Source organism: Mercenaria mercenaria, chromosome 4 (assembly GCF_021730395.1).
Source record: "Mercenaria mercenaria strain notata chromosome 4, MADL_Memer_1, whole genome shotgun sequence".
Classification (NCBI taxonomy): Eukaryota; Metazoa; Mollusca; class Bivalvia; order Venerida; family Veneridae; genus Mercenaria; species Mercenaria mercenaria.
In genome coordinates, this window is record NC_069364.1 from 48,155,941 (window position 1) to 48,444,298 (window position 288,358).

A 288,358-nucleotide genomic window follows, 5' to 3' on the forward strand; every position below is an offset into this window, starting at 1 on the left:
TATTCCGGGTGTTCATGAAGGAACAAGCACATGAGAATATACATGAATAGATCTCTCCCAATAACTGTTTTGTTTTCAAATTTTGTAATTTAACTTTAGATTGTAGTAAATTTATGTACAAATAATATTGCACTAATACATTTAGAATGTGCCTGAGAAGTTGTGCTTATCCAGTACCTGTACCTGACTATGAATGAAATGCGCCAATGATGACGTGATAAAGCTGTGACACCAATGGCGGAAAAACAAATTGATAATGTAGGTCAGTGGGTGACTTTCTTCAGGTACTACGAAATGCTCATGACATGACATATCGTGTATTTCACAAGACAAGCACAAGAATAGAATTGCTATTCCAAATATTTTTCTTCTCGCCATTAAATCATCATTATGCTTGCAATTATGTCTGAAAGACTGAAGTACCTCGATTACACCGATTTTAAATAGTCATTGCTTGTGACTCTGAGGACAGACCCTCAGTGGAGGTAACTAGAGTCACGGATTGGTACTACATTGTAAGGTACAACTTCTTCTTATGAACTGATAGATTGATCATCAAATCATTATAAGATCCTCTCCCGACAAATGTGTTGGACCATTATTATAAGAGCTAAAGATTTCCCCCAAACAATACATGAGCAATCAGTGCCAAGCCTTATTGTGTATATTTTTCGCATGCTCTGGTGTGAAGATTTTCTGCAGAGTAATGGCCCTTGATTAATATGTTTTTGCCACTTCTCTTATATTATTGGGCGGATTTCCACCAGATCAGTGTCAGGTGTCATTGTGCACATTATTGGCATGTTCTGGTTCAGTAATTTTCAGCAGAGTTAAGGTCCTTGATTATTATATTTTACCTTGTCCAGGCAAGTGCTCCAATACCACAAAGAGGAACTACACCAAACTTCACAGAAGTGATCATTGTCTAGCCTAGTTGTGCATATCTTTGATTGAATTATTTTCAGTGGAGTCAGGACCCTTGGTTTGTTAAATTCTTTGATCTGTGCTACTTGTGCTGAGCGCGAAACCATTGTATCTTGTTCTTTATTATGCCCCGCTTCGAAGAAGGAGGGGTACATTGTTTTGCAGATGTCGGTCGGTCGGTAGGTCAGTCGGTCGGTCTGTCGGTATGTAGACCAATTGGTTTCCAGATGATAACTCAAGAATACTTGAGTTTAGGATCATGAAAGTTGATGTGGAGGTTGTTCATGACCAGCAGATAACCCCTATTGATTTTGAGGTCAGTTGGTCAAAGGTCAAGATCACAGTGACCTTGAACAGTTAAACGGTTTCCAGATGATAACTCAAGAATGCTTGGGTCAAGGATCATGAAAGTTGATAGGGAGGTTGATCGTGACCCTATTGATTTTGAGGCCATTAGGTCAAAGGTCAAGGCCACAATGTTCCAGAACAGTTAAACGGTTTCCGGATGATAACTCAAGAATGCTTGCACCTAGGATTATTAAATTTGATAGGGAGGTTGGTCATGACCAGCAGATAACCTTTATTGATTTGTGGTCAGTAGGTCAAAGGTCAAGGTCACAGCGGCCCAGAACAGTGTTACGATTTCCGGATGATAACTCAAGAACTCTTGGGTCTAAGATCATGAAAGTTGATAGGGAGGTTGGTCATGACCAGCAGATGACCCCTATTGATTTTTGGGTCTGTAGGTCAAAGGTCAATGTCAAAATGACCCGGAACAGTTAAACCGTTTCCGGACGATAACTTGAGAATGCATGGTCCTAGGATCACGAAACTTGATAGGGAGGACCAGCAGATGACCCCTATTGATTCAGAGGTCAGTAAGTCAAAGGTCCAGGTCAAAGTGACCCAGAACAGTTAAACCATTTCAGGACAATAACTTGAGAATGCTTGGGCTTTTAGGATCACGAAACTTAATAGGGAGGTTGATCATGACCAGCAGATTACCCCTATTGATTTTGAGGTCAGTAGGTCAAGGTCACATTGACCCAGAATAGTAGAACTTTTATATACGGTAACCAAATAATTTCTGTTCCTTGTGCAATTACTGAATGCATTAAGGGGGGCATTTCGTGTTCTGTGAGCTCTTGTTTATATGGCATAATGCAGTTACATTAGTTTCGTGCTCAGCCCACGAAATTATTACATAGTTTGAGTGTTATGGTTAGTGATTTTTGCTGGAGTTATGGCCCTTAATTTGTGGCATTTTTACAATTTCTGCTGGTAAGTGGGTGGAAACACAACGCTTTTCGTGAAAAACAATCTCTTGTTTCAGTTGCATTTATTGGAAGCATATACAATGATTGGTTATCAGCACGAGATTCCTGCAACGTCAGTTACTGAACTCATTTGACAACATCCTTAAGTGATTTAATAACTGATTGGAAACTGCAATTTTTGTCCATTCAGTTTCCTGTCCAATTTGTACATGTCCAGCAACTGCTGTCAGAATTTACAAATTATCACTAGAGTGATTGCTCTTTAATAAATAAGAAACTTCAATTTTGTCCATCCAGTGCCATACAAATGTATCTAGTTGATATTTTGTGTGACTTTTTCGATTCACCAGCAGATGTTTTTCTCACTTTCCATATATACATTATGATAATCCCCCCTGAATGGGTTTAATGTATGATAAAAAATGAAATTAAGCAAATTTCTTAATTTCCTGAACTAACCCGTCTGAAACTTTGCCTTATTCTACCCAAACTTAATCCTGGATTCGCCTCTGCAAATGTTTGCTTAAAATTTAAGTTAGTTCCAAATGTACAGTAACTACTAGTAACAGAGATAAATGAAAGTGCTGTTTCGATATTAAATATCCTTTTATGTATAATGCTATAATATATTCATATTATCCTTCCTTGTCACAGAGCCGGTTTACAATTTCCAGCATAACGTTATAATTGCTCTTTAATCGTCATACACCATTAGTCGCTTATGAATGTAAAATGTTAAGGTCAATAAACGGCAGAAAAGTAAGAAGATTTATTTAATTGTGTGTAACAGAAAACCTTACAATAGTATTGTAGTACCTTATACATGCCTGGTACTGCGGTATCAGATATTAGAATAATGCTTTGTTGATAATAATCAAAAGGATTATGTTTTTATTTGTGTCAGAAAGTGTGTCATAACTTTTTGCTGGATTTGTGTTTAATAGTTTGGATTTTAATGTATTGTTCTGCAGTTTGATCAGCAAATCAAAAGGATTTTTTTTCAGTCATTTCAATCAATAGGGAAGGTTAAATGTGGATATAAAAAAAAATCTGTGGTGCATTGTTGAAAGGAATTGAAGGTAATTGTTTGATACATGTTTGTAGAAATTATGCTAAAATTAAAATTGGGTTCCTCCTAAATCTGAGCTTCTGCTGGACTGGTAACTTACTATTACACAAAGACCTCTAAACTTAATTTGAAATAAACTTTCTATTATAAGTATGCCAAAAATTATTATTTACTATTCACATAGTGCACTTTTTGACTGCTTTTTATTAATGGGCAATATTGACATCTCTCTACAGAATGTAAATTGCTAACATATTTTTCGCCCTACCACAATCAGTGTGTAAATAACAAATGTTTACTTTCCAGTTTGATTTTTCAGCTTTTTCCAATACAATCTGGATAAAATCTCAACTACATTAGAAATTATTTATTTGTATAGCTCAGCCTTTATTCATAATGTGTTTAGGTATGAGCTTTGAAATTTTTTCATATGATTCTGTAATTAATTTTAGTCATAAATGCATAAACAATGCAACAATAATGAGCTGAAAAGACCAGTGAACAGAAAATTTTAGGAAATTGCTTGTTATCGTAGATCTTTTGAAGTTACGACATACTTTTTTAAGACACCTCTGACAATGTCTACATATAATGCCAACACCAGCATCGTAGATATCACAGTAGCTCTGGTGACTTTCATTATGGCAACCTAAAATAAATGTGTTTGTTTTTTATGTTGGATCAAAATACCTTTCATTCACAAATACCAGATTTTAGATTTTCTCTTCTGGCAGTATTTTACTTGTGAAAATATTTCATCTGGCATTCACTCAGTCTTACACTGAAAAAGAAAAAACAGAAATCATATATACTGTAGAAAGCTGCTCCCTGGTAAATTCAGCTTAAGTATAGAATGAATTCAATGTGTGTGTGTGTGTGTGTGTGTTTGAGTTTAACATCTTTTTCAACGATTATTCAGTCATATAAACGATGGAGTCTACTTGTAGCAGTCAGTGAGTGGGTACCTTGCCCAACTTTGTAGTGCTGCCTCACAGGAATATCACGCCATAGACATGTGACATGACACCCCACCCAGTCACATTATACTGACATCGGGTTGACCAGTCCTAGCACAATCCTCTTAATGCTGAGTGCCTAGTCATTTACTACGTCTTTATTATGACGGGGCCAGGGATTGAACTCGCGACCTCCAGCACTCGAATTGGGCATTTTACTACTAGGCTACCGAGACGGTAAAATGAATACAGTATAAACTGTGTTAACGACAATTCTGAAGAGCAAATGGGTACCTCTCTACAACAGACACATTTTGCTATTTCATTCTAACATTTGAGAGGTTTCACTGGATAAGATATTACTTCATTTATAATAGCTTCCTTGGCTGAGTGGTTATTATTATGTCTCCCACCACACAGTGGTGTTGGAGACATATCGATTTACTCCAGTCTGTGTGTGTGTGTGTGTGTGTGTGTGTGTCTGTCTGTCACAAAGCTTGTCCGCACTCTTAAGTCGAACATTTCTCATCCGATCTTCAGCAAACTTCAACAAAATGTGTCTGCCAATAAGTGCTCGGCCAAATTCGATAACTGGCCAAATCGGCCTAGGCACTTTGGAATTATGGCCCTTGAATTACCGAAAAATGCTCAGATTTTAGGCGCATTCCTGGAGCCAAAAGGACCCCTATACTACTCATGAGTAGTCATGAGTAGTATAGGGGTCCTTTTGGCATGAGTAGTATAGGGGTCCTTTTGGCTCCAGGAATGCGCATGCAGTCTGAGCAGTATAGGAGTCCTTTTGACTTGATGAATGTGCATGCGCTCTAGTAGGGCAAGTTTGATAATGAGCCAAATTGGTCCAGGCACTTCGGAGTTATGGCCCTTGAATTACCGAAAATCGGCCTTTTTACTCTTGTCTGCGCTCTAACTCAAACATTTCTCATCCGAGCATCACCAAACTTTAACAAAATGTGTTTGACCATATGTCCGTGGCCAAGTTCGATAACTAGCCAAATCGGCCCAGGTACTTTGGAATTATGGCCCTTGAATTACCGAAAATCGGCCTTTTTATTCTTGTCCACGCTATAAGTCCAACATTTCTCACCCGATCTTCACCAAACTTAAACCAAATGTTTTTTACCATAACTCCTCCAGGGTTTCCACTGGCCCCAATTTTTTTTCCGCCACAAAATATCGAAGTCAACGACACATAGGGGGAGGGGGCGTCCAGTGGGTGTATTCTCCAACACACTGTGCATGTTGCAACAATTTGTCATTTTTACAGTTTTTTCATTACTTGATTGTAAAACTCTTATTGGGGGATGGGGATGGGGGGGGGGGGTAGGGGGCTCTCCCCTTGGAAATTTTTAAATACAGGTATGAAATGAAGGCCTCTGGTGTATTTTTATGTTCAAAATTTTGAGATAATGGAGAGGTTTGTAACCTTTTGATGAGAGGGGGGGTCAGGGGGCTTTCCCCCTGGGACATTTTGAAATACAGGCATGAAATGGTGGCCTCTGGTGCATGTTAAGGTTCAAAATTTTGAGGTAAAGGAGGGGTTAGTACCCTCTTTATGAGTGGGGGGGAATCAGAGGGTTTTCCCCCTGGAAAAATTATAAAATACAGGTATGGAATGGTGGCCTCTGGTGTGTTTCTTGGTCTAAATTTTGAGAAAATATTATTATTATTTCTTTGCCAAAATAGCAGGGTACTTCTCAGCAAAAATTAAAAAATACATTTGCATAGGTAGGTCTTCTCTGAATGACAAAAATTAATCGGAAATTGGGGTCGCGAAAATGTGTGACAAACGAAAGAAAGGCAATCAAGACTAGCATTATTTATAAAATGAAAATTTGTAACTTATTTTCTATGGCCAGAGTTAATTTTTACCATTGATTTCTGCTTGTTTATCGCAGTTTTTCATTGGAATTTGCCAAAATCAATCTACGATCATGATTTAAAAATTATTGGAATTTATCGCGGATGTCCCGTCAGTCGTTCATTCCGAAGTTTTGCTACAAAATATAACTTAGAAATGGCTACTTTGACACTACTTTCGTGATTCCGCTTGTTAAAACATGTATAAATCAGCTGTCAGTGTCTTTTAATTCAGTCCGTGAAACATGACTTTCATTTGTTTACTACCGCGCCATATTACTTCAATCAACGATGACATTTGTAAAGGCGGAGCTTAATAATTTTGCCGATAAAATACGTCTCGCGTTCTACATCCAAAGCTGTCATTGGTTTATCGCATGTTTAAATTTAAGTCAAAGATCGAGAGGCACGTGGCAGCTTGTGTAATTGATGCCGAATCGCTAATCCCTCGCTTGGTGACACGCTGTGTATTGTGTATCATGAACGGAAACGCCCGCGGGTAATATTGACTTTTTAGGCAAGACAGAGAGATACACATTATAAAAAATACATTTACAGCAAAAACTTTTTTCGCCAATTTTTTATTTTTTTCGCCATTGGCGACTTTGGCGAATTGCAGCGGAAACCCTGTTCCTCAACCAGGTTCATTAACTAGCCAAATCGCCTGAGGCACTCCAGAATTATGGCCCTTGAATTACCCAAAATCGGCCTTTTTACTCTTCAAAGGTATATTTGTAGTGAGTAAACAGTATATAAAGACTGACTTGCTATTTAGATGATTAGGCAGTTGTGGGAGACATGCGCTTTTCTCAAAAGCAACTCTAGTATCACTTATCCCTCACCAGTGTGGGTTTGAGCCTTGCTCAGGGTGTTGAATACTTTAGGTAAGGAAGCCATCCAGCTAACTTACAGAAGGCCAGTGGTCCTGCCAAGGTGCCTGCCTCTTATGAAATGACTATGAAAAGCTTGAGAGTTACCATAACATATGACCTATAATTTTGTCAATGTAATTTTTAATTAAAAAAAATTTGTTATAGACATGACCTCCTTCATCTGATCAAGATTTATTTTGCTTGATTAAAAAACACAAGATTTTCAGCTGTTTGAAAGTATTGAAGTAGTAAAGCTATAGATTTGACCCTTTTATTGGCATGATTGGTGTCTGCATCAGAAATGTTTTGCATGTTGGCAGATTGCTCAGAACCTGTTGGATTGGATGCGTTTAAACTCCACACTTGCCTTTGGTATCATGAGATTAATCTCACAGGACAAGTTACATAATTTTAGTTTACATTTTGTCAAAATTATGCCCCTTGTTATAATAGATTATTATTTTTTAACAGTGAAAGTTTTGTTATATTCAGGTTTCTCAGAAACTCAGAAAATTTCTTGAATTGACATCTTTCGAGTTTTTTCAGATGGTTCCACTTGACCACATTGCAGGGCTACCACATCTTATAATATCAAAACTTTTAGACAACTTCTCACGAACTGCTTGATGTATCTTGACCAGACTTGGTCTGTAGTATCCATGCATGGATTTCTTTTCAGGTTGTTCTATGGTTCTGATTATAAATAGAAAAAAATGTTCTAATTATTTCTCATGAACAACAGGATAGATCTTTAAGCCCCTAACACACCTAACTAGTTCTCAAAATGTCCCAACCCGTCCTAAAAAATCGCAAAACGAGCTGCAATCTGGCTAGAACGTTTTTTACTTTGGACGGATAATATCCATAATGCGACTGTAGTTAGTTCATAAACAGTTCTCAATACATCCATTGCGTCTTTATGCCGTTTGACGTCCGTTTACAGTAAGTTCAGTTTGGAAAGAATTTCTCGCTCACCTCATGTGGACACCGCAGTTTGTAACTAGTCCTACATTGTTCCGAGTACATCGAAATACGATCTAACTAGTTTGTAACTCGACAAACTCGTTCACAAACAGTTTAACTTGTTCTGTTAAATCCCCTCATCTCGTCCGTAGTACGTTCAGAACGTAAATTGCGATCACGTTCTGGCCCAATGGCTATAAAAAGCCATCACATTTCGTCCAGTTCTCATTCTTGTTTGTCTCTTCAACATCTTCAAAGATCCACAGCAATTGGCGAGTATCAATATGCCCTCAAAGAAAAGTGAAGCCAAACAGAGACGGGGTTTTAAAGCAGTAAAAAAGCCAACGTCTCAGAGCTCCTGCACATCAGAAGCCAATACAGAGCCTCCTGAGCCAGCCCCTGAACGTGAGAGTCAAGAGGATGAGCATCATAATTTATCCCCTGCACCTTCTGATGACCTTGTCTCAAGTCCGAGGATGAGGAGGATAGAGTCTTCTCTCTTGTGTGATCATTACATTGTATTCTTACTCCGTTTCCACCAAAAACTGCAATGAAACCAACATTTAATATGTTCAGAGCTACAATATTATCCATGCTTCCAGCTAAACCTTGTGCCCAAATGTTGAACCTTTTCGACGACGGACTGAATTTATATCGTACCTTGGATAATTGTAGTGCAGACAGGATCGACATTGTAGAAACTGCAAAAAAATGTAATGAACGTACTAAAAACGAGTGGAGCGTACTGATAACCTACTGCAAACTCTTAGAACTGATTAGAAACTTAGTGCAAACTTAAGTATTTTATTTTGATCATATTCTGACGGAATAACAACGTATTAAGGATGAAATGCGATCAAGTTAATTCTGTCTGTGAACTGGTTAAATGAGCTACAAACGGATCCGTTCGGTGTGCACAGATACTGAAATTGATGCCCGATTGCATTACGTCATACCACGTCTTTAGTACGATCGAAGCACGGCAGTTCAGTTCTTACTACATCCATCTCATTTTAAGTACGTTGTCAGTCTGTCTAACTGCAGGACGGGGTGATAGGCAGAAAATTTTGAGCAGGCTCAAAGTTCTGGAGCACCATTTCCGTTCAAACCCATCTGAGCTAGTCCATAAAGTTCTTAGACAGACAGTAGAACATCACTACTACGTCTGTTCCTTTGGCACACAGTTTGAGCCTGTTCAGCTACATTTTTTAGAACATATTGAAAACGAGCTTGGTGTGATGGGGGTACTACCAACCTAATGGTCTGCAGTGTCATTGTATGGGCCTTAGTTTGCTTGAATGGAGAGCTTAAAATAGAAAAGAAAAAACCTTTAACTACCTTCTTCTGATAACAGTTTGTTATCTTTACCAAATTTAGTCTTTTAGCATCCTTCTGTATTACTCTCAAGTTCTTTCATATGGGTCTGCCTAACTAATTTTACTGGTAGGTTTCATCAGGGTTAAAAATACAACTTCTTCTCATGTACTGCTCGTGAAACAGTGTGTCATGACTTATAATAGCCAAGGCTTGGTTAGCAACTTAGGGCCGTCATGGCAGTGGAAATTCTGTTTGAATGTAAGCTTTCTTTAGTCAGCCCTGGTAACTCACTTGGGTGACTCCTCTAGAAAACACAATAACTTTAGCTGTAGTGCAAGATACAGAAGACACTCTTATGCCAGAAGCTTCCCTGGTTTTATAGCATGCCAGGTGTAAATCATCAGTGTGAACAGGATGCTTATCTTATGTTTGTTATTTTAGTGTCAAATGACAGTCCTTGGTTTTGTTTGTTTGTTTGTTTTGGGTTTAACGCTGTTTTTCAACAGTAGTTCAGTTGTGTAACAGTGGGCAGTTAACCTAACCAGTGTTCCCGGATTCAGTACTAGTACAAACCTGTTCACCGATGCCAAGTAGCTGCTAACTTCCCCACATGAATCAGAGGTGGAGGACGAATTATTTCAGACACAATGTCTTTTATCAAATCGTCAAGGAGAACATACGCCTCCCCCAGGGCTTGAACTCACGACCCCGAGGTCCGTAGATCTGCGCTCTTCCTAATGAGCTAAGCACGCGGGCCCTTGGTTTTGTAGTAAGACAGTGTCGCTAATGGACCACTAACATAAGGGATATCTCTCAGGCTGCAGTCTATGGTAACTTTTATCTTTGAGAACTAACTCTTACTTACTTAAGATGGTACCTCATATGAGTTGTGTCCCCTAAATTAGCTAAAAAGCTTTAGAATCTTTGTCAGTAGTCCGTACATAAGCGTGTTTATTTTGTTCATGTCTTTTATTCCACATTAGTTTTTATTGTTTTCATTATGAATTTTGACACCCTGTTTAAAAATGACAACAAACCTAACCCCTAGTCCAACTATGCTCAAGTGAGTGTAAAATGAAAAAAAGTAAAATATTAAAATAATAATCTTCATTTCTTTTACTATATTTTTTTTTTCTAAAATGAGTTTTTGAATGATTTTTTTGCTCACATTTGCACAATATTATGAAACCTGCTTTTTTATCTGGCACATGGATAGTACTTTTTTATAAATATCAGTGTAGTTGCAAATGGTAACTTTCAGCAAAATATATTAAGTATTGCAATGGTATTGCAGAAGTCCTTTAAGTGATAGTTATAGTATTGCAAAAGTATTTTCTGTAAATATGAATGGTATTGCAAAAGTACTGTCAGCAATATTAAATTCTGTTTTGTTTTGGGTTTAATGCCGTTTTTCAACAGTATTTCAGTCATGTAACGGCAGGCAGTTAACCTAACCAGTGTTCCTGGATTCTGTACCAGTACAAACCTGTTCTCCGCAAGTAACTGCCAACTTCCCCACACGAATTATCAGAGGTGGAGGATGAATGATTTCAGACACAATGTCTTTTATCAAATCAGGAGAACATACGCCCTGTCCAAGGATCGAACTTGCGATCCGTAGACAAACGCTCTCCCTACTGAGCTTAGCAGGCGGGCTGTCAGCAGTATTAATAGTATCACACCTGCAGTCAGTTTCCTCTAACAGAATACACATAAAATGAACAGTAAAAGACATCATTTTGAAAACCTTACAAACAGTCGATATGTCTTCAGTGTCTGGAAATGTGTCATTTATTACAGCACTCTGTCTTTATGTAAATGCCGATACCACCCACTGGCGGTAAATTCCGTGTACGTTTTCAATTTCCTCCTTAAAAGTCTGTAATTAGTAGACAGTAGACAATAAAACATGGTTTAATGCCAGGAATATCACACCTAAGTGTTGGTGAAAAGGGATTGTAACAAAATACTGGTGTACAGGGAATAAGCTAACTTTAACTCTAGGTATTGTTAACTAAGATTTTTTATTGCGAAAATAAAATCTTTATTATTATCATTATTTGTGCCAGACTGGTGCAAGGCAGCTGCGCCATTACATTGTTAAGTAAATGTCAGTGGTATTAATTAATTAGACCATGTGTGATATCATCAACCCAAAAAAGGTAAAAATTTCATCTAACAGTACATAAACCACCTTAGTAGCCTGGTGATAGAGCGCCCGCTTCAAGTGCTCGAAGGTCCTGGGTTTGCTCCCTGGCCGTGTCATACCAAAGACGTGAAAAATTGTACTAATAGCTACCTTGTCAGCTTCAGCATTAAGAGGATAGTACTAAGACTTCTCATCCCAATGTCAATATAATGTGACTGGATGGGGTAACATGTCACATGTTTATGACATGATATTCTTGTGAGGCAGCACTGTAAAGTTGGGCATTGCGCTCGTTGCTACGGGTACACAGTGTTGTTTATATGTCTGGACAATTGTTGAAAAGACGCTAAACCTGAACACACACAATTTATTAATTATCTTCTTCAGACTTAAAATATGCTAAAATACAGTGAAAACTGTGTGTGAAGGACATTCTAGGGAACATAAGAAAATAGCTTTTATTTGCAGAATGCTTTAATTCAAAGGTATTAAAAAAATGTTAAATGTTTCAGCCTGTCTTTGCCTGAAAACAATGCCTGCAGGAGCAATTTGGCTTTCTTTGAAAGCTTCACCATGTATCAGTGTTGCAGAAAAACAAAATAGAAAAATAAGAGGTTTCAAATACCAAAACAATCTTTTGTTCTTTTTTTGCATTAATCGTAAACATTGATCAAAAAGTATCATGAATGAAGAATTCAATATTGAAGATGTATCGGATATCATGAATTACCATAGTAACTTTTTTGCTACAATATGATACATTGTTAAATTATTTTTTTTGCTGTATGATAATGATTTTGGAGCAGATGGATGTTGATTATTGAGTGAGAAACAAATATATCACCTTTTCTGTTTCTCTGATGATTATATTAGTGATATATTAGCATTGTTAAAACATCTCTTTTCTACAGATTGATGGATAGACAGAAGACAGATTGATGGATAGACAGAAGACAGTATGTCTGATGTTATTACTCCCACACCTTTTATTCATGTGGGGAAGTTAAGGTTTTATAGTAGGGCTTAAAGACTGGGGTTTGGCACCAGTAAACTAGTTTAAACTTTGCTACTGACAGTTTACGGAGGCGGTGAACTACTGTGCACCTTCTTTGTGTATAATTATTTGTTACATCTTTGTTTAATATTAATGCGTTCGTTTGTGTTACTGTGTACATGTGCTCATTTACTGTGTTTGTTGTTGGACTTTTGTCCTTGTTTTTTACACTGCATACTAGTATATGTGGGAAAATTGTAGGGAAGTCTCCCACCTCTTATTCAGTTGTGGAAGTTATGAGGAACACTCCCCAATCTTTTTTTTCTGAGAGGGAAATTGTGGGGAACTCTCCCACCTCTTTTTCAGGTGAGGAAGGTGTAGTGAACTACTCTACCTCCTGTCATTCAGACATGGGATGTTGTGGGGAACTCCCCTACTGTTTACTGAGGTGGAGATGTCTTGGTGAACCCTCCCGTCTATTGTTTACTTTAGAAAGTTGTCTGTTTCTTACTGATAAATGCACCCCGGATCCCCTGTAACAACCACTGGTATAAATTATTTACCAAAAAAAGGTATTTATGCTGTGGTAGTACTATGATTGTTAAAATTCATTCAGTTGACATTGTATTTATTTAAATTTATATTGATATTTTTTGTAATAGTATCCCCTCATTCTGTTTTAATTACTGCGGCTTCCATTTTTTTCCTTTTGATCTTGATACATAACTGATGGGCTGAGATTGAGTTCAGGCTAAATAAATATTGCTAATGTCACCTCTTTGATTCATATCAGATTATCGGGGATCAGTGGAATCCTTTATCATGGTCCATAAGTTAACTCCCTAAATTATGAACTAATATCCATAAGTCTGTCCTGATTTGATTGATTACCCATCATCATGATTGCTTTTCTGTATCGGTCCCTGTTGTGACAACCTTTGTAGTAACCATATTTGAATTGTAACGGTCATACTAGATTTGATGGTTGTTGTGATTAATTACTTTTCCTACGCTTAATCGGCAGAAACAGAATTGACCAGTATGCATATCTATGAATTATCATTGGACGTTATAATTTTTCAAGTCAGGATAAGATTTCAATTCCTACACACCCCGCCCGCCCCCACCTCATTGCCACCATCCCATACTTCTCGAAATAGTCAAGTTTGAAATGCGATAAAATATTTTGGAAACAATATTGAATCTTTTGTTGCTGTGTTAATGTTTTGAAATTTGTCAGAAATATGTGCCACAACATACTTTGTGTTTCTTTAATCCTGTTTGATGTTAGAGAAAATGTGAGATCTGTTTAAGGAAATTTATGTGTATAAGGTTAAGGATTTATGTCTATTGCTAATTTTCTGTTTGTTTAATTAAGGTGGTTTTAAGCATAGGCTGTTTAGTTCTCTATATATGCATTTTCTTTCCCCTTTACCTTGTTGTTGTATTACAATTCACGTAATCCTTAAAAGGGATATTCCTTGATTTCTTACACCAACAATTTCTTACCCTGCTAAATTTCTATAATGAACTTGTTCATTTTTCAATTTGGATAGTACCATTAACTGTTAAAAGGGGTGCTTACCAAAAATTACTGACTGAATAGTACACAGTGCAGATCATGATCAGACTGCACTAATGTGCAGTCTGATCATGATCTAGTCACTGGTAGCAAAGGCAGAATCAGTCGTGTCCAGCATGATAAGGGCTAAGGGTGGTAATAGGATCTTTTAAGATTTGCAAAATATCCTGATTAGGTTTTAAAAAGATGTATTTTTTCGTTAGAATTTTTTGTTGTTCCTTTGAGATCAAGGAGTTCATTCAACTTTACTGTAATTGAATTCTGCTTAAGCATGTGCTTTATGGTGTGGTGAGTGTTGCATATTTCATTACCTGTCATGAACAGACTCAATCAAATGTGTGCTTTTTTAGGCTTGGTTGCATTCAGTGCTTCCAATATATTATCTTCATATAGATTTTATTCCATGGTAACTATTTTCAGCCATTTTGTAGGCAAATGTAAATTCTGATTTTATCTGTTGATGGATTTTTGATTAAACACAGTGAGTGTCAGGATATTTTAAAGCAATATTTCCATGTTTTCATTAATAGAATTGTTTTCAAAAATTTGTCATATTAAAGCCATTGTTATACAGAGAAAAAATGAAATATTTGGCCAGAACATCCACATTTTCAAAAATATCTGAAAAACAACAACAACAACAAAACCTGGAATCTTTCTACCACCCATGTGGACCTTTAAAATGATGCATCTCTTTTATCTAGACCTTGCAAAATGAAGCTGCAATTCATATAAAACTGTAAGACATGGTGTTGATTTCTTTTATGCATTGATAACCTTTTCCTATAGGGCCTTTGATTTCTGTGCAGGCTTTGACAAATATTTTCAAACCATTTTTCCACTAAAGTCTTTAGTATATTACGAATTTTCATTCTATTTATGAATGGGTTGCTTTAAAGCTTCATTTATTAAGAATGAAACAACATTTTGTTTTCCAGAGGGGACTGAGAAGTGTCCAAGATTAACTGTCCATTTGATCAAAAGCTGTGTTCTTTCCAGTGATGATACAGACTTGTGGGAATTCGTACCAGAAACAGCACTCTTGGGAATTCATACCAGAAACAAAAGTATGTTGATGTAAGTAATTTAGCACTTTATCCATCAAACTTTGGTTGTTCTTGTGACCATTGAACTGCTTAATGTTGTCCCAAGTTCTATAATGAAGAAGAACATGTCTGAGACTATTTGATTAAATACAATCTACAAATTTTCTAGTTTCCTTTCGATGTCTTTATACAGTGATAAACACTGCGTACTGGTTCAGTCATCAGGTGGAGGTCTCCTTCATCGAATGTTTTGGCGCTATCCCATGCAGAAATAAATCCTGGAGGCCAGGATATCCCAGGTAAATCCTGAGATATCCTGGGATATCCTATGTGGTATTTTAAGAGCTCAGATTAAGACAGGAAAAGCCAGGACCAGAATAAAAGAAGACAGGATAAGGCAAGACAATCCAGGACTTATATAAATTGATTGAGGAACAGGCAGGACAAGCCAGGACTTCTTCAAATAAGATTCAATAAGCTGTTACAAATGTAAATCATAATTTTCTTAATGCAGGAAATCCCAGGATATCCTGAGAAATCCTGCATCAAGAAAGGAACCAATGAAAATGAAGGCTTCTGACGCTGTTATACATGTGCCAAAAAAATATTCCCCCTTTTTCTGTTTGTTTTTTTGTGATTATTGCAAATTCTGTTGGCTAAAGAATGGTCAAATTCACTCTTGTACTGTATATATTTATATCAATAACATTCTAGATATTCCCTTCAGTAACTATATTGTACTCAAGAAAATTGCTCATGAATACCAAAAATTTGAATGTAAACAGGAAGTGCTTTGTTCATGTTGTTGCTGGCACATGGAATGGAGCAAAATATTTTAACTGGAATCTCTAAAATGCTTAAGTTTAAGAAGGATATCAGGTAAGAACATTAAACTTTTTAATTTTAAATGTAATTCAAACCTGTAATGTCACAGGACCAGAAAAAAATTATAGACTAAAATACCATCTTTATTCCCCTCAGTGTCTTAATTAAACTTTTACCTGGTCATAGGTATTTTTTGTTCAGGTATATGTGAAGGATAGATAATTATGCTTCTGTAACAAGAGTTTATCTAATACTTGTATATATTTTAGGTGATTGTTATATAAATAAATTTGAACCACTGACTTAATTACATGGGTGCCTAAATATAATGAGGGACAGGCTGAAGCTGGTCAGGCAAAGGCTGATTACATTCAGCAGTTGATGAAATGAAATGGAGAATGAAAAGAGATGTTGAAAAATTATGCTAATTTGAAAAAAAAAAAAAAAAATACAACCTGTCAAATATGATCATATTTAAGTATAAAAATAACATTTAACATTTGACATTTTTTATTACATTAATTTTTGTTTATACAGTTGTCAGTGTTTGTGAGATACCTATTATATGAATTCCCCTAAAAAGGAAGAAAACCTTACAACTTGTGTTTGTCTTTAGGGTCTCATTTCAGTCTAATAATAATCTTAAAGCTACAAAAAGTTAACTCTTTCCAAATGAGACACAATGATTGATTATTTCTAACAATTATTTTAAGGTAAAGTCCTGCACCCAGGATAACCTTGGATGTCCTGGCCCCAGGATTCATTCTACTTGCCAAGAAATCCCAGGATATCCTGGCCCCAGGACACTACCATCCTGGCTTCCTGGAATTTCCTGGTCCTGGTACTCCATCTACATCCCAGGAAATTCCAGGATATCCTGGCCCCAGGACACTTTTTTCAATCTTGGCTTCCCAGGATATCCTGGGATTTCCTGGACCTCAAAATGTTATTTTCTACACCCTGGCATTTCCTGCTTATACAGGATTGTCCAGGAATGTGCAGGAATAAATCCTGTTCCAATTACCGGCGTGAAAAATCTTGAGATATCCCAGGATATCCCAGGAAAATGGCAGGAATTTCTCCTGAGATAACCTGAGATATCCCAGGATAATCCCAGGATTTCCTGGCCTGTTTTCGCACGGGTTTAAAATTCCACACCACTCTCCAGAGGTGCGCCGACTGAGGTGATCAGTCTCGGCCCTTTCGGAATTTTGTATGCTTTCTTTTACTTTTTGTACCACTTTTTATGTCTCCCCACCCCCTCTGGCTGAGACATATTGTTTTTGTCCTGTCTGCCTGCCCGTCCGTCCGTACGTCACACTTCATTTCAGAGCAATAGCTGGAGAACCATTTGAGCTAGAACCTTCAAACTTCATAGGGTTGTAGGGCTGCTGGAGTAGATGACCCCTATTGATTTTGGGGTCACTCCATCAAAGGTCAAGGTCACAGGTACCTGAACATTGAAAACCATTTCGGTCAATAACTAGAGAACCGCTTGACCCAGAATGTTGAAACTTCAAAGGATGATTGGTCATGTAGAGTAGATGACCCCTATTATTTTTGGGGTCACTTTGTCGAAGGTCAAGGTCACAGGGGCCTGAACATTGAAAACCTTTTCTGATCAATAACTTGAGTACCACTTGACCCAGAATGTTGAAATTTCATAGGATGATTGTACATGCCAAGTAGATGACCCCTATTGATTTTTGAGTCACTCCATTAAATAGCAACCCCAGACCATTTTTAAGAAGTATTTCCATGTTGAAGTTATATATTGTAAATAAAAGAGCTTGAAAATAGCTTCACAAAACAGTTTAAATTTTGAAAATATCTTAACTAGATCAAAAGTTATGAAAAATTAAAGTTCGCAAATTTCGGTCATTTTTTAGAATATTTCCTTATATAAAATAGGCATTCGGAGACACGCCGCGACGGAACTCTTTTCGGTGCTTTTTTCACTAAAATAAGTATAACTTTCTTATTCACAGACATATATTCATAAAATTTGGTGTACTTATGTATTTTTTCCTGCTCTATTCATTTCTGGCACTTAATTTTAAATCAGCTGACTCTAGTGGACAGGAAAAGTAAAAAAGCATGGTCAAATTTCAACAATTTTAATGTTTGTAATTTCATATCATATAGCAACATTTCATCATGTAAAAATATTTTATTTAGAGTCAATTAACTATCACATATCAATAAATAATAAATTAAATGCATGATAACATCAATGAGATCTTTATAGTATGTTATATTTGTACAGAACAACTTCTTCAATAATAATCAAGAATCACAGTAACCGTGGAGAATTTTAGTACATGAAAACTATCTGTCGGCTTGAAATTTTCAGTAAATAGCATTTTTGGTAATCACTACTTTTTACACAATTTGACCACACTATCTATATACTGACAAAGCATGTTCAACTGAAATAATAGTCCTTGTACATAGCATACACTTTGTCTATTTCAACAAACTCTGAAAAGAACCACTGACGACCAGAGTTGCAACATTCTGGAATCAAGCCCTGCTTCAATACAAATTGTTTGTCAACTGACTGAATATCCTTTCTAGCAGGCCACATGAATGTTCCAGGCTTTCTACAAGGAGCCATAAAGTTAACAGTTGCTATTTCATTGCTTGAAGATTTCACTATAACACCAGGGTACCAAGCATCTTGGTAGGCAACTGCTACATATTCATTATCTTTGAAACAGTTTGTTTTTGGCAACAAGTTTTCAAGTGCTTCCATCTCATAGTCGTCTTCTTCTTCAGTGTCAATGTTTGGAGAGTCACACACTTTTCTGCGTTTAGTGTTAGGTTGATTATTCATCATGGTTTCAATTTCATCGAGAACACCGGCATCATGAATTCTATGTTGATTTCTTAAATCGCGACCACCTTTTCGAGCACTTTTCAGAAGTGCATCCTGTTCTTCGGTATTCATATCACCAATCCATTGAAACAGCTTCTTTCTGTTTCTCTTTAACATTTGGACAGAAGAATGGTGGTGAAATGAAGCATTTGGACGTCGTTTTTGGCTACTGTCCAGATCACCGAAATGGTGCTCACAACCAAGATTTGTTACTTGAGCATATGCCGTTCTTTGAAGATCGTCTTTGGTTGGAGCCCGACTGTACTGACCTCCCTCTAGGAAATCGACTAACTGTTTCTGGATAGTCCGGAGCATAGCACCGCAGCAGACACTTAACAGTGTTAACAGAAGGCCAGATTTCTCGACACCTGCGAGTTTCTTCGTAAATTTCTCCATGTGTGGTACTGTCATGTTATCGTCATTCAGCCATTTTGTATCTTCCAACAACAGATTTTCAGGATTTATTTCACCGGTTTTCAGGAACTTCTCAAGGGATTGGATGTATGAATACAATTCAAGATAGCTTACAGAACTTGATGTTACTAGCCACCAGTATGGTCCTGTTACTTTAACATACATAACTGACATACATTTCAGCATTGTTTGCACGGTTTCTGATTCAAGATCTGCTTGCACAGCCTTCAATTTCAGGTTCGGGTTCTGAACAGTGTTCAAAACGTGAAGAAAGTCTTCTCTGTGAAGGAGAATTTCAGCCGATGTCTGGAAAACGGCGTTGAAACGATTGTCTTTATAGTTCCCAGTGACTGATCGTATGCCTCTACTTGCACAGTAGGCTTCCCACCTGTCACGAATTCCAAGATGGTCACCTGCAGGACCAAATATTCCAGAAGTTGTATACACTACTCTTTCAATCACACTTTGCTTTTTTGACCAGTATTTAAAAACTGGAAGACGATCCCGACCAACTGGACCTTCTTTTTCTACTAAAATCACTTCCTGTTTTTTTAGGTCTTCACACACATACCGATGGAACCCGAGAAGTACATGTGCCATACAATGAAAATGGAGGACAGTTGTTCTTTGTGTTTCATTTTCACACTGATTAATGATATCATCACGCCACTCTGTCAAAAGCTTGTCTGCAAGCTTCTCATTGCTGGCTCTGTCACTCATGGTGAATGCTATCTTTTCTAATGATCTGGCAATGAAGTCATTATCCATTTGTTTATTTCTAGCACCGCTAGTCTGAGCAAGTTCTTCAAAGTGTTTTTTTGTTACGTCCGTTATCACTGCTGCTGTTTCACGAGAAACTTTTGTGAAGCCCAAGCTGATAATATCTCCAGAATCTAATGTCACAGATGTATCAACTATTTTCTCCTTCCGCCTTGTTGTGCCATCACGGTTTATTCCGAAGTTTGTCGACTCTTCAATCTTAGCCGCTATAAATGTCTTCGCTAGAAAGTGGCCCTCATCAACTATATTTTGGACAGATGTACGGTTGGGTAGGTCGTGTTTTTGGTAGCTTATACCAAACAGATGTTTACAAACAGTTTCTATTGCATGCGGTATCTTTTCAACTGCTATTTCTAGTCCAAAAAGTTCCATGACACAAAGTCTTATTTCATTGCTAAATGTTCCATCCTCATTTTTTGTTCTGGTTGTTTTCTCATTGAGCGTTTCTTTTAACATCTCATTTTCAATTCTCAAATTTTCAATTTCAGTCTCTGACTTCATTAAAGTTTTCTTGTAAACATTGCCAGGTTCTTCTTTACTATGTGGGCTTTCACGTATCTTCTTTAAGGTTGTTCGATAATAACTAGTCAATTTTTGTGCGTTTGTCTTCTTTTGGTCAATGTCCTTCAGCTTTTCAAGTTTGGTCTGTAACTTCTGCTTTTGGCGCTTAAGGTCCTGCACAGTGGTGATTAGTTCATGGTTTGTTTGTGCCATTTTTTCAAGTTGACGCCTTTGTTTGGAAACCGTAGCTTGTGTGTCCCGCAGAGTTTTCCTTGTTTTTGCTGCAGTTTCATCTCTTTTGGTAACATTTCTTATCGAGAAGTGTCCCTTCACCATTTTCATGTGTTCCAGTGTTTCACGTTCAGTTTTCACAAGTGTTTTCATCTTGTGGAGGGCTTTTTGACGTTTTTCAATTTCATGCTGCAATAAGTTATATTGCTTAGCTTCAGCCTGAGAACTTTTTGTTTCACATGGGTAGTGGCGTTTCTTCGCACTAATTGCTGTCTCTGGCTGTACATGGGATTTTTGAGCACTTCCATTTTCATTGTCACACTGAGAGGGGGATTTATTAGCAGTCACTGTCTGAACATGGGGGATTGGAGCACTTTCTGTTTCATTGTCACACTGGGAGGGGGATTTATTAGCAGTCACTGTCTGAACATGGGGGATTGGAGCACTTTCTGTTTCAAAGTCACACTGGGAGGGGGATTTATTAGCAGTCACTGTCTGAACATGGGGGATTGGAGCACTTTCTGTTTCATTGTCACACTGGGAAGGGGATTTATTAGCAGTCACTGTCTGAACATGGGGGATTGGAGCACTTTCTGTTTCAAAGTCACACTGGGAGGGGGATTTATCAATATTAGCAGTCACTGTCTGAACATGGGGGACTGGAGCACTTTCAGTTTCACTGTTAAACAGGGGTGGGGATTTCTTAGCAGTCTCTTTCTGTTCATGGGAATTCGGATCACCTTTTGCTTCATAATCACATGGGGATTTCTTTGCCGTCTCTTCCTGTGATTTCGGAGCACTTTCTGTGGAGATGTATAAATCTGTTTCAGCAGTTGTTGGTTTTTCACAAAGATTATTTTGTACCGATTGCTTTTTTCCAGATGGAAGAAATACATCATTATGAAATTCTGACGACATATAAGACGCAACCTTTTTCTTGCGTTCTATCTTCTTGTGTGTTTCGAAAGCATTTTTTATGCGCGCTTTTAGTGTTGATCTCTTCATCTCTAGGAAGCCTGGCTGAAGTGAACAGACCCATTCTTCAACTTTACTGGCTACTGTTTTAGTTTTTGTTGCATATCTTATTAATTCTATAACAACACCATATTTTAAAGTTTCTGAAAGTATTGCTGCTATCTTGCCAGAAGTTATACTGTCACTATCCAAGTTAATTTGATGACAGAAAACCCCTGGGCACAGTTTTTCCATCATTCAAATATGTATCACGTATACCAACAACCTGTAAGAAATAGAATAACATACTTTAAAATTCATTTCTTTGTTATTACTCGACGTTATAATTATTACAAATGGATAAGTACTTTTATATCCGAAAATCAGCTTGTCCGAATTAGCGCAATCGGGACAAGTGCCCGCCGAGAACGTGGACAAATTTTTCAAACCACTTTCTAGATTCGACGATAAATTGAGTTAATATTTCATACATTTTTGTTGTAAAACATAAATTTTGATAGAAGAATGATATAACTTTCAAAATATATGTCTTGAAAGGGGGAAAATCGATCTTTTATACAGAAATTTTGACAAAGTTCAACCGGTAAATGGCATCGCACGGGCAGCGATGTAATTTCGCCTAATATTTATCGTATTTATATAGATAAAAACTATATAAATTTTAATATTTTAATTTCTTAAATGTGTTCTTCGTACTTTTAAGTACATATCTACTTTTTTGTTGCTTTATCTTTCCACTTTATTGGTTTTTTTCTGGACGAGAGCACACATGCAAATTTCCAAAATGGCGGCGATAATTCACGGCGCTTCATTCGCCGAGATTTGATGACCTTTCAAATTTAAATAACAATGCGAGGTATTAATTTTCGGCCGATTTTTAAAATTTTAGTATCATTTTGAAGATAAAGATTTATATTTTAATAATATGTACATGATTATAATATTTACCTGGTAACTTTTCTACAAAAGTCGGTAAACTTCATGCCTTCGTAGAGCGGCCATTTTTTGTTCTAGAAAATAATCATTTACACCATTGTGAAGCCAGTTCTTTTTTCTGATTGGATAACAAAACTTCATTAATATTCATGAGGAAGCAACATCTCGCATTTGCATAGAAATACAATGACCCCTCTAGGCACGCGTCCGCGGACTCGCATAATCGCGGGTATTGGAATTTTGATAATAAAATCAAATTACATTGATAAAGATATAAAATCAGTATTTTTCAGGTATATGAAAATTATATCAAATTAAAGATAATTTTGTTAGCTTTTAAAATGTTTTATTCATTTTAAGATTGATTAACAGTAAGTGGTTTAAATCATAAATTGAAACCAACCACCCACGATTTCCTGCATTATTCTAAAGGGATTATTGGCTTATCTGGGGTTGCTACATTAAAGGTCAAGGTCACAGGGGCCTGAACATTGAAAACCATTTCCGGTCAGTAACTTGAGAACCACTCAACCCAGAATGTTGAAACTTCATAGGATGATTGTTCATGCAGAATAAATGACCCCTATTGTTTTTGGGGTCACTCCATTAAAGGTCAAGGTCACAGGGGCCTGAACATTGATAAACATTTCCGATCAATAACTTCAGAACCTCTTGATCCAGAATGTTGAAACTTCATAGGATGATTGAATATGCAGAGTAGATGACCCCTATCGATTTTGGGGTCACTCTGTTAAAGGTCAAGGTCACAGGAGCCTGAAAATGGAAAACAATTTCCGATCAATAACTTGAGAACCACTTGACCCAGAATGTTGAAACTTCATAGGATGATTGAACATGCAGAGTAGATGACCCCTATTGATTTTGGGGTCAGTCTATTAAAGGTCAAGGTCACAGGGGCCTGGTCATGTAAAATCTTTTCTGGAAAATAACTTGAGGACTACTTGACCTAGAATGTTGAAACTTAATAGGATGATTGGACATGCAGAGTAGATGACCCCTATTTATTTTTAGGTCACTTGATCAAAGGTCAAGGTCACAGGAGCCTGAACAGTGTCTTGAGAACCACTAGGCCAATAGTGTTGAAATTTAGCGGGATGACTGGACATGCCAAGTAGATGATCCCTATTGCAGCCAACCATCAGTGTCTCTTCGACTTTCGCTCCTGACCCATATTGACTTCTTGCCTATAGGACTTTGCATTGGGGGAGACATGTGCTTTTTTACAAAAGCAGTTTCTAGTTTCTGCTTAGTTTGTAGTTTCTTAATTATAATATTGCTGTACTGTAAAATCATATAAATTCATTGGCACAAAATTGGGTGCTTTTTGGCCAAAATGGCTATAATTATGAATTCATAGATTTTAACTTAAAAAAATTATGTGGGGTAGATTTTATCCTATTTAATTTAACAAGCAAGAGGATGAAAAAGGAGCATGTAGGCATACGTAAATTTTCCAGAAACTCCCAGATTTGATTATTTTGTTGCTACTCATATTCATGTCTGCATGTATTTATTTATCATTTGTAATTTCTGTAGCTCCCTGGGGATTGCTTTTAATTCAAGCTGAACAAAGAGAAAAGCCATGATGGCATGATTTTTTGAAACATCAGCAACATATTTGCCATTAATGGCTTACATTAAACAAAGGTTCAGGGTGAGCTATTGTTGTCCATCATCAGTCATCCATATTCCTGCATCAGCAATTAACGTAACCCTTACCCTGCTTTATTTCTGAAATGAATTTGTCCATCTTTCAATTTGGACAGAATCATTATCCTTTAAAAGGGGTGCATATCTCTTGTAAAACTGTTACTGCTGGTCAGAATGACACAAACTTTGTAGAATCTAGGCATCTCTCAAGTTAATTCAGATTATCATTTGACTACATTTAATGGCAGAGCTCAGAATAAAAAAGAAGTTTTAAGCAACTTCCTTCTCAAGAACTTTTGCTAGATGGATCTTCACCAAACTTGGATTGTAGCATCCTTGAACTTTACTCAGTTTATATTGTTCTGCTGGATTGCATTTATCAGCTTAAACTAGAAAACATTTAAACAACTTTTTCTAATGACATTATTAACTTGGTGGATGTTTACCAAACTTGGTCAGAAAGATCTTTGCACAGACCTTTATGAAGTTTGTTCAAATTGACTTTACTATGTTAAGGTGCCTTCAGAGCTAAAAGTAGAAAAACTTTTATTCATCTCTTGAACTGCTTGATTGATGTTAAACTTGGTCAGAAGCAAGGTAAAGGTCATCTGAGCAATTTAATACCTTCTGTACCCGCTTGTTAAACTCTGAAAGTCAGCGTCATATTTACCAGTGCAGTGGAAACATGTAAATTGTTTTATTCTTAGATGTCATCATGACAGATTTAAGATGAAATTCAAAATGTTGTTGATGACTGATATAAGATTCGTGATGCAGATTTCATCCCGAATTATTCACTGACTGTACGTATTTTCCACGACAAAACCAAGATTGTGCCAGTATATCTAAATTAATTTTCTAAATAAGTAACTGTATCAGGATTTATACTGTTGTGTTGTCACACATTCTGATTTCTACATATATTTGTTGTATCATTTGTGATTTCTATAGGTCCCTTTGGAGTGGCTTTAGTAGAACTTGAATTATGAGCAAAGTGATGATGAAATAAATGATTTACTGTTTAATTCGTTATTGTTATTTCGGTAATGGTCATGTTTAAGTGCTCTTCTAATTAACAAACAGCAAAGTATATTGAATCTAGTTCCAAGAATTGATGACAAAGTAATCAGGGTAAAATAAAAATGTCGGGGATTGATACAAATTATGTGACACAATTTCACATATATGGTTATTGTGTTGTACAACAACAAACGGAGCTAGGGTGTAGATGAATAACCAAATTTATTTTCTAGTAATGGTACATCAGACTTTTCTGCATGTTTATATGATATCATTTGTAATTTCTATAGGTCTCTTAGGAATAGTTTCAATTAAACTTGAAGTCAAATAAAAGTAAGGGCTGCTTTGGTTGAGTGGGTAAAATTGCTGACTTCATATCAAATACAGGTTTGAAACCTCACTTTGGATGTAGAATTCTCCATCTAATGAAGCTATCCAGCTGGTTTACAGAAGGTCAGACATTCTACCAAGGTGTCGCAGCCCATGCCTGAAACAGTGTCCAAAGGTGCACCTAGGGTCGTCTTCAACCATCAGAAGCTGGAAAAGTCACCATAATGGGACTGACTTGTGTCAGTGTCACTCTAAACCCAGCAAAAACAAACAAAAACGAAAAACATTTTTAAAAAAATTAAAAAACCAAGTTGAGATTAACTTCCTGCAATATCTTGATAAAATGTGTATTGTATTATTATTAATACTGCAACATATTTGGATGTGAAAGTCATTTGTAGCAACTTAAGTGCTTTTTGTCACAGGTTCTTAACAAACACAAGTAAATTGTATAATTCTAAAATTGTGCGACTGTTGATGAACATTATGTGATGCATTTCTTTCTGAATCATTCACTGGAAACGATTTTATATGCAGACAAAATATGTATTTTATATTAAATACGGAGGATCATACATGCAAATTATTTCACATGTTAGATTTTTAGGTCAGCTGTAAGAAGTTCTACTCAACCTAGAGTCTGCATCTGCATCGGTGTCCTTCCACATCTACACCTAACGGTTAAAGTTTTGTTACACTTTCTCTTTATCTCTGTAATTATGTCTCTCCTCATTGGTGGGGTAGATACATTTCCATCTGTCCGTTGTCCGTCCGCGTTAAGCTTGTCCAGCTTTCACAGGTCAAACAGCTGGCTGGATTTTGGTGAAACTTAATATGAGGGATCAGTACCAACCCTAGTTGTGCATATCATCGGCACGTTCTTCTTCGCTGCACAAAATGGTGGCCAGAGCTAAAGATAGAAAAATCTTGTCTGGCTATCACAGGTCAAACTGCTGGCTGGATTTCGATGAAACCTAACAGGAGTGATCAATACCAAGCCTAGTTGTGCGTATCGCCAACATGATCCGCTTCAATGCACAAAATGGCAGCCATAGCTAAAAATAGAAAAATCTTGTCCAGCTTTCACAGGTCAAACTGCTGGACAGATTTCAGTGAAACTTCACAGGAGTGATCAGTACCAAGCCTAGTTGTGCATATCGCCGACACATTTTGCTTTGCTGCACAAAATGTTTATTCCTCATCATCACCCACATCATATCACAGAAGGGTCATGACCAATATTTCATCAATTATCCCCACCTTTTAGTTAGAATTTCAGGTTAAAGTTTTGGTGCACTTGCACTGTATCTCATTTATTTCAAAATTGATTTGATTCAAACTTAAAATAGTTGTTCCACATTATCACCCACATCCTACGACACAATGTCCATAACAACCCAACATTAAACACCCAACCAGGGGTGGATTTCACTTGCTTGTCCGTTTTTGTTAATTGCTATTTTGTACTTGTCAGTATGATAGTTATATAGTAAATTCTGGTCAAATTTCTCTTGTCCGTACAAGCCTTGGGACAACCTGGGAAATGCAGACAATTGAATTTGCCACCCCTGCCAACCAAACCCTCATCATTACAGAAGGTCGTAAAAAACAAGAACTTTGTTGTGCCTTAGTATCCAGTCACCACTGTAGCACAAAACCTCCCAGCTGCTTCAGTTCTCACCCACCACCATATTACACCCCCAACCCTAAAACATTAACACAATTTTCGATAAATTTTACTTCCTCCTCCTCTGATCTAAAACTACAGGCTTTGCAGAGATCTCCTGAAACCATTGACAATTTAATTGCTTTGAGCAACATGTTCTTCAAATTAACACTAAAAATGTTTATTCTAAAATTGCAAGAGGACAAAGTAATCAGGATAAAAATATAAATGCTGTTGACAATTAGAAATTATGTAATGCAGATTTCAGGCTGAATAATTCACTCCAAACATGCAGTGTTTCATGCAGACAAGTGGAGCAAATACGAGAATACCTTAACCCTTACCCTGCTATATTTCTATAATGGACTGGTCCATCTTTCAGTTTGGACAGTACCATTTATTATTCAAAGGGGTTTACACTGAAAATTTACTGACTGAATAGCGAACAGTGCAGACCATGATCAGACTGCACGGATGTGCTGGCTGATCTTGGTCTGCACTGGTCGCAAAGGCAGAATCATCTGCCGCCAGCAGGCTAAGGGTTAATTAATATTCTAGTAACACTGTCAGACTTTACTCTTGTGTTGTCACACGTTCTGATAATTGAACCTTTTAATTCTATATCATTTGTGTTTTCTACTGGTCCCATGGGAATGGCTTTACTGGATGTTGAAATAAGAGAAAAATCACACTGAAATTATTTGCCAGAATGTCAACAATGTACTTCTCCATGATTATATTACACTACAGTATCTGTTTCAAACTCTTTTGCACCAATTTAAGGTAGTTCTGCATGTTTAGTAAACTGGAAGTATTGGCGTAACGTCATTTATCTGGATATGGTAGAATAAAACCTGAACTTGGCATACGGAAATGAAAATCATTTTATGAATTAATGGCAACCTGTGAGTGAATTCCTTGAAACAGTAATGTTACTGTCTTTCTAAAGATAAAATATATCGATAAAATCTACATTGTAGAAAAAATGCGATAATTATGTGAAACTATTGTGATTTTTGCATAGACTCCCATTATGGAAACTTGTAAGAAGTTGAAATTTTTTTCAAGTGAATCTGGCAAATATTCAAGCACATGACCCTATTGTTTTTATTTGCCAAATTGTTAAGTATATTTTGAAATCTAGGGTTTAATCAGATTCTGCATTGTAGAAAAAAATTGATCCGAATGTGCAGAACAACCTTATGTTCTTTGACCACATTTGATATTCTTAATTTAATGAGCAAAAAACCATGGAAGTTTTATAATTCTTAATTATTTGAATAATGAACGTATGTCAGTCAGCCACTGAGGAATCAAGATGTCGTTGACATTTCGTAAACATTATGTATTTAATAATTTACTCAGCATGCAGTGTTATAAATGAACAAACCAAGAGCATGCTGGGAAATCAAGAATCAGTACTACCTTAATTATTTCCTAGGAAAAGGTTGCAGTTGAGCTGTTTAATATAAACATGTTTGTTATTTATTAGGAGTGAGTTAGTTACTTATCAAGAAAATATTAACATTTTATTTACTGACAGGTCATTGTACAAACAATAGATGAGTGTTCATACAAATAATAAATAATAAACTTGTTTATCTGTTCAACTGTCCAATGTTTTCCTAAATTGTGACACTATCAGACACATTATTTAAGAAACAGTGATTTGTCATTGAATAAAATCGTTGTTTAGAGTTTAGATGTGAAGGAATTATATCACAAGGGCACAGCCCGAGTAATATAATAATGTGCATCTAAAGGACAAAAAATTATTTTATTCAGGAGCAAATCACTGTTTGAGATTATATTATTTCGATTCTAACACATTATCAAGGATTATTATGTACGTCCTTGACGATAAGGCCTAAAAAAAAAAATTCTTTGTTTCCGGTAACATGCTCAAAAAAATTAGGGTAGGTAGGTCGGAAAAATTATTCTTTTTGGATTTTTTTTTATAAAGGGAGACTTTTTGGAAATAATTTTTGTGTCAAAAAATTAATACAAATATGGGGGTTATGCCTTTAGAGCATCATTAAGTTGATTTCTAACATCACTGACCATGTTTAAAGCATAAAAAGCAAAAAGTTGAAAAAATTATTCTCCAAGGCCATAAAAACAGTTAGGGTCAGGCCAAAAATTTAGGGTATGTCGGGATACCGGAAACAAATTTTTTTTTTTACGCCTAACATCAAATATTGGACCTGAATTATAAAAATCATTTTAACAAAGGCATACCAATAAGATTGTAGCTGGTGATTCATAAAAATTGTGTGGCACAAGTTTCATTTTCTGTTATTCAGATAAGCATGTGATGTTGTTTGTTTGTTTGTTTTGGGATTTAAGTGCCATTTTTCAACATTATTTCAGTTATATAACAACAGGAGTATAATTTAACCAGTATTCCTGTCCTGGATTCTTCGTCAGTACTAACCTGTTCTACGCAAGTAACTGCCAACTTCTCCACATGAATCAGAGGTAGAGGACTAAATGGGTTCAGACACAATGTCATTTATCAACTCCTCATTGTGAACGTATGCCTCATCCATGGATCAGACTTACGACCCAGGTGTGGTCTGTAGCTCTGTCCTTCCCTAATGAGCAAAGTGAGAATATAATTATGTGATGTACACCATTAAAAGCCAAGAGCTGCAGGGATACTTTTATTTTTCTAGTAACTTTTTGTTTTGCTCTATGTTCTGATTTCAGAGCATGTATTTATTGTATTATTTGTAATTTCTAGCGGTCCCGCGAGATAGATGGGAAATATGGGACGCAGATTTCATTTTCTATTATTCAATAAGCATGACACTGTGATGCTGTACATCACACAAACCAAGAGCATGCAGGGATACCTTAATTAATTTTCTAGTAACTCTATCAGTCTTTACTGTTGTGTTGTCGCGTTCTGTTCTATACATGAATGTGTTGTATCATTCGTAATGTCTGTAAGGTCCCAAAGGAATGGCTCCAACGGAAATTGAACTAAGAGAAAAATTATTATGCCATGATTTGCTATAATAACAACAACAAAAATAACAACAACAACAACATTATGATTTGCTTTAAGAACAACAAAAACAACAACATTTGATATTAATTGCAGTAGAAAGGAGAAATAAAGTTAAACTCTATATTTAAAAACAATCTTCAAATTTGGCAGAGTTTGTAGTAAAATTCTCAAAAGCTGTAGTCACACAATTAAAATTCCTTTTCAAAACACGACTGATTCTGCCTTTGCGACCAGTGTAGATCATGATCAGCCTGCACTTCCATGCAGTCTAATCATGATCTGCACTTTTCCCTATTCAGTCAGTATTTTTTTTGGTAAGCACCCCTTTTACAGTTAATGGTACTGTCCATATTCAAAGATGGACAAGTTAGCAGGGTAAGGGTTAAAGAAAAAAAGATAAGCCGTACTTTGTATCAAACACACTGAATTAAATTATCAGGTAATATTTCGGTAAACTAGTGCTGTCTGTATTCAAAGATGGACAAGTTAGCAGGGTAAGGGTTAAAGAAAAAAAGATAAGCCGTACTTTGTATCATACACACTGAATTAAATTATCAGGTAGTATTTTGGTAAACTAGTGGTAAAATTTACACTTTGAGTGCAAGTGTTTGTGGGCTCACTCCCTGGCTGCATCATACCAAACACATAAAAAGTGGTACTAGTAGCTCCTTGCTTAGCTCTCAGCAATAGGACAGTACTAGGACTGGTCAACCCGGTGTCAGGATAATGTGACTGGATGGAATACCATGTCATTTGACCATGGCGTGATATTCCAGTTAAGCAGCACCATAGAGTAGGGTCTTGCGCGCAGTGCTACAAGAGGAAATCTTGTTTTAAATGGCTGAAAAATTGTTTAAAAAATGCTAAAACTGAACACACACACAGAATTTGTTTATTATTTTTGTTATTTAATGTCATTTAATATCTTATTTCAAAACTTGAAATTGTAATGTTTGCCTGAAGTCTGATGCCCCTTTACAGTCAGTCATAAGAACTTTTTTTTTTTTTCGGCAAAAAAATATGAAAGACTTGATATTTCAGTTTGAGCATACAAGTAATATTTTACTTTGATTTTGAATGACACTCTCACAATGGTGGTGAATTATCCTACACATAGAATGCAGTCCTCTCGACCTCCACCTGAGTTGGGAGTGACAGACACTACCCAGTACAATCTAACCACTGCACACACCCCACCCACCCAACAGTTTTAATTTTCATTTTGGATTATATAATGTCCATTTAATATAAAATGTGATGCGACATCATTCCATCACTTCCTTTTACATAATTATTGACCACTTTGAAATTCTTACCTCCATGTGTGTTGCTGATGGAACAGTCCACGCTCAAAAATCCAATTTCACCGGAGAGCAAGAAAACAGTGATAATTGTAGATTATTGTCATTGAGTGTTGGCAACAGAGACAATAGATTCTAGTTACGATACGAAGCTTTAAATGACATTCGAGCTGTGCTAATGGTTCTGTTTGGACGTAAGTGAAATAACTCTTGGACTAGCAGTGTTTGCTGTAGTTAACGACACGGGTCACATGGAAATACATTGTATTATGATACTGGATAAATTAATTTTAGTTTAACTTTTTTATTGAAAATATTTACATAGGTATGTATGATTTTTCATCATTTGTAAATTTTCATTTCAGGTTTTAATATTAACAGTTAGTCGATTTTAATTTTCTAATTTATTATTAAACTGTAAAACCTTTTTTTTTTCATTATTTTGCTTTTCACTTCTATTTCTTTAAATTTTATGGAGTTTGCTGGGTGAATCTAGGAAATTGACTGAATTAGGTAAAATTGAACAGATATACCTGAATGAATGAAGTGAAATAAATGAAAATACCTGAATAAATAAAGTTAACGAAAATACCTGAATGAATTAGGTAAAATTAATGCATTACCCAAATAAACTGGAATTAATGAAAATATCTTTTTTTAGACTTTTTGTGCTTTAAGTTTAGGGTTAGGGCTAGGGTGAGTAGAACAAATAAGGCAACAGAGGTTTTTAGCTTATGAGTACAAAGTGCTCAAGGTGAGCTATTGTAGTTACTCACTGTCTGTAGTACATATGTTTTTATGTTGGTCTGTCCATTGTCCATACGTCTGTCTGTCCATATGAAATTTTCTTTAGCAACCACTTCTCTGAAACCATAAATAGGTAGTTGATGAAAATCGACCTAGGTGTTGTGTGAGTTGTCCTCTTTCAAAATTATTCAGAGAAAATCATTCCATACAGAACTCTGGTGCCATTGCAACGGAAAGGAAACATTTTAATGATCTTCTTGTTAGAAAATGTTGTCCCGATTTTACATATTTCATTCAAATGATGTTTGGTTAGCGCTCTCTTTCAGTATTGTTCAAATTATTCTGATTTGTAGCCATCTGAGGGCAAACTCGCTTTTCCCCTTTACAATATGTTTAAAGTGGAAACTATAAAAGTCTTCTGGTCAGAAAGACCTGGCCAAATCTTAAAGTAATTATATGCAAATATGCCTTGGGTGACCATTTACTAAGAGTGAACAAATTGCTCCATTTCCTAAAAAAAAAGAAACGTCACCAGAGCTAGAAATAGAAAAATCTTTAAATGACATCTCCTTAAAACTAATGATCTGATTGTAAAATAATTTCATACAAATGTTTTTTAAGTGAGCCTCTACAGAGTGTATTTAAATTATTAAGATTTGTCAAAAAGCACTGCCATGAGGGGCTGTGGTCTTTTTTCCCTATTTGTTATATACCCCAGTAAGCCTTCTTGTTTATATATATATAAATATCAGTATATAGTGGAAAAATCAAAAAATCTTCCTGTCAGAAAGTACTGGCCCAATTTTCAAGTGATTTCATACGAGCTAGTGTTTTTGGGTGACCCTAAAATAAAAATTTTCAAATTATTCTGATTCATCGATAGCTTGTCCACCAGTTTCTATAATTATGATGTCTTGTTGGAACCTTTAAAAAAATCTTGTCAAAAAATGTTGGTCCCATTTTGAAATAATTTCACAGAAATGTTTGTTTTATGACCATCATTACGGTGATTATTGTGATATGATTCATATTTGTCAAAAAAACATGGCAGCCAGAGCGGAAAATATGGAAAAAATCTTAGAATACCATCTCTTTTTATACTCCCGAAGGGACGTTTTATGTTATGGTTCCGGTGTCCGTCCGTCCGTTAGCAATTTTGTGTCCACTCTGTAACTTGAATCCCTTGAACGATTTCAGAGAAACTTGACACAAATGTTCACTACACCAAGACGATGTGCAGAGCGCATGTTTTGGTTGTGTCATTTCAAGGTCAAGGTCACTCTTAGGGGTCAAAGGTCATATGAGTATGTTTAGTGTCCGCTCTAGTACTCTTGAACTGCTTGAAGGATTTCAAAGAAACTTGGCACAAAGTTCACCACACTGAGAGACGTGCAGAGCGCTTGTTTCGGATGACTTGCTTCAAGGTCAAGGTCACACATAGGAGTGAAAGGTCATATGAGTGTGTTTCGTGTCCGCTCTGTAACTCTTGAACTGCTTGAAAGATTTCAAAGAAACTTGGCACAAATGTTCACCACACTGAGGCGACATGCAGAGCGCATGTTTGGGATGACTCACTTCAAGGTCAAGGTCACACTTAGGGGTCAAAGGTCATATATGACTTTGCTTTGTGTGTATTGCTCTGCATTGCAGTGCTCTTGTTTTTATTTGGCAGATCCCTTTTTGTTCTCTTACAAAAAAATTTTTTTTTTAATTACTTCCCTTTTTTGTTACTATAAATAGCTTATTTTGAAACTTTTTTATTATTGACCGTAGGGAAAAACCAAGACCACTTTTCTGTGGTACAACATGAACGGTACATCCAATGTTTAGATGTATTTTGACATAACTTTACCTGGTAAGAATTTTTTTGTAGACTTAGAAATTTTTTTTTGGATTTTTTTCATTTTTGTTGTTTCTGTCCTTTGGGCTTCAACAGTCAAGTTCTTTAAATTTTGCTCCCATCCTCTGATGTAACCCTTCAGGCGTATATTGCCCCGCTTGGCGGCACTCTTGTTAAATTATGTGTCCAATTTTAAAATTACTAAAATTGTTAAAAGCTGTATTGAGTTTTCAAGAGAAGAGCAGAAGATCATGGCTGCTGAGGACAGGTCTTTTTTCCAGTATATAGCTCTATGGAAACTCTTCTGTTTGAGCTGTGAAACTCAATAAAGGGCCATAACAGCTGTCTGATTTAAATGGACGCTTTGAACAAGTGGAGACCTTTAATGTTTGTTTTGATATATAGTTTTAAAACTTTCACATATTAACAAAACGCGGTAACTGTGGCCTTTATTTACTAATACCGGATTAACCCATAACAATGAAATAGGGAATCAGGTGGACACATTATATGACAAGTATCTTATATCGCAAAACCAATGCAAGTTGCGGCGTGGTCTAGTGGTTAACATGTATGATTTGTTAGCTTACGGTGCTGGTTCGAATACAGGACGAGCTACTTTTTTAAAATTTTTCCAGCATGTTTTTATCTGGAGAAGGAATTCAAGTAAAACTATTTATATCACGATTTTCTCGTGCACTTATATAGTGGACGCAACTTGACCCCGATGGTTGACATTTGCATTATTATACATAAAAAGGCACAACCTACTATTGAAAAGGAGTGTACGTAAAACACGAGCTGCACGAGAAAAAGGAAATATAGATATGTGTAAATATAAATTAGTTTATTGGAAAGCTTTAACTGATCAAATCTAAGTATATGTACTCTGATACTGCACTGTATACCAACTCATTCTATATAAATATACACGGGTACCCTGATCACCCTTGATTTCTACAATGAAATAATCGATATGAATAATCAGCCTAAGGTCAACCATCGCGGTCAAGTTGCGACTACTATACTGAGTACTTATTGACATTTTTCAGAGGATCTCTTATTAGAATAGACATTGAATCTATATACATTGCAATAATAATTAAACAAATACATAAATAAAAAGAATGAAAGAAAAAATACAAAATACGATATAAACAAAAACCTGCAAAATAGAATACCCGGGTAAGTAAAAATCATTTTAAAAAAAGAAGGGCTCGACCCTACACCATACAAACATAAAAAGAATAGATGTCCGACACACTATCCACTAGACTATAAATCTGTTTTGGAATAAAGGATCCTATTTAGAGTTAAGAATACTACTAATAAACCTTGATAATGTGGCAGTTGAGTCTAATAAGTCCAGGGGTGTTCAAAGATAATCCGTCATAGATCTATTGCAAAGCAATTATTGGATTTACCTGTATTGGACAATAAACAATGTCGATTGTATTCAGGTCAACTGCCACATTATCAAAGTTTATTAGTACAATATACAAATTAATACCACTTATCTGATAACACACCTGCTTTACCTGTTTTTGGATTTTACCTAGTACCGTTAAAATTAAATTATCGCGATCCATTAATACAGGTTGAATTAAAGAAATAATAAGTTCCCAATCGTGGTTTATTATAGAATAACCTGTGTTTTGAGTTCTTGTGCGTTAGAATATATAACAGTGTTAGAAAAAATATTAACTACTTTTTACGACCGTGCTTCGCACCTGGATCGGATGACGTCATTGCACGCATGTGGGTTATTGCAGAATATTTATTATTTACTGGTCGTGTTAGAATTGTAGATAATATTTGTCTTTATTTATGGAGTTTGAGTAACAGCTTTAAAATATAGCTTCTGTCGTTGTATAAATCTTTGCACTTTTTATGTCCCCCTTTGAAGAAGGAGGGGTATATTGTTTTGCAGATGTCTGTCAGTCGTCTGTATGTAGACCAATCCGTTTCCGGATGATAACTCAAGAATGCTTGGGCCTAGGATCATAAAAGTTGATAGGGAGGTTATTCATCACCAGCAGATGAACCCTATTGATTTTGAGATCAGTATGTCAAAGGTCAAGGTTACAGTGACAGTGACCCGGAACAGTTAAACGGTTTCCAGATGATAATTCAAGAATGCTTCGACCTAGGATCATGAAAGTTAATAGGTAGGTTGGTCATCACCAGCAGATGACCCCTATTGATTTTGAGTGACCAGGAAAAGTAAAATGATTTCCGGATGATAACTCAGTAACGCTTGGGCCTAGGATCAGGAAAATTGAGAGGGAGGTTGGTCATGACCAGCAGATGATCCCTATTGATTTTGAGGTCATTAGGTCAAAGTTCAAGGTCACAGTGACCTGGAACAGTTAAACTATTTTCAGACGATAACTTGAGAAAGCTTGGGCCTAGGATCATAAAACTTGATAGGGAGATTGGTCATGACCAGTAGATGACCCTTATAGATTTTAAGGTCAGTAGGCCAAAGGTCAATGTCACATTCACCCGGAAAAGGTAAACCCTTTCCGGACGGTAACTTGAGAAAGCTTGGGCCTAGGATCATGAAATTTATAGGGAGGTTGATGATGACCAGCAGATGACCCCTGTTGATTTTTAGGTCAGTAGGTCAAAGGTCAAGGTCACATTAAACCAGAACATTAGAACTTATGTTTACAGTGAGCAAATAATTTCTGTTCCTTGTGCAATTAATGAATGTATCAAAGGGGGCATTTCGTGTTCTACGAGCTCTTGTTGTGAAATTTGTTTTTCATTTCCTAAAATCTAATAGGGGCCTCCATGGCGGAGTGGTTCAGGTCACTAGCTGACTGAAGTTGGGGTTGATTTACTATTTTTAGCTGTGTTTTCTGTAAACACCAAAGATACCAGTTTGAAACCTCAAAAAGAGTAAAATGATGAAAGGAAGCCTTATATGTTTTACTTCATTTTGATTGTTTTAGAAGATTTTATTGTTGAGGTAAATGTGGTTTTGAATACAGTATAACCTCTGCAGAGCAACATTAGACACAGACAGATATTTTGGTTGCTCTAGAGAGGATAAAAGGGACCCATTTTTACTGTTAAAAGGGATAACTGCACATTCTGTTTAGTTCACCAGATCAACAGCATCCTTCATCAAAATAATAATTCAAACATCTCCTCCTCTAAAACCACTGGTCACAATTACACCAAATTTCATCTGTACTAACTTGGCACAATCCTGTCTCAAATAATTGGGGAACTTGGCCTTTTTGAGGGACCTCTAGAGCTAAAGACAGAAGAGCTTTTAAACAACTTCTTTTCATGAATAGGCTGCTGGATCTTATCAGATTTGGTTTTTAACTTGAGGTTATCTCTGAAGTTTGTTCAAAAGGGACACTTGGACACTTTAAGGTCTGTAAAAGCTAAAAATTACCTTTAAATGACCTCTTTTTATTAGCTGCATGATAATAACAAGCTTTTAAGGTCATCCCTTAATTTTGTTCAAATGGGGGCACTTGACCATTTTTAGGGCCACTTGAGCAAAATTTAGAACTGTCTGGCATGAAACTCGTGATGGATCTTCATCAAGGTCAGTAGCATTTTGTCATATCCAGCTTTAAAGGCGTACGCTAGAATTCCCTGTATATGAGATGGGCGAAAATTTTCCCAATAACAGAATTTCTTTAAACTTTGGATATTGAAGGACAATCATCTAAGTAACAAAAAAATGCAATAAAAATCATAGGTCACCGGATTCGAAAAAGAGTTATCTGCCCGTGAAAACGTCATTTTTGGGGGAAATGCCGTATTCAAGGGCGGATAACTCTTTTTCGATACCGGTGACCTATGATTTTTATTGCATTTTTTTGTTTCTTAGATGATTGTCCTTCAATATCCAAAGTTTGAAGAAATTCTGTTATTGGGAAAATTTTCGCACCAAATTCTAGCATACGTCCTTAAATTTCATATAATGAGGGCACTTGGCTCTGTTAAGAGACAAATCAAGTGCTTAAAGTACAAAATTATCATTAACTCATTCTGCCCGCACGACGCATTAATGCGTCGACCAATTGTTATCTGAATACCGCGTGCCGCTTCTAGGCGGTGTTGTTATCTACATCTGGAAACCGCACGCCGCGTACATGCGTCTTTACAGTAATAGCTCTGAATTCCGCATGACGCATTCGGTTGTCACTTTTCATTGGTCTTAAATAAAATCTTTTAGTTCTTTCTAACAAGTTGGACCAATCAAATATTTTGTTGCGTAACATTTTTAAAACATAAATAAAACCGGACGTTGTGAAAAAATAAATGCTTTCTTTGAAGAAAGCTGTAAAAGCGAGCGTCGTTCGAGTTATAATTTGTGATTTCTCGAAGCCTGAAAATTACGGATGATTCTTTATATGATCGAATCATAAAAAATGAATAAATAAATAAATAGATACCAACAAATATTCATTGAGAAAATGACAGTTCAAATAATGCAACCCAAAAGTATGTGCTTTTTCGCTCGTAGCTATGCGGCAAATAATGCCATCTGTGGGATCAAAAATTTTACGGCTAATTGAGTTTATTCTCATTATTATCATTCTTACGTTTTATTACAATAAAATTATCATTAGACATTGTGCCAGAATTTCACTTAAATCTGTCAAAGTTTAATAGAGATAAATTATGATAAAGACATAGCTATGGAGCTATATAGGGCGTTGAGTCTATTCTTTATAAGCACGGTTCTAAACATTTCAGTGCAGAAAAAAAATTGAATTATAAATGATCGGGTATTGTTATAAAAAATACACTTCAGTAAAGACAGATGTACATAATTACCGCATAAAAATAACGTGTAAGTATCATACCGAAATGCAAAACAAAACTTTCATAGAATTATTTTACACTTTCATACCGCGTGAACATCGTCACATCTTTGCGCCGTGACAATGCACACAACACTGCCTGAACAAAACTGGTAGAATTGTGGATAATATGTTCACATCTTTGCGCCGTGACAATTCACACAACGGCCCGCCCGCTTAGCTCAGTAGGTAAGAGCGTTGGCTTACGGACCGCGGGGTCGCCAGTTCGATCCTCGGGCGGGGCGTATGTTCTCCGTGACTATTTGATAAACGACATTGTGTCTGAAATCATTAGTCCTCCACCTCTGATAATTCATGTGGGGAAGTTGGCAGTTACTTGCGGAGAACAGGTTTGTACTGGTACAGAATCCAGGAACACTGGTTAGGTAAACTGCCCGCCGTTACATGACTGAAATACTGTTGAAAAATGGCGTTAAACCCAAAACAAACAAACAAACAAACAATTCACACAACACTGCCTGAACAAAACTGGTAGAATTGTGGATTATATGTTCACATCTTTGCGCCGTGACAATTCACACAACACTGCCTGAACAAAACTGGTAGAATTGTGGATTATATCTTTGAAAAGAAAAGAACAAAAATATGTTCTTTTACAGGTAAGATTAAACAATCTTCAACTCATGCACACCAGATCTTTAATTTTTACCAATGCAATATAACAATGCTCATGTGTGTATGAAAAAGTAAAAACATCTTCATTGGTATCTATCTATTTATTTATTTATTTATTTATTCATTCATCTATTTATTTTGTTGTGAAACTTCGAGACTGTCTCTTGATCTATAGAATGAAGTGTTAATAATAACTCAATTATTTCGACAGCTTGTTTGTGATACTTTAGAAACACCACAAAATTGTTTCAAAATTCAAATTTTCATAAAGTACATGTACATGTTTTCTGAAAATTAGCCCAAAATAATCTCATTTTCAGCACAATAGTTTCTGTCTAAAATAGCTAAAATATTCATTTTATTACATATTCATACTAAGCACATACGCTATTTTTTATGAGAAATTACTTTATTTTGATGCGTTTTGATTGCCTGGATGCGTATAAATGACTAAATTCAGTGTTAGAAAATGACAATAATATGTATTTAAAATCATTTTTAAGAATTGTTCATATTTGTTGTTTAAATATGTGCATGATAAAATTTAGCATTTTATAAATGTTATTTAGCCAAAACAAGATCTGATGAGAGAATACGGTCATTTGTTTTGTGTCTTTAATTCAACAGTCTTTTGAAATGACTGTACTACAAAGCTGCATGAAATTAACTTTGTTGCGTAGCTACTTCAATTTACTTATAAAGAGTGCAAATTCCATACCTATTAGCACATATTTGATGTCATATGTCACTGATTAACAACAAAATCCCAAGCAAAAAACTACAAAATCAATGTTATCTCTCAAAACATCTCTCGGAATTCAGGGTAGATTGGCTTATCAGCCTCCTAGGTGGCTGGAAGATAAATATCAGCAGAGTAGAAGTGGAGATAACGCTTTAGGGCAGAATGAGTTAAATGACTTTTTTCCAGTGATCTGTTTGGCAGATCTTCATGTAATTTTGTCTATGGCATTTTCGGAATGTCTTCTCTCGGATTTATTCAGGTTAGGGCACTTGACCTATTTTATGCTTTTATAATTAACACAGTTGTTACATGCATATATTCAAGGTCAAACTTAAACTAAAGTGAGCGACTTAGTTCCACTACGGCCCTTGTTGTTTAATCATCATCCTTCGGACATGTTGCATACATACATGCTGAACATTAAGGCTAAGAACCAAAGATCTACCGTACTTCTTTTTTCAGTTATCCCCCTTTATCTTCATACAGCAAAACACAGATTCCTTGAAGTCAGAATGAGATGCGTAAATACAAGCATAGAACATATTATAAAAAACGGCCAGACTCCGAGTACATGAATCTCAGTACGCGAGAGAGTAATGTTTCACTGTCGTACATTTATTGTCCTCGGTATTACCCAAGAACTGTTCTGTGGATTTGGTGCATAATTTACACATTGATAAAGGATAGTGAGATAAAATGCATTATCTGATAACCATATCCCTTACCTTCCTCCATGACTTTATTACCTCCCTTTATTATAATTTCTTATACTTGACTGGAACATTACTACAGTAAAATGATAGTAGAGAACACAGAGAGAGTTTGCAGGGTGATGACACCATGACTGTTTCGTCTTAAGAGGAATTATTTCCTTTTTTGGCTGCCTTTTACAGAAAATATTTGCTTTTGCTCTGGTAAAGGTAAAAATAAACTTCGACATCGCTGTTTTGTCACTGTGTTGAAAGACTTTTAAAAGCTTTATCAGCAGACTGAGCTTTATTTTTCCCCAAGAGATATAAAATCTGTAAGATTTGTACGATCCCCTAATAACAAACTAGTCGTACTTTAGACAGAAATCTTTCGGTTAATTGGCATATTATGTAAGGTGTGAAGTAATCTTCTCTAAAACGCACATTGCATTTCGTAATTGTTTGTTAAATTGTGGTTATTTGTCACGTTTGCTTAAATGGGAAGAATGCAATGTAAACAAGCCGTTGTCTCCAGTGACGGAACATTCTAAGGATGGCATTTTGATTCCTTAATTTATTTCTTATTTGTTTGGTTAAGCTGTATTTTGTAGTGAACTGTTTTCTGTTCACACAAAGCATATTTATAATGGATGCTAAATTTTCACATACGCAATATTTATGTAAATGCAGATGTGTAATCAAAATTTGATTCATACGATATAGACAGTGCAAAATTTACAAAAATTTAATGTTAATTACATCTTGAAAGTTGTTCACAAACTCACAAACCACCATTTTTAGCTCGACTGTTCAAAGAATAAGTAGAGCTATCCTACTCACTATGGCGTCGGCGTCACACTGTGGTTTTTTTTTCGGTATCAATCCACATTTTGAGAAAACTTTTTGAGATAAAGCTTTGAAACTTTCAGCACTTGTGTACCATCACCATGTCCAGTTTTAGACAAGAATGGCTGAATTATGGCCCCTTTTAACTTACAAATCTTGGTTAAGTTTTTTGTACCAGTTCATATTTTGTGTGAGCTGTTTGACATATGGCTTTGTAACTTTTATAACTTGTTTATTATAACAGTCTCTATATGTAGGCAAGAGTACAATTAACTCTGTGAACTAAATTGCTGCATTATGGTCCTTTTTGGACTTGGAAATCTGTTCAGTTTTTCTTACAAGTCCACGTTTAGTCAAAACTATTTGACATGTGGCATGGAACTTTGAACACTCACTTATCATCATAATGATTTCCATCTGTAGGCAAGGGTACATGACTCTGTCAATTATTTTGGCTGAATTGTGGCCCTTTTTGGACTTGGAAATCAGTTCAATTTTTCATTACCTATCCATTTTTTACCTAACCTGTTTGTCATAATTATGGCCTTGAAACTTTGACCACTTGTTTACTATCATAGTCTACATATTATGTAGGCAAGACTACATAACTAGGACAAGGACTTCAGCTCAGTTATAACCCTTTCTTGACATAGAAATTAGTTAAGTTTTCTCTACCATTCCATATTTTGTCTAAACTGATTGATAGTTATGGCTTTGAAACTTTGAACATTTTGCTTACCATCATGGTCACACATTGGCGTATAGTGCAAGTCTTATCCAGTACATTGTTTGTCTTATCTATTGTTCTTCTTTTGCCTGAAAATCTCTGGTAATATTTTGACGCCAATTCTTTCAATAGTCAAACACACTGTCAACAGACAGCGCTTGTTTCCAAGCTTCCCACCTTTTCTTTAGCTTCAGATTGTTATATAGACATTTATTCTTGTCAAAATAGAAAAAGTGGAAACTCCACATGTGGCCCAAAAGTAGGGTTATCTCACAGGTGTTATTAAGTGACAAGATCAAACAGTGTCAGTTACTTTGGCACAGAGCTCTTTATGACATCATCACGTCAACATTTCCAAGTATTGTGCTTTCAAAGTAACATGAGAATTCCATTTTAATTTTTCATCATATTATTTGTCAGTCAAGTGTTTATAAAATTTTGACTGGTTTACTATATAGTAGCAACCAGAGTGGTTCAATGCGGTAACACTGTCTGTCTTTGAAACCAGGGGGGCAGGGGATCGGACCCCCTCTGAGAAAATTGGCTGTGTCCGTGCATGGTCACTATACCTGTCCAGTACTGGACATTATGGTAAACGCTTCTTTCCTGCACAAATGACAATTTCGCAACTTCTGTCCGGTTTGTACAAATTTTTGGCCGTGATAAACCATTTGACTTGTTTACTTTAGGATAAGTCCTGTGTATGGAGGCTGTACACCTGGTAAGCTAAAGAACCAGGGAAGCTTCTGAAATTGGTGAAATTTCTGTATCTTTCACTATCCACCCGTTACTATTACTAGCAGTCTTCTGGACGAGCCTCTCATATTGGTAACCAGTGGTGATTATAAACAAACCAACATGCATACCAGTTCAGTTTTGTGATTACCATTCTCACTTATCTTTGAAAGCATTGTAAGCCAGTATCACCAAAGGACATTTTGCAAAATAAAAATCAACTTGAACTTTTATAACTGGGAATCCTAGTCAGTTTATTTATTTATTTTTTCAGAGGTGTCGCAGCTTTCTACATATTTGTTCTTATTTCTACTTATTTAGAATCTCATTACCTGCAAATAAAACTGATCAAACTACAAATTCCCAAGTGGTATCCAACCTTGAAGTTTACGCTTGAAGTAACACAGAACCATTACTGTCCTTATACATTATGCATAGCAGGTTGAACAAATCCTTTCTATGATTTATAGATGAGCTGTTTTTAACCCTTACCCTGGCTAAGTTTCTATAGTGAACTTGTCCGTCTTCTAATTGGGACAGCACCATTAACTGTTAAAAGGGGGTGTTTACCAAAAGGATACTGACTGAAAAGCGAACAGTGCAGATCATGATCAGACTACACTGGTCGCAAAGGTAGAATCAGGCGTGCCCAGCATGATAAGGGCTTAAAGGTGTTTGATGCAGGGCCATAAGCAGGTGCGTGAAAAGAATTGATCTCTTTGTCAGGTTGATAAAAGTGCAAAATGATACATGCTTAAAACAGACAGTTAAAACACTACGAAGAACAATGACAAAACAGAAAAATTTCAAAAGAAAGGAAGAATTATATCATGCTACTCTGCTTAAGAAATAATTTATACATTGGGCGTAATAATTAAAAGAAAAAAAGGAAATTATTTCGAAAGACGTATAAACACCTGAGTGTATAAACAGTGTTCAAACACTGTTTTGCTATAAACTATTTCGATTCTAATATGTCTTTTATTATAAAATTAATATCAAATATGATAGAACTGTTTCTTTGTGCATGCGTGGCGCCATATGGTAGGTTGTTGCGCTCCTAAAAATTGTGACATTTCGTTTTAAACATGCTATTTAGTAAAATATTTCATAAAATTTGAAAGTACTATTTCTAGATGCATGCATGGCACTTGATATTATTTCCAGGTGATGTTAACATAATATGGTTGCGATAATTTAAGAATTGCCTAGTCATATTAGAATGTAGTGACAACTTCAAGCTACACTATTGAAGGACCAATTATTCACATTTTAATGATTTATTCTGAGACTTTTGCAGTCTCTTAACTGTTCCATCATACCCTAGATAATTATAATCACATTTCTTCAGTCACATCTGCCCTCTCTCAGTTTCTTTCGGTATCAGCTGCTAACTTTACTTGCCAAGGGGATAGAGGAGGTTATGATTGCAACTTCAGAATCAATCAACTCAGAACATGTTCTATCGTACACAGGGAAAAAAACACAATTAGATTCTTGTCCATATGAATTCATTGTTGATAGTTCTGCACGTCCAAACGTTCGGATCCAATTGTTTTCTATAATGTAGAATTTGACTAAACCCTGATCTTTCAGATTTTCAGAATATACTTAAAAAATTCAGCAAACAAAAAAGATAGGGTCGTGTGCTTGATTTTTTGCTAGACCGAATTGAAAAATGAGGACATCATGCAAGTTTTCATAATGGGAGTCTATGGGAAAATCACAGTTTTCATAACATTTTTGCGAATAGAACTTTTTCTACAATGCAGATTTTAATGAAACTTCTCACAGTCGTAAATAAACATATGGCCTAAAATATAGTGAAATAAAATGTATAGGTCCATGTGCTTGTTTTTGAGATATTAGCCCATGATTGAAGTGATCCACACTACACTTTATTCTAAGTTTTCCGGATAAATGATGTTGCGCCATCACTTCTGGTTTATCAAATGTGCAGAACTACCTTAACACACATAAACCTGTTAATTCTATGTTTGTAGTAATCGTTAATATTGCCAGATATGAAAGTTAATATGTTTAGCATACCTTTCTGTGTCCCACATTAATTTCCAACTGAAACTGTCAGACTCATTTAAATGATATATGGCTTTAAATTCTGAGAATTCACATAAAAGCAAAAGGCAAAAATCATTTGGACTTAAAAGAAGAATGAGCATTATTATTGATTATGTGTAGTAAATCTGGTTTAGAGTTACTTAGAATAGCTTAAAATTTTGGAAATATTTGTGGCGATATAGGAGCAAGAATTAGTCAGCTGAAAAAGGAAAGCTATGTTTTTGATTTTATCAACCAAATTTGGTTTAAATCTAATGGTATACATAAGCTCGAGATAAATTCAGTAGGATTTGAAAATATGGGCAAACAGAAAATTGAAAATTTTTATGTGGTGGCACTTTATATAATGCTTTACTGAACATTTTTAAAACTGATAAAAACAGGAAAAGTGGCGGCAGAAAACTTGCATGAAGTAAGGGAGGTAATTTGAAAATTATTTCAGAAAGAGTTATAGTTCTTGTGCCAAGGACCTCCCCTCATTTCCATCTATTGTTGATTGTGGTTTCTTTTTAATTCCCTTCAATAACCGGAAAGTTACTGCAAAAAAAAAAAAAAAATCCTATCTGAAGCCTTTTGCAAAAATTGATTCAGAAGAAATTTTTACAATAATTATGTGAGTGGTATGTTAACATTCTGTGATCACATGCTGTGTTTAGTGTGGTTTGATACAACTAAATTACAAAATGGAACAATTTTCTATCAATTCCAATAAACAGTAGTGACAAATCTTGTTACAGCTATTGGCTATTTCATCTTCCATTAATGGGCAAACTTCAGACAGGGATTGTGTATTTCTGTCAATGTTATCAGTCCTTGACTGGCTGGAATAATGGTCATTTATCTATCCATTAAACATGATGGTCAGTTACTAAAAGTAATGAAGGTCATCATTTAAGTAGACTGACAGCATCTGAGGTCAGTAATCCCTCAGCCTTTTCAAAGTCAACTTAAGATTAGTTTTTGTACTGTCCGAAACTGATGAAGGTAGCTGAATAAATAATAGCTGAATGAGGCTTAATTGGAAGAAAGAAATGGAACTGACAAAAGTAAGTCTGTCTGTTAATGGGGACATATAAGATTATAGGGGATTTATCACCGGCGCAAAGCGCCGGGGATGAAAATCCCCGAGACGGTAACGTCCGTATATAGATATTCGTCTTTGCTGTTTGCATATACTGAGGCAATTTTTTCGATGTTTTCCGGTTCCGGTTTATGTAAAATCTGCTGACTGGTTGTCTTTATGAACATCCGAGCACCCCGAATCTGTCATAGAAACTCGTAAACCGCGCTAACATGATTATTTTACTTCTTTTTCGTAATGAAAACTGTACATGTAACTGAAAAACACTTTTAAAACAGTAAGGAAGTGTAAAGACCGTCAAGTTTCTGCATGGAGTGCAAACAAACAAAACAAAATTCTAAAAGCTAGTGCGAGAACGCTGAATGACGTCACCGGCATGGCTTCCGTAAATTTTGCAAAGTATGATATTCACTGTAAGAGGTATGATGACACTAAATGTAAACTACAGTTTAGAGCAAAGTTTCACTTTCTTGAGCGTTGAATATTTCTTTCTAAGCGGATATATAAAAGATAAATCCCCAATGCTAGGCGGTGCCTTAATTCATATTATTTTACAGATAATGCATACTTTTTGCATTAACCAGGTTAATGTTAAGTTAGTGTAGAAATGTCAGACACTTTAATGAACAAGGGAGACAAATCATCCAATACTGATTTAAGGCACCTGGTTGATTATGAATTGCTTTTGTGTATTTTGTTTTTGTTAGATTGGACATCATCAAATGGGAGTCAATGACTGCTTATGGGTCATAAGACAAAATTCCAGGCTTACATGGGAAAGAAAAACATTAAGTGGCCTTCCAGGCATTATACCAAGCAGGCACAGGTGCCATCTGGGTCAGCCACTGACCTGCCGTAAGCCAGCTGGATGGCTTCCTCATATAAAACAGTTCTACACTCCAAACAAGTTTTGGAACCCACATTAATGATGGGCAAGTCATTTGCTTCCATTTGATGATGAGGAACCACTTCAAAGCAAATACAGTGAGTAATTTTACAGTTATAGTGGAAAATTGAAAGTTCATCAAACATAATAAATTACATTGATGTTGGTAGAACTAGAAAAAACAAAAAGAAATAATATTTTCAACTACACATAAGTTATATCACCAATCATGCAATATCTTTCTAATGTTTTCTAAAATTAGACAAAATACCTCTGTAACAGCAGTGTGACATACCAAAAATATACTCTAATAGATGAAAGTACATCAATTAGGAATTAAACACATACCTTTTAGGTGTGTTTAGTTTCCGAAACATGCCAGCATGCTTGTGGGGACTATACTCTTTCTGCCTGCTTTATAAATTATTCATTATTGTTGGACAACAATTTCTGATTAAGCAAACTAATTAATTTTACCAGGATTTGAAAATTCCACCTATAGATCACACATTTTTGTTACTTTGCTTGCAGCTGCTGAAAACTAGCATGCTAAATTTCTATAATGAACTTGTCCATCCTACACAGAGAAACTGATTGAAAAAAGTAATTTACCTTTCACCTCCTAGTATGACCTTTGAGATAGGAATGCGGATATTGTGAGTATCTGGTCATTTCTCAAGACCTTGACCTTTGAGATAGGAATGTGGATATTGTGAGTATCTGGTCATTTCTCAAGACCTTGACCTTTGAGATAGGAATGTGGATATTGTGAGTATCTGGTCATTTCTCAAGACCTTGACCTTTGAGATAGGAATGTGGATATTGTGAGTATCTGGTCATTTCTCAAGACCTTGACCTTTGAGATAGGAATGTGGATATTGTGAGTATCTGGCAATTTTCAAGACCTTGACCTTTGAGATAGGAATGTGGATATTGTGAGTATCTGGCAATTTTCAAGACCTTGACCTTTGGGATAGGAATATGGATATTGTGAGTATCTGGTCATTTGAGATAGGGATAATATGGTCATTTCTCAAGACCTTGACCTTTGTGATAGGAATGTGGATATTGAGATTATCTGGTTATTTATTATGATGGTCAGTATTTACTTGCAGGTGTCTGGAAATCCATTATACAATTTTAAAGACTTGTCGATCAAAAGGAGACCGGCCTGCTTAGCACAGTAGGGAGAGTGCAGATCAGTGGATAGTTGGATCGTGAGTTTGTTGGCAGTTACTTTCGGACAACAGGTTTGTACTGGTACAGAATCCAAGGTTAACTGTCTGCCATTACATAACTGAAAAACTGTTAAAAAATGATGTTAAATCCAAAACAAACAAACAAAAGAAATGACAGATGGACAGACAATTATGACTCTGTATAGTCTCCACATACCTTGTACCTTTTTCGAATAATTGGATTAAAGTAACTTCCTGATATTATATATCTGGAAATCTGCAAAATATTGATTGTTGGAAAACTGTACTAGAATTAAAACCTGTCTGATATTTTAAATTTCCACTCGGAAAAATAAACACCCTGCAACTAAATAGATAGTTAAGTCCATATAGACTACAATGCCGGTAATGCCACAGACTAGTCTGCCTGAAATTTAATTAAAGTATCAGCATTTTCAATCCATAATTATTTCTTTGTATACAAAATGTAGACTGTAGAATTCTGTTGAGGTTGTAGAATGTTGGCCTTTGTCTATTTTGGTCAACACAAAACAATGTGGTAAAACATTAAGATAATGCAAGTGCACTAGGCACTCCATTACAATGTAGCCATGACATGTGACATTGCAGTATGAAACTGTCATTGTCATAAAGGTGGGTCACGGTTGGCGAAAGATTCTTGCTGGTACACTAGACATCCCTGAAATGGTGTTGCCTTGAGGTACTGCACGGCTGTTGCTGGGGGTTTGTATAGCATGCACAGCTTCTCTATGATTGCCCTAAACAGATGGGATTACTGACCTCTAATACTGCCAGACTACTTGAATTGATGAACTCGACTACTTTTTTAGTAACTGACTATCCTATTTAATGGATAGATAAATGACCATTATTCCAGCCAGTCAAGTAGATATAATTGATAAAACGTGCACATTGAGAATGCATCAAATATACAATCACTAATTGACATTAAATTTTGTCCATTAATAGAAGATGGAATAACTGATTGATATAAAATGGTTTGCCACAAGCAGCTGTTTTATAGTGCTGAGTATGGTACAGCATTTTCATAGACTGGCAGTAATTCCTTTTTTGAAGAGCATTGTAATATAAGGTAATACAAAATGCTAATGGTAGTTGTTTGATTCTGAATTCCTGTTTAGAAGACTTGTTGCTGAGACAATGCCTGCCTGGTTAAGAGTATGATAAAGATTTAACCTTTTGCCTGCTGGCAGCAAGTAATTTGGCCTTTGCAACCAGTGCAGACCAAGATCAGCCTTCAACTGATCTCAGAATGTTAACCTTTAGCCTGCTGGTGGCAAGTGATTCTGCCTTTGTGACCAGTGCTGATCATGGTCTGCATTGCGTTGACTTAGTATTCGGTCAGTATATTTTCAGTGAACACGTCTTTGAATAATAAATGGTACTACCCAAATCAAATGATGGACCAGTCAATTTTAGAAATTTAGTAGGTTAAAGGTTCAGGAGACATTGTCCATACAAAAACAATAGAAACTCTTAGATGTAAAGGAAATATGTAAAAAATATATCAAAAAATAAAACGGCCTTTTTTTTTTTTTTATTTCTCATTTGAATAAGTTTGGTGCATACCTTTACTTGAGTTCTTGGAATTTGAAACTGTTTGTGGATTTTAACCAAATTTGGAAGATAGAATCTGTAATAAATTTTTCTATTCTTCCTTGCTTTTCAGTTTGAGTAATGCAAAAAAAATCAGTTAGCTCAGAGTCTAAAGGCGTGGTCACACTACACGTAGTTAATCGTAGTAAGGAATGATCGTAGTTGATCGTAGTTGATCGTACTAAGCGTAGTTACACGTAGATAATCGTAGTCAAACGTAGTAATGATCGTAGTTCGAACTTATGATTTGTCCGTAGTAAGCAAATAATTTTTCGACATGTTCAAAATCTGACTACGATTAACTACGGTGTTTTGACCCTACTGTGACCGTAGTTTGAACGTTGTTGATCTTAGTTAAACGTACTTGATCGTACTTAACAGTAGTGTGCATCGTTTTTGAGCGTAGTACAAGTACAAACATGATATGAAACGAGAGCCGATTACACAAAAACTTTACTGTTATATAAATTAATTTCAATTCTAGTATGATAATATCGCTAATTATAAATACTTAAAAAATTAAATAGACTTTTTTTTTCGGTATTCATGCGAAATGAACAACAGATTTGGATCGGCAAATACATGTACATGAATCGCGCTAGCAATCAACTGTTCATTTACCATGAAGACCGGGAAAAATCCATTTTATATATTGCATTTAAATTATATTTTCTTTGCATTAGTTAGCAAATCTGTGGTATAAATTGCGCATTTTTATGCATTTTACTTTTAAATTCAGTTTTTCGGCCATTCTGTTTTATAACATCGTTTTTTCCTAGGCGCATACTGAAGCTTAAATGATGCTGTCTCGTCAACTTCCTAGAGCAAAATAACTGTAGCTTTCCCGTCCTGCGCAGGCACAACCACAACGCTTTTCCATAGCTCAACGTAGTTGATTGTAATTTGTCGTAGTTGTTCGTACTTCGATCGTAGTATATACGTAGTGTAACGTAGTAAATCGTGGTAAGACGTAGTGATACCCTAGTTAACCCTACCCGATTTACTCGTAGTTGAACGTAGTTGTTCGTACTTACACGTACTTCAGGGTACTTAGACTTTCCATATTTCATCTTTTAAACCTAGTTCGAGCGTACTTCAACCTAGTTGACCGTAGTATTACTACGACAAACTACGTTTAAAATGAACTACGACCAACTACGTGCGTGAACGTAAATGTGACCATTGCTTAAATGTAAGATCATTTTATACAACTATACTTATTTATCTAAGGACTATTGGGGTCAAGTTCTACAAATTATTTTAATCACTCTTGACACCTCATTCCTGATGGAATCTGTCACCACAAGGGTATGAGAGAAGTGAAGCCAGTTTCCATTTAAATGCTGAAGCTATTGGTACCATTTTCCCATCTTTGGTATGATGCAGCCTGGAAGCAAACCCATGGCCATTCTTCATTCTGCTAGTGAGCTTTGGAGATGGTTACTTTATACTGTTTACTCAGCGAAATATTAAAGGTCATGCCATTAAATTTTGTCCATAGTTACTTGGTAAAACAGGAAATCCTCTGTTTGTTAATGAGGAAGCATATTGCTTGAAGTGTTTGCTATAAGTCTATTGACAATGAGTTCAAATGGCGGGGAAAACTCATTGTGTCTTTATCTTGCAATGATAGAGCATGTTCAGTTGATTCGTTCTGAAGTTGCTTTTATAATGTGCTCTATCCCTTGTAAAGATAACTTAACAACGTATTGAAAGAAAGAAATTGTGAGGGTAATTGTCTCTACAAAAGTCTACAAAAGTCTCTGAATGATGGGAATGCTTGCCATTGGCTTACTTCAGGTTTTCAAGTAGTGTGACCTGGAGTCCTTTCAGTAGTTTTACTGCTCTAATTTCTTCTTCTTTTGAACTATTTCTGTTTTATGATTGTTCTTGTTAGTATCTTGAGTTAATATGTTTTCACCATACTGTGAAATCATTAATATTTGTGGGGGACTAATTTCCTTGGATTTTGTGGTTGAGACAGTCCACGGAATTTAATCTCATTTTATGTTCAAAAGTTGAAATCCACGAATTCATATCCCCGCGAAATTGCCGTTTTGACCAAAACCATGAAATTTCATGCCCACGAAATCTCAAACTTGCAAAATTGATAGAAAACACCAAGAAGCTTTAAAAGCATTTGTGTTATGTAATGTGTTTGTTGTTTCTCTCATTGGATGTCAACTGAAATTATAGTAACAAAGCTTTCAATTCTGTCTTGTTTTTCAGTTGAATTTATGTGTGTATACCATTACTATAAAATGGACATAATACCATCCAAAATGTTGGTCTGAGAGCGTTGATGAAATATTGTTAAATACTGTTTCTTAAGGAATATTTTTCTTGCACACCAGACTGGCTTTTCTGGTGATTTTACCTATGCCGGCAAAACCCACCTGGCACCACCCCCACTAATGTCAGATGACTCACATGTTGTTAATGACAACTAACGATTCATGCACTGATATATATTGTTTATTTAAAATGCGATACAAGTCAAATATCTGTATAGTTGCTCTTTGTTCCATATAGTATAATTCTTGATTTAAAATAAGTTATTTTATGGAAACAACATTGTGTTATGCTGCAAATGATAAAACCAAACCGAAACTTTGTTGTGTGTCACTGAGGCGTCATGACGTCACTTCTATTTACTGACATTAATTTCCCACGCTTTGTTTAAATACGCTACTTTAAAAAAGAGTGCAACAAAGAAAGTATTTTGTTTCACTGTGTTTATTAGATAATTTGTATTGTGCAGTATATAAGAAAAATAATCTACCACTGATTGTAGATGCAGATGGGAATATCCGGCTGTCTGGTAACTACTTTGGCTGTAACTCGGCAGAGCCTCGTTACTGCCAAAAAAAATATTCCCCCAGCCACAGATTATTATAATCTAGTGAAATAGTAACGTCCATATGATTTGTCCCAGGTTGCTTGATGGAGCAGAATAATATTTTTGTGTTTATCAGAAAACATACTGCTTTAAGTGTTTGCTTTAAGCTTATTGACAACTGGATCAAATTAGGAAAAAATTATCATGTCTTTTCTCTTGTAATGATAGATCACATACAGTGGATTGATTTTGAAGTTGCAGTGAAAATGCTCTCTTTCCTCCATTATTTTCCATAGCGATTTGGATTGAAAAAAATTGAGAAATAGCTGCGATTGAAAGAAAGTGTAAGGTGTAATTGAAATTTAAGAGACAGCACATGTCTAAAATAAATTCTTGCAATTGGTTTTATTGGTCTTCCAGAGTCCTCTAAGTAGCACAGTGTTGTTTAAGTACCTCGGCATCCTTTTAGTAGATCAGAGTCCTTTAAGTAGCTAAGGGTCATACAGTAGCTCAGGGTCCTTATAGTAGTTCAAAGTCCTTTCAGTAGCTGAGACAAAGTCCTTTCAGTAGCTCAGGGTCCTTTAAGTGGCTATGGGTCATTTAAGTAGCTCAGTGTCCTTTAAGTGGCTAGGGGTCATTTAAATAGCTCAGTGTCCTTTAAGTGGCTAGGGGTTATTTAAGTAGCTCTGAGTGTCCTTTAAGTGTCTAGGGGTCATTTAAGTAGCTCAGTGTCCTTTAAGTGGCTAGGGGTCATTTAAGTAGCTCTGAGTGTCTTTTAAGTGGCTAGGGGTTATTTAAGTAGCTCTGAGTGTCCTTTAAGTGGCTAGGGGTCATTTAAGTAGCTCTGAGTGTCCTTTAAGTGGTTAGGGGTCATTTAAGTAGCTCAGTGTCCTTTCAGTAGCTCAAAGTCCTTTAAGATGTCATAAAGAAATGGTTATAGATTGAAAATTCTGATTCCTTCAATATTCCTAGCAAAGAAATGGTTATGGATTCAAAATGTTGATGATTTCAGTATTCCTTACAAAGGTTACAAGGTCACAAGGTCTAAGATCAAGGTTGCACCTGGAGGTCAATAGTAAACTAGCTTAAATTCATGTCCACTGACATCTTCTTGACCACTAGGAAGATTTTCACAAACATTCTTAAATTATTTACCTCATACGAGTATTTACAGTCTGCAACAAAGCAGCACTAAAACAGCACTAAACCTAAAACAAACAAACATCATGACATTGTCCTCTCTGTGCTGCCTGAGTGAAAGATTTTCCCTTGAAAGCCACTTTTACCTAATACAGAATTTTAAATTTTTTTCCTACCTAATTTAATTCTATTTTATTTCTTTGATAGTAATTACCTGTAATTATCTTATTGCCTGTCTTCAAGACATAAAAGTTAACAACCACTAGCGGCATCTTGTGGAAATTTTCTGTTTTGCAGGTTTTCTGCTATCAAAAGAAAAAAAGTGTTCTTTATTAGGCGGAATTTTGAAATCCTGGTAACTCAACAACATTAATTAGTTTGCTTAATCAGAAATTGTTGTCCTATGCCACTGAATAATTTACTAGGCAGGCAAAAAGAGTAAAGTGCCCCACAAGCATGCTGGCATGTTTCGGAAACTAAACATGCCTAAAGGGTATGTGCTTTCAAAGTAGCGGATCATTTTCCTAATTGATGTACTTATATTCGTAACAGTACGTTTCTTGTACATCATACATGAGTTATGTTGGTAATTAATCTAAGTTTAGAAAATATTAGAGATATTACATGGTTGTTAATATGAGCCGTGCCATGAGAAAACCAACATAGTGGGTGTGCGAACAGCATGGATCCAGACCAGCCTGCGCATCCGCACAGTCTGGTCAGGATCCATGCTGTTCCCTTTAAAGCCTACTGCAATTAGAGAAACCATTAACGAACAGCATGGATCCATCTGCGCAGTCTGGTCTGGATCCATGCTGGTCGCAAACCCACTATGTTGATTTTCTCATGGCACGGCTCATATAACTTATAATGCAATAATTAGATCTGGCATTGTAAATTATTATCTGATTATACATAACCAGTTATATTGCTATTTTTAACGTTTACTCTTTAGCCTGCTGCTGGCAAGTGATTCTGCCTTTGTCAACATCGCAGACCAAGGTGTGCAGGCTGATCATGATCTGCACTGTTTGCTCAGTCAGTAAATTTTCGGTGAACACCCTTTTGAATAATTAGTGGTTCTACCCATTATTAAATGATGGACTAGTCCATTTTAGAAATTTAGCAGGGTAAAGGTTAATGTTAATGGTTTGATGGGTTCTTCATCACCAGCCATATCATATTTGACAATGTCCATATGCCTTTAAATATCACTAGGTGTTTTTTGACATGAAACTTGTATTCCGATGTCAGTTTTATTTAGGTGAACAGAAATTTGACCGTTGGTTAGGAATACCCAATATTCCTTAGAAGTCATGACACATTTAAATGATCAATAAATTGACCAACTTGCTCAGTTATGAAAAGTTTGAGTTGACTTTTACTGAAAAACATTTTTGTATGCGACCTTGCAGTGATTGAAAACCTCAACATGTTCATTTCACACTAGGCTTCCTGTATCACAGTCTGCCGGTTATACTTCCGGTAAAGGTTTCTGTTCCATTGAATGTTCACAAGAATTAGCCAATCACCTTTTGACTAGAGCAGTCTATCTATAAGATCATTTCACATGTTGTTTCTGTTTGAAATGTTTACTCAGTAATATTGAAGACAATATTATTTGCCCTTAGTTAATGGATGGAACAGAATAATATTTGAGCCGTGCCATGAGAAAACAAACATAGTGGGTTTGCGACCAGCATGGATCCAGACCATCCTGCGCATCCACGCAGTCTGGTCAGGATCCATGCTGTTCACTTTCAAAGCCTATTGCAGTTAGAGAAACCATTAGCGAACAGCATGGATCCTGACCAGACTGTGCAGATGCGCAGGCTGGTCTGGATCCATGCTGGTCGCAAAGCCACTATGTTGGTTTTCTCATTGCACAGCTCATATTTGTTTGTTTATTAGAAAGCATATTGGGCATATTGCTTAAAGTGTTTACTTTAAGCCTGTTGTCAGTGAGTTCAAATGAGGAAATAGCATGGCTTTATCTTGTAATGTCTGATATAGCATGTTCAGTAGAATGGTTTTTTGAAATTGCGATTATCTGATGTTTCTATCCTCATCGGGAGATAACTTAAATTAGCAACTGCAGTGATAGAAAATTGAGATTATAATTGTCTAGGTTACATTGGAAAATTCATAAGAAACAAAAATCTCGTAACAAGTCCTTGACATTGGATAACTTGGTCCTCCAGTACTGTTCTTTTATCTTTTAATCTGTTTACAATGAGTTGAAATGTGGGAAAACTCATTGTGTCTTGAAATATCTTGTATTGATAGAGCATATTCAAGGAATTGATTTTGAAGTTGTGATAAAAAAAAGCTGTCCATTGTTTCAGAATGCCAACTTTATCCTGCAATAGAAAGAAATGGAGATTATAAGTGTCTAGGGTATAATGGAAAAGTCAGAGACTACAAAAGTCTCAGAATGAATCCTTTTCAGTGCTTCAGCTTGTAGTTCTCTCAGTCGTCAAGCTCCTACAAATTTCTACTTCTGTTTTAATCATTGACTTCACAGAATTTAAGTTGCTTCTTTTCATCATTTACCGGCTTTCCAGTAGAAACTTGACACATTAATGTTCACCACATCGAGAGGACGTGCAGAGTGCATGTTTTGGATGGCTCACTTCAAGGTCAAGGTCACATTTAAGGGTCAAAGGGCATATGAGTTTGTTTCGTGTCCGCTCTGTAACTCTTGAACTGTTTGAAGGATTTTAAAGAAACTTGGCTCAAGTGTTCACCACATCGAGACAACGTGCAGAGCGCATGTTTCGGATGGCTCGCTTTAAGGTCAAGGTCACTTTTAGGGGTCAAAGGTCATACCTTCAGGCATATATTGCTCTGCATTGCGATGCTCTTGTTTTCAATGTGGCTAAAATTCCTAGAAAAAATGAAGAATCAAAGGGAATTCCTAAAAATGCCCTACTTTTTTCCTCAAAATTCTTGTTTTTTTTAAAATAAAGGGAAGTACTTCATGACAGTAGAATGTTTTATCCATTAAGTTTTGGCATAAATGACTTTGTTTACTATCATAACCGGTGTAACGGTCAGATTTTTCCCAACTGGTTGATTTCCCCGCCCCAGTTGGTTTTTTCCCCCCTAGTTTTTGTGCATAAACAAGGGAGAAAAAAACAACCAGTTGTTTTTTTTCTACCCCCTGGTTGCTTTTTCCCCTCTAATAACTAAGTTTTTGTGCATAAACAAGGGAGAAAAAAACAGCTGGTTGTTTCGACACATTTTAATTATTGTTTTCGACGGAATTTTCATTAATTGGTTAGAAATGTTAATTACTTTGTTTACCTGGTCAGCATATTGTTCTTGTTTACAACTTGAGCAAAATGGATCACAGTCGAATGTTTTGTCCATCAAATTTGAACTTGATTATTTGTTTGTTTCAGTACCAGTCATTTATTTACGAAAATACCCAATAGGGGTTGATTTTACGTGTGTTGTTTACGGTTATATGAGTACATAATGACCGTTCTGATTGCCATGTTTTTGAAATTGCTATGAATATTTCGAAATACGAAAAAAATAAAAGTCATGTTATTGCGATGCAGTGCATGATAAAGGTATTAAAACTCAGGGAAAATGCTTAGATAAAAATGACTGAATTAAGAGGTCCGAGGGGTGGAATCGGGAGGATAAAATCAGAGAATTAGAAACGTTTTACAAAAATGGAATAGGATAATTGAACAATGCAAGATCAGGTTAGAAAGAGGGTTAAGGAGTATGGAAGATTTGGAAAGAGTTAGATTAATGTAACGTTGAACTTTTCGGTTCATCTTGTAAATAAACCCTTGACTGTGTGTGTTAAAACCTGATGACTTTTTTAATCTATGCAACCTACAAAGAGATGTGTGGCGTTACATGGATGAGAGAGGTGTGAATTCTGTAGGTCTATATTTTAGTAAAAATTCTTAATTTTTGCCCGATAATATCTAAGAAACTGTAACAAATTCCTAATTTTAGCCCTAATTTTTGTTTAAAATTGCCCTTACATTTGCCCTAAATTTTTGTCAGAAGGTCCTGGACAGCTTGTATTTACCATTTTGCAGATATAAGGAACTGACAAACAGAATGTCTTCTCACCTTTGTTACTGGACAATCATCTAATGTTTTTGGAAGTAGACTACTCTGACCTATTTCATGAAGCCTACTTAAGACAAAGTTAGAAATAGGTGTAAGGTATTTCATGAAAATCATTATCAAATTCAGTTTAACGATTCGCCTATTACTAGAACATGAATAGGACAAAACTATGATAGTTGTGTGATAACATTGAATAAATGACATCATTTTGCTATGATATAAGTGAGGTGTTTTTGAAAAGTTCATTCTTAGGACAGAACTTAGTTGGCATTAATTCTCCCGCATTGAGTGTACACACACATTGAATGCACACTGTTTAACCGATGTTAAACCTAACCCTAACCTTTAGTCACTTGTTTGAACACTCAGTACATGTGTAAACAAAACTTATTAGAAACACTTGCTGCAGTTTCTTGTATGAGAGATGGGGCAAAAATTTCCTAATAATACAATTTGTTCAAACTTTGTATATGAACACAGTTTTGTGTCAGAAACAGAAAAATACAAAAACAATCATAGGTTACCATGCTTGTTTAGGAGTTATCTGCCCTTAAAACTAGATTTTTCTTCAAATTTGCATATTCATGGACAGATAACTCCTGAACAAGCATGGTTACCTTTGATTTCTTTTTCATAATTCTTTTCTTATAAACAGACGCGCAAGAGTTGCGAACAGAAAACCCTCAACACTTTCAAAAGCTTTCACTCTTTCATAACCTTTTGAGTCTTCTTTGAATTGCACATACATTATTCCGTCAACACAAGTAGTTCGGATGTGGTGTTGCTTTACACCTGGTGACAAAAACTGACACAATCATGAAGTACCGTAGGTTTCATGCTGTAGGTCATAAGGTGATTTTGTCATTGGATTTAAACCAAATTTAATAGGTAGAACCAGTAATTAAGCTTTTTATCCTGTTGAATGATTTTTGTATTTCCCAGAATTAGAAACCATATAGCGCTTGACCCGGCCTTTTGTTCCGTTGAATGATTTTTGTATTTCCCAGAATTAGAAACCATATAGCGCTTGACCCCGCTTTTTGTTCCGTTGAACGATTTTTGTATTTCCCAGAATTAGAAACCATATAGCGCTTGACTCGGCTTTTTGTTCTGTTGAACGATTTTTGTATTTCCCAGAATTAGAAACCATATAGCGCTTGACTCGGCTTTTTGTTCTGTTGAACGATTTTTGTATTTCCCAGAATTAGAAACCATATAGGGCTTGACTCGGCTTTTTGTTCCGTTGAATGATTTTTGTATTTCCCAGAATTAGAAACCATATAGCGCTTGACTCGGCTTTTTGTTCCGTTGAACGATTTTTGTATTTCCCAGAATTAGAAACCATATAGGGCTTGACTCGGCTTTTTGTTCCGTTGAATGATTTTTGTATTTCCCAGAATTAGAAACCATATAGCGCTTGACCCGGCTTTTTGTTCCGTTGAACGATTTTTGTATTTCCCAGAATTAGAAACCATATAGCGCTTGACTCGGCTTTTTGTTCCGTTGAACGATTTTTGTATTTCCCAGAATTAGAAACCATATAGGGCTTGACTCAGTCTGAGAATCTAGATGCAATATCATATTACATATTGTTTGTGTTAGATAAAATATTAAAGGCCGTATTATTTTCCCCTAGTTACTTCATGAAACAGAACATTGTTTGTTTATCAGAGAGCATAATGAATTACCACTGTAAGTGTTTGCTTTAAGCCTATTAACAATGAATTCAAATGGACAAAAAACTCATTTAGTTTTTATCTTGTAATGATAGAGCATTTTCAGCTGATTGATTTTGAAGTTGTAATTATAATGTTTTTGTCTCATTTGAGAGATATCAAATTGTCATAGCAACTGAAATTGAAAGAAATTTAGAAGCTGCTGAGAGTGAAAGAAATTGCGATTTTAATTGTCTAGGGTATAGTGGAATAGTTAGAGACTACAAGTGTGCCAGATTGAATTGTTGCAACTGGTTTAATTGTGCATCCAGTAGTACAAACGTCTCAGAGTGAATTGGTTTAATTGTGCATCTAGCAGTACAAACGTCTCAGAGTGAATTTGTTTAATTGGGCATCCAGTAGTACAAACGTCTCAGAGTGAATTTGTTTAATTGGGCATCCAGTAGTACAAACGTCTCAGAGTGTATTGGTTTAATTGTGCATCTAGCAGTACAAACATCCCAGAGTGAATTGGTTTAATTGGGCATCCAGCAAGACAAAAGTCTCAGAGTGAATTGGTTTAATTGTGCATCCAGCAATACAAAGGTCTCAGAATATTTTGAAACCCCTGGAAAGAAATCACCTATTTTGTTGTTAACAGAAGGAAATATAATGTAAAAATAAAAAATGATATTCTTCTCAGTTCATGTGAAATGAAAAACGGAATATGATCGGCAAATTAAACATGAATTTTTAGCATAATTCATGAATTTGCCAATCATATTCTGTTATTTATTTGGCATAGCCTCAGAAAAAAATCATTTAATTTCTTAATTACTTGGTTACGTAATAGCTAGTATATACATACGTAATAGCTTATACGTGTTCACATAGTAACTAAAATGTGCGTGTCACTTCTGTGCCACAGTAGATCAGCCTCTTAATTATTTCTTTTATTACTTATACAAGCTCTCAGAGTTGTAAATAGAAAACCTCAAAATACTTCTTTTCTTCTATTAGATATTCCAAATGGTTCTTCTTAATGTATGTCTTGAATTTATTTTTACCTAAATAGACTTATAATAGCTCATAAAATGGCCATGTCACCAACTCCAGGCTTTTATTAGACCTGTCTCATTGCTGATGCATTTGCTTCATTGATTAATGGAGCATTGTGCTATATCTGGTTTCAGTGAGTTCAATAATTAAAGACTTTTGTCATATTTTAAAGCTTGGCCAGATTAAAATAGTTCAGCATTGAAATTTTTCAAAATGATAACAGAAACCTGTCTTCTGCAGACAACCAAACAGGCACAAAATGGGTTGTGCTTTATTTATGTTTAAAATTTAATGCCAATTCATCTAAGGGTATCACCCATTTATGAAATGAAAATGAATGCAGTTAAATGCTAGGATGAAATCTGATTCTGCTCAGTTATGGCAACTGATAATAAAACATGTATTAAAGGTGGATAATCAGATTTTGGCCATGTAACGGATTTGTTCGAAACTTTAGCATCTGATCATTTACACTCATTTATGTTCACTTAACACTTAATACAAATTAGATTTTCACTGGAGGTATTTTTAAAATTTCATTTTCCTATCCCGGTTGCCCAACCAAGATAGAGTTATTTTATCATAAGTATAAATTTGATAAACATACTTTGCCTAAGGAAATGTATAAATATTAGACATATTGTAATATATTTGTAAAATATTTGCATTAAAAATTATGTATTTAGATGGATTTCATTAGAAACGCAAGTTTGAAAAATTATTATTACCTCCCTTTGCCTATCTTGGTTGCGCAACCAAGATAGATTGGAAATAAATGAATTCAGAAGCTACACACAGCTTTAAAACTTGCATTTTGGTTCAGATTGTTCAATAGTTGATATGTCTATCAAACGCAAATGTAAAACTAGACATTGTATCGAAATAAAAAAGAAATACCCAGCTTTTAATATACTTTAATATTAAAGGGGAGTAATTACAAAATTTTATAAAAATAATAAAATATACATTTCAAATAGGAATCTAACTCGTAATCGGTCTTTTTGTTCCTTAAATAATTCTCTACCAGAATATACAAAAGTAAAAAATGTCATTAAATGTTGTTTAAATGTGATTGACTACCTTTAATGGACAAATAAGTTGTTGATCAAGATGCTTTTCATTTACTAAAAAAAATTGTTGTTTTGTGATATACTGCTAAACCTTAAATCAAATTTTGTCTAGTAAAGAACACTTTATTCATTTAAACTTTATCCAAGTATATTCCAAACTAAAACAACTAAATTTTCTGCCAGTTTTGAAACAATGTTCACTGCAGGATAAAACAGGATACATGATGCCACTAATTTTTATGCTAATTTTGAACCGATTATAAAGTTGTAATTTTCCTTGTCTCCTCTTGTGTGTCTTTGTATATTGATATTATAATTACCCATTATCAGTTATCTCTATTGTAGATTACAATTAACAGTACTTTTGCTTAAGGGTGTAAGACACTGTCACAAGGAAAATCAGTTTACATAATTTCTATTGTCTAGTTTCTCTCTGGTGTGTCCTTGCCACAGTGCCTTCTGTCTCCAATTATGGCAATAAATTATTTATCAGCTTTTCTGTCATATTATTGAACTTTTTGTACTGATACTAATCAATGTATCTGATATCAGATATACAACATCCTTATTGGACTTAACCTGTGCTAGAGGAGATAACAAAGAAATGGAATAAAAATGTGGTAAAAAATTTTTTTATTGTGTTTTGACCTAATTTTTATGAAATATTTCAAAGATTTTTGTTGCTTATTGGGTTTTGAAAATCACATTCCCTTATGGTATGGTGACATTCCAGTTTTACTGATTAGTATAATAACCTTTAATACCTTGTTGAATTTCTGTAATGAAATTGTCCTTCTTTCAATTTGGACAGTACCATTATCAAACTGTTAAAAGGGGTGTTTACCAAAAATATACTGACTGAATGACGAACAGTGCAGATTATGATCAGACTGCATGGATGTGCAGGCTGATCAAGATCTACACTGGTCGCAAAGGCAGATTCAGTCGTATCCAACATGATAAGGGTTAAGAATTCAGTCACTGTCATTCCTTACCATAAGAGAAGTATGTACATTTAGTAAGCAGCTACATGTATAACAATCAGTGTTTTAGGTATCAAACTTTACAAGGTTGCAGGCTATTGCTTTCAAGTTCAGTTACATATTTTAAAACATGTAAATTTAGTCTTAGTGTCCACTGGAACCAGACTTAAGAAAGAAGGTTATACCCTACCCCTAAATGTGAAAATGTACTAACCTGTTTCAGTTGCGCATATTTCACATCTATTGTAACGCCCAGCTTAGTAAATAGATACTATGGATATAAAATAAAGTCTCTTTTTGTTTTGTGTCTTTAACCCTTAGCCTGCTGGCAACAAGTGATTCTGCCTTTGCTCAGGTGACCTAAAAATGTAACATTAGCCATTCAGTAACTTTTTGGTAAGTACCCCTTAACATTTAATGGTACTGTCCAAATTGAAAGATGGACAAGTTCATTATAGAAATTTAACAGGGTCAGGGTTAATTTAAATATTCATCTGATTGTCCCAGTTTACCCATGAATTGTCACATGCTTATGTCAAGGCAAGGTATGTCATACACAAAATCCTGGTGTCAGAATTTTGAAATTGGTAAAATGTAAAATAATTCTTTGAGAGTTTTAGATTTCTTTTACATTTTAGTACAGTTTATGTTTTTGTAGGTATTTATATACTTCTGTATCTTTATTGGCATGTATTTATGAAAGAATCACTGATTATTTTTAGCTCACCTGAGCACTTTGTGCTCAAGGTGAGCTTTTGTGATCGCCCTGTGTCCGTCGTCGTCAACAATTTGACTGTTAACACTCTAGAGGTCACAATTTTGGCCCAATCTTAATGAAACTTAGTCAGAATGTTACCCTCAATAAAATCTTGGAAGAGTTCGATATTGGGTCATCTGGGGTCAAAAACTAGGTCACCAGGTCAAATCAAAGGAAAAAGCTTGTTAACACTCTAGAGGTCACAATTTTAGCCCAATCTTCATGAAACTTGGTCAGAATGTTATCCTTAGTAAAATCTTGGAGGAGTTTGATATTGGGTCATCCGGGATCAAAAAGTAGGTCACCAGGTCAAATCGAAGGGAAAGCTTGTTAACACTAGAGGTCACAATTTTGGCCCAATCTTAATGAAACTTGGTCAGAATGTTATCCTCAATAAAATCTTGGACGAGTTTGATATTTGGTCATCTGGGGTCAAAAACTAGGTCACCAGGTCAAATCAAAGGAAAAGCTTGTTAACACTGTAGAGGCCACACTTATGGCTATATCTTGATGAATTTTAGTTAGAATGTTAATCTTGATGGTCTCAAGGTCCGGTTAGAATCTGGGTCATGTAGGGTCAAAAACTAGATCACCAGGTCAAATCAAAGGAAAAGCTAGTTACTCTGTAGAGGCCACATTTATGACCATATCTTAATGAACCTTGGTCAGAATGGTAATTTCGATGATATATAGGTCAAGTTCAAATCTGGGTCATCTGGGGTCAGAAACTAGGTCACTAGGTCAAATCAAAGAAAAAGCTTGTTAACACTGTAGAGGCCACATTTATGATGTATCTTCATGAAACTTAGTCAGAATGTTAATCTTGATCATATATAGGTCAAGTTCGAATCTGTGTCTTATGGGGTCAAAAAGCTAGGTCACCGGGTTAAATCAAAGGAAATGCTAGTTAACACTCTAGAGGTCACAATTTTGGCCAAATCTTAATGAAACTTGGTCAGAATGTTAACCTCAATAAAATCTTGGACGAGTTCAATATTGGGTCATCTGGGGTCAAAAACGAGGTCACCAGATCAAATCAAAGGAAAAGCTTGTTAACACTGTAGAGGCTACATTTATGACTATATCTTCATAAAATTTGGTCAGAATTTTAATCTTGATGATCTCAAGGTCCAGTTTGAATCTGGGTCATGTAGGTTCAAAAACTAGGTCACCAGATCAAATCAGAGAAAAAGCTAGTTAACACTAGAAGCCACATTTATGACCATATCTTAACGAAATTTGGTCAGAATGTTAATCTTGATAATTCCTAGGTCAGGTAAGTGGTACAGGGCCTTCATGGCCCTCTTGTTTATTCATATTCTTCCGAGTATATAGTTCTGTGACAGGGAAAATAATTGAACGAAAATTCCACCGTTTGAAACAAGTATAATCCACCGTTCACTGAAACTCATACTGTAGCAGGAGGCATGAGGAGATCCTTATTTCATATGTGTCACACAAGCTAATTTTTTCTCTGCATGTAACCTTCAGCTTTCCTGCTTAAAGTTAAGATGGAGGATGAATTATTTAGACTTAATGTTGTTTGATAAACCTCCCAATGACAGAGAACATTTGATTTTTCTGAAGACTTTAATCTCAAGTTATCTTAATTATGAACTACTTTGAATTTTTCAGAGACTTTCTTAATATAGCTAATAATGAGGATGTGTTATCGCAAGCTCTTTGTATCGCTTTGTACTTTAAGACTTAAATTAGCCTTCCATTTTGTGAAAAAATAATTCAAACAACACCAAATCGTAGAAAGAAAAGGTTGTTTCACACGAAAACTGAACAGCATATAAAACATGTAATGATGTATATTATAGTGGACGCAACTGGTTGAACTTTGTATTATAATACATAATGAGGCACAATCTATTATTGAAAAGGAGTGTTTAGCCGAACATGTTATGATCAGGACTGGTAGATTGTTGGTAAAAATGTTGTTCACATGTAATGATCAGGACTGGTAGATTGTTGGTAAAAATGTTGTTCGTTACTCAAATATTTCTGTTTTTGAAGATATACTCATAAACTTTAAAGCGACTGGTTCACAAGTTTTAGGCATTTAAAAAAATCAGTAAAATTTGGGTAATGCGGAAGTGACCAATGGTTCAAACAGTATGACATAATATTTTTGCAGAGTTTCCTATTAAATAACCAAACATATTATGCAGAAGGGAGAAAACAATAAAAATTATTGCAATGCTTTTGAAATAATGGAAAAAATCAACATTTGCCTTGTCTTTTCACAAATACCACCTGCACTGTTTTTTTCAGTGTCATATAAACATTTTGGAAATAAGCATGTTGAAAAATTTCATCTCGGCTCTGGGCAAGTAGCTTTAAGCTTTTGAAAGTGCAGTTGAGCCGCGCCATGAGAAAACCAACAAAGTGGCTTTGCGACCAGCATGGATCCAGACCAGCCTGCGCATCCGCGCAGTCTGGTCAGGATCCATGCTGTTCGCTAAAGGTTTCTGTAATTGCTATAGGCTTTTAAAGTGAACAGCATGGTTCCTGACCAGACTGCGCGAATGCGCAGGCTGGTCTGGATCCATGCTGGTCGCAAAGCCACTATGTTGGTTTTCTCATTGTGCAGGTCAGTTGTGTTCATCAGCATTAAGATTCTTGATGTATTACAAGATTTCATTTTTGTGCATTCATGGGGATAGAAATTAGGCAGATAAATATTTTGAATTATATAAGAATGTAGTGTTTCCGGGGGACACTTTGTTGTGTAGGTAGGAAATTAGGTCATAAAATGAAGTCAGAATTTATAAACAGTCTGAAGATTTGCTTGTTTGTATATAACGACCCTTTTCAACAGTATTTCAGTTATCATATGGTGGGCAGTTAACCTAACTATAGATCAGCTTTATGCATTGAGGCATGTCTGCACTTTTAGCTCATAACGATACTGCGGTAAATGCCGAGGATAGCAGATAAGTCACGCCTCACTTATTGACATTGATTTATAGTGTGCCTGGATTTTGTTCCAATACTAATCTGTTCTCTGCATGTTTACTGCCAACTTCTTCACATTAGTCAGTAGTGGAGAATGAATCATCTTCTATCAGATCATAACAGGGAATACGTAGCGCACTCGGGGATAGAACTCACAACCATGCACCGCCCTTTGGTGCATGAGCTAAGTAGGCGGGTGTACAGCATCTAAAGAAGACAAGCAAACTGACTGGTAGTCTACTGAGAAGATGTACAAAGACACAGTCAGACGAGTAGTGTGAAATCAAGCTTACACCCAGATACTGTCAACTTTCTGAAATACATGTATACATTGAAACTTGCCTCCATATCTGTCAATATTGTGAATAGTGTTAATATTCTTCCTACCAAGCAGAAAATTCTGAATTTATGACATAACAATTGCTCCTATATTACAGCTGCTGCAATTCCAGCAATGAAACATGATTGGATTATTTGATTTCACAGAATCTGATAAAGGAAGAAGCATTTGGTATGACTGTGTAATTGACAAAAATAATGCAAAGGCTAACATCGGCATTAAATCTCCCACATTGAGTGTATGCAAAAATTTTAGAATATTCCTTCCAAGATTGTTTCTATCATAGTCTGGACTGTAAAGGATGGACCAGTCAGAATTACTTCAAATGGAAGTTAATTTTGCGTTATTATATTTTGATGCTGCATCCAGAGAAACGCAAATTAGTAAGAGATGCGTCAAATAGATCTTGCACGCTGTGACGTAAATAAGATATTGCTGACAAAATGTTTTAACTTAATATACCAGTAGGTGAATTATGAAATTGTAACTACAAATTGCAATATAAATAAGACATCTAGCAGCTTTATTTGCAGTTTCTTACTGTCTCACATGTAGAGTTATCTGTGGCAAGGCAGTTTACTGCCATAGATAAGCTGATATTGCCATTCTGTGATTGCACTCTTCTTACTAGGAGCAATAATTCATTTGGCCATGAAATAGAATCATTAAAGATTTAAGGTGGATTTTTTGTGGTGTTTTTAGCTCAACTATACAATAAGTATATGGATAGCTATTCTACTCAATCTGACGTCAGCCCGGGCATTGGCATTCTTTCACGTCCACACTTTTGTTAAAAGTTTAATGCATTTTCTTTTTATCTCTGTTATTACTTGATTGAATTACTTCAAACTTAAAGTAGTTATTCTCACTATCACCACATTAAATGGTTAATAAGGGCCATAACCAATTTCACAAAATATATTCATGAATCTATTCCCCTTTTTTACTTGATTTCAGGTTTTTAAAGTTTTTCGTTGCACTTTCCCTTCTCAGCTTATATTACTAAGATTTAAATCAAACTTATTTAAATATTTGTCCAATCTACCACATCATATGACACAAGGTCTATAATTCTTGCACCAATTTTTCATGCATTATGCCCGATTTTTTACTTAAAATTTTATGTTAGTTTTGTTGCATTTTTAAACTATAATCTCTGTTGTTATCCCCCGAAGGGAGGCATATTATTTGCAACTTTAATCCGTTCGTCTTTCATTCTCACAATACGTTGACTTTTTGCATGAAGCACTTTACTCTCGACCACTGCACCCAGGACCTTCAAACTTCACATCTGATAGACTTTGAGTACCGACCCCTACTGACTTTGGGGTACCAGGTCAAGGTCACCAGGTCAAGGTAAGGCACTGCGGGGCATTTGTCACCATTAGGAAAGCTTCTTATTATATGGAATGAAATGGTGTTCCACATCATCACCATATTACAAGTCGCCACTATCCGAGTCATTAAAAACATCCAATGACACCCTTCAGATTCTCAGATGTGCCTAATTTCATACAACAGCTTGGAATAGTCAAGCCACTACTCTTGTGACAGCTCTTGTTTAATATTGTTTTACTTTTTTGTGAACTGTTATTTAGCTTCCTTCTTGGAGCTTATAAATTAATAGGATCAGTGACCAGTCAGATAAAAGTGGTTCGTTATTTTAGTGCAAAATGTACGGTATTAATTAGAGGCCGTGCCATGGGAAAACCACATAATGGCTTTGCGACCAGCATGGATCCAGACCAGCCTGCGCATCCGCGCAGTCTGGTCAGGATCTATGCTGTTCAATTTCAATACCTAGTGGAATTAGAGAAACTGTTAGCGAACAGCATGGATCCTGACCAGACTGCGCGGATGCGCAGGCTGGTCTGGATCCATGCTGGTCGCAAAGCCACTATGTTGGTTTTCTCATGGCACGGCTCAATTATGGATTTACAGGGCATCAACGAATTGTGATTGCATGGTCCATGATTTGATCTTTGATGAAAATTTTGGGCCTCTGTGGCCGAGTGGTTAAGGTCGCTGACTTAAAATCACTTGTCCCTCATCGATATGGATTCGAGCCTCCCTCGGGGTGTTGAATTCTTCATGCGAGGAAGCCATCCAGCTGGCTTACTTAAGGTCGGTGGTTCTACGCAAGTGCCCACTCATGATGAAATAATGCACAGAGGGGCACCTGGGGTCTTCCTCCACCATCAAAGCTGGAAATTCGCCATATGACCTATAAGTGTGTCGGTGTGACGTTAAACCCAACAAAATAAATAAATAAATTGATGAAAATTTTAAATATTTAAGAACTTTGAGGTCCTAAAATTCCAGAAAATTAACATTGCCATTCATAACTGTTAAGCTGCATGTAATTAGACAGAATGATAACAGTAAATAAAACGTTTGAGTACTGTGTTCAAAATGACAAAAATAAGTAGAATTACGCATTGACAGAGATTGAAAAATTTAGATTTTTCATCTTATTTTCGACAGAATTGTTACATTTGATTTTTGCCATGTTTAATCAAAGATCAGGCATATTTTAAATTGATTAATCAGCACCGAAATGACTTTGTACGGAGCATTTCTTCATCAGTATGAGACGGAGTTTCATGCGCAAGATCCAGGTCCCTAGGTCTAAGGTCAAGGTCATACTTAGAGGGCGTATTTTACGACTATGGCACACTTGTTTTCATATCTGATCTGACTATGTCACTGGTAGATTTTTTCACTTTTTAGTTGTATTATTTACCCGCCATAACATTTAATGAAAAGAACAGTCTGATAATACATGATTATATTGTCATGGAAACTTGTGACAAATTTTCTAGCCTCTAAAATGATCTTTAAAAATTTATAAACTTGTCAGTTAACTGATCACAGAGTTGATGAAAATTCAAAAAAGAACTGCATCTCCTGTTGCATGTGATTACTGATTGTCACCCGTTCTAGATCAATAGCTGTGCTAGCTGAAAAATTAATAATTCATCAAAGTTTGAAAAAAGACATGAAGCTCAAAAACAAGTTTCAAGATGTCTTTATTTCTATATCTTCCGATTTCTAACCCTTTTACCGCAGTTCAATAAGTAATCCTTGTCAAGCCTGTTGTAAAATTTATGTGAGAAATGGAACAGTTTTGTCTGAGAAAATAAATTTGCATTTTTTTCAGTGGTTTGTAACTGTAGTGGGTAGAGCAAAATGGGCCGTCTGCCTTCTTTTGCAACGTGTTGAAAGTCTCTTTTCTGCACTTTACACTCAAACTGTAACTGAGTCTTTGATCAGGGGCCTCCATGTCCAAGTGGTTAAGGTTGCTGACTTCATATCATTTGCCCCTCACAGATGTGGGTTTGAGCCTCACTCGAGGCTTTGAATTCTTCATGTGAGGAAGCCATCCAGATGGTTAATAGAAGGTCAGTTGTTCTACCCAGGTGCTGGCTTGTGGTCCACAGTCTTTGATCCACAAGAGATTCAGTCAACAGTGTTGTTGCTGTTGTTGATGATGGTGTTTACTGTATATTTTGGTGCATGTGAGTTTTATTCCTCTCAGTTTCTTTTCCTAGTGCTTCAGTCACAATATTATTTTTATCAATGCTTGCAGTCTAATTATTTACTGCATGCAAAATTATGTTTTGGAACTAAAATATTGATTAAAGACGTGCTAATGAAATTTTAGCTGTCAAATATTGAGGAAGAGAAATAGTTGTAGACTAATTAGAAAGGAAGTTTTTATAGCTGTTAAAAGTTAAGGAATCTTACAGATTTCTTTCATCCACTAATTTACGTATTGTTATAGTCGGTTAAAAAGCGCTTGCCGCTTATGTTGTATTGTTTCTCTGTCTTGACTTAAAATGATATTTATCTTATCTTCACTGCTTTCACTGACTTCAGGTAGTTTTGCATTGTACAGGTGAAAAGTTCTTCCAACTAAGCAGTGCTGTTTTCAGATTATTAAGATATACAAGGAACATTACGTTTGATTTTTTGTGAGACTTATTTGAAATATATGTACCGTAGATACCCATGTATGATGTACAGTTTTTTACCCCTGGGACCACCCCCGCATCATGGATGCGCATTATTGTAACACAGGTATAGACAATTTTCCAACTTCAAAACAAGTTTTGTTTCCAAACTACTTTCCGCGCTAACTGTCACCGCTAAAATCTAAGATTGCCGTTACGTTCCGTAAAAGATCGAGTGGTTTACAGTCTAACCTGTCTTAAGCAGCCAGCCAGGGGAAGCAGACAATTTGCCTACGCAATACGAATGGTCTTCTTAGCAATCTAAAACTCCGGCATGTGTTTTTTTTGTTGTTTTTTTACAACAAAATTGTTACAGACAATTTTCCAACTTCAAATAAAGTTTGTTTACAATTTTCGCCATTCTGGTAAGGGAAGCTACTCTCCGCGCTTATTGTCTACAATCTAACATTGCCGTTATGTTCCGTAAAAGATAGAGTGGTTTATATTTTTTTCAAACACAGTTAATTTCGTATAAATTTAATAGTATTTTGATGACAGAAGTATAAAAAAATCACAAATATTATGCTACTAATTAGTTATCGAGTATTATCTTTAACCGAGATCAAACTGTGAACAACAAAATTGACACGAGGTGACACGCTAATTGCCGATAATTACTGGCCGTTTGATCATAACAAAAAGAGGATTACACCTTTGGTTATCAGTTTTAATTGAGAAGCTCATGTCATTTTGTCATTCTTGTGGTGAAGTCACTAGAAACCTTACAATCACGTGCTTCTCAAAAATCGGGTATCTTCGGCGATTATCGCCTAAAAAAAATTTGTTTTGGAAGAAAAATGCCTGTTGAAAGGGGTCAAATACAAATATGGTGGTCGGGAGGTAGTTTCGGTGGCCGCTGGCCGTGGACGGCAGGTGGCCACTGAATAAAGTGATAAAATAGAGGAAAATCCGTCGGGAGCGTCATAAAATGACCGCTGAACGGAGGTGACCGCTAATCGGAGTTGACCGTTAGTACACGTTAGACTGTATTTTTCTTTGAAACAAAATTAATTTCATATAAATTTAAAAGTATTTTGATGAAAGAAATATTTAAAAATCACAAATATTATGATACTAATTAAAGATTGAGTATTATCTTTAACCGAGATCAAACTGTGAACAACTAAATTGACACGAGGTGATACGCTAATTGCCAGTAATTACTGGCCATTTGGCCGTAACAAAAAGACTATCACACCTTTTGTTATCGGTTTGAATTGAGAAGCTCATGTCATTTTGAAAGATCCCATTCCGAAATATTGAAAGAGTTGCTTTCTATTTATTCAAAACATTTAATTAAAAAAGAAAAAACAACAAATATAACAATTATATTTTACTGGTTTTATTTTTGAGAAAACAAAAATCTCTGCTGCAGAGGTAAAATTTATTACTGGTTAAACTCTACTTTTGTTTTCCATCCACCTCAGAGTTGACCAAATATGTTTTTTTCCCAGGATGTTGGGCTTAAATTGGGGGTAGTGCATTATACATGGGTGCGCATTATACATGGGTGTCCACGGTACCTCAAATTTTCATAATTGCGGTCTGTGGAACATGACTATTTTGATGACGTTTAATAAAAAGAACAGTTCTCATTATTACAGACCTTTTTTCTTGTGCCTTCGTATTCTGACACTGCTGCCACACAGTACCCCTACCTAACCCAATTACCCTCCCCTCCATTCGCACCCCCTCCCCCAACACACACACACACACACATACATGCGCACACAAATCACTTTAAACTTTGCTTCCTTCTCCAATCAGACTACAGGACTGGTTTATATTGCCCTGCTTTAGGCAGCGCTTGTTTTCACCAGAAGGAAGTTGTGGTCAGTTTTTCAGTTATCAAATGTTGCTATTTATTCATGGTTTGATTCGCATATCCCTTTGCTGAATCTGGAAATTACTTTATTTTATTATATTTTTTTTTTTATTTTATTTTTTTATTTAACGTCGCACCGACACATGATAGGTCATATGGCGACTTTCCAGCTTTAATGGTGGAGGAAGACCCCAGGTGCCCCTCCGTGCATTTATTTCATCACGAGCGGGCACCTGGGTAGAACCACTGACCTTCCATAAGCCAGCTGGACGGCTTCCTCACATGAAGAATTCAACGCCCCGAGTGAGGCTCGAACCCACATCGATGAGGGGCAAGTGATTTGAAGTCAACGACCTTAACCACTCGGCCATGGAGGCCCCTTTATATGTTATGGATAAATGATGTTACACCATACACTTTCAGTATTTCAAACTGCAGATTTACCTTAAGAATGTCATTAGAAAAGTGAATCTTTTTAAAATTAGTGCTACACCATAAAAGGGGCTGCCATAGCCGAGTGGTTAAGGCTGCTGACTTCAATTCACTTGCCCCTCATCGATGTTTGTTTGAGCCTCACCCGGGATGTTGAATTCTTCATGTGAGGAAGCCGTCCGGCTGGCTAACGGAAGATCAGTAGTTCTACCCACGGAGTGGCATCTGGGGTCTTCCTGCACTATCAAAAGCTGTGAAGTCGCCATGTGACCTATAAATGTGTCAGTGTAACGTTAAACCCAACCAGAAAGAAATAGATAAAATAGAAAATTAAAAAAAAACAAACACGTCTGCTACACCATAAAACCTGATACAGAAGCTGCAAAGACCATATTATTTCAAGGAACTCATAAAAAGTCATTTCTCTTTGTTATGTAAAAGGCCAACTTCATAAAATAAGTGATAAATCTACTTGCAGCTGCAACTACAGTTAATTACGAATTAAAAAGATATATTACAGTATCGTAGAAATTAAAGTGACAACTTCTGTCTGTTAATTTGCCAAATTGGAAATCGCTATGCCAGCTTATCAAAGATTCTTTGCTGTCCAACGTCTTCATTGATATAATGCCATAAATGTCCTATGAGAAAATTGCTATGCCAGAATAATCAAAGATTCTGAGAAAACAATTTCATTTGAGTTTCTTGTTACTTAAAGGCCTAATTTCAAATTTACAGATCATTTACACATTCTCTTTAGACCATTCCCATAGGATACAATGACACGTTAGTTTTATCAATTAAATTCAATTTGCCAGTCCTTGAAAATAATTTTAATTTCAGTTTGTTATGAAATTTTGAAAGTTTACTGAGAAAATTTTTCCCTGAATTCATTATTCAGGCCTTCCTGTGGTTTATATCACACCGTCTGTTAAACTGAGGTTTAGGGTTCAGCTGCACAGGAATTCAACCAAGCAGGCTGAATGCTTAAAATATCCTTGTGAACAATGTAAAAGTATTAGCATTGGTAGATGATGACATTTTCCACCTGAGTTTCCAGATGGACTTGCATTGTGATATTTACCATCACAGTTTCCAGTTTAGGTCAATACTTCTGGAAATAGTAAAAGTTTAACTAGATCACCCAGCGGCAATATCAGCCAAGACCAGGAATTGAGCCCTCATCGCTGGCATTGTAGTGCAACCTGTTAAAATGAAGAAGCATGTACCAACTCTTTGTACCGTTAAGACAAATTTCAGTGCAGTTATCCAATGTAACCGTACTTATATTTAAATACCCAGAGAAAAGGAGAATCCAGAGTGATGGATGAGTTTTACTACAACAAGTCTAGATGAATTCTACTGCTAATCTGCCAGGTCTAATGAGGCTAAAATAGTTTTTATTTCTTCTTCTACCACAGAATCTATTGAGAATTACAAGTAACATTTAAATTGATGTTTTTTATGCAAGGCTAAGTCTTGTCCGTCTATCAGTCTGTACAGGTTGGCAAGTCTTCAGAATTTTTGTTTCGGCAGGGGAGGGTTGGGGTTACTTTGACATACTTGTCAAGACTGACTCCCTCAAGCTATTACTTTCATTTTTTATCTGAAATCTTTGAACTTCCTTCTCTGAGAGTAATTACTTGTAATTAAGTTTTCCAAGTTTGTTAGACACCAAAGTCTTAAATATTACAGAAAAACGCTATTGCAGCTGCAAGCAAAGTAGCAAAATGTGTGATCTATAGGTGGAATTTTCAAATCCTGGTAACTCAACAAAATTAATTAGTTTGCTTAATCAGAAATTGTTGTCCTACGTCACTGAATAATTTATAAAGCAGGCAGAAAGAGTACAGTCCCCACAAGCATGCTGGCATGTTTTGGAAACTAAACACTCCTAAAGGGTATGTGCTTTTAAATTAGCAAATTATTTTCCTAATTGATCTACTTCCATCCTTTTGGTTTGTCACACTGCTGTTACAAAGGTATTTTATCTAATTTTAGAAAACATTAGAAAGATATTTCATGATTGGTGATATAACAACTAGATGGTAGTTGTAAATGTACAAATTTTGATTATTTTCTGGTTCTGTACTGATAATATTTAGCAAGGCCATGCAAACTAACAAACTTGATGTAAATGTTTGATGTACTTTCAGTTTTCAAATTTTCCGCTATAGCTGTAAAATTAATACTCACTGTATTTGCTTGAGCTTACTTAAGCTGTTCCTCAGTGTCAGCCGGAAGCTTTGTGGTCATGATGTCAAGGTAGCTGACTTCAAATGACTTGCTCCTCTGACACTGGTGTGGGTTTCAAAACCCTTTTTTGAGGGGTGTTGAATTCCTTCACGTAAGGAGCCCTACAGCTGGCTTACAGAAGGTCATTGACTGACCTCAGTGCCATCCTGTGTTTGAAATAATTTCTTGTAAGGGCACCTTGGGTCTTCCTTCACCATGAAAAGCTAAAATGTTGCCGTATCACCTGTTCAAAGATTGCATCCGTTTAAAGTTAAACCCAACAAAAGCAAATCATCATCAGCCATATGAGCCGCGCCATGAGAAAACCAACATAGTGGCTTTGCAACCAGCATGGATCCAGACCAGCCTGCGCATCTGTGCAGTCTGGTCAGGATCCATGCTGTTTGCTTTCAAAGCCTATTGCAATAAGAGAAACTGTTAGCGAACAGCATGGATCCTGACCAGACTGCGCGGATGCGCAGGCTGGTCTGGATCCATACTCGTCGCAAAGCCACTATGTTGGTTTTCCCATGGCACGGCTCATATATTGATATTTGTGTCCCCTTTTCTTCTTGCTTAAAAAATATCAGTGATTATTTCAACATTTTCCTGGTTATTGCAAAATAATAAATTAACTGTAAGATAAAATCTTATTTGTCCCTATTAACAGATTGACTTATTTATGCCACCATCCAAGAAGTTTTCATTTCTTTCTTCCAATTAAGTCTCATTCAGCTATTCTTTATCAGTTTCAGACAGTGAAAAGCTAATGTGAGGTTGATTATGAAAAGACTAGGGATTACTGACCTGAGTTTCTGTCAATCTGCTTAAATGATGTACTTCTCTGTTTTAGAAGCTGTTTTAGTGATCATTATTCCAGCCAGTCAAGGAAAAAACATTGTATATGCAGACACTACCTGATATTTGCCCATTAACAAAAGATGAAAATGGTATTACTGCTACATGTCTTACTTTTGATACCTTTGTTTTACTTTGTGCAAAATTAATCATGATTTTTAGCCAGTTTTACTGTTGGTGGTCAGATTTGTCCTTAGAGGCCACCATTTGTAAAACAAAAAGGGAGATAACTTTGGTAAGATAATCTACATGAGTTTGTCCTTGTTTTGTGGAGAAGTGGAGTTACAATGTGTTGTTAAGTAAATCATCTAGCAGTTATTGAGCATCCATACAAACACTCTAACTCAAGGACTGCACCAATCTTGTCCATCTTTGAATTCGGACAGTACCATTAAATGTTAAAAGGGGTGCTTACCAAAAAGTTACTGACTGAATGGCGAACTGTGCAGGTCATGGTCAGACTGTATTGGTATGCCTGCACTGGTCACAAAGGCAGAATCAGTCATGTTCAGCATGATAAGGGTTAAGAAGACTTCATTTCAAGTCCTGTGAGCATAGTAGAATTTCTCTAAAATCTTTAATGATATTTTGAGTATCCCGTAGCCGCTATAATAATTTATTGTTAACGTCAAATGAAGACTAATTGATATTGGCACTCAACAAATAATTTATTGTGTTCTGCAGCTGCTGACATTTAGTTAGTGTAGAAATCAGTATCATCCGTTCTTTGTTTAAGTTTAATAAGGGTCCATCCACCCTCTCAGGCACAATATAGCTTTCGCTGTGTAGAGTATAGACCCCCCGCAGCATGTCACCAGGCATGCCGTTAAAGATACTTTTTGAAGCCAAAGTGGTGAAAATTTACCTCTACGCAATTTCTGTAGTGTATATACCAAAGATAAGTAATTTTGAAGCCAAAAAGTGCGTCACTGTCATGGCCAATGAGACCTAAATGACAGCTCCCCCATGGTAGCCAATAGACAATATGAGAAGGTAAGGGTGTGGCAAGGGTCGCCCTTAAAAGGGCAGTTGATGCAGCGAGTGCAGGCTGGTCCCCTGTTGTGTTGATGCCCCTCCCAGCTCACCCGTTACATTGAGCGTGAAGTTTGTGCAGCTCAGGGTCTTCTATGAATGCCATTTGTGGATTCATCGAAGTACTGGCAAGTCTTCTACCTGGTCTACACGACTGTGCCACTCAGAAGTGTCCCACGAAGATCTGCCGCAGCGTTCAGTTGTTCATTGCCATCTATCGCCATGCAGGAGTTCCATCATTACCACCCGAGTTGAATGGAGCCTGGTGGCTGAAGCCTTTTTGCTTAGGGTTGGCTCCCCTGGGTAGAGTCGTTGGAAGTCTGCATGGCCCATCCTCGTCGTCCCATCCTTTGCAGGGCCACTCCCTCCGGATTAGTCAGGACACCATCAGTTGTCTTGGCTCCACATCTGGCGATGCCCTGTGCCTTCTACGCAATGTGCAAGCTCCAGAGGGAAGGAGAGGGAAATCAGTATCATGGCTGCCAGAAAATATGTATATTTGTGATAGTATCTGTTTGTCTGTGTCTGTCTGTCTGTTTGTTTTATCTGTTTTTAGCTCACCTGTCACATAGTGACAAGGTGAGCTTTTGTGATCACCCTTCGTCCGTCGTCTGTGCATGCGTGCGTGTGTCCGTCAACAATTTCTTGTCTGCGCGATAGTGGTTTCATTTATGATTTTATTTTAACCAAACTTAGACACAACTTGTATCACCATAAGATCTCGGTTCCTTTCTTGAACTGGCCAGATCCCATTATGGGTTCCAGAGTTATGGCCCCTGAAAGGGCCAAAATTAGCTATTTTGACCTTGTCTGCAGAATAGCAACTTTATTTATGATTTTATTATGCCCCCGAAGGGAGGCATATAGTTTTTGAACCGTCTGTCAGTCTGTCCGCAATTTTCATGTCCGGTCCATATCTTTGTCATCGATGGATGGATTTTCAAATAACTTGGCGTGAATGTGTACCACAGTAAGACGACGTGTCGCGCACAAGACCCAGGCCCGTAGCTCAAAGGTCAAGGTCACACTTAGACATTAAAGGATAGTGCATTGATGGGCGTGTCCGGTCCATATCATTGTCATTGATGGATGGATTTTCAAATAACTTGGCATGAATGTGTACCACAGTAAGACGACGTGTCACGCGCAAGACCCAGGTCCGTAGCGCAAAGGTCAAGGTCACACTTAGACGTTAAAGGATAGTGCATTGATGGGCGTGTCCGGACCATATCTTTGTCATCTATGGATGGATTTTCAAATTACTTGGCATGAATGTGTACCACAATAAGACGACGTGTCACGCGCAAGACCCAGGTCTGTAGCTCAAAGGTCAAGGTCACACTTAGACGTTAAAGGATAGTGCATTGATGGGCATGTCCGGTCCATATCTTTGTCATCGATGGATGGATTTTCAAATAACTTGGCATGAATGTGTACCACAGTAAGAGGACGTGTCGCACGCAAGACCCAGGTCCGTAGCACAAAGGTCAAGGTCACACTTAGACATTAAAGGTCATTTTTCATGATAGTGCATTGATGGGCGTGTCCGGTCCATATCATTGTCATTCATGCATGGATTTTAAAATAACTACGCATGAATGTGTGACACAGTAAGACGACATGTCGTGCGCAAGACCCAGCTCCGTAGGTCAAAGGTCCTAAACTCTAACATTGGCCATAACTATTCATTCAAAGTGCTATCGGGGGCATGTGTCATCCTATGGAGACAGCTCTTGTTTTAACCAGACTTGCACACAGCTTGTATCACCATAAGATCTTGGTTCCTTTTTTGAACTGGCCAGATTCCTTTATGAGTTCCAGAGTTATATCCCCTGAAAGGGCCAGAATTAGCAATTTTGACCATGTCTGCACTATAGCAACTTAATTTATGATTTTATTTTAACCAAACTTGCACACAGCTTGTATCACCATAAGATCTCGGTTCCTTTCTTGAACTGGCCAGATCCCATTATGTGTTCCAGAGTTATGGTCCCTTAATAGTCCAAAATTTGCTATTTTGGCTGTTGCAGCCATATAGAGACTTCATTTATGGTTTGATTTGATACAAACTTCCAAAATATCTTCAACAACAATAAATCTTGGATTCCATGATGAATCTGTCAGATCCAGTCGTAGGTTCCAGAGTTATTTTATATCTGATTACCTCCCCTGATTGTAATCAAAATTGATTTATATCAGTAAGTACTTATAGGACTTATTTGAAATTTCATTATTGTCATTAGTTGGACTGAGACAATCAGGGTAGATAACTATGGACTGATTTTATTTCAAATTACCTCCCTTTATTTCAAATTAAAATAGGTATATCTCTGTAACTAATGAAGATACTGATCTGAAAATTCATTTATGTCAACAGATGGACTTGGACAATCAATGAAGATACATATTGACTGAATTTATGACAAATTACCTCCCTTTATTTTTTATCTAAATGAATACACCTTAGCAGCTTCTAATGAGATTGGTTTGAAACGATCATATCATTTTAAGCAATGGTACTCAGGTGAGCAATACAGGGCCATCATGGCCCTCTTGTTTTGTCTTGTCTTGTCTCGTCTCGTCTCGTCTCGTCTTGTTTCGTCTCTCGCCTAGTCTCGCCTCATCTCATCTTATCTCATTTGTCTCATCTTGTCACATCTGTGCAGTTCTGTTCTGTCCTATCAAGTTGTGGCATGATTGTTTCACTTTTCTTCCTGAAGACATGATATAAGAAAACAGATGTTGTTTGAAACCAGCTTTAGATTGCAAATGAAGACACAACTGCCAAGCTCACTTTGTCTGTCTGTCCTGTCATCTGTTCAGTCTCTGTCTTTCAGAAGCAGGGAAATAACTGGAAGTACTGTTAAATCAGAAGTTTATTATGTCTCCCCCAGGAGACATATTGTTTTTGCCCTGTCCGTCCGTCCGTCCGTCCGTACGTCACACTTCATTTCCGAGCAATAACTGGAGAACCATTTGACCTAGAACCTTCAAACTTCATAGGGTTGTAGGGCTGCTGGAGTAGACGACCCCTATTGTTTTTGGGGTCACTCTGTCGAAGGTCAAGGTCACAGGGGCCTGAACATTGAAAACCATTTCCGATCAATAACTAGAGAACCACTTGACCCAGAATGTTGAAACTTCATAGGATGATTGGCCATGAAGAGTAGATGACCCCTATCGATTTTGGGATCACTCTGTCAAAGGTCAAGGTCACAGGGGCCTGAACATTGAAAACCATTTCCGATCAATAACTAGAGAACCACTTGACCCAGAATGTTGAAACTTCATAGGATGATTGGCCATGAAGAGTAGATGACCCCTATCGATTTTGGGGTCACTCCGTCAAAGGTCAAGGTCACAGGGGCCTGAACATTGAAAACCATTTCCGATCAATATCTAGAGAACCACATGACCAAGAATGTTGAAACTTCATAGGATGATTGGCCATGAAGAGTAGATGACCCCTATCGATTTTGGGGTCACTCCGTCAAAGGTCAAGGTCACAGGGGCCTGAACATTGAAAACCATTTCCGGTCAGTAACTTGAGAACCACTTGACCTACAATGTTGAAACTTAATAGGATGATTGGGCATGCAGAGTAGATGACCCCTATCGATTTTGGGGTCACTCTGTCAAAGGTCAGGTCACAGGGGCCTGAACATTGAAAACCATTTCCGGTCAGTAACTCAAGAACCACTTGACCCAGAATGTTGAAACTTAATAGGATGATTGGTCATGCAGAGTAGATGACCCCTAACGATTTTGGGGTCACTCTGTCAAAGGTCAAGGTCACAGGGGCCTGAACATTGAAAAACATTTCCAGTCAGTAACTTGAGAACCACTTGACCCAGAATGATGAAACTTCATAGGATGATTAGTCATGCACAGTAGATGACCCCTAACGATTTTAGGGTCACTCTGTTAAAGGTCAAGGCCTGAACATGGAAAACCATTTCCAATCAATAACTTGAGAACCTCTCGACCCAGAATGTTGAAACTTCATAGGATGATTGTTCATGCAGAGTAAATGACCCCTATTGTTTTTGGGGTCACTCCGTTAAAGGTCAAGGTCACAGAGGCCTGAACATTGATAACCAGTTCCCATCAATAACTTGAGAACCACTTGACCCAGAATGTTGAAACTTCATAGGATGATTAAACATGCAGAGAGTAGATGACCCCTATTGATTTTGGGGTCAGTCTATAAAAGGTCAAGGTCACAGGGGCCTGTTCATGTAAAATCATTTTTTGGAAATAACATGAGAACCACTTGACCTACAATGTTGAAACTTAATAGGATGATTGGACATGCAGAGTAGATGACCCCTATTTATTTTGAGGTCACTTGATCAAAGGTCAAGGTCACAGGAGCCTGAACAGTGACTTGAGAACCACTAGGCCAAGAGTGTTGAAATTTAGCGGGATGACTGGACATGCCAAGTAGATAATCCCTATTGCAGCCAACCATCAGTGTCTCTTTGACTTCTGCTCCTGACCTCTATTGACTTCTTGCCTATAGGACTTTGCATTGGGGGAGACATGCCCTTTTTATAAAAGCATTTTCTAGTTGTTGCTATATTTGCTGTTGGTATTCTTGAAAGAAGTGTGTTATTATTGGCATAAATAGTTTTATGTATCTCACAAGCTGGCAATATGTCTCAAATAGTTGGTCGTTCAAACCAATTAAAATTTAAAATATAACAAAATTTTAGTCTCACAAAGATACCTGATTTTACGTTAACTTGGCATTTGATGTTCTTATTTAGATTAAATTATTAATTGCTTACACAAAGGTGGGATTGTTGGCAAACAAACTATTGTTGACATTTGAAAAATACATCATTTTTCTGTTTTAAATCAATAGCTGCATATTACTGTTGAAAATCAACCTGGATTTGTTCAAATGAAAATCTGGAGTTGGTATTGATTTTAAGTGGAACCCAATAAAAAAAAATCTGTTTAATTATTCTTTCATTGTTAAGGCTGCTGGACTATAAAAACACGTTCGTTCGTTGGAACCATTTAGGTTCCACACTAACAGTTCCATACATGTTTTTCTTATGTTATTATCATGTTTTGATGGTTTGTAGGTATTTTTAACGGGTAGGAGAATTTTTGCTTATAAATAATATTTTATGAAATATTTGCTTTCGGATCACTTGAAGAAATATTTTCAGAAAAATATTTGAGTGTACTGTAGCATATAGACAAAGGATTTGTTTTTTATGTTATATTTTCTTTAAGTATGTATATTTATTTTATTTCAATATTTTATAGTACATTAATTAATATTTTTCAGGTATAGAAGATGTTGTACATGCAGATAAATATTCAATTGTGGATGTGGAACCCTGATCTTACCTAGAGGAGTTGCATCAAATTTTTAACATATTTTAGCAGAATGTTTGCAATGTGAAAATAACATTCTTATTTTAAATAGTCGGATTCAGTGATACTTTCTTTTACTTCACACACCACTCCTTGTGATAATGACATAACATAAAGAAAAAGGGAACGGCAGTACCAGATTGAATTGTTTCGATGTGATCAACTAATTTTTTTTTATGGTACGCATTTACTGTATGAGACAATGACGTAAGAATAAGAAAAAGAAACCATTATACTAGACAAAATTGTTTCAGGGTGATAAATAACAATGACTTTTGAAAAAAGAAAAGACAATATTTTACCCGACAATACAATAGTGGAAGAGGAGTCTGCGGAGATGCAAGAACTACGAAGCATGTCTGAACCTCCGCAGATAGAGGATGAAACATATATGTCGGAAATGCCACATTCTCCATTGTGGAGTCAAAGTGACAAGCAGGCGACACAAAGATTAATGCTAGATAAATACAAGGCAAAAGTGCGGCCAACGATGAAGGCGACAATTCAAGCGAAGGTTTATAATTTTCTTGAGAGACCAACTGGATGGAAGTGTTTTATCTACCATTTTACCGTGTTAGTATTCATATTTATATTTTATTTTTGTTTCCTTCTGCCATTTAATCATCTAAGACTAACCTGCTAAAAATAGAAATGCTGAATGACTTTACCTTGTCTGTCCATAAGTCTGTTCAGTTGAGCATTGTTTGTCATTTTTCAGCAGAACTGGATCAGACTTCCACTAATGATTTCTCATAAAGAAAAAAAATGGAAGGAGTCATAATTTCCAGATTTATACCCCTTAGATCTTTTGTAAAACTCTTTTTTTATAGACAGACAGCTATTTCCAGGGGACAGCCATGGCCAGTGAAAATTTTTCTTAGCTCAGCTAAACCAAAGGTTCAGAGAGAGCTCATGATTAGTAAAGTTGGATGGTCCAGCGTCTATTGACCGTCCACAATTTACATAAACATTTTCTCTGAAACAACTAGTCAGAATCACACCAAACTTGGTCTGAAAAATTTTGGAAAGGTCTTGTTCATATAGGGGCACTTGTTTGTAGTATATTTATAAAGTCATCTCCCAAATTTGTTTAAAAGGGGGCAGTTGGCCCCCTTAAGAAAATAGAAATACTTTTAAACAGCCTTTTTGTATGAACTGCTTGATGGACCTTCATCAAACTTGGTCTGTAGCACCATTATATGGTCCTCTCTCAAATTTGTTCAAATAGGGGCAGCTGACCCTTTGAGGGTCAGCCAAAGATAAAACTTGAAATACCTTTAACCCTTAGCCTGCTGGCGGCGATTGGTTTTGCCTTTGTGACCAATCCGTGCAGGCTGATCATGGTCTGCACTGTTCGCTATTCAGTTAGTAAATTCTCAGTGAACACCCCTTCGAATAATAAATGGTATTGCCCAAACTGAATGATGAAACAGTCCATTTTAGAAATTTAGCAGGCTAAGGGTTAAAAAACTTCTAATGAACTGTTTGATGGATCTTCATAAAACTTAGTGTGCAGTAACATTGTATGGTCCTCTCCACAGTTTGTTCAGATAGGGGCGCTTGGCCCTTTTTAGGCACTGTTAGAGTTAACATTAGATGAACTTTTAAAGTTGGGGGACACTAGGTTCAAAGGTGAGAATCATAGTGATCTTAAGACAGAAAATGGTTTCTCAGTTACTAAAGAATGCTTTGGTCTACAGTTGTTAAATTTCATACATTGATTCCCAGTGGTCTATAGATCACCCTTTGTTGTTTTGCTGGTTGGTAGGTCAAAGGTCAAGGTCACAGTGATTCAGACTGTTAACCCTCAGTTACAAAAGAATGTTTTAGCTTATAGTCATGAAACTTTGTAGGCTGATTGTCTGTGTTCAGTAGATGACCAGTGTTGTTTTGGTAAGGTGATGGTTCAAAGGTCAAGGTCACAGTGGCTGAGACTGGAAATGGTTTCTGCTTAACTGCTAAAGAACCTTTTGGCCCACAGGCTGATTTCCTGTGGTCTGTATATATACTCCTATTGTTTGGGGAAAAGTAGGTCAAAGATCAAGTGCACAGTGACCAGGGGAACTAAAAACTGTTTCAGCTCTGTAACTAAGAAAAAAGCTTAGCTTACGGTCATCAGACTTCACTTTACCTGAGTACTAAGTGCTCATTGTGAAGTTTTAGGATCGTTGAATGTCTACCATCTCTTCATCCTAAATGACTTTTGCCTGTTCATCCAACATCCACAAATTTTGGAAGAACATCTCCTAAATCACAAAGCCAGTTTCAGCTAAACTTTACATGAGTGTTCCTTGTTGGATCCTCTTTCATATTTCTTCAGTTGTATGTTAAGCATGTAAAATTCTAGTTGCCATGACAGCCGGGGTCACCTTGGCTGAGTGGTTAAGGCCGCTGACTCTGAATTACTTGCCCCTCACCAATGTTGGTTCAGACCTCACTCAGGGCATTGGCCCCATGTGGTTCTGGGACGATCTGTGTATGAAAAGAATTGGAACCACTGTCTTACCCTTGCATGATCGTAAAAGGCGACTAATAGGATCTTAACACTTGGTTTTGTTGTAACTCTGTGATTCCAGCAGGTATAAAAATTTTGATTCCATACCTCATGTTTTTATTTCCATGTAAATGAATCGTGAAACCAAAATTTTTAGTCCTGTTTGGCGCCATATAACCTATACTGTGTTGGTGCGCCGTAAAACCCAAATCAATCAATCAATCAATCACTCAGGGCATTGTGAATTCTTCATGTGAGGAAGCCATTCAGATGGCTTACGAAGGGTTGGTGGTTCTACCAAGGTGCCCACCTGTGACAAAATAATGCATGAAGGGGCACCCAGGATCTTCCTCCACCATCAAAGCTGGAAAGTTGCAATATGACCTAAAATTGTGTTGATGCAAAGTTAAACCCAACAAAAACAAAAAAAGTCATGATAACCACAGGGAAATCTAGAAAAGTCTTCTCCACAAAAACAGCCAGCCCGATATCAAAATAATTTCACAGCAATATACATTGAATGATCCTCTACCAAAGTCCTTGAAATTATTTTGATTATTCACTTAAATACATCTCCTTTGACCTCTGGTTTGATTTTGAAATAATTCCAAATATATTTAGTAAGACACTTCTTGTAATTATTGTCCCTCTCAACAGCCCTCTTGTTGGAAAAATAAGTTTATACACATATGGAACGGAATGGGGGTGGGCGGTATGCTTTCATAAGAAACTGTATTACACAAAGTAGTTTAAAGATGATTAAGTTCCCTAAACTAACAAATGAAGCTATGAATGTTGAAACAATTAAGCTAAACTAATGATTACCTCTTTTCTGATGTATTACTGTAGACTTCATACTGATTAAGTGTGTAATTAGGGAGGAATGCAATATTGTCATAACTCCTTCATTGTTTTATATGAGATACAACAGTATTGCATTCAGACCTCAGTATGTTCTTTGAATTGCAGTGTTTAGTTCAGAAGGTGGTTCCAAAATAATCTTTAATTAAAGTTAAGTTTGTTTTATGACCAGTGTCGGTTGTGACAGTCACAGTATGAATAGAACTATACAACATTTGGTTATTTGCAGAGGCGTGATTATGGTGATGTTGTGAATATCATTTTTAGGTGACAATTTCCAGGTTCATAATTATGCTGTAAAGTGTAAATGCAGTTTTGAAATGACTATTTCCAGATTCATAATTATGCTGTAAAGGGTAAATGCAATTTTGAAATGAACATTTCCAGATTCTTAATTATGCTGTAAAATGTAAATGAAATTTAGAAATGACCATTTTCAGATTCATAATTATGCTGTAAAATGTAAATGCAATTTTGAAATGACTATTTCCAGATACATAATTCTGCTGTAAAGTGTAAAATTTATGCAATTTTGAAATGACCATTTCCAGATTCTTAATTTTGCTGTAAAGTGTAAAAGCAATTTTGAAATGACCATTTCCAGATCCTTGATTATGCTGTAAAATGTTAAAGCAATTTTCAAATGACCATTGCCAGATTCATAATTATGCTGTGTAATTTTGAAATGACCATTTCCATATTCATAATTATGCTGTGTAATTTTGAAACGACCATTTCCATGTTCCTAATTATGCTGTAAAATACAATTTTGAAATGATTATTTCCATATTCCTAATTATGCTGTGTAATTTTCAAATGACCATTTCCACATTCCTAATTATGCTGTAAAATACAATTTTGAAATGACCATTTCCATATTCCTAATTATGCTGTAAAATGCAGTTTTGAAATGACCATTTCCAGATTCATGATATACTGATACTGTGAGTGTAATGCAGAACCACCAATTTCTATTCCTCATATGGTGCTGATAGTTCGAAATACTTTATTTCCAGTTTCATGGTGTTGCTGATACACATAAGTGTTACACTGCACCATCTGTTTCATGGTTGTCAAAATTCATGATATGGTGCTGATATTATTAATGTAATACAGAGTTCTGTATTTCCAGATTTATGATTAGTCTATTAAATAAGGGTTGTGTAACACTTAACAATCTATTTATATTAAGTTTATAGTAGAGTTGATTTGTTTCAAGGTTGATAGAAATGCTAATATTGATAGTATGGCAATCTAGTTCCAGATTCATAGTAACACTGAAAATGATATTATGACTAAGAATCCGTGTCTGTGGTGCAGCTAATATTGATTATGATGGTTATAGATATCTGTTTCCAGATTTGTTGTAGTGCTGATAATGATAACATCTATTTCCAGATTTGTGATGGTGCCAATGACTTTAAACATCTATTTCCTGATTCCGGGTGGTGATAATATTGATAACATGAGTAAGAAACATCTGTATCAAGATTCTAGGTGCTGATAATGATAACATCTATTTCCAGATTTGTGATGGTGCCAATGACTTTAAACATCTATTTCCTGATTCCGGGTGGTGATAATATTGATAACATGAGTAAGAAACATCTTAATCAAGATTCTAGTGCTGATAATGAAACACTATTCAGATTGAGATGGGCAATGACTTTGAACATCTATTTCTGATTCGTTGGTGATATTGATAACATGAGTAAGAAACATCTGTATCAAGATTCTAGGTGCTGATAATGATAACATCTATTTCCAGATTTGAGATGGTGCCAATGACTTTAAACATCTATTTCCTGATTCCGGGTGGTGATAATATTGATAACATGAGTAAGAAACATCTGTATCAAGATTCTAGGTGCTGATAATGATAACATCTATTTCCAGATTTGAGATGGTGCCAATGACTTTAAACATCTATTTCCTGATTCCGGGTGGTGATAATATTGATAATATGACTAAGAAACATCAATTTCCAGATACATAGTGCTGCTATTATGGATCATATGACTTTGAACTTCTATTTCTAGATTCATTATGGTATCATGATTATGACTTTATGACTTATATATTCCCAGATTCATTATAATTCTAATATTGAAAGATCTATTTCCAGATTCATGATGGTGCTGATATGTCTCATATTTAGTGTGTTATCAACAATAGATCAATATGGAGAATTCGCTAATGCAACGCTCTTCTGGATGGTCAGTATAATAACTTTATATAATGTAAATGTGACACGTTTTATGAACATAAATTCTTAATGCTTATATGTAAATGAATTAACATTTTCAGCCGTACAAAATCGGTAGAAAGAATTTATTTTCAAAAGTGCATAGCTTGTTATATTAAGATAATGGACCAGTAATGACATTTTGCAATTTTTGTTTGATTCTGTATTCTTGTAATGCTGTATTGGCATTCTCCAGCTACCAATGCAGTTTATATGAAAAACGAGCCGGAGAATAGAGAATACAAAATTGTCAGGAACTTGCCGAATCATGGGTCCACTATCTTGATTTAGTAACATGAAGCATATAGCAAAAGAAAATGGGGGTCCTCCATGCCAAGTGGTTAAGGTCTCTGACTTCAAATCACTTGCCCGTCATGGATGTTGGTTTGAGCCTCACTCTGGGCATCAAATTCTTCATGTGAGGAAGCCATCAAGCTGGCCTACAGAAGATCAGTGGTTCTACCTAGGTACCAACTTGTGATGAAATAATGCACGGACAGGCACCTGGGGGTCTTCCTCCACCTTGAAAGCTAGATTGTCGCCATATGACCTATTAACTGTGTTGGTGTGACGTTTAACCCAACAAAACAAACAAATAGAAAGAAAATTATAATATATACGAGCTTGAAACTGATATATAACGAAAGAAATGAGCCATGCCATGAGAAAACCAACATAGTGGGTGTGCGACCAGCATGGATCCAGACCAGCCTGCGCATCCGCGCAGTCTGGTCAGGCTCCATGCTGTTCGCTTTTAAAGCCTATTGGAATTGGAGAAACTGTTAGCGAACAGCATGGATCCTGACCAGACTGCGCGGATGCTGGTCGCAAAAGCCAGTATGTTGGTTTTCCCATGGCACGGCTCAAATTAATTTTAGAAACTGCTAGCTCCGTGTGATAATTCAGTAACATGAAGTGTGATACCAAATTTAAAAATGATGACCTCAGACCAACCAACTTCTGTAAAATGGTTTTGGAGAAAAACTCAGCATGTCATCTCAAGATTGATGGCTGTTTGCTTTAATTACTTATGTCTGGCAACTCCTTAAGTCTTCATCAGGATTATCTGCAGATACGCAGGTTTACGGCAAATCCGCGATTTAACTACAGATTCCTATTACCTATACTTCTCTGGTCCTAGCTTTCCCTGAAAATATGATGGATTTTTGTCGCACTTTGTCATTTAGTTCTCGGAAATTGATGGAGAAGAACAGCAGAGCTTACAGCGGCATGCCATTGGGGTTTTACAGATATTGTTTTTCATGCTGATTATGTTGTACAGATTGTGCTGATGGCAGTGAAATGTTTTGTCTGTCACTGCAGAAAATTAATCAGGGCAAATATAAAATTGATAGGTAACAGACAAGGAGAATAAAGAAAATAAAAGTTAAAGCAACATGATTAAAGACAGAGTGATTTTTATGCCCCTCCCCCACCCTCAGCCCACTTTCAAAGTAGAAGAAGTATATTATTTTGCTCACTGTCAGTAGACCATTTGGTTTTCTGTTCAATAACATATTACGACTTGCAATGGTCAAGCTTCACAGGATGATTGCCTGTGATTAGAAGATGGCCACTTTTGTTTTGGGGGTCATAGGTTAAAGGTCAAGGTCATAGTGACCTTAAGGCTGAAAACAGTTTCTGCTCAATAACTAAAGAATGCCTTGGCCTATGGTTATCAAACTATAGGATAATTACCTGTGATCAGTATATGACCACAGTAACTTTGGGGTCAGTAGGTCAAAGGTCAAGGTCACAGCGACCTCATAATTGAAAATGGTTTCTTCTCCATAACTAACGAAGGCTTTGTTTATTACATTGGCTTACAAGTCGTTTAGTTTTGAGTGCATTAAATCATAACCTAGCATTACTAGTTGTAAGGAGCAATATACAAAACATATATAGAAAGAAGTATGAGTGAAATAATGCAACAAATGGTCCCGTAAAAAAATTGAACATCAGACAAAATGCCCTAACCCGTATATAGATGTATATTTGAAATAGGTTTGCTAGCAATTTATTATAAGGTTTTCAAGGTAAATATTTTTGCTTTATACATTCATTTAGAAATATGCTTTTCCGGATAGACAAATATTTTATTATTGACATATCATCTAATGCAGTTTGTGTTTGCTATATATTGTATGCAAAGCAAGATAAACATTTTGTTTGCCTTTGTTGGCTCTGTCTTGCATTAAAGAATTGATGAGCAGAAAGCAAATATAAACCCATTTCTAAAAGTCTATGGAAAATAATTTTCTGAGAAAAAAGCAAGACGTAATTATGCTATAAAGACATTCCAATTTTGTCTGTATGCTCTTTCCCATTTAATTGAGTTAATTGTGCTATTTTAGGGCAGTCTTACTGTATTTTGGATGGCAAGGCATTTTATTTTAACATGGCTCCATTTGATTGAAAAAAAAAGAAGTTCAAGCTCAGTATAGTCTGTGATAAAAAATGGTTGACATGCGGACTGGTAAGAGTGCATTATGACATCAAATTGCCACATGACGTCAGGATCGTTACTACTCAATTAAATGAAGCTAGCATAATTTTTATCAAAAAGGCCTTGATTATTTGTTAATTCAAAAGCATTTCAGCCTTTAAAAAAACTGGCAATTTTGTTATACAATGTCAAAAAGTTTATACCATATACTACATTTACAAAATGGGGGCAGTTCTGTTTTTTGGAAAAATTGTGAAAAAAGCCTCTTTAAAAGCTAATTTTATGCAATCACAGCACATTTTCAAGTTGTTTTCTTTCAAGAGATTGATCTAATTTTGTTGTTTTTCTTGTATAAGAAAGGCTTCAGCTGACAATGTGACAAGGATTTAATCAGAAAACAAGATTTCAGCCACCAAGTATATTAAAATTTTAATGTGGATTGATTGAAATAGAGAATATGTTCTGAGAAAATGCCAATTTTGTAGTGTCAAGAAGTGATAATTTTTAATCAGATCTTCTTTAAAGGGATTAGATTTGATCTGACATTTTGCTTGTCATTACTCTCACAAGAATGTCTCAGTTAAAGTCTGGAGGAAGTAAAATTATTAGCTTTAGGGTTTGAGGTTTCAGTGTATGTTACAGTACTGGGATTAAAAGCCAGTCCCCTCCCTCTAGGACTGCTTGATATATTTTGATGAAATTTTAGTTTTGTACTAAATAGCATCAAGGTCTATATGGACTGTTCATTTGAAAAAATATATGGGCTGAAAGGGACCTGATGAGGTCCATATATGATTTTTAGCTTAACTATACAAAGTTTATGGATAGATAAGTAGTATAAGCAGTTCTTTAACGTCAGGAGTACGCATGCTCGAGAATGCGGCGGGAATTTTGAATTCTAGTTTTAGAATGACATCACCTTTCTATGTTAAGAATGACCTCACTCTGCTATCTATATATCCCTGAAGTATATAGAGCCGCCTTATATATCTGTCTAGGGCGTGTTCGCGCACATTGAGGGTCGGCCCTACACGGGGAGATAACACGAAAACAAAAGCTATACCCGTGCGTAAAAAAAGAATCCTCGTATAAAAAACCATTCGAAAGAAAATTTATAATAATTACGTACTGCTGACCAGTCATTAAAACTATACGAGAATACCTATTTATAAAATGAAATTAAAAGAAAAACTATTACCCACTCAAGGGATGTAAACCCGTTGATATCCCACGCTAAAATGAACCAACACTTTTAGAATACAGATTAATACCGTCATTTCTAAACATAAAACAGCCAATCAGAAGGCAGGAAAACGAACCAATGTAACATCTCCAATAAAGTCATTTTGACCGATGAAAACGTCAAAATTTTAACCAATCGACGCTCAGTATTATTAACGAATGACATCGCGAGTTCAGAAAGCGAATCGTATATAAGAGAGTGCACAGCCGTCATCCATTGGAATTCATACGGGTGACATGGAAAACTTTACCGTTAACACTTTCACCAGCGCAGACGAATTTTGCGGGGATACAGGATTTCAGTCACGCGTTCTCTTCTGCAAATGACAACGGTAAGTCTGAATACTGATCAGAGAATAAACTATTTTGACAGGCTTAAACCCGTTCTATAACGTACAAATACGATGATTTTACATAGCGCGATTTATGAGCGCATTTATATAATGATTACAATTTCTTTAATAAACCCGATACGAAATACAATAGAAATAATTAACTAAATTATTCATACAACCTACCTGTCCGGATAAATTCGCCTAATGAATCAGTGGTTGAATAGAAATATCGTTTCACTACCAACAGCCAATCGGAATGCATTATTTTGACAAGCGGTAACGTTTTTCCAATACAGGTTGAGACACGTATCGCTTTACGTCTACTCCACGCTATAGTGTACATATATATCGATTTTAAACAGCGCTGTTAATGCTTTATACATAATTATAGAAATGATTATAGCAAAATGTCATGAATTTACCCGATACGAAAATGAAACAGAAATACCTAATTTAATCGTTCATACAACTTACCTGTCCGGATAAATTCGCCTAATGAATCAAATCTTTAGATGGTTGAATAGAAATATCGTTTCACTACCAACAGCCAATCGGAATGCAGTATTTTGACAAGCGGTAACGTTTTTCCAATACACCTGACAGGTTAAGACCCGTATCGCTTTACGTCTACTCCACGCTATAGTGTACATATATATTGATTTTAAAGAGCGCCGTTAACGCTTCATACATAAGTATAGAAATGATTAAAGCAAAATGTCTTTAATAAACCCGATACGAAAATGAAATACAAGCACCTAATTTAATCGTTCATACAGCATAAACCGTGATGTGCGCTTTACCCGAGATCCTTTAACCGAATGATATTTACCTGTAGAACTGGAGTATATAACACTTCGCTACCTACAACCAATCAGGAAGCAGAATTTTGACAAGCGATAGCACGTAGTTTAACATTTGGCCGCATTATTGAGCGCGTTTTATAATTTCAGTGTATAGCTTTATAAATACTAACGGAATTAAAAAGCTAGGTTATTGAGTTTATTTATTTCCTCTGACGGTTTTTAATGTGATAATAGAAAGGAATGTTTACTGTTCTTTAATACATAGATGAATAACTATTGACACGGCAGTCAATTAAGCAGGATGGCTGTCTTACCTTACCTATCTGTTAAAAAACGTAAAGTACAACATTTCTCTATTATGCTTGGAACGGCTTTAGCAGTGTTTGGTATCAAATGAAAGGTTTTGACGAGTACTATTGACAAAATGAATTGTTTTATCACATATCCAAAATGGCAGGGAATGAATTTACAGGGCGAAGTATAATAAATAGAGCCAAAGCAACGTTCTGATTAGTTAATATAACTTATAGCATTGCTTTGATTTGCTAGCGATACAGCGCATTTTGATTGGTTTAATTCTCAAAGGAAGGCTAGCTTACGTGTTAAAACTTGTCATTTTTGCGATATTTTGGTTCAAAGCTGTTCGAAACTGTTATGTTATTTTATCAATTAGTGAAACGATGTTGAAGAAATAAAATACAATAAAGGAATATGTTGTTTTATTTGTGTGCACCACCACACCTACCGACGCTTCATCTTTTCCGTTAAATCAAATTTGAATGTATAGGTTATAAATAACAAAGACATATTGTACTTTCAATCTTTTATTGCCAAAGCTTGTAACACATATACAGACTACATGTATCAACTAAAATAAGACACAATAAGTTCATCATTCGACTTCTTGCGATACGCATCAAACGGTTTTAAAATGTCCTTCATTTTTCGTCCGGAACATCGGTTCATAATGTAATATACGCAATACAGCCCGCATATGTTTGAATCCGTATCCTGTATTTGACTGAAGTTCATCCAATAACGCTTCTTTAACGCTTGCTCAAAATGAACTTTGTAGTGCTCCGGTCTATTACCTAGTGAATCGAAAACTTCGTCTGGCCCTCTTTTTGGAAAGTAAAAGACCACCCAATGTTTTCCTGATCCCAGGCTCGTGTCTGTATTCGAAATGACGTATTGTCCTCTACGTATTTGAAGTTGGTCCGCGGCGCATATTGTCACAGGGTACTCTTTTAACATTTCCACGAGTTCGTAGTTATTCATTTTAAAATGTATAGGTGTTCCAATCTGTAGTATCTTGGGTCATGCTTTCGCGATATTTCTTACGTCTTGGGCTGTCTAAATCACGACTCAAAGGTGTGTCCATTTTATACCTATGTCGCTTCAGATCACTATGCTTTCGTGACTGTCTTATTTCCGACCTAGCAATATCAACCGCTTGGGCTACGGGTGTCACAAGTTTTACTACGGAGAGATCTTCCCCTTTTTTATCCCCCCACCAAAGGTGAAGGGGATATTAGAAATGCTCTCTGTCCGTCCGTCCGTGTCCGCAACAATATTTGTCCGGAGCATAACTCCAAAAGTACTTGAGGGATTTTCTTCAAACTTCATACACTGATAGAACACATTGGGAGGAAGTGCAGTGTGCAAGAACAATAACTCTACCTTGCCTATTTTTTGAGTTATTCCCCTTTATCTTATTTTCTTAAAAAAATTTGTCTGGAGCATAACTCCAAAAGTACTGGAGGGATTTTCTTCAAACTTCATACACTGATAGAACACATTGGGAGGAAGTGAAGTGTGCAAGAACAATAACTCTACCTTGCCTATTTTTTGAGTTATTCCCCTTTATCATATTTTCTTCAAACATTTTGTCCGGAGCATAACCCCAAAAGTACTGGAGGGATTTTCTTCAAACTTCATACACTGATAGAACACATTGGGAGGAAGTGCAGTGTGCAAGAACAATAACTCTACCTTGCCTATTTTTTGAGTTATTCCCCTTTATCATATTTTCTTAAAGAAATTTGTCCGGAGCATATCTTCTTCATGCATGGAGGGATTTTGATATATCTTGGCACAAATGTTTACCACCACGATGCGGAGTGTCAAACGCAAGAACTAGGTCCCTAGGTCTAAGGTCAAGGTCACACTTAGAGGTCAAAGGATACATGAATAAAAACCTTGTCCGCAGCATTTCTTCTTCATGCATTGAGGGATTTTGATATAACTTGGCACAAATGTTTACCACCACGAGACGGAGTGTCATGCGCAAGATCCAGGTCACTAGGCCTAAGGTCAAGGTCACACTTAGAGGCCAAAGGTCAGATACAAGAATGACTTTGTCCGAAGCATTTCTTCTTCATGCATGGAGGGATTTTGATGTAACTTGGCACAATTATACACCATCATGAGACGAAGTGTCATGCGCAGTTCCCTTCTTTAGAATTACTTCCCTTTGTTGTTACTTTAAATAGCTTTTATTGTAACTTTTTCATTACTAGTCGTAGGGAAAAATCGAGACCACTTTTCTGTAGTACAACATACATGCTAAATCCAATTTTGAGGTGTATTTTGACCAGTCTCTTCCTGATAAAGATTTTTGTGTGGACTTGCAATTTTTTTTTTTTTTTTTTTTTTTTTTTTTGTTACTATAAATAACTTATATTGTAACATTTTTATAATTGATCCTAGGGAAAAAACAAGACCACTTTTCTGTGGTACAGCATAGATGTTACTCTCCAGTTTTAGGTGTATTTTATTAATTTTATTATATATAAGGTATCTCTACCTAGTAAGGAGTTTTTTTGTGGACTTTAAAAAAAAAAAGACTTACAATGATTACTAAACAACCACAAAATTAACATTCCATTTGCAAATACAGTGCTAGATAAGAAATTGCTTGAGGATAATTGGAATTTCACTTTGTCCCTGTTAGCTTCATCCTCTTTTACAGTAGCCATATAGAAAAACATCATAGTTATACTCTTCATGAAAATTAATAAAATTTAGCAGTAAACCACCTCACTACTGACTTATTCTTTCTTCCACATCTTAAAACCCCTGATGCGGACCACATCCTTCAATTATGATATGCCCGGTGGGGGGATTAGCCATGTCTGACATGGCTCTTGTTGTTCTTGTTTCATTGCTTCCCTTTCTCGTTCCTCTTTTAATTCGGCCATTTTTCTTTGATATGCACCGCTTCCTACAAAGTAACGGCCCATATGATCAGGCCGTACGTATCCGTCCCTCAGGTCTTTGAAATGTTGTATCCATTTTTCAGGGTCCGGTTTATATGGGACCCATTGTTCTTGTTTATAATCGTACACTTCTATGGAACCCATTTTGACACAGTGAAAGTTAAAGCATGCCAATCCTTCTTACAACGTTCATTCATCATCATCCGATTCTTGATCGTCATCACTTTCTTTATTATTTTCCTCCATTGAATAGTCTCTTTTGGTTTTATGATTGGGCCACAACTCAACAAAAAGGTCTTTTCTAAGGGCAATGGCTTGCCGAATAGATTCATTGACAGTCATCCCGTGCTGATTTTTAAGTTTCTTAGCCGACTGTATAATCTGCTGCTGAGTAGGGTCGTTTTGTAGCTCATAAAAGTCGATTAGAAATCGGGCATAATTTTGTCTCAGTCTCTTTCTTAGTTCAGGCAGCACGTCATTAGCGGTGTGACGATACGCGTCTTCAAAAGAGAGCCCTTGTTCCGTATAGTTGTTAACTTTAGCGCTAAATTGTTCTTTAATAGATTGTCTGAGAGGATACTGAAAACGCTTATCCAATATCTCACGGCGTGATCGCTCTTCTATAATCTCAACTTTTCTACGTTTACCTGGAGGTCCCTTGATCAAAGATCGTTTCTTTACAAAGCTTGTGACATTATTTCTGTTTTCTGTTTCATCATCACTATCATCATCATCATCATCATCATGGTCATCATAATCCTCCTCCTCATCTTTATCCTTGTCATCATTTTTGTCAGATAAGTATCCTTCTCCATTGAAATAGTCTTCTTGTTTGTATTCATCATTCGTTCGTTTTTTCTTTTCTGGATTGATCGCCTGGAAAATGTTTTCGCGTAAATGGTGTTGTTCTGGGGTGCTCGATATTAAGTCTATTACCAAATAACCGTGCGGTCTTGATGTCGCTCGTTCAAACCGTTTCATAAAGATGTTACTAGACGAAGGGTAAATTCTTCTGGCCAATGTAGCAACTTGTTGTCTGTCAATAGGATTATTAAATAGCACCAGATACTGCGTCTTCAAAGCGATATCTCTACAAGCTTTACCTTGAGGGAACAAATTTTGGGTGAGATATATACGACAGATATGTTCCTGTGGTGACTGCCCTTGGTAAAGAGATCAGCAATTCTTTGATCGCATTTAGCTTCAGTCATCAAGTCGTCAAAGACCAGCAGGTTCCTTCGATTAACATTTATATATTGGGAATCGTTTAGGTAGTCTGGAATACCGTGTACAAATTCGACCCCGGGAATTTCATGCCGAAGTTCATCATACAATGGTTGCCATTGTCCAAAACACTATATGATACGCTGAGGGTGAGGTCTTACAAGATTTGATGATAACAGTTTTCTTGTCCATTCAGTTTTTCCACTACCACTTGGTCCTGAAACGACCATAGAAAATGGATGTTGAAACGTGATCTGTCTTGAGATGTCCCATGCTTGTAATGGCGGTGAAAAACTGTCAGTGGCTTCGTCATTTCCGTGGACATAACGTTGATGTCTCCGCGTGTTGTCGATCCTAGAGAAAGACTGATGGCAAACAGGACACTGATGCATTTGTGAAAACGATGTAAGTATCTTTTATCAAAAAGACACTGCTTTATTCTGTTTGCCATTCTTACGCTTTCTTGGGGCAGAGGAGAAAGAAGAGGAGGAGGAGTGGAGGAGGAGGAAGTGGAGGTGGAGGAGGAGGACAAGAGGAGGAGGAGGAGTGGAGGATGATGAGGAGTGGAGGAGAGGAGTGGAGGAGGAGGAGGAGTGGAAAAGGAGGAGTGGAGGAGGAGGAGGAGTGGAGGAGGAGGAGGAGGAGGAGAGAAGGAGGTGTGGAGGAGGAGGAGGGAGAGGAGATGGTGTAGGTATATACAGTAACTCGTAACCCCTTCAGTCATGGTTAAATTTACTTTTGACTTATATGCGTGTGATCCCTGTGCGACCAATCAAAATGCGCCGTTTCGCTAGCAAATCAAAGCAATACTATAAGTTATATTAACTAATCAGAACGTTGCTTTGGCTCTATTTATTATACTTCGCCCTGTAAATTCATTCCCTGCCATTTTGGATATGTGATAAAACAAATCATTTTGTCAATAGTACTCGTCAAAACCTTTCATTTGATACCAAACACTGCTAAAGCCGTTCCAAGCATAATAGAGAAATGTTGTACTTTACGTTTTTTAACAGATAGGTAAGGTAAGACAGCCATCGTGCTTAATTGACTGCCGTGTCAATAGTTATTCATCTATGTATTAAAGAACAGTAAACATTCCTTTCTATTATCACATTAAAAACTGTTAGAGGAAATAAATAAACTCAATAACCTAGCTTTTTAATTCCGTTAGTATTTATAAAGCTATACACTGAAATTATAAAACGCGCTCAATAATGCGGCCAAATGTTAAACTACGCGCTATCGCTTGTCAAAATTCTGCTTCCTGATTGGTTGTAGGTAGCGAAGTGTTATATACTCCAGTTCTACAGGTAAATATCATTCGGTTAAAGGATCTCGGGTAAAGCGCACATCACGGTTTATGCTGTATGAACGATTAAATTAGGTGCTTGTATTTCATTTTCGTATCGGGTTTATTAAAGACATTTTGCTTTAATCATTTCAATACTTATGTATGAAGCGTTAACGGCGCTCTTTAAAATCAATATATATGTACACTATAGCGTGGAGTAGACGTAAAGCGATACGGGTCTTAACCTGTCAGGTGTATTGGAAAAACGTTACCGCTTGTCAAAATACTGCATTCCGATTGGCTGTTGGTAGTGAAACGATATTTCTATTCAACCATCTAAAGATTTGATTCATTAGGCGAATTTATCCGGACTGGTAAGTTGTATGAACGATTAAATTAGGTATTTCTGTTTCATTTTCGTATCGGGTAAATTCATGACATTTTGCTATAATCATTTCTATAATTATGTATAAAGCGTTAACGGCGCTGAATAAAATCGATATATATGTACACTATTGTATTTCGTATCGGGTTTATTAAAGAAATTGTAATCATTATATTAATGCGCTCATAAATCGCGCTATGTAAAATCATCGTATTTGTACGTTATAGAACGGGTTTAAGCCTGTCAAAATAGTTTATTCTCTGATCAGTATTCAGACTTACCGTTGTCATTTGCAGAAGAGAACGCGTGACTGAAATCCTGTATCCCCGCAAAATTCGTCTGCGCCGGTGAAAGTGTTAACGGTAAAGTTTTCCATGTCACCCGTATGAATTCCAATGGATGACGGCTGTGCACTCTCTTATATACGATTCGCTTTCTGAACTCGCGATGTCATTCGTTAATAATATTGAGCGTCGATTGGTTAAAATTTTGACGTTTTCACCGGTCAAAAGGACTTTATTGGAGATGTTACATTGGTTCGTTTTCCTGCCTTCTGATTGGCTATTTTATGTTTAAAAATGACGGTATTAATCTGTATTCTAAAACTGTTGGTTCATTTTAGCGTGGGATATCGACGGGTTTACATCCGTTGAGTGGGTAATAGTTTTTCTTTTAATTTCATTTGATAAATAGGTATTCTCGTATAGTTTTAATGACTGGTCAGCAGTACGTAATTATTATAAATTTTCTTTCGAATGGTTTTTTATACGAGGATTCTTTTTTTACGCACGGGTATAGCTTTTGTTTTCGTGTTATCTCCCCGTGTAGGGCCGACCCTCAATGTGCGCGAACACGCCCTAGATAGATATATAAGGCGGCTCTATATACTTCAGGGATATATAGATAGCAGAGTGAGGTCATTCTTAACATAGAAAGGTGATGTCATTCTAAAACTAGAATTCAAAATTCCCGCCGCATTCTCGAGCATGCATACTCCTGAAGTTAAAGAACTGCTTATACTACTTAGATATCTTACTCATCCTTTCATCACTGTCTGCACTTGTGGCCACATCAGTGTGCATATCAGGGCCCGCATTCAGAGCCTTGTTAAACTTTTAATTCACTTTCCCTTTATCTCTTTATTACTTGGGGGATTTGCTTCGAACTGAAATAGTTGTTCCTTATCATCAGCCACATCATATATAACACAAGGGCCGTATCACTTGCACCAGTATTTCATGCATGAAAGCCCCATTTTTGTTAGAATTTCATGTTAAAGTTTTGGCGCACTTACATCAAATGCAGGCAAATTAATTAGCGAACAGCCCAGGTGATTAGGTCCAAAGTCAAGGTCACACTTGGAGGTCAAAGATCAAATAGTTTAAATTTATGTCTTATCCATATCTTTTTAACCACTGAAAGGATTTTCATAAAACAAGTTTCAGTTGTTAACCTTATCAGTACAACTTGCAGAGTAACCCAGATCACTAGGTCCAAGGTCAAGGTCATGTTTGAAGGTCAAAGGTCATGATTACATCATTTCAAAGTGGCATCTAGGGGTATTAATCACCTTTAAGGATAGCTTTTATTTGTAATATTATTCTGAATGAAAAAAAAATCAGAGAAATATGAAATACCATATATATTAAATACTTTCTTTTCAGGAGATAGTGTTGGTTGTATTTTTCGGAGTAGAATACGTTGTGAGACTATGGTCAGCTGGTTGTCGCAGTAAATATATTGGAATCAGAGGAAGATTTAGATTTGCGAGAAAACCAATCTCTATAATAGGTAAGAGAAAATCTCTTGATCCTTTAAAAACAGTCACGTTGCTCATGGCAACAAGCTTGCTAAACTGTTTTGCAGAACAACATGCATGTGCTTAAAACTTCTTGTTTTCATGTTGCAAGACGGGATAATTTAAATTTATGCTTAGCAAATTGCCCATACAGGGCCCATACTTTTCAACATTTTATGTCTGAAACTGATGTCTTTTTGCTCTGTCGTTGATTTATTAGAGCAGATTTTAATGAAACTTTGCATGAATGTGCATCCTTCAGCTACAGAGAGCTCAATCAATTTTCATTTGTAAGAGACAACTTGAATATTTGCCATTCTTAAGTCAACATTTTAGATTTTAAACAGTTCAGGTCTATAACTTAAGTCTTTTAGATGCCAAATTTTCATTTTGGCTCTGTCATTGTAATTTTGCATAAATTGCAATGAAACTTGTCATGAATGTGCAATTGTCAGCTATAGACATCTCAGAAAAATTTTGTCATATGAATACGCTGTAAGAAAAGTTATGCCAGATTGAAAATTTGTGGTGATTAAGTCGAAGTTTGAGATTTTAAAAACTGTTGATAAATATCGGGCCTCGTCTATGGTGTTGTTTTTTATTTGGGTGCCTGCCTTTTCTCTCTCGGACATGTTACACAATTTCTTTTAGCGCCAGATTTTATCCATTGGTGACTTTATGTTTCAGAATTTCTGTTAGCTCTAACTTAATCTTTCAAAGTTTCTGCATGCATCTCAATCTGTTGCCATAAACTGTCATTTAGACAAATTACTTTCCGTAACACATTTTACTTTATGCGCATACACAAGACTCCTTATCATCTTACACAGTTGGTACAGTGAACAAAGGGTCAAAACCTGCAGTTTTTTTCTTCATATATCATGTCACTGCTTTTATTAGTCCCCTGCAGTCAGAACACTAGAGGGGACTATAGGAATGCCCTCTGTCTGTCTGTATGTATGTCTATCCATCCGCAAATCTGATCCTGCAGTTACTCAAAAAGTATTCAAGCTAGGTTCATAAAACTTAGCATGTGAATAAAGGGCAATATGTCAATTATGCATGTACATGACATAATGCTTGTAGGTCAAAGATCAAGGTCACTATTGAAGGTCAAGTAAAAATTGTTTCTGATCCATAACTTTTATATGCATTGATGGATTATCTTAGTGCTTCACAGAAATGTTCCCCATCAATGAGACAATGTGTCAACGCATGACCTATGCTTGTCAGTCAAGGTCGAGGTCACTGAAAGTTTTGCACTGGTAGGGGACTTCTGTATTGCCACTGCAATACTAGGTCACTTGTTTACTCATAGCTACTTCCTTGCATCACTGTCATAGAATATAAACTTTAGTTTACACTGTATTTAAATAATACGTTAAACATAGGATTGTTTTAAGCAATGATGTAAGAGATATGAACTAATTAAATGGCTATGTTTGTCCATTTAGTACAGCAATGCCATATCTACTAGTTAACACCAGAGTTGTTGCCCTTTGAGAAATTTAAAACCACAAGTTTTGTCCATCCAGTGCCACTGAATGGGTTTTAAGAATGAGATAACTTTTTTAAGTGTTATTTGTCCTTTAGCTGGATGGGGGATAACAATTCATTGAATTTGCTGGTTTATTATGGTCTTAATACACAATTTATCACTATGTTGGCTGTTGGTAAGTTGATAAATGTGAAAGATTGGCAGACGAGAATGGAAATTGCTGTATAATTTGATCATTGATTTGATAATATTTGCAGTAATGAGTTATTGCTTGGAAAGTAACAATTTGCTTGTTCCATTTTGAGAACTACAGAAGTCACAACCACTGGTGGATAAAGACCTATAAATAGATTTATGTAAATTAATTTTCGATGTTTCGAATCACTTTGACTGTCCTAACCTTTGCAGGACAAACAAAGTTTCAAAAAATGTTAGCAAAGTTTCATATATCTAGTGTTTCTGCCACTTTTTGGTGCTTGAATGACGTCACTGTCTGGTGTGTTTGATTTTCCTGAAGATTTCTCCAAAACAGGCAACATTTTTAAATATCCATATCAAATATCCATTAAAATTTTAACAAATTTGTTGAGCCCCGACAGTGTTTAACCATTTCTTACAAATTCTTTGATATGTGCCTTAATATAAGAAAATTATACACATGTAGTCATTTTTGACATATCAGCACATCGAAACACAAATGTTCCCATGTTGCCAGGACAAACTGACTTCCTAACCTTTAGATTTATAGGTCTATAACCTAAAATGGTCCATGTGAACAAAACCTTACAAAAGTAATGCCTACTGATTAGGATTGATTGCTTAAAAGGCCTTATGCATTATTTAGAAGCCAATTTAAAAGGGTTTCCCTGAAAACTGTAATGTTTTAAAGCTGACATTATATATTTTATCAGTACCACAATGAAGGAGTGGTAAAATTACTGAATTTTAATCACTTGTCTCTCACTGCAGTGCAGTCGAAACCTTGCTTCTTTCATTATGATGAAGCTGTCCAGCTTTATCTCGGCTGATGGAGGTAGCGTTTTAGGGATGGACATTTAAATGGATGACAAGTTTTGTTTCAAAGTTTTATAACTTCCCTGAAAGCCTGCCAGCTTAGCACAATAGGGCGAGCGCAGATCAACAGGTGGCGAGTTTGAGCCCTGGGCGAGGCGTATGTTCTCCATGACGCTTTGATAAAAGACCTTGTGTCTCAAATCATTCATCCTCCACCGCGTATTCATGCGGAGAAGTTGGCAGTTACTTGCAGAGAACAGGTTTGTACTGGTACAGAATTCAGGAACACTGGTTAGGTTAACTGCCCGCCGTTACATAACTGAAATACTGTTGAAAAACGGCATTAAAACAAAAAAAAAAACAACATTAATTTAAAAATGTGAACGAAAGAGAAAGTGAAACTGTTTTAAGGTATGAACAGTAGTTTGAATAAATTTCATTTAGTTATGAAATACATTTTTGTTTTCATGTACACCTTAAACATGCCCATGTAGTTTATATCCTATTGGGAACAACGGAATGTGGTTATAACTTATGCACCCATACATTTCCAGAGAGAAACTAGGTCAAGTACACCTGATAATGAATATGCCACTGCATTTTTGTCAAGCCAACTTGCGGTCGCGAAGATGTAGTTGTCCAAATGGCTGTTTGGTATATTTGCGTGTGTCCGTCCGTCTGTCTGTTCTTGCCCACGTGCGTGTGTGCGTCCGGACCATAACTTTGACATGAAGGGAGCAATCTTGTTTATATTTAGTGTGAATGTTAACCTCAGTGAGAGGGAGTGTCATGCGCAAACCCCAGGTTCCTATCTTAAAGGTCAAGGTCACAGTTGGAGGTCAAAGGTCATGTCAGATCTTGTCCAGGCCCATAACTTTGACATGCATTGAGGAATCTGTTTATATTTGGCATGAATGTTTAACTCATTAAGATGGACTCTATCTCAAAGTCAAGGTCACAGTTAGGGGTCAAAGGCGGGTTCGACATGTTGCTCATGGGTATCTAGTATACCCTAATGGAACAACAAAATCAGGTTATAACCCATGCATTGTCATAATTGTATCTTTTGTTGAAGTGAAAAAGGTATACATGATATTTGTTTTGTTTAATTATGAAATATATCTCACTTTAAAGTTATTTATATTCCATTCTTGTTGTACTCTTTATTTCATGCTTATTTCCATCAAAATACGGGCTTAAATTTTAATCTCAATACAGGAAACAGACGCCTGTAAACGAAAATGAATCAGATGTCCTGTGACATAACAAGGACACACACAACATGAAGTTCCATTTCATGTTATTATTTACAGCATAGCATAATGCAATTCTCCACGAGTATTGTAATTTGAATAGAAAAATAAATGATAAGGAACAAAGCACAACTGCGATTTTCATCCAGTTTTATGAGAAAAATTAGAAATTAATGCACAGTGTTGAGTAGGTCGGCAAACCTATATCACTCACAGCATGAACGATATGGATCATATCTCACTGATAATTTCCAGTATTTCACCAAAAAGCTTTTTAAAAAAATGATATATTTGATCTTTAGGAAGATGTCATGGAAAGTGATTTGCCTGATGGAATTTTAGCAAGAATGATAGATTAGGGTTTGGGCTTAATACAACAGTATGTTCCTACTGGGATATAACATGAGATTTGGGTACTGTACTTCTCGAATCTTACTCTACAGAATTTAATATTTAACTTTCTCCTCAGTTTTCATAATATTTTTATATTACTTCATCATAGCTTTATCAGGAATATAGTATACATCTTAAGTTTTGCAAGCTTGATGCTAGCTGCAAAAACAATTTTTGTATTTCCTTGACGACGTTTGATAGAAATGACATAAATTCTGCAAATTATAAAGTTTCAATAGCAGCCAATAGCGCTTTCTGTTACAGCTTTTTTCCAAGTATTTCTTGAAATGACATCTTAAATTACATATTTACAAACTTTGCTAGAATGCTTTCAGCATATCTGATGCATTTGATTCCAATCGTGGCATGTACCGCAATCAACCAACATGGTAAAACCGATACACCGGTAAAATCTTCGCATCCCTACAAGACATGCCTATTACATTTTAATGCTTTTACCCATCAATTAAGGGATCAGGTTGACTTTAAATGAAATTGATCAGGTTCTTGAAATGAATGAGACTCCAAGAAAAGGCAAAACATGTTTACAGGACATTAAATGGAATTCTAAAATGTCCGTAAATTTAGCCTGATGCAGAGCCTTTGAATACATTGAAAATATCCATGATTTATCCCAATTATGGCTTTGATCAAACAGCTGGTATTAGCAATGGCAATCTTAAAAAAGAAAGATTTTTGACACCCGCTGTCTCATTTTTCATTTGGTAGAACTATACAATACAAAAATTGAAATAGCTTTTGATGTTTAAAGTTGGTTCAGAATTGATAGAACACTTCCCATTTTTTCTTAAGACGAACACACGAAACCACATAGCATGACTTTTTTTTTTTCAAGGTCAAAGTCATATATTAAATTAAAGAATAGGGTCGGTAGTTCTATCCAGGTGCCCACCCATATTAAATAATGCCAGGAGGGACACCATCAAAAGCCAGTATGTCGACATATGACCTATTATTATGTCGGCGCGACATTAAACCCCCAAAAAAGCAAAAACAAAAAATAATTACAGAACAGATTTACCTACTTTGATTTTCTGCAGAAAATACATAGTAAATTACAAGCAAGAACTGATTCTCTTAAAATCGTCAACGTTCAGACAAAAGAAGTTTCTTCTCAATTTGCAGTGCTTTAGATGTTTTTGTACTCAGTTACTCAAGCTAAATTCATGCTCACATGATTAACGTGAATGGTCTTGTACATTACGTTGACAGCAAACTTAAAACACAGTGGCAAATTGGTGACAAGAATCCAAGAACATTTTCTTTAGCAGCTGTCACATTGTCAGGAATTCTATCTGATTACGAGTCGTAAACTTGAGGTTTTCGTGTAAAATTATGGGGTGTGGGAATTACTTGAATAAGCTTCATTTAAAAAAGACTAGGAAAATCAAAGAAACAAATACCAGTGCTTTCATTAAAATGCTGCCGTCATTAACTTTTGTTTCTTTTGATTACAAGACATGAAAGATTGTTGGGTGAAAGAAGATTATAGTTGTTGGTAGTAATTTATTATATTCAGATTTTGATATCTTTGGTCTCATTTTTGTCAAGCCCGCTGGTGGTGAGCTTGACATAGTTGTCACAATGGCAGTTCTGTATGTAAATGCATCTGTTCGTCCGTCCATCTGTCCGAGTTTGTCCGGGCTGTAACTTAAATATGGATCAAGAGATTCTTAAATATCTTTGCACATATGTTTGCCTCAGTGACACCGTGTGTTGCGTGCAAGAACCAGATTGGTAGCTTAAAGGTCCAAGTCATTCTCTGAGGTCAAAGGTCAAACTCAGTGCTGTTTCGGCTTATCTGGGCTGTAACTCAGCCATGAATTGAGAGATTCTTAAATACTTTGGCACAAATGTTTGCCTTGATAAGATGATTTGTCGTATGCAACAGCCAGATTGGTAGCTTAAACGTCAAGGTCATATTTAGAGGTCAAAACTTGGTGCAGTTTTCCTTGTCCAGGCTGTAACTCAACCATGGATTGAGGGTTTCTTAAATAACTTGGCACAATTGTTTGCCTCAATGACAGTCTATCAGGTGTAAGAAGTTGAAAGGTCACACATAGAGGTCAAAGGTCAAAAGTTGATGTAATTTCACTTGTATGGGCTGTAACTTATCCATGGATGGAGATGTTCTTAAATAACTTGGCAGATTGTTTGCTGCAATCAGTTTTGTCACTGCCAAATAGCATCATAAATGTTAGTCCTTTTGACAGCTGGCGGGCTCAACATGTTGCCATGGGCATCTAGTTCATTTTGTAGAACTATAAAGCACAAAAATTAAAAAAGAATTTGATGTTTTATGTTGGCAAAGAATGGGTTGAAAACTTCCCATTTTTAACTGGACAGTACGAAGTATGGAGAGCTGCCCTACTAGACCTGGTGTTGGCTTCTTTCTGCGTCCACACCGTGGTTTAAGTTTTTATGCACTTTCTCTTTATCTTTGTAAATACTTGATGGATTTGTTTCAAACTTAAAATAGTTATTCCTCATCATCACCCACATCATATAGCACAAGGGCCATAACTCTCACACGTATATTTCATGAATTATCCCCCCTTTTTCTTAGAATTTCAGGTTAAAGTTTTGATACACTTTCACTCTATCTGAGTTATTACTAAATTAATTTGATTCAAACTTAAAATATTTGTTCCACATCAACACCCACATCATGTGACATAATATCCATAACTCTAGCAGCTATTTTTTATGAATTATGCCCCCCCCACACTTTTACTTAGAATTTAAGGTTAATTTTGATGCATTTTCACTATATCTCTGTTATTACAGAGATTTGATTCAGATAGTTGTTCAGCATCATCACTCACATCATATGACACAAAGACCATAACTCTAGCACCATTATTTCATTTATTATCTCCCCTTTTACAGAAAGGATTTGATTCAAACTTAAGATAAATGTTCCACATCGTCACTCACATCATATCACACAAGGGCCATAACTCTTGCACTAATATTTCACGAATTATCCCCCTTTTTACTTAGAATTTCAGGTTAAAGTTTCGGTGCCCTTGCAGTCTGTCTCATTTTTTACTAAATCAATTTGATTCAAACTTAAAGTAGTTGTTCCACATCATCACCCACATCATATCACACATTTAGGTGCATCACTCTTGCACCAATATTTCATGAATTATACCCACTTTTTGCTTAGAATTATACTTATTTAATGTTTTGATACACTTTTGACTTTATCTCTCTTATTACTTAATACTTTTGACACAGACTCAAGCTATTGCCAGATATAATATCTTCATCCACATTGGAGTCATTAAACCTCCAGTGACAGCTCCAGCTTCCTTAGATGTGCCCAGTTTCACTATCCAGCATCGAAATAGTCGAGCGCGCTGTCTCCTGTGAAGCTCTTGTTTCTCAATACGAACACACAAAACCACATAGCATGCCTTTTTTTCAAGGTCAAAGTATTTTAAGATTAAAAACAGTGTCAGTGGTTCTACCCAGGGGCCCGCCTATGGTGAATTACTGCCCAGAGGGGCACCTGGGGTCTTCCTCCACCATCAAAGCTAGAAAGTTTCCATAAGACCTATCATTGTGATGGTGTGACATTAAACCCATCATTAATAAAAAATGTTAAAGAACAGATTTATTTCTGCAGAAAACCCATATGTTTTACAAAGATGAACAGATCTTCTTAAAATCGTCAACATTCAAACAAAAGACATTTCTTCTGAATTTGCAGTACTTTGTATGTTTTTATACTCACTTACTCATTTAAGCTAAATTCGTGCTACCATGATTACCTTGAATGGTCTTGTACATTACGTTGACAGCAATCTTAATGCACTGTGGCAAATTGGTGACAAGAATCCAAGGATATTTTCTTAAGCAACTGTCAAATTGTCAGAGGAATTCTATCCTATTACGAGTTGTAAACTTGAGATTTTCATGTGAAATTATGGGGTGCAGGAATTACTTAAATAAGCTTTATTCAAAGTACTAGGAAAATCAAAGAAAAAATGCTAGTGCTTCCATTAAAATGAGGCAGTCATTAAGTTTTGTTTCTTTTGATGACGAGACATGAAAGATTGTTGGGTAGAAGAAGATTATAGTTGTTTATATGTTGCTTTAAGTAAAAATGAATTGCAATTCTCAGAACCAAATGGTAATGGTATTTGCTTAAGCTGGAAAATTGATTTATAGTTCCCTTAATCAAGCATTTATAATCTTTGCTTAAGGGTAAAAGTGTTTTATACTTTTCTTAAGGATGTGTTTATAGGATTTGCTTCCAGTAATGAAGATTATAGTTCTCTTTAGCAAGTTTTAATAGTTTTTGCTTTCAGTAATGATGATTGTAGTTCTCTTAAGCAAGTGTTTTTAGTCTTTGCTTCCAGTAATGAAGATTGTAGTTCTCTTAAGCGAGTGTTTATAGTCTTTGCTTTCAGTAATGAAGATTGTAGTTCCCTTGAGCGAGTGTTATAGTCTTTGCTCAGTAATGAAGATTGTAGTTTCTTAGCGAGTGTTTTAGTCTTTGCTTTCAGTAATGAAGATTGTAGTTCTCTTAAGCGAGTGTTTATAGTCTTTGCTTTCAGTAATGAAGATTGTAGTTCTCTTAAGCGAGTGTTTATAGTCTTTGCTTTCAGTAATGAAGATTGTAGTTCCTTGAGCGAGTGTTTATAGCTTTGCTTCAGTAATGAAGATTTTAGTTCTCTTGAGCGAGTGTTTTTCTTTAAGCGAGTGTTTATATCTTGCTTTCATAATGAAGATTGTAGTTCCTTGAGCGAGTGTTTAGTCTTGCTTCAGTAATGAAGTTTGTAGTCTTTAGCGAGTGTTAAGTCTTTGCTTTCAGTAATGAAGATGTATCTCTAGCGAGTGTTTAGTCTTGCTTCATAATGAAGATTAGTTCTCTTACGAGTGTTATATCTTTGCTTTCAGTAATGAAGATTGTAGTTTTAAGCGAGTGTTTATAGTCTTTGCTTCAGTAATGAAGATTGTAGTTCTCTTAAGCAAGTGTTTTTAGTCTTTGCTTTCAGTAATGAAGTTGTGTCTTAACGAGTTCAGTAATGAAGATTGTAGTTCTCTTAAGCGAGTGTTTATAGTCTTTGCTTCCAGTAATGAAGATTGTAGTTCTCTTAAGCAAGTTTAAATAGTCTTTGCTTTCAGTAGTGATGATTGTAGTTCTCTTTGGTGAATGTTTTTAGTCTTTGCTTTCAGTAATGAAGATTATAGTTCCCTTTAGCAAGTTTAAATAGTCTTTGCTTTCAGTAGTGATGATTGTAGTTCTCTTTGGTGAATGTTTTTAGTCTTTGCTTTCAGTAATGAAGATTGTAGTTCTCTTAAGCGAGTGTTTATAGTCTTTGCTTTCAGTAATGAAGATTGTAGTTCTCTTAAGCAAGTGTTTATAGTCTTTGCTTTCAGTAATGAAGATTGTAGTTCTCTTAAGCAAGTGTTTATAGTCTTTGCTTTCAGTAATGAAGATTGTAGTTCTCTTAAGCAAGTGTTTATAGTCTTTGCTTTCAGTAATGAAGATTGTAGTTCCCTTTAGCAAGTTTAAATAGTCTTTGCTTTCAGTAATGATGATTGTAGTTCTCTTTGGTGAATTTTTATAGTCTTTGCTTCCAGTAATGAAGATTATAGTTCCCTTTAGCAAGTTTAAATAGTCTTTGCTTTCAGTAGTGATGATTGTAGTTCTCTTTAGTGAATGTTTTTAGTCTTTGCTTTCAGTAATGAAGATTGTAGTACTCTTAAGCGAGTGTTTAGTCTTTGCTTTCAGTAATGAAGATTGTAGTTCTCTTAAGCGAGTGTTTAGTTTTTGCTTTCAGTAATGAAGATTGTAGTTCTCTTAAGCGAGTGTTTATAGTCTTTGCTTTCAGTAGTGAAGATTGTAGCTCTCTTAAGCGAGTGTTTTTAGTCTTTGCTTTCAGTAGTGAAGATTGTAGTTCTCTTAAGCGAGTGTTTTTAGTTTTTGCTTTCAGTAGTGAAGATTGTAGTTCTCTTAAGCGAGTGTTTTTAGTCTTTGCTTTCAGTAGTGAAGATTGTAGTTCTCTTAAGCGAGTGTTTTTGAGTCGGCTAAACGCTGTCAAGTGTTTGACGAGTCCTTGCTTTCGCCCGATTTCTCATTCTTAAATGGCCTCACAACACAGCGAAGTGATGTAGTTCCATTGGATTGTCTCTAATTTCAAAGAGTTCATTGATCGAATGAAGTTCATTTATGTCAATCCTATTTGCTATGACCAATATACGATGTAATCTGTCGTATTTATGATTTGTAATTGTGCAATACTTGGATAAAGCCACGTATTTTCTTCCGCGGTAGCTCATTAAGCATAAACACGCATAATGATTCTGCGGGATTTGGTAATACATTTGCGCATATGATTATGGTGACGAATTTTATGCCCTTTTGTCACAAAATAGCAAATATGATGTTCACAAATTCAAATAAAAACTGCATATTAACTTATTAGCCAAATTATCCATTTGTTACCCTGTCCGTTTCAAAAAATAATCTTTAAAATCATTGCGCAAATAACAAATTTATTGTGCTGTGCATTTTATGAATTGCGCAGACTTACAAAGCTTGCGTAACATCCAGCGAAAGACAAAATATAGTTCCAGAACATACTGCTAGTATTTTATTGAGTGGGTACCTCTGAAAGCATTACCACATCGATGAAATTAAATTATGACAGCTTCATTTTAAATGACCCGAATAAGATATGTGCAGTACGTTAATTCTTCCGCGAGACTTCGCGGATGAATCCTAACTACATTCTGGACTATAACAATGCTTCTACGACTTTGTGTGGGTTGAATTTTGCAGTCAGTAAACGGATAAATTATCGGAAGAAAAAGCTCTTACTGGTTTGTTTAGTTACTACTGATATTAAAAATGATATTAATTCTTATTTTTCGAGAAATAAACAAATCGGCGAAACATTAAATTGTATTTTCTTGTAGTTTTTGAAATCGAAAGTAGATCATCTATGTTTGGCTGCTTTGACGAAACGAAACAACTTTTTTATGAAAAGATTTAAATAAGAGGTAATTTAACCATAAACCTCAATGTCAGATACTGCCAATTGCTGCTAAATGTCTTCGTATCATCACAATTTGTAAAATATATTGTTTAAACTGGAGAAAAGTGTAATCGTATCTGGATATAATATTTTGGGTAAATATCGAGCTGTGTTATGAAATTTTAACATTCAAGTAACATACATGATAGATATTATTGTAACAGAAATGATTCTAGAATTTATTTTTATTACACCTACATATAATCTATGTCAGACTCGTATTCTAGTCCTGAGGCATGATCTGAAAGTAAAAAGATGAAGTGACAGTCATACTTTGGATATTTTAATACTAGAAAGAATCTAGATCGTAACCTTTCTGGAATTTTGACTGGTTTGGATAATTTGCTTACGATTCAGGTTCGCAAAAAAATGAAACCGTCACCCATTCTGCTTTTCATGATGACACATGGCTTGATTTTTACAGTCAGTAAGGGGATAAATTATCCCGAGAAAGAGCTCTTACTGATTTGTTTAATTACTACTGATTTTAAAAATGATTTTATTTCTTATTTTTCGAGAAATAAACAAATCGGCGAAACATTAAATTGTATTTTCTTGTAGTTTTTGAAATCGAAAACAGATCGTCTATGTTAGAGTGCTTTGACGAAACAAAACAATTTTTTTATGAAATGATTTAAATAATTTCACCGTAAACTTCAATGTCAGATACTGCCAATTGCTGCTAAACTGTCTTCATATCATCACAATTTGTAAAACATATCGTTGAAACTGGAGATTTTGGCGGTATAAAAGAAAGTGTAATCATATCCGGATATAATATTTTGGGTAAATATCGAGCTGTGTTATGAAATTTAAACATTAAAGTAACAGACATGATAGATATTATTGTAACAGAAATGATTCTAGAATTTATTTTTATAATACATACATAGAATCAATATCAGACTTATATTCTAGTGCTGAGGCATGACCTGAAAGTAAAAATATGAAGTGACAGTCATTCATACTTTGAATATTGTAATACTAAAAAGAATCTAAGTAATATTTAGAAATTGAAACATAAAATTTTCAGTTAGAAATCGCACCAAAGGCTGTATCAAGGGTCTACATTTTCAAAATTTCCTTGTGGTGATACCCCAAACCCTACTTGCAGGAGGGGGTATCCTCCCACACCCTCCCCCCATATTGCCACTTTACAGTTTGATACATTTGGCCTTTTACCACCTGCCACAATGCCCATTTCAAAATCTGACTGCAGTTCAAAGCGGAAGGAACACCCCTCCCCACACCCACCCTGCTACCGACCACGTAAAAATGGCTCAAACATTTGTTCAGCCCAGTCTGGGCCTGTCTGTCTACATGAATCAAAACAGATAATTGAAAGTACATAGACTTAGGGACTACTGACATGGTTTTGAAGGGGTTAACAGGTCTGAAATAGAATAAATGATGGTTTTAACTAAAAAAGAACTGCATTTATTAATATTGGTTATCTTTTCCGAAATTAATAGCTAGTCCGAGTAACTTCTCTTAGTTTCGAATGCGCAATTTTCCTGTCAGTGTAAACATTCATGACACTATATATTGACACTCGGCAACATTTACATATCTTTAAAGGCAAAAGTAAGTATACTTTAAATTCACATCCCTTATGATATGATTGAACAATACCTAGCGTGTGACACGGTTATTGCCAGGCCCCTTATCTGTAAAATATCTGAACAGTTCTTTCGTCCATCCGTTACAAATTGTATGTGGCAATCCGCGCTATAAAATTTCAATATATAAATTTTCATATTCAAATTTTATCATGTGCGAATATATACCAGCCGATAATTGCCTGTTTTGGTAATGCCGGAGGCAAATGTTTACTGGAAAAATATTTATAGTCATGGGCAGTATCTTAGTGTCACCTGTCAAATTGTAGTTTATGCTTTCAACATTTTTATTTTTGCGAATCACTCTTCAATTTTAGAGAAATATATTGGATTTAAATACTTGTATAATGTCAATCAAAGTTTTACTAGGCATCGATTGAATGTCCATTTCATCTATTGTAACAAAATCTCTGTTCAGTTGGGGAAAAAAACTAAAACCAAACTGAAACTGGTAGACTATACTACCAGTACATCAATTATTAGCCGACTCTCAGGCCCTTCAGGCCTTTGATTAGTCTTTGCTTTCAGTAATGAAGATTGTATTTCTCTTAAGCGAGTGTTTTTAGTCTTTGCTTTCAGTAGTGAAGATTGTAGTTCTCTTAAGCGAGTGTTTTTAGTCTTTGCTTTCAGTAATGAAGATTGTAGTTCTCTTAAGCTAGTGTTTATAGCCTTTTATTTCAGTAATGAAGATTGTAGTTCTCTTAAGCGAGTGTTTTTAGCCTTTGCTTTCAGTAATGAAGATTGTAGTTCTCTTAAGCGAGTATTTTTAGTCTTTGCTTTCAGTAATGAAGATTGTAGTTCTCTTAAGCTAGTGTTTTTAGTCTTTGCTTTCAGTAATGAAGATTGTAGTTCTCTTAAGCGAGTGTTTATAGTCTTTGCTTTCAGTAGTGAAGATTGTAGTTCTCTTAAGCGAGTGTTTTTAGTCTTTGCTTTCAGTAATGAAGATTGTAGTTCTCTTAAGCTAGTGTTTATAGCCTTTTATTTCAGTAATGACAGACATCCCAACTTTTTCTGAATGCCAAGTGGGAGTTTTTGCTTTCCAAAGTGGGAGATTGAGGTGTTCAAGTGGGAGATTTTATACCGCGGTAATAATGTTCATGATAACGAAGCTTTTAACAAATCTAATGATAATATAAACTTATTTGCTCTTATAAAATCACTAGTCTTAAAACAATTCACTTGTCTATATCTTATTATTCATGCATTTTTAATGTTTTGGAACAATAATACATGAAGCCTTCTGTGCAAAATTAAATAGTTATGGCACTTTAAGCACTATATCTAAATTCAAAACACCACTGAGAATTAAACCTGCACTTTTATTTCTTTTGTTGGAAAGAAGACTCCCCAGGTGAATTTTACATGACAAACAGTACAGCTGTTAGAACTGTAAAAACAAAACTTATATAGCTAAAAGAATAAAAGTTCAAGCAATAGAAAATTTACTGTTTGATTCTCATCCCTGTCAACCAGTATTTAAAACCCCTGGCTCAAATACTTTTATTGATCAAAATCCTGTTATCCAAAATTGAATGTCCGGGTATTGTTACACTTTCGTAGATTTGCCTAAATCTCCAGTTAAAAGGATGTGTTTGACAAATTGTTATGATGCAAAGACAGTTTAACAGCATTTGATGGTAAGTGATATTAAAATTTACCATGACATTTCCTCTTATCAAAATGATTTTAAGAGAAATGTTTTTTAAAACCTAGCAGGTTGACTCGGCGACCATCTACTTTCGATTTCAAAAAGTTACAGAAAAAGGTAAAGCCAGTATAATTTCTAATCTAAATTTGATTGAATTTAATTAGATATCTAATGTCTGGATTTTAATTTCAACTGTGACACATTAATCAACACCTGGTTTTGTTAAATCGTGTAATAAACAATAATCAGCACGGGTAGAATAAGGTGCGAAAATATCCGAAAGCTGTTGTTTACAGACTCGTCAGTAGTGATACAGTATCAGATAGGCGCAAAGAAGCGGATTATTTCATAATTTTTGTGTGTTTATGTTGTTTTGTTGTTGTTTTTTTTAATCGGGAGATTGAGACTTCTGATCGGGGTGATCGGGTTTTACAACCAGAATCGGGAGAAACCCGATCGGATCGGGAGAGTTGGGATGTCTGTAATGAAGATTGTAGTTCTCTTAAACGAGTGTTTTTAGTCTTTGCTTTCAGTAATGAAGATTGTAGTTCTCTTAAGGGAGTGTTTATAGTCTTTGCTTTCAGTAATGAAGATTGTAGTTCTCTTAAGCGAGTGTTTATAGTCTTTGCTTTCAGTAATGAAGATTATAGTTCTTTGACTTTCGCTTCTGTCCCCAGTGATTGACTTCTTGCCTATTTTTACACACTGGGGAAGAGATGCGCTTTTTTACAAAAGCATCTTCTAGTAGTCTTTGCTTTCAGTAATGAAGATTATACTTCCTTTTAGCATGTGATTATAGTTTTTGATCTCAGTAATGAAGATTATAGTTCTCTTTAGCAAGTGTTAACAGTTTTTGCTTTAGGTTAACAGTTTTTGCTTTAGGTAAAAACATCTTATAATTCTTTGATCTTAGTCTTTGCTTAAGATAAACAAAGATAACAGTTCTTGGTAGAAAATGTTTATAGTCTTTGTCTTTGGTATGGAATAGATGGGTAATTTGACATGTTTAAACAAATTGTCATCAGAGTGCAAGAAGTTGATAAGTCAAAGCATTAAATTTTATCAACTTTCTGCACTGGGGTGACTTAAGAGCATTTCATTAAAAAGAGACATGATTGGTGTGCAAATATCAATTAATGGATATAGTAGCTTTGTTAATTAAAACCCCACAAACGAAGTTTGGGGTCGGGTATAATAGGAGTGAGACTTTGCTTACAAACCACCATTTTTAGCTCACCTGTCACATAGTGACAAGGTGAGCTTTTGTGATCATGCAGCGTCCGTCGTCCGTCCGTCCGTACTTTCGTCCATCCGTAAACTTTTCCTTGTGACATCTCTAGAGGTCACATTTTTTGTGGGATCTTCATGAATATTGGTCAGAATGTTCATCTTGATGATATCTAGGTCAAGTTCGAAACTGGGTCACGTGCCATCAAAAACTAGGTCAGTAGGTCTAAAAATAGAAAAACCTTGTGACCTCTCTAGAGGCCATATATTTCACAAGATCTTCATGAAAATTGGTCAGAATGTTCACCTTGATGATACCTAGGTCTAAAAATAGAAAAACCTTGTGACTTCTCTAGAGGCCATATTTTTCATGAGATCTTCATGAATATTGGTCAGAATGTTCACCTTGATGATATCTAGGTCAAGTTCGAAACTGGGTCACGTGGGGTCAAAAACTAGATCATTAGGACCTCTCTAGAGGCCATATTTCTCAATGGATCTTCATGAAAATTGGTCAGAGTGTTCACCTTGATGATATCTAGGTCAAGTTCGAAACTGGGTCATGTGGGGTCAAAAACTAGGTCAGTAGATCTAAAAATAGAAAAACTTGTGACTTCTCTAGAGGCCATATTTTTCATGAGATCTTCATGAATATTGGTCAGAATGTTCACCTTGATGATATCTAGGTCAAGTTCAAAACTGGGTCACGTGGGGTCAAAAACTAGGTCATTAGGTCTAAAAATAGAAAAACCTTGTGACCTCTCTAGAGGCCATATTTCTCAATGGATCTTCATGAAAATTGGTCAGAATGTTCACCTTGATGATATCTAGGTCAAGTTCGAAACTGCGTCACGTGGGGTTAAAAACTAGGTCAGTAGATCTAAAAATAGAAAAACCTTGTGACCTTTCTAGAGGCCATATTTTTCATGAGATCTTCATGAATATTAACCAGAATGTTCACCTTGATAATATCTAGGTCAAGTTCGAAACTGGGTTATGTGGGGTCAAAAACTAGGTCAGTAGGTCTAAAAATAGAAAAACCTTGTGACCTCTCTAGAGGCCATATTTCTCAATGGATCTTCATAAAAATTAGTCAGAATGTTCACCTTGATGATATCTAGGTCAAGTATGAAACTGGGTCACGTTGGGTCAAAAACTAGGTCAGTAGGTCTAAAAATAGAAAAACATTGTGACCTCTCTAGAGGCCATATTTTTCAATGGATCTTCATGCAAATTGGTCAGAATGTTTACCTTGATGATATCTAGGTCAGATTTGAAACTGGGTCACATGGGGTTAAAAACTAGGTCAGTAGATCTAAAAATAGAAAAACTTGTGCCTTCTCTAGAGGCCATATTTTTCATGAGATCTTCATGAAGATTGGTCAGAATGTTCACCTTGATGATATCTAGGTCAAGTTCGAAACTGGGTCACGTGGGGTCAAAAACTAGGTCAGTATGCCTAAAAATAGAAAAACCTTGTGACCTCTCTAAAGGCCATATTTCTCAATGGATCTTCATGAAAATTGGTAAGAATGTTCAGCTTGATGATATCTAGGTCAGATTCGTAACTAAGACATGTGCGGTCAAAAACTAGGTCAGTAGGTAGAAAAATAGAAAAACATTGTGACCTCTCTAGAGGCCATATTTTTCACGAGATCTTCATGAAAATTAGTGAGAATGTTCACCTTGATGATATCTAGGTCAAATTTAAAAAATGGGTCACATGCCTTCAAAAACTAGGTCATTAGGTCAGATAATAGAAAAACCTTGTGACCTCTCTAGAGGCAATATTTTTCAATGGATCTTCATGAAAATTGGTCAGAATTTTTTATCTTGATGATATCTAGGTCACATGTGCTCAAAAACTAGGTCACTATGTCAAATAATAGAAATAACGACGTCATACTCAGTTCAACACTGGGTCATGTGGGGATAGGTGAGCTATTCGGGACCATCATGGTCCTCTTGTTTGACACAGTTATGGCCCCTTTCCAACTTAAAATTTTCCAAACTCATGGTTTCCAGACAGTAACTCATGAAAGACTTGACATATTTAAATAATTTTTGGTACACAGGTGTAACATCATAAAATACAGGTCAAATTCAACATTGGCTACAAACCACCAATTTTTAGCTCACCTGAGCACAAAGTGCTCAAGGTGAGTTTTAGTGATCGCCCTTTGTCCTTTGTCCGTCATCATCAACAATTTGACTGTTAACACTCTAAAGGTCACAATTTTGGCCTAATCTTAATGAAACTTGGTCAGAATGTTATCCTCAATAAAGTCTTGGACGAGTTCCATAATTGGTCATCTGGGGTCAAAAGCTAGGTCACAAGGTCAAATCAAAGGAAAAGCTTGTTAACACTCTAGAGGTCACAATTTTGGCCCAATCTTAATGAAACTTGGTCAGAATGTTACTCTCAATAAAATCTAAGACAAGTTCGATATTGGGTCATCCGGGGTCAAAAACTAGGTCACCAGCTCAAATCATAGGAAAAGCTTGAATGAATAAAATCTTGAATGAGTTTGATATTGGGTCTTTGGGGTCAAAAACTAGGTCACCAGGTTAAATCAAATGAAAAGCTTGTTAACACTCTAGAAGTCACAATTTTGGCCCAGTCTTAATGAAACTTTGTCAGAATGTTACCCTCAATGAAATCTTGGATGAGTTCGATATTTGGTCATCTGGGGCGAAAAACTAGGTCACCAGGTCAAATCAAAGAAAAAGCTTGTTAACACTCTTGAGGTCACAATTTTGGCCCAATTTTAATGAAACTTGGTCAGAATGTTACTCTCAATAAAATCTAAGACAAGTTTGATATTGGGTCATCCGGGGTCAAAAACTAGGTCACCAGGTCAAATCATAGGAAAAGCTTGTTAACACTGTAGAGGCCACATTTATGACTGTATCTTCATTAAACTTTGTCAGAATGTTAATCTTGATAATCTCAAGATCCAGTTTGAATCTGGGTCATGTAGGATAAAAAACTAGGTCACCAGATCAAATCAAAGGAAAAGCTAGTTAACACTTTAGAGGCCACATTTATGACCATATCTTAATGAAACATGTTCAGAATGTTAATCTTCATGATCTATAGGTCAAGTTTTAATATGGGTCAGGTAGGGTCAAAAACTAGGTCACTACGTTAAATCAAAGGAAAAGCTTGTTAACACTCTAGAGGTCACAATTTTGGCCCAATCTTAATGAAACTTGGTCAGAAAGTTACTGTCAATATAATTTTAGATGAATTTGATATTGGGTCATTTGGGATCAAAAACTAGGTCACTAGGTCAAATCAAAGGGAAAGCTTTTAACACGCTAGAAGTCACAATTTTGGCCCAATCTTAATGAAACTTTGTCAAAATGTTACCCTCAATGAAATCTTGGACAGTTTCAGTATTGGGTCATATGGGGTCAAAAACTAGGTCACCAGGTCAAATCAAAGAAAAAGCTTGTTAACACTCTAGAGGTCACAATTTTGGCCCAATTTTAATGAAACTTGGTCAGAATGTTACTCTCAATAAAATCTTTGACAAGTTCGATATTGGGTCATCCGGGGTCAAAAACTAGGTCACCAGGTCAAATCATAGGAAAAGCTTGTTAACACTGTAGAGGCCACATTTATGACTGTATCTTTATTAAACTTGGTCAAATGTAAATCTTGATGATCTCAAGGTCCAGTTTGAATCTGGGTCATGTAGGATCAAAAACTAGGTCACCAGGTCAAATCAAAGGAAAAGCTAGTTAACACTGTAGCGGCCACATTTATGACCATATCTTAATGAAACTTGTTCAGAATGGTAATCTTGATGATTTATAGGTCAAGTTCGAATCTGGTTCAGGTAGGGTCAAAAACTTGGTCACCAGTTCAAATCAAAGGGAAAGCTTATTAACACTCTAGAGGCCACATTTATGACTGTATCTTCATGAAACTTAGTCAAAATATTAATCTTGATGATCTTTAGGTCAAGTTTTAATCTGGGTCATGTGGAGTCAAAAACTAGGTCACCAGGTCAAATCAAAGAAAAAGCTAAAAACACTTTAGAGGCCACATTTATGACCATATCTTAATGAAACTTGGTCAGAATGTTAATCTTGATGATCTTTAGGTCAATAGGTCAGGTGAGCGATACAGGGCCTTCATGGCCCTCTTGTTTTAAGTAGTTATGGTCCCTTTCCAACTTAAAACTTTGGCCATTTCTTTCTTATGGTTGCCATACTTCTATGACAAGGCCGTATTGTTGGGGTATTATTCGTCACTCCTGTGACAGTTCTAGTTGAAGACTGGCAGTAGTAAGGTACAAAATGAAGAGAAAACGTCGGTCAGTTTTAGAATTAAAATGCTGCAGTCGTATGCAAGTTCACTATCCTTAGTCTGTAGCAGCACTGATGCTAGACTAGCTCCTAGACTATAATATCCTTTTACATTTTTATGATTGAATGTAGTGAACAGAGCCAGTCTATATTCTATGTCCAATATCATTGATAATTTCAACATCAGTCCTGTGTGAAAATCACTAAAATAGACTGGCTTTTGTCTCTATGAAATCGAATTTGTCAAAAAAGGGAAAAATATAGAAATATAGTTATTATCAGTCTAGTGGCTAGTCTACACTGATGCACATGTAATGCATGAGACAATTTAGTTATGATCACCATAGAAATGTGGTGAAATTGGACTTCAAAGGGCATGATATAGTTCATCAAAATGGATAGAGTAAAAGTGGCAAGGGACATTTTTCATATGGTAGCCTAGTTTGTTTTGCGGATGAAATTTTTATGCATTTATATTCAATTTGTTATTTATGATAAAATCTCACAAATGAGTAATTAATGCATAAAATAAATGAATGCTCAAACTGATATTTCTGGCTCCTTAAGAGATGGCCAGGTCTAAAAGATAACCTGAGGTATCAAAAGTAGATCTAGATTCTTTGGAAATATAGCATGCAACCAATCAAATAAAATTGCAGACTCAGTTTGAGTGATCTTATGAAAATTGCATCACCCTTTTCGCCTTGTAGCGCTAGCTTTTATTGACCTCTAACTTGGCCATTGTGTCTGGTCTAAATTGTTTCTGTATACGATTGACCCCTCTGAATTGGCAATGTCTGTATTCCAAATACTGGCCAACTTGATAGGGAAAATATTTTAGAACTATTGAAAAAATCCTTTATAAATGGTCACTATGTCAAAAATTTGCATTTTAGCAGCAGAAGGTAAGAAATGACAACATCATGCTAAATGACTGACATGAAAGCTGTAAAAAAAAATGGAGTGCCGAATAAATCCTAAAGTGAAGTTGAATCAAGTTATATGATTATGATAGAAATTGCGAACAAAATACCTTGTGTTCAAATCCAGTACATTTCAGCTGTAGTTGAAGATTGAATTAAATTCCATTGGTATATAACTAATTCACTGAAGTACAACATACAACTAATTCTGCTTTTCAGGACTTAAATAATACCTTAACCTTTTGCCTGCTGGCTGCAAGTGATTCTGCCTTTGACTGTCAACTCAGAGGTCCAGTGACAAATTCAGGTCCAGGCATTGGGCATTGGAAATTTCTGAGATACTCTTAAGTGTCTCCCACCTAACTAAGAGGCCGGTACTGGTTTTTTCCCAGGAAAGACAGCTTTGCGTGTATTAGTGCTATACATTGGGCACTTAAAGGCCATTTTTCCTTCTCTGTTCTGGGGGCTTTCACTCACTCAGTCCCTCTGGTCAGATTGCTCTGTGTCTGTACTAGTAGAGGATGAATATAGCATATTCAGTTGCTGCCTTTGCGCTGTGTAAAGCACCTTTAAACATGTTCATCATGAAAAGGGTACTATATAAATCTGTATAATGATAAACCATGGATAACTCAAACATTTGAGTGCCCAATGTTTTGTGAAAATAGTAAGTGCACCGTAGTTAATTTGTGGATCAAGGAATAGAAAGTAAAAAGCAGCAGATGTGTGAAAATGTCATTTAATAAAACTTAAATGAGCCGTGCCATGAGAAAACCAACATAGCCATAACTCTGGCACCAATATTTCATGAATTATCCCCCCTTTTCACTTAGATTTTCAGGTTAAAGTTTTGATGCACTTTCACTCTATCTCTGTTATTACTGAATGGATTTGATTCAAACTTAAAATAGTTGTTCAACATCATCACCCACATCATATGACACAAGGTGCATAACTGTGGCACCATTTTTTCATGAATTATTCCCCCTTTTTACTTAGAATTTCAGGTTAAAGTTTTGGTGCACTTTCACTCTGCCTCTGTTATTACTGAATGGATTTGATTCAAACTTAAAATATTGTTCAGCATCATCACCCACATCATATGACACAAGATGCTTAACTCTGTCACAATTTTTCATGAATTATTCCCCTTTTTACTTAGAATTTCAGGTTTAAGTTTTATGCACTTTCACTCTATCTCTGTTATTACTGAATGGATCTGATTCAAACTTAAACAATTGTTCAACATCATTACCCTTATCATATGACACAAGGTGCATAACTCTGGGACCAATTTTTCATGAATTATTTCCCCTTTTTACTTAGAATTTTAGGTTAAAGTTTTGATGCACTTTCACTCTGTCTCTGTTATTACTGAATGGATTTGATTCAAACTTAAAATAGTTGTTTAACATCATCACCCACACAATATGACACAAGGTGCATAACTCTGGCACCAATATTTAATGAATTATCCCCCTTTTTGCTTAGGATATACTTATATAGTGTTTTGATACATTTTATCTTTACCTCTTTTATTACTTTAAGTTGATATTTTTGACATAGACTCAGGCTATTGTGCAATATCTTCATCCACAATTGGAGTCATTAAACACGCCAGTGACAACTCTAGTTTCCTCAGATGTGCCCAGTTTCACTATCCAGCATCGAAATAGTCGAGCGCGCTGTCTCCTGTGACAGCTCTTGTTTACTGTAGCTCCAAGGGTTTTATTGTATTTGTGATTGCAGATCACAACAGCACTAAAACATGTTAAAATGTGAATATGCAGAGATGCTGTTTACCCTAAAGTATATTTTTCTGTTTTACTTGTTTATCACAGGTCTTGTAGAGATCTTGCTTTGGTAATGTTTGATGTAAATTGCAACACTTTAATTTCATTTTCATGTTATTTTAAGATAATGCAATGTTGAAGTGCTTTAATGGTTCTCTCTTTTATTTGTAACCAAATGTGTAATTATCTCCCTTTATTTGAGAAGTATTAACAAAAGCTATGTATTTCTTTTTGATACACTTCTGTTTGATAAATATATTGATGTTTTAATAATCTGAATGAAAAGGAAAGTTTTGAAACTGATAAAACTTAAAGACCTTGGTTAGACAAAAGGGAGGTAATAATGATTTTACAAACTTTCAATTATGTTGAATTGAAAATCTTTGACACATGTAATAACAATTTTTTTAATGGTTTTTTTTTTGTTGTTCTTTGAATTTTGTTTCACAAATTGGCAACCAGAGAAAAAAGTGAAAAAATAAAAGGAAATTTTTCAAGAACTTCTTGACATGTACTTTTCACTTTTATGCTATCAGGTGTTTCTGTTTTCCACTTTTTCTGTAATCCTTTTATTCTCCTTTATCAAAATAAGGTCAATATGGTCTGTAGCATTATCAAAATAAGGTCAATATGGCCTGTAGCATTATCAAAATTAGGTCAGTATGGTCTGTAGCATTTTTGCACCAAGTTTCTCATATCTGTACTATTATATTGTTCCATTCTTGTGCAGAATTGGAATGTAAGTGCTAATCAGAAAAAGCAAAAACAGAAAATCTGTTATTCCTTTTAAGCTGGCTTTGCTATCCTTGCACAATCTCAGGATAATTTTCAAATGGTCCACTTCACAGCTCAGTCTTGGCAGAAAGCAATATCAGACTAGCTGGATTTAATCTTTCCTGTTTTTCTTAATGTAAGCCAATTTGTTTCCTTCGAAAACATTAATTTGTCTGGAGCTTATCATTTCTTAATTTGTATAAAATCCCCACAGCCAGGAACATAAAAAAAGCAAGTAGGTGCCTCCTCTTTTTAGTTTTTATTACTGATCATGATCCGGATTATTATGTCCCCACAAGGATATATGATCTGGATTTTTATGTCCCCACATGGAGTCCCCACAGGGACACTTCATCCAGATTATTATGTCCCCTTTTGGAAACATAATTCTAGATATAGACATCTAGATTATGATGCCCCTGTGAAAATACATGATCATGGTCATTATGTTCTCTCAAGAGAGACAATTTCATTTCTTTTTGCATTTGTTGTCTGTCACACCTTTCTCTCAAGATACTTTTCTCCTACAGTATTTTATTGAATTTTCATCAGATTTGAATTGAGAAATAATTTATAGCAAAAGAGTTCTTTAACACTATTTATGCACAATGGGCGGTTATACGTGGGGTGTAATAATTTCACGAGGGTGCAGCCTGTGTGAAATTATTTGTACAACGTATTGCTGCCTGAGTGTATAGATAGTTTTAAAACATGATTTTGCTATAAATTATTTCAATTCTAATAATTATGACCTTAATTTAAAACAATAGATAAAATATAGTAGCACTCTTTCTTGGTCGCAACAAAAACATTGACGTCACCGCACGTTAATGTGACGTCATTCTAGCGCAAGCGTGTTTTAACAGAGACAAGTATATTAGAATGATGGATCTGTACCAGGTCCTGTTATGCATATTACTGGCATATTGATGTTGAAACTTTTAAGCAGGGTAATGGCACTCAGGGTGTTCTATTTTATTTGAATTTTCAGCAGAATTATAGCCCTTCATTTCTTGCATTTTACCTTGTCCAGGCAACTTCTCTGATACAACCAAGAGGAATTTACACCAAGCATGTATTGTTTTGTTTGTTTTCAGATTTTCTGGTTGTGACTGCATCAGCTGTTGTTTTAGCAGTAGGATCTAATGGTCAAGTCTTTGCAACATCTGCAATAAGGTATGATATACATGTTAGGCCATTGTTTGGACACTCAGAAAGTCAAAGTCCTGAAGGACCAGTGCCTAGAATTTTCACTTGTCCTGCTATGAATTGTACTTGTCCTGCAATTCAGTAAGAAAATGACATTTTTTTTGTAAAAAAAAAAAAGCACCTATTTTAAAGTTTGTTAAAAACAGAGAGTTTTGGAACAAGAAACTAACTTTCGTTTTAAACCCTTTAGCTATCCAGCTTCTTCAGAACTCCATTTTTAGTAGATTTAAAGGTCATATATTTATCAGATTTGTGAAACAAGTGTTCTCAGTAGCCAAGATTGATCTTTACCAGAGATCATAGATTGCACTATTTCAATATATTATATAATTTCTCAGTAACCATGTACCAAAACTGTTCATGTAAGCAGCGTAAGCAAGGTGAGCCATCTAGGGCTATCATGGCCCTCTTGTTTGAGTTTGTATTCTCCATATGCGATTTTGGCATTTTCCAACAGATACAGAAGTCAATGTTCTTGAAGTCATGGAAGTAGGCTGAATAGGGTGTGGAGAATATGCCAAACTTTTTTAGTGTCATTTCGGATCCACTACCTTAAACCAGACAAAATTTAATGTTTCTTCTTCTTTTGCATTTACAAACAAAGGCTGAAAAATTTCTTTCATACACAATAAACTAGTAAAGTTTTTAGCTCACCTGAGCACAAAGTGCTCAAGGTGAGCTTTTGTGATTGCCCTGTGTCCGTCGTTGTCAACAATTTGACTGTTAACACTCTAGAGGTCACAATTTTAGCCTAATCTTAATGAAACTTGGTCAGAATGTTACCCTCAGTAAAATCTTGGACGAGTTCAGTATTGGGTCATTTGGGGTCAAAAACTAGATCACCAGGTCATATCAAAAGAAAAGCTTGTTAACACTCTAGAGGTCACAATTTTGGCCCAATTTTAATGAAACTTGATCAAAATGTTACCCTCAATAAAATCTTGGATGAGTTCGATATTGGGTCATCTGGGGTCAAAAACAGGTCACCAGTCAGATCAAAGGAAAAGCTTGTTAACACTCTAGAGGTCACAATTTTGACCCAATCTTAATGAAACTTGGTCAGAATGTTACCCTCAATAAAATATTGGACGAGTTCAGTATTGGGACATCTGGGGTTAAAAACTAGGTCACAAGTTCAAATCAAAGGAAAAAATTGTTAACACTCTAGAGGTCACAATTTTGACCCAATCTTAATGAAACTTGGTCAGAATGTTACCCTTAATAAAATCTTGGATAAGTTCGATATTGGGTCATCTGGGGTCAAAAACTAGGTCACCGGGGCAAATCAAAGGAAAAGCTTGTTAACACTCTAGAGGTCACAATTTTGACACAATCTTAATGAAACTTGGTCAGAATGTTACTCACAATAAAATCTTGGACAAGTTCGAGGGTCATCTGGGGTTAAAAACTAGGCCACCAGGTCAAATCAAAGGAAAAGCTTGTTAACACTCTAGAGGTCACAATTTTGGCCCAATTTTAATGAAACTTGGTCAGAATGTTACCCTTTATAAAATCTTGCATGAGTTCGATATTGGTTCATCTGGGGTCAAAAATCTAGGTCACTAGGGCAAATCAAAGGAAAAGCTTGTTAAACACTCTAGAGGTCACATTTATGACCATTCTTAATGAAACTTAGTCAGAATGTTATCATGAAATCTTGGACAAGTTCGATTGGGTCAGTGGAGTCAAACTAGGCCACCAGGTCAAATCAAAGGAAAAGCTTGTTAACACTCTAGAGGTCACAATTATGGCCCAATTTTAATGAAACTTGGTCAGAATGTTACCCTTTATAAAATCTTGCATGAGTTCCATATTGGTTCATCTGGGGTCAGAATCTAGGTCACCAGGTCAAATCAAAGGAAAAGCTTATTAGCACTCTAAAGGCCACATTTATGACCATGTCTTAATGAAACTTAGTCAGAATGTTAATCTTGATGATCTATAGGTCAGGTTCAAATCTGGGTCAGGTGGAGTCCAAACCTAGGTCACCAGGTCAAATCAAAGGAAAAGCTTGTTAACACTCTAAAGGCCACATTTATGACTGTATCTTCATGAAACTTAGTCAGAATGTTAATCGTGATGATCTTTAGGTCAAGTTCAAATCTGGGTCATGTGGGGTCAAAAACTAGGTCACCGGGTCAAATCAAAGGAAAAGTCAAAAAACAGTTTAGAGGCCACATTTATGACCATATCTTAATGAAACTATCTTGATGATCTTTAGGTCAATAGGTCAGGTGAGTGATACAGGGCCTTCATGGCCCTCTTGTTTGTGTTAGTGATTGCATGTTGAGAGTTGCAGACCTTTAACATTGTAGTAGGATGTTTATCCTACAGACCACTGATATGTTCTCTAGTTACAGAGTACATTATAGGTCTTGAACTGGTTAAGCTTTTGTTTTGTTGGTATCAGACCACAAGGGTTTCTCCTATTTCCCATATTGTGGTCTTTTTCATCCTTCTTACTGAATAACTCTAAAAGATCAAAAGTGTTTCTAATAATTCTCCACTTTGGACGGCTTTACATAAAGGTCAGCTGCGTGTTGAAAAATTCTAAATTAAGTATTTTTAGCATGTTAACATGTTATATCGGTTCCTATTTCGGAATGTTGTAATAAAAAGCTATAATGATCATTTGCTCTTGGTAAACTTGATATAAATCCAATAGAAGAGTGGTAATTGTAGACATTTCATCTTATATTGTTTTGCATTTAGTCCTGGCTGTCACCGCACATAGTATAAATTGCTACATAAAGTATTGTCACTAATGGATCAATATTAATACCCATTGTGATTCCTGATAAAAGCAGAATGCCGCCCGATTTACATCAGTTTTTTTTTTCTGATTGCAAAAAGCATTTCCTGATCTGTCAGTGACTGTAAATAAAATATGAAGTCACTAACTCTGTAGAGTCGGGGAATCTGTCAAAATTTCCATGTCGAATAATCAGTACAAAAATATACTGATCATTGATAAATGATGATTAAATTCAGATAGTATCATTGACTCACATTAATAGAATTAGAATAATTAAATTGATTATGTAACTTTGCTGGCATGCATCAAGGCAGAAAGGTTGAAAAAAACATGCTTTGATGGTTGCTTGCTTAATTGTGAACATTTGACTTTTCATGTTATGTGAGTTTCAAGGACTTAAATTTCACCTATTTTTATGCCCCCGAAGGGAGGCATATAGTTTTTGAACCGTCTGTCGGTCTGTCAGTCTGTCGGTCTGTCCGCAATTTTCGTGTCCGGTCCATATCTTTGTCATCGATGGATGGATTTTCAAATAACTTGGCATGAATGTGTACCACAGTAAGACGACGTGCAGTGCGCAAGACCCAGGTCCGTAGCTCAAAGGTCAAGGTCACACTTAGACGTTAAAGGATAGTGCATTGATGGGCGTGTCCGGTCCATATCTTTGTCATCGATGGATGGATTTTCAAATAACTTGGCATGAATGTGTACCACAGTAAGACGACATGCAGTGCGCAAGACCCAGGTCCGTAGCTCAAAGGTCAAGGTCACACTTAGACGTTAAAGGATAGTGCATTGATGGGCGTGTCCGGTCCATATCTTTGTCATCGATGGATGGATTTTCAAATAACTTGGCATGAATGTGTACCACAGTAAGACGACGTGCAGTGCGCAAGACCCAGGTCCGTAGCTCAAAGGTCAAGGTCACACTTAGACGTTAAAGGATAGTGCATTGATGGGCGTGTCCGGTCCATATCTTTGTCATCGATAGATGGATTTTCAAATAACTTGGCATGAATGTGTACCACAATAAGACGACGTGTCACACACAAGACCCATGTCCGTAGCTCAAAGGTCAAGGTCACACTTAGACGTTAAAGATCATTTTTCATGATAGTGCATTGATAGGCATGTCCGGTCCGTATCTTTGTCATTCATGCATGGATTTTAAAATAACTATGCATGAATGTGTGACACAGTAAGACGATGTGTCGCGCGCAAGACCCAGGTCCGTAGGTCATAGGTCCTAAACTCTAACATCGGCCATAACTATTCATTCAAAGTGCCATCGGGGGCATGTGTCATCCTACGGAGACAGCTCTTGTTTTTTTTTAGGAAAAATGAAAAAATCAGCTGTTCAGTGATGACCTTTAAGTACTTTGTTTTTATTGATCAGTTAACCTTTAGCCTGCTGGCGGCAGGTGATTCTGCCTTTGTGACCAGTGCAGACCAAGATCAGCCTGCACATCCGTGCAGTCTGATCATGGTCTGCACTGTTCGCTATTCAGTTAGTAAATTTTCAGTGAACACCCCTTTAAATAATAAGTGATGCTGCCCAAATTGAATGATGGACTGGTCGATTTTAGAAATTCAGCAAGGTAAGGGTTAAAAACATGCAGGTGGAAGTGATAAATTGATGGTTCATCTGTTTACCTGTCTGTCTTTCTGTCTGTTCATATGGCTTCTATAACTGCAAGATGCATAACTGTATTTCCTGTGTCAACAGTTTATGAATTTAAATAAAAATATTAGTAAGGTCAGATAGTTTTGACAACTCCTTCATCCTTGAACTTCCTAGGTAGAAATTAACAATTATTAATTTTTTTCAGAGGAGTTCGTTTTTTACAGATTTTGCGAATGCTTCATGTTGATCGACAAGGTGGCACATGGCGACTTTTAGGTTCTGTTGTATATATTCATAGACAGGTGAGCAAAACAATTTCTGCTATAGGTTAAAAAACTTCAAATTATAATCACCAAACTTAAATCAGCAAACTATTGATGAAGTACAGTACAATCGCGATCCTACGAAAATCCAAGGGACCGGCCATTTTTTTTGTAATATCGCATTTTCGTTTGAGCGTAGCATTAGGAAATTCCGCTATATAACACGTCGTAACCGTGATATTTAAACATGTGATTTTCGTATCGGAGTACATGTATAACAATTTTATATGTACATCTGGGATTACTACTGTACAAATCTTATTCGGATCTGAACTCAGATCGTATGTAGAATGTAGAACGGGTTGTTCTTTCTTTCTTCACTTTTTATTCACTGTACATAAAACATATACAGGGTACATTGTTGCACGCTAAAAATAAAATCGCAATTGCATATTCCGATACCCTCAGCTACCCATTACTGAATTGTTTAGTATAATAAAACGACAAAATACAGACGTTCAGGACTTAAATATTGTTTTATTTTCTTTATGCAGTGATTGTTTGAGACGTATAGATATCGAAGCAATAGTGACTTGTATGCCATCCGATCGGATAGTTATAGGCGAAACATTTAACTACATGTACTTAATTGTGTCATTGTGTACAGCTTATGTGTTTCGAATTTAATTACTAAGTTTTCACACTTTAATCACTGTTTACGCCCAGCTAAATGATAGTGACACTTTCCACTCTAAAGCATTTTCACGCCATCATGGAAGGTGTGAAAACATAGACGATATATGTATTCGTAAAATCGCAACTAAAACAAGTTGAAAACAGGCTTTAAGGGCATAACAATACATTCGTTGGAGCGCATTTTTCGTAAAATTGCATTTTCGTAAAACCGCGACTTTGTTACATAGAAATAAGAAGGTAAGCAGCCGGGACCACAACACCTTTTCGTACTATACCGGTATTTTGTTAAATTGCGATTCGTAGCATCGCAATTGCACTGTACAGAACTTTGATAAGGATTTTTAGGGCGAGACATAAATTTGCCCTCGTCCGTACCTCTGTCAGTTCATTTGGATATTTATTTCATGGGTACCACAAAAGTATTCAACAATGTATTTATAAAGTAGAGAATCATAATAAGGATTTTGTGGGGTAGGTCATAAATTTGCACTTGTCTGTACCTCTGTCCATTAATTTGGATATCCATCAGTCCAAATTTATGTAATGGGTATTTCTAAAGTATTTGATAAAGAGTCATTAAATCTCCTAGGGTTGTTAATCAGCATGTGAAGTTATGCATATAAGGTTTTGTTAGGGATTCTGTCTAGCCAAACGAGAATAATAGTCCTTACCTTACTCAAAATTATGCATAAAAGGACCTAATAAATCTGTGTTGCACCTATCTCAAAAAGTATTTGACCTATGGTCATGAAACTTTATAGGTATGTTATAGGATTGTCAGCCAGCTTGTGTAATTTTGCTCCCGGCATTTTGTTTTGGATATCACCCATCCAGACCAGAGTTATGGCTCTTAAGATATTTTTTTTTTAAATGCTTAAAATGCATGATACGATCCTCTCCCAAGTTTTTAAATCTCCTAAGCACGGAGTGCTTGCGCTCGATCATGGTGAGCTTTCAGGAGCGTTGGATGTCTGTTGTCTATTGGCCAACCACAGTTTCTTTAAAGAACATTTCCTAAACTACCAAGTCAGTTTCAACCAAACTTCACACGAATGTTGCTTTGATGGTACCCTTTCAGATTCGTTCAGCGCTTTTGAACGTTTATTTTATAGATGAAAAGAGCGCTATAAAAATCTGGTAAATAATAATAATAATAATAAAAACTACGTCATCCATGCAGAATTCTGGTTGCTATGACAACCAAAAGGAGAAATTTTGAACACTTTGAAATAATTTCACAGATATGTTCCATTGTTGACCTTCCAGATTTGTTCAGATCATTCTGTTTTGTTAAAAAACATGGCCACAACAAACTTTTCTCAGTTAAAAAATAATTTCACAGCAATGTTTCTTAAGTGACTGCCTACACATTTCCTTCAAATAATTATTTTGTTAGAAGTGGTGACTGCCAGGGGATTAGGTTATTTTTCAGGAATTGATTATATGGAAAACTTTGAACATTTTCTCTTTTGAAACCGCTAGCTTGATTTCAAAGTAATTTCACAGCAATGTTCCTTAAGTGTCTTTTTTCCCTGTATTGCTACATGGAAAACTTTGAAAGTCTTTCCCTCTGTATCTGCTGGCCCAATTTTAAAGTAATTTTACATCAGTGTCACTTGCCTGACCCTCTACCAAAACTGTTTAAGCAAGAGGTGGGTTATCTAGGGCCATCATGGCCCTCTTTATTTCAAATTGGGGCTTTCACCAAACTCTGAACTTTGTTCTAATGGTTATACATTTTGGGGCTGTCACAGCAAAAAAAACAAAAACCTTTAAATAACTTTTCATGAACTGCTTAAAAGATGTTTACCAGACTGTGTCAGAGCAAGGTCAGATTGTCAAAGACTTCCTCAAGTGAGCGACTCGGGTATATTTGGGCCTCTTGTTTCCAATTAGTATAATTATGCAGGAACTATCTAAATGTTAAAATTATCAAATCAGAAAATCTTTACATCAGATAATCAAATTCCAAAATCCAATTTTCGTTAAGCTATTCCTGTTCGCAGTCACGTTTGCTTTCTAGCATGAACAATTTACAATTTTAGTTGAAAAAATGTATGAAAATTCAAGTACTTTCCAATGACTGTGAAATATTTGCGATACTTTCAATTTTTGAGAGGAGGGAGAATTGTAATTTAACCTTTAGCCTGCTGGCCGCAGTGAGTTAGCCTTTGCAAACAGTGCAGACCATGATGGATGTACAGGCTGATCATGGTCTGCACTGTTCGCTATTCAGTCAGTAAATTTTCAGTGAACACCCATTTGACTAATAAATGGTACTGCCCAAATTGAATGATGGACCAGTCCAATTTAGAAATTTGGCAGGCGAAGGGTTAAGAATGGTCGTGAATATGAAGCAGTGATATTTTCACTAGATATCAAGCTACAACAATTGAATATGAATATGGCGGCTATCTACCCAGTCGCAAAAGAACTTTGATCTAATATATTATCAAAAATCACTTAACCATCACATCAATTTGTTTAAAACCTCCTTCAGGTCTAGAATTCTTCATGTAAGAAAGTCATCCAGCGGGATTATAAAAGGTTGGTGGTTCTACCCAGGTTGCTGTCTATTTATAAAACAATGCCAAGAGGGGAATCTTGGGTTTTCCTGTACCATTAAAAGATGGAAAAGTAATTATGTCACTCTAAACCCAATAAAAACAAAACAAGAACGGCATTGTCTCGAAATATATTTAAGAAATAATGGATAGGAAAACTGTGTTTTAAAGTTATTAATACACGAAAAGAGGTTGTATGTTCACGGAATAATTTCACGAAGGTGTAGCCCAAGTGATTATTCTGGCGACATATAACCGATTTTGAGTGTATTCATTTAAATAAAACATGACTTTGCTATACATTATTTTGATTCTAATATGCTTTTAATCTAAAACAGTAGATAAAATATAGTAGCGCTCTTTCTTGGTCGCAACAAAAAAACAACATCATCGCTCATTAACATGATGTTATTTGAGCCGTGCCATGAGAAAACCAACATAGTGGCTTTGCGACCAGTCTGGTCAAGATCCATGCTGTTCGCTAACAGTATTCTGTAATTCTTATAGACTTTGAAAGCGAACAGCATGGATCCTGACCAGACTGCGCGGATGCGCAGGCTGGTCTGGATCCATGCTGGTCGCAAAGCCACTATGTTGATTTTCTCATGGCACGGCTCATTTTAGCTTTAGCGTGTTTTAACAAAAACAAGCATATTGGAATCCTGAATACAATACAGTTAAATTTAATTGATTTAATGAACCTTTTTTTGCGTTTTACATATTTTCCCTAAAAGCACTGTGCGCAGTATACAAATATATTACATGCCATGAGAAAACCAACATAGTGGGTTTGCGACCAGCATGGATCCAGACAAGCCTGCGCATCCGCGCAGTCTGGTCAGGATCCATGCTGTTCGCTTTTAAAGCCTAATGCAACTAGAGAAACTATTAGCGAACAGCATGGATCCTGACCAGACTGCGCAGATGCGCAGGCTGGTCTGGATCCATGCTGGTCGCAAAGCCACTATGTTGGTTTTCTCATGGCACGGCTCATATATTACATGTATATCATGAATCTATATATTTTTAATTACTAATTTTCCTGCCTTAACCAAAAATCTCTGAAATATTAATTTTTCATTAATAGAGTTGCAAAATTTTATGGCCAGAATATTTTCTGTTTAATGCCACGGCATTGAATTATTTATGTGATGGAATAGTATTGGGATCTATTTATGGTCGTTATATCACAGTTTACTATCACTTTAATGTGATTGGTGCTTTAATTCCATAAAAGTGAGCAGAACACTGGCATTCTAATGGAGAAAAATAACTAGGCAAGTTCTGATAAATTATAAAACTAAATTGGTCTGGCACTTCCAGCAAAACTTTCCAGTTTCTAATATAGAGGGAGGAATTATGTGTTCCTTGGGGCACATTTTTCTGGTGAACCCAAGTGTCCATATGGGCATAAATCTGTATGTGTAACTGAAGGAATGCCATGTCTTTTGTACAAGTAAATATGACGTTAAAACAAGACAAATCTGTTAAGTAGGCAGAAAGTAACTGAATATATGCCAAGTTTTTTGTACAAATAAACATGGCTTGAAATCAGACAGATCTGTTAGAAATGAAGTGTGACTGAACTTGGGTCACATCTTTATGAAAGGAAAAGCTGTTAGAAACAAGGAGTGTAATTGAAGATAAGCCATGTCTCAATCACAACCAATTGTGACTGGAAATAAGGCAAATCTGTCACTGAAGATAATCCATATCTTTGTTTTAAGTAAATGTGACTTGAAAACAGAGAGTACAGAGTACAAAATAAATGATTGAAAATACCGTCATTCTAAGAGAAAGACAAATGTGACTGTATAACTTTAAAGATTTGACTACTGAAAAAACATCATCATAACTGTCCAACAATATAGGGGATATTTGTTTGTTTCAGTGTAAGACTATATCTTTCATGAGCGGACACCAGTTGAAACATTTACAATAGTAACATGAGTGAAAATATAAGATATGGTGTTCATGAGTGCAAGATATTTTGATCTTACATGTAAAACAAACACATTTTCTTCTCTTTTTATATGTTTTGACCAAATTTAGAATATAGTTTACATTTGTAATTTCAAAATATATCTTATATTTTTCACTGTGAAAATACCAGATATATTTCACTCCAATATTTTGATAATTCACTGAAATACATGTCTTTTATTTTTCAGGAATTAATTACCACACTGTATATAGGCTTTCTAGGGCTCATCTTCTCTTCATACTTTGTATATTTGGCCGAAAAAGATGCAGAGCCGGACTCTGGATCAAAGTTTAACAGCTATGCAGATGCCCTCTGGTGGGGGGTGGTAAGTATTCTGACTTAAATTATCACCCTTAGACACAAATTCACTGTCATTCCTGATGTTAAAATCTGTTGCAAATTGAGAAAGGACTTTATCACAATAATTTGAAATAATAATATAAAAAAAAAATGTTTGTACATCTGCTGCATTATTATCCAATTTTTCATTAATCTACACAAGAATATAAAAAGGGGACATAACTCTTGATGTGAATTGTGTGTGATTTGGTTTTAAGCAACTTCTTGTGAAATAATGAAATTCAACATGCATTTTTCATAAATATTCTTAAGAAGTAGGAATGTCACACTGAGTGCAAAATGGCTCACACATTCTTCCAGACCTCGCAGGTGGCCAAAAGGCAAAGTTTTAGGACTGTATTGTAATTTGCCTTAAAGTAACTTATTGTCCTGAAGTGCGTTATAGAATTCAACCGAATTTGGCACGAAGCTTTCTTAGGAAGCAAGGATTGATGTTTTGTTAGTGATGTCTGTGTCCACAATTCCACATAGCATAATGCAACCTTTTATAAGTTACAGTGGAACCAAAAACATCAATGTTTTTCCATATTGAGGTCTATATTTCATATCGGAAAATGTTGTCATTTCAATGTGAGTCTTTGAGTTAATTTATTTATGTCAGTATTGTTATTTTCATTCAGGCTTTTGAATTCGTATTATTTATATAATATTTATATGTGTAAATATATATGTAATAAAAAGCTTATTAGCTTTGCATTGAGAATATGCACTTGTTCTTTAGCGGAATAATATTGCGCTCCTAAAGTCACACAATATTTCGCTTCAGAACTTGTGCATATTTTTCAGTACTAAGCTAATAACCTGTAAATATTGCCACTGAGCTAGATATTCAATCCTCCTTTTGGATTAAAGGTCAAAGTAAATATATCATGTTATTGTCATAAATACAGCTTGATGGCTTATTGTCACACAATGTTTTCATGTTTTTATTCTGTGACTTGAATCAGTTAGTTTCAAGTAACAAACAAGCGGACATTTTGTTAAGGATCTGTAACATAAACAAGATCTGGAACTCTAATTAGAAGACAGAGGGAAATCTCTTTTATCATGACTACCAAATGTGATCTCATTTATCAAAGACCCTATCTCAATGTTTTATTTAATAAGTGTCTAAACATTTATCAGTGTATGTGAACAATGGATCAATTGATGAGGTCAGTATTTGATTTCAGTAGATAAGGGCCAGTTACAAAATACCTCAGAATGTAGAACTTGTGTATAAAGGCCATTATTCAATCTTTTCATTTGTTAATAATTGTAAACAATGTAAAATTACCTGTACTGAGGGACCACCTGTCAGCAATGACCATTTTTTCAGTTCCCAGAGGTGGTCTGTACAGTTAGGTTTGACTGTATAAGAAATCTGATAATTTTATTTTTCGTCTGTTTCCAGATAACAGTGACTACTATAGGTTATGGTGATACAGTTCCCCAGACATGGATGGGGAGAATTGTCGCCTCATGTTTCTCAGTGTTTGCAATATCATTTTTCGCTCTTCCAGCCGTAAGTATAGCGAATTGAAACGTTAATCCTAGAAACGTTCGCAAACACTATATTTCACGTTCTTATGACACCGTGTGTTTTAATGGCTACAAATATTTGTGGAAATACATTGGACACGAATTAGGCAAAAACTTAATAGCAGTAATATGAATTGTAATTTCAGTAAATTTTGCGGTCCACTTCAAAATCAGGGTGTGGGCTTTCATGGTACGGTTCTCTTAGACAATATTGGATTGGGGAAAAAGTGTTGTCGCATATTTCTTGGTATTTGCAGTATCATGTTTTGTCTGCAACTAATGGAAGTAAATGGTACACAGAACAAAATTGCTCTGAAATCTGATGCCATTTCAATGAATATTTTAGTGATTTGGAAATAGAAGTTTTACATGCGTATCACTAAGCATTTTATTTATCTTCAGTGGAGAAGGTCACTAACTTCTTGAAATTGATTCAGTTTTAAAATACCGCCATAAGGTTTACATGATAGTATACTAAAGTATCCAGTGAAATGATATCAGATGTGTACCAGAAAATTGAGTGGTATCACGATTTTCTGGATGGTTTGATTAGAATCTCAGACTGGTTCAGTTTTGCTGACTGCCAACCTAATGACTTCAGATGTCTTGTTTAGTTAAATACATGTACCAGTTTAACTTGTCTATTTAAATATTTATGTATTGTAACTAGATGAGTAAGTAGGTCAGGAAGCATAACTCTCATTTGCATTTTGTCAGGATTATGGCCCCTTTTCTATAAAAAATTGGAATTTCTTGGTTAAATTTTTTGTTTAGGTCCAGATTTAGGAGCTATGGCTTTCAAACTTTGTATATGTATTTATTATCATGAGTTAAGTAAGAAACAGTAAGAACAGTAACTTGTGCATTTTGCAAAAATTATGACCCTTTTTAAAAATACCTATTTTTTGGTTGAATTTTTTTGTTAAGGTCATCTTTTCTTGAATGCCACAAGAGCTATAGCTTTCAAACTTTGTACCTTGTTTATTATAATTTGGTGAATAAGTAGGTCAAGAACCATAACACTTTTTGTCATTTTGTAAGAACTATGGCCCTTATTCTGTCCATCTGTCTGTCTGTCCATTAGCATTTTTGTTTCCACTAATTGAAATAAGAATGCTTTAACCAATGATTCTCAAACTTTGGGCATTTGATGACACATTGATTTTAAGGTTAGATGTTCAGAGGTCAAGGTCAGTGTGACTTTAGACAAAACTGTGTGATCTCAGCCTTGTCATCTGTTATCCTCAAAAGTGGCAGGCCAGTAGACAACTCCTAATGATTATGAGGTCAGTGGGTCAAAGTTAATGGTCACATTGAATGTTACTACCAACAATATTCTGCTCAATATCTTAAGAATGCCTTGACCTACGAGCATCAAACTTGGCAGGCACATTGCTTAAGGGCAATGCATGATCCCTAAAGATTTTGAGATCATTGGGTCAAAGGTCCCATGTTACAGTGTCTATTAGCACTAGAACCTTTTCTGCTCAAACATTGTGGCACATTTCCCATGGACAATACATGACCCTTGATTATCTTGAGATCAGTGGGTCAAAGGTCAAGGTCACACTGACAGTACATACTAACACTTAGTACAAAAACAGGCACATTGTCGGGGTGTAGATGATCCCTATCCATTCTGAGGTCAGAGGTCAAACATCACAATGACTGTTAGTACAAAAACCTTTTTCCTGTGTATTTTTGAGAATGGTACGACCTACGAGCCTGCAGACAAGTAGTGAATGAAGCCTAATGATTTTAAAGACAGTGGATCTTACGTTAAGATCACTGTAAGCATTAGTGAAGAAAGAAATTCACATGGACTCGTTCTGATTTTGAAGTTTCATTGTTTATGGTCATGGTCACTCTACAGAGGGGTCAGGTGAACATATTTCGATGATGATGATGAATCCATCTCCTTGCAATTTTGTTTCCAATCAATAAGTTCAGAATGATCTGACCTATGACCCTTAAACTTGATAGATACATTGCTGCCAGCATATTATACTCTGCACAGCAGTGCTTTTGTCAAACTTAGTGTGACAGCTTAATTATAATGAAAATAAAAAAAAAAGAATCCATGTTTTGCGATTTTATTGTAATGGGTTGAAATATTGAAAAGACACCACATGGGAATATGTTAGTGATAATGCAATCTTATTAATGAAATTTACTCTAATGGAACCATATTTCATTGCAGAGTTTTAGTAAATTATATTAACTATAAGACCATTGCAAATTTTGCCATTTTTTTTCTGAAACGAATCTGACAGTTCTGATAAAAAAAAAATGTGTGGGTTTTTTATTTTTCTATGTAAAAGATCGCATCCCATGATAATAACTGTGAAAAGAAGACTTCCCGCTAAAAAAACCACCAATATTTCCACATCTTTTAATTGACAGTTCGGAAGCGTTATTAAAAGCTATTTAATATCGAGCCTCGGATTGTATTTCCCCCGTTGCTTAATTCTGACGGTGATATCATATTAATGCAACGCATATTGTTCACGTTTGCTCGTGATGCATTGAAAATTGTTTGCATATTTCTTCAGGGAATCCTAGGTTCTGGATTTGCCTTAAAAGTTCAACAAAAGCAGAGACAGAAACATTTTAATCGGCAGATTCCTACAGCGGCTTCGCTTATACAGGTATTGATTCCGATAAAGTAGTACAATTCATTGATATATTAAGAGACCATGGCATTGCATCAAAAACCAGTCATTGTATAATGAGTGGTGGTTGTGCTTTTTTTTTTTGACTCTGAAGAGCACTTCCTCTTAAATCTATTGTCGTGACAACTGAGAATTAAAAATCTGTATTAAATATTTGCAAAAATCTGTTTAAGATGTCAGTAAGTTTATATTAATGGCCACTTCCTGGAAATTTACATTTTACACATTTTGAGAAGACAAAGTATTTATCATCATTTGAAGTTAAAACAGGATTTAATTCAAGTCGATTGAGAGAAAAGCTTCAAGCTTGTTTGAACCACTTTGTAGACTGCTACCTGGTAATACCAGTACTGTTGTCAAATGAGGTGTGGTTGTGACCCCGTGGGGACTCAGAACCATAACCCGAGTTGAACGGCTGACACCTTTACCACTTAATTGCTGCTCCCCAAAAATATTTTACTTTATTTTAGTTTTAATTTTTTTCATGTCATAAATGACACTTTTATTGTGAAACATGGCTCTCTTTAGCATGTATGGCTTGCGCAGTCAGGCTCACTTAAGCAATTCATTTTGTACCTGACTGTCTTTTTTGATATTTTCTACATTTGAATCTTTTGAAAACTCTGGATAATTCAAGCAATTCACTCATCCACTTACATCTTCAACCTCAAACTATCAATGATTTGGCTGGGTGTGAGCCATGGAGAACTTGATTAAGCCATATAGATCCTAAGTAAATATGTAAAGTCTCAAGGCATTAAAGACTACACACTAAACGTGCAGCAATAGTATGAAATTGAATCAAAATCATTGAAATCATGCATTGTGACCCAGAGACAGCAAATAACACAAAAATATAAGATGTAACAGGAAATACTACTGGATCCACGAGTTTGGTACTCTCAACCCAGTAGGGATCAATATTTCTGGATAGAATGGGAGTACTCACTTCATTTAACTCAAACTATCAATGTTTACAGTATAGTATATATATTTTCTGTACATGCATTGATTTTGTTCATGTTAACCTTTAGCCTGCTGCCAGCAGGTGTTTGCTATTCAGTCAGTAAATTTTCATTTTACACCCCTTCAAATAATAAATGGTACTACCCAAACTGAATGAAAGACCAGTCCATTTTCGAAATTCAACACAGTAAAGGTTAAAGACACTTAAAATTTCATGTGGATACTGGTATACAAGTCCTCAGAAATATTTTAATTTGATATTGAATAGAGATGGTTAGTACCTTAAGAGAATGTTAGTTGTACACAGTATAGCCGGAATTAAAGATCACAGTCCTCTGAATAATGTATGTAAATGTATAAAGATCACCTCTGAATAATGTATGTATGTATGATCACCTCTGAATAATGTATGTAAATGTATAAAGATCACCTCTGAATAATGTATGTAAATGTATAAAAACCACCTCGGATTAAAAAAATACCTCTAAATGAAGATCAGCTCTGAATGAAACCATAATAATCATTAAAACCACCTCTGAATCAAGACAGCCTCTGAATAAAGACCACCTCAGAATAAGGACCACCTCTGAATGAAGACCATATTAATAAGAAAGACTGCCTTAGAATAAAGACCACCTCAAAATAAAGACCACCCTTCAACGAAGACCACCTCAGAATAAAGACCAATTCTGAATAAGGACCACCTCTGAACAAACACCACCTCTAAATGAAGACAAGGGGCCTCCGTGGCTGAGTGGTTAAGGTTGCTGACTTCAAATCACTTGCCCCTCATCGATGTGGGTTCGAGCCTCACTTGGGCCGTCAAATTCTTCATGTAAGGAAGCCATCCAGCTGGCTTACGGAAGGTCGGTGGTTCTACCCAGGTGCCCGCTCGTGATGAAATAATGCACGGAGGGGCAGCTGGGGTCTTCCTCCACCATCAAAAGCTGGAAAGTCACCATATGACCTATGATTGTGTCGGTGCGACGTTAAACCCAACAATAAAAAGAATGAAGACCACCTCTAAATAAAGTCCAGGTCTGAATGAAGATCACCTCTTACAGAAGACCACTTCCAAATAAACACTATCTCTGAATGAAAACCACTTTTGAATAAACACCACCACTGAGTAGACACCACTTCCGAATAAACGCCACCTCTGAATAAAGACATTACTGTATTAGCTGTCTTGATTGAAAGGTCACCATTTGATCTTCTCATTAAAAACAAGCAGAACAGTTAATTGGACAGCTCAGCTTGTTGTAGTGCATGACTTATTAAAAATGACCACAATATTTATCATCTTCAAAAGGAGACTGTGTATATGAACAAATTCTCTATTACAGTTTATACAGAGTTACATTCAACCTTAACTTAAAGATTGGTTTAAAACATAGGCATGAAGTGGCTCTTTGCATAAGGAACTAAAAAAGAGCATCGCATTTCTTTAGTTGCCAACGATACTCTTACAGGGATTACCGAGCAAATGTTTAAAGGCAATTTTGGTCTCCTGATCTTAATGATCGGCCTTAAAAGCCGTTTTAGGCTTACTTTATTTTCTGTCGTACTTTGCCAGATAAATTACATTATATTAATGGAAGAAATCCCGTTTGTTGACTGACCATACTTTGATAATCAACGGAACAGAGCTTTTAGTGGTCCTGAGGGTGGAAAATGTTTTGTCTGTTTATCTACAAATGTATGCTCTTAAAAAATTAGCTTTTCTGCATTAAGAGTGCATCAGCACTGAGTTGGATTTGTTTGTCTGCTAATTGCGTATAGAATAAAACATCATTTGAGCCACACCATGAGAAAACCAACATACTGTGTTTGCGACCAGCATGGATCCAGACCAGGCTGCACATCAGCGCAGTCTGGTTAGGATTCATGCTTTTTGCTAATGGTTTCTTTAATTGCAGTAGGGTTTGAAAGCGAACAGCATGGATCCTGACCAGACTGCACAGACGTGCAGGCTGGTCTGGATCCAGGCTGGTTCCAAACGCACTATGTTTGGTTTTCTCATGGCGTGGCTCATTTCTAGATAGTATTTTATTGTGTAATTGCTGTCATTTATTCTACGCAGTTCCTAAACTCTGTATCATATAGAATGAAACATCATTTGAGCTGCAGATATGGAGTTGCATACTCTCTGCAAGGAAGTACAACTTCCTCTCAAGAATAAATAGTGAAGAATGAATGACTTACAATGTAATTAATTTGACTAAGTTTTTTTTCTCTGGCCTGCTTAGCTCAGTAGGGAGAGTGCAGATTTATGGGTATCAGGGTCTTGAGTTTGATCCCCAGGCCAGGGATTTATTTTCCATGACTATTTGATAAAAGAACATATAATTTACCCTGATTTTTTACAACCAAAAAAATATTGTATGGGTGTCTCTCTGATTCCAGCAGGTACAAAAGTTTTAATTCTATACCTCATACATGTATTTTTGTTTCCATATAAATGAGATAGGAAATCTAAAATTCATTGTCCTATTTGGCGCATTATAACCTGTGTTGGTGCAGCATAAATCCAATTAAATTAACTTTTCTGTCCCCATACTACATTTTAATTGTAAAAAAATCTGGGTAAATTATGTCATTTTCTCCTTTCAGAGTATATGGCGATGTCATGCAGCCGATCCAAAATTTAAATCAGAAGCAACCTGGCGGATTCATCTTCATCCATATCATCATCACCACAATCATCATTACATGAACATGTTCAGCTCAAATACAGGCTCAAACAATGCTCTGAGTCGTATGGCACGCCGAGCCAGTCTTCTCACTCGAAGATTCTCCTCTCAGAAACTTAATACTTCAGATATTCCAAATATTGTACAGAATTGCTCAGGTATGTCAAGTTTTATTTTATCTTGATTCGTTTCAGCTCAGTTATGGTTAAAGCTTGAAACTTATTTGAATCTTCCTGGAGTAGTCTCCCTTTTTACTTAGAATGTGTCACCTTTTATCATTTTTTACTGAATAAATTTGTTTCAAGCTTTGTTGTTACTCTTGCACTTACCTTTCATGAATTATGCCCCTGATTTTCAGGTTTCAATTTTGATGCATTTTTGATGTGTTTTATTATATACTCTACTATAATATATACAAAAAAGCTGTTAAAAACAGTCATTATAGCCGCTGTTGATGAATCCATCACCATCTGTTATTCTGTCATGTGTCTGCATGTCCACTATTTCCTTCAAACAACATCTCTTCTGAAACCATTTAAAGTTTAAGAAACTTGGCATGAATCTCAGGGTGGTCTTCTATGAATTGTGTTCAATGCGCAGAGCTCTAATTGCCCTGGCAACAGGAAATTCTTCTTGTCAAAAACTATCGACCAGATTTTGAAATAATTTCACCAAAATGTTCAAACTCTACTTTTTCATCACAAAAACATGGCTACCAGAGCTAAAAATAGAAAAAATATCAAACAACATCTCGTTCTTCAGCACATGCATGAATTGAAAATAAATTCAAACAAATGCTTCTGGGATGACTCCCAAAATTTTTCCAATTATTCACATTCGTTAAACAACATTAACACCTGAGAGTGCATGGTACCTTATATTTACAAAATGGTAAATTTAATGAATCTTCTTGTCAGAAACTGCTGGGTCGATTTTGAAATAATTTCACCAAAATTGTGATTTTCCCATAGACGCCCGTTATGAAAACTTACGTAAAGTCCAATTTTTTCAAATCAGTCTAACAAAAAATCAAGCACACGACCCTACCTTTCTTATTTGCCACATTTTCTAAGTATATTCTAAATATTTGAAAAATTTGGTTTTAATCAAACTCTACATTGTAGAAAAAATTTTGATCTGAACGTGCAGAACTACATTAACAGAAAGCACCATGTCTCTCTAGGATGGTCGATATAGGCAGGTTTCACTGTATATTATGTTTTATTCTTGCAGGTGTAAATAGTCAATTTCAACATGGTGTTCAGGAAACGTCAATAGACGATGACTTTGATTATCATATGCATATGGTTTCTAGACCTGAACAGTAAGATATTGTTTTATTGCTTTTATTTGGAAAAATGGAATAAATCTTCTGCCCCCAACCCCACCTACCACACACAGTCATTAATATATCCTTTCTCATGTATTTGACAAAGATTGACAAATGGCTGCCTTTATTTTTATGCTTCTGGAAAAATTTCAGGAATGGGGAGGCGGTGGGTTAGGTTGTGGGGGTGCATGTAGTTGCTGCCTTGTCCATCCATCTATCTGTCCTGCATATTTCAAGGGATTTGACCCAAACTTACAAAAATATATCACTATAAAGTGAACTTGTGCATATCATCAGGATTTGAATGTAAAATGTCTAGAGTTCTGGTCTACAAAATTTTTGCAAAATGCAAAAATATTACTGAAAGACTTTGTGGCCAAGTATTTGAGGCTACTGACTTTGAACTTTGAATATTAAATAATCTTCTAATACTAGTCTTAAGTTCAGTTTATCAATCGTATAAATATGGAAATTTGATGAATTATGTCTCCCCCAGGAGACATATTGTTTTTGCCCTGTCCGTCCGTCCGTCTGTACGTACGTCACACTTCATTTCTGAGCAATAACTGGAGAACCATTTGACCTAGAACCTTCAAACTTCATAGGGTTGTAGGGCTGCTGGAGTAGACGACCCCTATTGTTTTTGGGGTCACTCCGTCAAAGGTCAAGGTCACAGGGGCCTGAACATTGAAAACTATTTCCGATCAATAACTAGAGAACCACCTGACCCAGAATGTTGAAACTTCATACGATGATTGGTCATGAAGAGTAGATGACCCCTATTGATTTTGGGGTCACTCCGTCAAAGGTCAAGGTCACAGGGGCCTGAACATTGAAAACCATTTCCGATCAATAACTAGAGAACCACTTGACCCAGAATGTTGAAACTTCATAGGATGATTGGTCATGAAGAGTAGATGACCCCTATTGATTTTGGGGTCACTCCGTCAAAGGTCAAGGTCACAGGGGCCTGAACATTGAAAACCATTTCCGATCAATAACTGGAGAACCACTTGACCCAGAATGTTGAAACTTCATAGGATGATTGGTCATGAAGAGTAGATGACCCCTATTGATTTTGGGGTCACTCTGTCAAAGGTCAAGGTCACAGGGGCCTGAACATTCAAAACCATTTCCGATCAGTAACTAGAGAACCACTTGACCCAGAATGTTGAAACTTAATAGGATGATTGGTCATGCAGAGTAGATGACCCCTAATGATTTTGGGGTCACTCTGTGAAAGGTCAAGGTCACAGGGGCCTGAACATTGAAAACAATTTCCGGTCAGTAACTTGAGAACCACTTGACCCAGAATGATGAAACTTCATAGGATGATTGGTCATGCAGGGTAGATGACCCCTAATGATTTTAGGGTCACTCTGTTAAAGGTCAAGGCCACAGGGGCCTGAACATGGAAAACCATTTCCAATCAGTAACTTGAGAACCTCTCGACCCAGAATGTTGAAACTTCATAGGATGATTGGTCATGAAGAGTAAATGACCCCTATTGTTTTTGGGGTCACTCCGTTAAAGGTCAAGGTTACAGGGGCCTGAACATTGATAACCAGTTCCGATCAGTAACTTGAGAACCACTTGACCCAGAATGTTGAAACTTCATAGGATGATTGAACATGCAGAGTAGATGACCCCTATTGATTTTGGGGTCAGTCTATTAAAAGTCAAGGTCACAGTGGCCTGTTCATGTAAAATCATTTTTTGGAAATAACTTGAGAACCACTTGACCTACAATGTTGAAACTTAATAGGATGATTGGACATGCAGAGTAGATGACCCCTATTGATATTGGGGTCACTTGATCAAAGGTCAAGGTCACAGGAGCCTGAACAGTGACTTGAGAACCACTAGGCCAAGAGTGTCGAAATTTAGCAGGATGACTGGACATGCCAAATAGATGATCCCTATTGCAGCCAACCATCAGTGTCTCTTTGACTTTCGCTCCTGACCTCTATTTACTTCTTGCCTATAGGACTTTGCATTGGGGGAGACATGCGTTTTTTTATAAAAGCATTTTCTAGTTTATTTTGCTGTCACTAAAAATGGCTCGAGTACATACGTACTCTCAGAGTACATATGTTCTCGAGCCATTTTAGTGGAATTTTATCAGTCACACATTGTAATTGCTATTTGTCTATATTCAGTATCAGAGAAATAATTTAAAAAGTTGAAAACAAATTTTAATGAATATTGTAGCTATCCCATTTTTGTTAGACTTGCAAAGTCTGTTGAGATCAAGAATTTAAAAAAAAATTGATTTCCCCTGAAATTTTCAGTAAAATATATGAAAGAAGATTTTATGGCAGTGAGATTTATTTTTATACTCCAAAAAACAAAATTTAGGTGGGTATATTGGAGTCCTCTTACCATTTGTCCAGCTGTCAGTCATGCTGTTGTGTGATTGGTCGGTTTGTCTGTTGCAAAAGGTTTGTGGAACAAACTACTTTCACATTATAAATGGATCCCAGTGAATTTTCATACATATAATAACCATTAAGTGTAAACAAGAATGACATTTTTTCTCTCACAGATGGACAAAGGTGGGTGACCTTAAGGCCCCTTTTTTCCCTATTTATAAAAGTTTGTAGCATGAACTACTTCCACATTTTCAAAGGGATTCTAATGAAACCCATACACATGATTACTTCAAAGTATAGATGTGAATGAATTTGTATTAGGGACAAAGGCGATTCCCTTGAAACTTTTAACTCTTGATCTTCATGATTTGAAGATGTTCTGGGGTTGGACAAAGACAGGCTTGCATCCGTACACCCATCTCCCCAAGATTGTGGCAGAAACTGCTTCCACAGTTTTTTTATGGAGTTGATGCAAGAGCAGATCGGGGCAATCTTACCCAAAAACTGTCTGCTTTCCTTTGTTTCCTTTCATTAATCACATTTAGTGATAGCTCTAGTTAAAGGACGCTACTGACTGATACCACTCTATGTCCGTAAATGTTTGTAACTTAACTGTCTAGACTTAGACATGTAAAAAATCTGTTAGAGAATCGTAAAAGGTTTTTATACTCTTGATTCATTTTCTATAAGTGCTAATGGTTTAACATTAGTATCACAGCCATAAAAAAACCTGGAGTCTTTAACCGTTACCCTGCTATATTTCTAAAATGGACTGATCCATCATTCAATCAGGGCAGTACCACTTATCATTCAAAGGGATGTTCACTGAAGTCTGGTCGCAAAGGCAGAATCACTTGCCGCCAGCAGGCTTAAGGTCAATAACTGGAGCAGTGTATTTCTTTTTGACCATTTTCCCCCTACATTTTCTGTGTAATATAACCGCGGTTAGCACCACACCCTGTCATTTTGTATTGATTAGTTCTCTCTTATTGGCAAAATGAAACCTGAAGGTGTTTTTACACCTCTGACAAAGTGTGAGACCTGATAAATGAGCATTTTCTCATATACGCATGGTCTTTGCTAGAAACAATTTATGTGTCACAGCAGTTGTTTTGAAAATGAAGCTTGTATGACTAGAATATTTGCCATTTAATTGGTTTAAAAATTGTGTTTTTTTTTCCAGATCACTTTGTCATAGTATATTAACTTAATGTTATATTCTTGTAAAATGTTTGTAATAATTTTGAGGAAAGTTTCCAGCAGATCCAAGCAGAATCGTTAAAGTACTGCCAGAGTTGATGCCCTTTGTTGATTATGTGGTCATGTTTTAGCTCGACTATACGAAGAATAAAAAGAGCTATTTCACTTGCCCCAACGTAGGTGTTGGCATCGCTGTTGGTTAGAGTTTTCGATAAAGTCAAATGCCTCTGTTACTATCAAAGACTTGAAACTTAAAATAATTATTTACTATCAAAATCTACATCAGGAGAAACAGTCCCCATAACTCTGATTTAAATTTTGACAGAGTTATACCCCTTTTTAACTTTTTTGGTTAAAGTTTTATAAAGTTTTTACTGGCAAAGCTCTAATTCAGAGTCGGGCACTGAGAAAAATCGAGAATGCTGTGTTACAGACAGCTCTGGTTGTCTATCTTGTGCCTTGTCTTTGAATTTTTTTGTCACACTGAGGTGATATTTGGTGTGGGTGTTTGTATTAACTCGAAGCAGCTTCCCTGAAAATACTGTTTAAATCAGAGTATTATCAAGCTTTTGCCCCTGAATTGGTTAAAATTATCTATTTTGCTGATTTCTTTGTTATAGTCTTAGTTTGTGCTACATGTTAATTTTTGTACTATCAATAACTAGAGGTTGCTTTTCAGTTGTTACAAAATCTACAAATAAAAAGATACATGGTTAATGCCCTATTAATTAATTAAAGACTGTTATTTTTTGACAAAGCTAAATTTTTTCTGGGATGTTCTTTCCACAAGGGATACCACTTAATTCAGTTTGCTTCTTAAATCTACATGTATTTTGTAACTGTTACAGATATTTTTTGGTAGTTTCAGCTGATGCAAGGAAGTAGTATCTATACATTTTATGAAAAAGATATTTAACAGAAATAGTTGTAAGAAATCTTGTCACTGTAATTATGTCTCCCACCACATAGTGGTGTGGGAGACATATTGATTTACTCCTGTGTGTGTGTTTGTCTATCACAAATCTTGTCCGCATTCTAAGTCGAACATTTCTCATTCGATCTTCACCAAACTAGATCTAAAATGTGTTTGCCAATAAGTCCTCGGCCAAGTTGGATAACTAGCCAAATCAGCCTAGGCACTTCGGAATTATGGCCCTTGAAACATGTTTTTTGATAATCAAAGCACTGAAAGTCTAATAAGGCAGTTGTGGGAGACATGCACTTTTCTCAAAAGCAGCTCTAGTCTTTCTGCAAATTGAATGATTTAAGATCTGGGATTGCTTGTGCATTTAATTTGTTCTATTGTATTACATTAAATCTTATTTTCATTTCAGTCTCACAGAATCTCATAAAGTTATGATACGTGTGATAAGAAAAATAAAATTTTTCGTGGCAAGAAGAAAATTTCAGGTATTTCTTACAAAAATATAATAGGGTTATTGTAACAGTACCTTTATCTGCAGTGCTGTATTTGTTTTGAGTGGATTTTGCCAAGCCTTGATACCATGGTGCACTTGCACGGAATTCGATTCAGTCTGGCAAAATCCACTAGAGGCGAACGCATTCTTGCAGATCGTGGTGCTCTTTTAACCTTTACCCTGCTAAATTTCTATATTGTGTTGTATTCATTAGTAAAATGTACGAGCTGCACCATGAGAAAACCAACATAGTGTATTTGTGACCAGCATGGAGCCAGACCAGCCTGCGCATATGCGCAGTCTGATCAGGACCAATGCGGTTCGCTTTAAAAGCCTATTGCAATTAGAGAATCCATTAGCAGACAGCATTGATCCTAACTAGTCGCAAATGCACTATGTTGGTTTTCTCATGGCGAGGCTCAATTATGCTGAATTCATAGGTATATAATAAATTTGTAGAATAATATTTCATACCGGTGCTACCAGTCGCCAAATGTTTAAGGGCTCGATCACTTAGTATAGGTTTGAGTCTTTTAATAGTTGCATGTTAAGAAGATGAATAGCAGGGCTTGTGGAAGGTCCATAGATCTGCCTACTTGTTTAACTAAGTCAGAAATAATGAAGATCATCAGGTCACGGGTTATACCTGATAACATAACCATGTCTGCTTGGGACACATTTGAACAGCTGGCTTGTGGAAGTCTGCGGTTATACCTAGTTGCAAAACCATGCAAGGTGTAATGTCTGCTGGGGACACATTTGGACAGCTAGCTTGTGGAAGATCTGTAGTTCCACCTAGTGGCATAACTATGCCAGAAATGATTACTTCTGGTGCACTGATTGGTCAGCTGACTTGTAGGTATGTGGCTATGCTTAGGTATATAACTATGTCAACAGTAATGTCTTCATATACAGGCTTTGGTCATCTGACTTGCGAAAGGTCTGCTGCATAACAGTTCTCAGATTTGACAGGCACGTTGCTTCATTCTTATTTCTGATTAACACGACAATACTCTTGTTCCTCAAGAAAATAAACAAAACAAATACTTGTATTTTCAGCAAGCACGCAAACCATATGATGTACGTGATGTGATAGAACAGTATTCTCAGGGTCATTTAAACATGATGGTCAGAATAAAAGAGCTACAACGAAGGTGAGATAGTATTAGTCTGAATGTTTGTCTCTGACAGACACACTTTGCTAATGATTAGTACTGTGTGGATTATCATTATGTGGATAAATCATGAAGTGGATTTATCACGACATGGACAAATTATGAAGTGGACTTGTCAGGACATGACCAGATTATGAAGTGGACTTATTATGACATGGACAGATAATGTAGTTGTCTCATCATGACATGGACAGATCATCATGACACGGACAGATCATGTAGTGGTCTCATCACGACATGGACAGATCATGTAGTGGTCTCATCATGACATGGACAGATCATGTAGTGGTCTCATCACGACATGGACAGATCATGTAGTGGTCTCATCATGACATGGACAGATCATGTAGTGGTCTCATCACGACATGGACAGATCATGTAGTGGTCTCATCACGACATGGACAGATCATGTAGTGGTCTCATCACGACATGGACAGATCATGTAGTGGTCTCATCACGACATTGACAAATCATGTAGTGGTCTCATCATGACATGGACAGATCATGTAGTGGTCTCATCACGACATTGACAAATCATGTAGTGGTCTCATCATGACATGGACAGATCATGTAGTGGTCTCATCACGACATTGACAAATCATGTAGTGGTCTCATCAGGACATGGAGAGATCATGTAGTGGTCTCATCATGACACGGACAGATCATGTGGTGGTCTCATCATGACATGGAGAGATCATGTAGTGATCTCATCACGACATGGACAGATCATGTAGTGGTCTCATCATGACATGGACAGATCATGTAGTGGTCTCATCATGACATGGACAGATCATGTAGTGGTCTTATCACGACACGGACAGACCATGTAGTGGTCTCATTGTAGTGGTCTCATCACGACATGGACAGATCATGTACTGGTCTCATCACGACATGGACAGATCATGTAGTGGTCTTATCATGACATGGACAGATCATGTACTGGTCTCATCAAGACACGGACAGATCATGTAGTGGTCTCATCATGACATTGACAGATCATGTAGTGGTCTCATCAGGACACGGACAGATCATGTAGTGGTCTCATCATGACATTGACAGATCATGTAGTGGTCTCATCATGACATGGACAAATCATGTAGTGATCTCATCATGACATTGACAGATCATGTAGTGGTCTCATCTGGACATGGACAGATCATGTAGTGGTCTCATCATGACACGGACAGATCATGTAGTGGTCTCATCATGACATTGACAGATCATGTAGTGGTCTCATCACGACATGGACAGATCATGTATACAGTGAAACCTGTCTATAAAGACCACTCTTTAGAGATAAAATAAGTGGTCACTGTTGAAATGTGCTCTCTGAATACAGGTAGATTTACAGTTGGTACTTTATTGATGGTTCAGTGGAAGTGAAAAAGTATTGGGTTTTTATAAACAAGTTTCATAATAGTAGAGTTTATTTAGAGGTAGTCTTTAGCACAAATTTGACTATAATGATATTAGTGTTTTAATGTGATTAACATTTTCATTGCTGAAATATTCTACAGCCTACAAATGTCTCCAGAAAAAAAGAGTGAGGTTTTTAGTCAAAATCTAGAGGTCAGTGCCTTTAATTTGAGTGTAATTAATATGAAAAAATAATTCAGATCTGCTTTCATTTTTCAAGGTTAGACCAAACATTAGGTAAGCCTAGTTACCTAGGCAACATGAAAGATAAGGACAGAATGACATTGTGTTCAAGAGTGGCAACTATAGAACATCAGGTAAGTTGCAATTTAAATGTTCCAGGGACTAGAAAATACCAGGAATGCCACCAATGCAACTCCAGAACAGGAAAATATAAAAAAAATAAAAGGATGTTTATTAAGCATCCACTCAGTGAAGTACACACTGAAGTACACATTCAGCTAACATCCCAAATTGACATTTTGTTCTTATTTTAATTTATCTTCGGCAGCCGCCTACCTTAAACTGTTGCTCCTTTGGCTGGTTGCTTCACACAGGTTTGGGATATACTGGAGGTTATAAAATTGAGATTTGGAACCAGTCTCAAATGCAAGCATCTGATTGGTTGTTTATGAAAACAGTTTTGAAATTGACCAGTGGTAGTGTAACTGTTTGAGACTGGTCTCCAAACTCAGTTTTACAACCTTTAGGTCAGATTGGAATAACATGAACCTTTGATTTCCTTGTTCTAATGTTTCCTTGCCATTGAATACCCTAATTCTTGGATTACTTGGTTCTGTTGTCCCTGGATTTCTTTGTCCTTTAATGTCCCGTGATTTTCTAGTCCTTTGACAGTCTGGTTTATATAGTGTTTTGCCTTTTCCTTAGAATTTCTGGTCCTAGGATATCCTGGTCTAAGATTGTCTTGTCCTGGGGTCCTGGGATTTTGTCATTTAGGGATATGCCAGGTTTTATACATCATGAAAAGAGACTGGATATTGTTCCTATTCTGGCATTTCCTGCTTGAAAGAATATTTTGTTTAGCTCACCAGAGCCAAAGGCTCAAGGTGAGCTATTCTGATCACTCACCGTCCGGCGTCCATCGTCTGTCCATAAACTTTTACTTTAAATGACATCTCCTCATAAACCGCTAGGCCAATTTCATCCAAACGTCACAGGAATGTTCCTTGGGTGAAGCTCTACAAAAATTGTTCAAAGAATTGAATTCCATGCAGAACTTTGGTTGCCATGGCAACCGAAAGGAAAAACTTTAAAAATCTTCTTCTCAAAAACCAGAAGCCCTAGAGCTTAGATATTTGGTGTGAAGCATTGCCTAGTGGACCTCTACCAAATTTGTTCAAATCATGACCCCGGGGTCAGAATTGACCCCGCCCCAGGGGTCACTTGATTTTACATAGGAAAATCTTAAAAAATCTTCTCAAAAACCAGAAGCCCTAGAGCTTAGATATTTGACATGTAGCATTGCCTAGTGGACCTCTAGGGGTCACTTGATTTTACAAAGATTTCTATAGGAAAATCTTCAATTTTTTTTTAAAAATAAACCAGAAGGCCTAGAGCTTAGATATTTGACATGTAGCATTGCCTAGTAGACCTCTACAAAATTTGTTCAAATCATGACCCCCGTGGTCAAAATTGACCCCGCCCCAGGGGTCACTTGATTTTACATAGGAAAATCTTCAAAAATTTTCTAAAAATAAACCAGAAGGCCTAGAGCGTAGATATTTGACATGTTACATTGCCTAGTAGACTTCTACAAAAAAAAAATTAAATCATGACACCCGGGGTCAAAATTGACCCCGCCCCAGGGGTCACTTGATTTTATATAGGAAAATCTTCAAAAAATTTCTAAAAATAAACCAGAAGGCCTAGATCTTAGATATTTGGCATGTAGAATTGCCTAGTAGACTTCTACAAAATTTGTTCAAATCATGGCCCCCGGGGTCAAATTGACCCCGCCCAATGTGGTTACTTGATTGTAAATAGAAAAATCTTCAAAATTTTCTAAAAATAAACCAGAAGGCCTAGAGCTTAGATATTTGACATGTAGCATTGCCTAGTGGACCTCTACAAAATTTATTCAAATCATGACCCCCGGGGTCAAAATTGATCCCGCCCAAGGGGTCACTTGATTTTATACAGGAAATCTTCAAAAAATTTCTAATAATAAACCAGAAGGCCTAGTTGTTAGATATTTGACATGTAGCATTGCCTAGTGGACCTCTACAAAATTTGTTTAAATCATGACCCCCGGGGTCAAAATTGACCCCGCCCAAGGGGTCACTTGATTTTATATAGGAAAATCTTCAAAAAATTTCTAATAATAAACCGGAAGGCCTAGATGTTAGATATCTGACATGTAGCATTGCCTAGTGGACCTCTACAAAATTATTCAAATCATGACCCCAGGGTCAAAATTGACCCTGCCCAACTTAAGGGGTCACTTGATTTTATATAGGAAAATCTTCAATAAATTTCTAATAATAAACCAGAAGGCCTAGATGTTAGATATTTGACATGTAGCATTGCCTATCGGACCTCTACAAAATTTGTTCAAATCTTGACCTCCCAGGGTCAAATTGACCCAGCCCCAGGGGTTACTTGATTGTACATAGGGAAATCTTCATAAATTTGCTAAAAATAAACCAGAAGGCATAGATCTTAGATATTCGATATGTAACATCGCCTAGTAGACTTCTACAAACTTTGTTCAAATCATGACCCCCGGGGTAAAATTAGCCCCGCCCCAGGTGTTACTTGATTGTACATGAGAAAATCTTCCAAAAAATTTCTAAAAATCATCAGTTTGACATTTGAAACATGTAGCTCATATTACTCAGGTGAGCGATCCAGGGTCATCATGACCCTCTTGTACTCTTTTTAGACCTGGAAGTTACACATTTCACCAATTCAAATGTTTACACATTTATGAATTGTACCATTAAAAAGATTGCTGTTACTTCGTATGTGACAATGATTTAGCACTCTTCAAAGTGTTTTTGGAGTGCTAATGAGAAAGTACATTCACTTTTCGTGGTAGCAAAACTTTTAACAGTTCTGACTTAGTGCTTTTAGCTTCTGGTGATGTCCCTGTGTCTCCACAAAAAAATCACTGTTGTCTTTAAAAAAGGAAAGTGTAAGTTGTTTTTTTTTCAATGGTAGTAATACAGATTTTAAAGTGGTGGATTTTTTGTTTTCTTTTAGGTTAATAGGCTGGATAAAAAAATGGACCAGACTTTAGTGTTATTAAACATTTTAGTAAAATCACAGCAACAAAGTGAGAGACCTTTATATGCAAGAAGTTTGTCGAAAGACAGTTCTCGATCTGGTAGTAAACCGTCCGAGGGTCGGGAAAATAGAGACGGTTCAAGACCTCGTAGGTCTTCAGAAGGATTTGAGGAAAGAGGCAGCAATAATACATATAAATCACCACAGGACTTTGAAAAAAGAAATATGACAGAGGAACAAATGGTGGATGAAGAAGAAGAGGATTCCTAGCAGAGTCGTGGTCCTTTATAACCACATGCTTCAAAACTTATTTCCTTTACCTTATAGGGTTCAATTGGGTTTGAGTTTTAAGTGAAATGTATATCATCACATTAAAAAGAAAACACAGGATAATATTTTAAACATTCCAGTGTTTGTATATAGTCAAAATAGTCGAGCAAAGTGTAATCGTCATGATTACATTGTATTTATTAAATCATGATTACATATGAGCCGTGCCATGGGAAAACCAACATAGTGGGTGTGCGACCAGCATGGATCCAGACCAGCCTGCGCATCCGCGCAGTCTGGTCAGGCTCCATGCTGTTCACTTTTAAAGCCTATTGGAACTGGAGAAACTGTTAGCGAACAGCATGGATCCAGACCAGACTGCGCGGATGCGCAGGCTGGTCTGGATCCATGCTGGTCGCACACCCACTATGTTGGTTTTCCCATGGCACGGCTCATTTTATTATCAGATCTACAGGATTATATGGATATTTATAGAAGCAATCTTACAGCTAGTCATGTGATCACATATTCCAATTCAAAAATCCTTTTTAAAACAAATTTATGGCCCGAACTTCTTCCACAGTTACTGGGGATTCCAATGAAACTGCATACCAGACCATGAAATGTAGGCGTGCATGATAATTTTTCAAAATCTGTTTTAGCAAATGCAGAGTTAAGTATCCGTATTTCTTCTGAAAAATGAATATTATGTGGTATCAGTCACATTCAGTGATAGATAAAGTACATTTGATTGTTCAAAGTCAGTCTATCTTTGTTGAAGAGATCAGGACATGACTTAGTTTATTATGCGTGGTTGGAGACATATTGATTTACTCCAGTCTGTCTGTCTGTGTGTGTGTGTCTGTCACAAAGCTTCTCCGCACTCTAAGTCAAACATTTCTCATCTTATTTTCACTAAACTTGAACAAAATGTGTTTACCATAAGACCTCGGCCAAGTTCGATAACACTCGTCTGGACCATCCAGAGAAACTAGTCATTTTTCAATGGGCAGTTATGGGAGACATGCACTTTTCTCAAAAACATCTCTAGTTAATATTTAAAAGGCCTTTTCTGATTTTATTGAATAAATTCAAGTTTTCTCTTTCAGCACAATTTAGATTTATGGCCCATCCTGAAGCTTTGATTGAATTTTTGGTTCCAAGATTAAAAAACTTTCTGAGCTTGGAGACCAGTCTCAGAATGCAACCTTGCCATTGGTCAATTTTAAGACTGAGCTGAGAGTCAACCAATCAGATCCTGGAGTTTTCAGACTGGTACCTAAAACTTTGGTCTTGGACCATGATTATACTCCTTTCTAACAGTGCATCATTTTTTTCTGGTCATTAGGGCAAACTATAACTGTTTAAGACGGACAGTTACTGTGTGAATTTTCAAACCTGTTGATGTTTTGATATTAAAATTGGTAGTTTTTTAATGAATCTATACTGTTTTATGTATGTAGGATATGATACGTTGCAGAATTATGTATTATTATACCATACATAATTTTAATATCTTTGATGCGATTTTTTTCAGATAATTTTATATGCTCAGTCTTGCAATGCTCATTTTTATTGAATTCCAGTTATATATACATATATTATAATATTTTAGAAATCAAGGGTTGTGTGTGAAACTGTTGTAATTCTATATTAATAAATAACAAGACAACCATAGTTTCGTGCACAGCCCTTGAAATGCCTCTATCATTGTATGATAGCATTCTTAATTTATAAAGCTAGAATCATAGTTTTATAGCTATGCTATTTATGTCTCCCACCACACAGTGGTGTGGGAGACATATTGATTTACTCCTGTCTGCGTGTGTGTGTGTGTGTGTGTGTGTGCGTGTGCGTGTGCGTGTGCGTGTGCGTGTGTGTGTGTGTGTGTGTCACAAATCTTGTCCGCGCTCTAAGTCAAACAGTTTTCATCCGATCTTCACCATACTTGAACATATTGTGTTTGACAATAAGTCCTTGGCCAAGTGCGATAACTAGACAAATCAGCCCAGGCACTTTGGAATTATGGCCCTTGAATTACCAAAAAATCACCCTGTACACTGATGCCAGTGATACATGTATTGGTGCATAGTTGACTTAGATACATAATGGAGAAGAAATACCAATCTATTATGATTAGGCAGTTGCGGGAGACATGTGGTTTTCTCAAAAGTAGCTCTAGTTATAAACATAGTTTTATAGCTAGCCTATGCTAAGCTTCTTACTTTCAATCATGTTAGTTTATACTACTTTAAAATCTTTTAATTTTGTGGTTTCAAAATTTCGTGGTTTTGGCTGAAACGGATTAGAATTCTTTGATTTAAACTTTTGAATGTAAAAAATGAATGGGATTTTATCCTTTTTATTGGTATTTAATTTCATGGATTGGCATAACTGTAAAAAACATGAAAATTAGTCCCCCACAAAGTTATTGATTTTATAGTATTTAAGTTCTTGACTTCATTTTTAAGGAAGCTTTTTTTTTTTTAATTACACTGGGATTCTCTTCCTATGAAAAAGATGTCACATGTACTGGTACCCTGTAAATGGATGTTGTCCTAACTCCAGCAGGGTTTAAACCCATGACCTCCTGGTTAAATGGCCAACATTTTTTACATCTAGACCACTCCTGCTTTGAATATGTAAATCAGTAAAAGAAGGCTGAAGGCATATCTGCATATTTCTTGGTACATTACTTTTTACAATGATTAAAGATTTCATTAGTTCTGAATATAAAATAGAAATTCAGAAATTGCATGTATTCTGGAACAGAGGTTTGGTTGATTGTTTTGTCCTTTTTAAGCTTTTGATGAAAAAAATTATATTCATTATTCTAAAGAATTTAAAGGGTTTTAAAAGGAATATTTTAGCAGTTTAAAATATCTGATTAGTTTTGATGTCTGTGTTTTTCATTGTAATTTTTATTTTTTTGAATTTTGTACTTTGCAGATGAGTTATTAAAAGCTTGTCAAATATCTTGCGCATTAAATGTACATGTTCATTTTTGAAAACTGATTTGTCTAAATTTTCAATTTTTATCTGCCAAAATTTTACCAAGGGATTTTCCTATGATTTTTTTTTTTTACAGTGGACAATTTAATTAAAAAACTGAGAAATTAAAAAAATATATTTTTTTTACTGCCAACCCAACATTAGAATGTATAACTTGTTTTTTTTTTTGTTGTCTTTTTTGTTCTTGAAAAATAAGAAACAAAACATGTAACAGTTTACTGTATTGATTCATAAACAGTAAGCTTTCAGGCATGAGAAAATAAAACAAAATGCTTATTTTCTCAAAACATTTTATACATACGTTTTTCTAGCAAAATTATTTTTTTGTGTGAAACTTGTACCAACAACTTTAATGAAATATAAAGTATGTGTGTTTTCACATGTTTGCACATAAAAAGACAATTTCGCTGTAGGTTTGTCACAACTGATATAAAAGTTAAAATCTTTGGACAACAATAGTTGATGTTTCAACTTCTAATATCAACTGATGTGATTTGAACATTTTTGTGATTTTTTCCCCGCTTTAGCAATATGGTCTATGCAGAGAAAATAATTATAAAATGCAATATTTGTGTCGTATTTAACTATTGTAAATATATTTTAGAAAAGAAACAGTATTTCTTGGTAGTAAACACTACTTCTTCTTTGAATACCAATAAAATGTGTAGTTTTAGTTTTAGAGAGAATTATTCAAAAATTCTAAATGTATGCTATATAGATGTGAATTGTAGAATTATTCTAAGAGTCTAAATATATACCGTAAAGATGTGAACTAGAGAATTATTCAAACTGTATACTTTATAGATGTGAATTAGGCAAAAGTATTTTAAGATTCTAAATGTATACCATATAGATGTGAGTTGTAGAAATCATTCTGAGATTCAAAATGTTTACCATAAAAAGTGGCATTAACAGCGATATTATAATCAGACCCTGTTTAAGTTTTTATTTTTATGATCTTTCGATGTCCACCTGTCATCAGCAGTTTTTTTTTTAAAGAAAATCTTCTCATTATTGTCAATTCAGTTTCAAATAAGCTTCACAGGAATTGTTTGGTTCCCTTTGGGACTCCTTGAAATCAAGGTTTTCTCTGCAAATATCTCATTGCCATGTCAACCAAAAGGAAAGACTTAAAAAGATATTTTCCTCAGACACCACAGACCTGATTCTGACTTCACAGAAATGTTCATTGTGGTGACCCTCATGCAGATCCCTTATAGAACATTCTGCTGTGTTAAAGAAAACATGGCTGGTTGTTTTATATACATTTTTTTTTATTGAAGAAATTTTTAAAATCTACAAGTCAGAAGTCATGTTTGGCACCATATAACCTATACTGTGTTACGGCATGCCGTAAAACCCAAATAAATAAATAAATAGCAGAAAGCACTGATTGGTTTTTTTTAGATGAAAAAAATCACAGAACTGTTCCTTGGCTGTATTGATGCAAGTTATTCTGTATTGTCATAGGTAATTTCATAAGGTATCCGTTTTGTCACAAAACATGGCCACCTGAACTAAAAATAGAAAAAACCTTAAAACAACATATTTTGAAATAATGTCACAGAATATCTTTATAAAATCTTGATGAAGTTTCAAACACAGTCAACTAGAGTCAGAATTTAGGTCAGTAGGTCAAATAATTGAAAAAGTTGGTTTAATGTTCTACCAGATTTTAATAAAGCACAGTCAGAATGCTGTAATGTATGTAGGCCAAATTAGATACTAGGTTTCCTGGTGTTGGGTGAGTGATACAAGTCCTTCATAGCCCTCTTGTTTCATTCTAGCAAAATAAAACACAGCTTGCTGGTCAGTAGTATGATACCAAATACTCTTAACCCTGTGGCCAAAGATGCCAGTTTTGTCAACCAGAACAAATAAATTCCTACTTTTGTTTTCGTCTTAAAAGCAAAGTCTCAGAATTTTGGGCTGAAATCAGGAATGCATATTTTAATATGGGTGCACATTAAACATAAGTAAATATGGTATTTAAACATGGTTATTAGGACTGTGTACTATAGCTCCAATCTCTCATACTCAGTACATACCATACCATCTACCAGTAGATGTACATATTTTTCACAGAGTAATGATATTATAACCTCTAGTCTACTTTCATTTTTTAAGCAATATCTTTTGTATTTTAGAGTAGTAATTAGATTGATTTTCATTCTGCATATAGTTTAGCCCTTGCCTGTGAAATTTAGGATTAAGGGTTGTATAGGAGTCACTTTGTCCCAATAGTCCCACCTTCCGTCCCAAAGTCTTTACCTTCTGGCCCAACTGTCATTTTCTTGTGTCTCAACCGTCATTTCCTTCTTTTCCAACCATTCTTACCTTCTGCCAAACATTCATTTCTCTCTGTCCAAACTGTCATTTCCTTCTGTCCCAACCATCTTTACCCTTTGTCCCAGCTGTCATTACCATCTGTCCCAACTATCCTTACCTTCTGTCTCAACCATCCTTACGTTTGTCTCAACCATTCTTACCTTCTGTCCAAACCGTCATTACCTCTGTCCCAACTGTCCTTACCTTTTGTCCCAACCATCCTTACTTCTGTCCAAACCATCATTACTTTCTGTCCAAATCATCATTACCTCTGTCCCAACTGTCCTTACCTTTTGTCCCATCCATCCTTACCTTCTGTCCAAATTGTTATTACTTTCTGTCCAAACTGTCATTACCTCTACCCCAACTGACTTTACCTTTTGTCCCAACCATCCTTACCTTCTGTCCAAACCGTAATTACCTTTGTCTCAACTGTCCTTACCTTTCGTCCTCTGAGAAAGCGTACAGTGAAACACTACTTGCTTTGGTATCAATAGCTCAAGCACCCAGGATCTGTACAATTTGTATAGTTTCAGACATTTTCCTTTATATTTTCTATATGTTTGGATTGCTCAAAACACTAAATAACTCTAGCATTCTGCTATACTCTTGCAACCTCAAGTGATTTATGTTTTATTGTACATACAGTGTAACCGCTAACAGCATCTGTAATGAGCAAATACCGAACTACAAAAACAGATATTTTCTTTCTCATTTGAAGAAAATTCTCAGTAAAGCAACCTCTGCACAAAAAACACACTTCAGTATTCCTGGTGGTGTTCACACTAGAGAGGTTGCACTGTATATCTGCACATTGAAAAGGATCACATGCAGATTACGTGTGTTGATTATCAACGCTAAACATTTCGTTCGACTATTTGAATTTTTAGCTCGACTATTCATAGAATAGTGAGCTATTGCACTCGCCCATGCGTCGGCGTCCGCGTCCGTGTCCGCGTCCGCGTCCGCGTCCCGATTTTGGTTAAGGTTTTGTATGTAAGCTGGTATCTCAGTAACCACTTGTGGGAATGGATTGAAACTTCACACACTTATTCACTGTGACAAACTGACTTACATTGCACAGGTTCCATAACTCTATTTTGCTTTTTTACAAAATTATGCCCCTTTTTCGACTTAGAAATTTTTGGTTAAGGTTTTGTATGTAAGCTGGTAACTCAGTAACCACTTGTGGGAATGGATTGAAACTTCACACACTTATTCACTGTGATGAACTGATCTACATTGCACAGGTTCCATAACTCTATTTTGCTTTTTTACAAAATTATGCCCCTTTTTCGACTTAGAAATTTTTGGTTAAGGTTTTGTATGTAAGCTGGTATCTCAGTACTTACTAATGGGAATGGATTGAAACTTCACATACTTGTTCACTATCATGATCTGACATGCACTAAGCAAGTCCCATAACTCTACTCTCTTTTTTTTCAAATTATGCCCCTTTTTCGACTTAGCAGTTTTTGGTTAAATTTTTGTATGTAATCTGATATCTCAGTATCCACTAATTAGAATGGATTGAAACTTCACACACTTGTTCACTGTCATGATCTAACATGCACTGTGAAGGTCCCATAACTCTACTTGGCATTTTTACAAAATTATGCCCCTTTGACTTAGCAGTTTTTTGTGAAGTTTTTGTATGTAAGCTGGTATCTCAGTATCCACAAATTGGAAAGGATTGAAACTTCACACACTTGTTCACTGTCATGATATGACATGCAGTACAGAGGTTCAATACCTCTACTTTGCATTTTACAAAATTATGCCCCTTTTTCAACTTTTGTATTCATTCAATTGACAAGGCTGTTGAATAGTCGAGCGTTGCTGTCCTCCGACAGCTCTTGTTTTAAAATGAAATGACCACTTGAGCCATTTTCTATAACTCAAACTTATTCATGTGTTATGACAGCAAATGTCTGTTAAATATTATTTATTATTATTTAGTTTACTGCTAATAGAACACAACTATTTCTTAGTACTTAGGCAGTGACCACTAAGTCTTGTTGCCAGAAGGGTAAAAAAATCCTTTAGGGACAGCTCCAGTTGTATACATGTATTATGTAGTTGTTTTTTTAAGTGCACTTTTACATTTTGCAAATAAAATGCGTAATTAATGCAAATAAAACATAACTGTTTCTCGGTACGTAGGCAGTGGCATCACTTGTTTGCAGATGGGGTATGATTTTCTTTAGGAACAGCTTTGTATACATGTATTTCAAAGTGGTTTTTTTTAAGTGCACTTTTACACTTAGTCTTTGTTCTTGTGATATTTTTACTGGAAAAGTTTGAGATTTTATACTTGTAGGGTTAGCCTGTATTAATTTTGGGATTATATTATAATTTTCAAATTAAAGCACTTGTGTTAAAATTCCGTACATTGCTATTTTAACTGAACTTAAAACCTATTTTTTGAAGTTGAAACTGTTTATATGAAATTTTTAATCCCCAACCACAAGTGGTGGGGGGTTATAGGAATGGTCTCCATCCTTCCGTCCTTCTGTCCTTCCGTAACATTTTGTGTCCGCTCTGTATCTCCTAAACCCCTTGAAGGATTTTCATGAAACTTGGGTCAAATGATCACCTCATCAAGACGATGTGCAGAATCCATGAGTCAGCCATGTCGGTTCAAGGTCAAGGTCACAACTCAAGGTCAAAGGTTTGAGCCTTCCATTTCGTGTCCGCTTTGTATCTCCTAAACCACTTGAAGGATAATCATGAAACTTGAATCAAATGATCACCTCATCAAGATGATGTGCAGAACACATGAGTCAGCCATGTCGGCTCAAGGTCAAGGTGACAACTCAAGGTCAAAGGTTTGAGGCTACCATTTCATGTCCGCTCTGTATCTCTTAAACCTCTTGAAGGATAATTATGAAACTTGGATTAAATGATCACCTCATCAAGATGATGTGCAGACCTCATGAGTCAGCCATGTTGGCTCAAGGTCAAGGTCACAACTCAAGGTCAAAGGTTTGAGCCTTCCATTTTGTATTCATTTTGTATCTCCTAAACCCCTTGAAGGATTTTCATCAAACTTGGGTCAAATGATCACCTCATCAAGAACTCATGAGTCAGCCATGTCAACTCAAGGCCAAGGTCACAACTCAAGGTCAAAGGTTTGAGCTCTCTATCTCCTAAACCCCTTTTAGGATTTTCATGAAACTTGGGTCAAATGATCACCTCATCTAGATGATGTGCAGAATTCATGGGTCAGCCATGTCAGTTCAAGGTCAGGGTCACAGCTCAAGGTCAAAGGTTTACCCTTTCACTATCCATACCAGTGGCGGGGGATTTAGCTGTCTTTCAGACTGCCTTGTATGTTTAGTGAGCAACAGAATTTATTTGATATTTTTAATTTTGTTTTTCGGAATCGCATTAAACTGATTACTTTAGCTTAGTTTTTGTTAAGCTATATGTGCCAAGGCTATAGATTTCTATTTTTAGAATTTAATAATATTTATATTTCCAGCGGGAATTCAAACTCGTACCAACGTTGAGATGACATCAGACATGTTCATCAAAACAGTGTTGAATTTTGATTGAAAATGGAAGGTTTTTTCTACGTCGAAATCATGTCTGATTATCGACATCGAAACAACATCCTTGCATGTACACGTACTTAAATCTCAACAAGACTTTTACGTGCAAATAAAATGTTTACTTGAGAGGTCCACACTTGAGTTCAGGACTATCAAACAAATCTTTTATCCTATTTTTCGTGTCGGAAATTAATACGAGCCATTACGTCATAAAAAACGGTCATGCATTGCTCAGTTGTGAAATGATGCTCAAGGTTGGTAAAAAAAGTATCCGAAGGTTAATTTCTCAAGTATACATTTTTACCCCTTAGCCTGCTGGCGGCAATTGATTCTGCCTTTGTGACCATTGCAGACCAAGATAAGCCTGCACATCCGTGCAGGCTGATCATGGTCTGCTCTGTTCGCTATTCAGTCAGTAAATTTTCAGTAAACACCCCTTCGGATAATAATAAATGGTATTGCCCAAATTGAATGATGGATCAGTCCATTTTAGAAATTTAGCAGGCTGAGGGTTAAATATCATACATCTCATATCTGAGACCATTTATTTGAAAAGAATACTTGCATCCCGTTTTACTCAAGGACTTGCAAAATATATTTCAGTATAGGAAACTCACTTTCCTAAAAAGGCATATTGTCCAGTTTTGCTCAAATTATTTAGTATTGAAATCTGTATTCCCATTCCATATTTCACATGTTGACAGTCCATGGCCAGACTACATACTGTCTTAGTATTTGTGGAGAAATGAGCCGTGCCATGAGAAAATCAACATAGTGGCTTTGCGACCAGCATGGATCCAGACCAGTCTGCGCATCCGCGCAGTCTGGTCAGGATCCATGCTGTTCGCTTTCAAAGCCTATTGCAATTACAGAAACTGTTAGCGAACAGCATGGATCCTGACCAGACTGCGCGGATGCGCAGGCTGGTCTGGATCCATGCTGGTCGCAAAGCCACTATGTTGGTTTTCTCATGGCACGGCTCAAATAGTTTTCTTGTTTCATTGTTGTGCCAATCCATGAAATAACATCCTAATGAATAAGCAAATTTTTCCATTTGAGTTTTCTTTAGAATTTGCTATCCATGAACTATTTTTCCATTTGTTTAATTTTAAAAACTTGATATTCAAGTTCAAGAATTACTTACCATGTTTTGTAATTACAACTTGAAATCCATGAATAATTTGCCAGAACTGCAGAGATGCATGCCCCACAAAATTAAATGGTTTCACAGTATTCTGGTAAACTGAATCTAATTGGCTGCTTTAAAACATAAAATTTTAAAGTTTGAACTTTTATTGCTGCTCAGAGTGATACGTGTGAATTATTTAACGAATTGAACAAGACTTTGTAGTTTCCATGCTAGTGTGCAATACAATGGAACTTCGTTTGCTCAAGCTTGATGGGAGAAGCAAAATGTGTTCAAGGTATCGGTAGTTCAAACCACTGAAAAATATACATTATATAGATAATTTGGCCTGGACCTGATGATGAGTTAAAGCGAAGGGCGGTGTAAAAATTATCCAAGTTCGAGCAAACAAAGTTTTGACTGTACGTTGAACATATTAAAAGCCTTGCACCGTGCATTATAACAATTTATTTCATGCTCAATATAAATCCATACAAACTGCTTCATATCTAAGATTTTAAATTTTATTTCCTTCATCAGTATTTGATTTTAAAGATATGTAAAGGCACTTTAAGTCGTAGTTAGAGAACAATTATATTAGAATCATATTTGACAAATTTAGTGTAAATTTCTTTAAATTTCTTCTTTTCTTACAATTTGCAGTGCCACAGTAACATCAACAGATAGAGCTGTATAAAAAAGAAATGAAACAGACATACATTTTGAGCCGTGTCATGGAAAAACCAACATAGTGGGTTTGCGACCAGCATGGATCCAGACAGCATCCGCATCCGCGCAGTCTGGTCAGGATCCATGCTGTTCGCTAACAGTTTCTCTAATTGCAATAGGCTTTGAAGGCGAACAGCATGGATCCTGACCAGACTGCGCGGATGCGCAGGCTGGTCTTGATCCATGCTGGTCGCAAACCCACTATGTTGGTTTTCTCATGGCACGGCTCAATTTTAATTGATTTCTAAGCTTAAATTGATTTTAAAAAGTAACAATAATATATGCATTGTGTTATGTTTATTGGGCAGAAAAGCACATTTGTGTTTCAGAATTCTCACAAGTAACTGATCTTGTTGTTATAGATTTGGTCAGATAGGCAATTTCTGTCAGCTCGTGTGTAAGGAAGTACCAATATCAAAAGATAAATCAGTTTAATAGCAAATTAATTTAAAGATAGTTTTAATTAAATTTTCTTATCAGCAGTGAAATTTGTGACCTAAGGCTTTAGACAAACCCTAGCTAAGTGTGTTTAGGTAAAAAAGGATAAAAATTAATTGATATATGATTTGTTTATGCAACTTGTTGCTGAAAAGAACAAGATACAATAACATTAGGCCTAAAAAAAATCTTTGTTTCCGGTAACGTGCAAAAAAAAAGTTAGGGTAGGTAGGTCGAAATTCTTTTTGTGGGGAGGGGGATTTCTTTTTATTAAGGGAGACTTTTCAGAAATTATTTTTGTGTCAAAAAAGTAATACAAACAAGGGGATTATACCTTTAGAGCATCAGTAAGTTGATTTCTAACATCACTGAGCATGTTTAAAGCATAAAACTCACAGTTTTGCAACTTTTTGTTAAAAAGTTGAGAAAAAAAAATTCTCCAAGGCCATAAAAACATTTAGGGTCGGGCCAAAAATTCAGGGTAGGTCGGGATACCGGAAACAAACAATTTTTTTTTACGCCTTAAAATTGTGATAAGTTTCTCTTCATGATATGCTGTGGAATTGTTCAGTTTCGTGGGCATCAAAATTTGTGGTTTTTGCCAAAAACGTATTCTGTTGGGATGGGAATTTGTTCAGTTTAAATTATTTAAACCTATTGAAGATTAAATGAATCGGAATTTTATTTGTTTGTCAGGATGAAATTTCGTGAATTCACACATGACTATGAAAATTATTTCCCCACAAATATTGATTTCACAGTTGTTCCCGTGTTTTTTTTCTCATTTATATGTCAAGCTTTTCCACTGTATATAGTATTTAAAAATTTTATTGTTTGTTATTCACTTTTATAAAATAAAAAACATTCCACTGCATAGCTCTGTGTTATATTTGACTTTCACCCTCTTAAACAATTCTAGCATTTTAAGCTCACCTGAACCAATGGTTCAGCATGAGCTATTGTGATAGGGCTGTGTCCGTCGCCCATCATTCAAAGCCTGGCTTTAGATAAACACCTTTACTTCTTCTCATGAACCACTTTGATACGTCATCACCAAACTTGGTGAGTAGTTTCTTTGTAAGGTTCTTTCTCAAGTTTAATCAAATGGTTCTGTTTTACTGATTGTAGGGGTTGCCAGAGCTGAAAATAGAAAAAAAACTTTAAATGATTTCTACTCCTGAACTGATTGATGAATCGTCACCCACCTTGGTCTGTAGCCTTCTTTTAAGGTCTTCTCTTCAGTTCTTTCAAATGGTTCCACTAGATTGAATTTAGAGCCTGCTAGAGCTAAAAATAGAAAAACCTTGATGAATCATCACTAAACTTGGTCTGTTACATCCTTGTAAGGTTCTTTCTCAATTTTATTCAAATGGTTTCACTTGACTGATATTAAGGGCCATCAAAGCTTAAAAAAAGAAAGGCCTTTTTACAACTTTTTCTCATGAACTGCCTCATGGATTGTCACCAAACTTGGGTCTGTAGCATCCTTAAAAAGTCTTATCCTATAAAATTATCTGAAACTTACCTGAACTTTGTTCCTGATGAGCTATTTGTTTAGGCGGATAGTCTGGAGTCCATCTTCCCGTGTCCTGCTTCACATTTTACATCTTTGAAACTACTGATTAGAATTACACAAAATTTGGTCAGTAGCATCCTGGCATAGACCTCTATTAAGTGTGTTCAAATGGTTTACCTTGTCTGCTTTTAGGGGCCTTCAGAGCTTAAAATAGAAAAAAAAAAACACTTTTAAACAGCTTCTTCTCGTGAACCACTTGATGGATCTCAATCAAACTTGGTCAGTAGTGTCATTGTAACGGTTATTCTTGTTACCTTTAAGGGGACACCAGAGCTAAAGTTAGATAAAAAAAAATCTAAAACCACTTCATATCATGACATTTATTCTAATGGTTATGCATTTTGGGAACGTCACAGCAAAAATATAGAAATGTAGAAAAAACAACTTCAGATAGCTTTTTTTCATGAACTTTAAGGATATTCACCAAACTTGGTTAGAAGTAAGGTTCATTGGAGAAGGTCCTCTTCAGGTGAGCGAATAAGACCTATTCTGGCTTTATGTTTCACACTTGACTGATATAACGGCTGTCAGAACTTATAATAAAATAAACCTTTAAACAACTTCTCATGAATGGCTAAATGGATCATCACCAATTAGGTCAGTAGAATCCTTGTAAGGTCCTCTGTTAAGTTTGTTCAAATGGTCCAGCATCTAGCACCACTGATAAGGCAACCACGCATATCCACACAGATAAGTCAAAAGCTCATGTCCACATTGATAAGGCAACAGCTCATATCCACACAGATAAGTCCAGAGCTCATGTCCACATTGATAAGGCAACAGCTCATATCCACACAGATAAGTCCAGAGCTCATGTCCACATTGATAAGGCAACAGCTCATATCCACACAGATAAGTCCAGGGCTCATGTCCACACAGATAAGTCAAGAGCTCATGTCCACATTGTTAAGGCAACTGCTCATATTCACACATTTAAGTCTAGAGCTCATGTCCACATTGATAAAGCAACAGCTCATATCCACACAGATAAGTCGAGAGCTTATGTCCACAGATATGTCAAGAGCTCATGTCCACATTGATAAGGCAACAGCTCATATCCACACATGTCCACATTGATAAGGCAACAGCTCATATCCACACATGTCCACATTGATAAGACAACAGTTTCTACACTTGATGACATTGCAACAGCACCTGTTCGCAATTCTAAGCAACAGCATGTATCTACATCACTTAGGCAACAATATCCATACAGATAAGTCTAGAGCTCATGTCCACATTGATAAAGCAACAGCTCATATCCACACAGTTAAGTCGAGAGCTTATGTCCACACAGTAAGTCAAGACCTCATGTCGAAATTGATAAGGCAACAACTCGTATCCACACATGTCCACACTTGGTGACATTACAACAGCACCTGTTTGCAATTCTAAGCAACAGCATATACCTACATCACTAAGGCAACAATACCTGCATTTCTACAGTAACAGTGCCTACCTGCATTGCCAAGGCAACAGAACACATCTGCATATCTATGGCAACGGTGACTACCTGCTTTGCAAAGACAACAGAATACATCTGCATATCTATGGCAGAACACATTTAATTACTATGGCAACAGAGACTACCTGCGTGGCCAAAGCAACATAACACATTTGATATCTGTAGTAAAAGTACCTACCTGCATGGCCAAGGCAACAGAACACATTTGAATATCCATGGCAACAGGCACTGTATGACCAAGCACAGACAATCTGATATCTATGGCAACAGTGCTACAAGCATCCCAGGCAACAATGCATCTGAATATCCATGGCAACAGGCCTACTGCATGACCAGACACAAGCTGAATATCTTGCACAGTGCTAAAGCATGCAGCAAATGCATCTGAATATCCATGGCAACAGGCCTACCTGCATGACTAGACAACAGAACACGTCTGAATATCTATGGCAACAGTGCCTACAAGCATTGCCAGGCAACAGAATGCATCTGAATATCCATGGCAACAGGGCCTACCTGCATGACCAAGACAACAGAACACGTCTGAATATCTATGGCAACAGTGCCTACAAGCATTGCCAGGCAACAGAATGCATCTGAATATCTATAGCAACAGGGCCTACCTGCATGACCAAGACAACAGAACACGTCTGAATATCTATGGCAACAGTGCCTACAAGCATTGCCAGGCAACAGAATGCATCTGAATATCCATGGCAACAGGGCCTACCTGCATGACCAAGACAACAGAACACGTCTGAATATCTATGGCAACAGTGCCTACAAGCATTGCCAGGCAACAGAATGCATCTGAATATCCATGGCAACAGGGCCTACCTGCATGACCAAGACAACAGAACACGTCTGAATATCTATGGCAACAGTGCCTACAAGCATTGCCAGGCAGCAGAATGCATCTGAATATCCATGGCAACAGGGCCTACCTGCATGACCAAGACAACAGAACACGTCTGAATATCTATGGCAACAGTGCCTACAAGCATTGCCAGGCAACAGAATGCATCTGAATATCTATAGCAACAGGGCCTACCTGCATGACCAAGACAACAGAACACGTCTGAATATCTATGGCAACAGTGCCTACAAGCATTGCCAGGCAACAGAATGCATCTGAATATCCATGGCAACAGGGCCTACCTGCATGACCACGACAACAGAACACGTCTGAATATCTATAGCAACAGTGCCTACAAGCATTGCCAGGCAACAGAATGCATCTGAATATCTATAGCAACAGGGCCTACCTGCATGACCAAGTCAACAGGACATGTCTAAATATTTATGTGAACAGTACCTACCTGCATTGCCATGCAACAGAACACATCTGAATATCTATGGCAACAGAGCCTACCTGCATGGCCAAGTCAACAGAACACGTCTGAATATCTACAGCAACAATACCTACCTGTATTACCATAGCTTCAAAGCTTATGTGAATTGTATAGGTAACAAACCCTGCATGCATTGCCAAGACAACAGCCTTACATGTGTTTTTGACGCAACAAGCCTTACACCTTAATGTATTCCATTACAACAGCACCTGCATGCACCCACTAGGCAACAGCGTTTAGCAGTTCTAATTCAACTACATTTTTAGCCCACCATCATCAGATGGTGGGCTATTCAAATCACTCTGCGTCCGTGGTCCATCGTCCTTCCGTCCGTCAGTTAACAATTTCTCTTATCGCACCTCCTCAGAAACTACTGGGGGGGATTTTGACTAAACTTTGTCAGAATGATGTATTGTTACCATAGTTGTGTCCCCCTGAAAATCAGAATGGTTCAGCAATTTTTGAGTGAGTAATGGCCCTTTGTTTATTTTTATAATTTACATAGATTTATGTAAGGAAACTTTGAAAATCTTCTTGTCCAAAACCACTTGGCCTAGGGCTAGTTTGTTCAAATTATTCCCCTAGAGTCAAATATGGCCCCGCCCTGGGGGTCACATGGTTTACATAGACTTATATAGAACATTGAAAATCTTCTTGTCCAAAGCCTAGGGCTTTAATATTTGTAATGTAGCATCATCTAGTAGTTCTCTACCAAGTTAACCCCCTTGTCCATAACCTACAACATTCAAATTTGGACCACATGTATAGATCTGAGTGGGTAGTTGAACCTTGACATGAGTTGACCTTGATCTTGATCTTGACCTAGTGACCTACTTTCACAGTTCTGTAGCTACAACCTTCAAATTTGGACCACATGCATACTTTTGTGTACTGAAATAAACTTTGACCTTGACATTGACCTAGTGACCTTCTTTCACATTTTTGAAGGTACAGGCTTTAAATTTGGACCACATGCATAGTTTTTGTGTACCAAAATGAACTTTGACCTTGACATTGACCTACTTCCACATTTTTGAAGGTACAGGCTTTAAATTTGGACCACATGCATAGTTTTTGTGTACCAAAATGAATTTTGACCTTGATCATGACCTAGTGACCTACTTTCACATTTCTCTAGCTACAGCCTTCAAATCTGGACCACATGCATAGGTTTGTGTACCGAAATAAACTATGACCTTGACATTGACCTAGTGACCTACTTTCACATTTTCTAAGGTACAGGCTCCAAATTTTGACAACATGCATAGTTTTGAGTTCCAAATTTTACCTGGATTTTGACCTAGTGACTTACTTTCACATTTCCTGAGCTACAGCCTTCAAATTTGAAGCACATGCATAGTTTTATGTACCGAAATGAACTTTGACCTTGAAATTGATCTAGTGACCTATTTCACATTTCTCAAGCTACAGCTTTCAAATTTGGACCATATGCATTGACCACTTGCACAGTTTTGTGTACCAAAATGAACTTTAACCTTGATTTTGACCTTGAGCTAGTCTTGAATTTTGGAACATTCAAAAATGGCTCAATAGTGGGTGCCAAGATCTCTCTGTGATCTCTTGTTTATCTATTACATTACTGCTTCTACCCCATGTAAGGTCCAAAGGTTGGCAGGTAAGATCTTTATAGATCTCTTTTTATCTAAATATATTCATTTGATATTGAAGACTTAGATCCCGATTTATTTACATGGGGGCATAAGTTTAGGGTGCAGGCCTTGTTGGTGACATAAGCACTTGAGTAGGTGTAGATATGGAAGGGGGCCACTCCTCCTGCAAGAGTGGGGGTCAGGGGTTGTCCCCTTGGAAATTTGAGAAATATAGGCATCAAAAATAGTCACCTGGCAGGCAGGTTGTGGGGTTGAACAGACATGCCTGTTGCTTAGTTTTAAACTTTTTTTCAGCACCGCAGCTTACAGATATTAAACAAACTGTGTGGGGAAAAAAACTTTAAAAATATCAATTTTTATGCACCTAATAAGGTAAACAATGAACTTTAATTAATAAAGTTAATATCAAAGTCAGATATATTCTCCAGGAAAACTGAATAAATATAGCGTTACTATTTATAAAATCAATAAAATGTAATTACAATTCAAATGACTTTTGTATCAGTATTGTCCGCACCTTGTTGCATTTTATTCATACGTGGAAGAACAATAAAATTTATGTGTCTCTACAGGATATATAGAAAATAATAAATACTTACAGCAAGAATTATCTGCATTGAAGTTGCTTTATGCCAAGTAGCAGAAGTTAACCATGAGAAAAATTACCAGACAGGCTTGTCAGACACTCGGCTTGTTTTTTTCTGGACTATTTGTACTGTGGGTGACAGGAAACAAAAATTCACAAAGTGGGTACCGTAATGCCAGAGAAGTGAAACATGTGCAGCAGTGGTCCGCTGGCACTGGCAGTTTTGGTAACAAAGTTAGCAAGGTTGCAAATTCAAAACCCGACGTTCTACTGCCTGATCAGTTTGCCATAAGCTTATTAAAACGTGGGAAAAAAATGTGTGATTCAAATTTAATTGCCTATGGACATTTTGCTAAAGTTACGAACATTGTCCTTGATCCATCGTTTGGTAAATTAACGCAAGAAGGAAATTCAAAGAATGAAAGTTACTCTGTTGATCCAGGATTTTTCCAAATGGAATGTAATGGGAAAATAGACGTTAAATACCCTAATCGCATGAAGCATTTGAATTCATGGGCAAATGCAATCAAAATTGGTCTGCCTAACGACAAAACTTATGAAACGATTACAGACTGGACAATTGCTGTTTCACGGAATCATAACAACAGTATCTATTATACAATGTCAGATATCTATAATGCTTTTTTACTCTCTAGAGCATTTGACATTGACCCTGAAGTTGTGGATGTCATTTTCATAGATGGCTATCCAGAAAATAAAATGAACAGTACATGGGCAAGACTTTTTCAAAAGGTTACCAGAATTGAAGAAGTTAAGAAACCTGTGTTGTACAAAAACATGATATGGGGTTTGGCTGATAATGACAGTCCACTGAATTTTGAGTACAAGTTTAAATCTATTCCAAATTTAGAAGAATTTCGTAAGTTTGTTCTCAGAAGGCATGAAGTAGATTTTCAACATAAACTTGACTGTACGAACCTTAATGTGTTAATATTGAACAAAAATCAAAAGTTCATAGAATTTAAAAATGCTCATGGACATCCAGAAAAAATATACGAAAATATGCTTTACCAAAATATATTAGAGATTTTTAGCGATCACAGAATAGTTCTTTTCCCTTTCCAAGCTACACTGCAAGACCAGCTTAAAGTTATTTCAAAGATTGATATATTTATATCTCTTCACACAGAAGAGCTAACTCATGTGATGTTTTTGCCGAAACATGCTGTGGTTCTGGAAATATTTAAATTAGATGTAACGAGGTCTGATAACATGCACTACCAGGCTTTAGCCCAATGGAGGAACATGTCTTATTACTCTTGGGGAGGTACAGAGATACAAGATCTTACAAAGTCAGCAAGCACTTTTATTCAGGGACAGATTAGTCATATTGCGGGTGAAATGTTTCGGCAAATGTGTATACCAAGTTACAAAAAAAGTTCGACCATCTGGAACTGAATTATCAGTAGAAAACTGTGTCTTTATTACCACAACTGATTATAACTCAATTTCTTTATTTCATGGAATTTTTCTGCACATAAGTACAATCTGTATGAACTTACTGAAATGTTACAATTCAATGCAACTATAACCTTTACCCTGCTAAATTTCTATAATGAACTGGCCCATCATTCAATTTGGACAGTACCATTTATTATTCAAAGAGGTGTTCACTGTAAATTTACTGACTGAATAGCGAATAGTGCAAACCATGATCAGCCTGCACGGATATTCAGGTCTGCACTGGTTGCAAAGGAAAATCACTTGCTGCCAACAAGCTAAAGGTTAAATATCATTGTTTGTTTCTGCAAATGCATCAGAAAGATGATAATTCATGAATTTAACAAGATATCAGGAATTCAGACTGACCAATCAGAGAGCTACATTTTTATGTAATTGTTACTGATCAATCTGAGACTTGTATTTTCAAATATGTGCCATATATTCTTCAACTAAAAGCACTTCTACAATGAACATAATAATTTCATTTTTAGTTTTTCATTACATTTTACTCGGACTTTCATAGATTCTGTTAAAACAATAGTATTAAATCAATAATTATAACTGAGCTGCGCCATGAGAAAACCAACATTGTGTGTTTGCGACCAGCATGGGTCCAGACCAGCCTGTGCATCCGCGCAGTCTGGTCAGGATCCGTGCTGTTTGCTAATGGTTTCTCTAATTGCAATAGTATTTGAAAGCAAACAGTATGGATCCTGACCAGACTGCGCAGATGCGAAGGCTGGTCTCGATCCATGCTGTTCGCAAATGCACTATGTTGGTTTTCTCATGGCACAGCTCATATAAATAAAAATTTGAAGCTTTTGCAATTACTGTGATATCTACTTCTAAAGTCCATGGAACACCAAATTAACAAAAACTCAACTATTCGAACCACTCTCTAATTATCTGAACCTCAAAATAAATACAGACAGCGTAAAAGAGCTTCAAGTCTTTTATTACACGGTGTACATTAATTTGATATATAGTTGGAAACTAGGTATCTCGAATCTGAAGGGACTGAGCGTTTTACGTCAAGATAACCGAAATTTACCTTAAATTGATATTTTGTGCATGATTGTGTTTTCAAAACGGGACCTGAAAATGTCTTCGAGATAGCCAGAATTTTGAGATAAGCAATTTTAAGATAATTAATGACTTTCTGCTGTATTTGTCATTTCAGTTTTGTAATATTTGAAGCTTTTCTGTTTTATGAATTAAAACCTGCATAAACAACATTTGAGCCGTGCCATGAGAAAACCAACATAGTGGGTTTGCGACCAGCATGGATCCAGACCAGCCTGCGCATCCGCGCAGTCTGATCAGGATCCATGCTGTTCGCTTTTAAAGCCTATTGGTATTAGAGATACTGTTAGCGAACAGCATGGATCCTGACCAGACTGCGCCGATGCGCAGGCTGGTCTAGATCCATGCTGGTCGCAAACCCACTATGTTGGTTTTTTCATGGCACGGCTCATTTAAAGGAGCTTAAATTCTTTTAAACGGGGCTTTAATCGAAATAATGATTGCTTGCATCAGCTGCATTTATACTGAGAAAGAAAAACGCAAACAAAGAAACGGCAATGTCAAAAAAAAAGGGTTCTTTTATTATATGTGCACACAATGTTTTTGTATTTACGGGTAATATCAAAGAAACAATCTCTCTTCATGTGACAAATTCAGTGTATACATGGTATATATTCATGAAACATAGTATAAATGTAACAGCTGTTATGAATAATTTTAACACTGCTCATTTTTTCCAGTAAAATCATTTAATATTACAGGCATGGTATTTCACGTAGATGAAAACAGCTATTTCATGGGGATATGAAATGTGGATTTCAACTTTAGAACATAAAATAAATTAAACATTGTACATTGGAATTAAATTTCATTTATTGACCCAACCATGAAATACACAAAAATTAGTCCCTCCTGACATTTTTTTCCAGGCCCCAATAAAAGGGGTAACTTCATTTGAGCCGTGCCATGAGAAAACCAACATAGTGGGTTTGCGACCAGCATGGATCCAGACCAGCCTGCGCATCCACGCAGTCTGGTCAGGATCCATGCTGTTTGCTTTCAAAGCCTAGAGTAATTAGAGAAACTGTTAGCGAACAGCATGGATCCTGACCAGACTGCGCGGATGCGCAGGCTGGTCTGGATCCATGCTGGTCGCAAACCCACTATGTTGGTTTTCTCATGGTGCAGCTCATTTATTTTCCTTATCAGTCTCTCATAAATTTTAATGATTTCACTGACATGTTTTTATGATACAGAGTTGAATCATAGTTTTGACTTGTGACATGTGGTTCTGTTTGAATTTGATTTTCCTAATGTTTTTGGATGTTCTACTATTTCTTCTTTTTTTGTACTTTTCATTTAGGTGCGTTAAATAACGTACCAGTACATGGAAGTGTACTTCAATGGGTATGTTATATAATGTACCAGTACATAGAAAGGTACTTCAATGGGTGCGTTATATAATGCATCAGTACATGAACTTGTACTTCACACATACATACAGTGTAAATATATGTCTATGCCAAATTAAAATTACTGAAACTATGAGCACATCTCATATTTATAGTTCTGTTTTTTACTTTCATAACATTTTCTTTAATTAATCATCCAGTATACAGTACATGCATGTATACTTTTGAAGTACTGTTTCATAGCATTTTAAGCAGAGGCCCCATATGTGAATATGAGAATGAGGAAAAAATGTGCAATAACTACAGTTTAAACCAGCTGTTATCATTTTACATACAATTTGCATAATTATAAGCCAATTAGCAGACAAACAATGTTGCAATTCTAGACTGACATTGACCAGATGCTGTTGACTGCATTTCTACAAATCTGATATTCCATGGTTATGGAGTGCTGCTAATGAAGTTTCTCTGCAGTTTGGACACTTTTCTGTCCAAGTATTGTTGCTGCTGCTGAACTGTTTCCACACAAGGCGCACTTACACAAAGCAGCCATTACAGGGACAGTGCAGATCTACATGTCACGGGGTTCTGAGTTCGATCCTTGGATGAGGCTTAGATTCTCCTGACAATGTGATAAAAGACATGTCATCAGAGAAGTTGAAAAAAGTGCTTAAACCCCACCCCAGCCCTCCCTCATAAAATCAGGTATCCCGCTCTTGTGCCAATTAAGACCATTTGAAGTCAAATTCCTTTAGGCAAATGTTACATATGTATTTTCAACCTATATGAACAAACTATTGTCTTATTGCAAACATGGCATAGGAAATGTTTGTCTTTCTTTGTTCGGATGGATGATCTTTATGTGTACTTTCAGACTACTGTTGGCCATAAACAGCTATGGATCGAGTATGTGACTGAGTATTGCAGTGGCAATACAGAAGTCCCCTACCAGGGTAAGACTTTCAACAGTGACCTTGACTGTTGACTGACAAACATAGCGTCACCTCAACGCAACAAAGTCGTATCTTATTATAAATTTATATAGAGATACAACTTTGTTGCGTTGAGGTGACGATAGGTCATGTGACACATTGTCTCATCATGGGGAACAATATTTACTTGATCTTCAATAATGACCTTGACCTTCGACCTACAAGCAAAAGTCATGTACGGGCATAATCTACATATTGTCCGCTATTCACGTACCAAGTTTTATGAACCTAGCTTGAACACTTTTCGAGTAATTGCAGGATCCAGATTTGTGGATGGACAGACAGAAGGCATTCCTTTAGTCCCCTCCAGTATTCCACTGGTACGGGACTTTTAAATATGGATAAGGTAAAAACAACCCTCTTAACAAATAAATAACTTTATTCCATAAACAGTAAATCATACAGGTATACACTGACTTTCAATAAAACATATTCAATTTAATCTGACAAAAATATTGATAAAGCAGCAAAGGCGTAAAAACTGGCACCGTTAATAGTCGCAAAACGTAATGAAACATGTCATGTACTACACTGTATTTCCAAATGCAAATACTCAAACATGTTTTCATTTGCACCTACCCTTTTAACCCTGGAATTCAGAAAAAAGCCTGCAAGAAATGCTGGCAATTTTGGAAGCCATATTGGATTTCTCAGTCTGCACCAAATATTTCCATTTTATGCAAGTGATCAGGTAAACTTCACATAATCGCAAACACTTTGAAATTCTTTTGAACCTGCCTAAGGGGTCACCTGCAATAAGCAGCCACTTGCCTTGAGCAGTCAGTCAGCTATCATTGCAAATTGATTTTTGTTTTAATTTCAACTTGAATTAAACAGCCACCTGCTTTAGGTAACCAGACTGTGTCACTCGCATGACAGGGTGCTCGAGACAGGTTTGACTGTTTAACACATTTTGTTTTTTGGCCCTATAGAATGTTGGATATGAAAGCCTGCAGCTCTGTTACCTAGAATACTGTGGCAAGTGAGGAATACCCAGCTTTTCCAACATCAGACTGTCGCAAAGTATTCTCTTCTACAATAAACATTTTAGGGAGTTATATGTTTCAACATAGTTCAGATCAGGGTTATTATCATCTTTACCTTATCAAAACCATCATGAAGCTACAAGTCTAAAGAACATCTCTTTAACCCCATACTCACTGGCCAGATTTCTAAACAGGAAATAGTTACTAATAGGGGATTAAATACAAGACCATCAGTCCACAGATCTGGCATCTGATATCTTGGACGAAGACTGAAGATTCGGTGTTTCCCATCTTAGTAACAATACAGAAAAACAAACACCAGATTTCTATAGTCTTTGGACAAAGAACATACTGGAAACAACTTTTTTATGATAATCGATAACAAAACATCTAACATGAGACTTTGGGAAGAAGTCATGGTAAAATTTCAACAGCTTTATGATACAATGTTTGACCTTGTTCCTGCAAGGTAATTTACTTTTAATTTTTAACGTTTCTGTATATAAATATATAAAACACTAGTCTATCTCCAGTTAATTCTCAACTTTTTTGTTTCATTACGTAATTCTGGAAAAACATGTCTCTTCTGTTTTGTAGATTATTTACAAATGTATCCACTCTTTTTTGTCTGGCTTGTGAATAATGTTCAACCTTTTCCTGAAAGGTGGCATGCCCAAGTTCATGTGACTGAGAGCTGTTGCCATGGTTACAAGGGAGCTTATCACAATTTTTGCACTTCATCTCCTCAAGAACACACTGTTTGTCTGATTCTTTCTGTAGTCTTTGCCTTTCTTGATTATTTTCTTCTATTGCATTCTGTAAATATATAATGGTTAGGGTGAAAGTTTATAAATCGAAGTGTATTATTTTTTTACTTCAGTTTACCACAATGGACCAGTAACAGAAATCTGAAATTTTTGTTCAGTTACGTATTCTCTATATGCAATTTCAGCATTCTTTAGTATAATGGAAATCCAGGTTCTCATAAGTTTGAATAATGCAGAAATTCCACACAAGAATATCTAATCACACAGAAATTACCGGTACTGACAGACACTACGGGTCAAATACATTATTTTGTACCTCTGTTAGAGTTTACCAAACCGTAAGGCCAGCATTACTAGCAGTGCTCAAACAGGGTCACTATTATATTTCAATAGTTTCTGGTTTAAGGCGGCAGATTATTTCTACAGGATATTATCCTAGTGGGCCAAATGTAAAAATTTAAGTTTAGTTGCCAGAGGACAACCCCAGAGGCTGGGCATTATCACAGGCAGTGCATGATCACATTGATAGAATTCATCAAGATCCCTAAATCCAGCCTTATAGCTTCCTTGCATACACAAAGGGCTGATGGCAAGTGACTCTGATTAAACCCTAAACATTAGTCTAAGCAAGTTGACAAACTGAAAGGTATAATCAAACTAAGCTATTACAACTGAAAGGGCATGATATTACAATGAACATTGCAAGAAATGCAATGAGAAGATTAAGCAACCGGTGAACTGTTTCAGTTACAAACTGTACATTCATTTTGTCATTGAAATGTGAATTGAGCTGTACACTGCAATTTGTGCAACACTGATACATCTGTCAACTGAAAGGTCTAGAAATTGTACGAGTAAATTTTCTGAATTAAATGGTACGTTGGATATTATAATATAGCCCTGTCTGATTACCTTTAAAAACAGGGCTGGACTGTTACATTACCACAAGCATTATGCAATAAAAATAATCATTGTTTGTAGATCATAAATCTCGTAAATATGCGTAAGGTAAAGTTTTGGTGGATGTGGTGTTAGATCAATATAATATCTCAAATAGTGATTTTTTTCGTTTAAAATAAAATGCATATAAATATTTATGAATATTAACTCATAAACAATAATAAAATCACTGTTTTATCAACAAAACAAAGTAAAATTAAGGCACTCTGACTACTACAAATCTTAACATACAATGAAACAAGGTGCGCGTTCAATAAACGTTTGATGTCCAAAGTGGCATCCTTGTCGATAGATTTTGCACCTAAGTCCAAAACGCGGTCAAGGTCAAGGTCAAACTGAGGTCAAGTAATGTTTGAAGATGAGGAATGGTCACAGTTTACGTCTGTATTAGTATCAATTCATTCTTGTAAGGGGTATTGATGCTAAACGAAACGGTCCCATTTGGTTAACCTTGTACAGACGGATGAACGGATGAATGAACGGACAGGACAATCACTATATGCCTCCCACATCAGTAGATGCTTGGGGCATAAAAAAACATGACTACAATTACGTAATTTAATTTTCATAAATACACCTTTCTGTAACAAGATATAGAAGGAAGTATATTACTGATTGATACAAACCGTTACAGCTGTGTAATTCCTTTGATAATGTAGAACAGCTGCATACAGATGCCAGATACTGAAGTCAGGCCACAGTACTTCTAGGAAGGACAGCACACTGAATGTACTCTGAAATATAATATTATTGCTTCAAAAACCTGTCAGCAATTTTCATCAGAATTTGTACAAAATAATATTTTAACCCTTATCATGCTTGACACATGATTCTGCCTTTGCGACCAGTGTAGATCATGATTAGCCTGCACATCTGTGCAGTCTGATCAAGATCTGCACTGATCGGCATTAAGTCAGTATCTTTTTTGTATGCACCCCATTTAAGAGTAAATGGTACTGCCCAAATTGAAAGATGGACAAATTCATTATAGAAATGTAGCAGGGTAATGATAAAAGATGAAATCTATAAAAGTGGTCTGTGGCAAAATATTGCTAAACAAAACAGGTAGTGTCAAGAAATTTGAAAATGTCCCATCTAATCACTGAAAACATTTGTTCCAGATTTCCCTAATGTGTATATGCATAACACATGCTAAATAAATAAAAGTATCAATGGTAATTCTTCTTAAAAGATAAAAAAATTGACCAAGATTTCCAATTATATAAGTTTATAAGTTGATTTCCATGTGTCAGAAAGCTTTTTTTCTTTGGTAATGTAATTAAAACCAGTGACATGATGATCTCACATGAGGTACCCTACATCACATCCTCTTACATTTGTATAATGTTGGTGACTCTTGCACACCAAACTAACTGAAGGGTGTAAAATTCATTGGTATAATAGTGTTTTAACAAAAACTTTTTTTTAAAATATACTTACTTTTGACAAAAATAGAAGTTGACAATGATTTTAATAAAAAGAGCGCCGCCAAGCGGGGCAATATACGCCTGAAGGCTTACATCATAGGATGGGAGCAAAATTCTAAGAACTTGACTGTTGTAGCCCAAAGGACTGGAACAACAAAAGGAAAACTTCAAAAAACAAATCTAAGTCCACAAAAAAAATATTCAAAGTCTACAAAAAAAATCCTTATCAGGTACAGGTATGTTAAAATAGACCTAAAAATTATAGGTATCATCCATGTTGTACCACAGGAAAGTGGTCTCGGTTTTTCCCTACGGCCAATTATAAAAAAGTTTCAAAAAAAGCTATTTATAGTGACATAAAAGGGAAGTAATTCAAAAAAAAATATTGTAAGTACAAAAAAGAGATCTGCCAAATAAAAACAAGAGCTTTGCAATGCAGAGCAATATACACAAAGCAAAGTCATGTATGACCATTGACCCTAAAGTGTGACCTTGACCTTGAAGCGAGTCATCCGGAACATGTGCTCTGCATATCGTCTCAGTGTGGTGAACATTTCTGCCAAGTTTCTTTGAAATCCTTCCAGCAGTTCAAGAGTTACAGAGCGGACACAAAACAAACTGATATGACTTTTGACCCCTAAGTGTGACCTTGACCTTGAAGCGAGTCATCCGGAACATGCACTCTGCACGTCATCTTGGTGTGGTGAACATTTGTGTAAAGTTTCTTTGAAATCCTTCAAGGGGTTCAAGAGTTACAGAGCAGAAGTTTCATATCAATATCAGATTCTGCATTTGTTTTGCAGAGAGTAACTTGCATGTAAAACTTTAACCAGAATTTTCTAAGTCCAAAAGGGGCATAATTTGCCCAAAATACATGTCAGAGTTATGGAACTTGACCCAGTGAGGTTGGTAACTGATCTAGAAAATGAAAAAATAAGCTGTATGTACTTGCATGCAAAACTAACCAGGATTTTCTAAGTACAAAGGGGGCATAATTTGGCTAAAATGCAGGTCAGAGGTATGAGACTTGATGCTATCAACTAATTTTATAACCTCAATGACACATGTGAAGTTTCAATTCAATATCTGCATTAGTTTTGGAGATAGTAACTTGCATGTAAAACTTTAACCAGAATTTTCTAAGTCCAAAAGGGGGAATAATTTACCAAAATTACATATCAGAGTTATGGGACTTGACCCAATGAAGTTGGTAATTGATCTAGAAAATGAAAAAATAAGTTTCAAATCTATATGTCTTAAGTAATAGCTGTATGTACTTGCATGCAAAAACTTAACCAAGGTGTGATGCCGACCCAATTGTGAACAAAGGTTTTGTCTGTTTGTTGAAAACTGGTCAAATGTTGCTTTTCAACAATTTTTTAGTCAAGTAACAGCATAATATTATGAAAATCTAACCCTCCCATATATATAGCTTATAGAATCAATCAGTCAAAAAATAAAAGCATTAAAACAGTTAAACTAGCTGGAGTGACATGTTCCTAACTCGGGTGATCTTTAAATAGCTTTTAAAGTATGGAAAAAAATTAATATGATAAAATCATTACAAATACCATAATTATGCACAATTCTAAAGTAGAACTTGGCAGTTAAAAGATTCCTTCTATTACTTAGTCTATAAAATAAACATTTTATTATACAGTACAATCGCGATCCTACGAAAAGCCAAGGGACCGGCCGTTTTTTTCGTAATATCGCATTTTCGTTCGAGCGCAGCATAGGAAAATTCGCTATACAACACATTAATATCTACACGTTGTAACCTGTGATATTTAAACATGTGATTTTCGTATCGGAGTACATGTATACCAATTTTATATGAACATCTGGGTTTAATACAAATCTTATTCGAATCTGAGCTCAGATGGCCATGGTATGTAGAATGTAAAATGGGTTGTTTCTTTTTTTTCACTTTTAATTCACTGTACATAAAACATATACAGGGTACATTGTTGCACGAGAAAAAAAATCGCAATTGCATATTCTGATAACCTCAGCTACCCTTTACTGAATTGTTTGGTATAATAAAACGACAATATACAGATGATCAGGACTTAAATATTGTTTTATTTTATGTAGTCATTGTTTGAGATGTATAGATATTGAAGCAAGTGTGACTTGTATGCCATCCGATCGGATAGTTATAGGAGAAAAAAAATAACCACTAACTTGTGTCATAGTGTACAGCATATGTGTGCTCGAATTTAATTACTAAGTTTTCACACTTTAATCACTGTATACGCCCAGCTAAATGATAGTGACACTTTCCACTCTAAAGCACGTTCACGCTGTTAAGGAAGGTGTGAAAACTTAGACGATACATTCATAAAATCGCAACTAAAACAAGTTGAAAACAGGCTTTAAGGGCATAACAATACATTCGTAGAAACGCACTTTTCGTAAAAGCGCATTTTCGTAAAACCGTGATTTGTAACATAGAAATAAGAAGGAAAGCAGCCGGGACCACAACACCTTTTCGTAGTATACCGGTATCTTTAAATTGCGATTCGTATCATCGTGAATACACTGTATAACTAAACTTGCGCACATACCTGCCACAGCAAGAAGTCACTGAGGCGGACCTCTCCAGATGTACGGATAAGCAAATCTGGATGACAGGACTGGTTAGTATATAAACACTTCTCTAATAATTCTTCGCTTATATCACTGCAAATATAACAAGAGCTGTTTGTGAAACATGTATGCTCCCTGTGATGGTATGTCAGAGCTAAGTAAGTTTGTAATTTTGATAGTCATATACCCAAAGCCTTCTCCGCTTGTTGCTTGGTAACTGTTTCAGTTTCAAGGTCAAAAGTGGCATTGACCTTTGACATTTTTACAGGCCATCATCTGACTGCATGCAAATATCCTATGAAAGTTGACAACTGTAGGCCAATATTCTCTAGTATTTGAACACAAGCTTTCTTTCAGCCTCATGGTCACAGTGACCTTGACCTTTAACCTTCTAACCTCAAAGCAATAGGAGTCATTTACTGACCAAAGACAAACATCCTTTTAAGTTTGACCTCTGTATTTCCAAGCCTAATCCAGCTACTGAGCAGAAACCATCTTCAGTCTAAAGGTCATTGTGATTTTTGATATACCGATCCATTATTGAACTGACCACATCATCCTGTGAAGTTTGATAATTTTATGTCAAATTGTTCAGAAACCATTTTTAGTCTAAAGCCCAGTGTGACCGTGGTCATTGACCTACTGACCTTCAAAATCAAAGGGGTTATCTACTGACAACAGGCAAGCATAAGCCTTATGAAGTTTGATTACTGTAGATAAAAGCGTTCTCCAGTTACTAATAGGAAACCAGAGAGTCTACCAACTGAAGGACCAGTCTACCAATCAACAAGAGCAGAACAACATACATTGTACCCCCTCTTCTTCAAAGGGGGAAGGGGGTGGGGGCATAGTTTTGCCAAAATATAAGCAAAAATTATGAGACTTGCTCAATCAGATCATTCTATAAAATTAAACTTGCAAGGAGTCTGAAAGCATTAAGGCAAGCAGTTTCTGAAAAAAAAAACTGCTTTATATATGCAAAATTTCCAAAGGCTTTTAATGTTAAAGAGGCATAATTTTGACAAACTAAAACCTAGACTTACATTACTTACATCATTTCAAAGATCATCTCATAATGATAAAGAATTGTAAGTAGTCTGAAAACATTTAGCCAAGTAGTTTCTAAGAAACTCGATTACATGCAAAACTTTAACTTTAAAAAACCCTATTCACCTTTCCATGATTTCTCCCCGCTCTACTCCCTCCGCCATCTCCCTCATTGCTGTACAGATCTCATCCCTTGATGTGTACGAAAAGCATACATTTAATGTTGCTCTGGAAGTATACAAGACATATACATAATGTAGAAAATATTTAAGTCCATCCACTAGGCTCAATAAAAAGAGCTCTGAGATCTACAGATAGCTGTATCATGAGTTTTATACCCTGGGCAAGGTATATGTTAACCCTGATGACTGATATTTAATAGGAATTGTATCTAAAATCATTCATCCTCAACCTCTGATACATGTGGGGACTGTTGAAAAACACAAAATAAACAAACAGAAAATATTTCAGTTTTGTGTGGTTTCCACTTTGTATCTGAAAGTGAAAACACAAAAACCAATTTTAACTTGGTGGAATTTCATGAAAAAAGTTTACAGAAACTTGTTTATATATTTTCTACTGTGACTTTTTAGTTACACAACATGTAAAGAATAAAAAAATTCTGAGAATATCAAAAAATCAAAGCCAAAAATTGAGAATTCGAATTTTGTTTTTGATGTCATGCAGAAAAACACTTATTGAATGATTTTGACAAAATATCTACAATAACTACTTACGTCTATGTACTGGTGCTGATGATAAACCCGAACAGAAAATGAGGTTTTTTACCTGTAACTTTTTTACTTCTGCAAATTGAAATCAATGGTCGGTATCAAAATAAAGCTTAACCTTTGCTGAAAACTTTATATAATTCAAATTTATATTTAATAAGCAAACTCACACGAAGTGAGGGCCTGAAAGGGGTATGTAAAAAGGGGACTTTATGAACGTTGACTGATGATAAATTCGAACCCTTTGTCATTTACAAAATTTTCTTGGTATTATTATATTGAAACTTTCCCCAAAAAGCTGCAACAGTCATTCCTGATCATGTAATGAAAAGTTAACAAATGTCAGGCCTTCATGTTTCGACAGTGAGCATGCGCAAAAAAAATACCCCCTTCCCCAGTAATTTTGAATAAATTTTTTTTATACAAATTTATTTAAGTCATTTATTTATACAGAATATTTACCAATTTTGTTTTGTTTACACCAGTTGGTGTTGTAAGTGGAAACTATTAGATGGTGTGTTCAATTTTATAAATAACCGATTGCATACGAATATTTCCAAGGTGTTCGGCTTTATCATCTGTCCGGGTTTATCATCAGTACCAGTAGACATAAACTTTAAAATTAAATTAAAAATTAACATTGTACAATATTTTAAAAGTACTGTGACTTTTTAAATAATATTTCAATAATTGAGCTTCATAGTCAAATAAAAGTGACTACCAGGATACAAACGAAATATGTTTCCTGGAAATACATACTACATTGTGTTCTCCTGTTGTACATGTCAGTATTCCAGGTAATTCTATAAATAGTAACACCAGCTTCAGCAGCCTATGCCTCAGCTGTATACTTCAAAGTAAATGTAAAATACAAGTTTTTCCTACTCTCTTTATTATTTACAACACAGAAAACTAATTAACTAATTAATTACAGAAATAAACACATTTTCATTCCTCCTCTTGGAAAGCAAATATCACAAAAAATTTATTCTTTTAAATTATTTTTAAAAAGAGTAGTTTAATACAGTTTGAACGAAAAAGAATTTGTGGGAAAAACACCATTTTACAGCATGTTCATAACACATGAATGCTAATTTATCCAAAACTATTAAAATTTTTATAACAAATGCTTAATTTTTATTTCCTTCAAAGATTTTCCATGAAAGAAAAATACTTCTTGTGTTTATACTGATACTGAAACGACAAAAATGTCTTAATAACCATTTTTAAACATGAATTTTGTCTGCAATTTTGTTCACATAATCATTATGCAAATATCCGATGTTACAGGTATGTTGTGTAATACTGATACAGTATATAAGCAAGCTGTTGGCATCCCACTGATGGAAGTCCGCTGCTCTAGAGATATAAGTCTGTAACTTCAAAAACATTTGATTCAGTTTCAATACTAGTCTGGACTCTAGAGTGTAACTTGACTTTCATTTTTCCCACCTTGATCTCTTTTGTTTTTTATTTTGTTTTGGTTATATAAACACCACACCGACAGAATAATTTGTCATATTGCGACTTTTCATCTTTTCAAGGTGGAGGAAGACTCGAGATGTCCCTCCGGGCGTTATTTCATCACAGGCATGCATCTGGGTAGACCCGTATACCTTTTATAACAAAGCTTGGTGGCTTCTCACATATAGAATGCCCTAAATGAGGCTTGAACCCACACTGGTGAGGGGAACAACCACAGGGGCTCCTCCAACTTGATTCAGTTTCAATACTAGTCTTAAGAGTGTACGTACCTTAACTTACATTTTCCCACTATATTATTTTTTTAAGGGAGGCAAGTACCTAATATCAGTCTGAAACCCTCTTTTTTCTATTATATACACCACTGAATTATTTTTTTTTTTTTAATTCATTACATAAAAATATCTGACAATTTTGAAGATGGCCATCATTTTGAACTTCATGAGGTCACCATCACACTTTTGAAACTATGTTTCTTAAATACCCTACTTAATAATGAAAATACAATTTCTCGGGTTTTAAATATAAGCATCAATATTTCATTACCCTCTTATTAAAATAGCTAGTGGAATTTTTATCAGATATTACATATATGCAGATACTTATAATAAACATCTAAAATTGTTATCAAATCAAACCCGCCTCATTACGTTACATGAAATATAAATTGCTGCCGTTCATGTGAACTTTTAAAACATCCAAAAGCTTGGTCAATTTTAGAAAAAAAATCACAATGTTGAAATGTTAACCTTTAGCCTTCTGGCGGCAATTAATTAAGCCTTTGTGACCTGAGCAGAACATATTCGCTATTCAGTCAGTATATTTTCAGTGAACACACCTTTGAATAATTAGTGGTACTGCCCAAATTGAATGATGGACCAGTCCATTATAGAAATTAAGCAAAGTAAGGGTTAAAGAGGATTTATAGAAGAAGAAAACAATTATGAATTATGTTGCCTTTCCCTTTCGTCTCTTTTTTGACATTACAAACAGAATAGTCTTCGTCTAAAAACACTTTACCATACTGTGCCATAAATGTAATCAAGATTTTTATCATCAAACAGGATGTGTCACTTAAAGTGATCATACTCTTGTCGCGTAAATTATTCTTTCAAGTTCTACAGGAAAATTAATGCAAAATATTCTTTGCAAGGAAATAAAATAAAACACATTTCTTTCAGGTCATCTTCAAATATTTTCTACATTAAAGAAATATTGTAAAGCAATTTTCTCAAGGAAATAAAAACAAACTAAATAAATGTATAATAAAAACATTTTTTCCAGGTAATTGTACACTTAGTATATACTTTTATGGAAATGCATTACATTGTCTTCAAGAAGATGTAAAGTAACATTTTGAATGAAATGTCGAATAAGCAGCTATTTTGTAGGGATTTAATTTTTGAAACATGAAATGAATGGGAATTTTGTTTGTTCATAAGGATTTCTATTCATGGATTGACTTGAACAGGAAATCCACTAAATTCAAACCCCTACAAAAAGTACTGAGTTCAGAGTATTCTGTTGAAAGACCTGAAGTATTAATCAATTTACCAGAAAACTAGTACAAGAGGGTCATGATGACCCTGGATCGCTCACCTGAGTAATATGAGCTACATGTTTTAATTGTGAAACTGATTATGAAATATAAAGAAAGTGAGTAGGTCACATTCATGGTCAATGAAATTCAGTTTTACGATTTGTGTGCAAAACTGTGTATGTCATCAAAATTTCAAGGCTGTATCTTAAAACAAAAGAAAGCAGGTCAGTAGGTCAAGTTCACAGTAAAGTGACATCATATTACTTGGGATCATCAAGTAATTATAATTAAACAGTCTTGGCAATAGGATCAGATGATTTTTTAAGTATTTTGTCCTATATAACTCACATAATAAACAAGAGCCATGTCAGACATGGCTAATCCCCCCACCGGGCATATCATAATTAAAGGATGTGGTCCCCATCAGGGGTTTTAAGATGTGGAAGAAAGAATAAGTCAGTAGTGAGGTGGTTTACTGCTAAATTTTATTAATTTTCATGAAGAGTATAACTATGATGTTTTTCTATATGGCTACTGTAAAAAGAAGGAATGGAAAGCTAACAGGGAACAAGAGTGCCAGAATGTCACAATATATGCCCGTCAAAGCAAATTTCTTTACTCTAGCAGCTGTATTTGCAAATGGAATGTTAATTTTGTGGTTGTTTAGTAATCACTGTAAGTCTTTTGTTTCTTAAAGTCCACAAAAAACTCCTTACTAGGTAGAGATACCTTATATATAATAAAATTAATAAAATACACCTAAAACTGGAGAGTAACATCTATGCTGTACCACAGAAAAGTGGTCTTGTTTTTTCCCTAGGGTCAATTATAAAAATGTTACAATATAAGTTATTTATAGTAACAACTAAGGGAAGTTAATCTTTAAAAAAAAAAGAAAAAAAAAAGAAAAAAAAAAAAAAAATTCCACACAAAAATCTTTATCAGGAAGAGACTGGTCAAAATACACCTCAAAATTGGATTTAGCATGTTTGTTGTACTACAGAAAAGTGGTCTCGATTTTTCCCTACGACTAGTAATGAAAAAGTTACAATAAAAGCTATTTAAAGTAACAACAAAGGGAAGTAATTCTAAAGAAGGGAACTGCGCATGACATTTCGTCTCATGATGGTGTATAATTGTGCCAAGTTACATCAAAATCCGTCCATGCATGAAGAAGAAATGCTTCGGACAAAGTCATTCTTGTATCTGACCTTTGGCCTCTAAGTGTGACCTTGACCTTAGGCCTAGTGACCTGGATCTTGCACATGACACTCCGTCTCGTGGTGGTAAACATTTGTGCCAAGTTATATCAAAATCCCTCAATGCATGAAGAAGAAATGCTCCGGCAAGGTTTTTATTCTTGTATCCTTTGACCTCTAAGTGTGACCTTGACCTTAGACCTAGGGACCTAGTTCTTGCGTATGACACTCCGCATCGTGGTGGTAAACATTTGTGCCAAGATATATCAAAATCCCTCCATGCATGAAGAAGATATGCTCCGGACAAATTTCTTTAAGAAAATATGATAAAGGGGAATAACTCAAAAAATAGGCAAGGTAGAGTTATTGTTCTTGCACACTGCACTTCCTCCCAATGTGTTCTATCAGTGTATGAAGTTTGAAGAAAATCCCTCCAGTACTTTTGGAGTTATGCTCCGGACAAATTTTTTTAAGAAAATAAGATAAAGGGGAATAACTCAAAAAATAGGCAAGGTAGAGTTATTGTTCTTGCACACTGCACTTCCTCCCAATGTGTTCTATCAGTGTATGAAGTTTGATGAAAATCCCTCAAGTACTTTTGGAGTTATGCTCCGGACAAATATCGTTGCGGACGCACGCACGGACGAACGGACGGACGGACGGAGAGCATTTCTAATATCCCCTTCACCTTTGGTGGGGGGATAAATAAGTGACCCCAGGGCGGGGCCTCTTTTAAACCCAGGGGCATAATTTGAACATATTTGGTAGAGGACTAGAGGACTACTAGACAATGCATCATACCAAATATCAAAAGCCTAGGTCATATGGTTTCAGACAAGAAGATTTTTAAAGCTTTTTCCTATATAAGTCTATATAAAACTTGGGATCGCCAGGGCAGGGCCTCTTTTCACCCCAGGGGTACAATTTGAAAAATTTTGGTTAAGGACCATAAGACAATGCTACAAACCAAATATCAACAGTCTAAGTGTTATGGTTTCAGACAAGAAGATTTTTAAACTTTTTTTCCTATGTAAGTCTATGTAAAACTTGGGACCCCCGGGGTGGAGCCATATTTGACCCTAGGGGGATAATTTGAACAATCTTGGTAGAGGACCACTAGATGATGCTACATACCAAATATCAAAGCCCTAGGCCATGTGGTTTTGTACAAAGAGATTTTCAAAGTTTTCCCTATATAAGTCTATATAAACCATGTGACCCCCGGGGCGGGGCCATATTTGACCCTAGGGGGATAATTTGAACAGTTTTGATAGAGGACCACTAGATGATCTACACACCAGGTATCAAAGAAGATTTTTAAAGTTTTTCCTTTTGGTTGCCATGGCAACCAGAGTTCTGCATGGAATTCAATTCTTTGCACAATTTTGAAAGGGGGCCACCCAAGGATCATCATTCCTGTGAAGTTTGGTGTAATTCTGCCCAGTGGTTTTCAAGAAGACGATTTTTTTAGAAAATATTGATGGACACAGGACGCATGACAGACACTGAGCGGTCACAAAAGCTCACCATGAGCCTTTGGCTCAGGTGAGCTAAAAACAGAAGAAGATGATCTGTTCAGTAGATGTTCTGTCATTTAATTTATCGGTTTTACCTGTTATTTATCAGCATAGCAAGTAATATATCAGCATTTACCTGTTATTTAATATATCAGCATTTACCTGTTATTTAATGTATCAGCATTGACCTGTTATTCAATATATCAGCATTTACCTGTTATTCAATATATCAGCATTTACCTGTTATTTAATATATCAGCATTTACCTGTAATTCAATATATCAGCATTTACCTGTTATTCAATATATCAGCATTTACCTGTTATTTAATATATCAGCATTTACCTGTGCATGTTATTTAATATCTTATTACTAACCTCTTATCCAATATATCAGACTTTACCTGTTTTTTAATACATCAGAATTCTCCTGTTATCTATTAAATACATCAGCATTTTCCGGTTTTTTAATATATCAGCATTTACCTGTTATTTCATATATGAGCATTTACCTGGTGTTATTTTTAGACAAGTTAATGACCTCAGCCACGGTCTGCTGGACATCTTCTGGAAGCAGGGACAGATTTCCCAGAACTCTTACACACACCTCATGCTTCTGAATCATCTCCCTAAAAATTGTGAAAAAATGTAACATTTTGTTATCACTCATACATACATTGCATGATTCAAATTCTTCCCTCTGAAAATGTCTTAAATACAGATGATATAATCTACATAATTCATTTGAGCTGAATTTGGGAAAAAGCTTGAAAACTTATATATTCTACTTCAAGTATATTTCGCTGGGGAAAGTAGTTCTGGGTCATATGAAGAGATGCATTTATAACAGTGATTAAAATGACTGTTGGGCAAACAACACCACAGGCAGACCGTGCATACAAACAAAAACCAAATGCTTAAAAGATGATATATAATTATTATGCTGCAACATCAGGCTCGAACATAATGAAAGTTTGAAAATAAATTTATAGACAAATCTTCATTATACAGCTCTGCACTGTGTCAACTTATGAACACCGAAATGAAATTCTGCAATTTTTAAACTCTGTTGCATTTTGAAATATCGACTGAGAACATGTATGAGCCCTGCTTGTTAAAACCACACCAAAGACCTTCAGAGCCTCAAAAGACATCAATTTAACAACAAAAATATGAGACAGGTATATAGAACTAAGAATTTAAACTAACTTCTCCTCCAATAGTCTTGCAAATTTTTGTCTTGCCAATTCCATCAAACAGTCAACCTCGTCTTTCGATCTTTTAAAGTTCTCTATACTAAATGCGTACACCGTAACCTCCAGTATGCCAAGGTTCAAACACCACTCTAATGTCTGCAAATAAAATATATGTCATTTATTTTTCAATCATTCTGTTGTGTAATTTGCATCTCAGCAGGAAAACAGTAACATTATGATTAAAATTATCAATTTAACACCTTGGCTTCCAAGAAAAAATCCATAGTTTTGTTGATTAAAGTGAGCACCAGTAGGTGTAACAAGAGCTGTCAGAGGACAGCAACGCTTGACTATTCAACAGTCTTGTCAATTGAATGGATATTGAAGTCCAAAAAGGGGCATAATTTTGTAAAATTGCAACACATGGTTAAGGAACCTGTACAATGCATATCAGCTCATGACAATGGTCAAATCTGTGAAGTTTCAATCCATTCCCATTAATGGGTACTGAGATACCAGCTTACATACAAAACTTTAACCAAAAATATCTAAGTCCAAAAAGGGGCATAATTTTGTAAAAATGCAAAGCAGAGTTATGGAACCTGTGCAATGCATGTCAGATCATCACAGTGAAGAAGTGTGTGAAGTTTCAATCCATTCCCATTAGTGGGTACTGTGATACCAGCTTCGTACAAAACCTTAACCAAAAATTACTTAGTCAAAAAAGGGGCATAATTTTGTAAAAAAGCAAAATAGAGTTAAGGAACCTGTGTAATGCATGTCAGATCATCACAGTGAACAAGTGTGTGACATTTCAATCCATTCCCAATAGTGGGTACTGAGATACCAGCTTACATACAAAAACTTAACCAAAAACTGCAAAGTCGAAAAAAACGGGCATTCTTTTGTAAAAATGCAAAGTAGAGTTATGGAACCTGTGCAATCATGTCAGATCATCACAGTGAACAAGGTGTGAAGTTTCAATCCATTCCCATAAGTAGATACTGAGATACCAGCTTACATATAAAACCTTAACCAAACATTTCTAAGTCGAAGAAGGGCCATAATTTTGTAAAAAACGCAAAGTAAAGTTATGGAACCTGTGCAATATAAGTCAGTTTATCACAGTGAATAAGTGTGTGAAGTTTCAATCCATACCCAAAAACTTCATCAAATTGGGGTGCCAACGCTGATGCAGGCACATGGGTGAGTCAAATAGCTCTACCTATTCTTTGAATAGTTGATCTAAAAACTGAAAAATTGGAGCAAATGCATTTCTAATAATAACTAGAAGATGCTTTTGTAACAAGAGCCATGTTAGACATGGCTAATCCCCCCGCCGGGCATATTATAATTGAAGGCTAAAGTTCCTGGCAAGTTAGTGTCTGAAAGAATTAATTTTGGGAAAGCTTTGAAGAACCGTTTAGTTGTGGTCCGCATCAGGGGTTTTAAAGATGTGGAAAAAATAATAAGTCAGTGGTGAGGTGGTTTACTGCTAAATTTTATTTTCATGAACAGTATAGCTATGATGTTTTTGTATATGGCTACTGTAAAAAGAAGGAATGGAAAGCTAACAGGGAACAAGAGTGCCAGAATGTCACAATATACGCCCATCACAGCAAATTTCTTTACTCTAGCAGCTGTATTTGCAAATGGAATGTTAATTTTGTGGTTGTTCAGTAATCATATTAAGTCTTTTGTTTTTCTAAGTCCACAAAAAAACTCCTTACCAGGTAGAGATACCTTAAAATACACCTAAAATTGGAAAATAACATCTACGTTGTACCACAGAAAAGTGGTCTTGTTTTTTCCCTACGGTCAATTATAAAAATGTTACAATATAAGTTATTTATAGTAACAACTAAGGGAAGTTAATCTTTAAAATAAAAAAAAAATAAAAATAAAAAAATTTAAGTCCGCACAAAAATCTTTACCAGGTAGAGATTGGTCAAAATACACCTCAAAATTGGATGCAGCATGCATGTTGTACTACAGAAAAGTGGTCTCGATTTTTCCCTACGACTAGTAATTGAAAAAGTTACAATAAAAGCTATTTAAAGTAACAACAAAGGGAAGTAATTCTAAAGAAGGGAACTGCGCAGGACACTTCGTCTCATGATGGTGTATAATTGTGCCAAGTTACATCAAAATCCCTCCATGCATGAAGAAGAAATGCTTCGGACAAAGTCATTCTTGTATCTGACCTTTGGCCTCTAAGTGTGACCTTGACCTTAGAACTAGGGACCTGGATCATGCACATGACACTCTGTCTCGTGGTGGTGAACATTTGTGCCAAGTTATATCAAAATCCCTCTACGCATGAAGAAGAAAAGCTCCGGACAAGGTTTTCATTCTTGTATCCTTTGACCTCTAAGTGTGACCTTGACCTCAGACCTAGGGACCTGGTTCTTGTGCATGACACTCCGCCTCATGGTGGTGAACATTTGTGCCAAGATATATAAAAAACCCTCCATGCATGAAGAAGATATGCTCCGGACAAAATTTTTTAAGAAAATATGATAAAGGGGAATAACTCAAAAAATAGGCAAGGTAGAGTTATTGTTCTTGCACACTGCACTTCCTCCCAATGTGTTCTATCAGTGTATGAAGTTTGAAGAAAATCCCTCCAGTACTTTTGGAGTTATGCTGCGGACAAATTTTTTTAAGAAAATAAGATAAAGGGGAACAAGATATATCAAAATCCCTCCATGCATGAAGAAGATATGCTCCGGACAAAATGTTTTAAGAAAATATGACAAAGGGGAATAACTCAAAAAATAGGCAAGGTAGAGTTATTGTTCTTGCACACTGCACTTCCTCCCAATGTGTTCCATCAGTGTATGAAGTTTGAAGAAAATCCCTCCAGTACTTTTGGAGTTATGCTGTGGACAAATTTTTTTAAGAAAATAAGATAACGGGGAATAACTCAAAAAATAGGCAAGGTAGAGTTATTGTTCTTGCACACTGCACTTCCTCCCAATGTGTTCTATCAGTGTATGAAGTTTGAAGAAAATCCCTCCAGTACTTTTGGAGTTATGCTCCGGACAAAAATCGTTGCAGACGGACGGACGGAGAGCATTTCTAATATCCCCTTCTCCTTTGGCGGTGGGATAAAAAAAAGCACATGTCTCCCCCAGTGCATAGTCGTAAAGGCAAGAAGTTAATAGCGGACAGGAGCGAAAGTCAAAGAGACACTGATGGCTGGCTGCAATAGGGATCATCTACTTGGCATGTCCAGTCATCCCACTAAGTTTCAACATTCTGGGCCTAGTGGTTCTCAAGTTATTGTTCAGGCTCCTGTGACTTTGACCTTTGATCAAGTGAACCCAAAATCAATAGGGGTCATCTACTCTGCATGTCCAATCACCCTGTTAAGTTTCAACATTCTGGGTCAAGTGGTTCTCAAGTTATTGTTTGGAAAGAGTTTTCTATGTTCAGCCTCCTGTGACCTTGACCTTTGATGGAGTGACCCCAAAAACAATAGGGGCCATGCTACTTTGTAAGTCCTATCACCCTACGAAGTTTGAAGGTTCTAGGTCAAACAGTTCTCAAGTTATTGACCAGAAATGGATTTTCATTTTCTGTCTGCTGTAACCTTGACCTTCAATAGACTGACCCCAAAATCAATAGAGGTCATCTACTCTGTGTGTCCAATCATCCTATGAAGTTTCAACATTCTGGGTCAAGTGGTTCTTAATTACTGCCCGGAAATGATTTTACATGACCAGGCCTCTGTAACCTTGACCTTTAATAGACTGACCTCAAAATCAATAGGGGTCATCTACTCTGCATGTTCGATCATCCTATGAAGTTTCGACATTCTGGATCAAGTGCTTTTCAAGTTACTGACCGGAAACAGTTTTCCATGTTCAGGCCCCTGTGACCTTGACCTTTAATAGAGTGACCCCAAAATTAATTGGGGTCATTTACTCTGCATGTCCAATCATCCTATGAAGTTTTAACATTCTGGGTCAAGTGGTTCTCAAGTTATTGATCGGAAACAGTTTTTCATGTTCAGGCCCCTGTGACCTTGACCTTTTTAATAGAGTGACCTCAATATTAATTGGGGTCATTTACTCTGCATGTCCAATCATCCTATGAAGTTTTAACATTCTGGGTCAAGTGGTTCTCAAGTTACTGACAGGAAACAGTTTTCAATGTTCAGACCCCTGTGACCTTGACCTTTAACAGAGTGACCACAAAATCAATAGGGGTCATCTACTCTGCATGATCAATCATCCTATGAAGTTTCAACATTCTGGGTCAAGTGGTTCTCAAGTTATTGACCGGAAATGGTTTTCAATGTTCAGGCCCCTGTGACCTTGACCTTTGATGGAGTGACCCCAAAAACAGAAGGGGTGGTCTACTCCAGCAGCCCTACCACCCTATGAAGTTGGAAGGTTCTAGGTCAAATGGTTCTCCAGTTATTGATCTGAAATGAAGTGTGATGTATGTACAGACAGACGGACAGGGCAAAAACAATATGTCTCCCCCAGTGGGTGGGGGGACATAATAATAACTTCTTTATTTACAGAGGCTACACATCTGAATAACCCAATCTTCCATGTGGCCCTCTCCAGATATTTACATGCATAATATGTACAGAACAAACAAAATTCTTGACAGAAATAACAAAAAGAAGAAAATAATAGTAATTACAACAGTGAAAAACAGTTTTGAAAGATGAACTTGCCATGAAGATACAGTTCAATATACTCTAGTAATAGTAACATTAACCTTTACCCAGCCAAATTTCTTAAATGGACTGGTCAATCATTCAATTTTAGCAGCACCACTTATTGTTCAAAGGGGTATTCACTAAAAATTTACCAACTGAATAGCGAACAGTGAAGACCACAATAGATAAAACTGACAATTAACTCAAAGAAGGAAAAAAATAAGTATGACACTTTTTCTGTCAAACTTTCAAGTATTTAAACACTTGTTACTATATAATAATGTTCAAAAAATAAAAACTGAAACAACATACTTCTGCCAGTTTATCAAATCCTTTCAAATGTCCCTCAGCCCTTTCCATACTATTTTTCTTCGCAAATCTTCTGTTACCATCCATAATGATAGCAATATGCTGAGGTACAGGTCCGGCTTTCAGAATACTTGAACACATTTTGTGAACCCAAGAATCCTGGGTCCTTCTTTCAGGAAACCATGACATTTCTTATGGTACTTTTTTCTCTGCCAATCCAGGCCAAAACTGAAATTATGAAAAAACTTACTTGGCTTTCAGTTCTTGCAAAAAATCTTCATTTAGGTTTGAGCCATTTTATAGATTGATAGTTTTTACTGTCAAATTTTTGCCCCCAGTTTCAAGTCTTGCTTTATGCACTGGCTACACTGACCTTTCCTTTAATAAGATTTATATCTAAAACATACAAAAAAAGCTAATCAAACTTCTAGTACACAACACATCTTTGGAACAGGTATTTATCTATCTTTCAAAATCAAATGCATCATTGAAATTTACCTTTTTACTAAAGAAAAGTACTGTTTAAAAGTAGATTTAAAAACAACTTTTGCCTTATCAATTTCAGCATGCCATTGTTTAATTTTCAGAAGAATTAATTCATCACATTATTGTTCATCCCTTGTAAAACATATATTAAATATAGCATGTTATATTATACCAGATTTATGCTAGAACGATTTATAAAAAGTGACTTGTAAGGTGTTAACGTAATTTGTACAATTTAGGTAATCCAATTCACTCAAAATTGGCAATCATTTATTCAAAACTAGTTTTAATTTAGCACATTCAGGCAAGAAAATGCATCCTGTGATTGGACATGGAAAATAATACATTGCCAATAGAAAGTTTTTGTATCTGTGACACCACTAGACCAAATAATAGGACATTTCGGGACAGTACATGTGATTACTTTTGACTGTTGCTGTCCCGTCACATTTTTAGAGGGATGACAACTATAAAATATTAGATCATAAAATAAGTCAGCCAAATGAGTAACGCTTTGACACCAATAATTTAATTGATCTATATCGTTCTTATGTATAATTTTGCCTTTAATAATGATACAAATGCAAAGCAAATCTGACGTATTAAACTTCATCAAAAGTACTGGAAATCTTCAAACTTTAACGCTGAAGACAATATGCTATTCCATTTCTCTGATGACCTAATGACATTTTATCCAAAGACAACTACACATCCAAACACTACAACATATGGAGCAACCACTCTATCTGGACTACCATTAAACATCAAACTGTTTTAGAAATCCCACAATTATTGCATAAATGAAAATGAAATACAAACGTTTAAGATGCTTTAAGAAAGGTTTTAACGGTTAAAACAGGAAATATACCAGCTCTTTAGACTACGTGTACTACAAAGGGAGACACCGTCCACGAGGGTTTTCCCGTTGTGACGTCATTTGATTTAAATCTAGGTCATGTCTCAGAGTGCGAAAATAGTTCCTAACATAAGAATGATTATTATATAAAATGAGCAGTGACATGCAATCAATTGTCTCTTGATTTTTACCAAAGTATATATTTTACTAAATTTTGATTGTTATTTTACTATTGCTCAATTCAGTCGTTTAAAAAGTTTATGATATTACTACGCCTTTTGTTATGTGAATCTTGTTGATTTGTAACGAAAATGGCTACCGCTCGTTTTCGAGACAATTCCCAAATTACCTGACGGATTTCAGACTTACTAACTGCTAAAGATGATGTCTGTCGGCGGCAGTCGCAAGCAAAAAGATTCTGCGATTGAACTTGGTAAGTAAAAATCCTTTCTCTGCCGAAAAGATATATTAAACACAGTTTGAATGGTCGATAACTGAACCCTCCTTTCTATTTTCAGAACTGTACTTTCTGATTGAGAGATTTCTGTCGACTGGACCATGTAAGAGTGCCGCTACTGTAAGTATTGTTCCTTATTTCGATTGTTGAATACTTCATCTACAACATGTATTTTATATTTTACGTCTATTTTCAGGTGTTACGCAGAGAATTGGATGAACATGGGGTAAGTGCTCGACAAACAATTTATAGTAAAATAAACGGCATTTACGGCAGATTGTGATAGAAAAGACGGGAAATGCGCTTTTATTTTGAAAAATTATTGTGAATTAACGATGGAATGACATGTTTTGAAAATTTACAGAAATTTGAAATATGGTCCTTTCTTTCATTTTAACACAGCTTCTACCCAAAAGAATTGACTGGGAAGGTGGAGAACACGAAAGAAGTTTTGAAAGTTTGGTAAGATTCAGAAACACATGGTGGCAGTGTAGGCAAAATTTTTATTTCACAAATAAAGTATCTTGCATAACGTATTGAATGTATTTTAAATGTTGCAAATGTGTTGGAAGTTTTATTTGATCAAATAATGTGCATTTTACCATTTTATTCCAATTCAGTAATTATTTATTTTATTGGAAAACAGCCTTGCAAATGCAGAGAAAGTAAAATTAGATTGACCTTTGACGTCATAGGATAGACACTTGCTTTAAACCAATCGCTGAAATCCTTGTCAGAATAGAGCATTTTTGATTGGTTAATAGGAAATCCATTCTCATCTACATATAGTCTTGTTCTGTTATCAGATCAGTTGCGCAGGTTCGAAGTTATAGTCTATTTCAAAATATAAAATTTAATGTTAAACTTGTAGTAGTAAAACTGATTTCATTTATTAATGGGTGAACACTTAACTGTTTTTCTCAGTACTAAAATGTTGTGAGGCTGTATCAGTAATCAGGTGCTGTTTTACTATAAATGCACTTTTGTGATATATCACCTAGTGGAATATATAATATATGCTGAAACAGCAGTTGAAGTAGGTGATATCAACTCTGAGTATAATGAATTTGTAACATCACTTCTTAGAGTTGAATAGGACTCAAAGGCCACTTAGACCATATATTAGTTCAGGATATTAAAGAACCCAAATTCACAATTAAATGCACTTAATTATAACACCTATTCGGATAAGTGATACCAGTCCATTGTGGTATCAACAGTTAATACTTAATTTGGTGTTGCATCAATTCTAATTAATAGAGGATATCATGTATTCCCTATCAACTTGTTGTCACCTTTTTCTGTAAGTGTTGACACTATTTTGAAAGATAGTGTCACCTATTGAAAGGTAGACTTACAATTTAATTTCACTCTGTCTTTTTAACTATATCACCTACTTTAATAATACCACACATACAGACTTGCTTTGGTAAGGGGCAGACATTTTTTGGTTTAGGGTAGGTTTATGTTGCTTGGGGTCAGGTATCTTTTACTGCCCTAATTATCAATTTGAGAGCTGAATGCTTTTCTCTGTCTACCTTTTCAGCTTGAGCTGAATAGACACATCGGGTGCGACCATCTTCTTAAAATATGTCAGCGCCTTGGTCCATTAATGGACGAGAAAGTCCGACCCAACATCATGGGAGTGAAATCATTGCTAGGGGCAGGCTCCCAATCCTTGTTACGGACACAGCGCGGTATGTACAATTTTCTTCTTTGTTCGACTAAACAAGTGAACTTTACCAAGGATTTAACAACAACTGTCATAAGTTATTGAGTTCAAGTGGTATATAAATTTTTCATACAGTCCTTGCAATGGTATTTGTAAAAGATATAACCAAAATTAAAATAATTATGGAAATAAGGTGTGTATTCATCAACATTCCAAGTCTGAAATTTGGATTTTCTTTTCACTTTGTCATTGTTTAGTGGGAACAAATTATAACGAAACATGGCATGAGCTTTGCATTCTGCAGCTGCATACAACTATAAAAATTATCAGTAAATCAATACCATTATTACTCTATTTAAGCCTAAGTTTCAGATTTTAAATGTTGATGAAAGGACGCCCATATGTCTAGTGTAATATAAACCAACATTTACAGAGGGGCCTCCGTGGCTGAGTGGTAAAGATCACTGTCTGAATCACTTGCCCCTCATCAATGTGGGTTTAAGCCCCGCCTGAGGCACTGAATTCTTCATGTGAGGAAGCCATCGATCTATATCCAGATGGCTAACAGAAGATAGGTGGTTCTACCCAGGTTCCCGCTCTTGATGAAATAATCCACAGAGAGGCACTTGGGGTCTTCCTCCACCATGAAAAGCTGGAAAGTCGCCATATGACGTATGTCGGCATGACATCAGAGGCAACAAAAACCAATAATAGACATCTGCAGGACAAAAGATTTTGTGTAATACATACTGAGCTAACCAGGGGGTCACATTTAAATTAATATGCCATGTTTTATTCATAAGAATATTTTTATGGTATACATAATTTTATATGTCTTTTTGAGTTCATGCAGCAGTATATAACGATGACTTGTTATTTCAGATATGAAGAAGTTGTCATGGCAACCACAAGCTCACCTAGCACTCCAACATGGTCGTGCAGCATTACCACCTGTTAACCTCGTACCACCAAAATGGCGTAAGTTGGACTCCCATTACAATTCTCACATATGAAGCTGCCTGATTACCTTTAGCACATCTATGTGGAATAGCTTAAGTACTGATATTCATAACCAAAAAATTAAACCTGAAGTCGAAATGAAGTGTGTCTATCATACAAATTTACACGTGAAGTTTGGGTATTTAGTTTTTGTTTTTTTTAGCTCATTTGTGATGAAAGTCATATGCATAAGTTTCATGTCTGCTTCCTAGAAAAACCAGTACTGGTGTTATTAGAGAAGATATGGTGGTGACCCCAGTGGGGCTCAAGCCCATGACTGTTTGGTTCAGAGGCCGACACTTTAACCACTAAAATCGCTGACCCCCTCACATTTAAATTGTTCTCTATTATCAGTAAGTCACTCACAAATCTGCACTATAATGGCAAAGTTATTGGTTGGAATATTAGCACAGGCTCAGCATAATATGTTTTCAAAGTATCAGAGAGTTCTTTAAAAGGATAACCATTCTTTTTCCCCATCATTTTTATTACATTTAAGAATGGTTTCCATGTTCAGTCTTATCTCAGTTCTGCAAGTTAGTGTGTGTTTTTTTTGGTTTTTCTTTAATCCAGGTATTATTCTGATTTAAGTAGTTTTAGATATGTCTGTTGCTTTTTATATTTTCAGAATATATACATCGTAGTAGAGAGCTTACTAGCCAGACATCTCTGAAGCATGTGATACCAATATCCATGTATACTCGTATACAGCAGCACAGTCGCAAGCTAGGTCATCTGTCAGCTGTATATTGTGCATTGTTTGACAAGACTGGAAAGTATATCTTCACTGTAAGTTTCATACTGTAAATCAGCATTGAATTGATGTACCATGTAGTGTTTTCTTTGGATCATCAGAACAAGTGCTCATTAGTAGCTATCAGCTGTTGTTTAGTATGCTCATATTCTGTAGAATCAGTACTTTTCGTGGCAGACTTAATTTTCATAGATTCTGTGGATTTATCAATTCAGGATAACAAGCAAAGTTCTCTTTCTTTTATCGTGATAAGTGATCATGTGTTAATTTGTATCACATTGAAATCGGCATTTTAGCCACAAAATTAAATGATTTCACGGTACTTCCCTACTTTAGATAGCTTGGTATATTTGCAGTTCTGTCCAGATTGTAAATGAAAACATGTAGCTTTTAACATGTAAAACCAAGGATTTTTGTAATTTATTGATTTTATAAAAAGAAAAAACACCATGATGTGAGAAAGAAATATTTATTACAGGCAGCAGACGACGCCCTAGTGAAGATCTGGTGGGTATTTGATAGTCGACTTAAAGCAACATTGAGAGGTCATGCAGGGGAGATAACTGACATGGCCATTAATTATGAGAACACTCTCCTGGCCTCTGGTAGCTGTGATAAAACTGTACGAGTTTGGTGTTTGAAATCCTGCGCTCCTGCAGCTGTTTTACAAGGTCATACAGGAATGATTACATCATTACAGGTAAACATTGCTAAATTTTTCTCTACAATTTTGGAGTCGATATCAGTATGCTGGTAATTATGGCCAACATTGTTATGAAGATTTGATTTAGATTTTTGCAGCCATTGATCTGTTAATCCAAAGTTGTATAACTATTACGTAAAGCTGTATTTGATTAGCATTAAATTTCAACTTAGATAACGATTACATAGTGAAACCACTCAAGCATTGATAGCTTGACCCCCCCATGCTAACTCAAGCAGTACCATTTCATGCAGTCCTCTGTTGTTCTCCTTATATTTTAATGTAAGGATAGTCGAAACTGGGTCAGTTTGACCTTGAAAGCTTGGTGTTTTGCTATATTTTAAAGGTTGAATTTAAGAACCATTAGGTCAGATACTTTCAGTTTATATACTGCTATTCTATGGACTAATGTGTATCTGCTTGTCCATCCCTCTGAACTGGCTGGTTAAAAAATTGGTGGTTAAACCTTAAAAACTTGCTTAAGGAGGTAGGTTACCTTTATATTTGTATGTGCGCATGTCCAACCGGAAGCTAACGTGACGATTTACGACGACGTTTACGACAAACTAAATGTGTTTGTATATTCATTCTTCTGAAAACAAATCATAGACCTGTCTTCGATCTGACGCTTTATGGTTTAATAATGCAGAAATAATGAATAAATTGCCGCAGAAACGCTTCAAAACAATGTTGCCTTAAAATGACGTCATTGACGTCATGACATTACGTGTCAGTTACCGCGCAAAATTAATAGCTTTTATCTTGAAAGTACGTTATTCTGTGCATTTTCTTTATTCAAACTATTTTCAAATAACCATTATTTGCTGAAATATTTTTTATGAGTCTTTTGCTCTGAATAATAATCAATAGTTTGCTTCTTTTATGTAGTTATATTGAAATGTTATGCGGAATGTAAGAAAATGGATGATGGTAACCAGTGTTATTTGGAATATAGTTTGGTGAGAACCTACTTGTTACGGCCATTTTCAAATAAAAAATCTAGCAGTTTGATTTGTAATACCTATTTTACAGGTTCCGTTGATAATTTGTTACTTATATACTAAAACTAAGATCTAAAATTGTTCAAATTTCAGTAGAAAATTGTGGTTTCTTGAATTGAATTGATGTTACCATGGAAACGAAGCCCGTGACCTATGTATCTAAATGTAAAATTCAAAAGCGTAGACACTAGTCTATTTAAGAAACACAGCTTCGGCTTTTTATTTTCATTTCAACAATATCCATGAGAATAATAGTAGCATGCTGAACGATTTTTTCATGAAAAATGCCAGACGAGGGGTACTGCTGTAAGTATTCTAAGCTTAGAAATTTGTTTGAATAAATGCAGATAACACGAAAATATAACTTACGTTAGAAATAATATGTTTTAAAGCTACATCAGCTAGAAAGATAATCTTATTCAATATTATTTTATAAGAAATTACGACAAAAAGCAAGATATAAGCCATTTTAAACATCTCTGTTGCCATGGTTACTTTAAACTTTAAGAAAAATAGGTTACCATGTATAGTGCTTGGTATTTTGCTAATAATATTCACCCAAATATTCCATGTTGGTCATTTACAGAATGGCACTGAAGCCGTCGAAAACCCCAATTTTTATACATAGTTGTTTAAAATTGAGAGAAAATGCGTTACCATGGAAACACGAGCCCCGCGACATATACATTTTAAGCTTATATTAGAAAGCTAACGTGCATACTAGTAAAATTATAGATTATGCTGACTTCTACAGATATCAATGAAACTAAAATACACTGAAAAGTGTTAAATATCCGCATTTTCCTTCTTCTTTCAATATGAAATACCTTTGGAGGGTCATGTTCTTCAAACCTGTATAAAAATTGAACTTGAAGGGACAGAGACAAACGAAACTGAGATTTTAGCAGTTAAAACTTCATATTACACGAAATGCAAAAAGATGCTGCGGTTCAACTAATTTGAATTTACCCTTGTAACAAGGTAACCTACCTCCTTAACCAAAGCATGTTCACATATTGATGCAGATCACTAAATTCTGTATGCCAGTCTTTTGTTGGACATATGTTTTCTTCCTGTACCTGTGGAAGTCTGGATAGAAGTATGTGCCTGTTCAGTAAGCTGAGTATTTTTTCTTGCAATAGAACCAGAACTATACAGAATTTCTTGGTCACTGTAATATCTAGGTCAAGCTCAATAAACAGTCAGTTTGGACTAATCTCCCAAGATTTACACCCCTTGCCTGATAAAAAGACAGCTCTTTATGCCATTACTAATAATATTGAACATTGCTTTCAGTTTTCTCCAATGGTAAAAGGCAATAGACGTTACCTTGCTTCAACAGGAGGTGATGCTTGCGTCTGCTTCTGGGAATGGAATGTCACGGATAACTCTTTCAAGTTAGTATTGTGGCTTTTATTAACTCCTATGAACCCAAGACTAGGTGTGTCTATTGTCCTGTCTCATAGGCTTTTACCTGAGAAAGCCACAAAATAGCTATTTTATGCCAAAACTATGAAATTTGTTGCTACCATAATTAAATAATATCACAGTACACTGTGTATTGAAAGATGGGTCAAGAGAGAAGTGTAGTCCATACACACATATATGTAGAATTGCTAGCTATTGTAACCCAAGAATGTACATCATATACATATATGTTTAAAATATTATTTACACATTCAAGTTTTTGAAATAGCTTCTTTGTCATATGTTTGAACTTGTTTTATAAATTCAGCATGAAAAGACACTCGAGTATTATCCTCTTTTTATAAAAAGATATGTAACTGTTGTAATAAAGGTTATTTTGAATCAGTATATAGAAAAGAAGAAAATATCTAGACCTGAACATTAAGTTTATAATTTCAGTTCTAAACCAGTGAAGTATATAGAGAAATCTCGTGCTGGTGCTCAGGTACTGTGCTCGTCATTCAGTCCTGGTGGAATGTTCTTTGCCGCAGGAAGTACAGATAATGTGATACGCATGTACCATTTTCATACGGGGTACCCAGAAAAGATAGGAGAACTTGAAAAACATACAGTAAGATTGGAAATTTCTGCCTCTACTTTTGAAAAAAAACACTCATTTTATAAAGATGTGTTTGATACTGGAATATTTTTTCTGTTGTCTGAAAAAACTTAGTTCCCATGGTAACTGAATTTTTCATGCTTACATTAATTCCAGTTGTAAATGACTGCATGTACATAGTGAGCAAAGAAGACTGCACACTTAAGATTTATTGTGTAATTTGTGTTATATTATTTATTAGACTGAATATTTTGTTTACAGTCAGTTCTTAATATTCAAATCTAATAATCTTTTTATTACATACCCATTGTTTTATCTATAGGTTCCATTGAAACTAAGCAGAGTTTTTAAGAGTATGCAATAATTGAGATACATTGCTATCTCTGAAAACATACCAGACTATTAAAATCAATATAGCTTTTTCATAAGTATTAATTTAGCATTTAAGGAACATACTTGACAATAAATTACTCACAATTATTTTTGGTATCACATTATAGCTAAAATAACATGTAAAACACCAGTAACTTGAGGTCACAAGGTAAGAAGAAAAACTCTGAAGTTACCCAAGATTTGGAGTGGCCTAAACATAGAAAATATATGTATGAAAGCGCTCTTAAATGAGACCATTGCGCAAGCAATAGATGCTAGAGTGGATGGTGTTTCACTGTGCCTATAATGGTATATAAACTTGAAAATAAGGTATTACCATGTTTTGAAGGACCGTGTGGACAGCATTGGCTATGCTAATAATGATAACAGATTTTTGAGTGGGAGTAAAGATGGAACAGCCTGTATCTGGAAGTTTGAACGGAACGAGTGGAGAAGTCTAGTCCTTGATATGACTCTGGAGGCACCAAAAAGGTTAGTTTTCATTGTCATATTTTGTTCTTTGTTTCTATTTTAAACCGTGTTATATTTTACGATAATTTGTTAGTCCATGGGTAATGTAAATCATTTAAGCTGGAGCAGATCAAACTTGCATGGACATGGGGACAGTAGCCAGCAACATGGAATACAAGCCCTTTACCAAGTGTGCTACATTTCATTTCAATCTGGGACTAAGGAATATTGAAATTTTTCTCTACATCAGTTAGTAAGTAGCTTTCATCCTAGAAAGGGGTGAAAAATATTTGTGTAAAATAACCCTGATATTTGCATTGTACAGAGAAAATGACAGTGATGATGACGAAGAAGAGAAAAAGAAGATGAAAAGTAGAAACCGCAATGACGACGAGGATGAGGATAATAAGTCACAAAAATTGAAGGTCACTATGGTCGGCTGGAATATTGACGATACCCTTGTAATGACAGCGATCAACGATCATTCACTCAAAGTCTGGTGCTCCTTCACTGGCAAACTGCTGTATCGATTGAGGGTATATGTTAAAACCGTGTTAAAATTTCACTGTGTGTAACTTTTTGATACACAGGTTTGAAATATATCTCATAAAAAGGCTATAAATTTTCTGGCTTTAAAGCACACAAAAGGTATCTTATAAGCCAGCTCTATGGCTACCTCACATAAAAGAGTTTGACACCTGGCAAGGCTGGAACCCACAGTCATGACCCTCACAAACTTCCTTTCCTTTGAACATAAACAGGAGTTCAGGGCCCATTTTGCTTAAAGCTAATTCACACTGATGAAGTTCTGCAAAGATGTCTGTAGCAGTATAACTGACTTTCATGTAAAATTTCATCATAATATATGCTAATTTATCAATAAAACAAGCAAAAGGAAGATCTAGCTTTTTAATGTCTAAGTTTCAGGGCTCGGGACTGCATTCTCTAACTAGATGTGGCCAGGTATTTGCAAATATCAATATGATATATGATAAGATGTTGTGGAAAAAAATTCTTAAATTTTTTACAGCTTCTGAAACTTCACTGTTTCTGCAATTTCTTCTCCAATCCGCCTTACTTTTAACCACTGAAATGGCACTACGGCAGATTTTACATTTTCTCTCTCAGGGGCATAATGAGGAAGTGTTTGTATTAGAGCCTAGCCCGATAGATCCTAGAATCATGATGAGTGCTGGACACGATGGTAACATCTTTATCTGGGATATTATAAAAGGACGTCAGGTTAAAAGATTTTTCAACAGGGTAAGTAACAATAGATTTTATCCAGACTTTGAAACCAAAACAATGAAAAAGGTATCAGATTTTTACTGACAGAGATTAAAGTGAAAATCCAAGATGTTGTTTTTGAATTTTGACCTGGAATTTTCCTTTCTATAAACTCCTTATTTCAGTTTTGTTTTTTCTGGAAATTTAAAGACCATTTCCTGTTTTCCTAAATTGACTTTTTAGAAATGATGAAATAATTATGCAAATTGCAATGAAAATTGCATCTTTCACAGAAATTGAAAACAATTTTTTTTTCTGTGCACTTTGAAGAAATAAAAAATATGACATATCTGGAAACAGTGTTTGTTGGTTTGTTATTTAATTCTGTTAAAATTTACAGATTGAAGGTCAAGGTCATGGTGCTGTATTTGATTGCAAATTCTCGCCAGATGGTACGATGTTTACGGCAACAGATTCCCATGGACAAATGATGATCTATGGGTATGGGGAGAATGAGAGATGTAATGAGGTAAGCTTTTCTTATCTTTATTTCTGTACATGTAATTATAGAACCAACATTATAAAAACAGATTTTAGAAAATTGGATTTCCCAACTAAGTTATCAAACTTCTGAAAATTCTATTGACATCTGATTTACTGAGTAATGGTTGTGTTAATAATTTTGTAAAAAAAATATTTTGAAAGAGAAAAAATTTTGTTTACTAGAAAAGAAAAATACTATGAAAACATTATTATTCGTGGGAGACCAATTTTTGCAGATTTCCAGGTTGCATCATGTAATTGAGTCCAAATCAACAAATGAAATTGCAATTCATTTTAATAATATCTTCAAAAATCTGAAATCGTAGAATTCTTATATCCGCGAAATACCGGTTTTTGATAAAATCATGAAATTTTACGCCCATATAATTGCGACATGTAAACAGTGCATAATAACATACAGTTCCTGTTTTCTTTGTTTAATAGGAAAATAAGTTGGATCATATTTGAATTGATTATAAGTTATTTATCACTTTGATCATTTTTAGCTTCCAGATCAGCTGTTTTTCCATACAGACTACCGTCCACTCATAAGAGACTCCAACAATTATGTCCTGGATGAACAGACGCAGCAGGCACCACACTTGATGCCATCACCATTCCTGGTGGACATTGATGGCAACCCATACCCACCTGACATACAGAGGCTTGTACCGGGTAGAGAACACTGTAGGGATGATCAGCTTATACCAGAGGTAGCTGTCAATGAAGAAGGTAATTATTTTGAGCTTTTGTCACAAGTTAATGAGAATGATCAATAGGCGAAATCTGAACGTAGTGTTGAAATGGACCAGTTTCAGGGTTACATTCAAAGGCTGGTCACAAAACTCAATTTATAAGCTTGGAACATGGTTAAGTAAGCGAGATCCTTGTTTGTAAAGTGATGTTTTGTAAATTTAAGTTATCTTAGAACAGATTCAAAGAGATCGTTGTACTTTACCTGACTGCCCTCGGACCAGTGTAAAAGTTTGGTTTTGAGAGTTTTCAGTTTAGATGGGTTTGTGCTAGATAACATGAATAGTTATAAAATTACTGAGCAAAAGTTTATTGTGAAATAGTGGTAAATGGTTTTTTTATGCATTTTTAGCTCATCTGATTTTTTGAAAAAAAATGATGAGTTATTGTCATCACTTGAGCGGTTGTCGGCGTCGGCGTCGGCGTCTGCGTCGGCGTTGCCTGGTTAAGTTTTATGTTTAGGTCAGCTTTTCTCCTAAACTATCAAAGCTATTGCTTTGAAACTTGGAATACTTGTTCACCATCATAAGCTGACCCTGTATAGCAAGAAACATAACTCCATCTTGATTTTTGCAAGATTTATGGCCCCTTTTGTACTTAGAAAATATCAGATTTCTTGGTTAAGTTTTATGTTTAGGTCAACTTTTCTCCTAAACTATCAAAGCTATTGCTTTGAAACTTGGAATACTTGTTCACCATCATAAGCAGACCCTGTACATCAAGAAACATAACTCCATCTTGCTTTTTGCAAGAATTATTGCCCCTTTTGGACTTAGAAAATCAGTTTTCTTGGTTAAGTTTTATGTTTAGGTCAGCTTTTCTCCTAAACTGTCAAAGCTATTGCTTTAAAACTTGCAACACTTGTTCACCATCATAAGTTGACCCTGTACAGCAAGAGACATAACTCCATCCTGCTTTTTGCAAGATTTATGGCCCTTTTTGGACTTAGAAAATATCAGATTTCTTGGTTAAGTTTTATGTTTAGGTCAACTTTTTCTCTTAAACTATCAAAGCTATTGCTTTGAAACTTGCAACACTTGTTCACCATCATAAGCTGACCCTGTACAGCAAGCAACATAACTCCATCCTGCTTTTTGCAATAATTATTGCCCCTTTTGGACTTAGAAAATCATTTTCTTGGTTGAGTATTATGTTTAAGTCAACTTTTGTCATAAACTATCAAAGCTATTGCTTTAAAACTTGCAACAGTTTTTCACCATCATAAGTGGACACTGAACATCAAGAAACATAACTCTGTCCTGCTTTTTGCAAGAATGATGGCCCTTTTTAGACTTAGAAAATCATGGGTAGGACAATATTTCTATTACACAAAAAAAAATCAGATGAGCGTCAGCACCCGCAAGGCGGTGCTCTTGTTGAAATTCAAGGTGAACAAGAGGTAATGGGTGATCGTGTACAAGAGCCACCAGAAGACCATGCCCCTGCAGCAGATGTTAGAAATGAACTGGAACCTGGTCCCAGTGCTGAGCTGGGTACTAGTGGTGAGGTACAGCCTAATATCCGCGCCAGTATAGACCAGATGATCGAACAGCTGGCAAGAGAGCAGGATCAGAGACGAGCTGCTCGTGGAGAGCAACCCCTGGGGTCACCACCACCACAGATGAGGTCACCTAGGGCTGGACCCTCTAGATTGAATTCAGGTATAGTACAGCCTATTGACGTAATGTTACAATATGTAGATGTAACATCTTTGCTATGGGATATAATTCAAAGTGTATATATGCGGTGTTCAAACCCGCCATGTTGACACTATTGGTGAAGCACTAAACAACTGATCAAGAGGTGATTTGGTTTCTTGTTAAGATATTGGGCACTTCCCAATTCTGTGTAATTTCTTATCCTTATTAGGTAATTCAGCCCTTTTGAGTTAATAATTTCATAGTACACATATTTATATTTTTTATGCCCCGGCATCTACTGATGCGGGAGGCATATAATGATTGCCCTTCTGTCCGTTCGTTCATCCGTCCGTCTGTACGAGGTTAACCAAATGGGACCGTTTCATCTAGCATCTACCTCTTACTAGAATGACTTGATACTAATGCAGATGTAACTTGTGACCATTCCTCATCTTCAGACATCACCTGACCTCAGTTTGACCTTGACCTTGTTTTGGACTTAGGTGCAAAATCTATCAACAAGGATGCCACCAGAGGTATCAAGCGTTTATTGAATGTAGTTCCTTGTTACATATACATTGCATTATTCTTTTTTTATATTCTATGGATCAACAGTTGCAGGTACAAGTGGCTCGCACATGGTTGGTATGAGAAGAGTTGGTGAGACAGAAGGGGTACGTCAGTCGCTTGGCAACATACTACAGGTGTCTACATCTAAAGACCTAGTAGCATTGAGTAGAAGAATGGTCATTAAAGGAATGGATCCTGCTGTTCTCAAGTAAGGGTTTTCATTATGCATTATTTGAACACAAAAGTTCTTCCTCATAGGTCAACTTTGATTAGGTATGCATTGCATATTCTGTTTGCTACTGTATAATCAAGTAGCAGTATAGCACTGCCCTTTATTATCTTGTTTATCACACATTAATCAGGCTGATTAAGTGGGCACACTTTTTGATTAAATAGAATTGTATGGTAATGATCTTGTTTATCACACAATAATCAGGCTGATTAAGTGAGCATACTTTTGATGGTACATTATATAATGGTAGTTTTTGGAGCTTTAAGTACGTGGGGTCAATAAAATGTAAAATTATTTTCCAAGAATTGAAAACGAAAGTACATACATGGAAAGGTGATTTATGATCCTTTACAGTATTCTAAATAATAGCTAATGAAATTTTAAATAGGACAAGTGATAAAGATTAAGGTAATCGCAGTGACATACATTTCTGACATTTATTTCATATCATGACAAATGTTTACTAATGTCATGTTATTTTTTTTTTCACATTTCCTCAAGTGAAGTTTAGTGATAGAAATTTATAATTTAAAATGATGAATGTTTTGAAGAGTACACAATGTCCTGATAAAATAATATTACAAAATCTTGGGTTGTATGTGTTTTTAAAAAATCATCACCATGCAAACCATCATAACCTCAAATTTAATTTCACTGAACAGAAAAGTTATCCACTGTACACTCCAGTAAAGCACTGTAATGTTGTATGGTATAATAGGGTTATTATAACAGTAGCTTGATCTGGGATGCAGTATTTGGCTCAAGTGGATTTTGCTGGATCGGATCTCACGAGGCACGCAAGCGCCGAGTGTGATCCGACCGTGCAAAATCCACGAGAGCCGAATACAAAGTCCAAGATCTAGCTACTGTTATAATGACCCTTTTATTATATATCTTTACCATTTTGATTCTTGTTTTGTTCTTGAACAAAATCTTCAATGTTTATCGATATTAAATGGAACTTAGTGAAGTTTTTATGTGCGCTATTTATAGAAATGTGTCGGGTCATGCATATTAATGAAAATAGTCTGGCAGCATACAATACGGAAGGTACAATACGGAAGTTAAAAGGTACAATACGGAATTTTTGTCTGTCTGTTCATATTTAATTGTGAAATACAAGCCGATTTTTTACAGAATTTATATAGGTATATAATAAATTGATATACAGTATATTTAAAATGTTTAAGTTAGAAAATACAAAAATCATTTAATATCATAATATCAATAGATGAGGTTAATTAAAAATTTTTATGGCTTTATTGATTAGTATGTCTGTATATAGAACTTTTCATAAGCAATGCAATTGTGTGTTTTATAGTTCTGTAAATATTTATCTGAATTCTTAATATGACATAATAGTATATGAATTTGTTAAGTTACATTATATCAGTATATTATAATATCAATAAATAAGGTTAAATAAGATTTTACGATTTCAAATTGATGACAATAAAGTTAAAAATATTTTATGTGTTGTTATGTGATACAATTAAAATGTATATTTATTCATGACATATATGCACTCAGTTAGCTAGCCGTGCTATCTTATAATTAAAATTTAAACTTTAAAATTAAAGTTATACAATATATTGGCACTGCTTTCAATAATTATTATCATAATTGCCCCTAATTTGTCCATAGTGCATCTTTAATAGTCCCTTAGTGACCCATAGTGCCTCCTTAGTGGTCTTTGATAGGAAAACTGCCTGAAATAATCTACTCATATTTTTTTTATTTTACCATTTATTCCTTAGATTTTTCTTAAGGGTCCTTATTGAACCCTAAGTCAGCCCTTAGTGGTCCTTAGTGCTCACTTAAAGGTCCTTAGTGGGCCTTTGTACCCCCTTAGTGGTCCTTAGCGGTCCTTAGTGGTCCTTAGCGGTATATTGCAGGACCCACGTAAACAAGTCATCGGGTTATGAGAACTAGTAGAAATACGTTTCAAGCATTTTGAGGGTTATTATTCAATGAAAATTGTGTTGAAAAAAATGTTGCACTTTAAATACATTACTAGCTAACCTGGTTGAAGATTTATCATGAGTGACAATGAATCTGACTTGTTAAATGGGTTAATTTGAAAGCTAGTAAGTGTTGAATTTAACAGTTCTCGTCAGTGCTGAGCAAGCATTACCACAGTCAGTGAGTCCTAGATTTAAATTGCACAGTGAGCTACCTATCTACTCTATTTTTTTTTTTAGCTCACCTGAGCAATGCTCAGGTGAGTTTTTCTGATCGCTCAATGTCCGGCGTCCGTCGTCCGTCGTCTGTCGTCTGTCGTCTGTCGTCTGTCAACATTTAGCTTGTGTATGCGATAGAGGCTGTATTTTTCAATTAATCTTCATGAATATTGGTCAGAATGATAACCTTGATGAAATCTAGGCCGAGTTCGAAAATGGGTCATCTCGGGTCAAAAACTAGGTCACTAGGTCAAATCAAAGAAAAACCTTGTGTATGCGATAGAGGCTGTATTTTTCATTTAATCTTCATGAATATTGGTCAGAATGATAACCTTGATGAAATCTAAGCTGAGTTCGAAAATGGGTCATCTCGGGTCAAAAACTAGGTCACTAGGTCAAATCAAAGAAAAACCTTGTGTATGCGGTAGAGGCTGTATTTTTCAATTAATCTTCATGAATATTGGTCAGAATGATAACCTTGATGAAATCTAGGCCGAGTTCGAAAATGGGTCATCACGGGTCAAAAACTAGGTCACTAGGTCAAATCAAAGAAAAACCTTGTGTATGCGATAGAGGCTGTATTTTTCAATTTTTCTTCATGAATATTGGTCAGAATGATAACCTTGATGAAATCTAGGCCGAGTTCGAAAATGGGTCATCTCGGATCAAAAACTAGGTCACTAGGTCAAATCAAAGAAAAACCTTGTGTATGCGATAGAGGCTGTATTTTTCAATTGATCTTCATGAATTTTGGTCAGAATGATTGCCTTGATGAAATCTAGGCCGAGTTCGAAAATGGGTCATCTCGGGTCAAAAACTAGGTCACTAGGTCAAATCAAAGAAAAACCTTGTGTATGCGATAGAGGTGGTATTTTTCAATTGATCTTCATGAATTTTGGTCAGAATGATTATTTTGATGAAATCTAGGCCGAGTTTGAAAATGGGTCATCTGGGTTCAAAAACTAGGTCACTAGGTCATATCACGTAAAAACCTTGTGTATGCGATAGAGGCTGTATTTTTCAATTGATCTTCATGAATTTTGGTCAGAATGATTGCCTTGATGAAATTTAGACCAAGTTCGAAAATGGGTCATCTGGGGTCAAAAACTAGGTCACTAGGTCAAATCAAAGAAAAACCTTGTGTATGCAATAGAGGCTGTATTTTTCAACTGATCTTCATGAAATTTAGCCAGAATGATTACCTTGATAAAATCTAGGCTGATTTCGAAAATGGGTCATCTGGGATCAAAAACTAGGTCACTAGGTCAAATCGAAGAAAAACATTGTGTATGCAATAGAGGATGTATTTTTCAATTGATCTTCATGAAATTTGGTCAGAGTGATTGCCTTGATGAAAACTAGGTCGGTTTTGAATATGGGTTATCTGAGGTCAAAAACTAGGTCACTAGGTCAAATTAAAGAAAAATCTTGTGTATGCGATAGAGACTGTTTTTTTCAGTTGATATTTATGAAATTTGGTCAGGTTGATTGCCTAAATGAAATCTAGGTCGAATTTGAATATGGGTCATCTGAGGTCAAAAACTAGGTCACTTGGTCAAATCAAAGAAAAAACTTCTGTATGTGATAGAGGCTGTATTTTTCAGTTGATCTTCATGAATTTTGGTCAGAATGATTGCCTTGATAAAATCTAGGTCGAGTTTGAACATGGGTCATCTAGGGTCAAAAACTAGGTCATATCTAAGAAAATGCTTGTTTTATCGCAAGAGACCAATTTTTTGGTCCAATCTTAATGAAAATTGGTCAGAATATTTGTTTCCATGAAATCACTAGGTCAAACATGTTTTACACTGTTATGGAGTGTTTCTTAGGTGAGCGACCTAGGGCCATCTTGGCCCTCTTGTTTTATTTTGGAAAACTCTAGTTTGTAAGATATGTTTCATTTGTTTTACTCTTTCATATTTCTAGTACAACATCAAATTAACAGACTTAAAATGTTTATATATCAAAGCAAATTTTCCTGTATATATAACTACTTAAGAGGGTGTATTCAATACTAACCAAATCATTGCTTATGTGATGTACTTCAAAACTTGGTATCAGTATCGGTAGCGTTAAAAATACAGTATTGTTTCGTCGGTATTGGTATCGGACCACTTCGCCCATAACGATATCCAATCCTAACTAGGACTGCCCTATAATTTTCAGATCATCTCCCTTTTTATGCCCCTCCGGCATCTTCTGATGCGGGAGGCATATAGTGATTGTCCTGTCCGGACAAACAAGGTTAACCAAATGGGACCGTTTCGTCTAGCATCGATATCCCTTACTAGAATGACTTGATACTAATGCAGATGTAACCTGTGACCATTCCTCATCTTCAGACATCACCTGACCTCAGTTTGACCTTGACCTCGTTTTCAACTTAGGTTGCTTTGTATCAACAAGGATGCTACTGGGGGCATCAAGCGTTTATTGAACGCAGCTCCTGTTGTATTTTTTTATATCCAGAAGACAAACTAAATACTGCTGAAGAGAATTTCTTCCATTTCCGAATTTTTTTACTGATGAACTAAAAAGGGAATAAAATGACATTTAATGTAATAATAGATAGCAATTAGAGCAAGTGCAGAGTTTTGCAATATGATTATTTAAAGAGGCAGCCTGTATCACATATACGATCACCTGCAATTTCTGACTACTATAATACTTTAGTATTTCTGTAATGATCCACACCATTAATGTAGCGCAGCTGTTTTGTTCAAATCAAATTGCATATTGGACAATAATTAATCCAGTTTAAAATATCTCGTGTTAGCACATGACATGTGTACAGTATTTACCAATTCTAATATGCTTGTCTCTGTTAAAACACTCTTACCCTAGAAGGACGTCAAATGTTTTATTGCGACCAAGAAAGAGCGCTTCTACATTTTATCTAGTGTTTGAGATTAAGGACATATAAGAATCGAAATGATTTATAGCGCAAGCGTGCTTTAATGCTATTTATATACTCAGGTGGTAATACGTCGTTCAAATGATTTTACTCAGGCTGCGCCCTCGTGAAATTATTGCGCACGACAAATAACCACCCATTGTGCATAAATAGTGTTAAAGCACTCTTTTGCTATAAATTATTTCTTAATTACAATGCTGGAAACTTGTAAAACAGTTTTTAGCTCACCTGTCACAAAGTGACAAGGTGAGCTTTTGTGATCGTGCGGTGTCCGTCGTCCGTCCGTCCGTCAGTCCGTGCGTCCGTGCGTCCGTCCGTAAACTTTTGCTTGTGACCACTCTAGAGGTCACATTTTTCATGGGATCTTTATGTAAATTGGCCAGAATGTTCATCTTGATGATATCTAGGTCAAGTTCGAAACTGGGTCACGTGCGGTCAAAAACTAGGTCAGTAGGTCTAAAAATAGAAAAACCTTGTGACCACTCTAGAGGTCACATTTTTCATGGGATCTTCATGAAAGTTAATCAGAATGTTCATCTTGATGATATCTAGGTCAAGTTCGAAACTGGGTCACGTGCGGTCAAAAACTAGGTCAGTAGGTCTAAAAATAGAAAAACCTTGTGACCACTCTAGAGGTCACATTTTTCATGGGATCTTTATGAAAGTTGGTCAGAATGTTCATCTTGATGATATCTAGGTCAAGTTGGAAACTGGGTCACATGCCATCAAAAACTAGGTCAGTAGGTCTAAAAATAGAAAAACCTTGTGACCTCTCTAGAGGCCATATATTTCACAAGATCTTCATGAAAATTGGTCAGAACGTTCACCTTGATGATATCTAGGTCAAGTTCGAAACTCGGTCACATGCCATCAAAAATTAGGTCAGTAGGTCAAATAATAGAAAAACCTTGTGACCTCTCTAAAGGCCATATTTTTCGTGGGATCTGTATGAAAGTTGGTCAGAATGTTCATCTTGATGATATCTAGGTCAAGTTCGAAACTGGGTCATGTGCTATCAAAAACTAGGTCAGTAGGTCTAAAAATAGAAAAACCTTGTGACCTCTCTAGAGGCCATATATTTCATGACATCTTCATGAAAATTGGTCAGAACGTTCACCTTGATGATATCTAGGTCAAGTTCGAAAGTGGGTCATGTGCCGTCAAAAACTAAGTCAGTAGGTCAAATAATAGAAAAACCTTGTGAGCTCTCTAGAGGCCATATTTTTCATGGGATCTATATGAAAGTTAATCTGAATGTTCATCTTGATGATATCTAGGTCAAGTTCGAAAGTGGGTCACGTGCCATCAAAAACTAGGTCAGTAGGTCAAATAATAGAAAAACCTTGTGACCTCTCTAGAGGCCATACTTGTGAATGGATCTCCATAAAAATTGGTCAGAATGTTCACCTTGATGATATCTAGGTCAAGTTTGAAACTGTGTCACGTGCCATAAAAAACTAGGTCAGTAGGTCAAATAATAAAAAACCTTGTGACATCTCTAGAGGCCATACTTTTCATGGGATCTGTATGAAAGTTGGTCTGAATGTTCATCTTGATGATATCTAGGTCAGGTTTGAAACTGAGTCAACTGTGGTCAAAAACTAGGCCAGTAGGTCTAAAATTATTAAAATCTTTTGACCTCTCTAGAGGCCATATTTTTCAATGGATCTTCATGAAAATTGATCTGAATGTTCACCTTGATGATATCTAGGTCAGTTTCGAAACTGGGTCATGTGCGGTCAAAAACTAGGCCAGTAGGTATAAAAATAGAAAAACCTTGTGACCTCTCTAGAGGCCATATTTTTCATGAGATCTTCATGAAAATTAGTGAGAATGTTCACCTTGATGATATCTAGGTAAAGTTCGAAACAGGGTCACATACCTTTGAAAACTAGGTCAATAGGTCAAATAATAGAAAAACCTAGAGACCATATTTTTCAATGAATCTTCATGAAAATTGGTCAGAATTTTTATCTTGATAATATCTAGGTCAAGTTCAAAACTGGGTCACATGAGCTCAAAAACTAGGTCAGCATATCAAATAATAGAAAAAAACGACGTCATACTCAAAACTGGGTCATGTGGGAAGAGGTGAGCGATTCAGGACCATCATGGTCCTCTTGTTAGTATTTACTTATCCAGAAAATTATTCAAAGTTTTATTCCAGAGATAATTACAAAGCTGTTATTTGTAGGAAAAGTGAGGATAATAGAATAGCACATGCTGATATGGAGGTGCGACAGTACATCCTGGAGAAACGAAAGAAGAACCTGGTAGTTAGACGAGACAGCTCTGTAAGTACAGTATGACCCGATGACCTGATGCTCTCTTGTTCCATATTTGCCACATTTTGCTCCGTAAATTCATTTGAATCTTTGATACATTATCATTTGTATCTTTGTTTGAAGTCTGTGTTATTTTATGAATGTTCAGTAAAAATGTAAGTTGCAAATTAAGTGCAAAGTTCATACATTTATATAGGTTATAAGTTTTGTGATAAGAAATATGCACGAGTTCTGCAGCAGAGATATTGTGCGATTTAACCTTCACCCTGCTAAATTTCTGAAATGGATTGGTCAGTCATTCAATTTGGACAATACCACTTGTTTATCAAAGGGGTGTTCACTGAAAATTTACTGACTGAATAGTGAACAGTGCAGACCATGACCAGGCTGCAAGGACATGCAGGCTGATCTTTGTCTGCACTGGATTGCAAAGGCAGAATCACTTGCCGCCAGCAGGCTAAAGGTTTAGGAGCAATATTATTCCTGAAGAAAACAAGTGCACATTTCTTGATGCAAAGCTATAATCTTTTTATTACATACGCATCTACTTTTATTAGTACAGTTCACCCTTAATATGATAAAAATTTAATTCTTTGGCTCGAGTAAAATTGAAAATACATGCATTGTGGTTAATGAACTTTTAAATGCGTCAACAAAAAATGTTTTCAAGCACCTGATACAAAATTTGTTTCATCGTAAATATTGATGTCTGATGTCAGATTGCAAATGCTCAGAGATTAATAATGCGTATGTAATAAATATAAAGATTTGAAACATTTTGATATAAAGATGCCATTTAACATTTAGTTATTGAAGTTTTATTTTAAGTATTTTTCCTATTCTTTTTTTTTTTTTTATTGTAAGCAGCAGAAGTTAGTTTGTATATGCAGCAAACTCTGAGAAAACTGTACTTCGGATTTGTAAGAAATTTGAAAAAACTGAGCTGTCTCAAAAAAACAATTTTCGACTTAGTTGTCAATCAGAAAAAACTAGTCAAACATATAGCTTCACAACTAAAGGTTAAAAATGCATTCCTTTTAACTAAAAGCTTCATGCATTATAGAAAAGCTACATTTTTATCATAAATGTATGTAGTATACAGTGCATTGCTTTTTCATCAGTAAATCACTGTATATAATTATACCATTAATTCATTTGTCATTTGACAGGAGCTATAACTACATCGTCATTAATCATGTATTTCATGAGAGCATAGTTTCAGGGTCATCATACTGTATACACAGGCCTCCCAGCATATGTGTAATCCATAGTTAGTTCACATATTGTACAAAGCATGCATATACCTAGATCGTAACAGATATGTAATCTGTAGTTGCACTTGCATGCATATGCTAAGAATATTACACAGGGCTCACAACATCTGTGTAATCTAAAATTAGTACATGGATACAAATTTTACACTTGCATGCATGTAGCAAGTGGACTACACAGGATTGAAGCATACGTGTAATCTGTAGCTAGTCTGTTTATTGTACACTTCCATGCATAACCTAGAACATTAACCATGACTTACAGCATATGTGTAATCTGTAGTCAGTCCATATGTTGTACACTTGCATGTGTAGTATACTAGAGCATTTTTTAACATCGGTAGGTCTGTATGTAGTCTGCAAGAACAGTATTAAAAATTTACTTTCAGAATGTCTGTACTTCATTTTCTGTGTTTTATTAACCTGTAAATTTTGTCTAATTAGCTCACCTGTCACATAGTGACAAGGTGAGCTTTTGTGATCACCCTTCGTCCGTCGTGTGTGCGTCCGTGCGTCCGTCAACAATTTCTTGTCTGCAGGATAGTGGTTTCATTTATGATTTTATTTTAACCAGACTTGCACACAACTTGTATCACCATAAGATCTCGGTTCCTTTCTTGAACTGGCCAGATCCCATTATGGGTTCCAGAGTTATGGTCCCTGAAAGGGCCAAAATCAGCTATTTTGACCTTGTCTGCACAATAGCAGCTTTATTTATGATTTGATTTTTACCAAACTGGCACACAACTTGTATCACCATAAGATCTTGGTTCCTTTCTTGAACTGGCCAGATTCCATTACGGGTTCCAGAGTTATGGCCCCTGAAAGGACCAGACTTAGCTATTTTGCCCTTGTCTGCACAATAGCAGCTTCATTTATGATTAGAATTTAATCAAACTTGCACAAAACTTGTGTTGCCATAAGATCTCAGTTCCTTTATTGAACCGGCCAGATCCCCTAATGGGTTCCAGAGTTATGGGCCATGAAGGGGCCAAAATTAGCTATTTTGACCTTGTCTGCACAAAAGCAGCTTCATTTATGATTTGATTTTAACCAAACTTGCACACAACTTGTATCACCACAAGATCTTGGTTCTTTTCTTAAACTGGACAGATTCCATCATGGGTTCCAGAGTTATGGCCCCTTAAATGTCCAAAATTGGCTATTTTGGCTTTTGCAGCCATAAAGAGACTTCATTTATGGTTTTATTTGATACAAACTTCCAAAATATCTTCAACAACAATAAATCTTGGATTCCATGACAAATCAGATCCATTCGTAGTTTCCAGAGTTATTGTACCCCCCGACAACAAAGTTGTAAGGGGGGGTATACTGGTTTCAGGTTGTCTGTCTGTCCTGTCCGTCTGTCTGTCCGTCTGTCTGTAGACGCAATCTTGTGAGCTCCATCTCTCCTTATCCCCTTGACAGAATTTAATGAAACTTCACACAAGTGATCAGTACCAACAGTAGTTGTGCATGGGGCATGTTAGGTTCTTTCAGAAAAAAAATTTGCAGAGTTATGGGACTTTGTTTTTTTGTTACTGTACTATATACATAGACACAATCTTGTGCTCACCATCTCTCCTCATCCCCTTGACACAATTTAATGAAACTTCACACAAGTGATCAGTATCAACAGTAGTTGTGCATGGGGCATGTTAGGTTCTTTCAGCAACAAAAATTGCAGAGTTATGGGACTTTGTTTCTTGTTAACATACTATGTACATACAGTCTGCATATGCAATCTTGTGCATGCCTAATCTACCAAACCCTTACACACAATTTAATGAAACTTCACACAAGTGATCAGTACCAACCCTAGTTGTGCATGGTGCATGTTACATTCTTTTAGATAAATATTCTGCATAGTTATGGGACTTTGTTTTTTGTTACTTTATTGTATACATACAGTTTATATACATACAGTCCACGTAATTATGCAATCTTGTGTGCGTCAAATTGCAATGTACTGTGTCAGTGCATGCGGGGGGTACATTCATCACCTTTAGTGATAGCTCTAGTTTTATATCTGATTACCTCCCCTGATTGTAGTCAAAATGGATTTATATCAGTAAGTACTTACAGGACTTATTTGAAATTTCATTATTGTCATTAGTTGGACCGAGGCAATCAGGGTATATAACTATGGACTGATTTTATGTCAAATTACCTCCCTTTATTTTTGAATTTAAAATGGGTATATCTCTGTAACTAATGAAGATAGTGATCTGAAATTTCATTTATGTTAACAGATTTATTTGGCAGATCCTTCTTTTGTTATCTTACAATAATTTTCTTTTGAATTACTTCCCTTTTACGTTACTATAAATAGCCTATTTTTAGTAACTATTTTTATTATTAGGCCAGTAAGGGAAAAATCTGAAACAGACGATTTTCTCTTATAATTGGTACCAACAATGGTGATGGTAACTTGCATCCAATTTTTATAAGTGTATTTTTGACATATCTAGTAACCTTTGTACAAGATATTTTTTTGGTGTTTTTGAGTATGAAATTTTCTTTGATCCTTTTTGTTCCTGTCCTTTGGACTTAGATATTTTTTCTGAGGACCTTCTTGTCCTCAAGTGCAGTGATAACAGGTGAGCGATATAGGGCCATCATGGCCCTCTTGTTGATATTCATAAATTTTAAATATGTTTTGAGTAGTATCTCTTGCATTTCGGTACAAAGGTTATCTTGCATATGAATATTTGGTAGGAGTTATCATAAAGTTAGGTATTACATCTTAGTGTGTTAAATAGCTAACTTCAGATTGCATAACCAAGTTAGGCATTGTAGCTTACAGTTATAACGATCTAAATTTAGGCATTGAAGTACAGACTGGTAGAACATTGTCCAATGTTATGAAGCTAAAGTTGCAGACCGGTCTCGAAACTGGTATTGTGAAATTATTCCATTTCATGGGTATAAAATGTTTGGTCAAAATGGTTTGTTGAGAAACGATTTTAGATTTTCAATTATCAAGTCTCCAATCTTCACTGGCATAATATTATACCTATATTATTTTATTGAGAACCTGCCATGTTAGCTCAGTAAATAGGATAAGATTATGTATAAAGAGGTGTCTGGTGAAGTCCTTGGGGAGGTGTATGTTGTGATGATTTGATAAAAGACATTGTGTCTGTAGTTATTCCTCCACCACCTCTGAGTCATGTGGAGAAGTTGTCTGTATCTTGCAGAGAACAGGTCAGTTCTGGTACAGAATCAAGGAACACTTAGTTGGTTAAGTGACAGTCACTGCATAACTGAAATACATATTTTTTAAAAAAGATGGGTTAAACCCAATAATGAATAAAGGAAAGTAACATTTAAAGTCAGAACATAACACATAATGTTAGTACTTACCTACTTTGCATGCACATTATATACTTTATAGTATAGTTAGGTGTGTCATCATAGATTGATACTATCGTATTATTGTAGGACACATTTAAGCTTCTTGCATCCCAGATCAGTCATAATTTTCATTTCTGTTTTAGTTTGCCATTCATTTCTTAAAACAGTATTCTATAGTCACAAATTTATAACTGAGACAACATCAGTCATCCATGAAAAACAAAGATACACTAAGTCTTGTTTTAAAGTTGAGTGGTATTTTGTTTTTAGCTCATCTGATTTTTTGAAAAAAAATGATGAGTTATTGTCATCACTTGAGCGGTTGTCGGCGTCGGCGTCGGCGTTGCCTGGTTAAGTTTTATGTTTAGGTCAGCTTTTCTCCTAAACTATCAAAGCTATTGCTTTGAAACTTGGAAGACTTGTTCACCATCATAAGCTGACCCTGTATAGCAAGAAACATAACTCCATCTTGCTTTTTGCAAGATTTATGGCCCCTTTTGTACTTAGAAAATATCAGATTTCTTGGTTAAGTTTTATGTTTAGGTCAACTTTTCTCCTAAACTATCAAAGCTATTGCTTTGAAACTTGGAATACTTGTTCACCATCATAAGCAGACCCTGTACATCAAGAAACATAACTCCATCTTGCTTTTTGCAAGAATTATTGCCCCTTTTGGACTTAGAAAATCAGTTTTCTTGGTTAAGTTTTATGTTTAGGTCAGCTTTTATCCTAAACTATCAAAGCTATTGCTTTAAAACTTGCAACACTTGTTCACCATCATAAGCTGACCCTGTACAGCAAGAAACATAACTCCATCCTGCTTTTTGCAAGATTTATGGCCCCTTTTGGACTTAGAAAATATCAGTTTTCTTGGTTAAGTTTTATGTTTAGGTCAACTTTTTCTCTTAAACTATCAAAGCTATTGCTTTGAAACTTGCAACACTTGTTCACCATCATAAGCTGACCCTGTACAGCAAGCAACATAACTCCATCCTGCTTTTTGTCAATAATTATTGCCCCTTTTGGACTTAGAAAATCATTTTCTTGGTTGAGTATTATGTTTAAGGCAATTTTTCTCATAAACTATCAAAGCTATTGCTTTAAAACTTGCAACAGTTTTTCACAATCATAAGTGGACACTGTACATCAAGAAACATAACTCTATCCTGCTTTTTGCAAGAATGATGGCCCTTTTTAGACTTAGAAAATCATGGGTAGGACAATATTTCTATTATACAAAAAAAATCAGATGAGCGTCAGCACCCGCATGGCGGTGCTCTTGTTAAATTCACTTTCACGAAAACAGCAGAAATCAGAAACTAGTCTTTTAAAAAGTATACATATTAATTTATTTATTCAGTTCTTCAATGTAGGAGCTAAACATGTTTTAAATTGCTTTTATAAAAGGATGAGCCCAGTGATACGGGAATTCAGACTCGTAAGAAAAAAAAGAGATCTACAAAGCACGGATATTCCACACGTGCCGGAGCGGATAATGAAGATGCTGTGACCAACCGTCTGACAAGGCGTGCTCTCTATGACACTGATGAAGAGGTTAGAATTAATTATTAGCAAAAGCCATGATTAGATTTATGTTTAGTTCAAGATTGTTATATTGTAGCTGAATTTATATACAGTAAACTTAATTCCACATATTAAGGTTTGGAAGATACAGACTAGTGTATACATAATTTAAAATTACTTCATATTTGAAAGAGATTTTGCATCATAGCCTAGGCTATTAAAGTGCCTGCCTTAATTGTTTCTGATTAAACAAATGCAAGGTTTTCGTTATCTATATTTCGTTTTGTCAAGTCATGTGAAGTTGGATTTTTTTAATTCAGCGAGAATGCCATAAATTTATTAGCTACTCTCTAAAGTATTCATTATGTTAAATAATTGTGATGACCCTGATGCAGAAGAACCAAGAGACATATATTGTTTGAATTGCCTGTCCATCCCTCTGTCTGTCACACTTGTGTACTCAACTTTACCTACAGTTTCCATCCAATTCAGATGAAACTTTGTATACATTGACACTATGAAATTAACATGGGCATTTTATTAGCTCACCTGTCACATAGTGACAAGGTGAGCTTTTGTGATCACCCGTCGTCAGTCCGTCCGTCCGTGCGTCAACAATTCCTTGTCTGCACGATAGTGGTTTCATTTATGATTTTATTTTAACCAAACTTGCATACAACTTGTATCACCATAAGATCACGGTTCCTTTTTTGAACTGGCCAGATCCCATTATGGGTTCCAGAGTTATGGCCCCTGAAAGGGCCAAAATTAGCTATTTTGACCTTGTCTGCACAATAGCAGCTTTATTTATGATTTGATTTTTACCAAACTGGCACACAACTTGTATCACCATGAGATCTTGGTTCCTTTCTTGAACTGGCCAGATTCCTTTAAGGGTTCCAGAGTTATGGCCCCTGAAAGGGCCAGAATTAGCTATTTTGACCTTGTCTGCACAATAGCAGCTTCAGTTATGATTTTATTTTAACCAAACTTGCACACAACTTGTATCACCATAAGATCTTGGTTCCTTTCTTGAACTGGCGAGATTCCATTATGGGTTCCAGAGTGATGGCCCCTGAAAGGGCCAAAATTGGCTATTTTGACCTTGTCTGCACAATAGCAGCTTCATTTATGATTTGAATTTAATCAAACTTGCACAAAACTTGTGTCACCATAAGATCTCGGTTCCTTTCTTGATCTGGCCAGATCCCGTAATGGGTTCCAGAGTTATGGCCCCTGAAAGGGCCAAAATTGGCTATTTTGACCTTGTCTGCACAATAGCAGCTTCATTTATGATTTGATTTTAACCAAACTTGCACACAACTTGTATCACCACAAGACATTGATGCCTTTCTTGAACTGGCCAGATTCCGTCATTGGTTCCAGAGTTATGGTCCCTTAATAGTCCAAAATTTGCTATTTTGGCTGTTGCAGCCATATAGAGACTTCATTTATGGTTTGATTTGATACAAACTTCCAAAATATCTTCAGCAACAATAAATCTTGGATTCCATGACAAATCAGATCCAATCATAGGTTCCAGAGTTATTTTATGTCTGATTACCTCCCCTGATTGTAATCAAAATGGATTTATATCAGTAAGTACTTACAGGACTTATTTGAAATTTCATTATTGTTATTAGTTGGACTGAGACAATCAGGGTAGATAACTATGGACTGATTTTATGTCAAATTACCTCCCTTTATTTTTGAAATTAAAATGGGTATATCTCCATAACTAATGAAGATACTGATCTGAAATTTCATTTATGTTAACAGATCTATTTGGCAGATCCTTCTTTGTTTACTTACAATATTTTTTTTTAATTACTTCCCTTTTACGTTACTATAAATAGCTTATTTTTAGTAACTTTTTTATTATTGGCCGTAGGGAAAAACCGAGACTACTTTTGTGTGGTACAACATGGATGGTACCTCCAATTTTTAGGTGTATTTTGACATATCTATACCTTGTAAGAATTTTTTTTTTCTTTTTGGTTAAATTTTTTCCCTTTGTTGTTCCTGTGCTTTGGACTTTGATATTTTTTCTGAGGACCTTCTTGTCCTCAAGTGCAATGATAACAGGTGAGCGATATAGGGCCATCATGGCCTTCTTGTTGAGACTTTCATGTCCATTTTTTTCATGTTATGCCTTTTGGATTTAACAATAATTCAGTGTCATCTATTCCTTGTCTACTAGGCTAGCCTTACAGTTTTCATCCAGTTCAAATTAAACTTGGCTTATACATCATCAACATGGAAAAAACATGCACATACTGCTGGAACTTCCATGTCCAATCGTGCATTTTGAGTTATACCTAGATTTTTGGACTTTTGTAGTATCTGTACCTTGTGTACTCAACTCCTCCACCAGTTTCACTTTAATTTAAAATGAAACTTAAGGATGTACGAGCGTTTTTTTCAGGATATCCGCCATTTTGAAAAATGTTTCTTCGAATATTGCTTTCTAACAAAATTTTTGCCAAAAATTAATGCTAAATAATTAAAATATGGCTCAAAATGTACCATTTAACCAAATATATTATGCCTTTTTGCGAAAAAAAAATTTCACCCTTATTTTTGGCTGGCATTTGCCTAAAATTAACGTAAGATTTACAATGGGGTAGGGGTAGGTAATTTCAAATATCTATTAAAGTAGATCAGGTTTGGTTTTGATATTTTTCTGACTGATACATATAATGTTAAGCTATAAATAAAATAAAAGATTTCAAGATAGCACTTTATATTATCTAGAAAATATAGATAAAAACAAAAAGAACAAAAAATATCAAAATTCACCATTTTTTAGCAGTTTTTTCTTAATAAATCTCTTAGATGCACGGTGACCTCAAGTTTTTTTCTTTTCATTTTGAAGCATTTTTGTGTGTCTTTAATGCTGCAAAATATTTTGAAAATCTTAACGTCAGAATTTTTTTTGTAGATCTAAATACGTTTTTTCCATTGAAAATAATGTGGGTGGGGTAATTATGTCAACATGTAAAAATTAAAGAGACTTGTTAGTGACATTTATGCTTATATAATACTGACATCACGGTATATTCATGTTAACCTGTAAGACCTGAAATCCCTATAAGATTAAGTAGGATATTATATGTGTTATATAGTACCACCATTTTTCTAATTTTACAAAATTTCAGAAATACTTAAGCAGTGGGTGAAGAAAATGCCCTATAAAATTAAAACGAGTTCGGTGACCTATGTTTTTTCTGCTCTTGTTTGTCTTAGAAACTAATGTTCTTCAAGCTCACAGAGTATAAAAAAATTCTTTACGTTAGAAAAAATCCGCTTGTACATCCTTAACACAGCTTACCTTATGAAAACAGAAAATATTCAAGAAATTTTCTGTCCCAGATGTAAGAAATTTTTTTTTTTTCGCAAAGTTTAAGGGTGTCCCAAAAGTAAGGGGTGTCCTAACATTTAGATAAATTTTGGTAGTGTACATCATCAACATGAAGTGGGCATGATCAATATGTCACGAAGTTCATGTCAAATTATTTTTTTTTTAGAAGACTTCTAATATTCGTCATGAAGCTATTTGGAGAACATTTATGTCATACAATGTTTACATCATTCTTGTTTGTTAGGATACATGTTGAGTTTCTTATTGATACTTTCAGGTTGAGGAGGAATTAGGCTCTGACATATGGGAGGAGGATGACACTTACCTTGACGTTGAGTGAGTTTTTACACATTCTCTTAGTATGAAAATTCACATGAAGATTTTTAAGCTTTACTCAGTAACTTGCTGAGTTGTGGCTCCTGTGACTGAGTGTTTAAGGTCACCTTCTTCCAATCGCTTGCAAAGTATAAACGAGAAACCTAATTTTTGATGTAAAATCTTTCATTTGACGATGGTTACCAGTAAAAACATACTATGTTAGTTAACAATTCATTTAAAAGTGCTAGTAAGAAAGATCTTGGTTTTGAAAGTTTTTAGACTTAGTAATTCAAAAAAAGCTTTTGTTGTTTTAATGTTAGAGTGATGAATGAATTCTGTCTTTATTGAGGAAGTTGATGAGTTACATGTAGGATTAAAAAATGCTATTTGATTAAGAATCAAAGTAAAATTCCCTTACTGTGTAGTCACTCAAACTCATTTTTTACGATTTAATTTGTATCCATTTCAGTGATTCCAGCGAATACTCTGACTGGTGTGTGGAGACAAGCATTAATCTTGAACCGCCAAAGAGGAAATCCACACGTGCGAGAAAACGTAAGCGATACACATCGTCAGAAAGTTCGGAAGAGGAAGAGCCAACGCCTCGAGGAAGCCGAGAACAGACACCAGGTAGTCGGGAGGGAAGTCAGTCCAGAGGCAAGGCACCAAAAAAACAAGATAAACAAGCCACAAAGAAAGTTAAGCGAAAACGAGGAGGAAAGGTTTGCATATATACATTGTCAGACATAGTGAGTTAGTAAAGTAAAATGTGATAAAAAGTTACTGACTCCTTTTTGACTGAAATATAGAAGGAGAGGCTAAGATTTGCCAATGTTTGTCAATATTAGTAAAAAATATTGTAATCACAGCAGTTGAATATAAGAGCTGGCGCACACATGATGTGACTTTTCACATAAAAATGTTGGTTTGAAGAAGCTTTTTTAAGACGGAGAATACAAAATTCTCATGTTTGTTAATTGTGGTCTGCGTCCCCATGCTGATTTTCTAGTGTAACTTCAAAGCAGTGGAATAGGTATTGTTTGTAAACTTCATTTCAACTCTTAACCTGATCTTGCAGCAGAAGCAGACGGCACATGAAGCAGCTGCATTGCCGGGAAAGTCGCCAGAAGAGATTCAAGAACTGCTAAGAATATTTCGGCCTCCTGATTGGCTGACTGATGTTGTTCCACGTAAACAGCCATACTTTCCACAAATGGGTGATGAAGTCATGTATTTTCGTCAAGGTCATGAGTTCTACGTGAAGGAGGTTGTAAGACGGAAAGTTTATCATTTAGACCCAAACAAAAACCAGGCTTGGCACAAATATCCTAGACTCAGGGTATATATTTAATATAATTCAGTATTTTGTGAATGAAATAAGAAAAAAATTAAATTGACACAAATATGTGTTGTTAAATTTATGTTTGATATTTTCAAACCGTACAAAATTATTCATAACTTCTCATTGAAAAATTTGCCTGTTTCTTAGGTGTTACCAGATTCTTTCACAGCCATTCTTGACTTCATTCTTAATCTCTGTCAGCATCTGTCAAGTGATATGTCCTTGTGGTGTAATAAACATCCAATGTTTGACAGCTTTAAGTCAAAGGATGGATGACATAGAGATAAAAAAGTCAGGAATATCTTAAGAATTTACGCCAATTGAAGATTTTCCATGCATATTAAAGTACTGTGATACACAGGATGTGTAGCAGTTTTTAACAAAAGTTGCCAACTCTTACTGTTAAACCTTTTTCCTTTTATCTTTAAGTTCCTAATTATTTTCAGAAGACTTATTTTCACTTTTTTTTTTACAAGGAGCAGGAGTTGGTTCGGATAGTTGGTATCCGGTACGAGATGCTCAAATGTGGCGTCCGGCTGTGTTGTCTGAAGCTGAACTATATTGACCCATCTACCCTGAAAAATTCAGGTGGTTCTTTCAGTATCAGGTAAGTTTTTTATCATTTTATCTTTCTGTGGTAGTTTTACTTCTGATACACTGCTGCAAGACAAAAATTTATACTTTGTAATTTTGGTTTTGAAGTGAATGGTTGATATGGTTTTTCATCCACGTAGTCAAATTTTTCATAAATACTAGAAGTTTTATAAAACCATATATTTTAATCTGCATATCACATTAAAGGTACTTGTACATATTTGATCAACCGGAAGTCATGGCATAACACCATTTAGCCATATAACATAGACAAAGCCTGGACCTGACAAACAGAAAGGAAAATTGCCCTGCTTATAAATGTCATCTTGTGTATGCATTGCATTATAAAAACTTCTCTTTTAATCTTTTATATTAAATATTTTAGATACCATGACATGCCAGATGTTGTGGATTTTCTAGTGCTCAAACAGAACTATGACATTGCAATGTCCAGAAACTGGAAGCCAGGTCAGTTCTGTTTTTCACAAGCTTTGCATTTTAGTCCATTAATCTTGAAATTACGTCAATTTCTGTAAACGCACATATTTTTGCGGGGTGAAAATTTCATTAATTTGAAATTTTGAGTATGTTTGCGAGGTGTAATATTTGCGAAATTGCAAAAATGGTATCCTGCTTGAATTAGAATTACACTTATGGTGAATATTTACACAAGGATTAATTTTCATGAGATGTAGGACCTCGCAAATATAGCGAAAATTAAACCCTCGTTAAAATTTCTGCTTTTACAGGATATGATGCAGACATTGAGATACATTTAGAAAATTTATTCCTTTTTTTTTTTTTTTTTTTTTTTTTTTTTTTTTAATGAAAGCTTTGTGCTTATTTGATTCTTACTTTAGTCCAATTTTTGGAATATAAGACTCGTAATGGTTTAAGGTTGGAATTAACCCTTACCCTGCTAAATTTCTATAATGAACCTGTCCATCTTTCAATTTGGACAGTACCATTAACTGTTAAAATGCATGCTAACCAAAAAGATTCTGACTGAATGGGGAACAGTGGAGACCACCATCAGGCTGATCTTGGTCTGCACTGGTCGCAAAGGCAGAACAAGGGGTAACATATCTGGCTCAATAGTAACTCTGTGCTGTAATGAGGCCCTGCAAAATCAGCATCATACAACCAAATACAAGCCGCCCCATGAGAAAACCAACATAGTGGCTTTGCGACCAGCATGGATCCAGACCAGCCTGCGCACCCGTACAGTCTGGTCAGGATCCATGCTGTTCGCTTTCAAAGTCTATTGCAATTAGAGAAACTGTTAGGGAATAGCATGGATCCTGACCAGACTGCGCGGATGTGCAGGCTGGTCTGGATCCATACTGGTCGCAAAGCCACTATGTTGGTTTTCTCATGGTGCGGCTCATATAGTTTCTTTTTCCTTGCAAAGAAATGCTTTTATTCTAAGCACTATTTTATTGTAGTAGTGTATGAATTTACGCTTTCATTCCTAAATTACAGCATATTGAGTGCGAGAGTAATTTTCCGGCATCAGCAAAAACATGGGAAATTTCTGTCAGGCATGCAAGAAAACAGTTTTCCTCACCGTGGGATCAAATCTGTTTCCTTGAGATTCTTGGTAATGTCTATTACTTACAGGGTACAGAATATTTGAACTTGAGCCGCGCCATGGGAAAACCAACATAGTGGGTTTGCGACCAGCATGGATCCAGACCAGCCTGCGCATCTGCACAGTCTGGTCAGGGTCCATGCTGTTTGCTTAACAGTTTCTCCAATTACTATAGGCTTTGAAAGCGAACAGCATGGATCCTGACCAGACTGCGCTGATGCGCAGGCTGGTCTGGATCCATGCTGGTCGCAATCCCACTGTGTTGGTTTTCCCATGGCGTGGCTCAATTTTTATAAATTTACATTTATCATTATTTGTACAGGTGATAGATTTCGGTCTGTAATAGATGACTCCTGGTGGATAGGGGTTATAGAGGCTCAAGTTCCACACCAGAAAGAATATCCAGACTGTATGTTCCAGTGCTTCAAAGTCAGGTACTCGGTTCTTAAAACAGATTAATTAAAGATCCTTTGAGGCTTTGTAGTGGAAGTTATTAATTTATTTATGTTGAATGTGAAGAAAAACTGGGAAATTTTGTCGTCTTAGGTTCAAGACCTGTTTGGGAACTCGAGTCTGCTGTTTTAAGTGATCTCTGTTAGAACCACCAGTACTGTAACAAGATTTTTATGAGAATTTTGGCTCTGTTATGCAAAATCTAGAAATAAGTTATACAAAAAATGTACACCATTCTAAAGGTCCCCAGAGATGGCAGTTAATCTTTATATTTTTGTAATGTCAGTTTTATGGCACAATATTTAAATTTTCTTATGTTAAGTTCTGGCCAATGAAATGTTCGTTTTTTTCTGTTTAAAATTTTAAAAATTTAAGATAACATTTACTGTTGTTTTGTTTCAGATGGGACAATTCTGAGAAGGAAAACCTGAGTCCCTGGGACATGGAACCTTTCTCAGATGGCTGGCTCAGTAAGTATTGCACCATATTGTCTGCTGTTTCTCTTTTCTCCTGCATTCTTGCCCTCACCTCATTTCATCATTTATTTTGCTATTGTAGTTTTTGCTTGCCCTTTAGTTCACCTTGTGTGAGATTCCGTCCATCCACAAACAAAAGCCATTGATCTGTCTGCCAGTCTGCCTGTGCTTACAAACAGATACTTGTACTTGAGTTGCCAGCAAGGCAAGCTGTTAATCCAATCTCTTACATATTGCCAAAATTTTTCTTTCATTGTTAAAGCACAATTGCAGCCACCAAAGGACCAAATTCAATTGAAATGTCCATTCATTCATTTCCGTACTTTCATTCATCTGTATTCATCATTCATTCGTTCAACCATCTATTTACCACTTGCTCATGTTCATCTTTCTATTTGTTATTCATTCATTTGGTTCATTTCATTCATTCATTTATTCATTCATTTGTTTATTCCTTCCACCCATTCATTCATCTGTCTGTCAAATACATGCATTCACTTTTAGAGTTAAGAGCAGATCCTAAATCTACTGTTATATTTTATCTCTGTGAATGTTACAAATCATTTTAATTTCCACTATCTTCTGTCAACAGATTCAAAACAGCAACATCAGTATTTCATTTTTAACTAGATCATATCTTTTTCTACTTACATAATTATATATGTTCCTGTATGTGTATATTTTTCTTTAATGTAGAAACTGTAGAGTTAAATCCAGACTCTATGCATGCCAAAATTAGGGATTTCATTGCGGATTGTAAGGCACTGTTTAATCACCACACGGAAAAGAAAACTGGTATCTCTGACCTTTATAAGGAGGTCAATGTCAAAGTTTGCTGCGACCTCAAGGTCAAAAAGAGAATTAAAGTCGGTCTTACACGACTTACCAGTCGGGAAACTTGTACTCCAAAAACTATTGGTTAGATTGAGTCTTTGACCTGTTATGTGTTTTTTGTTAAAGTTTCCAGGCAGCAGGGTAGTTTTGTAAATGATTATTGTTGTCTATATATATTTTCTTAGATAAAAAAGATTTTATCATTATATTTTAAATAAGAAAGAATATTACAACATTAAATTAATGGATGTTCTAGTCAAAATTTGAATGAGTTAATTTGACACGGACATCATCTTAAAATTCAGATAACTTGAGTACCATTGGTGTTCAGTTTGTTTAACTTCAGTCTTTAATATGACATCAATAGCTAAGCAAACCTCTTCAGGTTTTTTATGTGCCAGAAAAATTGTGTCTTTGCAGTTAAAACTGAAGACTGCAGTTACCTATATTATATAACACTCTAACATGGTTTGATTTTTACGTCAATTAGATAAACAAGGAGGTATAGCATAGTTTATAGGAAGTGAAGTGTTGTATATTCTGCAGTAACAATGGTTGAGGCTAAGACTGTTGAGAGAACATTATGACATCAGTTATGAAGTTAAATAGCCACGTGATGCCTGGCTTGTGACTGCTCAGATGAATGAAGTTCAACATAATTTTCATCACCATGTTTTCATTTGAAATTTTAAAAAAATGTCATCTTGTGATTTGTTGTCTGATTTACCACGGTACATGGTTCAGATGCTTGGATGTTCATGCACATCTGAACTCTGAACTGTGGTAAATCAGAAGATAAACAACACAAAGACATTAATTGTTTGATAATTGAGGATACCCTGCTGCTATTACTGTTACTGTTCCTTTACAAGTTGACCTTTTACATTTGAGGTAAATTGAATTGTTGTAAAATGTACTATTAATGAGTCTTTCATTTATTACACAATGTATCAATAAATCTTTAATTGATATTTACACTTGTATATAGTCCATAGACTTCTTAATTATACGCATTCATTTAACTACAAATAATAATTTAGTTACCTCTCATGGAGCTGAGTAAGTGCAGCTTTCTTAACTGTTCCTTTTATTTTACCTCAGGAAAACCACGAGAGTTGAATGGCAGTATCAAGATAACTGCAGAGGAGCGCAAGTCTTTTATGTACAAGCCAAAATCTGGCGAATGGCCAGGTGGTGATATAGAAGAAGAGTGTGATAGGATAGTCCATGGATGGGATCAGGTAAGAATAAGTCAGTGTGATGGAATAGTGCATGGATGGGATCAGGTAAGAATAAGTCAGTGTGATGGGATAGTTCATGGATGGGATCAGGTAAGAATAAGTCAGTGTGATAGAATAGTTCATGGATGGGATCAGGTGAGAATAAGTCAGTGAGATAGAATAGTCCATGGATGGGATCAGGGATGGAATAGCTACTAAGGGTGATACAAAAGCCTGTGGATGGGATCAGGTATGGGATAGCAAGGGTGATAGAATAATTCATGACTAGGATCAGGTTAGACAAGAATAAGATTCTTTAAAAGTCCTAGATCAAGTTGTAATAAGCCTTTATGATGGATTAGTCTATGTTTGGAATCGGGTAAGGATAAGCCCATGTGATGGAACAGTCTGCAGCTTGGATTGTAGAATGATAGGGCAATGTGATGAAGTGCATGGTTGGAAGAGGTAATGATAAGGTAATGTGCTAGCCTAGAGCAGTTCCTGGTTGGAATCAAGTACGGATAGTGTTGTATAGTAGAAATGTCAATGGCTAGGATCAGGTAAGGAAAGAGTGTTAAGATATGGCCATGATTGGGACCAGGTAAGGATAGAATATAAAATAAATGCATGGCTGAGATCAGGTAAGGCTAATGTTATGTAATAAAAATGTCCATGGCTGGAATAAGGTAAGGATAAAATACTGAGTCCAAGCCTGGGATGAGGTCAGGATAGACTGCTAAGATAAGTCCATGGCTGGAATCAGGTATTGATAGATTAGTATCGTGACTAATTTTTATGGATTTCAGAGTTCAGTCATTTCACAAAATTAATCCCAACAAACAAAATTCTCACCTGTTTTATATTCAAAGGTTAAAATCCAAATATTTATACCTCCAAATAATAGCTGTTATAGCCAAAACCTCAATTTTTTTGCACATTTTATTTTATGTTAAAAGGTCAAAATCGATGAATTTCATATCTCAGTGTAATAGAAGTTTATACCAAAACCACAAAATTATTTGCCTGCAAAATGAAATGATTTCACAATTTACTGAATACAGTTAATCTGATTATTGAATCTCTTTGTACTCTAATATGTAGGTGATGGAACATTCCATAGCAGAACCATTTCTCACCCCTGTGGACATCAATGTGTTCCCTAGTTATGCTATGTCTATAGAGTACCCCATGGATCTGAACACCATCAAAAGACGTCTTGAGAACAGATTCTATAGGTAAATACTTTGAAGTTACGGATAGGGTTGTTGTTTTTGTTAAAAATTTGAGATTGATCGATTAGTAATTCTGCTGTGTTGATAATTTAAATAATTATCCAAGCAACTCGAGGAGGTGCAAGTCAAGAACAAGTCTTGTAACAGAATATTGTGTATAATCAACATTTTCTTAATATGTTAATACATTCTAGTTTTATCATCATACAGCAGTATTACTTTGATTTGAAATTGTTTACATGTCCTAACAAGGGTGTGGCTTTGAAATAGTTATACAAGGTGAACTCATTAATATTCATGGATGACTTATTTTTGTGGTTGAGTCAGTCCTCAAAATTGATTCCCAATGAAAAAGTAAAATTCCCCATTTATTTTATGTTTAAAACTAGAAATATGCAAATTCATATCCCCACAAAATAGCCATTTTGGGCATAACCACGAAATCTAGTGTCAATATTAGATAATTTGATTTAATGATTTTAAAATAAATGTGAAAATATATATTTCATTGCATTTGTTGCAGGAGAGTGACTGCTTTGCAGTTTGACCTTAGATACATAGAATCGAATGCAAAGAAGTTCAACGAACCCAGGTCACAGATTGTTAAAAGTGCTCAAATATTGTGTGACGCCTTGCTCACATTTATAGGGTAAGTTGTTCTGCAACCTGGAGGAGAGAGTCTGCCATGGCAGAGTGGCTAAGACCACTGGGTTCGAAACCTGGCTTTGGTTGTAGAATTCTTTCTCGTTAGGAAGCCATCCATCTGGCTAACTAAAGGTCGATGGTTCTGCCCAGTTGCCGGTCCATGCCTTAAATAGTGCATGGATAGGGGCCTAGGGTCTTCCTCCACCGTCAAACACTGGAATGTTGCCAGATGAACTGTGATGTTAAACCCAACATATACACATAAGTAAATTGGACATGTATATGTATTCTTAGTGATTATTCAACAAAAAGCAATATGTCCAATGATAGTCTCCTTCCACCTAGACTTCATGTAGGGAAGTTATAAGATACTTTTAGAGAAAAGTTGCACCTAGTATGGTATCGAAAAACATTGGTCAGGTTAACTGACTGTGAGTAGTGTATCTTTCTGGACTTCTTTCTGTCTTTTAAGAAATGAAATGTTTTTTTTCGGTGTTCGTGTGAAATGAACGACAGAATAGGATCGGCAAATCCATGAATCGCACTAGCGATTCATGTTTAATTTGCCGATCCTATTCTGTCGTTCATTACGCATGAACACCGAAAAAAATAGTTTCATTTCTTATATTTATATTATATTTCCTTTCCATTCGTAAACAAGATAATATTATTAATTGCACATATTTTGTGGCATTTAACCAGACGGAACAACTGCGACGTCATCTAAGGAACGTTCTCCCTGACTATACGCGGACGTCGTCAAAACAGCGGCCGGTTATCACTAAGCAGCGATGACGTAACTTTCACGCCTTTCCTTTTGCTGTTCATACGAAATGAACGTCATAATTTCCAATGGAAAAGAATAGGGCGAATGTAAATATTGTAGTTTGTTTAGGGGTGAGAATTTTTAGAGGAAAAAAAATGTATTTTAGGGACAGGAATAGTACTGATGCATGTCGGCTGATCAACAAAATGGTGCATGGTCGTAACATTCAACTGAGCTCGGACTCCGAGGACAGTGGTGAGGAGACAGAAGATTACGATACGCCCGGTACCTCTGCTGGCAAGAAAAAATCGGTATATATAATTAAATTTATTAAAATAAACAATTACAGTTCAATCTCTCTTGAGCAAACACGGCTAGCAAAGACTATGATAAAATTGTTACTTCGTTTACATGGGTTGTTTTAGGTGTGTATTTTGTAAAAAAAATTCCTACTATTTATAATACTTATTCTTTCACATTCAATTTTAGTTATTAAATTAAATTAATAATATAATGAAAATTTCACTGTTTGGAGCAATGAACATTTCAAAATAATCCATTGTTCCAATTCAATACACCACTGAAAAACACAAAATAAAATCCTGTTTTGTAAATCCTGTTTTCAGAATATGTGATAAACACAGTGTCCTAGATATTTATAGAGCCTTTAAATATTTTGCTGCCAGTGATTTATGGCTTACCCCTTTTGTAACTTTGTCATTGACAATGTAAACAAAATATTTTTCTTTATTTACAAGAATGAGGCATCTGCTGGTTCCTCTAATCAGACCAGGAAGCACAGACTGTCAGTTATGGGTTTGAATCCAGATGGTTGGAAAGTTGAGTGTAAGCAACTGCTTGAGACCATTGTCCAGTGTGAGGACTCGGAACCATTCCGACTACCTGTAGATATTAATTCCTACCAAGTAAGTTTGTTATAGCTTTTACAGCTTTGTAGATTATGAGATTCTTTATCTAAGCATCAGTTCTTTGCTATGTTGAAAATTATTAAATTCATTATCAGAAGATGATGTAGGGTGCAGGGAATATTCTTCATTAGGATTTGACAGTTGAATGATATGATATAATTGTCCAATAAGGACAGTTGATATTTCCGTTCAGTTAGGTTTTCTCCGTATGTGATTTCGGCATCTTTCAGCTGTCACTGAAACCATTGGTCGTATGAACCATTATATGCAGATGAGGAATACGGAAATATGTGATGAGAATACGAAATTATACAGAAATTGTGGAATGCTACATTATGACTCCACTGCCACGATTCATTTGTTCCCACTTCTGATTTATTAAGGGAGATTTGTAGTAACTTACGAAAAGCAAGTAAATATTAGAAGAATGGACTCCAGGGAGACTGAAAAGGGTAATTGACTGCCGTTACAAAACTGAAATACCTTTAAAAATGTTTGGAGATGTGTGTCAGTATTTACAATTACATTTTCTATAGGACTACTACAATGTGATTGAATTTCCAATGGATCTTAGCATCGTCAGAGAAAATCTGGAAAACGGTAATTACAAATCCCCGCAGCTGTTTGCGAAAGATATGTCGCTGATCTTCTCCAACTCAAAGACCTACAATACCAACAAAAGAGCCAAGGTAAGGCATGATAGTTTGATAGAGAAACTTAAGGTGTAAAAATTATCCAAAATCAGATTTGAAAAACATTACTAACCCTTATCATGTATCAGTATCTTTTTTGATAAGCACGCCTTTTAACAGTTAATGGTACTGTCCAAATTGAAAGATGGACAAGTTCATTATAGAAATTGAGCAGGGTAAGTGCTTAGCTTTTATAGGAAGAACAGATGCTTACTGCTTACATTCTACTTCAGGACAGTTTGATTAATTGATTACAATTGAGCCGCACCATGAGAAAACCAACATAGTGCATTTGCGACCAGCATGGATCCAGACCAGTCTGCACATACGCGCAGTCTGGTCAGGATCCATGCTGTTCGCTAATGGTTTCTCTAACTGCAATAGGCTCTGAAAGTGAACAGGATGGATCCTGACCAGAGTGCGGGGATGCGCATGCTGGTCTGGATCCATGCTGGTCGCAAATGCACTATGTGGTTTTCTCATGGTGCAGCTCAACATTATTAATCAATACAAAGTTGTTTGAATTACATATTTTAAATCACTTCCAGGTTAAATAAGTATACTTGCATATTGTTTGTCAAAAAGTGTTCACTGTAGATCAGTTTGGCATCTTGTAATACGAATGTATGAAAAGACATTTTAAATTTCTGTATCATAATTCCATCAATAGAAAGAAAACAACTTTATTAGTCAAGAATTGAAATTAAGGAGAAATAGCAGAGATTTCACTATTCTTTGTAGTACACAGCAAAAGTAAGTTCAAATCTAATTCAGTTATGATTTTTAATACTTTAAAGAGGCTTCAGTCAGTTTTATACATCATGATACGGTGATCATTATTTAAGTTTTTTTGGGCAGTTCTTTATTTTAGACAGTATGAATGCATAACCATATAAATCAGGGTTTTTCTTTCTTATGTAACATAGTCTGAGTTTCGACCACTTCCTAGTTGAAAAAAAGAGGCTCTTTTTACCAGTTGTGAAAAAAGAAAAAAAAAAATTGGCAACTACATTTCACAAATTAGATAATAAACTTATTTTTGGATTAGGAAGCCAGCAGATTTCTACCTCTGTTACAGATCTCTAGTACAGAAGAACAAAAGACCTGGATTTAATAAACGCCTTTTTTGCAAAAAAAAGGGCAGTTATCGCACATTAATTTCCTAATTTTAAGGTGGAAGCCTCTTCCGAATTTTGTGATGAAAAGCCATGTGAAAAAAAAAAAAAAATTTAACTCCGTTCCATTCACCCAAAAAAAAAAAGATAAAAAAAATTACAACTCTTTTTAGAGAATGACCAAATTCAGGAAAGGGGCTCAGCAAGGGGTATTTGAATTTTTAATTTTCGTTTATTGAAAGTATATTCAGTTTTTGTGGATTTATTTCCTTGTTTTGTTGTGTTCTTTATTACTGAAAAGTCATATTATTTTTAGCATAACATTTATAGGTTTTACCAAAAGAACTATAGATTTCTTTTGGACATGAATTTGTGGGTTTTAAATTTTAAGGATCAAAAAAGTGGGAAATGCTTTGGTTAAGGTGTAATTTATTGGAATGACACTACAAGAAAATTAGTGTGGTATAATTATTAGTATTGATTGATCCTCATTTTACTCTTTTTTATTACATGCGCATTTAAACTGTGTTATGTTTCAGTAATATCTTAAACATCAATATTTGAGCCGCGCCATGGGAAAACCAACATAGTGGGTTTGCGACCAGCATGGATCCAGACCAGCCTGCGCATCCGTGCAGTCTGGTCAGGATCCATGCTGTTCGCTAACAGTTTCTCTAATTGCAATAGGCTTTGAAAGCGAACAGCATGGATCCTGACCAGACTGCGCGGATGCGCATGCTGGTCTGGATCCATGCTGGTCGCAAAGCCACTATGTTGGTTTTCTCATGGCACGGCTCATTTTTCCTTACTGACATTTAAATTTCCTGTTGGGTGCATGATGTCATATGTGTTGTCACATTGAGAAGTTCATTAATGCCAATATTTTCAGTTTTACTCAGAATGAAGAATAAGTTCATGTTATTTATATTCTATTAATGCATAAGCAATAAAAAGATTATTCTTGCAATGAGAAATATATGCACTTGTTCTTTCACAGAATAATAAAATTGCACAATATTTCCACTGAATATTTCTTGATATAGAACTTATAACCTATAAGTATATGTTGTCAACTCTGTCCAACTTTTGATATATTAATCTATTTATGGGAAGTGCATTATTGAAAGTAAGCTTATTTTGCATTTTCTTAGTATTCAGTGCCTTTTTGTACAATAAAACAAAAATGTCTTAAATTAAAGCCTTTTGAGATTTATGGAAGTAGCTATAAAGAATTTACAAACCTGCTTGCTTCTAAGAATGCATATGATAAGTTTTCTGAAACAATACCAAGTATGCAGGAACAGATACTGTTATATTTGTTTGTAGATTTATACGATGACTTTACGTCTGTCGGCCATGTTTGAATCTCGCATGAAAGAAATCATGACTACGTGGAGGAAAGCAGTCCGACGTCAGGGCAAGCAGATTCCTAACCAGTAAGTACACTTTATTTAAAATGAATTTTTAAGGTCATACATTCTAACGTGATCTGATTCGTCGTTAAGTTACAGAAGGAAAACAACAGTTTGTTTGTGTGTTTGTTCGTTTGTTTTGGGTTTAACGCCGTTTTTCAACAGTATTTCAGTCATGTAACGGCGGGCAGTTAACCTAACCAGTGTTCCTGGATTCTGTACCAGTACAAACCTGTTCTCCGCAAGTAACTGCCAGCTTCCCCACATGAATCAGAGGTGGAGGACTAATGATTTCAGACACAATGTTGTTTATCAAATAGTCACGGAGAACATACGCCCAGCCTGAGGATCGAACTCACGACCCCGAGATCCGTAGACCAACGCTCTACCTACTGAGCTAACCGGGCGGGCTTGGAAAACAACAGAGATAAGTCTGTGATAAACAATGGTTGAAGTGGAGTCGGATGTGTGTGAGAACATTACATCTGGTTTTGTTTCTACTTGGATAAATGAATTCCAGCATAACTTTATCATAATATTTCAATGAGCATGTAAGAATGTAAACAATCAAGGCTTTCTTGTGGTTAATCATGTAATTTACTCTGGTAAAATGTATCGTAATTGGACCATGATGCCTTATGACTGACACAGATGTGTCAGTTTATTTATCTGGATGTCTTTATAAAGACTATGCCATTCTTATCTGTAATATGGTATGAGATTTAATGCCAACTATGTCACTTTTCTGGGTTTAAATAACCATCATTTTATTTAGACGGAAATAAGTTGATGCTCAATAAGTTGTCCTTGTGATATAATCCCTTTGCATCTGAACTCGGAACAGTAATTTTGTTCACTGATAAATATGTCACTGTTTTAGATATATTATTTCTCAAACAGAAATCAATATTGATGATATGTTTTGTTCATGTTTAGTACGAGACCCAGATATGAGGAAGCGGCGAGCTCTGCCAGTATTGCTGTCAGGAATCGCCCCACACATCGTGTCTCTAGAACAACACGTCCAGGAACCTCGGGAATCACAAATGGAAGGTCACAGAGTACAACAGATGATGATACCGATGTTGATGTAGCAGGCTCACCAAGATCAAAGGGCAACTTTACGAGGACTCGTCCAATCAGAGGTAAGTGCTAGGCACTATTTTAGATTCTTTTCATCAGAATCGCTGAAACGATACTAAAGCACTTGACCTCCATTTCTGATGATATTCTTGCACATAACAGGGAAACGTTATGCCCTTGCAGAAGTTGACAGGTTCTTTCTTTTGTAGTGGTTTGAAATCAGTGGGCACAGAATTATCTGTGAAAGCTTATACATTTCTGATGGGTTTTTGTGATCAGGATAACTTGCTTATTGAATAAAGTTTAGTAAAATCATGCAGAATTATCAGAGTTTGGAAAAGATATGCCCTGGATTTGATGTCATGATTATTTGAAAATGGTAAATAAATATTACTAGACAAAGTACCAAACAAACCTGTAGTTTAATTATTTGTTGGTTAAGGCTGGTGCAAATGTGTTTACATTTTTGGGCCTATTGTACTGTCATGTAATAGGGTTTAGTAGGTTACTTTCCCACTCAGACCATGCCTTAATTATTATATATACAGAACGTCGCACCATCCAGATGACCACTGGTTACAATGATAGTGATCTAGAAAACCAGGAATTCCCGGAACCAAAGCCAGACTATTCCGATGATGATTTTGAACTGCAGCCACGTAAATCTCCGAGGAAGAAAGGTATAATCGTGAACAAAATGATACATGTTCCAATAACTATTATAACAGGACTCCCTATATAATTAACTGGTCCATAGCTTGTGCTTTATGACTGGTCTGTACTCAACACCTTTTTATTGGGCTAATAAGACATTTAAAAATAAAACTTTGAAAATTAATATCAGATGTCATGTAATAAAACATTTATTGGATGGCTTACCAGTCAGTAAGTGAATATCAAAACAGGAATCCTTCTATAAATCGCTTACCCATAGTTAGTGCTGTAAGTCAACACAAGTTTGCTGGGCTTTTAAAGTCAGAACTTAAGAAAAAAGAAAAAAGAAATTTATTTCTAATCTTGTGCAATAAAACACTTATTTAATGGCTTGCTATTTGATAGTAAAAGGTTATATACTGGTAATATTGCTCTGTACAATATTTATATATATTAGGATGAGTATCCAAATAAACAGAACGGGCAAGTCCAAAATGTTTGCTTGGATGGGTACAGGTTTAAATATACCCCTTACTGTACTGGAAAGTATTAGATCATATTTTTAATCCATGCTTAATTTTCTCAGTGAAAAAGCAATACAGACAGACATGATTCCCATATAAAATGTGAAATCATTAATGTTTATGTGGCGCTCATTTTTCCTGGATTTCATGCTTGCATCAATCTATGAATTTTAAACAATTTAATATGAATGAACAAAATAAAAAAAATTTCAAGTATTTCACATGTATCTTTTAAATTTGAAATCCATGAATTTCTATCTTGATGATGTAGCCATTTTTGCCAAAACCAAAATTTGTGCCCATGAGATTAAATGATTTCACAGTAAAGTAAAGGTAAAATGGACCTCCGTGGCCTAGTGGTTAAGGTTGCTGTCTTGGACTCACAGGCCCCTCACTCTGAGTTTGAAACCACACTTTCATGTAGAATTCTTTCAGGTGAAGAAGCCATCAAGTTGGCTTACAGAACATAAGTGGTTCTAGCAAGGTGCCCACCCATGCCTGAATTAATGCATAAAGTGGCCCCTGTGGCCTTCCTGTACTACAAAAGCTTGAAAATCAGCATTTGACATTTATTTGTGTCTTTTTGTCATCAGCTGAACAAAAATGCAAAAAATAAATATAAAAAGTGTGTATTTTTTGTATAAGTCGAAACCAAGATCCTGCACCACTTCTTTTTATCTCATTTCTTTTGTTCAGCTGCTCATGTCTGAGTTATTTTTCAGCCAGCTGTTTTAATGTGTTTGAAGTCATCACTTTTTTCTGTGTATTTTAATATTTAAAAAGAAAAAAAAAATATAGACAGGGTTAGGATGTCTTAGGCCAAGTAGTCAAGGTCACTGGCTTCAGAACACTTTTCCCATTCTGTTTGTAGACTGGGATGTAGAATTTTTCAGGCATTCTGAGAGACTATGGATAATTTAAACATACTTTGTTTCTAGCATTTGTAAGTATGTACAACATAGAAAAACAGTAAATAGATACAGTCGAAACTCGGTATCTCAGATTTCAAGGGACTGTGCTTTTTATTTCGAGATAACCGAAATTCGAGTTATGAGGAGGGACGTATATGGATAGAAATGAGTACACATTACGAAAAGATTTGATAAAAAATAGAAACTGTTTCCTTGATGCCGTCTATACGCTGTCGGCACTTTACGCGTACACGATTCCGTACAGTTTGTGTTTATCAAAGTTTTTATCAGTTTTTCGAAGAATAAAAATGATGCTTACCTCAAATGTTTTTGAGTCAAGTTTCCTTTTTGTACCATGTTTCTCTGCCGGAGGATTGACAGCATTTCATTTTTACATTTTGAACGAATGATGTTTTCCCTCAAGAAGTTAATGTTTATACAGTCGCATTGCGATTACCTGTGATTAATCTTTATTAAAGATCCCAACTGTTCAAACTAATAAATTCATAAGTTTAAATTAAAAGCAATTTTCATAACGTCTCAAAAACAAATGACTGCTAATTAAAGAAGTCTAATGTTTACATCAAACAGTTACCATTATGACACGTGCGAACAAGTATGACATCATCTCACTTTGATAATCTTTCTGGATAGGCAATAAACATTGACATGTGTTAAAAACCAGCCACATTCACAATGACATGTGTGAAATTTTATCGCATATTTTTCTCACTTCGACTTACCGAGTTTAAAATGCATTTGAATTTTATTGACGGGACTGAAAATCCCTTTCGACACATCCGGCGTTTCGGTAACTCAAATTTTGACGTAACCGAAGTTGAATTACATATATAAAGAAGGAAATTTGACGGGACTTGAAAATTTCTTCGATTTAAGCGGAATTTCGAGGTAAGCGAGTTTGAGATACCGAGTTTCGACTGTATGTGTAAATGGATTAGATCCAAGTTGATCTACAACCTAGAGCATTTTTCACATAAGTTAGACATAGCTCAAAGGTTATACAACCAGAATGCAACCTTTCTATTTTTTGCAAATTGTAACTTTCTACCATAAGTGTCCAATCAGATGCAGGTATTTTGAGAGTGAAGACATATTTCTTAACAGTTTGAACCCAGTTCTTACTGTATTGAGCAATTTAATTCCAGAATGGCTTTTATCTTAATTTTAGCAGTTAATCAAAAAACAGATAGAACCTAAATAGTTGAGATCTTGTGGCAGCCCTGATGGCAGGGATTATCTACCTGTGAAATGCAAGATTGGTTTAAAAGTGGATTCCGTTTAAATTCCAGGTACAGGCAAGAAAACTCTAACAAATGGATCCTCTCAGGAGGATGCTAACCAGAGGTACTCGACACGTGCAAGAACGGGAACCATTAAAATGAGAAAGTATACAAACAAAGGTTTCTTTACTGACGAAGATGATAACGAAAATGTGATAAACAAAACTTCTGCAAATAGTGCTAAACGATCTCAAAATGGTGGTGCAAGATCAGCTAGTCTCATGCACAAAAGTCATGGGCGCGAAGCTGAAATTGAAGAAAGCAGTGATAGTGACACTGAGGTCGAATCTCAGAGAAAAAGGGTAAAAAGAGGTAGAAAACCTGCTAGAAAGAGACGGAAAGTTCGTGCTAATACTGATTCAGAATCCAAGACTGAAAATGATTCTGAAGAAGATGATTCAAGTTCAGACGATTCTGCAACGGAAGACTTAGAATCAGATTTAGAACATCATAGTCCTGTGACAAGGTTAAGGTCATCTCAGGGATCTCAGAGTTCAAAGGGTCGTGATAGTGAGAGTGACTCTGGCCCACCAGGTAGACTCTCGCGATATGAGAATTCCAGCCATGCATCCCAGCATACTTTTTCAGGGTCAAGACAGGGTAGACGCACGAGGAATCAGGGAAAATCGACAATTAAATACACGGAAGATAGTGACAATACAGACAGTGATGATGCGGCTCCAGTTACAGTAAGCATGCGGGGTCGTGTTCGGCGGCCTACAGCAAGAGCTAGGGCTATGTGGGAATAGTGTATAGAAATACCAATGAGTATGAAATACCTCAAATTATGAAATTATGTAAACCAAATGACTTGCATTCTCAGAAACTGTTTTTGTGATACTTTTATGTTTTTTCTTTCATATTTGAAGAAAATAACTTCAAAAAAAAATTATCAGTAACAAGATACGATAAGTGAAAGTGAAGTAATGAAGAGCTAAACTTTTTCTAGTTTGCCATTTAAAGATGTGTTCAGTTTTATATAGATTTTTTTTTCATTTGTTCTCAAGATTTGTGTCCTTTTTGATGTCCCCAACCTTTTTCAAAGAAAAACAAGGGGACATAGAAATGAGCTGCATTTGTCCATCCTTCCTTTCATCTGTCTGTCTGTCACACCTAGTGTCTGGTTTATAACTCTGCCATCTATTAAGAGATTTTAAAATCACATGTTACAAATGTTTCCCATATTTGGATGATGAGCCATGTGCATGGTCCAGACCCCTAGCTCTTAAGGTCAAGGTCACACGTGGAAGTCAGAGGTTAACAGGGCCTGTTACATGTCCAGTCAGTAACCCTGCCATTGGTCAATGTATTCTGATATTACTTAGTACAGGTGTTCTGCACGTTAAAATTGCATGTCATATGCAAGACCTAGATCCTTATACAAGTTATAGTAATATGTGAAGATAATAATTATGTTTTGTGAAAAATATCCATAGGCAGGGGATGTTGGTAACTCTGTTACGATTTCTTGTCTTGTTTACAATGTTTTTGAAATCTTTTTGTCCCCTGTAAATGTTGTGTACATTTTTTTTTTTTTTTTTTTTTTAAAGATGACTAATCGGCGAAAATATTTCAATATTGAGTTCAACTTCTAGTCAAGTACATTTGTTTCAGTTGTTGGGTGTGATTTTTTTCTCCAAACTGCAAGGGTAAAATTTACCATTACTTTTCTCATGAACGGATTATTGCAGCTCTTAGAATTTGCTTAAATTTTACTGATTACATTAAAATTTTGTATCACACTGTAAAATAAGAATTATTCGTGAGGAATTAGTTTTCACTGGAGGAGCATTATTGAATACTTCATAAAAAGTGACCATCACAATAACTTGACTTTACCTCTAATTACCATTTTGAAAAAAAAATATGGCAAAAACAAATATTAAACTGCGCATTATTAGACTGTTTCCAAATTTGTTTATATGGGAGGTTGTATTTATCAGTGTTTGTCCATGCAGAATGCCACGATGATATTGACTGGCTCTAAGTAGAAGTTAGGCAAGGGAAGTATTTCTTCCCTTTTCATGTTTTAAGGCGACAGATCGAGATTTTAAGACCATATTAAACAAGTATTGATATTCTGTTTTCAACAATTGTATGACTTTTTTTTTTCATCAGTCCCTGATACATGATTTTTAATTGAATTTCTCATAGTTACAATTATTCATAGTTTTATTTTCAGGGTTTGCTATTAGTTGCCACAATGTCGGTTTGTCTTTACATCTGTCTGTCAGATCTTTGTCTAGATAATTCCACATACAGTTTTCAAAGTATTTGGCCCAAACTTACAGAAATTAATGTATAACTATGAAGTGAATTTGTGCATATTTTCAAGACATGAATATACCATACCCAGTTAAGGATTTATGGCCGTGTGATATTTTACAAAATGTTGTATATTGGGCAATACTGATAAAGTCCTTTTTAGCTCATCTGATTTTTTGAAAAAAAATGAGTTATTGTCATCACTTGAGCGGTTGTCGGCGTCGGCGTCTGCGTCGGCGTTGCCTGGTTAAGTTTTATGTTTAGGTCAGCTTTTCTCCTAAACTATCAAAGCTATTGCTTTGAAACTTGGAACACTTGTTCACCATCATAAGCTGACCCTGTAAAGCAAGAAACATAACTCCATCTTGCTTTTTGCCTGATTTATGGCCCCTTTTGTACTTAGAAAATATCAGATTTCTTGGTTAAGTTTTATGTTTAGGTCAACTTTTCTCCTAAGCTAACAAAGCTATTGCTTTGAAACTTGGAATACTTGTTCACCATCATAAGCAGACCCTGTACATCAAGAAACATAACTCCATCTTGCTTTTTGCAAGAATTATTGCCCCTTTTGGACTTAGAAAATCAGTTTTCTTGGTTAAGTTTTATGTTTAGGTCAGCTTTTATCCTAAACTATCAAAGCTATTCCTTTAAAACTTGCAACACTTGTTCACCATCATAAGCTGACCCTGTACAGCAATAAACATAACTCCATCCTGCTTTTTGCAAGATTTATGGCCCCTTTTGGACTTAGAAAATATCAGATTTCTTGGTTAAGTTTTATGTTTAGGTCAACTTTTTCTCTTAAACTATCAAAGCTATTGCTTTAAAACTTGCAACTCTTGTTCACCATCATAAGCTGACCCTGTACAGCAAGCAACATAACTCCATCCTGCTTTTTGCAATAATTATTGCCCCTTTTGGACTTAGAAAAATCATTTTCTTGGTTGAATATTATGTTTAAGTCAACTTTTCTCATAAACTTTCAAAGCTATTGCTTTAAAACTTGCAACAGTTTTTCACCATCATAAGTGGACACTGTACATCAAGAAACATAACTCTATCCTGCTTTTTGCAAGAGTGATGGCCCTTTTTAGACTTAGAAAATCATGGGTAGGACAATATTTCTATTATACAAAAAAAATCAGATGAGAGTCAGCACCTGCAAGGCGGTGCTCTTGTTCTGGATTTAGAACTCCTCATACAGTTTTCAAAGGATCTGACCCAAACTTACAGAACTATTATACAATGAAGAGAACTTGCGTATATTGTCAGATACATGAATCATGTCTATTTCAAGAAATGTGGCCCTTAAATTTTTTTCTATAAAATTCTTTTCTTTTTTTTTGCTATACGTATAACTCGTCCCAACCCACCATATTTGCCGAAAAAAAGGTTTTCCCCACATTGTCTGGTTAAAGTGAAAATCATACATATTCTACCCTATACCTCTGTATAAATACCTCTCCCCACAAAAATTAACACCCCTCTGCTATTTACCAAAAGAAATATTATTTTATTTTGTTTTATAGTTTGTTAATATTTTTTTTTCAAAATTAAAAAGGCAATAGAATTGAAGTTGGAAATTGAATAAAACTATGTATATGAGCAGTGCCATGGGAAAACCAACATAGTGGCTTTGCGACCAGCATGGATCCAGACCAGCCTGCGCATCTGCGCAGTCTGGTCAGGATCAGGATCCATGCTGTATTCGCTTTCAAAGCCTACTGGAATTAGAGAAACTGTTAGCGAACAGCATGGATCCTGACCAGACTGCGCGGATGCGCAGGCTGGTCTGGATCCATGCTGGTCGCAAAGCCATTATGTTGGTTTTCTCATGCTGCGGCTCATATTATGATAGATGCTATGATACATTTAAAACCGTAAGTATCGGCACCGGTTGCCAAAGTATAACCCCTTACATTGTTTGTTGGTTAATTTTGCGTTTATTTCCTGTTTCCAGAATTATGCTTTTGGAGCATACATCAGTTTACTGATGGCTCTTGTCTTTCTCATCCCCGTTTTTTATAAAAAAGAAAATAATGGTATATCAGAAAAGGCTTCTTGGACAAAACTTTTTTTTCTCATGTATTTGATGTTTCTTTTTGACACAACATTTGAAATAAAGACTTTGAAATGCATAATTTTTGTTTAAAGTGTTTTGTTAAAGATGTTTTACAAAATGATGAATATACTTTTGTATAAATACAAACTTTTATGTTATTAATTAGTTTATAATGGATGGAACTTGGTGTGATAGTTACTGTCATCATCAGCAGCACAAACAGTAACAGAGAACTGGCCTCGTCAGCCTAATACCCGCTTCGAGTGCAGGAGATTTTTTATTTACTCCTTGACTCTATCATACCAAACACTTGAAAATTACATGAGTAGCCTCCCTTGACTGGTGCTCAACATTTAAAAGGGCTATGGCTTCTCTTCACTCATATCTTCATGTTGATAAATATCATAAGAAATGAGGTATGGAAAGTGATTAATACAAGTTGTGGAAGCCCGCCCACTTAGCTCAGTTGGGAGAATGCAGATCTACGGATCATGGGGTCGTGAGTTCGATCCTTGGATGGGGTGTATGTTCTCCGTGACGATTTGATAGAAGACATTGTGTCTAAAATCATTCGTCCTCTACCTCTGATTCATGGGAGGAAGTTGGCAGTTTCTTGCAGAGAATAGGTTTGTACTGGTACGGAATCCAGGAACACTTGTTAGGTTAACTGCCTGCTGTTACATAACTGAAATACTGCTGAAAAACGGTGTTAAACCCAAATCAAACAAACTTGTTTCACAATGAACATAAATTAGTATGAAATAAGAAGAATGTATTGGTAGATTTGTAACAGCGTGGCCTTGCTCTAAGTGTCTGTGAAAATAATATTGCCGAAATTTAACATTCTTTGATTATCTCTTAGCATACTAACAGCAATTGTATCTGCCTTTGCGACCAGTGCAGATCAAGATAATCTGGCCCCGTGTTCACAAAACATTTTCAGTCTCAGCTGAGTTTGATAACGAAACTTTATTTGTCATTTATATCTAAATAGCAGGTTTAAATTTAAATTTGAAGTTAATAACTATTTTCAAGTGACTGTTTAGTACTGATGGTCAGTCTCATTAGGAATTTTACCATGGAGTTTTAGTAAAACTGATATTAAAATTTCAAACTCAAACTCAGCTGAGACCGAAAAATGTTTTGTGAACACGGGGCCTGATCATGATCTGCACTAGTCCCTGTTCAGTTGGTAAATCTTCATTGAATACCTCTATGAACTGTATATGGTAATGTCCAAATTGAAAGATAGAGTAGTCCATTTTAGAAACTTAGCAGGGTAAGAGTTGGTTTTGATATGTCGGCAAGATCTAGGTTCCATGACCAATTTTTCAATAGACACACCATTACCTAGTTTGTCTTTGGAACTCTTTTTTTTTTCAGACAAGTGCCACTGTCTTGTTTTTACAAGAACCAATATTTTGACACAAGCATCATTGCCTTGTTTGTCTCAAAAGGCAATGCTTTTAGATAAGCATCATTGTTTTGCTTGTTCCTAGAGCCATCAACATTGTTCTATAACTAGTATTTTGAGAGAATCATCATTGACTTTTTTGTCCTAGAACCAATATTTGAATAAGCATCATTGTTTTGTTTGTTTCTTGAACGGAAGGCAATATTACCTTTCTTCTTAGAGGAGCCGAATGGTTAAGGTTGCTGACTTCAAATCATTTGCCCCTCATCGATGTGGGTTCAAGCCTCACTCGGGACGTTGAATTCTTCATGTGAGGAAGCCATCCAGCTGGCTTACGGAAGGTCTTTGGTTATACCCAGGCACCTGCTCATGATGAAATAATGCACGGAGGGCCACCTGGGGCCTCCCTCCACCATCAAAGCTGGAAAGTCACCATATGACCCATAATTGTGTTGGTGCGACGTTAAACCGAACAAAATAAATAAATTGTTCTTAGAACCAGTATTTTGAGACGAGCATTATTGCCTTGTTTTATTCTTGGCACCAATATTTCAAGACAAGAGCATCTTTGCCTTGTTTATTCATTTAATCAATATTCAGACTCCATTTATTCCTAGATCCAGTATTTCGACAGAATCACCAATGCCTTGTTTGTTCCATAAGTTGATATTTTGAGACAAACATCATTGCCTTGTTTCTTACTACAGCTTAAGATGCAAGATAATCAACATCTTGAAAAAACAATATTTTGAATTCTGGAAAAAGTATCATTGCCTTCTTGTTGCTGGAATCAATCTTTTGAGACAAGAAACATTGCCTTGTTTATTCCTAGAGAAAATATTTCAAAACCAGCGTCATTGTTTGTTTGTACAATCAGTATATTGTGACAAGCATCATAGCCTTCCATGTTCAGAGAGCCAATATTTCACAATAAGTATCGTTGCCTATATTTGTTTCTAGTATCTATATTTTGAGACAAGCATCACTGCCTAATTTTGTTCCTAGAGCCAGTATTTCAACACATGCTAATTATATACCTTGTTTGTCCTTAGAGCCAATATTTCAAAACATGCATCATTGTCTTGTTTTGTTCCTAGAGCCAGTATTTGAACACATGCATCGCCTTGTTTTTCCCCTAGAGCCAATATTTCAAAACAAGCATCATCGTCTTTCTTATTTCAGGAACCTGTAGTGTGGAGCACGCATCATTGCCTTGTTTTGTTACTAGGGCCAGTATTTCAGGACAAGAGTCCTTAACTTGTTTGTTCATAGAGCTATGCAACAAGTGTGTACCTAAAACCAGTATTCTGATACGAGTGTCATTGCTATGTCTGTTCCTAGAACTAATTTCCAAGTCAAACATCATTGCCATTATTTGAGGCTGTCGGCTTATTTGCAGACCAGAAACATTTCCATATTTATTCCTGGAGCCAATATTTGAGGCTGTCGGCTTATTTGCAGACCAGAAACATTTCCATATTTATTCCTGGAGCCAATATTTGAGGCTGTCAACTTATTTGCAGACCAGAAACATTTCCATATTTATTCCTGGAGCCAATATTTGAGGCTGTCAGCTTATTGCAGACCAGAAACATTTCCATATTTACTCCTGGAGTCAATATTTGAGGCTGTCAACTTATTTTCAGACCAGAAACATTTCCATATTTATTCCTGGAGCCAATATTTGAGGCTGTCAACTTTTCAGCTTGTGTGGAGACTACAAACATTGCCATATTTATTCCTAGAGCCAATATTTCTAGGCTATCAGCTTATGTGGAGACCAGAAACATTCCATATTTATTCCTAGAGCCAATATTTCTAGGCAATCAGCTTATGTGGAGACTACAAACGTTGCCATGTTTATTCCTAGAGCCAGTATTTTGAAGCTGTTAGCTAATATTTCGAGGCCATCAGCTTGTTTGGAGACCACACTAGAACTTCATTGCAGCGCATTAAAATGGTTTTGCCAGGTCTTCCTGTAAACATTTAAGGTATTAGATCACTAATAGAGTACCTCCTTTTTGAAGTGTATTCAATTTCTACCATAAACATACTTTTATTGCAATTCTTAGTGGGGCGTAGGTTCAAGCCCTACTGAGACCAAATTTTTTCCGCCTTATTTTCCTATTTTTCTAATAAGTTTTTACTTCTTTCAAGACTTATTATTGATTTCTTGTACAAAAATGGAAAACGATTAATCTTATATAAGCGATTTCTTGGTGTTCAAGGTGAATTTACTACTTAAACAGAAGGGGTAGAGTTACACATCTTTAAAAATATTGAGTTACACGTGGTGAAAGTTGTCTAGTTTGCTTTCACTCTTAGATTATATATTGTGGAAGAAATTAAGGTAGATTTTACATCTGCCCTAAGGTTATTTTAAAATGGAGTAAGCAAAATTTAAAACAGAAACACAGCATTCAACCTTATTTTTTCAATGCCGAAGTATGAATTCTGTCTCATTAAATCCTTTTACTTGAGGCACCATAGAAAAAATGATACTGACATTTTTATTTTGTGTTTTATAGTTGTTTACCAATAGTTTGATGTTTCTTTTATCAAAATTAATGGTAAAATGAGTTCTCTGCAAACCATTTTGATTTATAAAAATCGGCACGGTAAAAGTTGTTTAAAAATTGCAAAATAGTGCAAAACACGGTTACCTTTCAGAATATACCAAGCAAAGGCCATTTTATAAAGATTACTATTAGTGATCTAATACCTGCCATGTTTATAATATGTCCAGGCCATCAGCTTATGTGGAGATCAGAAACATTGCCATGTTTATTCCTAGAGTCAATATGTCGAGGCCATCAGCTTATGTGGAGACAGGAACATTGCCATGTTTATTCCTGGAGCAAATATTTGGAGGCTATCAGTTTGTGTGGAGACCACTATTCATATAGCCAATATTTCGAGGCTGTTAACTTATGTGGAGACAGAAACATTGCCATGTTTATTCCCAGAGCCAATATTTCGAGACCATCAGCTTATGTGGAGACCAGAAACATTGCCATGTTTATTCCTAGAGCCAATATTTCGAGGCCATCAGCTTATGTTGAGACCAGAAACATTGTCATGTATATTTCTAGAGCCAATATGTCCAGGCCAGCAGCTTATGTGGAGACCAGAAACATTGCCATATTTATTCCTAGACCCAATATTTCGAGGCCATCAGCTTATGTTGAGACCAGAAACATTGTCATGTTTATTTCTAGAGCCAATATGTCGAGGCCATCAGCTTATGTGGAGACCAGAAACATTGCCATGTTTATTCCTAGAGCCAGTATGTCGAGGCCATTTGCTTATGTGGAGACCAGAAACATCGCCATGTGTATTTCTAGAGCCAATATGTCGACACCTTCAGCTTATGTTGAGACCCGAAATATTGCCGTGTTTATTTCTAGAGCCAGTATGTCGACACCTTCAGCTTATGTTGAGACCCGAAACATTGCCGTGTTTATTTCTTGAGCCAGTATGTCCAGGCCAACAGCTTATGTGGAGACTAGAAACATTGCCACGTTTATTCCTAGAGCCAATATTTCGAGGCCATCAGCTTATGTTGAGACCAGAAACATTGTCATGTTTATTCCTAGAGCCAGTATGTCGAGGCCATTTGCTTATGTGGAGACCAGAAACATCGCCATGTGTATTTCTAGAGCCAATATGTCGACACCTTCAGCTTATATTGAGACCCGAAACATTGCCGTGTTTATTTCTAGAGCCAATATGTCGACACCTTCAGCTTATGTTGAGACCCGAAACATTGCCGTGTTTATTTCTAGAGCCAATATGTCCAGACCAACGACTTATGTGGAGACTAGAAACATTGCCATGTTTATTCCTAGAGCCAATATTTCGAGGCCATCAGCTTATGTGGAGACAAGACACTTTTCCATATTTATTCCAAGAGCCAATATGTCCAGGCCAACAGCTTATGTGGAGACTAGAAACATTGCCATGTTTATTCCTAGAGCCACTATTTCGAGGCCATCAGCGTACGTGGAGACCAGGAAAATTTCAATATTTATTCCTAGAGCCAATATTTCGAGGATATTAGCTTGTATGGAGACTACAAACATTGCAATATTTTTTCCTAGAGCCAATATTTCGAGACCATCGGCTTATGTTGAGACCAGAAATATTGCCATGTTTATTCTAGAGCCAATATGTCGAGGCCATCATCTTATGTGGAGACCAGACACATCGCCATGTTTATTCCTAGAGCCAATATTTCGAACCCATCAGCTTATGTAGAGACCAGGAAAAATTCCATATTTATTCCTAGAGCCAATATTTCGAGGCTATCAGCTTATGTGGAGACTACAAACATTGCCATATTTAATCCTAGTGTCAGTATTTCGAGGATGTTAATTTTATTCCTAGAGCGAAATATTTCGAGGCCATCAGCTTATGTGGAGACCAAAAACATTTCCATGTTTATTCCTAGCGCCAGTATATCGAGGCCATCAGTTTGTGTAGAGACCAGAAACATTGCCATATTTATTCCTATAGCCAATATTTCGAGGCTGTTAACTTACGTGGAGACAGAAACATTGTCATGTTTATTTCTAGAGCCAATATTTCGAGGCCATCAGCTTGTGTGGAGACCAGAAACATTGCCATGTTTATTTCTAGAGCCAATATGTCCAGGCCAACAGCTTATGTGGAGACTAAAAACATTGCCATGTTTGTTCCTAGAGCCAATATTTCGAGGCCACCAGCTTATATGGAGATCCGGAAAATTTCAATATTTATTCCTAGAGCCAATATTTCGAGGTTATTAGCTTGTTTGGAGACTATAAAGATTGCAATATTTATTCCTAGAGCCAGTATTTCGAGGCCATCAGCTTATGTTGAGACCAGATATATTCCCATGTTTATTCCTAGAGCCAATATTTCGAGGCCATCAGCTTATGTGGAGACCAGGAAAATTTCCATGTTTATTCCTAGAGCCAATATTTCGAGGCTATCAGCTTATGTGGAGACTACAAACATTGCCATATTTATTCCTAGTGTCAGTTTTTCGAGGATGTTAACTTATGTTGAGACCAGAAACATTGCCATTGTTATTCCTAGAGCCAATATTTCGAGGCTCTCAGCTTATGTGGAGACTACAAACATTGCCATGTTTATTTCTTAGGCCAATATTTCGAGGCCATCAGTTTGTGTGGAGACCGCAAACATTACCATGTTTATTCCTAGAGCCAATATTTCGAGGCTGTTAACTTATGTGGAGACAGAAACATTGCCATGTTTATTTCTACAGCCAATATTTCGAGGCCATCAGCTTATGTGGAGACCAGAATCATGTCCATATTTATTCCTAGGGCCAATATTTCGAGGTTATCATCTTGTGTGGAGCATACAAACATTGCCATACTTATTCCCAGAGCCAATATGTCGATGCCATCAGCTTATGTGGCGACCAGAAACATTTCCATATCTATTCCTAGAGCCAATATTTCGAGGCCATCAGCTTATGTGGAGACCAGAAACATTGCCGTGTTTATTTCTAGAGCCAATATGCCCAGGCCAACAGCTTATGTGGAGACTAGAAACATTGCCATGTTTATTCCTAGAGCCAATATTTCGAGGCCATCAGCTTATGTGGAGACCAGGAAAATTTCAATATTTATTCCTAGAGCCAATATTTCGAGGTTATTATCTTGTTTGGAGACTACAAACATTGCAATATTTATTCCTAGAGCCAATATTTCGAGGCCATCAGCTTATGTTGAGACCAGAAATATTGCCATGTTTATTCTAGAGCCAATATGTCGAGGCCATCAGCTTACGTGGAGACCAGGAAAATTTGATGCATTTTGAGACGGTTCTCCGACGAAACCGTCGGCGATAAAAGTATATAAATTACATATCCGTTTAGACGATGTTAAAATTCAATTTATAAAAGTTATTTCATTAAAATATCTTGTGTTTGGAACATTGTACAATTATTTCAAAATAATGAAAAACACGGACAATTTCCGTACGAAAAGTATGGAAATACAGCTTTTATCCAAAATTACGTACAGACGGACGAACAGATGTTGTCTTTTTTGTCACAAACATTCAGATTTTGTCATTTTCTTTCAAAACAAGTTTTGCAGTTATTTACCCAAAATAAATATTTTATAAGCACTTTTTCCTTATTTTACTGCTAATATTTTAAGCCAAAAGTGGCAAAGTTCAGCATATGTTCCCGACGGCGTGCCCGTCGGGGAAGAACATTTTTTTTAATATTCGATTAGGCAATACTACTTATTAAAAGAAATTTCAGTTTGATACCTTTCTTTTAATGCTTTTAATAATAAATTGAAATTGATGAATTGTTCGAAAAATTTCGACCAAGACTAGTCGGTATTTATTTAAGTGAACACCGGTCGACGCACGACAATGCAACAATGTTGTTTGAGAATGTCGTTTGTCGTATAGCATTGTCGCACGTCGTATCGCATTGTCGCGATGTCGTATCGCATTGTTGTGTGTCGTATCGCGATGTCGCGCGTCGTGCTATTGGTGCATAGGCGACACACGACAATGTGATACGACATCGCGACAATGTCGTTTGAGAATGTCACGCGTCGTATCGCATTGTCACGCGTCGCGCGCCGCTAAAATGCAGGACACGACGCGCGATAATTCGATACGAATTGCGATACGACATCGCGACAATGCGATACGACGGACGACAATGCGACGCGACATATCGTGCCAAAATTGCCAACTCGACGCACGACATTGCAAAGCGACATTTTGACAAATGTCATATCGCTTTGTCGCACGTCGTATCGCATTGTCGCGCGTCGTATCGCATTGTCGTATGTTGTATCACAATGTCGCGCGTCGCCTTTGAGGGGCGACGGACGACATTTCACATGGCACTAACAGGATTCCGTAGTTCTTCCATCGTTATATTTTTCTTCAAAAATGCATCCTCTGGGGAAAATCCTCTCTTCAGATTTTGGCTCAGTAAATAGTTAAAACACAGGAATTTCAACCAACTGTTCTGTTTGGCTCTTGTATCATTAGGATTTTGGTTGGCATCTTGACAGGGCGAAAACACGTCATTTCGATGGCCAAAATGCAACGGGTATTTTGCCGCGTCCGCGGGTGAAGCGTTGGTGCCCTCTGTTTTTTTTTTTTTTGTTTTTTGTTTTTTTTTTTTGTTTGTTTGTTTTTTTTTGTTTTTTGTTTTTTTTTGTTTTTTTTTTTGTATTTTCGCCCCGGCAACACAACAACGTTATAAATCAGCAGTTCGACGGACAAAACATCAGAGTCCCTCCCCCACACATGATATCATCACCATCGTCGTGTTCATTATTTTAAAACGTTGATTTTCATGTTAAACCGAGGGGTAAAACTTATCCGATATGACCAAGATGGAAACTGACTTATGCACCTTTACATAGCATTTTGGTATAACCAAACTTCTGGTCCTGAGTACCATAATGCGTTTGTTGTACTAAGTGCTGACTTCGAATCTTTTGCCCCTCACCACTGTGTGTCACCATTGTGTGTATTTATTTGCCCCTCACCACTGTCCAAATTTCCCGCGGGAAACCTGCTAATGGCACTGCTTTCCCATTTTTTTTAAACTTATATCACTGTAAGAAATGTCATGCTATACTTTTATAAACATTAGACGGCAGTCAGTTTGTTTGACAGAACCTGTGTAACAATTATGTCGGTCCATTTTGTATTCCAAATACCCCCTAGTAATAAGTAGATAACTCTGCGACACATTGTGAATAATTACATTTAGGTTATTGCCCTTTGATATAACAAAATCGTTGCTGTCAAGTTAACATTTTTCATTTTACGAGTTATGCCCCTTCCTCCACTTGGCATTTATTTGGTAAAGTTTTTATGTAAGACTGTATCTTAGAATGGTTTGAAACATACTTGTTCACTGTGTGATACGATATGCAATGCGCAGGCTCTATAACTCGTTTTACAAAGTCATGCCCCTGTTATAAACTTCTTGTCTTCATTCATTTAACATTTTTAAGACAATGCTTTTGAATACTAGTAGTCGAGCGTTGCTGACCACCAACCGCTCTTATCTTGCTCATATCTTTGGATTGTTTTAAGATCTTGAAAAATTCTAACGCGGCGGGACCTTTGCTCAAGTTTTGCATCGACATTCAAAGACAGTTTATCCGACTTTGTCAAAAAATAAAGAGAATAAAAAAAATGATATAGAATGTCAAAACACATAAGGATTTTGAAAGACAAATTTTATCTGACATAATGATCATAGTTTATACGTTTCTACATTCTTGATTTCCTTAACAAGTCCTATTCTTTAAAAAAAGTAATTCGCTACGAATTGCCCTGCGGAATGAATTCATACTTTTCTACATATATAATACGTTATCGATTATCTGAGCTGCTAAGAATCTGAAAGAAAACAAACAGTATTTGAGAACAGACATCAAGACTCGAAAATTCTGCCACTTCTTAAATTTATTAGCAAACAATAAAACGGAGATGAGATTTGGGAAACATGTCATGTAAACGGACCTGGACATTTGTAATTACTGCTTCAATAAAAGTATTATCGTCTGAAGAACATGTCCCACAATTCAATTAGCAATGATCACCGGAAGATGCATCTTGATGACCAAGATGACATGTGCATGACCCCGGGGTCAAACCGTTGTGAACGTGCATCGGCATGCATGACACCTGGAAAAGGGAACTACAGGTGAGAGGGGACAATAAGGGCCATCAAATATTACACTGAATCTCTGACCAGATATTCATCAAAGATTACAAAATGAACATTTCCCGTGTCTAGATTATTTGAACAGCGTGCTTGTCAGTTCTACAAAACAATGGGCGATTACAGTTGCATGAATGGGGACATTTTGGAGACAGGTCCTGCTTTTGTCCTCTAGGAACATTGAACTTTTTTTGTAAATAGTTCTTATGACAAAGTGTTGTCGTTCAATTTCTGTCATTTTGATATTTGTAAGACCAGTGAAACGTGAAATGGGCCAGCTAACGAGTTTCGAATAAAGACAACCTTTGAGGTAAACTTGGAAAGAAAAAATCGAAACTGGCTATCATTTATTTATTCACTAAACAACGAACATTTGCACAGAGCAAGAAAACATCTATGGTTTAATATATAAACAATAAAAAGCATATGTTTTCTGTCAGACGAGACAGCAATTAAGTAAATTTAGAATCCTTTTTACTTCACAGTTTCTTTGAAATTTCGCAAGTAACGTATGAAGTACTGAGTAAGTTACGTAACGAAATAGTAACGTTATAAAAGGTAACAACTGTTACACGAACGGGGCCTGGACAGACGTGTGACCCTTTCACCTTAGAAGAAAAGGCCGTTACCAACATCATTTAACAGAGTAGACCTTTATTCTTGCGCGGTCACTTTACACCATGCCAATTTAGCTCAAAGAATGTGTTTTTGGTCATTTAACAGCGGCCGACTGATGTACAAAAGAGCGACAGTTATCGGTCATTATCAAACAATTAGAAGACAACTGCTTAAAAGAGGATGTCCAGTTTTAATCTGTCCGAAGATTAGTCAATACAATGGCCGTCTTGTGGCGCACGCGGCACTTGCCAATTTCGTACCCCCAGGCCGAAAACAACACTTCACAGCAATTTAGAACCACGGTCATTGAAAACCCGTCAAACCCAAAATCCATCTTCCTGTCACATCTGTGGCAAATTATTCCTTACATCACTCCACATATGGGGTTTCAAACCAGTGATAATTCTTCGGATTAAATTTTCACTTTTTTTTTTCGAAATGTGGTTACGCAAATGTTACACACTTTCGTGTAACTTCCGCTCCAAGCAATAAACCTAAAATTAGTAAGAAATATTGTCCATATTTGCCCATGTAACTTTGATATACTTTATGCAGAGAAACACATCAAGAAAGATGAAATGTAGTTTGACATATGATGAATCTTTAAGTTTGTGGCACAATAATAGACACAGTTAGACATGTTATAGGACAACAGAACGCTAGATAAAAGGCATATTTATGAATGTTCTTATATTTGTTTCTATCGAGGTACCGACGTGCCTCTTAAATACGGATTTCAGAAATCAAAGTTTGTCTGGCCTAAATCGATTTCAATCTTAATTCAGTGACTGAAAATAGCTCAAATAAAAGATTTATTTAAAACGTATTAATATAAATAATGTTCATAACTCGAGGTGGATGTAGCGGTCTCGACATAGAGAGTCTAACTCCTTATTTGGAGGTCATGGGTTTGAATCAGGTCAATCCAGTCTCCAAGTTCATAATAATCGCTGATTAAGACATCAGGAAGCAGTGAGTATCCTTGTATTTTAAAGAACAGCTGCTTCTTCTACGGACAGAAATATGTATATATAAGTACTTTACCATAACTTAGTACTTTAACCTAGTTATGAAATGTCGTATACCGTTTAAACAGACAGAAGGCTTCTTCAGTGCCTTTTGTCTATGTATAAACTATTAAAACTATTTTACATAGTGCAAAGCCAAGCACTATTAACCAAATAAAGAAGCATGTAAATTAAGGTGAAGTATTTGACTTCTATTTATAATGTTTGTGTTTGTATATATTAGAAGTGGGTGCGGATCTGCAAATATGACCTTGAACTCTTGTCTCCCTCTTATTTCACGAGGAATGAATTGTGATGTCAATCCAGTGGCCTCAGATGTTTCTCAACTGTATAATATTTCCAAATTTTCTTCAGCAAGGATTTTCCTGCAACAAAATACGTCTTTTTGTCCAAAATCAGAATGTTTGAAGATAATATACTAAATGTACTTTAAATAACAAAGGCAATGTTTTCCCCAATCTACCCCTTAATGCGTTCGTCAATTAATTTTTTAAAGACAGACACTTATTCGATTGTAAACACTGAAACATATACTGCAATTTTGTAATTTTATTCGATAATCAAATTATTACATTCAATTATTCAAGTTGTTAAGAAATTCATACGCCCAAATTATCAACTATGTGGCATGCTGTGCGCAGTTCGAAAAACGCAATTACCTGCCTCTTGACGCATGAAAACTTGTTAATTTGATAAATTTATAAGTGATTGATAAACACCCTTAACATTATTGAATTTCCTTATTTATTATTGAAAACTAATTATGATCGATTTTATTTCTTGACGCAAATTTGAAACTTTTGAACTTATTTGTATACATTTATGTTTTAACTTGATTAAGGAAAATCTGAAGAGGAAGAAGGACTGTAATGGGCTTTTAAAGTTCATTTTATTCACAACTTTTACAAGGATAAATCAATGTTTTAATAAACATTATATGACTTGAAAGCCATCTAAGTCTTTGAATGATGTACTTACTAGGTGGAAGAGTGATTTTAGCTCCTTGTTTCGTAAAGATGTCCAGGATGATTATCTAGCACCGAGCTCCAACCAGTACGGTAATAGTAATGACCTGTCTGGATTTAATGGTAGCATTTCTATTCTAGAAGTGAGAAATGCTATTTTTAAATCCAAGAATGGCAAAGCGGTTGGTGTTGATGATATTCCTGCTGAAGTTTTGAAGAATGATACGGTTACCTTTTTTCTACATGTTCTGTATAATCTTTGTTTTGATAATGGCATAGTTCCATCTATTTGGGGTAAATGCGTTATAAACCCAATTCCAAAATCCACTACAGCTGATGCCCGTGACCCACTATCCTATAGAGGCATAGCTCTTGCTTCGGCTGTGTACAAAACTTACTGTCGCATTCTTAATGACAGACTTAGCTTGTGGAGAGCAAGAAAATTATTGGCTGATGAACAGAATGGTTTAGGGAAAAAACGTTAGCACTATTGATCACATTTCATCCTGATGATATTATTGGGAATCGTATGAAACAATAGCTGGTCTACTTTTCACATGTTTATGATTTTAGTAAAGCGTTGAATTTTATAAATCGTGTCTTCAAAGCTCTGGACTCGCTCTACAGTCTAATGGTATCACAGGCCAAAAATGTTAGTGGCTCTACGCTCTTTATATTCTCAGTTTTTTTCTATGACCGGAGGTAAAGTTGGATTATTATTCTTATTCCTTTATTCCTTTTTCGAATAAGGATTAAGGTAACTAGGTACTTTTGTTACTTATTCTTTTTCAAATGCGAATATGTAACAGACACATTTAAACACCATGTTAAAGTTAATCTTCCTACATAAAAGTGTTTGGTTCTGAACACATCTCATATCTATTTCGCCAAGCAATGTTAAAAAGTCGATAAGGAATAAGTAACTGGCGTTATTTTTGTTACTTATTCCTTATTCATACGCGAATAAGTTAACAGGGCAATATTGATTACCCTGATAAAGTCTCAACTCGTTCACCATTTTTCTACATGATTTTAATTACTCACTATTAGACCTACTGCTAAACGTGTTGTGAAACACATGTCATATTGTTTCTCCGAGAAGGATAATGAAAAAACTCGAATAAGGAATAAGTATCTGGATAATTTTGTTATTTATTCCTTCATCAAACGCGAATAAGTAAACAGGCAATTGGAATACCTATATAGTCTCCACCATCGCAGTACCACAATATAGATGTTCAACATGATCGTAATTACTCACTATTAGACCTACAAAACGTGTTGTGAAACACATGTGATATTGTTTTCTCCGAGAAATGAAAAAAAAAAACTCGAATAAGGAATAAGTAATGCGTTTATTTTGTTACTTTTTCTTATACAAACGCGAATAGTAACAGGCCAAATGATACCATATAAGTCTCACCTCGTTCCACCATTTTTTCAATGGTTGCATTTTATTACTCACTATTAGACTACAAAACGTGTTTGGGGGGACACATTTCATATCGTTTTCGCCCGTGAATGAATATACGTAGAATAAGGATAAGTAACTGGATTCATTTTGTTACTTTTTCCTTATTCAAAACGCGTGTTAAGTAACCTGACCAAAATTATCAACAAAAAAAGTCTCATCGCGTTCACTATTTTTTCAACATCATTTAAGTACTACTTTAAGACCTTCAAAATGTGTTTCTGAAACCTCTTGCCATGTCTTTTTTGCTAGAAATTATTATAAGCCGAATAAGGAATAAGGTACTAGTTTCATTTTGTTACCTATTCCTTATTTCCCTTATTCTAAACGGAATAGTTAAAGTAGAAATAAAACACCGATTAAGTCATATCACGTTCCCATTTTTGTAATTTTGATTAGTAACACACTTTTCATACACTACAATACGTGTGTACGAAATATTGACATTTTTCTTCAATCAGAAAATTGCAGATTGAGAATAATTTGAACTGGAAAAAAGGTAAAAAGATGAATGAATTTTAGATAACACTCATCTCGTTCATCATTCTTCAACTTGATTTGATTTATCACTATTAACACCTACAAATCGTGTTCTGTACACATTTCATATCGTTTTTCGCGAGAAATGATATATGTCGAATAAGGATATAAGTAATCTGGATGCATTTCGTTATTAATCCTTATTTCAAACGCGAATAAGTAACAGACAAATTAAACAGCAAAATAAGTCTCATCGCGTTCACTATTTCTTCAACATTATTTTATTACTCACTAATAAGACATACAAAACGTTGTCAGAACACATGCCATGTCTTTTTTTCGTCTCTAGAAATATTTTCAAGTCGAATATAGGAATAAGTATCAGTTTCATTTGTTACCTCATTCCTTATGTCTCTATTCAAAACGCGAATAAAGTAAACAGGAGAAATAAACACCGATTAAGTTCATATCACGTTCACCTTTTTTTTCAGTATGATTTAGTAACACACTTTTCAACCTTACAAAAACGTGCTCAACACTTGACATTTTTCCTTTCATCAGAAAATTGCAGAAGTCGAATAATTAGAACGGTAAAAGGTAAAAGATGAATGAACTAAGGATAACACTCAGCTGTTCATCATTTCTTCACTTGATTTTATTACTCATATAAACACTACGTGTTCTGAACTCATGTCATATCGTTTTCGCCGGAGGAACTGACTTACGGTCGAATAAGGAATAAGTAACTGGATTCATTTTTGTTACTTGATTCCTTATTCAAACGCTTATAAGTAACAGACAAATTAACAACCAAAAAAAACGCTCCCCCCCCCCCCCCCCCCCCCCCCATCGCGTTTCACTATTTCTTCAACATCATTTTAATTTCACTATAGTCCTTTAGACCTACTCAAAACGTGTTCTGAACACATGCCATGTCTTTTTTCGACTGATAATTTTATAAGTCGAATAAGGAATAAGTAATAGTTTAATTTTGTTACTTATTCTATTCCTTATTCAAACGCGAATAAGTAACAGAGAAATAACACCAGATTAAGTCTCATCACGTTCACCATATTTTATTCAATATGATTTAGTAACACACTTTTCAACGACAAAACGTGTTCGAACACACGACATTTTTCTTTTATCAGAAAATTGCCGAAGTCGAATAATGGAATGGGATAATTGTAAAGATGAATGTACTTAAGAAAAACACCTCATCTCGGGTTTCATCAGTCTTCAACTTGATTTTATTACTCACTATAACACCTATAAAACGTGTTCTGAACACGGTTCATATCGTTTTCGCGAGAGCGGATATACTTCGAATAAGGAATAAGTAACTGGGAGTCATTTTGTTATTATTCCGTATTCAAACAGCGAAGAAGTAACAGCAAAATTTACTGCAAATTAAGTTGGTCATCGCTTTCTCTATTTTCTTCAGCTTGATTTTAATTATTCAGTTTAAACCTACTAAACGTGTTCTGAACTCATGTCATATTGTTTTCTCGAGAAGAAATGAAAGAAACTCGGAATAAGGAATAAGTAACTGGTTTAATTTTGTTACTTATTCCCTTATTCAAAAGCGAATAATAAGTAACATAAAAAATAACAAGTCTCCTCAGAAAATATCACAGTGTAACTTCTTTATGTTGGAAATTATACAACAGAAATATAGGACTGGTTATCTTTTCAATGAATGATATTACTTAAAAAAAAAAGATAGTTGACATGTCTTCCGTTGTTTCAATGTAAGAAAAAAGTAAAATGCCACAAAAAAAATATGGTACTTGTTCTGAGTAATAATAAAACATAGTTTTTCTTTAATAACTATTAACAACTAATAATGTTCGGTATTGTTCATTCTAAGTGGTTAATGGACCTTTAAAAAAAGAATACAATTATGTTTAGAATAAATATGAAAAAGAGCACTGCTTATACGGGAACGATCCGTCGTCATACTCATCCGATACCATTGAAAAGAACTGTCTAATGATGGCAAGGACCTTAGGACACATTTTTCAAGTCAATAGTAAATATTCTCATTCGGTATATTGCATGTACGTAGAGGGATAAATCCTGGTTTTCTCCATTTCAACCTTGATCGGTTCCTTGTTCAATTTAAAGGTTGATTTTAGGAATAAAAACCAACATGCCATATTTGTACTATTATCAATACGTTGCGGTTCAGACCTATAATGTGGATACTTATTAGGCATGAAAAAAACGTTTATACTTCCAAAAAATCCAAAATTTCAGACTCTCTGTGCGGCGTTAGGAGTCACATTTTCTAATTCGATACTATATCTGTCTCTGTACTATCGCATGCTTCTGTAGAAGTTTGGGTAGGTTCGGTCGGATCGGTTACTTATTATTTTGTGTAGTGATCAACCAAAAAGCATGTTGTAAGGACGTGGAGAAGAAGAAACATCTATAGACAAAAATTACAGCATCTAGACCATAAGTTCTTGCATGCGTTTAATACCAATATATTTGATTGGACACGAAGTTAAAATCGTCGATATAATACTATAATTGCTTTTCCAGTATTATCTTTGAAAGCTGCATTAAATAATATTGATGTATAAATAACTGACGTGGATATTGGCACATAGGTCTTCAGTATGTAAATATTGCGGTACTGAATGTATCTTTGTAGTTACAGGTGAGATGTACTTGCTAATACAAAAAAGGGCATAAATTTTGCTGATATACAGCTAACAGTTCAAGGGGACTTGGCCTGAACCTAAATAATGACACTGAAGGACATGTAGTGAACTTTCGACCAAATACTGAACTTACACGATAAAACTTTATGGAAAACTTTACTGTGACGCGATGCCTACGTTTCTGATGAGTTGGAAAAGCTCTTTCTTTTTTCTTTTCTTCGGAAAGTTGGGACTTCTAAATTTCTTGCCAGCACGCGGGGAAAGTATACATTTTGTCGTGTACGGCGCCAGGGAATAATATTCCTGTCTTTCCCTTGGGAAAACGTTTGTCTAATAGAGTGCCACTTTGGTTACGTCACATAGTACGGGCACTATTACGACGTCAAAAAACTATATAAATTAATGCAACGAAATACCCCAACCTACCGTGTCTCAACGATATTTTTTGAATGTGAGTGGCTAAGAAAGAAAAAATGATTTGCATGCTGCCTGTGTAAGAAAGCTGTTTTCCCACACTCTGGGACTGTTTTGGTAAAAAAAATTCGCAACACTCGTTCTTTTCATTCCCACACTGTCCTCGGGTAGGGAAACATGTCTTTCACTAACATGTAGATCCTTATTGCACTATCTTCTCATTATACCTAACTATAATATAGATATTTACACAACAAAAAATACTTTTAAAATCATCGCATGATCCTTGTCAATTTCAATAATTTTCCCACAGAATGGTCAAAGCCTTACGTGTGTACCCATCTGTAAACAAGGGTCCCTTAATTGATCTTACTCAATGCTTTTCAATTTATTGCTTAATAGCTTCTTGTATTAAAGTTTTACTCTTGACAAGGCCACTGCAATTGACAAAATTAAAGGACGTGCCTCTGTTCAGTGTAGCAAGTTACAATAACCTTCCATATACTTTTTAAGTCATTTCAAGGATATTGTTTCAATACATTTGCATAACTGGCAAAAACAAATATGTCATGCATTATCACCTGATGTTTTTTGATAATAGAATATAAAAGTTTCATCAAAAGTTCGAGCTATTGCATTATCCATTTTTGTACACTTATTGAAATATTTGACGAACGATCTGGCGTGGTCACCTAACAGAAGTTTAAGTCACCATAATATGGATAAGGGAATTGATTATGGTATTGTCTCCGGTAACAACATAAGCACTAATCCATTCGTATTAAGCATTGACAAGACAGACAAATGAATAGTTTTAAAAACTCTAAAAACCTCTTGGGTTAAAAAGGTAGAGGACAAATTATAATTTTATTAGATTTATTGTACACGTATCACGTATTTATTAAAAAAACATCCACGAAAATAACTTGTGCTGCCATTGTCTAGCAAGATACATTTTGTTTCAAGATTTAATTGAACACACCCAAAAAATATATAATTACTATCTGTTAGAAATAAAAAAGAAATATAAAATTTATTTAATAGCTCTCTGGAAAAAACTATAAACACATTCCCAATATCAGAGGTCTATAATATATTGACCTGTTTCTGCCTTGTTTAGTAAAAATGATATAAAACATATGGTCATGATAAGGTCAAAAGTGCCAATTATTGCAAGAGGGATGTCGGTCAGCACAGCAGGGCCATGGTGTTTATGGGATATTAACAGTTACATTTATTTGCCTAGCTATGATAAGCCCTGCTAGATTTCAGTAAACCTTCTCTGAATTTTATGGTAGATTTGATACTACTTATGTTGACCTGAGTAAGTAACCTATTAAAAAAGTCATATAAATTTGTTCTGAACATGATATGAATTATATTCAAATCGTTGTTACTTATTTCTTACTTGGCACGGATTAGAAAAAACATGTACAAGGCACCATTGCTGTCCATAAAATCTTATGTTCAGCTGATTTAGGAGCCCTTAACTAGTCCTATAAAACGAGTTGAAAACATGTCTGTATATCGATTGACCCGCCACGTTACTGTTACTTATTCGGCGCGATTAAAGTAAACAGATGAAATACCACACATGATGTCGTAAATCGAACACATTATGTTGAGGTATGATTTAGAAAGCTATAACAGTCATATAAGTCTGGTTCTGAACATGTCTGATTCCGATCAAATCGTACGTTACTTATTACTTATTTGTGCACGAATTTAAAGTAAAACATTTATTTAGTACCTGATGTAGTGCCAAAATTTATGTTCTGCATGGATTGACTAACCATCAACAAGTCCTAAAAACAATTTTGACATGTCTGAAATTATATGAACCGCACGTTTCTTGTTTATTATTTGTCCGCGAAATAAGTAACTGATGAATTACACCTGATTAATGCCGTAACCGAAACTCTTAGATTGAGTATGTTCAGTAAGCTATAACAAGTCATTTAAATTGATTTGAACATGTCTTGTAATTAGATTAATCCCGCATTCGTTACTTATTAATTTTTTGCACAACTAAGTAAATAACATATTTACCACCAGAATGATAGTGCCGTATCTTATGTTCAGCATGATTTGTATATTAGATCTCAACAAGTCCTATAAAACCGATTTTGAACATGTCTGAATTTTTTGACATCGCACGTTACTTGTTACTTATTCGTCGCGAATAAAAGTAACAGAAGAATTATCACAGATGAATCGCAATCGATCACTTATATGTAGAGTATGATTAAGTAAGCTTTAAACAAGTCATATAAATATGGTTCTGATAATGTCTGAATTATATTAAACGTAGTAACTTAATACTTATTTGTGCACGAATAAAGTAAAAACATGCATTTGCACTAGATGCTAGGGCCAATCGTTTGTTCAACATGATTGACTAACCCTCAAACAAGTCCTATAAAACCGATATTTGAACATGTTCTGAATTATATTGAAACCCGGCACCGTTTATTGTTACTTATTTCGCCGCGAAAAAAATTGTTATACAGATGAATTACCAGATGATGAAGTCGCAATTCGAGATATCTTATGTCAAGTATGATCTGAGTAAGCTAAACAAGAACATAATAAATTTTGGTTTCAACATGTTTTGTATTATATTAAACCGTACGTTTCTTATTACTTTTTTGTGCACGAATGGAGTAAAACATGCACTAGCACTAGTTGCAGTGCCAATCTTATGTTCAGCATGATTAACTAACTCTCACAAAGTCCTATAAAGACGTTTGAACATGGTCTGATATTATATGGAATCCCGCACGTTACTGTCATTATTCGGCCGCGAAATAAGTAAACTGATGGTATTACCAAACATGAATTCGCGTAATCGAAACATAATTATGTAGAGTTATGATTGAGTGACTATTACAATGTCATATAAATTTGGTTCTGTGAACATGTCTGAATTATTTTATACCAATACAGTTACTTTTTACTTAGTTGTGCACAATATAAGTAAAATATGCACTAGAATAGAGGCAGTTGTACAAGTCTTATGTTCAGGCATGATTGACTTGCTCTCAACAAGTCCTATAAAACGATTTTGAACATGTCTGTATTAAATTGAACCCGCACGTTTCTTGTTACTTATTCGGCTGCGAATAAGTAACAGAAGAAATTACACAGATGAAGTCGAGATCGAAACATACTTATGTCGAGTGTGATTTGAGTAAGCTAATTACAAGTATATAAATTTTGTCTGAACATGGTCTGAATTATATTAAACCCGTACGTACTTATGTATATTATTTGTGATGAATAAGTAAAACATGCACTAGCCACTATATTACGTGCAATATTTATGTTCTGCATGATTGAACTAACTCCCAACAAGCTCCTATAAACCGAGTTCGAACTTGTCTGAATTATAATTGATCCCGCACGTTACTTGGTTACTTATTCGGCGCGATTAAAGTAACAGAAGAATTTCACAACATGAATTCGGAAATCGAACATAATTATGTAGAGTTGATTGAGTAAGCTTTAACAAGTCATATTATAAATTTGGGTTCTGAACATGTCTGATTATAGTAACACCCGTAGTTACTTATTACTTATTTGTTGCACGAATAAGTAAAACATGAACTACCACTAGATGCAGTGCCATAAATCTTATGTTCAGCATGATTGACTAACTCCCAACAAGTGCTATAAAACGATTTCGACATGTCTGAAATTATATTGAACCGCACGGTATTTTTCTATTCGGGCCGCGAATAAGTAAACAGAAGAATTTTCCACAAGATGAATTCGCAAAACGAACATAATTATGTAGAGTATATTGTAGTGACCTCTAACTAGTCATATAAATTTGGTTCTGAACATGTCTGAATTATATTAAACCATCAGTTACTTTTACTTATTTGTGCACAAAATAAGCTAAAAATATGCACTAGCAACTAGTTGCAGTGCCAATTTGTTTGTTCGGCATGATTGACTAGCTCTCAAACAAAGTCCTAATAAAACGATTTTGAACATGTCTGAATTATAGTGAACCCGCACGTTTCTTGTTTACTTATTCGGCTGCGAATAAGTAAACAGAAGAATTACCACATGATGAAGTCGCAGATCGATCATTCTTATGTCGAGTGTGTTGAGGTAAGCTATTACATGTCATATAAAAATTTTGTCTGAACATGTCTGAAATATATTAAACCCGTACGTTACTTATGACTTATTTGTGAACGAATAGTATACCCCCATTGCCTAGCACTATATACAGCTTGCCAATCTTATGTTTCGCATGATTGACCTAACTCCCAACAAGTCCTATAAAACCGATTTCGGAACATGTCTGAATTTAGTGAACCACGCCGTTACTTTTTTCTTTTTCGGACGCGAATAAGTAAAGAACGCCCTCCTGCGATTATACAAGATTGGGGGACTTCGCAACAAATCGACTTTAATTATGTAGAGTATGATTGAGTGACACTATAACATGTCCTTTTAAATTTGGTTCTGAACATGTCTGAATTTATTAAACCCGTACGTTACTTGTTACTTATTTGTGCACGAATAAGTAAAAACATGCACTAGCACTAGATGCAGTGCCAAATCTTATATCAGCATGATCTGACTAACTCTCAGCAAGTCCTTATAAACGATTTTGAACTTGTCTGAATATATTGAACCGCACGTTACTTGTTACTATTCGGCCGGAATAAGTAACTGAAGAATTACAGAAGATGAAAGTCGAAATCGAAACATTCTTATGTTCGAGTGTGATTGAGTAAGCTATATCATGGGTTCATATAAAATTTTGGGCTTTCTGAACATGTTTGGATTATATTCAAAACCATACGTTACTTATTACTTATTTGTGGCAACTAATAAGTATAGATGCACTAGACTAGAATGCAGTGACGAAATTTATGTTCAGCTTGATTGACTCGCTACTCAACAAGTCCTATCAAACCGATTTGAACATGTCTGATTTATTGAACATGCACGTTTCTTGTGTTCTTATTCGGATGCGAATAGTAACAGAAGAATTACCACATGGATGGAAAGGTCGCAGATACGAACTTACTTATGTCGAGTGTGATTGAGTAGCTATTACAAGTCATATAATTTTGTTCTGAACATGTCTGAATTATATTAAAACCGTACGTTACTTATGTTATTATTTGTGAACGATTAAGTAAAACATGGCACTGCACTATTTACAATGCCAAATCTTATGTTCTGGATGATTGACTAACTCCCAACAAGTGCTATAAAACCGATTTCGAACATGTCTGAATTATATTGAGCCCGCTCGTTACTTGTAATTTATTCGGCCGCGAATAAGTAACAGGATGAATTACCACAAGATGAATTCGCCAATCGAACATAATTATGTAGAGTATGATTGGAGTGTCCTATTACAAGTATTATAAATTTGGTTCTGTACATGTCGAATTGTATTAATCCGTTCGTTACTTATTACTTATTTGTGAACGAATTAGTAAACGTGTACTAGCACCAGATAGATGCAGTTCCAAATCTTATATTCAGCATGACTGACTAGCCTTTCGCAAGTGCTATAAAACTAACTTTGAACATGTCTGAATTATAGTGAATCCGTACGTTACTGTTATTTTTTCATCCGCGAATATAAGTATCGGACTTTATACTGCCGGATAGATGTCGCATATCGTATATGTGTAGTTGGTGCAAAATAAACTGAAAGATTAAGCTTCCCCTGATGAAGCGCAAATCGAGTACAGTATGTGAAAAAAATCAGTCTATAATAAGAGTTTAATAAATCTGTTTCTTAACTGTTAATAATATCGTCATATTACTCTCAGGATGCGAAAGAATTTAAAAACTAACATGCCTAATTCAGTTAACAATGTAAAAACCGTTATTATAGTTTAAGCAACAGTGTCTGAGTATGTAAGCGAATTCTGGAGGTGTGCCGCCGTAAGTTTCCTCTTGCTAATATGATGGCAAGGAATCTGAAAATATCCGATGACTTATACGGCAATAATTTGCGACTGTTGCAACGCTTCTTTTTATCCTGATCTATTGACAGAGTCGGGATGGCTAGGATGATTGATGAAAATTTGACACCAAAGCCAGTTGAAAATCTTGGATCATCTATGGAAACTAAAGCCCGGACACGGAAATTCACAACCACACTGACAAACCTAGATTCTCATGGTAACACTATAAGCCATTCCATGGTAAAAACATGGCAATTTGATTTTAGCTTATACCATACACTGTGGGTTGTGTGCTATCATGTCTGAGAATACCATCGACCAATTCGTAATGACCAGAAAATTAGAATCAGGTGTTTGGTACGTTTCTAGTCTTACTTTCAATATAATCTACAAGTTAGAAATATAAATAAATATCTTAATAATTTGGGAGTGCAAAATTGAGAATTTCGACATGACTCGATGGGGTGGTCCCGGAGAAAATAACAGAAAATCAAGTTTTTTCTATTTTTCAAAAATTTGGTCCCCTTTGCTTTTTTTCTTTAAAAAATCTTCAATGAACGCATTGCAGTATAAAGATAATTTATGCCCATGACACGGTAATTGATAGTTCTGAGTTCCCGACATACTTAATAATCTAGTAGGTCTGGCACACGCCAATTCATGGTGGACGATTTGCGTTAACAAACTAAAGGTACATTCCTAATGTGTCAGTCACACTACACCGTAAAGCGTTAACGGACGCCAAACGTATAGAAATATTGCGGCAGAAAGTTATCCGGTGACGAACGGCATCTCCCGCTGCAGCTCGGTGCTCTCGCGATAGGTGCATTTGGGCGCATAAAACGCACAATGACCGCAAGATTAACGCACATATATAGGACGAACAACGTTCAGTTAACGGATATCACCGTACTGGTAACGGATTTGTACCGCGTAAAACGTAAGCACAACGCATGAGAAATGACAAAACGTTATTGTCAGTTATCGTCCGTTGAACATAATACGTTTACATCCGTTGCATGCCCGGTAGTAGTCGGCCGTGTATATCTTGGTCCATCGGACATGAACGGGATGGTGAACCGGACAAGTGTTTAGAATAGGAAACGCACGAGTAACGAACAAAAGCATATAGAACGCACGAGTTAACGAACAAAACGCATATCAGCGCTTTGACTACCGTACATCTATAAGGTCAACATTGTTGGGTTGGGTACGTTCTAAATGAACATGCTCAAAACCTTCCACAGGTTTGGGGAACGAACGTCGCGGACAAGAAGCGCAGCGCTGCATGAAAAACGGAAAAGAATTCGCATGGCGAAACGGACACGAACGGATGGAAAATTTTGCTATACGTTGGACGTCACGTTAACGCTATTACGGTGTTGTGGTGACTGGGACTTAAGGTTTAGTTCATCGTAAAACCATTTTTTTTCCTGGTTTAAAAATGCTGAATGGTAAATATAAAGTACACAAACAATAAAATTTGTGCATAAAAAAATAGTATTTTGGCACATTGCTAACATCGCAACATTATATTTTGCGTTTAAAAAGTTAGATTAATAAAACAATGCATGTCGGCGCTGGGTTCGAACGTGCTGACTATAAACTATCGCAACGGTATTTTATTAAATGCGCCTTATTATAACGAGTCACTGTGTAGTTGTTTACACTTTTCCAGTTTTTAAATGATGATTGCTTTACAACTGTGGTAGAATTTTGATTGAGAGAGTACAAGCAAATAATAACTGTTTTTAGATATGTTTTATTTGCGGTTACTGAATTATTCCGTTTTATCATCAAAACTGTCTCTTTTTTATCATCGTACGATATATGGGTATGTTCCTGTGCAAAATAGTCAAGGTTTCATGTAAAATAAAACTTTTTATACTTTATGTGTTTCATAGTAACTTGTACACCTGTTCCTACATTTATAGTGTTGCTGTGTCCGCCGTTTCTGTTCTGTTATGTACAAGCAGAGCCAAAATGATGAAATTGTCTGTCCAAATTGATAGTAAAGATGCAATAACAACAAGTGAATAGAAGTTACTACGTTCCGGCCGTATGATCTAAGGGTTCGACCATTGGATCGGAGGGTCCAAGAGTTTTCGATTGCGGCTCTAGCCACTTATCATTGATGTTTATCTTTAGGCAAGGTAATTCATTCTGCATAGCTAGTGGCAGCAGTGCCGCGTAATAATTGGACCGAGATCAGAATAGCAAAAGGGACAATCCCGGTGTGATCAGTGCCTCGCAACTTAAGAGTTACATGAACTTAGTATCGGGCTTCAGCTATATACTAACAGAGGATCATGTCGAAGAATTGATATAGAATGAACGTGTTATCCTCTATAAATATGGACAGTTATATCATTATGATTAAATGTAGATAACAGTGGTAACTAACCATTGCAGAGGGTTAGAAATGATATCCTACCAAAGTTAGTTGCTTTTGAGACATAAACGCCACTTGTATTGTAAAAAGTTACCTCCTTTTGAAGAAATAAACACCACTTGTATTGTCTGTCAAACAGGGAGAATTTAAATATTTGATTGTCTGAGTTTAGGTGAATACTTAATTTCATTTATATTTTTTAGATCATACTAGTTATGTAAAATGAACTTCTTTTTAATGTTACAACTAAAAAAACATTCTTTATTTAAATTTTTTATAATGAAATCTGGTGATTTCTCATATCCAGTATCGCACACTAATATCTCATAGATTAACGAAGTGTCACGTGGTCTGTTCCAGGCAAACTGATACACTGCAGCTAAACATTAGGCAGTATTTACAGTAGCAATACACTGGCTAAGTAGTGAGTGGTGTTGATAATTAGCTGTTAAACCTTAGATAAATCCCTGATAAGTACATAACAAATGGACTAAAAACTATCTGGGATAAAGTAAGGAGAAAAACGGTTATTTTTGTTTTCAAGTGTTGTTCGTTTTTCGTCAAAATGATAGAAAAAAGCAATATGAAAAATCTAGACCTATGGCGTCATCACAGACACTTGAAGATGTGGAAGGGGTGCTGTCCACCCAAGTGTTGAGGTACGAAAAACTGTCACAATTGAAATCTGGATTCACGGGCTGTCCGCAGACGCAGTGCATTATAATATGACTTTTGTACAGTTTGTTCAACTGTGAGAGAGCAGCTTTAGAAGTTTTCACCATTAACCTTAAAAATTCTAGGGGGTACGGACCCCACTCACCCAGCTGGATCCGCCCATGGACAATGTATATTTATGCAGAATTTCAAATTTGTGAAAGTTCGCTCGCTGCAATGGTTAATTACCCCTTTTATCTACATATAATCAAATAATATTAAGAGTCCATATTTATAGAGGATAACATGTTCAGTCTATATTAATTCTTCGACATGATCATCTGTTAGCAACCGTTCAGTGAGCTTAGTATGTAAGCAGGATTCTGGGGTGTGATGCGTAACGTTTCGTTCTGCAGTTATTTATGGCAAGGAATCTGAAAATTCACGATGACTTCACGGCAGTATTACTGCGACTTGTAGCAACGCTTTTTTTATTTGATCTTTGACCGGGGGCTCATGGTGGCTAGTAGGATTGGTGGAACACTTGCACAAGACCAGTTGTAAATTTCTGATCATCTATGAACTACACCCTGTCACGTCATATCCCACCTATATCTACATTACCTCGATAGATTAGCCATGGTAACCATAAAATACGACGGTTTTTAATTATGTTACCCTGAACCTTCCAGCCCCATGCCTATTTTTACACATTTTATTTCGCATCCCTGCAGTAGCTAATAGTACCGAGTATTATTTACATGTTAGAAACAGATTTATAACTATATATTATAAATTGATTTTTTACATTCTTGAGCTAGATTTGCGGCTTCATCAGGGAAGCTTAATCTTGCAGTTATTCGCAACACTGCACATACAAATTGCGTCATCTTCTGGCAGTATGATATTCTGATACTTGAAAAAATAACAAATAACGTACGGGTTCAATATATTCAGGCATGTTCTAAAATTGGTTTATAGGACTTGTGAGATAGGCTACTGAATCACGCTGAACATAAGATTTGGCACTGCATCTGATGCTAGTGCATGTTTTACTTACTCGTTCATCAATATATAATAAGTAACGTACGGGTTTTAATATATTCGTACAGGTTCATTAATCCAAATTTATGACTTTTTATAGCTTCTTAATCAGGATCATAAAAGTGTGTTCGATTTGCGATTCTTCTGGTTGGTATTTCATAGTACTTTTTCGTGGCCGAGTAGTAACAGGTAACATGCGGGTTCGATATAATTCAGACATGTTCAAATCGGTTTTATCGACTTGCTAAAGGCTACTTAACATGCGGGACATCAGATTTGGCCATTTATTGGTTCGAGTGCAGTTTATTTCTTAATCGTGCACAAATATGTAATAAGTAACGTCGGGGTGTAATATAATTCAGACATGTTAAGACCAAATTTATATGACTTGTTATAGGTTAACTCAATACATTATCTACCAGAAGTATGTTCGATTTGCGAATTATCTTGTGATAGATTTCTTCTGTTATTATTCGCGGCCGGAATAAGTAACAAGTTACGTGCGGCGATGCAAATATATTTCAGACATGTTCGAATTTCGGTTTATAGGACTTGTGGGAGTAGTCAACCATTGGAACATAAGATTTGGCACGGTATCTAGTGATAGTGCATGTTTTACTTATTCGTTCTCAAATAAGTAATAAGTATAACGTACGGGTTTAATATAATTCTGACGTTCAGAACAAAATTTATTATGACTTGTAATAGCTTACTCAATCACACTCGACATAAGTATGTTCGATCTGCGACTTCATCTTGTGGTAATTATTCTGTTTAACTTATTCGCAGCGAATAAGTAAAAAGTAAACGTGGGGTTCATTATAATTTAGGACATGTTCAAATTCGGTTTATTGGACTTGTTGGAGTAGTCAATCATGCTGAACATAATGATTAGGCACTGAATTGGTGCTAGTGCATATTTTACTTATTCGTTCACAAATAAATAATAAGTATACTTCGGGGTTTAATATAATTCTGGCATGTTCAGAACCAAAATTTATAGGACTTGCTATAGTTACTCAATGACACTCGACATTAAGTATGTTCGATTTGTGACTCTCTTGTGGTATTTCTTTGTTACTTATTCGCGCCGTACGAAATAAGTAAACAAGGAACGTGCGGGTTCAATATATTCGGACATGTTCAAAAATCGGATTTATAGGACTTGCTGAGAGAGTGGTCAATCAGCGAACATATAGATTTGGCACTTGCCATCTAGTGACTAGTGATATTTTACTTATTCGTTCAACAAATAAGTAATAAGTAAGTATGGGGTTTAATATATTCAGACTGTTTGAACAATTTATATGATTGCTATAGCTTACACAATGACACTCGACATAAGTATGTTCGATTTGAGAACTTCATCTTGTGGTTAGTAATTCTTCTGTTACTTATTCGCCGGGCCGAAAAAGTAACAAGTAACGTGCTGGGTTCAATATAATTCGGGACATGTGCAAAATCGGTTTTTTTAGGACTTGTTGGGAGTTAGTTCATTCATGCAGAACATATGATTTGGCACTGTTATCTAGTGCGTAGTGATGTTGACTTATTCGTTCACAAAAAGTAAATAAGTAACGTTACGGTTTAATATTATTCAGACATGTCAGAACCAAATTTATATGACTTTGTATTAGCTTTCTCAATGACACTCGACATAAGTATGTTCGATTTGCGTCTTCATTTGTGGTAATTCTTCTGTTCCTTATTCGCGTTTGCTGAATAAGGAACAAGTAAACGTGCGGTTCAATATAATTCAGAATGTTCAAAATCGGTTTTATAGGACTTGTTGAGAGCTAGTCATCATATTGCTGTTCATAAGATTTTGGCACCGCATCTAGTGCTAGTGCATATTTTACTTATTTGTGCAACAAATAAGTAATAAGTATCGTATGGGTTTATTATAACTCAGACAGGTTCGAACCAAATTTATATGACTTGTAATAGCTGACTCATTTCCTCTCGACATATGTATGTTCGATTTGCGACTTCATCTTGTGGTAATTCTTCTGTTACTTATTCGCGGCCCCGAATAAGTAACAATAACGTGAGGGTTCAATATATTCGACATGTTCAAAATCGGTTTTATAGGGACTTGTTGAGAGTTAGTCAATCATTGCTGAATATAAGAATTGGGCACTGGCATCTAGTGCTAGTGCATGTTTATACTTATTCGTGCACAAATAAGTTATAAGTAACGTACCGGTTTCAATTTTATTAGCATGTCAGAACAAATTTATAGTGACTTGTTTTAGGTCACTCACATCTTACTCTAATAAATTATGTTTTCGATTTGCGAAATCATCTTGTGGTAATTCTTCTGTTACTATATGTTCGTGGCCGAATATAGTAACAGTAACGGCGGGTTCAATATTATTCAGACCTGTTCGAAATCGGTTTATAGGACTTGTTGAGAGTTAGTCAATCATGCTGTACATAGATTTGGCACTGTATCTAGTGCTAATGCATGTTTTACTTATTTCGTTCACAATAAGTAATAAGTAACGTTATGGGTTTTTTTTATAATTCAGTCTTGTTCGAACAAAATTTATAGACTTTAATAGCTTACTCAATCTCACTCGACTTAAGTTATGTTCGATTCATGCGACTTCATCTTGTGGTAATTCTTGTTACTTATTGCCAGCCGATAGGTAAAAGTAACGTGCGGGTTCATATTATTCTGACATTTCTAAAATCGTTTTATAGGACTTGTGGAGAGCTAGTCCAATATGCTGATCATAAGATTTGGCCACTGATCTAGTGCTAGTGCATATTTTACTTATTTGTGCACAATTATGTAATAAGTAACGTATGGGTATAATATAATTCAGACATGTTCAGACCAATTTATTGGACTTGTTATAACTTACTCATTCCCACTCGACATAAAGTATGTTCGATTTGCGACTTCATCTTGTAGTAATTTTATGTTATTATTGCGGCCGAATAAGTTAACTATGTAACGTGCTGTGTTCAATAATAATTCAGACATGTTCCAAAATCTGTTTTATAGGACTTGTTGAGGGTTAGTCAAATCTGTGAATATAAGTTTTGGCACTGCATCTAGGCTTGTGCATGTTTTACTTATTCGTGCACAAAATAAGTATTAAGTAAGTACTTAATTGGTTTAATTTAATTCAGGACATGTTCGAACCAAATTTATATGACTTGTTATAGTTACTCAAGTACTCTACATAATTATGTTCGAAGTTGTTGCGAATTCATCTTGTGGTAATTTATTCTGTACTATCGCGGACCCCGAATAAGTTAACAAGTAACGTGCGGGTCAATATAATTTAGGCATGTTCGAAATCGGTTTTATAGGACTGTTGGGGGTTAGTCAATCATGACTGTATCATAATATTTGGCTCTGTATCTAGTTACTAGTTGCATGTTTTACTGATGCGGTAACTAATAAGTAATAAAGTAAGTACGGCGTTTAATATAAATTCAGACATGTTCAGAACAAAAATTTATTTGACTTGTATAGCTACTCAAATAACTCTTCGACATAATAGTATGTTCGATTTGCGACTTAATCTTGTGGTAATTTCTTCGCGGATACTTATTCGAAGCAGATTACGAACAAGTAACGTTGCGGGTTCTATATATTCAGGACATGTTCAAAATCGGTTTTATAGGACTTGGTTTGGGGAGAGCTAGGCAATCATGCTGAACATAAGAATTTGGCACCGCTCTAGTGCTAGTGTTATTTTACCTTATTTCGTTCACAAATAAATAATAAGTAACGTACGGGTTAATATATTTGGCATGTTCAGAACCAAATTTTTTGACTTGCTTATAGTTCCTCAATGGACACTCGACATAAGTTTGTTCGATTTGCGACTGCATCTTGTGGTAGTAATTCTTTGTTACTTATTCGCGGACGTATAAGTAACTAGTTAAAACGTGCGGGTTCAGATAATCAGACATGTTCAAAATCGGTTTTATAGGACTTATTGAGAGCTAGTCATTCAGGCTGATAACATAAGATTGGGCACTGCATCTTGGCTAGTGCATATTTTACTTATTCGGTAACAATTTAGTTAATAAGTAAACGTAGGGTTTTATATAATTCAGACATGTTCAGAACCATATTTATATGACTTGTATTAGATTACTCTTTGACACTCGACATAATTATGTTCGAATTTGCGTTGACTTCATCTTGAGTATTTTCTGTTACTTTTTCGCGGCGAAAAAGTTAAAAAGTAAGTGGGGGTTCAATATAATTCAGACATGTTCAACATCGGTTTTTTATGATTGTGTTGTGAGCTAGTAATACGTGCTGAACATAAAGATTTGGAAACTATATCTAGTGCTAGTGCTGTTTTACTTATGTGTGCACAAAATAAGTAATGGTAACGTAGGTGGTTTATATATAATTCAGCACATGTTCAGAATCAAATTTATTTGACTAGTTATTAGCTTACCCAATCACAATCGATATAAGTTTTGTCGATTTGCGACTTCATCTTGTGGTTATTCTTCTGTACTTATTCGCAGCCGAATAAGTAACAAGTAACGTTGCGGGTTCAATATTAATTTAGACATGTTCACAAATAGGTTTTATAGGGACTTGTGAGACGCTAGTGCAATCATGCTGTAACATAAGATTTGGCCCACTGCATCTAGTGCTAGTGCATGATTTACTTGTTTGTGCACAAATAAGTAATATGTAATCGTATGGGGTTTAATATAATTCAGACATGTTCCGAACCAAATTTGTGTGACTTGTTATAGCTTACTCAATCATCTCGACATGAGTTTGTTCGATTGCGACTTCAGCTTGTGGTCAATTCTTTCTGTTATTATTCGCGGCAACCGAAATTAGTGACAAGTAACGTTTGCGGGTTCAACATATTTCAGACATGTTCAAAATCGGTTTTTATAGGGACTTGCTGAGAGCTAGTCAATCATGCTGAACATAAGATTTCCCTATCTGCATATAGTGCTAGTGCATATTTAACTTATTTGTCACAAATAAAGTAATAAGTAAACGTATGGGTTTAATTTAATTCAGACATGTTCAGATCAAATTTATAGACTTGTTATAGCTTACCCACATCACAATCGACATAAGTTTGTCGATTTGCGACTTCGTCTTGGGTAAGTCTTCTGTTACTTTTCGCGGCCGAATAAGTAAACCAAGTAAACGTGCGGGTTCAATATAATTTCAGACATGTTCAAAATCTCGGGTTTAGAGGACTTGTTGAGGGTTAGTTCAATCATGCTGAAATAAGATTTTGGCACTGCGTCAGGTGCTTGTATATGTTTTACTTATTCGTGCTCAAATAATAATTAAGGTACGTACGGATTTGATTTGATTCAGAATATGTTTCAGAACAATTTATATGACTTGTTATAGGTACTCAATCATACTTACATTGAGTATGTTCGATTTGGGAAGGAATTCATCATCTTGTGGTAATTCATCTGTTATTTATTGACCTTATCTTGGACCATTTTGTTTTTTATCATTTTACTAATCATGGCCAAAACAGGTCCAATAATTTTATAGACGTCTGATATTGGGAATGTTTATTATTTTTTTTCGGAGTGAGTGTTTTTAAATAAATTTATACTTTTTGTTATTTCTAACAGAGGGTAATTATATTTTTTTGTTTTTATTCAAAAATTCTTGAAACAAAAGGTATTTGCTTAGACTGTTGGCAGACAGTATTTTCGTTGATGTTTTTATTTTAATTAATACGTGTACAATAAATCTAATAAAATTAGTATTTGTCTCTCCCTGTTTTACCAGAGGGTTTTTGATTGGTTTTTCTATTCATCGTGTCTGTCCATGCTTTAATACGAAGTTAGTGCTTATGTTGTTACCAGAGACAATATCTAATCAATTCCCTTAATTCTTATTATGTGACTTAACTTTGTTAGGTGACTTAAGTCCGCCGCAGGACGTTCGTAAATATTTCAATAGTGTACAAAAAATGGATTATGCAAAGCTTGAAACTTGTTTGATGAAAATTGTTTTATTTTTATTAAAAAACAAAGGTGAAATGGCATGACATTTGTTTTTGCCTTAGTTATGCAAAAGTAGGAAAACTAAATCCTGAAATGACTGCCGGTCCTTGCCATTATTAGGACAGTTCTTTTCATATGGTATTGGGATTGAGTTGAGTCGGTATGGATTCCGATTGAGGCAGTGCTCTTTCTTATTATCTAAACAATGAATGTTTTCTTTTTTAAAGGTCCATATAACTTAGAATGAAATTACTGAACATGATTTGTTGTTAATAGTTTAAGATAAAACTATGTTTTTATTTTACTATTGATAAATGTTACCATAATTTTTGTGGCATTTTACTGGTTTCTACATTGGAAAACGGAAGACATTTCATCTTCTTTTTTTTGTAATAAATATCAGTGAAAAGATACTGTCCTATATTTCTGTTGTTACAATTTCATAGTTAAAAAGTAACACGTGATTATTTTCTGAGCAATAAACGCTAATTTTGTCGAAAGATAACCTTTTTGGTTAAATAAATGTACTTGTGAATTATTACATTCGAGTTATTATGGGCCTTTAAATATCTCTTATGATAAACTACAGTATGAAATGCTAATTGTTTCTTTTCAAAGTGTTAGATTAAGTAACTTTCATAGGTTATTTGCTATACTTACTTCACCAAGGGCCATTCAATTTCCTAAGCATTCAGTTTCAAATAAGATTTTAGTACTCTATCAATTGTATCTTTTACTTGAAGCAATCTGTTATTTCTCATTGCAATGAAAACCATAAAGATTATAACTGAACCTGTGTTCTTTCATTGTTCAAAAGCTCACCGTGATG

General features: G+C 35.8%; 4 protein-coding genes across 10 annotated transcripts; 3 read left to right on the plus strand and 1 right to left on the minus strand.

The window, feature by feature from the left end:
- Window positions 1-14,716: 14,716 nt before the first annotated feature.
- Window positions 14,717-156,761, plus strand: LOC123551611 (potassium voltage-gated channel subfamily KQT member 1-like). 2 transcript variants are annotated; one of them, XM_045340655.2, is made up of 15 exons: window positions 14,717-15,058; window positions 82,830-83,491; window positions 88,399-88,489; window positions 101,130-101,256; window positions 125,896-125,974; window positions 130,592-130,688; window positions 136,081-136,218; window positions 137,647-137,757; window positions 140,327-140,422; window positions 144,026-144,263; window positions 145,339-145,429; window positions 150,342-150,417; window positions 151,485-151,579; window positions 153,237-153,333; window positions 156,239-156,761. In XM_045340655.2, exons 2-15 carry the CDS (start codon window positions 83,187-83,189, stop codon window positions 156,530-156,532), a joined length of 1,935 nt encoding a protein of 644 aa, XP_045196590.2. In that variant the 5' UTR covers window positions 14,717-15,058; window positions 82,830-83,186; the 3' UTR covers window positions 156,533-156,761. The 2 variants fall into 2 exon arrangements, with proteins under 2 accessions (XP_045196590.2, XP_045196591.2); XM_045340656.2 differs by having other exon boundaries at window positions 14,717-15,048.
- Window positions 156,762-174,395: 17,634 nt separating this feature from the next.
- On the plus strand, window positions 174,396-175,748 carry LOC123552856 (uncharacterized). The gene has a single exon (XM_053542176.1). It carries the CDS (start codon window positions 174,396-174,398, stop codon window positions 175,746-175,748), a length of 1,353 nt encoding a protein of 450 aa, XP_053398151.1.
- A 3,833-nt stretch (window positions 175,749-179,581) lies between these two features.
- LOC123551612 (dehydrodolichyl diphosphate synthase complex subunit DHDDS-like) lies at window positions 179,582-201,062 on the minus strand. Of its 2 annotated transcripts, none has more exons than XM_045340657.2 (8): window positions 201,004-201,062; window positions 199,653-199,877; window positions 194,676-194,818; window positions 193,979-194,095; window positions 187,126-187,227; window positions 185,931-186,045; window positions 182,560-182,667; window positions 179,582-181,022 (listed from the first exon to the last, which is right to left on the minus strand). In XM_045340657.2, the coding sequence occupies exons 2-8, from the start codon at window positions 199,836-199,838 to the stop codon at window positions 180,747-180,749; spliced, it is 1,047 nt and encodes a 348-aa protein (XP_045196592.2). In that variant the 5' UTR covers window positions 199,839-199,877; window positions 201,004-201,062; the 3' UTR covers window positions 179,582-180,746. The 2 variants fall into 2 exon arrangements, with proteins under 2 accessions (XP_045196592.2, XP_045196593.2); XM_045340658.2 differs by having other exon boundaries at window positions 200,955-201,052.
- Window positions 201,063-201,288: 226 nt separating this feature from the next.
- Window positions 201,289-253,869, plus strand: LOC123552857 (bromodomain and WD repeat-containing protein 3-like). Of its 5 annotated transcripts, none has more exons than XM_053541095.1 (38): window positions 201,289-201,424; window positions 201,510-201,568; window positions 201,645-201,674; window positions 201,851-201,910; window positions 202,995-203,145; window positions 204,003-204,098; window positions 204,748-204,908; window positions 205,352-205,573; window positions 207,874-207,974; window positions 208,444-208,615; window positions 209,325-209,467; window positions 209,772-209,982; window positions 210,575-210,709; window positions 211,074-211,202; window positions 211,723-211,948; window positions 213,358-213,630; window positions 214,225-214,387; window positions 221,700-221,799; window positions 227,826-227,972; window positions 231,581-231,639; window positions 232,091-232,343; window positions 232,700-232,960; window positions 233,440-233,570; window positions 233,943-234,025; window positions 235,471-235,582; window positions 236,004-236,071; window positions 236,774-236,995; window positions 238,013-238,152; window positions 239,233-239,366; window positions 239,887-240,012; window positions 240,941-241,085; window positions 241,533-241,700; window positions 242,240-242,392; window positions 243,684-243,719; window positions 244,837-244,946; window positions 245,859-246,067; window positions 246,554-246,685; window positions 249,405-253,869. In XM_053541095.1, exons 1-38 carry the CDS (start codon window positions 201,373-201,375, stop codon window positions 250,142-250,144), a joined length of 5,913 nt encoding a protein of 1,970 aa, XP_053397070.1. In that variant the 5' UTR covers window positions 201,289-201,372; the 3' UTR covers window positions 250,145-253,869. The 5 variants fall into 5 exon arrangements, with proteins under 5 accessions (XP_053397070.1, XP_053397071.1, XP_053397072.1 ...); XM_053541096.1 differs by having other exon boundaries at window positions 232,703-232,960; XM_053541097.1 differs by having other exon boundaries at window positions 221,700-221,778.
- Window positions 253,870-288,358: the final 34,489 nt, after the last annotated feature.

Excerpts from the sequence above, each read along its gene's own strand:
- LOC123551611 (XM_045340655.2), top strand. The coding sequence starts at position 83,187 with ATGACTTTTGAAAAAAGAAAAGACAATATTTTACCCGACAATACAATA. Across the intron at positions 101,257-125,895 it reads AAAACCAATCTCTATAATAG|ATTTTCTGGTTGTGACTGCA; the intron begins GTAAGAGAAAAT and ends GTTTGTTTTCAG. Across the intron at positions 145,430-150,341 it reads ATGGTTTCTAGACCTGAACA|TCTCACAGAATCTCATAAAG; the intron begins GTAAGATATTGT and ends TTTTCATTTCAG.
- LOC123552856 (XM_053542176.1), top strand. The coding sequence starts at position 174,396 with ATGAGAAAAATTACCAGACAGGCTTGTCAGACACTCGGCTTGTTTTTT.
- LOC123551612 (XM_045340657.2), bottom strand. The coding sequence starts at position 199,838 with ATGTCATGGTTTCCTGAAAGAAGGACCCAGGATTCTTGGGTTCACAAA. Across the intron at positions 194,096-194,675 it reads GCAAGACTATTGGAGGAGAA|GGAGATGATTCAGAAGCATG; the intron begins GTTAGTTTAAAT and ends CACAATTTTTAG. Across the intron at positions 182,668-185,930 it reads GTGACTTCTTGCTGTGGCAG|AGTACATTCAGTGTGCTGTC; the intron begins GTATGTGCGCAA and ends ATTATATTTCAG.
- LOC123552857 (XM_053541095.1), top strand. The coding sequence starts at position 201,373 with ATGATGTCTGTCGGCGGCAGTCGCAAGCAAAAAGATTCTGCGATTGAA. Across the intron at positions 233,571-233,942 it reads GGTGGTTCTTTCAGTATCAG|ATACCATGACATGCCAGATG; the intron begins GTAAGTTTTTTA and ends TAAATATTTTAG. Across the intron at positions 243,720-244,836 it reads GGAAAGGGGCTCAGCAAGGG|ATTTATACGATGACTTTACG; the intron begins GTATTTGAATTT and ends ATTTGTTTGTAG.